Source organism: Catharus ustulatus, chromosome 12 (assembly GCF_009819885.2).
Source record: "Catharus ustulatus isolate bCatUst1 chromosome 12, bCatUst1.pri.v2, whole genome shotgun sequence".
In the NCBI taxonomy this organism is placed as follows: domain Eukaryota; kingdom Metazoa; phylum Chordata; class Aves; order Passeriformes; family Turdidae; genus Catharus; species Catharus ustulatus.
Genome location: NC_046232.1, coordinates 14,766,592 through 14,990,919, shown reverse-complemented (window position 1 = coordinate 14,990,919; position 224,328 = coordinate 14,766,592). Strand labels below are relative to the sequence as shown.

General features: G+C 43.1%; 1 protein-coding gene across 18 annotated transcripts; it reads left to right on the top strand.

Annotated features, from left to right (window-relative positions):
• Nucleotides 1-20,445: 20,445 nt before the first annotated feature.
• Nucleotides 20,446-223,743, top strand: AKAP13 (A-kinase anchoring protein 13). 18 transcript variants are annotated; one of them, XM_033070327.1, is made up of 42 exons: nucleotides 20,446-20,473; nucleotides 40,279-40,333; nucleotides 67,348-67,444; nucleotides 78,301-78,345; nucleotides 94,584-94,731; nucleotides 105,227-105,523; nucleotides 114,272-114,455; nucleotides 125,339-125,528; nucleotides 128,752-131,644; nucleotides 136,251-136,312; nucleotides 165,813-165,894; nucleotides 169,416-169,552; nucleotides 175,927-176,270; nucleotides 179,315-179,368; nucleotides 182,660-182,722; nucleotides 185,059-185,236; nucleotides 185,800-185,908; nucleotides 189,952-190,077; nucleotides 193,747-193,789; nucleotides 195,034-195,139; nucleotides 199,805-199,979; nucleotides 202,976-203,043; nucleotides 203,508-203,574; nucleotides 204,743-204,878; nucleotides 205,864-205,976; nucleotides 206,529-206,675; nucleotides 207,263-207,513; nucleotides 208,139-208,264; nucleotides 208,370-208,487; nucleotides 208,991-209,239; nucleotides 211,341-211,417; nucleotides 212,732-212,913; nucleotides 212,995-213,077; nucleotides 213,402-213,581; nucleotides 214,282-214,446; nucleotides 215,531-215,599; nucleotides 216,505-216,575; nucleotides 217,075-217,119; nucleotides 218,278-218,328; nucleotides 218,625-219,074; nucleotides 220,754-221,066; nucleotides 221,874-223,743. In XM_033070327.1, exons 4-42 carry the CDS (start codon nucleotides 78,313-78,315, stop codon nucleotides 221,921-221,923), a joined length of 8,235 nt encoding a protein of 2,744 aa, XP_032926218.1. In that variant the 5' UTR covers nucleotides 20,446-20,473; nucleotides 40,279-40,333; nucleotides 67,348-67,444; nucleotides 78,301-78,312; the 3' UTR covers nucleotides 221,924-223,743. The 18 variants fall into 18 exon arrangements, with proteins under 18 accessions (XP_032926218.1, XP_032926217.1, XP_032926219.1 ...); XM_033070326.1 differs by having other exon boundaries at nucleotides 175,924-176,270; nucleotides 199,808-199,979; XM_033070328.1 differs by having other exon boundaries at nucleotides 175,924-176,270; nucleotides 218,281-218,328.
• Nucleotides 223,744-224,328: the final 585 nt, after the last annotated feature.

The window sequence follows — 224,328 nt, the reverse complement described above, 5'->3', positions numbered from 1 at the left end:
AACATCATGGTAAACACTTTGCTGAAAACGATTTGTGGAATAAAAGTTTCAGTTTTCCAAAGAGCCACTGCTCTTGAAAGGTGCCACTGGGGCTGTGACAGGCCAGGGGATGTGATGTCTGCTGCCATCCATCAGCAGCATCATGGCCTGGAAGTGGCTCCATGTAGAGATGAGGGTGCTTCAATGTCTCTAATCCAGCAGAAACCATTCTGTAAGACAGTCCTGAGTTAAAAAACATGGAGACTTTGGCAGGTCTTGGTGTGAGGGCCAAGATAATGAGCACAGCAGGATCTGTGCTGACAGCACTGGACTAAATAACTACCTAAGAGCCATGTCCTCCAGGTTCACCTTACACATTACTCTTTTTTTCTCCTTTTCTCCCTTTTTTCTCTAATGGTTCTGTTCTAGGTTGAAAGTCCCAAGTACAAGCACAGTGAACCATTAAAGAGCAGCTCATACATCTCTTTTGTTCCCCTATTTTCATCTTTCAAAATGAAGGAATATATTGTCAGGTTAACTCTGACTTTGCAGAGCTCTAATGAGTTAGTCAGAGTTTATTTATGTGGAAAGGATGAATGGTTCCCTACATGTTAATAGCACAATCAGCAGCAAACCCCTCAGCATTAATATTTAATGTCCTTTGTTATGTACATGCCTGGCTATTATTCAGAGAGGGCTGAGTCAGGAAGGCAGAAGCTGCTGGGAATTGAATAAGCATTATTTGTGGGATTTCTCTGAGCAGAAAATGGAAAATAGAAAAGACATTTTTATGTGTGATAGCCCAGTCATCAGGAAACTGCATTTCTGGCTAGTGTATAATACATGCAAGGAACTGCTGCAATGGAACTCTGTGGCTTTTTGCATCACCTGATTTCTTTAATGTCTAGGTATTAATTGTTAGGTTTATTAACCTTGCACATCCATAGCACAGTCTATCTCCCACCTGTTGTCTAGATTTCCTACAAGTTAGACAACTAAGTAAAATAAGGATGTGAATCCTACATCATTAGCATTTCTTCTCTTTTATATACACAGAAAAATATATTAAGTCTATATAAAATACTAAGCAAATATTAAATCTGTTCTTCTTCTGTACCTGCTGTGATACATCAGTTACAGATGGTTCCATCCTGCCCCCTGCACAGAACAGATATCAGTAGTGTTTTTCCAGATAGCAGAGCTGTGCCTTTTTTTCAATTTAAATTGGCCATAAATGCTCCACTAGCAAAACCTTTCCATATTTCCATGATTACTCTGTAACTATAGCAAATGGCCTAAGCCTGGTGTACAACACTCATTTCATCTGAGTGATTTTTAGGAGCATTCTGATAGATGTGGGCATCTAAGGGATAAGAAAATGTGCTATATTGCATTACACAGAAATTAAATACGAAGCTGTAATTTCAGATGCAAAGGGTCAGGTTTCAGCTTTTTTCTTACTTGTCTGGAAGAGCCTTTATTCTTGAAGCTGTGCTTTCTGGGGAATTTCCTTGAGGGAAGCAGAGGGGCCTCTCCCTCCTTCAATAAAAGACAGAGAGAAAAGAAGCTTTGGTGTTTTCAAACAAAGTCACCTTGGCTGCTCACTCCTGGTTTTGCCTCTCATCCCACGCAGCTCGAAGCTGGATCAGAAGGGACTTCAGAGAGTTTAATGTGCACAGGACAGAAGGCTCCACAGCCAGGCTGCTTTCCAGAAATGCATCTGGAGGGGGGAAAGGGTGGGGAGATGTTTTCATAGAATGCAACTGGAAATCATGTGGGAACAGAAAGAATTGCTGATGATCCTAGAAACATTTCAGATATTTGCACCACTCTGTGGTATCATCGGCCACCACTGAGGCTCGATGTGAGCTGGTCATTGGGCAGAGGCAGGCGTAAAAATGGAGAGAAAGGGGAACATCTCCCCGAGCAGAAGTGAAGAGGAGGTGGAGAGCAGGGAGAAGCATCGCTCTGAAAGCACAGGGAGAAAGAGAGAGAGAGAGAGCGCGGAGCCAGCCCTGCAGTGCGGAGCGCCTGCGGCAGAGGGCGGCAGGGAGCTGCGCGGACAGACGGACGGACGGACGGAAAAAGGGACGGACAGAAGGATGGACAAATGGACCGGCGGACAGACAGACGGACAGATGGACGAACGAACAGACGGATAGACGGACAGACAGAAGGACAGACGGACGGACAGACGGACGAATAGATGGACAGACAGACAGAGAGATGGACGAATAGATGGACAGACAGATGGATGGATGGACAGACAAATAGATGGACAGACAGAAGGACGCAGAGACAGACAAATGGATGGACACATGGATGGACAAATGGACGGATGGACAGATGGATGGACAAACAGATGGATGGATGGATGGACAGAAGGATGGACAAATGGATGGAAGGACGGGCAGACAAACTAATAGAACAACAAATGGATGGACAAAAAGCTGGACAAATGGATGGATGGATGGATGGATGGATGGATGGATGGATGGATGGATGGATGGATGGATGGATGGATGGACAGACAAATGGCTGGCCAGATGGATGGACAGACACACAGACAAACGGATGGACGGACAGATGGACACACAGACAGCCCCCACTGTGGCCAGGGCAGCCAGAACTCCACAGAGGCCTCGGGAAATCCGTCAGCCTCCTAAAACTGCATCAGAAGATTAAAAAGAATGCAAAGAGTAAATGAAGTCACAAAATGCACACAGCACTGGGTGTAAAGAGAGGGAATGGCAGCTGGCTGGTGTGCTGGAACATCACACACTGAGGCAGCAGATAGGCACAAGTGGTTATTCTCGAGTTATTTCAGTAGTTCTGTCCCAAGCAAGCGGGTGTCACAGTCCCCTGGGCTCACTCCTGAGGAGCTGCATTTGCCTTCACAAAGCTGCCTAGTGGTCTTCTGCAAGTGTGGGCCAGCAGATGAACTACTGTGAAGAAGGAAATGGAGATTTGCTTTCCTACTTTCAGCCTGATTTTGCTATAATATCCATGCTTTGTAATATCAATGTTACATACAAACAAACATAATGATGATACATCTGTATTTGTGTCTGCATTCCTGTTACCTGCAGGTCCTTCAGGAAGTCACAGACACAACTCTGCATTTGCTGGTCTCCACAGCCCCACGATTTACTGACCTTTTCCCAGTTCTTGTTTTCCCTCTCCTCAGGATCCAGTTGCACATGCATGTGTGCCTCCTAACAGGAATTTCCCTAGAAGGGGTTGGATAGGGCCCCCCTTTCACACAGCCCCCAGGGTAAGACAAAAAGGAAACCCTCAAGCTTTTGTCTTTGCAAAGTGTGTGATGGCTCCTTATTTGAGTTCATGGAGAAAACACAGTTTGGGAGCTGCATGACTCGTGCTTCTGTCCTCTGCAGCTACATTAAATCACAGTGTCAGAGGGTCTCATCAGCTGTGTGACAGGTCAGCATGTGACCACAAACACCACTGGCAAGGCACACAGGGGTGGATATTCCCAGCAGGGATGGCACACAGACTTGCTTGATGCTAATAAAGATGCTTTTGTCTTGTCCAGCTGGAAGCAGGAATGACTGGATGCCCCATGAGAAAACTGTCTCTCATGTGATTTCCAGATTGTGTTTTTCATATCCCATAATCTGAAATAACATTAGAGACAGGGCCCAGTCCTGCTCTGAGCTTCTGGGGCATCCAATGGCTCGCTGCTCCTGGCCCAAGCTCACATGGATGGCTTCTCTAAACACAGCTGTGCAGCACCAGTGTAGAACAACAGCCAAGTATCCGTGTTCAGTGGAAAACACAGAGCTGGAATTGTTAAGCAACATGCAGAAACCTAAACTGAGCATCTAAGAGATGCCTGAGCACAACCTGAGTGTGGTGGGATTGCCAGGGCACTGCAGATTCAATTTTTGCCTTCTTTTGAGCTTCAAGCAATTCAGTGCATGAACGATCAGGGAGGTGGCAATGGTGCTGCAGAGCAGAACAGGGACACAGAAGAGATGGCTGACACTCCACCACGGGCAGTGCCCAGTGTTCCTGTTGCTGCTCCAGGGGTACAGTGTGAGAGAAGACAGACATGAGGTAAATGTAAACTGAACTCTTTTCACTTTTCACTCCCTCTGTAAGCATCTAAGTACCAGTTAATTTTCTGGGACTGCTGTGTCCCTGGATCTGCTGCTCTTGCTGGAGCAGTTGCCTGCTGAGAGCTGAGACTCTTCAATGCTACACAGACTTCACCAGAAGGAAGCATCTCATCCTCATCTCTAGCAGAGATGAGGTGCCAGCCAGTCAGCAGCCTCATTTGTCTGCAGTCCAGTCTTGTCCCTGCTTTGTTTGCTTCTTCTCATGGCAACAGACAAGCTTCAGAGAAGGTTTTTCACCCACTCATTTTACCTGATAACAGCCTTGAACCAGCATCTGTTTGCCTGCAGGCACAACTTCTTGCTACTAGTTGGGACCTATTTCTTATGAATTGTTGCTAAATGATGTCACTTTGGAATGAGTTCTCAACAAGCTGTGTCTGTGCTACCTAAACTCCAAAACTCCTGGAACTTGCTACTGCCGGTGTCTGAAGGGTACAGGGACAACCAGAGATGTCAAACACACGGCATTCATCCCTCACTTTGCACAAATGGCACTAGACAAGCCTTTCTTGTTTGAAAAAGCCCCCTCCTGCGGGAGTAGGAATGCAGGTGCAGGGGTCTGCTCTCTGCTCACCCAGGCAGCCCTGAGCCTGCCCTTCTCCTGCCATGGCAAAGCTCCTGTTCTGCTCCCTGCCGTGGCTGGGTGTGCTCCTGCACCAGCAATGCCTCTCCTGCACGGTACATGCCTGGCACTGCTGGGCTGTGAGCTGAAGGAACAGCAAAATGACAACCAGGTCAGCAGATGAGCATTATCAGGCTCATCCCAGGTTTGGGGTGCTCTCTCCAGCCCATTGCTGCTGCACATTGCTCACCCTGCCTCTGCTGCTCTGCTGGCGCTGGCACTGAGAGGGGAACAGATGTAATGCATGGTGGAAAGGTGCACTCAGCTCCTTCCTCAGCTTTCAGGTCTTCTGTGGTATTTGACTACGAAATGTGGCTGCTTCAAAACCTTGCACAGAGCTGGTTCAAGCACAGGGACCCCTGTGACTTCCAGTTGCAGAGCCTTTTTAGATTTCAGCTTCTCTGGCTGGTGGTGAGATGTTAAAAGCGAGCAAAGCTCAAACTCAGTGGTGGCAAAAAGGGCACAGTGAATAACAGGGTTAAAGTGAGGCTGGGTCAGAGCTGTAGCTTGGTCACCCTCCAGACAGGGCTGAGCTGCAGGTGTGGAGCTGCCTGTCCCTGTCAGGGGGGATGCCTGCCCACAGAAATGTCCCATGGATGTGCCAGGGATCAGCAAGGGGATTCCAACCTGCCTGGGTGAAGCAGGCTGTATGGGAGAAACACCAAGTGTGATTTTTTTTGAGATCATGTAATTTTTTAAGAATGGCACAGAGACCAGTTAGACGCCACGGACACTCTTTGAACATCATTGAGGGTGTCCAAGGCTGGTGGAGCTTTGAGCAACCTGATCTAGTGAAAGATGGCCCTGCCCATGGCAGGGGGTTGGAATAAGGTGATCTTCAGGGTCCCTTCTAACCTAAATCATTCTATCATTCTGTGGTCTGTGTTGAGTCTGGCTGTAGTTCAGCACAGCTCCAAAGCACTGAGGGTCCCAGCTCTGGTCACACCTGCCTATCTCCAATTGTCAGCACAACACAGCACCATGTTTTAACTGTGGTTGGACCAGCAGGCTGTCATTCCCTCACGCTGCTGTTATTGTAAATGAGTGATCTAAACTACAACACCATTTTTAAACACTCCTCTGACGTGTTTTGGACCTGAGTGTGTTGGGTGTGGGACCAAAGACAAACACAGTCACAAGCAGACACACACTCCTACGTGTAGACACACTTCACAGCCTCATGTTTCTTGCTGGCTGATGAACAAGGGACCAAATGATCTGAGGGAATGTAACTTAGCACCAGGACCCAGTGCAGCACAAAATCCCACTTGGTGCCAAGGACTTGTGATTTACGCTTTTGTTTCTGAAACAACAGACAGAGGCATAAATTTTTTTTTTTAAAAGGAGCTTTGCTGGATTTTCCATCCCCTGCCGAGACACAAAGCCGAATGGCAGCCAGTATTCCCAGCAACACCCACGGTTAAGCACCAGTGCTGCTGCCAACTCCTGCAATCTTATCACAAGCACCACAGCATTTGCTTTCCTTTCTTAAAGCCCCAACTCCTGGAGTCATGGGATTAAGCAGGCAACTCAGCTTTTGATTTTAATAGCAGCTTTTATCCCTCACTGTTAAGAAGAAAAGCTTTTGAGTGGGACAGGTTCAAACCTACAGAGACAATAAATAAGAGTATCTGCTTAAAATCTGGTATTTTCCAAGCCAATCTTATTTGGAGAAAGAGTTTTGAATATTTTGGAGACCAGAACTTGTCAGCAGCTAAAGGAGTTCCTTAAACAGCTAAAAAAATTATTCTCAGCTGAGAAGATGCTTTAGGAGAAAGTAGACTTGGGTTTTCATTTCTTTATCCTATCAGAAAGATCAGCAAAGAGAGAACTTGTGGGTTCACTAGCTAAGGTAAAGCACATATTGTGTAAAGAAGCCAACATTCAATTTCAAAATGTAAAGACTGAGGGAATTAAGCTCAGTAGATAAGCCTGTCTTTGTCTTAAGGTGAGAGTGGTGGATGGTACTGATGTATCAGTGCTATAGGAGAAGAAGGAGAGGGATCAGCATCTTCCATTTTGCAGCACTTGCTCCACGTGTTGGAGTCCTACAAAACTGTCAGAGGAATGGACAGATGTCCCTAACTCCCCTGTGCTTGCAGCCCCCAGACCCACACGGGTGATCTGCTCTGGCTCTTCTGCTTCTATTGCAACTTATTTAGATCCAGAGCTGCTTCAATTTTTTGTCTTATCAAATGCCAAAAGCAACTTCAGTGTGAAGTAACTAGTTAAGAACAATAATTATGCAGGTGCCCTCAGAGTGGGGCCATCCACTGTTTTGCTGCAATTTTTAATAATTTTAAGCTGAAAAAGCTTGTATGATCCTTGAACACATTGATAACTTTAAAGTGCAAAGTGGGATGCTTTAATAGACCATGGTGAAAATTGTTCCCATAAATGATGAGAAATGTTTAAATCAATAAAACATTTGTTTAGATGTCCATATGGAGGAAAGATACAGTCTGTTGCTCTTCATATTGGATTGATCCCACTGTGTTAAATTACAGCTGGCTACAGACCTTCATCATTTACTGCACAGCTTGACAAGCATGTAAAATATTCACACTGAGCGCAAAAATTTTGAGTGTCTGATCTCTGCATTGTCCTTGTCACTTCCTCCCAGCCAGGGCCAAATTAAAGGCTGCTTAATACAGGGGGAAGCTTTGCTGCAGCTCTCCCACAAGCCTTTAGCCACGATACCCACTCTCCTCCTGGCTGGCCTGAAGCAGCTGGGGAGCAGATGCAGGCAGCTCTCCACTCGTGATGGCCTGTCTGCCACAGCCCTGCATTTGGGGTTTACAGCAGCTCTTGATCATAAACACATAAATGCAACAGAAACCTGGTCTTAAAGAGTAGCTGCTGTCTGAAGGTGCTGCTCTGTGCTTCTGAGAGGGTGACAGCAGTGACAGCGGATGGTTGGAGGAGCAGCCAAAGCACTAAATGGGATCTGGGAGCTCTGGGTGCTCTTTCTACCCAACCTGGGTGATGCAGCTGGCATTTGCCTGCCTGTACCTCTCCTCAAAACTCAGCACAGTGTGGAGTGCTCCCTGTGAGGACCATAGAAAGGTCAGTGACAGCAGCATTTAAAGCCATCTGAAATTCAGTAGCCGAAGAACCTGTGAATCAGAGTAATAATTCTGGTCACAAATGGATCTTGAAATGGAAGATGTGTGTGTGAAAGCACCTGCCTGCACATCCCATTGCCCTGTGAAAGCAGGCAAGGTGTGAGCAGCCAGGGGAAGGCAGCTCCTGGAAGCCCCATCCATCAGTGGTGGAAGGAGGGCAGCCCTTGTACTCCACTTGAGCCTCTCTCCTGCCAACGATGGGCTGGGGGAGTGTTAAGGAGGAAGAGGGGCTGGCACCCTAATCCCTGCCTTAGGCACAGTGCTGATCCTGGCCTGACTGGAAAGGCTCAGAGGAGAGCTCAGGCTGGGCTCAGACACAGGAGAACTGCACAGCCACAGCACATCACAGGTTCTACTCAAGAACTTGGACCAAGCTTCACAAAAACCCTTCTCAGTCCAATTTTGGGATCCCAATGAGTGCTGCTGTGCATCCTGCAAACTCACTCTTCTCAGGTTCTTGCTTTTCCCTTGGGAAATGGGGATCTGTGCCCTGCAAAGCCTGGTCACTGCTGAGGCATCCCTGTTAGAGCAGGGAGAGAAGCAGGAAAAGGAAGCACAGCTGATGTCCTGACTGGAGCCAGCAGAGGCCACTGCTGTATGCTTAAAAATAACTCCAGGCTGAGGTCTCTGATGTGGGCTTCACTCCCAGGCATGCTCCTCACTCCAGAGTGTTTTTCTCTCTTCTCTGTGGTGTCATTTCTTGGCTCCAGGATCCCCAGGCGTGTTGCAAAGCTCTGGGTCAAAGCCACGCGTTCTGCTCTCTGCAAAGGGGTGATGTCAGTGTCTGCATCCCTCCCTTCCTCGCCCCCAAACTCACCAGCATCACCAGACAGACCATCAGAAACCACTGCTAGGAAATGCAGGTCCCCAAGGAGCTACTGCACTCCAAAACAGATATCTTTATGGCAGTGTGATATAAAGACTTTTTTTTTTTTTTTTAAATGAGAAATAGCAAAAATCTGGAGCCTCTCAGACATGGTAACCTCAAAAATGTGGCCATCTTCCAGTGTGATGTCCTGCCTGAATGCCCACTGCAGTACCTGGAACCTGCCCTTCCAGCTGGGAGGATGTTGTTTTGGGCTTGTCAAAGCTTTTAACCTTCTGTGTGTTTACCAAGATGGTATAAAAATGATGCAAATTGGGCTGAACAATGAAATCCATAAAAGCATTGCTGCAGTAAACTTTCTGCAGATCCACAGCTCAGGCCTGTTTGTACATAGCCAGTGATGATGGAGCAGTATGTGAGGTGCCTTTGATGCTTGAAATGGCTTGGATCTGTGAAAAGAAAGCTGAGTTGTGCCTTTACTGTAGTGACATGAACAGAGAGGTGACTATAAATGCCAGTAACTACTCTTAAAAAAGGCAGCAATGTGGAAAAATAAGTAGGGCACTATCAGTAAAGCCAACAGTTTAGTCTAAAATAGCTTAATTTCTTTAAATAGCTTTCAATAAATTTTAGAAGAGTTTAAAAAGTTAGGTTTTTTTATGAGACAGAGGACCTTTTTCATTAGAGGATGAAAGAGGGTGTTAATTTTTCAGAAATCTGGCATTTTTTCAATGTGTGCCTTTCAGATTTATGAAGACAAACTTGCTCCTTGTGCCTGTGTTTTATCATCTTGTTACTCCCAGTACCAGGGGGAACAGTGTGCTCTCTCATAGTGTACTCTGGTGGAAATGCTGTGCCCCAGACTGTCTTGGTCATAATGAAATGTGGCTGAGCACATTCAGCTTGTTCCAGCTAATGTTACACCTCTTTTTGCTCTCCAAGTGGAAATGTTGTCATCACAGGGTGTGTATGTGTGGGGGAGATGCCTTCCCAATGGCCCTTTGGGATCCAGACATGGAATTAGTAGAGTTGCCTAACGAAGGAGCTGTTAGACGTGGGTGTAGATTCAGCCTGGAGTACTCTCAGTTTTGTCAGCAAACCTGTAGGACACACAGAGCCACAACCTAAATGAGGATAAGGTTTATGACTTCTGTCAGTTCAGTAATTCTGGCCTCCTTGATTAGCTATTCTAACATTTCTGCATGCAAGTGTTAATTAACTGTTATTAATACGGATGGGTCACTGTTCATTTCCCATCTATGACTCTGCAGTCTCTTTCCCAGTTCAACAACTGAAAGTGTGACTTCACAACCTGCTGCCAAGGTGCACAGAAGCTAACCATCCTCAATTATCACTTTCCCTTCCATCCCTAAATAGAAAGGACATGTGCAGCAGCACAAGCATTATCTGCTCAATTGTTTTGTGCAAGCAGCTCATTTCTGGAAGAGATCTCTAGCTCACTTATCCCCAGCATGCTGTGCTGCAAATAAGCCCAAACTTTCAGTCCCCTGCCACAGGAAATTAGGTCCAGAGAGAGCTATCAACACTTCTCCCCTTGTGAATATTTGTATATTTGCAGTCACTGCTTTTCCAGTTTGAATCAAGGAGTGCTGTGGGTGTATTGGGTGAAGAATTAACTTTAATCACAGATGCTACACCATCAGTGCTGTGCCCAAATTGCTCAGACAATTTTGAAATGCTGCTTCTAACCCATAAAACTGAACTGGGTCTGGCTGTTGCTTCTGTTGCATCAAAGCACCAGAGGTGATAATCCTTGTGCCTCTGCACACTCAACCAGGGTAGACCCAACTGTTTATTGTGAGGACACCTCTGCCCTGCACTGCTAAAAGCATGGCACAAATGTGGAGTGTAAGCTTGGTTTAGAGAATCTTTAGATCAAGTGGCAAGGAAGGACAATGGCTGGTTGGACAGGAGTCCAGGGGTCAAGAAGTAATTGATGGGAAAAGTGCAGAAGATATGGGGATCCTTACGAGAGCAGGAGGAGAAAAATGCAACAGCAGCAAGAACTGCTCTAAAAGCTTTAGGAATCAGTGCTTCAGGAGGCAGCAAACCCCCTGGGGGCTAATAGCACTTCATGATTCCCTATTTTTTTAATTCCTTGTACTTGTTTCAACCACTGAGTTAAGCAGCTGATGCTGAGTTAGAGAGGAAATTGCCCAGGGAAGGCATGCGGTGTGCACGTGCATGGAGGTAATGGCTTTATCGTGACTGGCCCTGGGGGGCTGAGAGCCAAACAACAGCCCAGGAATGGCTGCAAAGAAAATAAAGTGCTGCTCTCCATCTAGTGAGTGTGGGTCACTCAAATGGCTTGTCAAAGAAAAGGGTTTCAGGCAGGAAAGTCACACAGCTCTGCAAGGTATTAGAAATCTCGAAAAGAGGATGGAATCTTCATTGCTTGAGATACTTCAAGTTCAACTGATAAAACACTAAAAATAGATGCTGGGGAGCTAACTGAAGCAGCAGAAGTAGTGTGAGTGTGTGGGGAAGCCTGATATGTGATCTAATGGATGTTAACTCCTGTGATCCTACAAAGGCATAGTAATGAGACACATCACGTGCCTCTCCCTGTCAAACACAACCAGCTCCCTTCCTCACTCAGCCTTTCAGCACACTCTCCATCTGCCACATTGCATAAACCATACATACAATAGCCACTGGAAACAACCAACACCCTTTATAGATAAGGGAAGGTAATTGTCTACATCTTCATTCTCACTTTTATAATAACCATCCCAGTACTCTGTTCCAAGGCACAGCAAAGCATTGTGCACAAAGAACCCTTCATAATCCATTAAGTTTCTGCCTCTTATTCTCTCTTCTAGTCTCCTGATAAATTATATCAGGGTGAGTAGTTAGATATTTGCTGCTGGTAGGAAAACCCCTCAGGGGTCTACAGGGCATTGAGTTTCCAGGTTCTTGCTGCCAGTGTTGAGAGCAGCATGCTCAGGTCTGAGGAGCAGGGAACACCACAGGTTATTCTCCAGACTGTGCTGATGATGTCAGTAGCTGAGAGGATGCAATGGCTATAGATGAGAAGAGGGGATCATCTCAATTCGTTTGAAAGCAAGGAAGGATGGGAAAAACTGGCATCCTGCAAAGATGTACATATCAGCTAAGGTCCTGGTAGTTTGAAGCGATTGCTCTTCCATCATTAGCTGTCACATCTTGCACAATTTAATTGTGTGTGACAATAAACTTATTTAAACAAACATTTGCAGAAGTAATTATCAGATGGCGTGTACAGTCACAGCTAATGAGCAGGCAAATTCTGTCCATGAATTCTTAGTTTTTAAATTGTTTTAAAACAACAGATTTTTTCCAAACAGCCTCACGTATGCACAGCAAGATGTCTTCATACACAGCTGTAAACTTCTGACCCCAGGCTGTTTTCTTTGCCCAGTGATTTCAGCACAAGCTGCAATATTTGCTTTATTCTTCTGCCCACTACAACAGCTGAAAGAGTAAGTCAGTTCCCTTTTTTTTTTTAGAGATGCTCAGAAAGGAACCGAATGTGATTACAGGAGCAACCTGATGGGGCCTTACATTGGCACAGAGGGATGAGCCTCCTGTTTCGGTTTTGGAATGAGACATTTTGTGGGGCAGGAGTATCTGTGGTTTTAATAATTACACAGTCATAAAGGAATTGCAAATAGTTTTCTTGATATTTGGATTAGTGGATAAATTAGATTAATGATATTGGAGAGATCTGTTTGTCTATATCCATATAGGCTTTCAACAATTCTTCATGAGCCAATCAAATAAACTGTTCCCAATTTTAAAAAGTGTAATTTCACTATCTTCAATGAGAAACAGCCATGTTAACACCATTCCACAAATAATGTTTTGCAGGACAAAGTTTGCCATGGAGACCTCTATTCCCAACTTGGTACAATAAATAGGGGCTATTTTCAGGGATGTTAACTTGATTCTCTGCCCATGTAACACTAATCCCTCAGATGTGGTTTGGAGTGGAATATATACATGCACCAATGCTTTGGCTTGTGAAAAACATGAGAAAATGGATGCCAACATTTGAAAACTTAGTGCAAAAGAGAGAGTCAAAATCAAAGCAAAGGATTTTGAAGGACATAATTATGGACAAGAACCAAATCTTATGTCTATCTGTGTAGCATCAAAGACTTTTTTTATTTTTTATATTTTTTATATTTTTATATTTGAGACATTAATTATGTGAGGCATTTAATCTCCTGTTTTGTTAAGCTTGATGAGGTGCCTCTCAACTTTCTGTTACTGTAAGCACACAAGTGACTTTCTGCTAACCCGGGCAGCAGGAGGAGGGAGAAGTTCATAAAAAGGGAAACCCAGCTTTTGCTGAAATTCTCAGATGTCATGGCCATTGAATCGGTCACAAATGAATTCTCTGGGTTGGCAGGTTACCCAAGACAGCCACAGCCCCTGCCCACCTTGTCACCAGGGCAGGTACACTGCATCAACTTCACTAGGAGCAAACTCACATATGTCTGAGGATGGGTTAACTGCTCTGTGTTGACAAAAAAATTATAAAATAATTGTGAAGACAAAGAGCTCATTAGCTGAAGTTGTCTGCTGACTGTAATGACATCCTGGACACCTGTCAGTGAAGAGCTGCAGGGACGGAGGAGGTTGTTTGATCCTAATCTCTTTCTTGCCAGTCTGGATCAGTTCTGTCTCTGTTTGATCTAGCAGAGGTTTAAATGACCAGTGCAGTGGCCTGTTCTACAGCCTGCAAGGCTGGATATAAGTCTGCAGAAATACCCAGCTGACCTTGGAATAAGCTTTGCTTGGATTTGCTTACAGGTGGTGATCAAAAATACTGTATGACGGCTGCTTGGTGTGAAAGAGATCCCTTCCACACAAAAGTGTGTCAGTGCTGCAAAACACAGCTTGCTCAGCCTGGGATGCCACAGATGCCATACCCCATTCCTGACATGAACTTCTCAGCCCAAGCTCCTAAGAAATAATTGAGAGGCAGTGTAGCATTACAGAGTGAGGGGAGACCCTGGCAGGCCAGAATGCCAGCCCTGCAGTGTGTCCATCTCACAGCATGTCCCACAGGCTGCAAATAGCCTGCCAAGCCCATGCTGTCTCAGCAGCCAGGGCCATTGCAACTGCAGGCACAGAGGGGAATGGAGAAATGATGTTTTTATGGTGTCTCTCCTGGTCTGGGGAATGTGGAGAGATGAGCGTCTTTGAGCCTGATTTCTCCTTGAGAATCTCCTTTGGTACTAAGGACAACCACCCTACCACAGCCACGTGCATATTCAGAATTAACAATTCAGAGCTTGCCATGCTGAACCACATTCCATCACTACACGCATGCACAGCCTCCAGGGAATGTCCAAATCTCTGCTGTCCTTCCTGGCATTAGGATTTGTGTCAGCATACCTTTGATTTCCTAGGACCCACACAGCATTTTTATACAGCACATGATAAAGCAGCCCTTTTCTCCTCTTGAGAACTGAGGTTATTTCAACCTACTGCTACAAGAGATCTGCACTTGTTAACAGGCCAACTGTTGGTGCTGCTGAGCAGAGATGCTCAATGGCCTTTTGTGCTTTCCTGTGACTTGGACGTGTGTTAAATTGAGGAAAACCACGGTGCACTTTTGCTGACCCTTGTGCACATCAGCAGTTCTGGTGCAGAAGTACAAGGACCATCTGGTGGGTGCATGTCAGCGTGCAGAGCTGGGCTGACTGGCAATGGGTACAGAGCTGGTGTGTGAGAAAATGAGGCTTCACAACATGAGCTGAGGAACTTTCTGGCTTTCTAGCACTGAAAATCTCTATAAAAGGAGTCTGTTTTGTTCTCAAGATACAAAGCCAACCACAACAGTCTGCTACAGGTACATGTTGTAACACACAGGTGTTGGCAAAACAGTTGGTGGGTGGCTGATGATGGAAATTCAGAGCAGTTTTTAAAGCAATTATGTTCAACCCATAGGTTTTGTTCACGCGCCTGAAGTGGACTGTCTTTGATGGGAGCTTCAATCCTGCACTTGAATCTCTGTGAAACACACACAATCCCTCTTTGCCTTTCTGAGACAGGCATCTCTCTTGGTACTTATTTTTCACTTGACAAATTTGTGAAGATCCATAGGAAAAATTTGGGCAGGTATTTAATGCAAGGATATGAATGGGAGAAAGTGCTTACATGTTTGGATAAAACTGGAAATATTTGTCATCACCCACGGTTCCCAGCACCTGGAGGACTGTCTTCTCTCACATTCTGTCATTTGGGAGGTCTCATCCAGTCCACATACACCTGCAGAGAAAATCTGAATCTGAATAGGATGGAGCACTCAGGCCCTAGACAAAGATACTCTTGCACATCCACGCTGTACATTCAATTCCAGCCTGTTTCACCCTTCATAATATTTGCAAGACTCAAGCAAATATTGTCAATTTTGACCTAGATGTTGACAGTTTCTCTTGCTGCCTCACACAAAAAGCAAATACACCCATGAGCTCTGGCATGGATTCAAGAGAAGCCAGGGGTGCCATATGTGTTCGCATCTTGGCCACACACGGTGATGGCAATAAATAACTGGTTGCAAATGCACTTGTTACTTTCTTGATTTCTTTACTTTGATTGATTTCTAGTTTCTTTACTGTGGGATCTACTGTATTGATTAATTTTAATCTACTTTGTATGCTATTTAGATCTGAAATTGAGTAGAGTGCAGGGAATGAGGAAACTGCTCTAATTTTTCGGGAGTATACTGCATTTGATTAATTTTACAGCCTGTGTTGATAAAAGCTTTTATCCTAGACTGCTATCAACTTAACTCTCTGTTTGTCATTTTGTACTCCTGGGGTCCCACATAATTCAGTTTCATAAATTGATTTTATGGGTGTTTTCTGATACTTCAGTAAAACCTTTTTGGCACAGATTTGCCTACCCCTTGCTCTGCACGTACCTGGGTAATGCTTGCTGAGGACAGAAATAGAACTGTATTAAATTAAAAGGTGTACTGAAAACAACAGGATGGCCAGAGCAGATGGTTGTAAACAGTGTGCTTTGACAAAGCATGAAATATAAAGCCCAAGTGAAAGAGAAAACTGTCCCAGGACAATTAAATACAGTTTTTGCAGCCTGCAAGTCCCCTTTCATCCCTCCTTCTGCTCTATCTACCATCTATCCCAAAGGGCTGAATGGAGGGCAAGCCTGCAGTTATATCTTGAGCCTCTTCTGGGACAAGGAAACACTGTCTGATCTTCAAAGGTCTGGCACAGGCGGTAGGAGCTGTGTGAGTTACTTCTGTAGCTGCCATTAGCATAGAATCACAGAATGGTTTGGGTTGGAAGGGACCTTAAAGATCATGTAGCTCCAACCCCCCTGCTACGGGCAGGGACATGTTCCACCAGACCATGCTGCTCAAAGACCCCATTCAGTCTGGATATTATTTATTAGACCAGCCAGGAGAGGATGAAATGTTTCTTTTTTTGCAACACACCTGCACAGACCTTATCCCTGTGGGATGGCAAAGTTGATTGTGGAGCTCTTCTCGTTCTTTGCTTGCTTTTATTTCTTGTTTCTGTGTTACAGTTCCAAGCCTGCCAGAGTTCAAGAAGTGTTTGGACAACATTCTGAGGCTCATGATAAATTCTTGGGGTGTCCTGCACACAGCCAAGAGTTGGATTCAATGACTCTGATAGGTCCATTCCAACTCAGCACATTCTGTGGTTCAGTGAAATTACAGATACAGATGTAGCAAGGCAGCAGGTGCAGGTATTACACAGACTTCACCAGAACATTTGGTCTGGAGGATATGCAAAGATGATGTGAAATAAGATGATTTGTAACTGTCATAAATTCGTGTGGGTGTGGTTCTGCTGGGGCTGTCAGCAGAGATGCTCCCTGACCTGTTTGCATGTCCTTTAAACAATACTAACTGGGAAATTCTGACCAGAAGAAACACCAGTATTTATGTCAGGGCTTCCAATGATATACATAAAGGGGAGTTTTGAGAGCTTGGTGCTAGCACAGCTTATCAGCACATGGAGAGGCCCTGTGAGCTGTAGAGGTGGATTTGCTAGATGTGCCCCACCAATTGAGCACTAAAATGACATCTGAGTGATCAGCTGATAAGCACTGCCTCCCAGAACTGAGAAATCATCACAAAGAGCTGTGACAAGCAGCTCGGGGACATGGTAGGTGACACCTACCTGAAGCCTGCACGCCTTCTACTCACAGCAGAGCCCCACAGACTTTCCACAGAGGGGCAGAAGAACCCAGGGAACTTGCTTTTAATTCATTAACTTCATTTTGCAGGTCATTAAGCATTTGTGTTTTGGGTGGGTTTTACTGCAGTTCACCCATTCCACACCATCTCCTGTGCCAAGGATAAATTCCAGTTTCTGAAGATTGTGAGACACTAAGAATGTTTTAACTGAGATAGATATACACAGGAATGGGTTCACTTCTCTTGAAGGCTGCTTTCAGCCACAGTCCATAATTTTGCAGCAAAGACTGTACCTCTTACAGGACTTTAGAGATTACAATGGTAGGGTTTGAAGAAGGAAAATTATAATAAAATCTCTTCAGGTGTAGCAGCTGTTATTTTCAGCTACCAGACACTGGCTTCAAACAAGCAGGGACACAAAGAGAACACCACACACTGTTGTCAGCCACACTAATGCTCAGTGTCTCAGTTCTGTAGCTGCTTGGATATGATGAAAACAAATCTTTAATAGCTGCTGCTTCCATCATTGCACTGCACTCTGTTTTCTATTCAGTTGCAAGGACAGCTCATTTCCAGCAAACAGGAACAATGCACTCATATTGCTAATTCATGCCACTACACACAAATGTTCAGATTATGTTGTGCAGAACCAAATTCCAGCCTCATTCACGAGTGCAACTCACACTTCAATGCAGTTCTTTAGCAAGAAGCAGGGAGCCCTGCAGCAAAGCTTGTGACAAATTAAAACCTGAAAGAGGCAATGAAAGAACATCTGATAGATTTTATTATTTTTTTATAAGGTTTGAAAAGCAGACCTGGATGTATAGCAGAGGATGGAACCCAGGGGAACTAGTGTCAGAGACGATTTGAAGGTAAATGATTTGTCAGGAGGTTGACATCCACAGATGGCAAATTTCCCTTTGCCTACTGCCTCCCTGTTTTGGTTTGTGGTGACATGTGGGTACAGACAGGATATTTTGATATAAAGAATTTGGAGGTGGATAATTTAAAGACTAAAGTAGAGTGTAGACTAACCTTGGGGAAATGCAAGGTAAAAAAATACATTAACTGCTGCTGAGAGCATGGGCTGGGCATCTGAAGTGGCTGACACAGTTCTTTTGTGGCACATGCTTGGTGCTCTCTAGGATCAAAACTAAACTGAGATCCTGTTCAATCCCTTGGCAGTCTGGGAGCTGCCTACCCATCCCACAGCACTGTCTACCTCTGCTAATTCCTTTCCTGAGTTACCACCAGTGCCTGGCACTTTAGGCATATGTGGGCAATTGGAGAACCCACTTTGGAAGGGAATATTTCTCTTAGGGAAAATTACAGCATCTCTGCCCATGTTTTGATTCACCTTTGGTGACTGCATGGGCCAGAACACCTGGAATATCATTACTGTGCTAAATGCTCCTGGGCAGCCATGCTGGCAGATGACCTTCACACTCTGCAAAAACATCCCAAAAGCATTTCCAAGCTCTTTGCAAGAGCAGTGCATATGAGCCCATGTGCATGGGCATGTACACAGCTGGTATGGACTCAGGGAGCTCCCACTTTGGGACTTCTGATCCCCACTGTGTGACAGAGAGGCACCTACAGCAAGACCAGGGCAGTGTCAGCTCCAGGTGAGGTGGCAGAAGACAGAGATTGATTTGCCAGGATGGAACTGACAAGCAAAGAAAATTCCATTGATGGAAAACCAAGAGGGTAGAGCTAAAGTTCTTGTTATGGAAAATTTTAGGTAGATGTTATCTGTTAGCCCGCTACCTCACTCCCAATTGCTTCAGATGCCATGAGGTGGGTTGGGCTGGGCTGGGTCAGTCATTGTTTGGTTGGTGCTTTGTAGGGGACGGTTTCATCAAGACGTGGCCTTTCACTAGATGGTGCTCTTTGCTGAGCCATCGCTGGGTCTGACCCCTCTTCTGGGATCTGGGACCTTCCAAGTGATCTGCCCCATAAGCCCTTCTTGTACAAATGACAGTAAGGCAAAGAAAAATATTTTTCCAGAGTCCCTGCTCTCATGTGCCTTATTTTATTGGAGCCATACAAGAAAAAAACTACTGCTTTATATCTGGTTGTTAAGGGTGTACAATGCTGGTGCATTCCAATCTCCAAAATGATCAAAATGCACAAACACTGAAATAACTTTTATTGTTTCAGTTGCTTTCAACTGAGTCAACAGTGCATATTTTGGAAACCAATGCCAAGTTCACGTGCAGGGTTTTCAGGAGATAATCTTCCACACCGTGCACAGTACTGGTTTTTCTGTTCTACTTAGAGAGAACATGATGCACAGGAATTACCTGCAGCCTTCTCCCAGTGCTCTGATCAGCAGCAAAATCTCTGGAAAGTGAATGTTTTTGGGGTGGTTCTCATGAAGTGACACATAAGCTCAGTGCTGATTCTGCCTTTGCACATATGATCATCCAGCCACTGCCCGGGCTAGCAGGATAAACACGTGTGCTGTAGAAAAACCCAAGTGGAAATGCTGGGCACATGCACACATTTCCAAAGAGTTTCCAGCACAAATGGTAACTGAAGGCAAGTCACCACCACAAGAGATCTGGCACCTCCATTCCGCAGGGATCCAGCACAGCCGCACACCCACCACAGCCCACATGAGCTCATTTACTAATGGTGGGCTGCTGTTCCCACTGTTCTTCCAAAGCAAGGCGTGGGAATGGCACTGGAGATGTTCCTCCATCAAACCACACACTGCTCACAACCATGGGAGAACCAGGAAAGAGGGTGAGCAGCAGGACGAGGTCCTGGGCCGGGCTGGTGGGACTCAAGTGGAGCTGCTGGGTTTGTGACAGGTACAGATGTGCGGCAAATTCTGTTCACAGCTGGACAGCTGTGCTCTGGGCACTAGGAGAGGCTTCAACTGCTGGAGTGGGGATGCTAGAACACCAACACCTACCAGAACAGGCCCTACAGCCAGCGCTCAGCACCTGGGAAGGCAGGATCCTAAAACCCCGGAGTGATTTGGGTTGGAAGGCACCTTCAACATCACCCAGCTCCAACCTCCCCAGCAGAGGCAGGGACACCTCCCACCAGCGCAGGTTGTTCAAAGCCCCATCCAGCCTGGCCTTGAACACTTCCAAGCATGAAGCAATGCCCAGCTCCCCTTTCGGTAAAACAAACCCACAGCCTAAGCAGCTCCTGCACGCTTCCACACCCGCACGTTACACACACTCCGCCGCCTCTCCCCCAGCACCGAGGGGGAGAAACCCCCGGGGCAGGGAGCGGGGCTTTCCCAGTGCCCGGCCCAGTTCGGCACCGCAATACCCGGTTAGCACTGCCCGATCCAGCACTGCCCGGCCCCGCACGGCCCCTCACAGCCCCGCACTGCCCGGCCCGGGGCGGCCCCGCCGGGCGGCGCATGCGGGCTGGCCGGGCCGTGCGCGGCGGCTCAGGTTGCGAGGCGGCAGCCCCCGGCCCTCCTCCCCTCCTTCCTGCCCGCCTCTCCGGGCGGAGAGCACCGGCCCGGCCGCCTCCTCCGCCCCCTCCCCGTCCCCGTCCCTCTCCCTTCCCTCCCGGCCCCGCTGCCAGGGGCGAAGCCGCCCGCCGGGCCCCGCGGTGAGTTTGCCCCGCTGGAGTTGGGCGAAGGGGTGGGGGAAAGTTTGGGGAGGCCGCGGCGGGGTGGGCGCTCCCCGGGGACGGGGGTGTGCGGGAGCCCCCCTCCCCTTCCCGCGCCTCGCACGCTTCCCCCGCCCTTCCTCCTCCTCCTCGGGGGGTTTTTCTCCGGGCAACTTCGCGTGGAGCCGCTCTGGGCGGCCCCTCTCCTCCGCGTGGCTTTATTCCTTGTCGTTTTCCGGCTCTTGGTAGTTTTTCATTTATTTGCAGTGTTTTCTCGCGCGGCCGCTCTCCGCCGCTATTGTCTGCGGGCCGGGGCCGGGCGCGGTCCCCCCGCAGCCGGGCGGGGGTGGCGGCCCCGAGCCGGGGACGAGCCCGCTGTGCCCGGGCTGTGCGGGGACACGGACCCGCCTGGCCCCCAGCCTCCCTCCGGCTGCAGTGCTGCTATCCCGCTCGGAACCCCTCTCCGGGCTCGCAGACACAACTTTGTATCTCAGTTTATTGCGCTGAAAGTCACCGAGGATTCGTATCGAGAGCCCCCCCGTAACACGCTGGTGTTGGTGTGTGTCACTTTTGGGTCTCAGTGGCCTTTGGTGTCACTCAGAGGGTCATTGACGTGTTGTCTATTTCATGCGTTCACTCTGTTACTTGAAAATGTAATTATTTTTGTTTCTTCTCGAGTGTAGACCCTTCTTTGTAGCAAACACTGGAGTTTCTGGATGAGGATTGCGCAATAGTAGTTTTTCTGAACCTGTAAACTGTTGGGGTTTATTAATCCACCTACTGTGACTGTGTTGTCCCCGCAAGTCATATAGAGGAGTGGGGATTTGCAGAATCTGATTTTGCTGACCTCTGAAATTGGTTCTGCTCCAGTGTCCTTTACAGGGCTTCGTGTTAGCTGGAGATTGAAAATGGAAAAAAAAAAAGATTTATAAAAAGTTCTTTATTTTAAGAGTGTGCTATACCAATTCTGCTGTGGATGACCAGATAGGGATTCGATAAAGGGATTAGAAATCCTGCACTGCTGTAGGACAGTTGGTCGCTGTGGCTCTCTGTAATCTCAGTCAGCCGTAAAACTTTAGGTACTCATGGAGATATGCGATGCAGTAGAAATATGTAAAGCATGTAGCTTCAGAGCTGAGTTTAGACAGTTGGTCTGAGATCTATGGATGTCTTGTGTACTGGGAGTTTTGGCTAATGTAATCTAATCAGTTTTAAAGGGCCAAGCTACATGAATTCTGTTTGTGGTGACTCTCTGAGTCCCTTGTTGCGTGTGTTTCTCATGTTTTGCACGCCCTTGCTGAACTGTTGTGGAATTGTAAGGGTGAACCAAGTTCCACATGGGTCCTTGAAGGTAAGATACTAATGATTCATTTATTGTTGTGTTAGAGGAGGTGTATTTTTATACACAGATATCTTAGTAGTGGGAGTAGATTGATGTTAACCTCATAACATCCCTGCCTGTGGGTAGAAGCTGCTGGAGGGACATTTGCTGTTCTTTGGGACATGGTGACACTGTCTTGTTTGCACGCTTGAAATTGCGTTTGTTTGGGTTTTTTGTTTTGGTTGTTAGTTTGTTTTTTTCTTTACAAGCCTGATATCAGGGTACATTAGGCAAGGTGAGGATCATCTGGTTTTCCCTTGGCACGAGTTCAGGTGTAGCTGTTGTCCACGTCCATGGGTTGAGCTCTCCATCACCCGTCTGTCCTTGCAGCGCTGCCCGGTGCTGGGCAGACGGGCTAGCCTGGGGCTGTTGCTAGAAGGGCACGGGTGTTGGGTTCTGCCAGGCAGACAGGTTTTGTAGGTAGCCTGAATGATGAGTCCCCTGCAGGTAGTGTGGATGAACTGTGCTGTGTGACGGCGTTCCAGCCTGGATTTCCTGCCCAGCTCCGGCGGCCACGGATGGCCGGCATAGCCCGAGAGGTGAGGACACGACGGGTTCCAAGGGAGAGAGTCCAGCCAGGGACTGCAGCCAGAGAGAAAGGCAGGAGCTCGATGTTCCTGATTTACAGCTTCGCTGCATCAAAGGAGGGAAACACATTTAAGAACTCAAAGCTTCTCATAGGAACAGAGCTCTGCCAGGTACTATCCGATGATGGATGTTTTTAAACACAGTCTGCATAGCGCAGCTTTGAGACTCAGGCATATGCAGAACTCACTAATCTCTCAGCAGGATATACTTGTGAGTAAGCTGTGTTCTGGTCTAGGGTACACTCCTGTGCTAAGAGGAGGATTAAGTACTGTTAAAGGAATCTGGTTATTCTATCCAAAGCATGAATTAAGAACAGCAGTCAATAAATTATCCTAGAGGAAAAAAACATTGGTAGGTTTATTGGTGGTGTTCGCCTGCTCCTGTGTTACAGAAGCAGTGGGGTTCTTTCATATAATTTTCTGCTGGAATAATAAGTTTTAATAAATAGCTACTTAACAAAAAAAAATCCTTAGTAGAAGCTGAAGTGCCTGCTGTACCTATTTCTTTTCCCCTGTTTCCAGGACACCAACGTATCAGTTTTCTCTGCCTGGTATTTGGTGGTGATCCACTCGCCAATAAAACCGACCTTGAAGCAGCTTGGAAGCTTTTCTGCTTATTACTGTAGTTGGTTATCTCTGCAATCTACTTGAGTGCTATTAAATGCTGTTTCTATAGGGGTTCCCCACACAGGCAATAAATAGCCTGAAGTCAGCTAAACCACACAGCTGATTTGTATGGAGGAACTATTTGGTTTTGGCTTTGCTCTAGTGGTGGAAGGCACTGCTAGGAAGTTAAAAACTTGAGCAAAAGGCTGGATAGTCCGGGAGGCCATAAAGGCACGGTGTGGCCTCCCTGTGTGATTGTGGTCCCATGTTTTACCAGTCACCTGGATAGGGAGTTGGCTTCCAGCTGAAGGATAACTCCTATTTGCAGCCACACCAGAGGCTGGATGTGGAAAGCTGGGGAGGAAAACACCTTGCAGCCTGCACCTTGTGATTACTGGGTGCTGTTCGGTGCCAAGTGCTCATGTGCTTGCTTGCATTGATCACCTGTAGGACAGATAAAGGTAATGAGTGACGTTGTGAAGCAGCTGATAGCTCTGGTGTGAATAGAGTCCTTCTTAGCTGCCCTGGGGGTTGCCCCAGGGGATATAAGCCAGCTGGGAGCCCGGTTTAGGGCTGGTGTGTACCACCTGGTCGTTCACATCCAGGAAGCCCTGCACCTTTTCTAAAACAAAACTTGTTTTTAGGGTGTTGGATATAATGCGATTTTTATGAATAGCTTAGTCATGCTTCACTTTTTTTTTCCTCTTCTGAAACAGCTGTCAACAATCTCACTGTGGGGAGGGAATCGGCCACTCCTTGTACTTACTGAATAGTCAGACACTTCAGCCTGGCATTGCACTTCTTAGTGGCTTTTGGAAACAAAGCCGTGGATGTGGCACAATGGCTTCTTTTTATTTATTTATTTACCAAGCCTGTCTTTTTCCCTTTGCAAATGACCTTTATGCAGATCTAGAAGGCAAAGCCCATCACTGGGAGTTAGCTGGTTAGTTACTTCAGTTACTGATAAGAAAATATGATGGCAGTGCTCCAGGAAAAGCAGCTATGCTGGGAACTTGTTGCTTGAATACTGATATTTTCAGAATGATATACCTCTATGTATTTATGGTGCTTTGTCAGGGAAGCAGGGTGACTCCTCTCATAATGTCTGCATGACAAATAAGCTGTGACGCCACAAATCCTGTAAAGAGTTTATTGTCCTTCTCGAGACGGCTGGTGGAGACATGCAGTAGGTAAAAGTTTCAGTTTATTGTCGTAAACTTGAACTGCAGTTTTGTCATCTCATCTCTTTTGTATGTTGGTGTAGCATAAGCAGCCTCTTCCAGCTCCTCAGCTGGGCCATACTGAGTCTTCTGGGTGTGTTCAGCAAACCAGACTGGGAAATGGAGCCCAGTTAAGCATATATTATTGGTTTTAGTCCATATAATTCATCACTTGTATCAATCAAGAAAAAAGTTCATTCTGTACCTGAATCAGTTACCTGACTCATGTTCCTTTGTGCTATCACGAGCAGCTGCTGTGGCAGAGGGTCGGATGCTTCCACCAGGAGAAACCTAAACTCTTGGAAGTGCTTTTCCAATTGCAAAGAAGGTATTTGACTGTGGTGCCCATCCCTGTTTTATAGCAGTGAAGATGACATGGGAGATAGATGTTTCTGAGATAAGCCAGTGAGTTAAAAGTCAAAGTCTTTAGTAAGTTCTGTGAGACAGCAGTTATTTCTGTCAAGAGCGAAGAGAAATCTTCTCTGCAAAGTAAGTTCTGCCATTTTGATAATGTTTTTGAAAATTTTCTTTATAACCATTTTAGATAGGCTGCTAGGTTGTTGAGGAACAGGGGAGGAAAGTGCAATCACAAATATTTTTAAGTAGTCAACAGTCCTTAAAAAGTGCGAAGTGTGATACCTTAGAAAAAGTAAATTTTAGTTCTGTTGTAGCTGTAATGGAAAACATGTTTGGCATGGTCAGGCAGTCTAACAAGACTATTTTATATGTATTGAAAAAACCCTAAAAATCTGATGCTGAAGAGTTTATTGGGTGGTTTGTAATACGAGTGAGAAAAGGTTCATTCTTTGTTGGCATAGCAATGAAGTTCTCACAGTCCAAATGCTCAAATATTTAATCTAGGATTGGAGAAAACATAAGGAAAAATTACGCCTGAAACTACTGTCAGCACCCTTTACAGCACTTGTGTTGAGGGCTTGAAATACAGTGTACTTTTTGGTTCAGTCAATGGTGGCAATTGAACTGTCACAGTTTCCTTGTAGATTTGATCCTTTCATGCAGTCACCTTTTGATTTCCTTGAAAGCCATGGGGTGGAGACTGCTCACTGGATCCTGTGGAGCTGCTCTTCTGAGACAATATTTAAAATGCATGAGCACAGGTAGTTGGAACTGATCCATTGTGTCTTTGTTTCAAGCCCTTGTAAAATTTTCTAATGGACTGTGCAAAATTTGCCCCAACTTCTGACTACTTCTAATAGCTTTTTGTATTTTTTGACTACTTCCAGGTGGTTGATCTGACTTTCCCATTAGTCTCATTGCTGAACTGTTTTTACCTTAATGTTACATTTTCAAAATGCACTGTGAGAAATCTCCTCAAATTGTTTTTTAATGTGAGATGTTATTTACAGTGTGGCAGCACCACTGAGATTAACCTGATCCACTGTAAAAGGAAGGATTTAAGGATTTTCTTCTGTAGCAGCTCCTTCAGGTTTTATTTCTGAGAGCAAGTGAAAAGAAAATAAGCAACAAATTACTTTTTTCTCTGTGAGCATGATTTAAGGTGGTCATCTTAAAGGTCATTTGATGATGATGATCAAAACTTTGTGTGAAGAGAAAGTGCCTGATGTGCCATGTTTGAGTTCTCTGTGTGTTTTATCACCCATGACTAATGCAAACTGGAGCAGCAAGTTATGTAAAAATCTGTGACATATTTGTATCTTCATCTAAACCGTATCTGAGGTTTCTGGCAAAGTTACTTGGGAAAGTGAATCTTTTTCCCAGTGTGTCTCTGCCCTCAGTGGTGTAACTGTTCTGGGAGTCTGAATGCTGCACTTAGTAAAACCATTGCAAACAAAGATTCTGGCACGGAGCAGTTGTTCTAAACCAGGCTGTCTTCAGACTCAAACTCCTGACTCACCCATTCTTTTTCCATGGATTAACACACCTGGCATGTGTCATGCATGGATGCTGGCCGACTCGTCGTGTTCTTGCAGGTATCCCTGTTTTCAGTGTAGGGAAGGCTGGTGTGGGAGTGTGCACAGCTCCTGCACTTCCAAACCTCCTGGTGGAAGTTGATGCTATGTTTGCCCAAAGGATCCTTTTACCACGTTCCTGCTGTTGCTGTGCTTCTGTCACTTTTTAGGGATGCACAGAGTGGCTGCCTGTGTGAAGTCTCTCCTTCCAGGGCAACAGTACAAACGCTGTGCTGGGTCAGGCTGTGGCTTGTCTGGCCTTGTTTCCTGCCCCATGGTGTTGGTTGTGGGTTCCTTGGGAGTTGTGAGAGCAAGAAGAGTCCACACTAGTGACTGTGGGCACAGTGAGGTTCAATACTAGGATGTGTGGCCCATTCAACTTCCCAGCACGTGTGACTATCAACACCCTGCCAAATCTTGAAATTTGCCGTCAGTAGGAAAAGAGGGAACGTAAGGGATGGTGGGGGTGAGATTGCTGAAGGGAGTGAGTCTTGGTCACTTTACACACACTGTTTTCCCTCCTGAGTTTCCTCTGGGATGCTGAAGCCTTTGGTCCCATAATAGCAGTGGGACAATGAATGCTTGGATGGAGGAAGCAGGTGTTAAAGGAGGGGAAGTGATTTATTTTGGGGGGAAGGGGAGGACAGGATGACCATATTTGACTTTTATACAGACTAATTTCTTCTGGCTCATGAGCTTGTGCACAGCACGCTTCCAAATTGCTGAACCCACAAATAAGATGGCAGCAAAACTGGGACTTGCTTTTTTTTTTTGAGTTAATATCACTTAGTGAGTCAGCCAAGGAGTGAGGTTTACGTGATGTACCTCTGGTGTTACGTGATGAATTCTGTTGTTTTGTTCCCTGTTACCATAAATCTTTCAATGCAGCAGCAAGGCTGCAGTGCTGACGGCACTGGACATCTTCAAGTCTGCACTTTGTACTTGGGAGAGCTGGTTTTTAATTGTCTTAAACCAAACTGGAGCTGATTGAGTTTACGTGTGGCCTAGATTAAAACAGTTTCTGTAGTGTGATCTGAAGGTCTTTGAGTTGGTGCAGAGGGCGATTCTGAGATAAAGTAAACCAGGCTGCTTCACTGGCTGTGTAGCAGATGTGTTTGCATCCATAGCCCAAAGATTTCCCATCCTGGGAGTGATGACAACACTCCATTTCAGTGGGGTTTTCAGCCAGTGCAGGAACCTCTCTTGAGGAGTGGGAACATAGGAGTCAGTTTTTCCATCACTGAGTGTTTTGCAGCCACTCCACCCATTTTTATGATGAGTGATCATCATCTGAGAGCACAGTGGAACACAAGAGGTGGTGAGCAAACCTTTTGTTGCATTAAATGTAAATGTTTATAGTTTCTCTTCTCCTAGCAGCTGCAGAGAAAGTAGGTTGTCTCAGCTGGGTAGAGAAATAAAGACTAAACCCTTTTTATGTGAACTGTCATAAAAGAAGGCCTTGTGTAATAAACATTCATTTCACAAGGTCCAGGTGTCTCTTTACCCTTTTGTGTGATTCAAGGCGAAATGTTGCTGCACATGTTTGTAAACTGCAGGTTTTTCTCTGTTATAGTGCAGATGCCAACAGGAGAATAGATACACCTTTGTCCTCAGACCCATTGTGGGAGGATGCTGGGGGTTATGTTGATACCCACTGTGTGGCTGTATTTGGGTGCTGGTGGCTCCTGCTGACTTGGGCACAGGAGTGTGAATCCATTTGTGCAGTGAGGGCTTGGGAGTCTCCAAAATTTGGAGCTGCTTTTCCACCCTGACCAGAGCTACTGATTAATTTTGGAAGAGTCTTTTGGTTATGTAGCCTGAAGGAGAGAGTGTGTGTGTAGCATGGAGGCTGAGATTTGAGCACTTAACTGCCATAAAATGCTTTTAACTAGCTTATAAAGGTATTTTCTTGATTAGGTGCCTTTCTTGTCTGTCTGTAAGATGCTGATGGACTGGGGTGATGGGAGCAGGTTTCTTGAGAGCTATCCCACAATTAAAACAGGACTTTGGTCCCTGGTTTCATAGGCAATGTATTAAGCTAGAAAAAGAGCTAGACTGTTGCATGAAGAGCTTACAAGCTTAAACTGTGGATAATAAATATGTTTGCATGGATGTTAAGAGGATTAGTTGTTTGTGAAGTGCATTGAAAGTAGGAGAATTAAAGAAGTGCTTAAATGCTAACTGGCTTTATGTGTCATGTAAGTCTTGGGAATTTTTCTCCCTCCTCCCAGTCAGTTTCAAGTTGTGTTTGTTATTGGTATGAAATTTTTCTGTGTTTGGGGAATTTTGCAATTTACCTATGGGCAGTAAGGTGGTGAAATGTTGTCATTTCAGAAGAAGAGGTGCTCTGCTGAATGTGATGTGCTTCCTTCTGCAGCTGGAATTGGCTCTAGTTAAACTGTGGGGTTTAGTGCTTAGACCTCCCTGGTTTTTCCTTTATCAGATTAGCTAGGATTTTGGCAGGACTTTGTGCTGCTTTTTCTTAGCCAATCGACTTGCATGTGAGTGTTCAGTAACTTTCTTGCTTTATAATCTCAAAGTTCAGAAGTCATTGGGTTCTTTGAGATAATAAGAGATCCTATCCCAGCAACAGCTTACGGCAGGCGGAGAAAACACTTGAGTGTGGAGAGCAAGTCTTGAAATGAAAATTCAAAACTGCTTGAGGAGGATGGAGGACCTGTGGCAATGAAAATCTTGAAAATGTATACATCTTCCTGAAGCTACAAAACAGGAGTGTGCTTTTTACCCTTTCTTTCCTGGATTATTTGCAGGACCCATCCCCTCTGTGGTATCAGTTAATACTATGAGATGGCAGATGAATGACAGTCAGTTACTGTACAATTGCATTATATAAAAGGATTAAACATTATGATAAAATGTATCAAGTATAAATTTATCAAGCTTTTTAATACTCATCTTAGAGGAGTCTTCATTTTCCCACCTCTCTGCCTCCCACCCCAGAACTAATTTGTAAAGTCTTTGCCAATTTTTATTAAAAATCTCGTCTGATCAGTGCTACTGATATTAATTAAGAAAGAATAATACCAGTTGAGTAAATAATGTGTGTATTTATGCATTGGGCTTGTGATATCTCAGTGCCAAAGGAAACCTACGCCATTTTGGAGGAAACATGCTCTAAGTCTTGTTGAAGTTTTTCTTTGGATAAATAAGTACATCACTTGGTGTTGGCAGTGAAGGAAATAAGTAGTTTTCTTTACAGGGTTTTTTTTGATTCTTAGATGAGTCTGAGCCACTGGGTATCTTGGGGATGGAGACTTGAGTCTTGGTTTAACATTTGATGGAAGTTGACTGAGGAGCAGGACTGTTGCAGTGTGGTTGTGTTAATGTGACTGTGATGCTCAGAAGAGCAGTGTTTTAAATTCCCATACCAGAGATGTACAACTCTGTCAACTTGAGACCTTGTTACTTCTGGCTGGAAGGGGAAAAAAAAAAAGCCCATGATGGAGAGGAGAGAAAGAACTAGCAGCAGTGAGGCATTTGGGAATACGCCCGAGCTGGGGAATGCAGTGCCAGGCTCTGTGTGTGCCTTCCAGTCTGGGAGAGCTCAGGGTGGTGATGGCAGGGACCACCCTGCACGTTGGGAAATAATTGTCACCTCTGCTTCGTGCTCAGCTTCCAGCTGTCCCTTGTGGAAGAGCAGCCTTTTGGGTGTGCACTGGGCACTCAGCAGCATCCTGTGATGAGACAGGAGTAATCCTGTTTTTTGCCTTCTCTGTGAATTGAATTTACTGCTTAGTGCAGGATGCTGAACCCCTGGTGCTTGATGTGCCACGTTCTGGGTGCATCTGCCTTGGTCAGTGTCCTTGTCCTGCCAAGGAGCAGAGGCAGGATCAGAGCAGACACTGATTTCTGGTTGCCTCTTGAAATTATCTGTGTTAACTCCCTGATGTCTTTTATTCAGAAAATGAATTTTGTCTCATATTCCAACCCAGAAAAGTGCGTATATATCCAGCAGCCAGGAAATTGAATGAGTCCTGATCTATTCTTAATTTCTTGTGTTTCCTGTGGTTTCATTGTTTGTGTTACCAGCCCTAATATTTACATACTTTTGAATGAGCTTTTCTTTTTTTGGAAGATACTGCTTTGTTTGTATGCCTTGCAAAACAGGTTCTTCCATCTTTTTTTTTCGGATAACCAAACAACTTACTTTCTCAAAGGAGTAGGAGGAAAAAAAAGGAAGATTATAGAAATCACCAAAGGGAGATATCTAAGAATAGATTTTTTTTTTTTTGGTTGATGATATGCTAAGACTCATTCTAAACTTGCATCTATTCTTCCAAATGTCCTTGGGCTCTTTGAGAGCTTTGTAAAACTTGTTGCATATGAAATTAAGTGTTTGTGGATGCTTTATCTGAATAGCAGATGCATTTACAGTTGACATTTTAAATGCAAAGGTGCTTCCATGAAAAATACTTGTAAGAACAAAGCTGTAGTTCCCACTGAAACCCCAAAGGAAGACAAGTTGGTGGAGTCTGCTGTGTTAATGTTCAAAAGTAGTGCTGGTGAGTGTTGTTCATCTGTATGTCTCTGGAAACTGATGCAATGCTTTCTTTTTTTGCAAAGTAAGGAAGATTTCAGTTATATTCCCTGCCTTTCTTCTGGATATGAAGGATATGACAGAGGGGGTCTGTCCCTTAGTACATCAGCTGGCTGCCTTTTCCATGGATGTTTGCTTTCCTTTAGTAATCCCTTAGGAACTAATTTGAAATTGCCAATTAAAAAAAAAAAGTGTTCTCCGTAGAATTTGTGATCAACCTTTATTTGCAGGTATGACTGTTCTGTGTTGAGTTTCCAACTAATCTTCAAGTATTTATTTCTTTCAAAAATCAAGATGGAACTTCAGGACTTTTTCTTTCAAATCTCTTCTGCCTGCCATGGAATAAAACCTATTTGCACCTTGATGAATAGGGGCTGGGGAGCTTGTCTGGTTCTGCAACAGGATCCATAAATAGCATTAGTGTCTGGTTTACTTTGGGAAGGAAGGTGTCCCGTTGTGGCAGTGGCAGGAGGGGAGCCTTGCACTCACTCCCACTAAAGTTGCCCTGTCTGGGCAGTGTTCACCAGCACAAAACTTGGAGAAACATGATAGAGTGTCTCTGCTGAGATCCAGAACCCTTTTGAAAGCTCCAGAAAGCACTGACATTTATAGAAATGGGTAATACTGGCCTTTTTATTTTCTCTATCCCTCTGCTGTTGGCTCAGAGAAGACTTAGAGGATCATAATATAATGTGAAAAGTGTTTCCTCCATCACCCTTCCCATCACTTGCTGCAGGGAGCACCTTGGGACCTTGTTGCAGGTGGTCCATGTGTGATGCTCCAGTGTGTTTGGGGGGATGGGGCAGCACTTGGGGTAGCTGTTCTAGTTGCCAAACTGGATCTGGCAGCTCATTATTAAACATGTTGGGTCTCAGGGTTGAGGTTTGGATGAAAGCCTCTGAAATGTATCCTTCCTCCAAGGATATTTTCAGGTTTGGTCTTTGGAGCATTTGATTTGTGGCAGAGTGGCTGAAGGAGAAACTGTCATCTCTGCTAGATCAAAAATCAGTTTATTTTGGAAAATGGAAAGAAAATATTCAGGGGTGGCACAGTTAGCCATCAATGATACCCCAGAAGCAATTATGTGTGCAAAAGGGCAATGGCTGGTAATTATCTCAAAGTGAATGAAGCTTGGGATACTTGTGTCCTGTTTCATTGGCAGAATGAAACCAGGTAAAGTTTCAGAACTGGAATAAAAAAAGTTTAATTTTTGCCTTTTTAATGAAGACTATATGAAGTGTTCCTTGGCCACGTGGTATTTTCCTTTCCTAAACTGCTTGTGGCATGGTTATTGCTGGATGTTGTGAAATGTAAATAACACCAAGGTAGTGAACTCGGCATTCCCTGCTCCTTGGCAGCGTTGGTGAATGGAAACATCTGTCCAGGGCCTCTCTGGTTCCCTTCCCTCGCACAGCTCCTGCTTCCAGCACAGCGAACGTGCTGCAAAGTCCTGCAGACCTTCTCCTTAACTCTCCCATGTCTGCACCACACAAAATGGAGGAAAATCTGGAGGGTAAAAGGAGTGAGGAGTATTTTTTTCCCCATAGTGGGTATTTTAGCACAAGTCATTCAGATGCCTGGTGTTGTGATGCCAGCCTGTGCCACGGGACAGAGCTGAGCTCGTGCTCTTGGCACATTCCAACTCCTCTGGTGTGTGCATCTCTTGCATGTCACTCTCAAATCACTCACTTGGCAAATGCTAACTATTCTCTGTCTGTCCCATTCAGATTGTACAAAGGCTGTGGTGGGGTGTAATATTCACTAAAAAGGATTTGTTGGTTTGCAGGCATGGGGATGGATAATAGGGTTGAACTATTTTTTAACCTCTTATTTTAACCTCTTAAAGAGGAGTGGGAGGCAAGGGGACAGCACAAAACTGCAACAGCAAGTGCAGAAGGACGGTGGGAAACCACCCTGGTAATTCACTCGGAGTTTCCTCTGAGCTTGGGTGGGAGATCTTACTAGGCTTTTACTTCGTGGGCATTAAAAAAAAAAAAGCAAACAAAACCCCAAAACCCAAGTAACCGTGCAAATAATGCAGGAAATACGTAGTGAATGTTTTGTGATTGGGGGAGATAGTAACTGGGGCTTCGAAGCTGTAGGCTGGCTACAGGATGTAAATACTGCTGGTGTTGGTGTGGCTGGATGTTGTGTACCAGGTTCATTGACAGATTAGACTCTAAAGCTCACTTTGCAAAATAAGTTCATTTCAGCAGACAGTGCTTTGAAGTTGTTTTCATTTCAGCTAGAGAAATTGTTGTTTATCCTGTTGGTGGAACTTGAAATTGAGATGTCCTTACAAGGTGTTTTCATGGTGATTTTTTTTGAATTTATTTTTTAATCATAAATTGGGAAAAATGGATGGGAGAAGAAAAGGGATGCTCTTGTTCCTTTTCAAATGTAGGAATACCAACTACTTTTTTCCCCTCTTTCACTTCTTGTGTGAGCGGTGAAAAAGAAGTGTCAGTTTTTAAATAGATCAAACATCTTTCTAGCACATAACATTGGTTTGAAGTGAGGCTGTATGGCCAGGTTTTGATGGTTTAGGGATATATTAGGTGAATTAATACTGCCATCTGTGATGCACTTATGAAATTTTTTTTTAAGCTTTCAGTTTTTTTTTTCCTTTACTGTCAATATGTAAAAAATTATTTCTTTAAGGGAAGCCTTAACTGTGCTAGCCAGGAACTTATTCTGCATGCAGTATATCCCATTCTGAAAAAAGTGGGTTATTCTTAATATAAATTACATAGTCAGAATTAAGTAAGATTAAAATTACAGTGAAGACAGGCTAATAAGGGTTTACTCTGTTGAGGAATTTGACTTAAAGCCTGCATTGGAGCCTGGAGTTGAATTTGAGCTGTCAATTCAGCTGAAGTGTAAAATGCCTCCCAGTCTCAACTGGAGTAAGCTAATGCAGAGTTTTAACTGAATTATGGGTTTTTTTCCTCTCCTTTTTATTGGACAGATTTTATAAGGAATTATTCTGATAATTTTATTTTCCCCTCTGAGTAGTTCCAAAGGCTAATACAAAGCATCATTGCATAATGGAAGGGTGGACAGCAGATTGCTTCTCTGATGTCCAGTGTTTTCCAGCTCTGTAAATAATTGCTCGAGGCAAAGGTACACTAATATTATTTGATGAACAGGAAGTCTACAAATAGCCATGGTATTATGCCATAATTACATTTGCAGTGGTGCAGGTGTTGAGCTTTACCCATAGCTAGGAAAACCAGTGCTTCAAATAGGTAGATTTGTAAGAGCATGTGGGTGAGGAGATGGGATGTACATCAGCAGGTTTGAATTTAAAGGTTTGAAAAACATAAAAAAGTTTCAGGAGGTATGTTGCTGATGGCACTGCTACAATGGCCTGGCTTTATAGCAGCAAAACAAAACCATCCAAACCCTCATTTCGTCAGAAAAGGCAAGATACTCTTAGATTTTTATTTGTTTTTAATGGATTATGGTCTTAGATTGATGTGCTGCTGGTTCTACTCAGGGCTCAGTGGTATTTGTTACTGTGGTAGTTTTGGCTCATGCTTCTCACAACCAAATCTTTCCTTAGCTCATGTGATGCAAAAATCCTTTTCTTGTTTGTGTTGGTGACCAGAACTGCCAAGTGTGAATCTTGAGCAGCTGGTTAGGTGACACCCCATGTCTCCTCCAGACAGTGAGAGTGTTCAAGCACTTCATTAATACTTAACTTGAGCTGTCTCAATGAGATGGCTGAGGGAAATGAAATACTGTCATTAAAATAATGCCTGAAACCAACTATATTGGGAGACTGACTCATCCTGCCCTTGCTCTTGGAGCATGGCTGCATGCAGTGGGAGGGTATCCTGCTTTTTTTCCTACAACTTCATGACCTTGTATCAGCAGCCCATGAGTTCATTTGGGAACAGACTGATGGAGAGAAGATGATATGCAAATGGGAATGTTTCTGTGGGTGATGCTCAAAGCTGAAATGGTCTTGGAGTAGTTATTTTGAGAGGAAGTCTTGGCTCATGTTCATTGAGCTGAACTACCAAGAGCAGCCTGGAAGAAAAAGGGATGGGGAGAAAGGAAGCAGATGGTGTGAGGATGTGTGTACCAGAGAAGTGAAGCAGCACTCATGTTATCTCTTCAAGGCCCTCTGTTTTTCCTTCCTCTAAAGATGGCCATTATTTCAAGTGGGCCCTGAGGTTTGGAAAAAAGGTTTGGAGTGTGTGTGAGCAGCAAGTATAGAGAAAATTGCTGTGCTGTGTGTAAAGTTAGCCTGGAAGTTTGTAACTGAGATGGTGGTGATGTCTTCGTTTGAGTTTGGCTGTGGAGCTTTGGGGGGCATAGCAGAATACTTGTTGCCAGCCCAAATGGACTGGTATGAAAGTAAATAAATACTTGTAAAAGATTGTCTCTGTCTTGCTTAGTGCTGTTCCTGAGTGTTTCAGCTTAGGATGTTCTTGAAGAAATTGCTCTTTCTTAACCTAAAAAGTAGCACTTAAGATATTTAGACAGAAGTGGTGCTGCCTCTCCAGACAGGGACATTTGTATAAATGTTTAAAGTGTCCAGTTAATCTGGCAGGATTGTGACCAAGGCAGGATACCGTGCCTGTGTGCATTTACACTGTAATTATGAATGGTTTGTGCTGTGAGACAGTGTGCTGGCTTCAGTGCTGCCTTTTTGTTATAAATACAGCGTCTTCTGGGCTGTTGTTTAAAGACTCCTTTGGAAGCCAGATTTAATAGTGGAGCTGAGTGAATAATTCAAAACCTTTTTATCAAGTTCTTGTTTAAATTCTTAAATGAGCTCACCATAACCTTTTTATGTACCCCTCCTGCATGTGTCATACAAATATTAGAATAATTGAGTTTTACTAGTGCAAATGTTTCTGTGAAGCAAATTTTTAGAGCTTGATGTATGACTGTTTATGGAAAGGGAATGTTAAAATCTCACACACCAGCGCCTATGCCAAAAACTTGTGCTGGCTCACTTAGGAAAAGGGTGGGGGGTGAGACCCTCAGCTTTGTTGGAGCAATCTTAACTGAGCTGGTTTGTCAGATTGACTTGTTTGCAGCTTAAAAACTGAACACATGTATTTAAAGGAATTTCAGCTATATCTCTCTTACAGGCCATTCTACTAACAGTAGCAGTACTTAGCTTTAAAATATTTGCTTTTTTCCAGATAAGTACTATTTTGATTCTTTCTCCTTTTCTTCCCCCTTTACATGAGATGAACCAGCACATTCAAAATGCATCTGCTTAGCATCACTGAGTAGCTTAACAAAGGGATGCAGATGAGAGAAAATCCATAGTTATCTTGCAGGTTTCATCATTCCTTGGCTTGAAGTCCAGTCCAGGCTGGAGGAGAGCCTTGCAGATAGGTAATTTGAGTGGATTTAGCGTGCCTATTCTCATGTATTAATGTTTGCAGACTTGCTTGCTGAAAGCTCATTAGTGTTAAGTCAGTTTTGAGTACTCATGGCCTTTAAAAGGCAAATGAAGGCCTTGCAACCAGGATGTCTGCAGAACTGGCATCCATTTGTCTTCTGCTTCTGAAGAAAAATGGAAGACTTAAAAATCTAAAGGCAGCTCAAGAAGCAGGAGTTGAGGATTAGGCAGAGAGCTGGGAGATGGTGTTTTCTCAGTCAAGAATTGTTGCTTAATTGGTTACAAGAATTTAGTCAAGGCTGTTTATTCTGTCTGCAGACAAACCTTCTCCTGTGCATGCTCTGGCAGTCCTCTAACCCTCCTGGCAGCGCTAAGCGTGTGCTCGGAGACGAGATGGAAAATCCTTCCTCTGTCAGTGCGTCATGAGTTTGCAAAGCCTGATTTAAATGTGCAGGGTTTGCTCTCTGAATTTTGGATTTCTTTGCTGATTTTCCTCTCTGACCTCTGCTGCAGCTGCCTTTAACAATCTAAATGTTGTTACCGCAGAGCTGCCCTGGAACGCGCTGAACTCCACTGGTAATGCCACATGCCCCTTGCAATGTGTGCAGAAATCTGGAATTGCAGCCTGGTGTGACAATGAAACTACTATTGAAATCTTCCATTGCCTTCAGTCACAGCTATTCCAAGTGCAGCTACTGACACCACAGATGCTAGAAACTGGACATCTGTATATCCATATCGAGGACTATGAGAAACATAAGGAAGTCTTTAGAAGTAGGAACATTTAGGTTTTGGGGTTATTAAAAAAAAAACCCCAAACTGACCTCCAAATGCTGGCATCATCACAACCAGCTTTGACTTTGCAGAAGGAGGGCAGTGAAATGTAAGAGCCAAGTAAACCTGGTTCTTTTTCGATTGTTTTTTTTTTTTTTGCCTTTCCTGAAATTGTCATATGTGTAGAGTCATAATTTCACTGAACAAAATGAGTTGTATCCAGCACTATACCAGTGGGCCTGGGCCTCTGGCTGTGGTGTTCTTGTAGTCTGTCAGCCTGAGTAGGAAGAGTGTTCAGACTTGGTCTGACTCCCTTGCATCAGCTGTAATGTTTCTGCAGATGAGTCTTTATTAAGCTGAAAAGACCAAGGGAAATCTCCTTCATGCCTCTTCATTTCCTGATGATGCAGTATCAGCTCTAACTTGCCGCTTGTAAGCAAGTGGACCTGAAAATAAGTGGGAAATTTTGGGTGGACTTTTGCTTGTTTTAAATTATATATTGGTGTAACAAGGGTTGTTTTGTGACAAGAAAGACCCAACAATCTTACCAAACATGCAGAACAAGCAGGCTGTGTCTTGTCATCCCATTACAACATTCCCACTGTAGGAAACACCCTTTGTGCTTTGATAAATTTGTCCTTATTCATAGTGTGAAACTGCAAATTAACATGTAGAATTGCTTTTGTGCATTGGACATTTATAACAGTTTGTTGTCCCTTCAGATTTGTGTTGCAAAGTGTCTGTGAAGACAGGGGAGCAATATTACCTTATTTATTATGGGGGGAATCTGAGACTTGGCAGCTTTTTCTGAGGTACCCATGAAATCTGAGTGTTTGCAGAGGTTGCTGTAGTTTGTGATTGAAGTTGGTGCTTACAACAGGCAAGATCCCACTGCAGCACAAAGTGGGGAGAGCGGGTGCCAGCTGAGCTTTGCCTGAAGTGATGTGTCTGAAGAGATTCAGGCTGGGGTGAGAATAGAAAGAGGCTGCTGTCTCCTCATTCCCCGATTCTTTGATCACTGAGAAGAAATTATGTGTAATTATCTGTACAGTTTGTGCTCAAGTTCTGTCTAGTATATATAAAATAACCTAAAGGAGGAGGTGGATCAAAATAAATTCTGGATTTTGTTGTAGCTCGATGCTTTTTGATTGCATATGGGTATTCTGCAAGGCAAGAGTTAATTTGTCAGCCTTATCCCCATTTACATAAGTACCATTGATACCTCACCCTCCCCGTGGTGACCTGTGAACCATCTCTGTTGGGTCTTCATGCTGTTCTAGATTTGATTATTCCCTCTTTCTGCCCAACACAGATTTACACTCCATCTGTGTCTAATTCAAACTGGTGCCTTTAAGTTTTCCCACTTACATAATAGTGTATTAAATAAATATGTGTAATTTTTGCTGGTATTTATCTCATTTAGTTTTGTCAGAGAGGAAAACAGTTATAGACTTGATGTGTATTTTGACTGGATGGAATAATGATGAGGGTATAGCTGAGTTATTTTCTTTCTTTTAAAGCTGCTTGTGATTTTCTGCTGTGGATATTTTTGATTCTTGTTTATTTTGCTCCTTAGTTTGGAGAAGAATAGTCTGGGAGGGGAAGGAAGAGGCAGGGTTTACCCCTGAAACCATCATTGTTAGCCCTAACTTCTGGTAGAGCTTTGCTGCTTTGGCTCAACCTCTTTAAACTTGAGAAATGTGTTTTTGTTTGCATTTCCATCTTGTTGCATTTAAAAACTATTCTAACTATACCAGATTGTTTGAACATTAATGGGGGGAATGTTTTTCAGAGACTGATAGAGTTTCCAGGCAGCTTTTCTCCCGCCAAGTACTGTACTGGTGAGGTTTTGCTTGGTTTGCTCTAAGAATCTGCAAAGCAACTGTTCAAAATTGCTGACACATGTTAAGTAATGTGGAAATCACCATCCTACCCCATTGAAGTCTGAGTGCTCATGTCGACAATAAGAACAAGAGCTGACCCTGAAAATGATATTTGACCAGTCTCAATCTGGAGACCATTTCTAGTGTCTTCCCTCTGACTCTGGCTAGTTTATCCTTTGGTCTTAGGTATTCAGTTTTTAAAAAAAAAAAATTACTAAATATGCTAAGAAATACCACTTTCTGCCTTGTCTGTATTTTTGAATTATTTAACCACATGTGCATATTTGACGATGCCAAGTTCAGAGTACAATCTCAGTTCTTTAGCTGAATATCAGAGTTAATGCTACTTCTAATAATACTGGTAGTGGTATAATGCTTATTTAATAAGAAATCCATCATCTTGTACCTCCCTTCTCCAAGCCTCTAGTTTTCAGCTTTGGAGCAGCTGTAATCAGCCTGTACAACTTCCCTTCCTCCTCTCATGAATAAATCCTAGTACCTTATCTTCTCTATCAGAAAGTCTTCCCTGGCTTTAGCAGCCTCTGGAGGAGGGTATAAAAGGGGCTTTCACTGCTAACAGGAAGCGAAATGAATGGAGCAACTTTTGATAATGCCCCGTCTGTCTGAGCGGGGGATCAGCCCGACTAAATTGCAGCAGATTAGTGAATGATAGTGCTTCAGCTGGGGCCAGAATTATAAGTTTTTAATCTTGGAACAAGCAATGATTTCTTCCTTCTAAACAGTGGTCAACTCCCTCTTTGATTTGGAGGCTTGCAGTCATCCATATTCAGTTAGTTGGGGTGTGTGGTTTCTTTTTTTTTTTTTTCTTTCCTCTAGTCTGCATTCATGACTCTCAACAGGCTTTTGGGTTTTTGGTAGCAGTAATTTTGGTGAAACCTGTCATGGCCACATGCCATTTTTGCCAGTAACTGCATATAATAAAGTCTTGTATTTCCCAGCTCTCTTAATATCACTATGGTTGTTCTGCCTCAGTCTTTTGCAATTAGCTTTGGGGAGGTTTGTGTATTTTTTTTATAAGCAGCATTTTTGTTTCTGACCACCTTCAGCCTTACCCTGTGTGTGAACATGTGTGACTCCTTGATTCCCACTCCGCAACTTGGTCCAAACTTTCTGATAATCCAGCTCAGTGGGAGGGAGAGATGACTGAAAATCTAAATGGGGCAGCTTAGCTAATTGCCTTAGGCCTGACTTGTCTGCTGGATAACACTGGTTTTATTGCAGCCCAACGTGATTGACATTTGGGGAATTGCACTGGTATAATGCTGGCAGCAGTAGTGAAAAATCTGTCCTATTGTTTTTGATACATTCGCTGTCTGAGGAGGACCTTTTTGTAACAAATAACTATCAGAAAGGCAACTAATGGAGTGAATTTACTTTTTCTTTAAATTGCTGACTTTTCCAATTTCCAAGAAAAAAATATGAGTAAGATTAATATCCTATGTACTAAAAGTTTGCCTTGTTCTGTGTTTTTTTCAGGCTTTTTTCCCTGGATTTTATTACTGGAAAACTCTCTAATGACAAATTTGCTTAGGTAAGTGAAGCAAGATTTTTTCCTGTGGATTTTTTTAGAATCACTTCCCCTATCTTAAATGCTTTTGCATGTTGGGTTGTAATGTTGAGCTGCCAGCCAGCTGTGCTGCGTGTGCTGTGGTTAAAGGCTAGAAAGATGTTGTAAACAAAAGTAGGAGTAATGCCTCTAGTATGACATAAGGACCTCATTTATTCATTTAATCAGATGAAGTGGACGTGGTGCAGAATAATGAAATACAGGTTATATCTGCATATTACTGCATAATCTTGTCAATTTAGAATTTTTTTTCAAGAGATTCTCTGCATTTTTTCCCCACTGGAAAATAAACTTGTTGCTATCATTTAATATCATTTTGTTATGAAATGCAACCATCATGCTTCCAGGTTTTTAGCTACAGTTGCTGTTCTTCCATCCCGCTCTCTCCCCTCTTTCCCTCAGGCAGGAGCTTCTGATATGGAGAAATCATAAAAAGCTCAAGAACTTTATTTTTTTTATAGCTCAAAAGATGAACATGAACAAATTTAACACCCCCACCTTTGATCTCTTGAACCCCCATCTACACCTCTAAAGTGCAGATTCTACGTAGTTGGTGATGGACAGGATTTCTGAGTGTTGATTGAAAGTACCTGGTCTTGTCTATTCCTAAATATCTTTGGGGTGTTCTGAGCACAAATCCATGCCATAGATGGTGGGTGAAAGAACTAAATGTGCTGCAGTACCAAAATATGGACTGTGTTTTCCTTTGTGGTGGAGAGAAGACTTGACTGACCTCTGATACAAGACAAGAAGTTAATCTCTAAATATACAGCTAATTTGATGTGTTAGTTGGAGTTGCTTGTTTATTCTGGCTGAGGCCAAAAGCAACTGCAGTGTTCACGTGGGAATATAGTATCCTAACATCTACCCTGACAAAAATGCTGCTACTCTTTGTAAAGTGTCTGTGAAAGGCTTTGCTTTTATCTCCTGTCTCTGCTTTCTGCAGTACTCACCCTCTCTTCCTTTGGATCTCCTTCCAGTGAATGGTCAGCACAGCAGCTTTTCTCAATGAGATGAGGGACCTTGGTGAAATAAAATTGATTGTCTTAAACCTGAAGTCTTCTCCAATCTGCTTTTCTCTGGTATTTGACCCTCTTCAGGGAGGACTTTAGGAGAGTGAAGACAGGCAACTTCAGAGAGTTTTTTGAGTTCCCTTTAGTTTTCCTTTTAGGCAGCTGATCAGAGTTTATCTATCTGCCGTTCCTTTGCCAGGTTGCTGAACTCTGAGTATTTGTCTTTTCCCAAAACACACAGGAACTGGGTTGGTGGACTCCAAACTGTGAGTGAGCCAGCAGAGATGGAAAAGTCCTTAGCAGGACTTTCTCGGTCCTCTGAGAACATGGCAGAGATAGATTATTGCTTGGGATCCAGCACTGCATTGCTCCTGAGACATGCCAGTGCAGTGTGCTTGAGGTTCCCCCATGTCTCACTCAACTGCTTGAGCAGTGACTAATTTGCAGCCTGAGGCTGTATTTATTTATGCCACTGCCTGTCCAGAGGATGAAGAGGACTCTGCAAATGAGGGAAGTATTTAGGCATCAGTTTTAAGTCCTTTTAATTTTGTATATTAGACACATCTATGAATATGTGCAGACTGAGCTAATAAATAACCAGGGAATGGTAGTTAGGAGGAAAGGACATAATTAATTCTGCCTTGTACTGTTTTCAAGTTGGGTCCAGAGCAGTAATGTGTTAGGCTGGGAAGGTAAACACTGTCATTATTCAGCAACAAAACATGTACAAGGCTGACATTGTTTTCCTCCTTTTGATATAATAATTTTTTTGCTGTGGTTGGAGTATCTTTGGTGGTCTTTGGTGTGGTAGGAGCCTGATGAAGCCCTACCCTTTCCCTGCTGAAGGGTCAGTGCTCCTTTATTTGAATTGAGTTTTGTGTTAGTGCTGCTTTGCTGACACAGAACGTGTGCTGTTCCAGAAGGCTCTTTCTGTTTGCTGTGGTTGGGGTGCTTGGCTGGAATTCCTGCAATATAGTTTGGAGGGAGGTGTTTCTGTTTCATCAGGTGATCCCTTTTCAACTCCCCACACTGCAGTGTTAACCCAGGTCAACCCATGTCACATTATTAAAAAAAATCCTTTTTGTGCAGATGTTGTTGAAAAGCCAGGATGAGTTTACCTTGTATATATATTTTTTTTTCTCCCCCTACTGCACCAGTGTGCAGAGAAAAGGTTTGCCTTCAGCAAATGCAACTTTACATGGTCCTTTCATGGTTAACATGTTTGGATCTTTTTAGTGGGGAGAGGGATTTGGGGGAATCCTCACTTTGCATCTTAAAGCATCTAAAGTTGCTGTGAGAATGATGATATATTTGCTAAAAGGGATAAGTTGTCACAGTAAAAAGTTACCTAAACAAGGTAGTTTACTTTTCGGCATGGATGATAACTAATAACAGGAAAAAATTATAGGAAAAAAAGCTAAAGTGATTGCAGTTTGAAGTTCCCCTTGCTTGCTGTTACTTACAGCACAGCCTCCCTCCTCTCATTTTAGCAAATTTCTTGATGTATAGTTACACACATAGAAAAACAAGCAAAGATTTAATATACATATTTCTTTCTTGACTGTGCTCCACATGACCCACCCTAGATATTGGATCACTTGAGTTTGCATAAGTGAAGATGTGTGTATCCAAAGTGGGTTGGTATTGTTCAGCCCCTCAGTGCCTCTTCCTGTTGAGTTTTCTTACAAGTTTTGCAGCTCTGGCTCTTCCAGCAGAAGTCTTGGATGAAAAAACACTCATGGAGACACCAGTGGAATAGTTGATGCAGCTCAGCAGCCACCTCCTAAAATAAGTGGTGGAAGGATGCCTGTTTCTCTTAGCAGTATTTTCTTTGGAAGATGAGCATCTCCTCAGCATGTCCTTGGCTTTCTGTGTGTCCCTAGCAGGCTTTAGCACTGAATACTGCTTCTTCCACTGTTCCCAGCTCACTTGAAAAGTTCTTGATTCAGAGTATTTCTGTGGTCTTTCAAGCTCTGCTCTGATTACAAAACTCTCAGGAATTTGGAGAGGGAGTCCTTCCTTTGGATGGATTGGAAAGAAGTTGTATGTTGTCAGCTTGCACAAAGTCTTTCTTCAAAGTATGAAGTTTTTTTTAGAGGGAAGGATGTCTTAAAAAATTACTAGCCCTTAGTGGGTGGCATGAAAAGAATTGACTGGAGGGGCAATTGTTCTGTGGTTCATGTGCTGTTTATTTTGCAGGCAGTGATGTTTTTATATTGCTGAGGCAGATGGAGGGATTCCCAGCTCCACAAGCATGACCCTGGGGGAGATTAGCTGGTTTTAGGTTTCACCACTTGGATGATGAGGTTAGCCTGAGACAGAGATGCATCCCTGTGTATGGAAATGGTCTTGGCCCAGATCTTGTCTGGCGATGTAAAGCCTGAGAAAGGACCAAGAGGTCAGCTTCAACTTTTTAAGGAATTTGATGTATGGTCATTCTGTGGCATGTGTGGACTGATGCTTTTTTATTTAAAAAAGGGTAAAAAATTTACTTGCAAGCTTATGTATTTTTTTAAACACACTAATTAGAACTACAGTTAACTCTAAAGTGGAACCTACTTTACAGCTATATAAATATTTATATCTCTGATACTGAAATACTAATGATAAAGAATCCCAAGAGGTATTTTCATAGCTACAAAGCAAGAAACATTTCTCCCATTCTCTGCCTCTCAGCACCTTTCTTCCACTTCACCTGATTCCCTCCAACTGAGCTAAGCAACATCCTCAATCTGCACGCACTCTGACTTTATTTTTATGCATCTGTAGCAGTCTCAAGTAATTGCTCTGCAGTTCTAATACTTGTTACAGAAGTGAGCTCCCATGCTTGTGTCAGTCAATGGTATCTAGAAAACTGAAGCTCTGAACAAGCTAAAATGGATAAATCTTGTTTCCTCTTTGCTCACATGGGCACTTACTCACTTCCCCATCTGCTTCGACTTTGAAGACTGCTGAGGTTCTTCCTCTGTCTGACCCACTTGGCATAAGCTAGAGAGGATTGTCTTTCTTCAGTAGCCAAGTTTATAGGGCTTCAACTTGTTCATAAATAATCGTTAGAGTTTTGAGTGCCTTTCTCCTTCTCCTTTCTGCCTTTCTCCTTCTTTCCCCTTCAAAACTGTCTTGCTGTCATTTATGTTCAAACTGGGGGAATATTTTGTCAGTCTACAGATAGAGGAGAAAATTTGTGCAGCCACTGGACACAAGAGGTTGTAAAGTGTGCTGAGGAGATTTCACTAAGGATCTGTGATTTTTAAGTCTTTCTCTCATCCACTTTCAGTTTGTGATCCCAGCACAAAAGAGCATCAGCTGTAGAGGAGGGCTTTGCTCTGCTGGTCCTTGTACAAACACATTCTAAAGTACAAAATACAGGACTTGGATATGCAGAGGCATCTTTATAGGAATGTGTAAATACTTAATGTTCCTCAAAGAAGGACAAGGTGTTGCTCTGCCTTTGCTTTCACACTTAAGTACCTGCACCAGTAATTAGTTTGCATGTGTGAATGGTTATTTTAAAGCAGCATTAAAACTCACTTTCAGTTCTACTGAGGCTCTGCAGGCCAGCCTCTCCTGACTGGAACTTTGAGACCTTGTGATCTGCATGTGGTCCTTCTGGCCTCTTGGTAGCAGGGGATAGCAGCCCTCTGTGGAAAGTTAGGCTGTAATTTTGTCCTGCTTTGAACATGTGGGATTCTGAGTATTTCCTATGAGATGTATTACTAGTGTAAACAAACTGTTTTGTTTAGTGTAAGCTCTTTATCCTGATAGGATTGGAGGCATCTTATAAACCAATCACTGTAAATTTAAAACTAATATTTGGCATTATTTAAATAAACATAAATCAAGATAGTATACAAACAACACAAGTTCCCAGCCCGGGGACCTGAGAGACAGACCTACTTGGATGTAGCCTGTGGTTTTTTTTGTCCATTTCCCTGTTAAATTTAAAGCATTGTGCACCTAATTAATACCTTTTAAAATTTATATCAGTGATAAAATTGATAGATATTGCAATGGACACTGATTTTAGTGCTGCAATTACAAAATAGATGTAAAAGCATGCAGGGTGAGTAGACAGAGCATTGTGCAGTCTTTTGGTGCAGCATCTTTTCCACCCTGGTTGGTTTGATATAGAGAATTCCAAATTGAAGTCTTTAAGCTGGAAAGGGTAAATTACTGTTTAGAATGTTGTAAATGGTCTTGTAGACTGTGGGAGTAGATGAGTTATTTCAAAAATATAATGCTGGAAAGAAATTTCCGTGCCAGGCTGTTAAATTTCGTTGATGTGTTAATTAGATAGGAAGAAGCCCTGTATTTTCTGAAGTTTTCCAACTCAGTTGAAGCTCTATCACATTAGATGCGACAACTACATGATCAACTACTTGTCTGGATGCCAAGAGCCTTGTACTTCCAAATTAATTGTGTTTTTATGAGCCAGTGTTAACCTTTTGAAAATAAAGCTTAGGCCTTGGAAAAAACAGATGCTGATGAATATAGGAAGGAATGGGGAAAAGAATATATTGTTCTTGGTAATGAGGTGACCTCTGGTGCTGTAATTTCACTTACCAAGTAACCATTCTTTTTTGTATATAAAATGTAAAATTTTGCCTTTGAGGAGGTTCATTTTAAAGAGTGGAGGAGTTCACAATCCTTTCAAGGCCTGAGTTCAGCTGGTAATCCAAGAGGGAATTTAGTATCTTCATAGATGGAGGGTGTATGAGTTTTTTTAGTTCGTCAGGCTTTTCAAAAATGTACAGATTTACAGATGTGTGAGGGACTGGGGGGAAGCCCTTGCCTCTAAGTGGTGGTAAAATTTAAAACTGTTACGGGTATGGCTCTGATCAACATTCATTTCAATGTTCCCATAAAAAGCTTATGACTTGGCAGGATTTCAAGGACTGAAAAGAAAAAAGCTCTGTATACAACATGTTTTATTAATGTTGAAGGAGTAATATTGCTGTATTTCAGAGTCTGCCACTGCATAGAATAAGTTCTTTTTGCCTCTTGTACACTTTGGCTTTTCCCTTGAATAAAACAAGGTGTGACTTCACATCTGCTTTTTCCTAGTAGCCTTGTATTAATCAGGAGTATACATGTTTCCAAGTTCTGGCTGGATTTCATCCTTTTTCTTTCTTAATTCTCCTGTGTTGCAGAGTAAATTCACAGTTCTTGACCCTCAACTGATACTGTTAAAGTGTATTTGCATAAGCCTTGATGTTAAGCATCACATCCCACTTACTTGTGATGACTTTTTGCCCCCTTTTAAGCTGTATGTAAAGGTGAATTTGAAATTAGGCAGCTGAGAAAGAAGTCGTCTGTTGAAAACTTGGCACATGTGGTTGAACTAATAAAAAAGCAAGTTTAAAAAAAATATACTTTTAAGGGAAATCAGTACTGTAAAACATGAGCCTTCAGATGAAGTTGCTGAAGATAATTTGTGCAGCCAAAGTGCAAGAGGAGGCAGATAACACAAGTCAAGCACAAAATCACAATTTGCAGGCACATAGCGGTGTTACTTTGGTGAGATTACCTCTGCGTGGGGCTTGGCTGGCGATCAAGGAATGACTTAGGGAGTGGGATGGGATCGCTGGCGGTGTGCGAGGCATGGGGCAGCTCTGAAACAGCACTCTGGATTCAGACCCTCATCAAACAGGAGTCTGGATTCAAACCCTCAACACCAGCCTCTTTCAGAGAGCGCTGCTCTGCAGCCAGGAGGAGTGGGGGTATGTGACTGCTTAAAGTAGCTTTTATTCCCTAAGTTACTGAGTGTGTTTTGGCTGGTGTGGAGTTAATTTTTTGTATAGTAGCTAATATGAGGCTGTGGTTTTGATTTGCTCTGGAAGCTGTTGATAACTCAGGGATGTTTTGGGTACTGCTGAGCAGAGTTTACACACAGCCAAGGCCTTTCCTGCTTCTCACCCATCCCACCTGTGAGCAGGACTGGGGCACAAGGAGCTGGAGGGGATGCAGCCAGCGCAGCTGACCTCAGATGGCCCAAGGGATATTCCAGACCATATGGAGGCATGGTCAGTGTATGGAGCCAGGGGAAGCAGGGGGAGGGGGATGTTTAAAGAGATGGTGTTTGTCTTCCCACATCATCATCATCATCATCATGTGATGGAGCCCTGCTTTCCTGGAGATGGCTGAACACCTGCCTGCCTGTGGGAACTGGGGAGTGAATTCCTTGTCTTGCTTTGCTTGTGTGCAGCTTGTGCTTTACCTATGAACCTGTTTTTAAACTCAATGCATGAGTTTTCTCACTTTTACCCTTCCAGTTCTCTCCCCCATCGTGCTGTTGCAGAGTCAGCGAGTGGTTGTATGGGTCTGAGTTGCTGCCTGGGGTTAAACCATGATAGCTGTCATATTGTTAAAAATTGACATAGCTATGTCTCAGTCTTATGCTTCTGATTTGTGAGCACTGTTGCTTAATTAACAATTATGAAACGCTTGGAGCACTTTAAAAGTGCTGTAGGATTGTAAAATATTGCATTTGTGTGTGCATGCTCTTAAAAGTGGAGTTTTCCACGCTCCTTCTGCATGAACACTTGGCAGAGTCACACAGGCTCTTCCTTTTCTCCTTGTTTGCTCACTCCTCCCATTTGAGCCAAACCATCAGCCTTTCATTTGTCCACCTTCCTGTCACAGATTTGTGAGTCTGTCCCTCGAGAAGCAAGCAGTTCTGCTCCACAAGTGTTCAAAATCAGGGTGGAGAGGGCTTGGAGCAACCAGATCTAGTGACAGATGTTCCTGCCCATGGCTGGGACTATTCTATGATCTCTTCCAGAGATGCCCCTTTGAAGGTTATTACCCCATGGCTTGTTCCAGGTATGTTCTTCCCCACACCCATGAGGTTGGGCTCTGGTTCCTGGCAGCAAACAGAATCTTTTCTTCCTCTCTTTCCTTCCTTGTCTCTCCCAAGCCCTGCACAGAGGTCTGACAGGTTCCCTTTAGGGAAACTGGACTTTGATTTGTTTCCTTCCCCACAGAGGAGCTGGCTGAGCTTTAGATGCTATTCTCCCCATGGTGATCATGGGGATCCCTGGAGCTGAAGAAGAGTTCAGGGGCAGGAGCCAGACTTGGACTGGGGCTGCAGATGGATGTGTGTGCAGGTGCTCTGTGACAGGGACACAGTGAGAAGGTGCTTTTCCAGGAGAGCTGGGGGAAGGTTCCTTGGGAGCTGATGTGGCTGTTGTGGGCAGGGGCAGTGCTCCTTCTGAGGAATCATGCTGTAATGGCAACTGCTGCCTTTGTGAGGCACTTGAGTTTTCTCTCTCCTTTCATAGAGAGCTGAAACCCACCCATGTGAACATGATTTGATTAGTTATTTGAAGAAATGGATTTTTCCAGATGCTTAGTTTGTTATTGGCAGATGGGAACAGAGCACTGGAGTGTCTAACAAGAGATGCAGAAATACCAACTGCTTCACCAAGAGATGAAATCTCTGTAACCAAACTGCAGCTCCCTGGGACTTGCTGGTGTTACCTGCAGTGCTGGCACCAGCACTAATGGCCAGTATACTCTGAACAAGGGAAAGCTCATGTAACTTGGTCTGCTGAGCCAAGGCTTTAATTCAAGCGTGGCTAAAGCAAGGAATTTGATCAGGCTCCTACCGTCGGTCACACTTTGAGCTGAGTGAAAAGGAGTAGAGCTCAGTTGTGGAACACAGGGCTTTTCTTGTGAAATCTGAAATGTTTGGCAGATCCCTGAGTAGTCCCCATCAGCTGCCACGTACTCGGGTTCAGCTCCTTGCCGTGGCCTCTGTGCAGTGAGCTCGTGGCGTGGATGGTATGGAAGAATTTAGTTTCTCTTTTTGTCTTGTCCTGTCAGCCAGTTCTGTCACCATCTCTTAATCTTGGATATTAATGGCTTGAAATAAAGTGTGTATTGAGTTGCACTTAAATCCTAAATTAGGTCTGTACTTAATCTAGCAGAGGATGAAAAATTCTCTTGTGCTAGAATCCTTCTTGGGGGGGATGGGGTTCTGTGGGTTTTCTTAAAATAAAAATGAGGGGAAGGGGAGGAAGAAAGATGGTTAAGTGGTTTCAGTCACTATTAATATTTGCCTACTGCAGCAATAACTTGTATTTCACATCTTTTCCCAGGGATGGGAGAGGAAGAAAGGGAATGAGGAAGTTGGTTGTACAGTTTTAGTTAGACTTGGTTAGCATATCAACTGATGTATGTGTTACAAAGCTAAGAGTTGCTTTTATTTATGTTCAGTTGTGCCCAACATTTCATTCCTGGGAGTTCTGGAGTTGCAGTCTATTGGAAGATCTAGACTTGAATTGCTGTTGTCTTTGTCACTGTGCAGCAGGACCTGGAAAGTTGGCATTTTTTGCAAATTTAAAGTATACCTTGATCCTGGCATTGCTGTGAGGTGTCGTGAACGCTGTCAGCAATAAAATTTTGTTCTGGATGCCTTTTGCACTTGTTGCTGTGCTCCTTTCCATCATCTTTCCAGGCAGTCATTACCACCTCCTTTCTTTCTTACTTCATTTTTTCCAGAATTTTATTTAGCAAGGGATGATGACATCCTTCAAACAAATCAAACCTGGGGTAATCTGAAAACTTCAGAGCTGGCCTGCCATGAGTGGAGTTTTAGCTGGGGGGATGATCTCAATGAGGTCTTCACATGGTGTGCTGTGCTGTGCTCTGGTCCTGCTGTGTGAGCTGTGTGTCTGCCATTCACCTTGGCTGGCTGGGGCTGAATTTGGCTGTTTGTGCCTGTTTAAGAAGTTAATCTTTCTGAAAGGCTGAAAGCTGCTTGGCGTGCTGTGGTTGCCTCAGCTACAGGAACGTAAACCAGTAACGCTGGGGAAAACAGAGGGATAAACATTTACTGCTCTTTATTTGCGTGAGGAATTACAAGAACCTGGGATACATTTAGTGACTTGGAACAATTTTTATTTGAGGGCTGGCTCTGTCATGACCTCTGCACATTTGCATAATGAAACAAAGTACTCAAGCCTTACAATGCAATAAGGAAAATCTGTTAAGATTGTAGTCCGTTTACATCAGCTGACCTTGGTCTGACTAACAAACCAATTTGGCTTAATCCTTGTTTTTTAATTAAACATCAGATACTTGAAGGCATAAGTTACTGGCAATTAATCAAAGCATCTAGGGAGCCTGATTATTGTTGTCTATACTGCACAGGTTGAAAAGTTGTGCATAGGTTGCTCTTTTAAATTGAATGTATAAAGCTGAAAGAAAAAGGGATGAACGTAAGAACCATAGAGCTCACTTATTGGTGTCCACATGAATTGATTGCATCTGTAGTTTTTTCTAAACTTACATTCAGATTGCACCATGAAATAGTGGAGGTGTCACTCACTTGGAGGCTCTGGAGTGACATTTATCAATGTGGCCTCCTAAGACAAAGTTGATTTATGATGTAACCTGTTCCCTCTCCAGTGAAATCACAAGGGTGTGGGCTCTGCATCTGCTGCTGCTTGCTGTCTCTGCCATCTTCTTCCCAAGCCCTGGGGAAAGAGATGAACAAGATTTTCATCATCTCAGGGTTGGAGAGTGTGTTGGGAGGTCACTGGTGTCATTTGGTGACTTTCCTGTTTTAATGTAGAACGTTGGAACCATTTGTGCAACTTTAAAGATCAGGTCCTGTATAGTAGATTAGGAAGACATGTACAAATATGACTCTGGTGTGCATTGTTCCTTTTTTTGTGTGTGATAAGTGGTGCCACGTGAGAAGTCCTCTTGCAGGCATATAGATGGGGTGTAGGATTTTTAGGCATTAATAGTGCCTAAATAATGTAGGATGATGTTTGCAGACTTTTATGGACAATACTGGAAAAGTTGGTGCTATTTCCTGACTGCTGTCAGCTTTTATGCTTCTGTGCTGCTGTGACTTTTTAAGATGTGTGGTCTGTACATTACTAAAAATACACAGCAAATAAACTTGTCCAGGCAAGAACATGACCTTGATGCTCAATCATTACCTAGAGCCCTAGGCTGGAAAGAATTATTAGTGTTGGAGATGGTGGTAAGGAGTCATCTTCCAGGTTGGTCTCTAAATATAGTCCTTTAAAGGTTTTAGCAGTGCTTTTGGACTATAATTTTTTTAATTGCAAGGGACATAAATCTTGTTGTTACAAGGGAATGCAAAAAAACCCACCCAAACGTCTTTCAATTCACTGTACATTTCTCATTTTACAAAAGAAAAAAGTGCCTGACAGATGCTGAAGAGTGTACACCTTTTGAAGCTGTGTGGAGATGAATATTCAACTTATGAGCCAGGAGCAAGATGCAGCAGGGATTATGTGAGAGCTTTGTGTGGGAGGAATTTACTTCTCATGGTTTACATAGTGTAAAAAGAGAAGACCCCTCTTTCCTTGATGGGAGTAGCCCCACTAAAGTCAGAGCTCCTATTCACATGGAGGAAGATTTGCAGATTGAAGTCTAATTTAGATGTATTTGTTTGTGTAAGGCTGGCTTGGTGATACAGATAATACAAAATTTATTAAGTCTGCTAAACTGGATGGAAATCTGGAAGTTATAGAAGAACTTACTGGAATTTACCATCTGAAAAGTGAGTCTGAGGAGTAGTAAAGAACACTGGCAAGATTATAATGACTTTCAAGATGCAGCAGTGTTTTTGAGTGGTGTTTGTAGGCTGCCTGGCACAGAGTGCCTGAGAGGGCACTTTTAGGTACTGTGCTGTTTTAATACTTAACCAACCTAAGCATGGCTGGTTGAGCATTGGTGGAGGTTCCTGACTTTGTCCATGACTTGGAATGCACAGGAGTAGCAAAGCCCTGAAATGCAATACGGCAGGGTAGGGGAGTTGGAATTAATTTGCTGGGAGTTGCCTTTTCATGCGGGAAAGGGGAGTTTCTGCTCCCAGAAGAGACCTTGTATCAGACCAGAGATCCAACATCTACCTTCTCCAGTACTTTTAGGAGAGTGATGAGTTGGAGGTGGGAATCTCTTCATGTGAAGCGCCCTCACTGGAGATCAGACAGAATTGGGTCCTCAAACTGAGCAAAAGTTACAAAACAAACTTAATGATGCCTATGCTTTTTTGAGGTACATTCCTTAAGCTCCTGTGGTTGTGTCTGTGTTGGGTTATACCCACATTTCTTTGCTGTGTTTGTGCAAACTCTTTGAATTCTTTGCATGAGTTGAACACCTTGCTCAACCCTACTGTAACTGTTACCTCAGCACCAACAACCTGGATGCTCATCATTTCCATTTAAACTGATGCATTTGGTGACCTTTATTTGAGAAACTTTCCTCTTGCTGCTCATGTTCCACTCCTTGATCTCTGAAGGTGCAGGATGATACATAGTGGTTTTTTCCTCCTGTCACTCCAGTTGAGAAAGAGCTGGAAAATTCTCTATCAAAAATCACTTAAGGATTTTTTGTCTGCCTTAGGGAACTTTCCTTCCAGTCCTCGCCTCTGCCTTGTATTGTCTTGTACCAACAACGTTTCCCTGGGAACACAGTGTACCTGAGAGGCAACACATGTGCTTATTTTGGTGGTTAATCATTGTGGGCGCTGATACAGCAATGATCAAAGCTGGTTTTTAACAGGACTGATGCTGGGTGTGAGAGCTAGGATGCTACTGGCTTTTCACCTTTTTTTTTGAGGAGTATAGGACATAAAAGATCATTTTTCTAAGGTGGTTATATGTTAATGCAGCAGCTAGACAGAGAAGGACCAGCATTTTTGGTAGGTGCCTGGGCAGCATTGTGCAATTTTGCCTCTGTGCACCTTTAGTGTTCATTCCTGTCATATTCCATATACCCAGTACAAAATCTCTTCAGAGGATGGAAACTTCAGTGGACTTTTGCTGTTTATTCTTACTGAAGGGTTATTCTTGGTGCCTCATTTTCCCCTTCCATAGCTCTCCTCCAGCCTGATTTTGTTGAGCTGGCTCAGAGTTGGGCTGCTGCTTGCAGGCAGAAGAGATGAAGTAGTGTGGGAACGGCTTCTTGCTGACAGAATCCATGAGCTGGTGATAAAGAGAAGTCCTGGGACATTATTCTGCATCCACAGTCCAGATTGCTCTCACGCTCCCTTCTGCCTCTTGTTTATGATACCACTCCAAGCAGTCTGGGAAAAGGGGTGCTTTCATTTAAAAATGGAAAAAGGTTAAAACATTTGATCAGGTATGAGAGTTGAGAGTAATGATCATGGTAAAGTGTCATTTCGGTAATCAGAGCAATTTGACACATTTTAGGCCAAGTGTTGCATTGTACACTTCATTTGCAGTGCAGCAGGCAGATGAGGGATGCTTTACTGCAAGGCAGTGTTGTGGAAGATCTCAGCCTTGGGCTTTGGGAATGAGGCTGAGCTGCTTGGGAGAAATTCTGCAAAAAGAACCAAGGCCACCAAAACCCCCTCCTTCACTCTAGACTTGTAGAAAAGCACAGCTCAGAGGCACATCTGGGCACGTGCTGTGTTGTGTGGCTCAGACACTCTGTGGTCAGTGGCAATCTTTCCATTCTCTTTCTTTGTTGAGTGGCCTCGGGCAGAAGGAGCCCAACTTACCTGACTAAAGGGACTTCAAAATGATTTCTGTTTGTGTGCATCAGGACTATGCAGTAGAGACACATGCTTACAATAAAAAGAAAACTGAATCTGCATTCTTTTCTTTTGCTTTTTTGTGGGCCTTTTGGTTCATGACTCAAGGCTCTTGCCAAAAATGCAGCTGCATTTTTCTGTCACATGCTGCCATGCCAGATCCAGTAATAGCAACTATTGGGCAAGAGAGAAGAGAATAATACAACCTGCCTTACTGCAAGTGTTTGTGGAGCCATACTCGTGGGAAGTTGAAGATGATTTTCATAGTAAGCAAACCTTTTTATGAACTTCCTCCATCTCCTCATCCCTATGCATGTGGTGCTTGTTAACACCCTGGATGCTTGTGGAAATAGCACTGCTAATAAAGGACATCTCCAGGATTTTTGATTGAAGACCTGTTACCAGTGACTGAACTGTGAGATATTCCTGGAAGAGTGAGATCCAGTAGTATGGGAGAGAGTTTGAATTACAGCTGGAAAGCATTGAGAAATCCTTTTGGTGAATAAATTAAACTGAGAAAAGAAAAGCAAAACAGAGACCTGATGGATCCTTGAAGTGGACTTTTTTTCACTGTTATGCTTCCCAAGGAGTTCACCAGCATGTTTTGCACATCTCCAGTCCCCAAATTGGTGCTCTTGTCTTTCATCTAAGGTTTTAGTTTTACACTGTGCCATGAGGAAGTTGTCTTGCTGAAAGAAAATGTAAAGCAATGGAGTAATATTGTGAATCCCTTTAAAATACAGTGGTGGGTTGGTAGTGTGGCCCTTCTTTAAAACCCTGTGTAGAAGTCCTGTGATACTCATCATTTGCATCTGATCAGAAGACAGCTGTAGGCTTTGAGCCATGTGCATTTTTTTCCCAATTAAGGAGTTGTGTCCTATATTGGATCTGTCCCATAGAGTATGGAAAATAAAAGATGCTTTTAGTCTTTCCCAAATTTGTAAGCCCTTGTTTTGTCTTTTATGTAACATATATGCTGTCTTAATGCACAAGTTTATGAAACTTCTCTAATCCATTACTGAAGTGCTGCAAACAGAGACTATGACTGTAAACAGTACGTGCTGTTAGTGAAGAAAAACAACCATCTTGGAGGCCTTTATTTTAAAGATTGCATTTTGTTCTACTTCAGAAAGATGTTGGCTTGCCAGAGTTTCAGCATTGCTTCTTTTTTCCCTCTGCAGCTTGTGATCTTTCTTCTTGGGAATATAAATATCATTCACATTTTATTGTTCTTTGTGCATGATAGTGGAATATGAGGTTTGTCCTGCTGCTGCAACCCCTTGTGTTGGAGATGTTGGCCAGAGAATGTTCCCACCACCACAAGGAAGGGGCACATCTGGACCTCCAGCCAAGCAGTGCTGCAGCAGTTATTTCCAGCAAGGCTCCTGAAGTAAGAAACCAGATGTGCTTGTATTGGGATTTTGGGTGACAAACAAGACATGGATAGGAGGCAATGCCACCTATGTTTAGACCATGCTGTGTCCTGTTGATCTTGGCATTGGGAGAGAGGAAGGGTCTGGGAACAGAGCAGTAGCTGAACAAAACAAGGTGAATCAAGGGCAGAGCAAGAAGCTTAACTTGTAATTTCCTTGTCTTTGTTGGTTTAAATCTGACCCTCCACATTGTTTAATGTTTTGTATTTCATTTCCTCAGTTGCTTAAGGAATGGTTGAGGCTGGCAGAGATGCTTCAAGATCATGGTCAGGTGGGGCATGCAAGATTTGAATAAAGAACTTGGTTTTTACTTCCAGTGGAGACTCATGTTTTATTTTAAAATAGGTCAGAGAAATTATTTGCTTGTTCCAGCAGTGCAGAGAAACCTTTTAGTCCTGGTTGGCTCATAATTTCATTCTGTACCCCTGAGGATGAAAAAAGAAAGTCCAACCTCAAGTGTTCTTGCACAGCAGGAACTAAATCAGTGTGTTTGTGGTCGGAGTCTTGCTTGCAGCAGAACTGGACTTGATCCTTTGCTGCATCTCCATGTTGAGTTTTGTTTCCAATAGCACTTCACTGCTTTCCTCTCCTGGTGCTCTGGCAGTTGTGAGGTGGAATTTGTAAAGGAAAACAGCTGTAGTTCAAGCTGTGGAAAAGTTACTGAAGGCAAATCCCTTGGGGTTATTTGGCTTGGTTTCCAACTTTGAATTTCTCCTGTAAGCGTTTAGAAATGGGCCTAATCCTGAAGTCACGGGCTTGAGAGGAATGTGAAGGTGGAATTTTCAGCCTTTAACAGAAGCCATAGGACTTGAATGATCCTAATGCTTGCTTTTGACCCTAATGTCATCTCACAAAAGAAAGAACCTCTCACCTTCAAATAAATAAAATTCAGTAGGTAGATGTTTATCTCCTCTGGAAACACTGGAAAAACTTCGTTTTTTCTCTGTTGCTGTGGCTGACCCCACCTTTGCCATTCCTCCTTAATCACATGCATACCCCCTAGCTCATGGCCTCTCTGCAGGTTTGCATGGGAGGATCTCTGTTGCTTAGGAATTAATCGGCTTCTGCTGCCTGTCCTTCCTCCACCTGAAGTTCTCAGGTGATCTCTTCCTCTTGCGTCACCCCTAAGAATTTAGATGTCAGAGAGAGCCTCACCCTGAGGAATTTAGAGCTCTGTGCAGAGCCCTGGGGAAAGCCCCGGTTTCTCAGCTGGTTCCTCTCCAAGCACACAGGGATACCAGAGGGAGGCAGGCACAGGGCTTTCCTTGGGATGTCCCATCTCCCACATCTGCAGGGTAAAAGATGTGGTTGCAGGCTGGTGATTTCCAGCCAGCTGCCTTGATATAGTAAATGCAGATCTGTTGGAGCTGCAAATGGCTTGTAACAGCAGTCTGTGCTATCTTCTGCCTTGGTAAAAGTGAGCAGGACTGATAACAGGTGGAGATGAACAATTACCCTGGGGATTTTAATAGAATTAAAGGTGTATTTTACAGGTGACACAGGAATATGAGTAGAGCATTTTTCTGTTAAGAACAGTGACATTTTAAAGGGTTTCTAGGTAAGGCACAGCTCCAGCAGGAAACTGATGTGTCTAAAGAAACCTGGGTGTCAACCCTTGGTCCAGCAAGCAGCAGATGTGGCTGGTGGCACCTCAGGGGTGAACAAAATCTCTTCATGGCAACTGTTTGGGGCTGGCATAAAGCAGGTGTAGAAACCTTAAGATGAAATCCCTCGCTGGAGGAGGCATGGCAGCCTCCTGTAGAAGGGCATTCTGAATTTTAGCTGTGTCTTCCCAGCACTGGTCACTGTTTCTGGATTATCCAAGAGCTGCAAGATCTGTTCCTTTTTCAAAAGGCTGTTTGAGATTTTCTGTGAGGCTGTGACTCTCAGTGAAGGAGCATTTTTTTTCACCTGTGGCACCGACCACTTCTTGAGATCTGATGGTTGTCTGTGATCTCTAGCAGCCTCTAGTGCTAAATGCCTGTGCTGTAGGCTTGCACCCCTTGTATTTTTTTTTGTAGTGGTGGGAATGATTATTTGAAACTGCTAGGAAGAAAATTGAATGGATGAGGGAGTGTGTGGTGAATTTGTCAGAATACTTTTCTTCATCTATATGCCTTCTTTGTTTAGATTTCTGGGTGGACATTAAATTCTGGTGTCTTTATTTTCTGTTCCTAGAAATGCCAGAACCTATTCATTTATCTATTCTTATTATTTGTGTATAGAACACCTGAAAGAGGTGATACTTCCTGAGAGTCTTGTTCTGTGTCAGATGACAACCAAAATGTGGTTACCACTGGCAAAGCAGGGAAGAAAAACTTTCCTGATGCTAAAAAATATAGAGAATGCTATGCAGGCTGTATCAGAAAGACTGTGGGTGCAATTGAGGACACCCTCCCACCTCAGGAAAATCTGTCAGAGGGTTTAAATTACTTTTCATTATGTTTTTATTTTTATTTTGTTACCAGCTAACCCTGTTTGGTGCTCTGCTGAGTGATAATCAAGTCCTGAAGAAGGCGGGCAATGTCTGACTGAAGATTAGCCACAATTGCAGGAATAGGGGAAAGAGGAGATAGCAGCAGTGTGAGGCTGGGTTTGCAAGAGGTGAATCATCACCTGCATAGGTGGAGATAGGTAGATAGGCACTTGAAAACCCTATGTGCACGTGGAAATGCGGGTAGTGCCTTGGCTTGATTGCTGTGTGCCTGCCTGGGTAGTGCCCACAGTCCTGTTGACACTCAGGTGCTGTTGCACAAGTGGTCATTTACAGGTGCACTGGGAGAAGGGTGTGTCCCAACAATTATTTGGCTTTAACTTCTTATTTTTCCTTCACTTCGCAAAAAGCTGTACCTGCTTGGGGTAGATGAGGAGTTGGAAGGGTGTTCTGTTAGGTGACAGCTGTTGTCATTGCTGTAACTAAAGATGCTTTGCTTCAGGGGATGGTTGGGGAATAGGTCCCTGATGTACTGGCAGGTACGTCAGCAAAGTTGCCCAACAGCCTGCTGTACCTGTAGTAGGATTTGCTAGGTGATGGTAGCCCTCTTGTAATTTGTTTTTGTTTTTTTGAGGATGCCTAGCAGCTGGCAGTGAAGTCATCACAGTGCTAGTTGGGTGACTGGTTGTAACTCTTGATTAACGGGGAGGAGTGTGCTTTGCAGAGAAAATAATGAGTAGGTCTTACTGTGAGCACCTCCAGCCCGTGTGTGAAACACATGGGAGGATGCAGGCACCTCCAGGATTTCACTTTGCTGGGTGAATGCAGAGTCATTAACAAGTTAATCTCAACTTGTATTTGACGTCAGACTTTGAGACAGAGGTTGTATGAGTGTTTGCTGACTTGTTTCAGGAATCTTTTTGCTAGTGGCAAAAGCTTGCTTCCTTCCCTGGTATGCACTTGGAGTTACGTGCCCTGGGCTTTTTGGGTACTGGGAAAAATCTGAGCTGTGTGCTAATGCTATTTGATAATGTCCCTTCCTTTTCTACTCATAATACACTGCCTTGCTATGATCTTCCTCTTTAAAGAGGAATTTGTTGCAGGTGTCTATATTTGTAAAGGGGGGGGAAAAAAGCAGCTGAATGAAAACAGTCTTTTTGTTTAGAGGGATAGAAAAGAGAAGTTCTGCTGTATGAAAGCAAATCTGGCAACCTGCTGAAGGGTTTGCAGGGTAAAAGATGCTCTGTGGTTGCAGGCTAGTTGTTTCCAGCCATCTGCCTTGATGTAGAAAATGCAGATCTGTTGCAGCTGCAAATGGCTTACAGCAGCACCCTGTGCTACCTTCTGCCTTGGTAAAAGTGAGCAGGACTGGTAACACGTGGAGATGAACAGTTACCATTGAGGATTTTAATAGAATTAAAGGTGTGTTTTACAGGTGACACAGGAATACAAGTAGAGCAATTCACTCTTAAGAACAGTGACATATTAGTGACATTTTAAAGGTTTCTGGATAAGGCACAGCATCTTGAGGCTTTTGTTTGAACAAGCACGTGCAAACACTGGCAAGCAGCTTCCCAACTGACGCTGTCACTCTTCCTTCCCCATTGCAGTTTTGGTCCTGTCAATTTTCTTATGAGCCCTTTGATAATGAACATATGGATTGGCCATGGCACTTAACTGCTTTTTGAAGTTTAAATAATACTTCTCAGCCCTGATGCTGGTATAGTGCTTTTCATTTGAGCACTTTACAAAAAAAGAAGGTAAAATAAGCCTGCTAAGCTGCAATTTGGTATTGTTTATTGACATGAAAGGTCAATAGATTCTAAAAGAATATTTCAAACCAAATGATTTCTCCCTTAAGCTATATAAGTGCTATGAATAGAAATCAATACTATCTGGTAGTATTTAAGCTTATTTAGTAATAAACTCCATTCAGAAATCTTGGGGTAAGAGCGTTCTCTTCCATATGAACAGTTCATGCTGAGTGCTCATCAAATACCTAAATTACCCTATTTGCTGTCATTTCATGGGTGATATCTCTGTTAAAGCTGTGCTCATATAATAGTTTCTTAAACGAGGCTGCAGCTGGGAGTTAACTCACATGGCACAATGCAAAAGTCACTCCAGCTGTCAACTGAACAGGTTTCACTGGAGTTATGTCATCTCTGTGCAATGGAGTGTTAATGCTGGGAGGAGCAAGCGCTGCTTGTGAGATACAAGTGGTTGCTAGGACAGGCTTCAGATAAATCTTTTTGAATTTGAATGTGAGTTTGGGAAAAGGACTGACTTTGCTTTGGACATCTCTTCTGAATGTGGATGACTGCTGCTCAAGAGCTGAGCCTCCCCTTCATCCTTGAGCTTCTGGAGCAAGGGAAGGGTGTGTTTGAGTGGATCTCACGTGCTTGGAGTCAGATGATGGCTCTGGGAAAATGTGATGTGCACTATGCAAGTCTGCAGCCTAAATGCTGAATTGTTGGAGCTGTTGTGTAACCCACCCGTAATCTGAGTGCTGCGTTGCAGGTTTTTGTTGCATCATTAAACCTTCTCTTTCATTACTGGTTTAGGACTATTACACAGATCTCCTAATTCATATAATTAAGTGCTGGGCCGCTCCAGTGACATGTTGATTTGAACAGTGAAGTGAATTAATGTCACGGTTGGGTGGCGGGTGCTTGGCAGAGCCGGGCAGCAGCGGGTGGGGATGGAGACAGCTTTTGAAGAAGGGGGGAACCATCACTGCTGCTTGGGTGGAGAGGTGATACCATCCAGATTACAGACTGGGCTGGCAGCCATCTCTAAAGCCTTGGGCAAGTTGTCATTTTCTGTCCTTTTGTGTTCCTTTCCAGCATTTCTCTGGCAGAGGGATTCTTGCTGCATCCATGGGGCTCAGCACAGGGGGACCTGGGGCTTGGCAGGAGCTGCAGTGGGAGGCAAGAATATAGATTTGTTCTTTGTATTTTATACCAAGATACCTCCTTAACTGTAGGAGACTTAAGTCCTTAATTCCTTTTTCTCTGTAGGAGAAAGCCTTGCATTAATGTGTCAGTGCATGTTATGGGCTGGTGTTTGGTTTGAGCATGTACATGTTCACTTCACTGTCACAAGGCTTCTAAGCACAGTAAAAATTTATTTCTTTATTTTATTGAGTATTTTTGTAAACTGTGGAAGTGAAGAAGATCATTTTTTTACATGGAGAAAGTCAGATTAAACAAGTGAATTGTGTAGGTTTCATGGCTGAAGCAGGAATGCCTTGCACTGATGGTGAGTTTGATTTCCTTCTGTAGTGATGGGGCTCAGTTACCTTATTTAGCTCAATTTTACATACAGGAACTGAGAAACAGGCCACATTGACTGGGACAGTTTTGCACAATGAAAGCATGGGAATAATTTCATAACCTTGATATCATGGCTTTGCTTTGAGCAGGGTGATGGACCAGACAAACCTTCAAGCTGAAATTTTCACATGAATCTTGTTTGCAACTGCTCTGCCTTCTCTCAGGGTCTATATCCTGTTCTGGGGGTGACATGCCACCTTCCCAAGAAATGTCTGGCATTCCTGTTACAACCTGCACCCAGTATTTCAAAGAAAATAAGTCCATTCTGGTAAGTGGGGAGCTGTGGTTAAGTGGCATTCTGCTGTGCCTTTGAGGCATTGTGTTGGTAGCTGTTGATGATGGCCATGCTGACGTAGTCCTTGCCTTCACTGCTCATGCTTGGTCTGTTTCCTGAAGTTTGTTTTGGGCTTTGCCCCATTCTAGCAAGAGGCACAACTCACTGTCACCTGAATATCATGGTAGAGGAGAGAGGAAGAAGAACCTGTTGCACAATTAAGAATTTTTAAGAAAATATTGTTTTAGAAGTATCTGAGGGCTTTAGAGTGCTGTTTACTTTGATTTTTAGCCTATCAGTCTGGTACTGGTTCCCAGTAAGAAGCAGAGTGGTGGTCTTGCCATGGTGGTTCAGTGAAGTGCTAATCCCTTACACAGATTTTAAATTGTCCACAGGTTTTAATGTCTCTCACAGCCAGCCAGCCATGATGGTCTTGTGGAAACAGTTTGAAGTCCTTATCTCAATCCTGATGTGGTTTAACAAGGCTGTCTGGAAAAAAGCAGTTGCTCTTTAGGATGAACACAGTGACAGGCTGCAGTTTAACGAAGAACAAACTCCAGGACCAAATCCTCCTTTGTTAGTAAAAACTAATGGGTAACAAAAGTATTATTCTTTCCAGTTTTTCTTTTGTTCAGTTTCGAAGGCCGAGACCTTCTGTACCTTTGAAGAGCACTTGTGCAGGACCATACTCTTAGAGGTGAGGGGTTTTTCATTGCTTGCAGAGTCCTCTTGGAACCTCATCTTCTCCTGGGGAAACAGGTTGCTGTGTTATTGCCCAAGAGGCATCTATGAGCCCAGGTCCAGAGGCAAAGGAGAGAACCATAAAGCATCACTAGTCTCTTTGTTTTGCTGCTTTGTTGTGATTGCTGGTGAAATTAAAAAAGAAACTTCAAATGTCTTTCAGTTTTGTGCCGGTCTCCAAGTTCTAGAGAGAAAATTTGTGTCTGTCCAGGGCTGGAGTGAACAGAGAAGTGCCCTTGGTTTGTTGCTTCCTTGTTTCTCCATTGCTCCAGCATGGGGCTATTTCTGTTTACAAGTTCGAGGCAACACTGTCAAAAGAGTTTGGGTTTCGAAAGTTAACTTGGGAGACTGAAAGAATATTTGTCTCCAATCTCTTGGTAATCAGCATTGATGGCACTGCAGTTAATATTTTAATATTATTGCTTGTTCTGCAGTGTGTAAAGACATGTGAAGTATGGATATGTTTTACTTTCTATTGTTTTAAAATTCTTGGCTTTTCTTCATCCGGTATGCCAAGTCAGATGCTGCTCTCTAAACAAAACCCATCATTTATTTTCAGTGGAATGTTGTGTGTGTCAAAATGTGATGAGCTGCAATCTGCCCTCCACTCTTTATGGTACAAATGTAGCTTGATGCAATGGCTAGAGGATCATGCTGCATTTACACTTGTCCAAAGCAATGCAGATTTTAGGCAAATAATACTTTTCCTTCCATTTATGTAGGATCATAGAATTATATAGCTTGGAAAAGATCTTTAAGGTCATAAAGTCCAACCATTACCCAGCTCTGCCAAGACCACCACTGAACCATGTCCCCAAGTGCCACTTTTACACATATTTTAAATGCCTCCAGGGCTGGTGACTCCACCAATTCCTTGGGCAGATGTTCCAGCGCTCGACCAACCCTCGGTGAAGAAATTTTTCCTCATGTGCAATCTAAGCCTCCCCTTGCACATCTTGAAGTGGTTTCCTCTTGTCCTGTCAGTTGTCACATTGGAGGAGAGGCTGATCCCCACCTGGCCCATCCATCCAGCCTTTCCAGATCCCTCTGAGGAGCCTTCCTGCCCTCCAGCAGAGCAGTCCTCCTGCCCAGCTTGGTGTCACCTACAAACTGACTGAGAGTGTCCCCTAATTCAGTTAAAGCTGTTAAATGGAACTGGCCCCAGTACTGAGCCCTGGGGAGCACCAGTTGGGACTGGCTGCCAACTGGATTTCTCTCCATACGCTGCCACACACTGGGCCCAGCAATCCAGGCAGTTTTTAACCCAGTGAGCAGCAGAGCCATACACCCATCCAAGCCCTGAGCAGCCAGTTTCTCCAGGAGAACGCTGTGAAACCAGGTGTCAAAGGCTTTCCTGAAGTCTAGGCAGACAACATCTGTACCCTTTCCTTCATCTACCAAATGGGTCACCTTGTCATAGGAGAGATCAGGTTAGTCAAGCAGGACCTGCCCTTCCTAAACCCATGCTTGACTGGGTGTGATCCTCTGGTTGTCCAAGGAGTGTGTCCGGGTTCTCTTCCCTAAGGAATTAGGAAATACAGTTCTGACCATCAGCCAAACTTCTGGAAAGGTCTTGTGAGCCAGTTTCTCCTGGGAGCTGCAGTGGAAGCAGGAAAAGGATGTCCTGTAATGAGAATATCATGGTATGCAAATATAGGCTGTGTATTCTGAGCTAAAGATTGCAGCAGCATGCAGTTATACACCCAGCAATTTGGGAGATGAGGCGGAGAAGCAATGCTTTCCTTGACAGCATTTGATATGAAGTTGTGAGAAGGTTTCATAGCAGGCAACAGCCAAAACTCAGAAAATCCCCAGAGGTTTGTTTGGATGTTGGGATCTGGCTGTGCTTGGGTGTCTTGTCTATGTAAAGGTTCCAGCTGTATCAAATAATCCCAAATAATCAACTGTCTATCTCCTAGACCATTAGTGCCCTCATCTTGGTGCTGCTTTTTGAATTTGTTGAAAACTTCACGATGGCAGTTACAACCAGATGGCGAGATAACTCGTTTGATGTGTCAAAGTGCTCAGATGGCAGAGCAACAAAACATGGAACACTTCTCAGAAAAATAAAACAGGTGTGGGTTCAGGGAAAGAAGAACAAATTTGAGGAGTGTTTTCCTCTGTGCTGGACATTGAGGAGTGTTGGGGAAGGGTGGGAGTTTGCTGGGAAGGAGTCAGCAAAAAACTGGAAGCCCTGAGGTCCTTGTGTTGGGACTCTACCAAGCATGTTCAGGAGTCCCAGCTGATTCCAATCAAATAGATCATCAACACCAAATAATCTATTTTTTGTCTGTATTATTCACTGCTGTTCATTTAATTTAGTAATACAGCAAGAGTACCTTTTGGTGTTTTACTCCTCTGCCTCTTGAGGATGTATCAGATGCATATCACCTCTAAGATGTTGGGGTTTTTTTGGTAAAACGTCTCATCTCTTACAGCAATTGCACATATAATCCATATATAAACAGGGCCAATTAATGTAGTCTTATTAAAATTGTAAATAACTATAACACTGTCCTTACGTTTTCTTTTTCTCTCTCTTCATAAAGAGTGTTTCAGTAATTCATCAGTGGGCAGGGTAATTTCAACTTTAGCTGTCTCAGCTCTTGTGTGGAGGGAGCAAGACCGTAAACAGTCTGCTATCAAATAATTGTGTCCAAAGAAAAGAGATGGGGTTTTCCCCCTATTTTTATTAAACTCAAGCAAAATAGGTTGTGTAAAGGCAGGTGTCAAAAGGACTCTCCTTTAAATTCTCATTTACTTTAGTGAACACTGTGGGATATCATGACTATAGGCCCTTTTAGGCAGAAATTATCCAGAATTACAGGTTGTTTGGAATATTGGCAGAGCCATGTAGAAATCAAAATGCTTTTTATAAAGCTACAGTATGTCATCATTTTCTTGTGATAATACTAAGTAGTTTTTCATTTGTAAAGCAGTTACCCGTTTGTTACCCATGAAACATAATTTTTAAACCCATCGTTTTAAGATTCAGAAAACAGGAGCTATGTCAGAGTTCATAAACACTTGGTAATGATTTCCCAGTAAAGGAGAGGGAGGAGAAGAAATCCCCATGGGGAAATCCTTCTGAAATGGGTGTGCTTAGGCATGCAGGAGTTGTCCCATACCGATTTCATGGGAAGCAGGAGTCAGTTCTTTGGGGAATTGATACTTTGGTGTGGACAACCTTACTGATTGTGCAGGCTCTTTACATACAGAGCTAAAATATATATGACTTTTTAATGTTACTCGCTGCTTCTTGTAGCAATCTAAAAACTCCCACAGAATAAAACCAGACAAAAAACTGTGAGGAGGAATTTTATGATCTATGTTAGTTTTTCAGTGCTAGGCCAGTTTACTTTCTCCAGTTGCTAATACTTTCCAGGTCCTGAGCATCCAAGTGAGCTTTCCATACACACACCCTCATTCCTTAGTGGAGATGAGGAAAAACCTGCAGTGATTCACAGCATGTTCCTTGTCTACCCTGGCAATGTCAGCCATACCCACAGTCCTTGTTGGTTCAAAAGGATAGCAAACCCTCTGCCAAAATACACAAATCCAGTATTAAAAGCCAAGTTATCAGTGTCTCATAAACGAGTGAAACCACTGTGTTGTTGTTGTATGTGCCTTGGAAGGAGCTGTTCCTTGGAGATGGACACAAGATGGCAAATAGTTAATCATTGCTTTATCAAACAGTAACCATCTTGTAAATTGAGGTCCTGAAAATAACACTACAAAAATGCCAGAGGAAAGTTCCAGTCTGCTTGTTTGTGACTGCAAGGGTGGTTTTTACTGGTTAATGAATCCAAAGAGTGTTTGTACGCTCTTAACTGGGATTTAAGAGTTCAGGTAATTCCACTTTCAACTCCAGTAGTTTGGCATAAGAATGTAATTCAGAAATGTGTGACATGGCAATGAAGGAATTCATACACAGTCCTCCTACTTAAAGAGGATGATTTTTTTTCTGTTTTTCCTCTTTGGTCTATATCTAAATAAACATATTTGTAGTAAAACACAGGCCCTGTAGTGCCTTGCAAAATAGTCTCCCCATTTCTTGTCAGAAGAGACTTTTAGCTGTTAATCTTAAGAAAAAGCATTGTGTAAAACCAACATTGAGGTATTCAGGTGATGCAGTTCTTGTGTAGATGGAGTGAGATTTGTTGTGCAGTGCCTCACCTCCCAGTCCTGTATGTTCCCCAGCTAATTCACACAGTACAATTGATTTCCCAGCTGGTAACTAGTTTTGCCATTGTTACTTCTGTGCTTGTGATTGCACTTTGAGGTTGGCAGGGTGGCTCAGGCTGTGAGATTCCCAGATTATGGATGTTTTCCCAACAGGGAGAGTGCAGGGGCAGAGTGTCTCTCTGGTAGAACAGGAGGAGGCAGTTGGTGTGTTGTGCTTGGGTTCAGTGGTGTGAGTGTGTAGCCACAACCTTTCCTGGTGTGGTAACCAAATGATGGTGTGAGATACCCTGATAACTTTGATTTAGCTAATAAAATCTCCCACACAGCATTTAATAAACTATAGCCCAACCTTGACTTTTTCACCTTTTGACATTTGATTCACTTTAACTGCTCTTTCCAGGTGTGCTTTGGAGACCATCCCTCTGGATGAATCTACTGAGTAGATTTTGTCCCAGAGCAGGAAATAAGCCTGTGGAAAAGTGCAGGCAACCCAGAAGGGTTTGGCAAAGATGTCCTGATAGATTTGGGCTTCATCTGCTGGTCACCATCTGCCATCATCTACCTTTGCTCCTGTTAAAACACCTTGGTATAAGGGAGTCCACAAAGAGTTGGATGAGGTCTGTCTGAGAGAGGTTGTGTTGATGGATGCAAAGGACTTAAGGTCAGCTTAGTTGTTTGGGATAGGGTGATGGACAGCAGATCAGCAGCTTTGGGGATAAACCAAATAGCAGGACAGCAGCAAATACAGCTCAGCAGTGCAGTTATTCTTAGGTGGTGCCAGCTGCCCACGTGTGTCTATAAATAGCCCTATCCATAAAGTGGCCATTGTCCTGTGTGTGCTTGTGGGACCACATGGGACTGCTGCAGGAAGCAACACATGCTTCCCACATGGCCAGCAAGGGAGAGGATGGTTTCCATCCCCCTTGGTGGAGGTGTTGCAGTGCCCCTTTGGGTGTTGGGACTGCTCTCAGCCATGCTGGCCCTTGCACCTGGTGACTCCTTCTTTTTCTTCCCTCTTCCAGGAGCTGAGTGTTGTGACCTGCCCTACTTTTCCCTGCTCGCTGTGGGAACGACCTGAGGAACATCTTGGAGCCACCTGTACTGCTTCATGCAGTTAAAGTAAGGTTAAATGTTTTGGCAGCTCTTTCAGGTAGACGCCAGGATTGAGATGGGTTTGGGAGAATGGGTTTGCTCATTGTCAAGCCATTTGTCAAACTTAGCCTTGACAGGAGGAGAGGATGTTGATATCAAAGCAATTATAATGATATAAACAAATTCAACAAGTTACTTTGCCATAAAATACAATCTCTTCGTGGTGGAGGTAGAAAAAGTCTGTGCTGTTGCCTCCTGTATGCCATGGTATAAAACAACACTTAACACTTAAAACAGCAGCTGTTTTTCACTAATATTTTAAGATCCAGCTTTCATGTGCCTGGGGCATATCCAGCCCCAGGATTTCCATGGGAGCAGGGATCAGAGCTGAGGTGCCTCCCGGTCGGCACAGCCGCTGTCGGTCTGTCTGCCCCGGAGCACTCGTGTTGTTGAGGCTTCTGGGTTTGTTGTTCAGCTAACACCAGCTTCTTGGTGTGGTGAACCAGATCACAGGGTGGATCTGACCTGAAAGCCAGTATATGGTTATTGCAATACTGACAGGAGGTGTTTTGACTCATGGAGTTACACCCTTTCTCTCCAAAAAGACTTGAACGTGTAAGAACTGTTAGCCTGAAGCAAAGCAACTGCCAGAGTCTTGCCTGGAAATGGGTGCTTGCCATGTGTGAGCTCTGTCAAGGGAGGGAGGGAGTAAAGCCATGGCAGGCTGCCTCTTTTCTCCTCACACTGTCCCTAACCTGTTTACCTTCTGCAGTGCCTCCTATTTTCCATGGTCTTGCCTACAAGATCAGTGCTTTAACGAGACTAGTCCAAATCTTTTGGTGTTACTGAGCTGTGGCGACAGCTGGGTGGATTAATCATAAACTGTTGTTACTTGCAGAGAGACAAGTATGTGTTGTAATTATTTGGGTTTTCCTTTTTTCAGTGGGGTTCTGCAGTGGAATTGTACCTATTTTCAGACCTTGAGAAAGAAATTAAGTCCTTGGCATGATTATGAATGGAACCTGCTTTATCAGGAGTGAGTAAGTGGCTTGCTGAGAGCTGGCCTCCAGGTTCATCATGTTTAAAGGAGGAATGCACGACACCAGCTGCAGAGAAGCAATTTGTAGCTTGATTTGTCATAGTATTTCTTAACTTTCTGCTAATTTAGGGAGTGTGGTGAGTTGCAGCAAGCAGTGCTCACTGCTGAGGAAGATTCCAGGCCCTTTTAGGGGGTGACCAAGGGGATGACTTTTTGCACTCAACCACAGCCATGAAATCTCTGGGGAGGCCCAGAACAGGCAGCAAGAGCTGCTCACCTGAAGTCCTGCCTGGGAACCAGCCTCTGCCTCATGTCTGATTTCTGGGTGTGCCTCCTCTGAAGGATCTGGGAAAGAAAGCAAGGCTAATTTGGAGTTCAGGAGCAGCATTCTCATACCCTTTCCTTTTTCTACCTGCTGGTCTAGGATTTCCATAATTGTTCTTATAATGACAATCTTTTCATTTCATTCATAAAGTGGTTACTGCTTAATGAACTTCATGTTAATGAGCTCTGTAACATTTAAAATAGCTGCCTAACTTGAAAAAAAAAAAGAAAAAAAGCCATCAGCAATGAAGGGACGGATTTCCACTCCCCAAGCTTAATCCTGTGTTATAACATAATTGTGGAGAATTGCCTGGCTGGGAACAGCTGCACAGCGTGGGCTCTCACTTCTGCAGAGCTCCTTGTCCCTGAGCTGGGGTAATAAATGATTTACTGGCGAGGCTGGGACCTTTGGGCACTTAACCCATTCATTTCCTGAGGGACCAGCCTGAAGGGTCACTTTGTAAAGGCACTAGAAAGGAACAGTTTTTAGGTGTATAAAAAGTGTGGGGTTTTGCATATGAGCGGGCTGCAGAAAGGCTCAGGTGCAGGAGGTGGGGTGGTGGAACTGGGTACAAACTGTGCTTACTTTAGATTTTCATTATTTGATGCTTTAATTTATTTTAAAATGGGGCTTGAATGAATGTTCTCTCTTTTCTGGGCTAGGGATGTAGTATTTTCTGTTGCTTGGGGTTTTGCTTCCCGTGGGATAGTCCCAGTGCAATACAATGTCCTGGGAACAGAGCTCTCATTTTCCTTGCAAGTCACCAAGTGACTCCATCATTGCAGTTGCTGAGTGAATGATGTGCATTTTTTGAGCCTGCTGTGCCTCAGAAAGGATGTTTCAGCAAAATGAACATGTTCTCTCACTGCCTAAAGTATATGTTTAGAGAAGAGCATTTTCCCATAGTTTTGTGACTTGAAAGAAGAGGAGCAATTATGAAGAAACAATTTGTAATTTTGCAGTGTCAGATGTGGTCATGCTGTGCCACAGGGAGTGAGGTTAGCACAGGTACTCCTGTAGGAAACCTGAAGTTTCTGATGAAATTTTCTTCTTCTGGAGTAAAGTGTCTGCCAGGCTTTTCCTGAGTAAGTCTGCGGTGCCTGGGGCCACAGTGGCAGCATTTGCAAAAGGGAGCCTGAAGGGGAAAGTGAGTCTGATATATTCTTCAGAGAAGAAAAGCACATTAAAATGTCGGGCACTGAAGCTTCTTAGACCAAAATGCAAGTGGAAACATGTCTTGCACCTTGGTCTTGATGCCATTTTTTTCCAGCTTGACTTGTGGCTAGAACTCTCTGCTGTGGAGAGTTAAGGTTGGTGCATGCCTTTATTAAAATATGCATTGGGTTTACCTGGTTTGTAAATGCTAGGAAATATTTAATATTTGTCAGCATTAATGTGTGTGGGATGTTTTGGGCATCATGGATTGTTTCCTACTGCAAGCCTGTGTTTTTGAGAATGCAGTACAAGTGCTGTGGTTTGGGAAGCACAGAGAGAAGCAGGGCCTTACTGCTCAGCTCTAGGGCTTGGGACGTTGTTTCTTTTACTGAAACCATCATTGCTCAGCATAGTTCCTAAAACAACACAGCCTTGAGAGTCAGAGAATAGTGAAGTGGAGAAGGTTTTGGGACATGAGCTGTAGTCAAGAAGTGGAGGAATCAGTAGAGGCTTTGCTGTCTCCCACTGCATATGTAAGGCTGTAGGCATCTCCTTTCTGTTGACAGCTCTTCACTGTGTTTATCCTTTATGCACTGGGGTAAAATATTCCTCAAAGCCTGTTCTTGCCACCCTCAATTCTTCACCTCATCCCATATAATGCATCTCTGTTTTCAAAGATAACCAGTAACTTGCATGATGCTTCAGTGGCCCAGTTTGATACTTGGGGATTTTCATTAAGTTCCTAGTTCAGGAAGTTCCCAGAGTCAAGATTCACCCTTAAAAAGCTGGTTGTCATTGAGAGCTTCCCCTCAGTTTACTGCCAAAATATGTATTCAAACAACAAAACACATAGGAAGGTATAAACTGGATTTTGCTCATTTGAGGAGGCAGCTAGAATGTCTGCTAGGGATTTCTGGAAGTTAATATTTGAGCCTGAGATAAAAGTCTCATGCATACGTGAAACAGCTGCCCCAGAACCTGTTGGAGGACTTAATTTGAGTATAAACATGTGTGTGCTTTTGCGTACATGCTGCTCTTTAATTCAAGTCGACTGTTGGGTCTTAACTTTATTAGGATGTAGCTACTTGAACTGAAGATGTGGTCTGTGATTTTTATTTTATTATAGAAGCATGATGTCTCCTTATGAAACGTCGTTTGGATTTTACAAATCGGTATCTTAAGTACAGTTTGCCTTTAGTAATATGTTAGAGGAAAAAATGTACAAGTGAGGGCAGGGTAATATCGGATTACAAGTGAATTACAAGTGAATTGCTTGACAGTATGTGTGTACTGTAAAATGGGAAATTAATCACCCTGTGTTGATGACCCATGGACATTTACAAAAGGCTGGTCTTTCTGTAGCACAAATAGATTCCGGAAACAGGAAAGAGGCTTATGACAAGAGGATGAGATCAGTTTGTATAATTAGAGCTGGCTAATAATCCTTTTTTACTCTCTGTTTTTCCAACTTTTGCAGTATCTTTCTTTATTTGAAATTAGGCATATGAACAGTAAAGAGATAGCTGTTGTGATTTGAGTTTTATAGGTTTGTTTTTTGTACCTACTAATGGGTGAAGGGATGGAGCAGGGAAGCAGATTTGAGAGGGATCTGTCTTCTCCTACATGGGGAAAGTGCTGCTTTTGTTAACCCTAGGCTGCTTCATGTCTTCCCAGCCTTTGGGCAGGAATTAAGTAATCCAGGTGACAATTTTTTTGATAATTTTGAGATTGGAATTGTCCAAAAGAAGCAACTTAATGTTGAGACTAAGGGTATTTGGCTAGGTGTGAGTCTCTGGAGCAAGACAGGGCTGGCAAAGCTGAGTTAGGGACTTACTGTAGCATGGATAAGGCTTGAGCTTATTTTTTAAATATGTAAGTGTACCTGCTTTTCTGTATCTTAGCTTTGTGTTACGCTTCATTGTTTTGGGAAGGTAATGGGAAAGGTTTGGGTGAGGCCAGGGAGTGGGTGCAGCCCTGGGCAGCCCAGCTCCCAGCCCAGGAACAGTGTGGTGCCAGTTCCTGCTGCCAGGAAGCTGAGCTACATTAAGCAAAGCGAGTTAATCTATATCCAGGGCATTTTATTAAATCATCAGTCAATTAAATCAGTGACGCTCTGTTAGCTTGTGTTGCAGTGAGGCTCCAGCCCCTCTGCAAGTGGCTCAGCTCTCCAACTCCCCCCCTGCTGCTTGGTGGGCTCTTGTACATGCACTGCTGTGGTTTCCAACACTGTAAAGAAAAAATCCAACAGATTTAGGCAGATTTTGCAATTAAATATGTTCCTTAAATTATTTTTTTCTGAAGGGAGAAGGTTGTTGTGAAGTTTCTTTTCTTTCTGTGAAAGGAATCTGTGTGTGTCTGGTTTTCCTGGGGATGGCTTGCTGACTTACCTCTGTTCTTTTGGAGGAGAGTGATGGTAGATCCAGAACAACACAAAACATCTTTAAACCTTTTCATTCCTCCCTCTTACCCAAGCAACTCCTGTTTTGTCTGTAGCTGAGTGGCAGCATATGTTTTTGTTTGCAGACAGGACACAGCTGGCAAGCAGTATCACCTGTGGAAATGCTGCATGAGGGATGTATTTTTATTCCTAAACAATCCATTTAGTGAGAAAACATCATGTTCAGTGAGTTACATAATCTCAGATGATTATACACAAATATCTGGAGGTTTTGTGGTTCTAGGCTCAGCTGTGATTCCAAACACAAAGCTGCAATATGCTGGTAACTTGTTTGCTGCTACGTGTTCGAGATGTGGTTTCTTGTTTCCTCACCTCCTCTCCTTTCTAGGGTCAATGACTTTTGCTGGTGGTATCACTTCCCTGTGTATCTGCTAAATAAATTTGGGATGGGTTACTTCTCCTAATGCCTCCAGCCTCCCTTTTCTGACCAGCTATACAAAATCATACATTATTGGGGCTACAGAGACAGTTGTTCTGCATTTGCTATTATGGTGCTTGTCTTGGGGTTTATTTTAGTCACTGCAATTGCAGCTACTCTATTTATACAAATTTCTCCATGCACATTCTTGAAGAACTGGGCTATGGGTTTATTTTTCCTGACAAAGCTGTGTGTAGTTTTTGTCCTGGTTTTTTTCACATGGGTTTGAAGGACAGGGCAGTAGTACACTGATTACACTGATTAGAAAGCTCATTCATTTTATGAATGGTGAGTTCTGGTGTTCATTCAGTGTTGAATGAAACTTGTGGAACAGAATGTGTGAACAAACCCATGTCTTGCCTAACACCACAAGGTGAGAGTAACTTGTTGCAGGTCTCAACTTTGCAGGAATATGCCTAGGAAAAAGACCACACAAGAAAATATGAGTAATAAAACCAACATCTAGTCGTTATTTCTTTCCATTTTCACTGTTTTTGCTACAGGTGAAAAATTTAAAAAAACCAAAAAAAACAACCCAAACTAAACCAAGAAAAGCCTTTTTTCAAATTGTTGTGTTATAACAAAAAAATGATGGGTAATACAACACAATAAAGGTCATATACCACTCAGAAGAAAAGGGGAATATTCCAGCTTAGCAATTCCCCTGACACTAGGGGAGAACAATAAACTTGTGAAAGACATTGCTATTTTAGTTCTTTGCATGAAATCATGGCTCCAGCAGGAATTCCTCTGTATATGGGCAGTTGGTCTCCTCTCTGCTCCCCTCACTTAACCACTTCCCCATCTTTATTTATCTTGTGTAGTTTAGAGCAGCAGCTCTGTAGGGCCTGAAACCCAATCCTCTTGATATTTCCAAGTATTTCATAAATTAACATTTTGTACAACAAGAAGTGTGGAGAGTGTCCTTGAGGACACTGTGCTTTGTTGAATGAGAAGTGATGTGGTTTTGGAATCTTGGTTTTATTTTTGCATCATGGAAGTGATGCAGCTCAGCAAGGGAGGTCAATGTGTGCTCCCAGGATTTCTTTAAATTCTTTTACATCTTCTGGGCTATAAAGAGTTGCCTATAAGGCAGGTTGCCCCACTGTGGGTTATTGGTGTCCTCTGTTGAAAGAAATATATAGAAGAAATTCTATTTGTCTTGCCCTCTTGCAGATAATTAGCATCAATAGAGCTTTCCTAATTTCTGTAGGATAAATATAGTTTAGACTACCTGATGAAGTGTTACTCCAGAGCCTCGAAATCAAAGTTTAGTCTCTTCAAACCAAAGATACAGGATAATTCTGTAAAAAGTAAATTCTGTTGCATCAAAAAAAAAAAAAAAAAAAAAAGTAAATCCTCCTTTGGCTTTCATCCCAGCCATGCTGTGATACTTACAGCTGGAAAGCCATCCTGCTTTCTCTGCATTTCTGTTTATCTACTGGAATGCTTTCCATGCCATCTGTAACCATCAGATTCTTCTTGTGTTTTTTGGCTGTTCTTTCTTGCCTGCAACCACAAGCTCTTTATGGGTAAAATTGGGTTAGGTTTTCTTTGGGGTTTGGTTGTTTCCTTTGGTACAGCTGAGCATGCATGGGTAAAGCTTTGCAAATAAGGATCAATGTTTCTAAAAATCAAATGTTAAAATGATAAATGAAAAGGTCAAGTGCTGAGATTCAGATAAAGTTCAGCAAAGCTTAAACTCGAGTATAAAAGTATATGTCTGACTGAAGTTTACTTAAAATACCTAAAAACTGAATTTGAAAATCTTGAAAAAACTCAAAGACCTACAATTGAAGTTTATTTAGTACATGAGGGAGAGGGGTAGGTAGGCTTTCCTGGCTGTACCACATGGATTAAATACCCTTCCTCCTCCTGGTTGTTGCAGTTCTGCTCAGTTGTTGGAGGCAAGAGTGGTTGTTTCTGGTTTTGTCTATCGTGTAACTCTTCTCACTGATAAAAAAAAAAAATGAATTCATTAATGAACAGCTCTTGAGAGTAGCACTGTGATTTCTTTCTGCCATACACTTCATACAGAGCCAGGCAGTGGGAGTGGATGCTGGGGAGCTCACAGAAGCTGGGCAGTGAAACCAGCATTTGCTGTAACCCCACTGCCAGAGAGAGCAGTCCTGAACAGGGTGCAGTGGGAAAATGGAAAAGGCATTTTGGCATTCCTGCCTGCATGTTGTTCAGAGTCCTTCAGCCCTTCAGATTGTGCGTGGGATGGGTTGGCCTGGAGGAGCATTGACCTCCCTGTCAGATCTGTCCTCACCATCCACACTTTGCCTGCAATGCCTAGAAGGAATAAGCCACCTAATTATGGCCAAATTAAGTGGTAGCTGGGAGCAGTGGATGAAGAGGGTTTATTGTTTTGGCACGAGGGGTTTGTATCCCTTCCTGCTGCCTGTGCTTAATTGTAAACTCTTCAGGGCAGAAACTTCGTTTGCATTGACATTTTTACAGCATATAACCAATGGGGCCCTAATTCTGGATGAGGTTTTGAGAACCACAGTAAAGCAAATAAATGACTTTTTTTCTTTTCTTTTCCTGACATATATTACCATACCCAAGAAAATGAAGAACAGTCATTTGTCCTCATCCATGAAATTTTGTGTGAAATAACAGAGAAGTTCTCTAAAAGAGACATTAATAAAGCTCACTGAATTAATTCTTCAGTGCTTAACAGAGCAGAAAGGTATCTGTCCCATTCTGAGAAGGCTCCAGTGGATTTCTATTTTACTGACATCTGCAGGTTTTTATAGTGTCTAAGGCCACTGTTGCTTTGAAGAGCTTGAACCTGGATTTTCATTTCATGTCCTACTTTCCAATTTGCGAATGCAAGAGATTTCACTGTGTTATCCTAAAGTGGAAAACCTAATATAATTCTAGAAACCTTGCAGTGTAATTGTCTGGAGGTACATGGAGCTTGTGATAAACCTCCCAGCAACTGAAATTCAAAAGATTTAGCTATTTGTGAGAAATACCATTAATGTTTTAAGTACAGGCAGCTGCCACTGGAACAAGAATCTGTGGGCTGCCATGAGGGTGCTAGGTGGGAGCTGGGCAAGGGAGGAGGGATTTATATTTATTTACCTGTTCTTGTTAGTTTGGCTTTCAGGGCAGTTCATGTGCAGTCCAGATTCTGATCTCACTGTAGGGCCAGTTATTTTCACTGCATTCTTCTGTATTGGGTACAGCAGTTCTTCCTGTCCAAAAGGATAGAAATGGCTTTCTGGGGCTCAGGGCAGGCATTGGCTTGAAGGATGTGCTCCTCTAAAAATAGGAGAAAACAAAGTTTAGCTGTTTAGCTTCCTTTCCTTTGTTTTTTCTTTTTTGTCCCCTCCTCATTTTTACACTTGAAGTAATCCAACTTACTGACTGTGGTAAGATCCCTATGTATCTGGGCTTGGTTATGACCAGTATGATCTGCCTTTTGTTTTTCCTCTTACTGGATTAAAGGTTTTTAAAGTTTTTCAGAGGCTGCTCAGTGCCTGTCCATTGGTTGAAGAAATTCACTTGTCTAGAGACCTAAATTTAGTCCTTTGCTGACGCAGGGTAGTCATTCAGGCTTATCTGTCACTCAGTTTTCCTCCTATGTTTTTGCCAAATAACTTCCTAACAAGATAAAATAAAATATCTTCCAAACCTGCCTGGCTCCTTGCAAACTAAGTTTGCATCCTTAGAAAAATTGGAATGACGTGTGCATTATGAACCAAGGAATCATTTTAAGTGACTAATGTAAGGGCCAACTAGTAAGATAAGAGGGGGGAAAATCTTCCTGTAGGAAGTATTCCCATGACTTTTTTGACAAGACCCAGCGTTCAGCCTATCACCTTATTTCACTGCTGCTACTGTGCACTTCTCTTACAAAAAAAAAACCAACAAAAAACAACCCAACAAAACTGTCATGAGTTTGAATTCACAGGGAATTAGTCTGTAGCAGTGAAAAATTCTGAAAATCCGTATGTAAGGTGAGCTTGAAAGCTTGGGGTTTTTTTTTTTTCAAGCATGGTTTGATTTCTGTAAGATACAATAAATGTTCTTGTCTAGATAATGTTTTTATGCTCCTGTTTAGGACACCCAGATTCAGAACAGGAGAGAGAGGCTCAGGTAGGTCATGAGGGAGATTGGCAGGGTTTGTGCATTTTTTGGTTTTGTTTCTTTTTTTCATTTTGAACCCTCAGTAGGACTGGAACTGCCAGGGGCAAATTGTAGGGCACAAGTGAAGATTGTTTGCAGAGCTGTTCTTGCAGCTCACCTGCCCAAATGGCAGCTAGTGCTGCTAATCCCCTCTTTTCCTGGATAAGTTTTTGTAAGAGCTGAAAATCCAGTGAAAACTATTGGGCATAACCAATTTGGGGGTGTTCTTGCTGTACGAAGGGGAACTTCAGGGTTGGAAATGGGTTTGAATTGGACTGGATTTAAAACTCTTGCAAAATACTTGTCCATCCACTGGCTGCCTCAGAGGACCTTTTGCAGAGGGGCTGTTTTGATGCACAAGCTTGGCAGGTCGCTCTGGTATTTTTAAAGCAACTGGCACAAAAACATTCTGTAAAATAAAGAGAGCGTGTGAGGGAGCAAGGCTAGCTGGAATCAGCTAAGAGAACTCAGGCTGTGGTTTAATTTCTGTCTCACTAAAGGCAAACTGTGGGATTTGGAAAGGAGCAAAGTATGAACAAGATCCTGCATTTTTTGTGTGAAAAGCAGAGTGGTATTTCATCTATTTTAAAAAGATCTTGAAGTATTTGCAGAGAATTACCAGTTATGCAGACATGAGTAACAACAGAAATTCCATTTTTAATTGTTTTGCATTCCTTCATCTTAGGATCCTGGATCTCTTAATACACACATTAAATGAAAACTTAGAGCTTTTGTTTAGAGAGAATATTTTCTGCTGGAGTGAAGGAACTAATGCAAGAGAAATTCTGGTTTGACTGACTCAAAGCTCAGTATAAGAAAATTTCAACAGGTTATAGAGAAATTCCAGGAACAAACCAGAAAGAGGGAAAGATTCTTGACTAAAATGGTAGGTTTTGATGATGAAAAATGGTAATGCAGAATCATGAGCATCATATATTCTGGAAGTTTTCCTTTAGAGCATTTTTGATCGTTTGTTTTCTGTGTAGATTTGAATTTTTTTAACAAATAATCTAGTGAAAGAGGTAAAAAAAATGACACCAGATTGCCTTGAGCAAGGTAGTAGTTGGATTTCTTGTGCAGCAGGGAGAACTAGAAATATTCATAAATTATTTTTCATGGAGAAGTGGGAGAATTGGTGGAAGGATTTCAATTAAGGATTGATAATTGTCATAAAAAGCAGATATGAAGTAAAGATTGCTAGGAGGAAAGATGAACCGAGATGGACATGAAGGGGAAGAAAAAAGTACTTATTGGAAAAAGGAATGTGTGAGTGCTAAAGCACCTTACAGAGAAGTACCTACAATATTATGAAAAATAGCTTAAACTTGCTTTTTCTTTTTTGTTTCAGTGTTCTGAGGTCATGAAACTTAATCCACAGCAAGCTCCGTTGTATGTGAGTACCAATTAAAACACTTTGTTTTCTCTCCTGCTGTTCACACAAAACACTTCCCATCAGCTTTTTGGAGATGCTGCTTCTTTTCTCATTGCTCCCTAAAGAGTTTATTTGTGTTAATTCATTACAAGTGCTCAGTGTAAAGCTCTCAGGTAAGTCCCAGGACTCCTCTGGTTTCCAGACTGCTTTAGGCAGGTTTTGAGGCATGCAATGCTGTCTCTGTGCAGGTATCCCCACTTTTATTTTTCCTCCCCAAAATGTGCTGGAGTGCGTGGCAGCGCTCTCGTTCTTCAAACAAGAAATTGCTTGTGTGGAAAACAGGGCATCCCAGCGTGCAGGGCTTGCCCACTGTGCTGACACTTTTGTGTTTGGAGTTTTAAACGTGGCAGGGAGGACGGGGAGGCAGCGAAGGGCTGGGCTGCAGCAGGGCTTGGTTTACGTCAGCCTCTCGTAACCTCCGTGGCTCCGTTAACAAGGAACAAGCTTCCCCTGGCTCTTGAATAGCAGCTTTGTTGGGAGCATGGGGACTGTCAAATGAGACCTGGATGTGTGGGGGTGTGTGAGCGTGGGTTCAATCTGTGCCAGAGCTGCCAGCCAGGTCTGGAGCTGTTTGCTTTCCACATTGCCTTGCCATGCTGGGAGCAGGCTGAGCTGCTGGAGCTCGTGGTCCTGCCCAGGACCTCGCCAGCCAGGGCACAGCTGGATGGGAGGATGGAAAATTTGAAGGGAAAATTGCTCACAAATGTGACTTTTAAGGGGAAGGAAGGAGAAACAATCAGGACTGGTGATAGACCTGTGTTTTGGAGAGTGTTGCATGTTGTGAATAATGGGTCATATTGACCTTTAATGCCATGGAGACTTTAAATTTTGCCTATCTTTGCCAACCAGCTAGAAGTTTGCATTGGAATTTATTCTCTACTCACTGTCCTAAGTCTGTGCTTGAAGCAAGATGAAAATACTGCAGTGTGACCTGATTTTTTGCATGTGGCTTTCCACATTAATTTCTTAAATTTTGAAACTAAATGTTGCCTGAATTTTGTTAAATCTCAAGTCTACTGAATGTACCTTGACTTTGAAGAAACTTCACTTGCACTTACGACCCATTAAGAGAGAATGGAACTTAGTGCAAATATATGATGAAATAACGACAATAGAAACACATGAATGGTGTAATCAGAACAAAATTATTCTTGTGTCATTTGAGCAATGTATGACTTTGCTAATCTGGAGGCTTTGTTTTCTCAGGCTTATCTACTGAATTAGTTTATTTTCTCACTGATTTGTGTGGATTTTTATTGAATATGTAATACTGAAGTGGTACACTTAGAAGTCCTCATCCCCATGTGATAGAGAACTGGGTTGAGGTCAAATGCACCCTGGTGTAAAATAATGATTATATGGCCCTTGGTATAGTGTTTCTTTGCAATGCAAATAAGTTCCATTATTAATTCATCAGTGACTCCCTTTTCTCTCCTCCTCCCCTAGCCAGGTGTATACACAAATCAGCTCCCTTTCAAAACAAACAAATTTTTTGGTAGTTTAAAGAAATTTGAAAGCTCGAGATTTAGTGTTTGCTCTCAGTATAAATGCTTTGTACATTTTAAGATCAGTTTTGTTTTCCACGTGTTGCTAATTGACATCTGAGTGTTGTTAGATGCCAGCAGAGCACAAAGAAAAGGGTATCTTCCTGGTATTTCTGTTTTTCTAAAGGGAGACACAGCAGTCTTGTGGCCTGGCCATAGGGAGGCAAATAACAAACCTCACCACATTCTTTCTTCAGAGTGATGGCACCTCCATTTTTCACATACAGGCTCCTAGATCTTGTTTTCAAATTACAGAGAACAGTATCCTCTTAATTCCTCCATAAGGAATTTTGTCTCTTGTCTTCCTTCAGGAAAATATGCTTCTCCCACACTTCACCTTTTGTTTTTGACACCTTTTCATCCTTTACACTCTTCCTCTTTTAAGCTAATATCTTAGATTAAGGATTATACAGTTTTGTTTGTTATTTTACTAAATCTGCCACGAGTTTCATCCGGAAAGATCTATTAGATAGTTGTTTTCATCAGCAGCATTACTGAGTTCCTTTTAGGAGGAGAAAGTAAAAAATGATGTCTCCAGTTCAGTTCCTAGAAGCCAATTAAAGAGCTAAAACATGTTTTATCCTAGCTGATAATTACTAGGTTGCCCAGGTTTCATAATTCATAATTAAGAAAAGGAGTTTGGGAACCTGAGCTGTCTGGTGTACTTGGGGCCGAAGTTTTTTGGGTGATGGAAAAGATGGTATTTCCACATATACACCAATAGAGGGATAGAGATCCTTGTATTACTCAAATGAGTGTGCATGAAAGGAAGGAAGACCACCTGCTGTATCCTTCTTGGTACTTTCTTTTGGCTGTGTGAACTTGCATTTACCTGTTCTGTAAAAATCATCTGCCCTGCCTCAGCAGAGCTTGCGACCACTGAGAGGTCACAGCCTGTAATGATGAGACTACTGCTCCTAGTAAGTGTGAAGATTAGGAAATAAGATGGAAAACACATCCTGTAATAATGACTGTTGTGTTTTTGTGATTCAGTATCTCCTTTAAGCCTTGCCTGATTGTTCTCTTGTTGATGAGGTTGCCAGGAACCGGAGCTGAGCGTTGCTGCAGGTTTGGGCTGGGACAGCTGCTCTGCAAACAGCTGGCTCCTGTCCCCCAGGAGCACTGGATGTGTCACCCAGGGCTGTTGTTAGCTCCACTGGGGAGCTCCCTGGCCCTGGTGCAGTCATGGGGCTGAGGAGCTGTGCCAGCACAGATAGGGCAGGGAAGTGTTCCCCAATTTAGCTCGGGTGCAATAGAGCGGTGCCGGTGCTCACGTGGGCTGGAGGACAAGCAGCTCCCTACCACTGTCAGCATGGAATTGCGTTTAGAAAGGGTGGTGGGACTGAATATTGTGGAATGAATCTGAAATAAAAATTTCAAACCCACTTCCTTAAGATGCATTGATTCCTTCAGCTGTATAAAAAAAAGTGCATGTGACCAGGCAGTCCTTAGGTTATCTGCCTCAGACTGCAGTTGGGAACATCTTTATTGATGCACAGACAGTGGATTAAATCCAAAACTAACTTTACTGAAATCCTTCTTGTATTTTGGTGCTGTCCTGTTGATATGGGAATTCTTATCAGGCACAGTGTAGTGGATGAAGGACCCTGTTTCAGACCTTATTTGTGGTCTGCCTGGGACTCTGTGCTCAAAGTCTCAAAGCTGAAGGACCAAGCTGTGCTATTTTGGTAGCAGGGCTGGGGTGGAACAGGAGGATGGGAGGTGAGAAGTCATGAACTTCAGTTGAGTTTGTTTGTTTTTAAGTGCTTGCAGTGACCTCAGTGATAGTCATCTTTTATAAAAGTTGTATCTCCCTACCACCAAAAGTCAAAATTTCAGCTTCACCATTGTAAGGGATTTCCTAGCTGTTGTCACTATTGTATTAGAATATCTAGATCATCTAGGAGTATGAAAAAAAAAGGATTAACAATGCTCTGAACAGTGGAAGTTTATTATTAGGTGACCTTTTTATTGTTGTGAATCATTCGCTGTTTGTTTATAGATGAAATTGTTTACATTAGTCACTTGGATTAAACTGCACTGTTGCTAACCTCCATAGGAGAGTGCTTTGCAAACGTGAAGTGTTGATTGTTTTAGAAACATTATCATTAATTGGGTGTCCAGCAGATTATTCAGCAGGAGATTTAATTACAAAAGGATCAAGGCTCACAAGCCGTGTCCGTATTTCTACCCCGACTTTAATAAATATGGAGTACACGTGAAAGAATAATCAAGGTTGTGTCTTCAGCTGTATAGAGTGTCCTGAAAATCCCCCTTCAAAAGTGATGTGCATGGCTTCTGATTTCAGCCTCTGCTGTGGGGTCTCTGCAGAATTATTGATCATTTTTGTAACCAGTCGCATCTCTTACATGTCTGAAATCAATGTTGGTTTGGGTTTTCGTTAGAAAAATGACCTGAGAGCAGTGTTTGGATATGAATGTTTTGGAAAAGCACTGGGGTGACATGCAGGCAATGTGTTGGGAAACATTAAGCTCATCTACTCTTGATTGCAACCAAGGTTACAACCTTAGATCTGCCTTCAAGACGGGAATGTTTTTTCACGGTGATAATGATCAGTGGGTGTGAAATGGAAAAGATTAGCAGCTAGAGAAGCATGATGTATTGCTGCAAACTTTTTTCCTTTTTCCTTTTAGATTAAAAGGAACAAACTTGTTTTAAATCACAGCACTCCTCCTCTGCATGGTTTGTCTAAGGTGTGCCCACGTTTTCTGGAGTGACAAACCCAAATGTGTCATAACTGGTGATTGCATGAGAGGCCAAACACTTAATTGATAAAAATGCTGCCATTGACTTTGGTCTTTAATCAGGTCTGTGGATGGAGTCTCTTGTCTAAACCACCACTTAGGAGCTGTGTAACCTGCAGAGTTTCTCAAGGAGACTTTTTGATAGAGATGAGAGCTCCCACCTTCAAGGCAAAATGTCATGCAGCTTAATGAAGTATTAACTTCAAAAGTCTCAGAAAGAATGCATTGACCCTCTCTTAATATAACCTGGGGTTTGGGTACAGTAGGTCCTCTTCTGTTAATGAATGAACTACTCCTGTAAATTTCCCAGTTTGTTCTGCTTTAATCTAAAATTGAAGAAAAGAATAATGCTTGTAATATTTTCCCCCCACTTACATATTCATATAGAATGATGCCCTAGTGAAGTGCACTGTGTATTCCTGAGAAAAACAATTGTAATACTCTCTGATGTTCATTGTTTTAATCCCCCACACACACCTTCTGAGTTAATATTAAAGAATTGAAGAAAAAGTTCACAATGCAGAGTTTTGAGGCTTGTGGCAGCAGTGTCTGTCCCAAGTGCTGTGGCTCCCTGTGTCCCTAAGTGCAGTGAGGTGTTGTACCTGAGTGTGCCTCACATCTGGCTTCTTACCCTGGCTGAAACCATCTCAGGTTGTGCACTATTGTGTGCTATATGATTAATGTTCTTCAGAAATCTCCACCAAGGGGACAAAAGGACAAAATACAACACCTTTATAGTTCTACAGTAAGATGTTGTCATGAGGTTGGCAGCTGTAGTTAAGTTACTTTTCTACTAAAGCAGAATTTGTTTGCTTAGTGGCATCTGTGGTGACAAAGGCCACTGAGATGCCTGAATATCTGAGGTCAGTCCAGCAGAAAAATGAGAACATACCACACATGCTTTTGATGTGGGAATTTCTCACCAAAGTCACTGTACAGAAGTCCTGTCTTTGTTTCTCTCAAGGTCCTTAGGCAGGAGGACAGCCAGCCTTGATGTTTAGTTCAGCTCTGTGGTGAGAGGATCTGATAAACCTCTTGTCTTTTATTTGTTGGGTATTTGATTTCTTCTTAATGACAAACTAGTTTTCTGCCCCACCTTCAAAATGTCTTTGAATAATGAATGAATGGAAGCCTCTGAGCACCTTTTACAAATAAAATGCTTGCATTGCTTGTGGAAGAACCTGCTGCTTGGTTGATTTTAGGGAAGTCAGCTGGGGTGCCTGGATAAACTGATTTTTTTTGAGGAGTATATTGCAGCTTGTCTGGCTCTGCTTTAATTCTCCAGGCAAAATACTTTCCTCACTAAACTGTGCTTGACCTCATCTTTTAAGTTTTTGTCACTCAGATCTTTGATTTAGATTCTTTTCATCCTCCACTTGCCAAACTCCAGTCTGCATCCTGCAAGAAGCCATCCCTTCTGTGGAAATGGGTGTCTGGCATCTGCCACCTGAGCTCAGCACCATCCCCTGGCAAGCTCCCTGCTGCCTCTGGGTTCTGTCATGCCTCATAGCAGACTTTTGCTCAGTCTGGTTATTATGAGGCTGATAGCTTGGCTTGCTCCTCTAGAGAGACATTCTCTAGCTCATGAGATCTGTGTGATGTTAGCATAGGGCTGTTGGTGAAATGGTCACTTCTGTGCATTGACTGAAGGAGCTTTGCCTGGAGCAGTCGGATGAGGCTGCCAGACCATCAGCAGCATCTTCCTCCAGGAGAAGCTGGTGTTAAATTGCAGCTCAGAGGCCTTTTCTCAACTCTTCTTCCATATTGTCTGAAACTAAAAATGCTGGATATGGGTTCAAAGCCCTCCTCTCCTCATTATCTATTTGAACTTTTCTTCTGTGATCCTGTTTTGTGGGTGTGAAAGTGCTGGTAAACAATAAACAGTCTGGCTTGAAGTCTGGAGCACTTCTCTGAAATTCTGCCCTTAACTCACCACTACTTTGCAGCACTATGTGTGAACTTTAATATGACTTGCAGAAGATGCCAGAGCTGGTACAGCTGGTAGGGGTGGGAAAGCAGAGACAATGATCTGCTTTTGGGGAGCTGTTAGATTGCTTCCTCCTGCTTTCTGAAACTGCAGAAGGAATCCTTGTATCATCACGCTAAGAGCTATATTAAAATTGAGTGAAATAATGTACATGTCTTGGGCTCTGCGTTTGGGATTCATTATTTCTTGTGGTAGCTGATGGGCTGGGAGTACCTGGACAGACACAAGAGATGGTGCCCCATTCCCAGCATCCCTGACAGTGCTGCCAGCTCTCCTGTCAGGAGGAATAAGCAATGGACATCTGCATTGGGGTTTGAGAGAATGAAAATATTCTACCACTCTTCCACTGTGAGATGTTTTCTTATGTTACCTTTAGAATGAACAAACACGTTTCCCATGTCATTCCCCAGGATGCATGCCCCTGTTGTATTTCCTGTAACAAAGTGCTGACAGTCATTTTGTTCAGTTAGAGGCAGTTCTGACAGCAAAGCTGATGTGAGAGCAGTGCTCATGAAGAAGCCAAAATTTCATACAGCCTCCCAAATCCCCTGCACTCTGCCTGCAGTGCTTCCCATTGCTTCCAAAGGCTGGGTTGGATCTGCTGTCCCTGCAAGTGCTGGTCCTGTGCCTGCCTCAGTAAAGCCATTCCATATTGTGCTGAATTGGAAATTAAAGAATTGTGGATCGCTGTAGCTCGATGCTGTGCAGTGCCATCAAGTGGCAGTTCTGTGGCAGGACACGTTCTCAGGGCTGCGTGTGTTTGTATGGATGTTTCAAAGTGTTTCTTTTTAACATTGCAAAAGTTTCGTTTGTCTGCAGTTGTGGTTGGGGGGTTACTTCGGTAAGGTAATGATTATAAAGGTTGCTGTTCTCTAATGGCGAAAATGCCACTTTAAGAAGTGCTTCAGTCATTGCAGTAGCTCTCAGTACTATAGCTATGAAAAATTTAAAGACTGGCGAGGATGTTTTGCAGCTGGCAGGAAAATGAGTGCTCTGGAGCACACTGATCTCTGTCTCTCTGAAGGTTTTGCTGTACTGTAGAGGATGCTGAAGTACCAGGAAAAAGCCATCCTTCAGCTCTCTTCTGCTTTAGGATCATGGTGTTCAAATATGGTGTTTTTTGAGGTTTTTTTTGTTTTAAGACATCTCAAGGCTATTTGTGAAAATACTCCAGTGGTAGAAGATTGCTTCTAATAATATGTCATCATATGTACTTTATCTTCCAGGAATTGTGACTCTCTCCATCTCTCTGGTGCCAAGAGAGTAGCTGCATTTCTCTTAGTCACTGCACACATTCAGACTGCCTGCTGTTGCTCCTAAGCACTGCAATTTTGTTGTTATTGCTAGATGGGCAATTAGTAGGAAATACTATCAATCATTCAAGCAGCTGGTTATAAAATTACCTGGTTTGGTTCTCCTAAGTGTAATGAGGAACAGGAGAGGCTTCTTTAGGATGAGGCCAGAGCAAGACATTCACATCAATTTGGGTGTGTTTTTCTAGGAACTGATTGAAGTGGTTTCCAGAATTTCAGAAAAAAAAGCCTAAAAGTAAGACCAGTAATTGTAGAAACTGGATGATACTGGAAAGGACATTCTGCAACAAAATTTCCCCCTTTCTTTTGTCTTAATTTTAATTGTGCCATTACGTGGAGACTTGCATAATTTAAAGGTTAACCCTAAGTGTTACTGCTTTTGTGTACCTCCACACCTCCTCCTCTGTACTGGAGCTGTACAGGACTTGTGGTGGAAGGGCTTGGGGTTACTGTCACTACTTGCTTATTCAGGCCACAAAGTGTACAGTTCTTGAAGTGGATAGCTTGGCTAATACCAAATTACCTGAATAAATTAAAATTAAATTGATATTTTCTTTATTATACTGCCAAATTCACCAAAACAATAAAGTTCCCATTGCAGTTTTTTCCTTGGGTGTTGATGTATAATACAAAAGGATGAATGGCACTCTACTTATCCTTTCTTCTTTTCTCCATAAGTTTGATAATAATTTTACTGTTAATTTACCATGTTTTTTGTCTTACTAGAAATGACCTTGGCAGTTTGGTTTGTGAGGGCTGTCTGTGTACAGCACAGGCTGGCACTGAGTGCTGCAGAGCACGTGGAGCCCCGTGCTAAGGCAGTGGTACAGCTAAATTAGCCATTAAGAGCCCAATCTAATAACCTGCCTGGCTCTGGGTAGCAGAGTGGTATGTCAGGAAGATCTCTGCATGAAGATAAATCATGTGTCTCTTTGAGCAGTAACGAGATCCTGTTACTTTGATGGATTTCTGCTGGCAGTCTGTAGAGATCTCCTTTGAGCTGCATGGATTAATATGTGTGTAATAGTTATAATAGCATCTTGACACTCAATAAAGGCTCATCTTGGAGATGATTGATTTAGAGGCTGGCTGAGACATACTCTGTCGAAGGATGTGGGCCACTAACAATGGATTTCTGAATACCCATTTTGACAGGAGTTTGTACTGCTCACACTGGTTCAGAATAGGAAATCCACCCCTTGCTCTCCTCAAACCCTTTATTTCTTTGTAAATAAATCCTACTGTAGGATTAGACACCTGGACTGGCTTGGGCTCTGCTTGTGGCTGTGAGGTGGTGTTAATAAGTCAGCCCTAACAAATCTGAGAGTGTCCATGCTGATTTTTTTTGGTCACACTCAGGATGGATCCATGAGATTCAGCTTGGACCTGGAGGCAACAGCTCAGGGCTGTTTATCGTACATGTCCTTGTTTTCCCACAAATTCTTTTTTGCCCAGTCTTAAATAAATGTCTTTTGACTCTGCAATTGTGTCAACATTTTATCCATCAATGTGCTAAGCTAATCTAATTTTTTACCAAATTCTTTCTTACCTTTGAGGAAAGAAAGTGGTTGAGAGAAGTTATTTTGTCTCTATGTCAGTGTTTCAAGTCATGGCTTTGTGGCTAGTGTTGGAAGAGGAGATCACTTGGCTCAGTGCAGTGTTAATGAAATATGGAAGGTATCACCTTGATTTGCTCTGTGGGCTGGCAGAAAAATGTGTACCATCATTCTGCTCTTTTGGTGGCCTGCAGGCAGGACAGGATGGTCTGTGATTGTATTTTCCAAAGAATGAGAGAGTGCTTTGCAAAATCTGGCTTTCTCATCACAAAGGTGCTCAGTATCTCTGCTGTTAACCTGAAACCTTTCACTGTAGAAATAATAGCACTGCTGTTAATTTAAAAAGGAAATAAGGTTAGGTCTGGAGATCGATTTTTAAAAAAAATTATTTATTTAAACCACAGGAGTCATTCTTGTTGTCTTCTTTTGTGTGGGTGGTTGTTTTTTTTTTTTTATTTTAATCAGGAAAACTTCTCTGCTTCATGCTTTAAGATCAAGGAGTTTGAAGTCATCGGCTACAAAAAAGGACACAATCTGCCCCAAAACTTGGCAGCTTGCCATTGTATTTATTTCTGGAGTCTTTCCCTGAAGGTTTTATCTGCAGGAGGTTGCAACACTCCACCCCAGCGACATCCATCTTTCTCCCTGCTCCTGACCCAGGTCACTGCCTTTATCATGGGGTCTATCTCCAGGCAAGGAGGGATTTCTAGAGCTGCTCATGTTCAGACAGATTTCACAGCCCTACCTTTGTTCCTGAGGCTTGCAGTTCTGCAGAATGAATTGTGTTTGATGTGATTTTTTTTTTCCCCCCACTAAGTGCTCCTCTGAGTCAATCCATGGTGGTGAAATTGAGGATGCCTGTAATGATTGCTGTTATCTCGCTGTGACTGATACCTCTGACCTCCTCCCGTGGTCCCTTCCTTTTCTATCCGTGTGCTGGGAGCTTGCAGGCTAAATGGCCACATCTGGAAAAGGGGATGGCTGTTCCAGGCTGAGGCATTGAGATCTCTGACAAACTCACCCCATGCCAGGACAGGGAGGGAAGGGAACCCAGCTGGGTGTTTTGGAGGTAGGACCCTTCCCCAGATTCTGCCCCTCAAGTGTGAGCTGTTCATCTGTTAAGCTGGGAATAGCAGCCTGGAAGAGTTTGCTGGCTGTAGGTTATTTTCTTACCATGGAAGAAGAGCATCCTGTGGTTTTCAGAGCCAGCAGTGATAGTGATGTGTCACAGCTGACTGGCTGGAGCGCTTACTCAGACCTGGAAAAACTGGGATTTAAGCCTTCCTCAATCACAAAAGGGTTATTCCAGGAGATGAGAGCATTGTCATGTTTGCTCTAAAAATAGTTGCCCAAACCCCCATTTCCTTTTGCAGTCAGGAGCCTGTGTGTGTGCAGGGTTTTGTTCTGCATGGGGATGTCCATGTGTCCTTTCCAGATGTCATTCTCCGGGGGTTTAAGCACAAGTTTGCACCAACCCAAAGTAACCTTAGATGGGAGGGATCTTCCAGGGTACTCAGCTGAGATATGGGAACTGTCTGGGAGCAGAAGTTTAGCTGCTGATCCTGTGTACTGACAGAGGGAGCATCTAAACATCTGCTTTTTTCCTTATTTGATGATTTCTGTTGCATTTTATAAAGGTGCCTTGCAGTTGCCTATTCCATGCTCTAGCTGCTTTCAGACTCCTCTAAAGCTCTCAGTTTGAGGTGGAATTGTCTCAACCTTCCCTTTGATTTTGTCTGGCTTAATTATTGTCAGTGCTGCACACTTTCCAAAGAAAACGTCATGTGATTGAAAAGCCAGCTGTTCCTTTAAAAGCCGTTTGGATGAAAATTCCTCTGTGTGTTTGGACCACGATTCCCACTTCATTGATGGGGAAACTCAAAGCACAGGGATGTGAAAGGACTTGCCTTGTGCTGGAATCACACCCCAGTCCTGGGTACTCTGTGTCAAGTTGGGGTAACAGCAAGTCCAACTCCATCTAAAAATGAATAAATAAAGGTACCAATGAGCCTGAACTGGAGGAGGAGGAGGAGGAAACCACTGCTGTGATTTTGTGCTGTGCTGGGTACAGTGAAGCTCTCCTGGGAGCTCTTTAGGGCTTCCCAAAGGGGAAGAAGCAAAAATGCAATAAAACAGTGACTCAACAAGGGGCTGATTCATGTTATGAGTAGCAGAAACAAAACTTGTTACAATGGCAGGTTACATTTACTCATCTAATCCAGCCTCTTTCATAAAACATCATAGCCCCAAAATCCCCAACTCTTAGAAAGAAATACCTTTCTTTCCTTCATGTGAATCTCCAACCCATCTATTCCTTGGACTTCCCATTCAACAGGTTTTTGCTGCATGGAGAAAACAGCCCCAGTTTGCTGTCAGTGGTCAGCAGCAATTTTTGCATTTTGATTTTCTGGGTAGAACAAATTAATGATTCCTGGTTGTTAGTGTTCTCTCATTCAAAGCAGAATGTTGAAGTAACATTTGAGTGCTGCAGTATTGCTATCTATTGCACACTTAATTTTCATAAGTATTTTTAGATTCTGTATGTGGAGGCAGAGTGAGTGGTCAGTGGCTTAAGTAATGTTCTTTAAAATTCCCAGTATGAACCATGGCTTCTTTGCTTAGAAATCAAATGCTCAAGCTACAAATACACCTTGCCTTTTTTGGTGTTTTTTTTTTCTTGTTTTGTTTTCAGAAATGTTAACATTTATTAGCTAGTGTATTAAGAATACTTCTCCCCTTTTTCAATCCATTGTTGACAAGTGTGCCTTTTTCTGGTAGAGCTGATATCCTTTGGGGAACCTTCCTTAGTGCCAACCAAGCTCATGGTTTTCATCTTGAAGCCTGGAATTCTGTATTTACCAGGGCTGTTTTCATGGTCCCAAATGATGACCAATTCCCCCAAACCAGACAGAGCTTGAAGTGAAAAAGAAAGATGTCTTTATATGCTTACAAGCATTGTTTCTTTTTGGAAGGTGGATCGTATTTTTGAGGTGATAACATAAGTGATCTCAATTCTTTTTGAGCATAAGGATTTTGTTCACTTCATTGCCACTTCCAAATATTGCTGAGATCATCCATTAACATAAAAAAAAAAAGCCTTTGAAGGTAAAAAGTCCATTTTAATAGGCTTACTTGGAGTTGTTTGTGCTTTGCCTACACACAATCCACACACATTTATCTGCAGTGCTGGAAAAACTGCTACTGAAAAAGGTGGAGTTGTGCTTATGCCAGCAAATCATGCTGACAAACAGGTGCCTTGTCCAGATAGTTTTGGGATTTAGTTCTAATGGCAGCACTTGGGCCTTTTTAGAGATAATTGTATTTCTGCTGCTTTAACTAAACCAAAACCTCAGAGACAGGCCACTCTAACATCCCTTTCTGTGTTGTTGTTTTCTAGTTTAAAGCTCAAGGTCAAGCTTGACTTTTCCAGTGCACCTGTCTCATGGTGAGGGAGACCTGCTTTCTCCCTTTGGTTTGGAAAAGGGAATAAGTGCAGAGAAAAAAGCCCCATCCACCTTCTTTACATCCCATTATATCTGAGACTTTTCAGGGATTTTTCAGATCCAGACAAGGGACAGGGTGGCCTCTTTCATGAATGGACCAAGATGGAATGTTTTCATTTCCAATGGGCTTTAAGCCAAGTAAATATTAGTCGATCCAAACTAGTTTTGAAATTAAATTATTCTTATTTGTTGGAGCATTCCAGAGAATGGCTTTGATCTGTCTGTACTTTCACCAAAGGGATATTGGCAGGACAGCCTCCCATTTCTAGACATTTGGGATGAAAGAAGGGTTATAATAACCACCTTGTGTGGCAGTGATACTGAACAGATGACATTTTTTGGACAATATTAAATGAATAAAGGTAAACATACTTCAATTAAAATGTTTCTGGAGGCTGAATGCAATAGGGCTGTTGGAAAGTCTTCTATGTGGGTTGGAGGAATTTGGCTGCATTTGTAACTGATTTTCTTTAACTCCAAAAATCTTGGAAAGAGAGGGGTTTGTTCTGTGCGTTATTTCCTTTCCAAATAAATACATTGTTTGAATAACTTAAAAATCAAATTAAAATTGGCAGTGCACAATGAAATAGTAACTGGGAGGTAGAGAGGTGTGTCTTTTGCTTCTGGGATCAGTGCAGTGACCTGTACCAGGCACAGTGACTGAGTTTGCTCAGGTGACACCTGCAAGTAAACTGAAGCAATTAAATGGTACACTTTCAGTCTTACCAAAGATATTTGGAGATAACTTAAAAACTAAAGTAAAAAAAATACAATAAATAGGATGCTTAGTGTTCCACAATTTTTGCTGAAGGATCCTTTGGAAGAGGTGGGAGCAGGGTGATGGAGGTCCTCCCACCATGAGGTGTTGCTTAGACACAGCTGAAGAACCTTTTAAATTGATACCAGCTGATGATAATTTGTACTTTCCCTCTCTTAAACAATAACTGAAATGAACTGAATTAAAATCTGAGGAGTGGAACAAGTTGGTTGGAAACATCTGCTGGAGGTCACTGGTCTGACCACCTTCCACCTTCAAAATTAGGTCAAGTATCTAAATAAGTTCAGTTAGATTTCAGGTTATGTGGAATCTCTGGTGTTGAGGTTTTTTACCTCTAGTTCTAGGTTTTCTGTAAATAAATATGCAAGCTGTCATTTGCATTATTAATGCAAATTAAATTGCTTTTCCTAGAAATATGAATAGTTTGCATGGATAGACAAGTGTCTTCTCACAAAAACTCTATGTCAATTTGCTTTGATTTCACAAAAATTAGAGTAGCTGTACTTGATTTCTGAGTTAAATAAAAGAAAAATCTCTTTTAACAGACATCATGTTTAACACTCAGTGCTGTTGCTGAGTGTTCTGAAGTGTCACCTGCATTTTAAATCTGTTTAAGTACTTTGTGTGTTCATGCCTTAAGGGAGAAACGGTTTGAACAAAGATACAAAAAACAAAGCACAAGGGGCTTGTAGGTTAAAACTCAAGCTTTTGTATTTTTGAACATCAGCTCAAGTCTGGATCCATTTGCTTGAAATGGAATATTTAGTTTTCAACTCAGCATGTGAACTGGTCATGCTTGAATTTAAAGCTTGATTTATTTCTTTTTGCACCTGTTTTTATTTTAACAGTGACTCTATACAAGATAGACTTCTGCTACATGGTTCCTTCCTCCCCAGCTGGAAGTCTGGTCTGATAGTATCGCCTCAGACCTTTCTAAAATTTACATTTGTAACTCTGCAACCTCTGAAAATGCAAAATACACTCACTGTTCCATTAGTTGGTGGGGTTTTTTTGAATTTATGGTTTTCTTTCCTGTGCTACAGCACTGACCACATGGCTGATTTTAAGGGCTGGTCGTGTTCTTGCCCCACAGAATGTTGTTTGTATAAAACAAGGTGCAGTCCTGCTCCTGGCAAGAGGTGCCAGATGGGCTGGATCAGGGGAGAACTGGACATAAACTTGGAGAAGGAAACGTAAAAGGAGCTGAGGGATGAGGAGGGAGACGTGAGGCAGAGCGTGGGAAGCGATGCTAACGCGGGGCGGATGTACGGGAGGGCCTGAAGTCTGGGAATTTTCTACAATACTTGTGTTTGACAAAGAAAGGGGATGAACTCAGTGATCTTAAGGGAGAGGTTTTAAAGGAAAAGACATGTGTATTCTCTTGAATATGCAAATCAGAATTACATAATCTGCAATAACAATAATAATAATAATAATAAAATCTTTTCCAGATTTGCAGCTGTAACCATGTGCTCAGTGGGGTGGTGGCACAGAGCTGGCAGTGTGGAACTGGGGCATCCACCTGGTTCTGATCTCCACAGAAAAGGGACAGGAGGTCACATCACAGACTGTTGTTCTCAGTGTCTTGTAGTTTATATAATTTTTTCTAATAAACAAAGTATGGGCAGACCTCAGAGGCATTTAAAAGATGTGTAGATGTGGCACTTGGGGACATGGTTTAGTGATGGCTTGACAGTGCTGGGTTAACAGTTAGACCTGATGTTCTTGGAGGTCTTTTCCAACCTAAATGAGTCCAAGATTTTTTTTGTCAAATGAAAATACTTCACTTAGTTGTGCAGTAACTGTAAACCATTCCCTTTCCCTGTTTTCCCTTCCCATGGAATACTGAAATTGGTTCATATTGCCCCTGTTCTTTCCCATGCAGATGCAGCAATTTCAGGTGTATTTACTGCACCCTTTGCTGGGTTAGCTGTGATAACCATCTACACCTTTTATAAATATAATTTTCCCTGAGAGCAGAGATGAGCTAAATTATAAAATTTGCTGAGGGACTGAAGTAAACCCTCCATAATACTAAGCAGTAGAGTTTAACCAACAGATCATGAGAGGATTTTTTCTCAAGGCTTGAAGAACTTCTGTTTCTGCTCGTGTCTCACCAAGGCACGAGCACTAACTGAGTGAGAGGAGCTACCACTCTCTGTACCACCACAGTCTTTGTAAGGAAGGTGGGAAAAAATCTCAGTGGATATAAAATTTTGATATCTTTGTGTGTTTATGAATTGTGGATGAGAGATGTGTTCAGTGATCAAGTTGGATCTATGGTTGCAGTGCTAGTTTGGACAGGGGAAATGTGAGCACTCAAGCAAGAATTGGGTCATTTTTTCAAATTTCTGAGGGCTGAGGCAGTTTTGGCCATGATCTCATTTCTTTTATGTATATCTAAATGCTGAGATACATATTCTGATGTATGTTTCTATATATATGTGTGTGTGTGTACTAAAAAACCTGTGTGGGGTGTTCACATCTTTGTCAGACTTGGTGTGATTTCACCATATTAAGTTGTTATTTTGAAAATAACCCTGGAGATTTCTACATGTCTCTTCCTAGAGCTGCATTTCACATGTTTCCTAGATGTTGGCTCACTTTTATACTGTGGTTGACTTGCATGTCTGAGTCCTATGAAAGGAGTGTATGAATGGAAAGTGTGAACCTTGTAGGAAGAGTAATTTTATTTTAGATGTTGCAGTTCTTGGTCATGTAAACCTAACCTCCTTTCTTGTCCTTTTTTGTAGGGTGACTCTGTTATTACAGTGCAGCTGACTGAGGAAGATAAAGTTGAAGATGATGTAGTTTTTTATTTGGTCTTCACTGGATCAACTGTCCAACACTGCACAAGCACGAGAAAGATTAATCCTGGTAGTCTGGAGACAATTTCTCCCGGTAAAATTGCCTTTCTTTGCATATCAGTGTATCAGTCTGTGAAATTTGGTGGACTGGAATGTAATGCTGTTTGCTTGGTTGTCTTTTTCCTCATTTACACATTCACAAGGAATAGAACATGTGGTTTGGATGACTGCTTTTGCCTTTTGAAAACCTCTTTCTTGATTTTGCTAGAATTCTATGACTTTGAGATTGCAGTTATTTAATATGTAAATATGAGATACTATTGTAGAAAACTCAGAGTTTTCTAGATACACATAGTGAAAAGCTTTTAAATACAGGGTGAATGGTAGAAGACATTTGTGAGGTTACAGATGCTATTGCCCAAATGGGGGACAACCCAATAAGTTTTAGCTGTGCTCATCATCTTCTTGACCTGATGAGGTTCATGGCTGTTTACCTGGTGAAATACAACCCTTTCCCCTAAATTCTGTTCAGCTCAGAGTCCACACAGCATTTCTGGAGCTCTTGCAGTACAGGTGCTGTGTTGCTCGGTGCCATGTCTCCATGGCTGGTTCACATGAGGTGGGTTTCCCCATTAAACCCCACCACTGTTTTTATCCTTTATCCAACAAAACAAAACAAATTGGCATTTCCCTTTGGTGACTTCAGGACCGTGGGAATGAGCATGTTCCAGGCTGCAGTCCTCACCATTAACCTTTCATTCTGACTTGTTGCTATGCAGCACATTGCTACCAGTGTGAGAAAAACGCCTGACATTTTCACTACACACAGTGTAACTCAGGCCATCAAGTGTTTCTCTTGGGTTTGTCTTTTCATCTACCTCCTAAGTATTGTTTTGTGAGAGATGCACGTGGAGTAAAATTTGGAGTCTTTTTTCCTTGGGAATGAGTCACTAAAAGTTGGCCACTCAGTTTTGGTTTTTTATTTCCTCCTCTTTTTGTGTTACTCGTGTTGTTCAGTTGGCTTGGGAAGAGAAGTCTTTTTATGGCTACTGATGACTGGAGCCCCGTGCAATCAATTAGATTAGTGCTTATTTTCTCCCAGAAGAGCAAGAGGGGGTGACTCCTTCCCTGCTTTTGTGTGGTGGGCGTGGGGCTCTGCCAGCCCTGCTGCAATGACTTCACCTCTCCCTCGGGGCTGTGGCTGCTGAGCCAAGAAAGGAGCTGAAAAGCTTCAGTGTTCCCTTCAGCCCATGTGGGAACCAGCGTGCTGGATGGGATTTCCGGGCAGGAGCGATGCTTTCCCATCACTGCTGTCCTTGCAGCACTGCTGGACGTGGCCAGGTGGTACCAAAGTGATGCTCTGGGCACTGCCTGTCCTGCCAGCCCCAGATAGAACTGAGTCACTGGGGAGGGCTCCCTGCAGCTCCTGGTGGTGCTGTTAGTGGGAAAGGAAAAGAGGGAATTTCTCTCAATTGTTCCTCTAGCAATAATGGATTGTTTTGTTGGTGTTTTTTTATTTTTTTTTTTATTTTTTTTTTACCCAGTGTAGTCATGATCTTGTGGTGTGTATAGCTAGACATGGATGGGTGCTGACCCAAAATGTAGCTTGTTTCAGACAGAGTTTTCAGGGACCTTTCAGAAAGGTGATTTTATTCCTGCACTGTCCAGGGCTGTGGTGCAAGGAAAAGGTGACATCTCAGGTGTAAAGTTACCTATGTGGATAACACCCTCATCTGTGCTCATACCTCATTTTGGTGAGACTACCTAAAAAACCAAAAAAACTTCAGTGGTGAAAAGGTTGTTGGGGAAAGGCAAAGCAAGAAATGGGAAACACCAAATTTTTTTTTTCCTATCCTCTGCTGACACCTCTGCATTTGTCCAGTGTTGCTTCAGCACTGATTACAGTGATTTCAGTGGATGTATGACTTACTTCAGTGCAGCTCTTCCTCCTCCTCCTCCTTCCTGGACGCACAGTGAATCTGTAATCATGTGTTTACTCTGTATATTCCACAGTTGCCTTGGCGATGGCTGTGGTGACTCAGAGTGTTATTTGACCCCGAAGGGATTAGCCATGAACAGCACACAGTGTGTGTGAGACCAGCCCTTGTTCAAACACCCAGCCCTGGGCACTTAGCAAAGGCTCTGCAAGGAAACTCCTGCCAACAGCTTTTAGCCAAAATCTCATCCTTTACTTCCAGCTCCTGCATCCTTCCTTTGTTTTTGTGATGCAGGGAGTGTTGGACGTTCCTGTGAGCACAGCAGCTCCTTGGGGACAGCTCAGGTGCATGAAGGAAGGGCTGATTCACTCAGCAGTTTCTCTGCCTTCCTTGAACCTCCTCTCCATCCCTTCTGGACATTCTCCATCTCTTCCCTCATTCTTGCCCCAAGTCCTCAAAATTTCATGTGGTCCCCAGGAGACTTCAGATAAAGTCCATCTGGGGTGAAAGAGGGGACTGTAATTCTGTTAAAAATGGAAGTAAAAACAAGCCCAGATTTGTAATTTTTTGTTTCTTGACTTTTTCAGTGGGTTTTTTGATGTATGGAGGTGTAAAAGACAGACAAATGGTTTCATTACATTTGCTGCCAAAATTAATCAGAATGTTTTAGTAAAGCTTTCAAAGAAAATCACATTTAAAAAGAAATCTTAACAACATAAAGTTGTTTTAAGTGAAAAATTAGAGAAAATGGAATGGAAGTAGAAGCTGTCAAAAAAACTCATAAATTCTCATTGTATGTGAAAATTCTGTATGTCCTGAAAGTCTTTACCTAAATAAAAGCTTATCACTGCAGAATTAAATGACTGCTGCATCTTATATAATTACTACAGCAATCTGCCTCTTTCCTATGCTTATTTATCATCACCCTTAAACACTGAATATATATAGTCCATCCTACTGTTCAAATGTGAGCTTTTATTTCTGTACATAATAAAAGAAAGGATTTAGTTATAAATTTATGGGAGCACCTTTATTTTACCTGAAGATGTAGGTAAATGCAGATTCATCACTTCTTCAAACTACAGAATATGTACTATTTATGCACTTGCTCTGAAGGGTGGGATGGATTATTTATCCTGCCCTGCCATGCTGTTGGCTGTGTTAATTTAAGGAAAGTAATTTCTCCTTGTAAGAAACAGATTCTCATCTAAGCTGATCAGTCATAACTCAAAGTGTGAAAATTACCTACTGAGATTCAAGAATTAGCCAGGAGATGTTTTGTGTACTTTCAGCAGCTCTTTTGCCAGCCTAAGGACACTCCAGGTTGCACCAGCCAATGAAGCTTTTGTTTATCTCAGTGAAAAGCTATCAAAATCTTATTTAACTGTTGACTTTGCTGTTGTTGTTACAGTTCTATTTGTAATTAATCTGGTTGAAATTCTCCCTGATGGAAGCAGTTTTCCTCAGTACCAGAGGCACTGTGTAGTTCTCAATTCAGGCATTGTTTTATCAAACCCAGCGTTAGGGTGGCAGTGGAGGTGTAAAGGCACTGGCACTGCTCCACTGGGGATCTCAGTGCACAGGCTTGGGCACTGGAGTTTGGGTGTTAAGAAAGCATCAAAAGTCTGAGCAGGAAGGAAGTAGTGGTTAAACTGCTGTGGTTAAACTGTTGCTGCTGAATTTGTACTCTTGGGGATGGATATGTCCTGGCAGGTCACAGATGCTCGTCCTACTGGTGTTGATGATTAACTGAGCTTTTCAGCAAGACCTCATTCCTACAGCAGCTGAGACTGCCCTAATCTTAATGCATTGCTTTTCTTCCCATCATCTCTGCAGGGCAGGGAAGGTAACTGAGGCCAAGCAGATTGCATGTGGTAGTGAAGGAAATCTGTGCAAAGCAGGGAAGTGAAACATTCATTGCAAGACAGCAGCCTCATCTCTTGCCTCTCTGCTGGAGCAGCTTTTTTTTCCCCAGTTGGGAAAAAACCCAACCCAGTAATAAAAATCCTCAAGTCATGATGTGGCAAACAAAGCAGCAGAAGAAGGAATGACCTCATCATTGTCCACACAAGTCAAAAGTCCCAACCACAGCTTGCTGTGGCCAGTGGAGGCCTCTGAGCATCAGGAAACTCTTGGGGAGTTCTGGGGAAATTTTCTTGCAGAAGCTGATGTGCTGGGAGCTCCAGTGTTCGTGTGGTGCATTTATTGTATAACTTTGCATGCCATCACCATAACAGCTGTATGATTGGACAGGTATTTTGCTTTGCATTTAACAACTGCTGGTCTGGAAAGTGTGGGAGATGAGGGAAATTTGAAATGAAATTTCAAACAGGGAGAGAGGAGAGACAGTCCAGAAATCCAGAGCTGCAGCAAATAAGTGAAGGGTAAGAAACACCCTGTCTGTGAGCCAGGTCACCAAAACAAGAAGTAAATTTTGTGAGATGTGTTTGTGAGTACTGTTGCAATGTGTTGTATCACTCCAAGCTCTGTAATACCAAAATTACTTTTCTCATGTTTGTTGAACTCAAAAGGTGCAGGATTCTTGTATGGGTTTCAAAGGGGGGAAGAATCAAAGCTGGAAGTAGAAAAAGGGTCTGAGAGACTGTCTGTCTGCTAGTAGCTGCCTGCCAGCAGTTTCCACAGGGCTGACACATTCCTGTTGACTCACTCTGAGCTTTCTCCCCATCCTTAAGCTAAGGCAGAGAAGCAGCTTTAGTCTTTAACTTGTTCTTAATTCCATAGCTCTCAGAGTTGGTTTTTTTTTGTTGTTGTTTTTTTCTCCTTACTTTCTTTATGCTAGTTAAAAGGATAGACAAAAATTAATTTCAGTTAGCTTGGAAATATCTTCATTTCAACTTTTCTTCTGCTGTGAAATCCTTTACATATGGTCATGCTTTATTCACTTCTACCACAGACTGTGTTTTCCCCTAAGAAACAACTCTTCATAGAAAAAGCTGTATTTCATGAATTACAATCTTTGTACTGGTAGACCAGAAGGGTAAACAAGTTGCATAACAAATGGCCACTTGGCAATACCAGTTGTGGATTTGAAAATACTGTTAATTATGAAACAAAAAAAACCCTTAAAATAGAATAAAACAGCCTAGCCAAGAAGACTTTGCAGTTCATCCTCTTCGGTGTGTTTAATTGCTTGAGGCAGTGTAATTAAAAGGAAGTGATGCCAGTACTAGATGACATCAGTCACAGGAAAAAGTGATTGAATCTGTGTTGAAATTATTTAAGATGTAATGTGTGGGGTCTTAGACTTCTCTGGGTTTTTAGGGCATCTGCAGTGTGTAAAGGCCTTTAAAAAAATCTTCACTCACTCTTCAATCTGTCTTTCACCTTTCCAGTGAGAGGTGTGAAAGGAAAAGCAGAGCTTCTGTCCTTTGCTGGTGCTGTGCCTCTGTATTTCATAAGGCTTCCTGTGTTGCAAGAGTGAATACAGTAACTGTGTATTTCACAAATGCAATTCAGAGCTGAGCTCTGATTTTCAAAACTAGAACTCAGGATTTCTGGAGCAGAAAAGAAGCACTTTTTGGATGGCCACAGGAGATCCCTTGTCTTCCTTTTCCACAAGCCACCAGATGGCAACATCTCTTGGATGCATCTTGGATGCAAATCTGAGATCCTTCATGAGGTTCACAACATTTGTTTTCTGGTTTTCCTGTCCTTAAATCTCTCTGTAAGACCTCTTTCAACCCAGCTCCACCATGGTGACTTGGAGGATGCAATTAGTCTTTAGTCACCTACCAAGCAAACCCAAACATGTTCTTCCAGCAGGGCTTTAAATAGCTGTGCAGGCTGGGGGCCCATTGTTTGATAGCTCCAGTGTGAATTCTGAAAATAGGAGGTTTGGACAGGATTTCCACTTTTGGAGGAGTAGGAAATGAAATCATCTTTTAATAAAATTCTGTTTAGGGGTGTTTTGTCTCCATGTAGGCCTTGTTAAACAAGAAAAAGTCTGAAGATCTCAGCTGCTGCCCTTTTAACTGCAGCCCAGATGACAGGCACAGGTAGCAATTAGATGGACAGGTCCAAGCTGTACATTAACTTATCTGCTAATGACTTGCAGCTGAGAAATCTCCCCCTGTCCTGGTGCTCACTGATCTGCATCCATACCATGTAGAGAAAGCAGTGCTATCATGCTGATACATCTCATCTCCTCAGGGATAGGAACAGACAGGGCAGAGCACCATGCCTTCATTTTTCATTCTCCTATTTTCCCCAGAGCAAGCTTCATGAAGTGTCCCCATTCATTCCCAGTAAGGAATTCTTCGGTTCAAGAGCTGTTGTCTCATTTAAAATATTTTTAAAATCATGGTTTGAGGTGCAGATGAGGATTTATAGCAGCAGAATTAGTCACTGTACCCATCCCTGCACAGACTGAAATAGTTTTTTAATTTCTGTGTTTTTCCTGCAATATGTTGGTATTTCTCAAAACAGCTCCAAGTCAAGAGTTGTTTCCAAGCTAGACTTAACTGAGGAGCAAAAGGAGAAATGGGATAAAGTGCAATGTTGCTGGATTTAAGGGATGGGTTATTTGACTTTTATCATGGTCAAGACAGCATACAAATGGCCACATTTGATATTGTGGCAAAAAAAATGGATAAAGAAGAGAAGTGCAACCATACAGTCTGAGATTTCAGCTAGTGAGAAACACTGTTATGTTTGTGAGGAGAGTTAAAACTTGAACAAGGATATTATTGGATGGTACAAACATGATGGTATTGAGTATTTAATAATTGCTGTTGCTCTTCTGGCCAAAGGGCTGATTTCTGGAGAGGATGACAGCAGTCAGAAGGGACACTGGGCAGTATTGGGAACCTGATGGCATTGTAAAGCATGGAGATTTCTCATCCCTTCCCTGAGGTGCTCTAATCTGTGTGATTTGTTCAGTTACATCTGTTTTCAGCCTATGGAAATGCAAACCTTTGTAAATAGGCTTAGTGCTCTTGACTGTCATGATTTTACCCCAGCCAGCAACTAAGCCCCACACAGCTGCCTCTTGTACCATGGGGAAGAGAACTGGAAGAGCAAAAGTGAGAACTTGAGAGTTGAGACAAAGCCAGGTTAATAGATAAAATAAAAGCCACATGCAAACAAGGCAAAACAAGGGATTAGCTCTCTACTTTCCATGGGCATGCAGGTGTTCAGCCATCCTCAGGGCAGCAGGGCTCTGTCACACGTGTTGGAGATTTCCTCCTTCTTTCCCCTGCTCCATACTCTGACCATAGCTCCATGGGATATCCCTTGGGTCACTTGGGGTCAGCTGTCCTGGTCCTAGCTCCTTGTGCCCCAATTCTGCTCTCTGTGGGGTGGGTGAGAAGAAGGAAAGGCCTTGGGTCTGTTTAAGCGCTGCTCAGCAAGAGGGACAATATCCCTGGATTATCAAAACTGTTTCCAGCACAAATCCAAAGCAGCCCCACACTAGCTACTGCAATAACTCTATTCCACCAAAACCAGCCCACTGACAAACCCAGAGTTTTTTCTTTTTCCCTTTTCAATGTCAGACATTTTCCTGTTCCACATCTGGGCAGGTGTATGAGGGGTTACAGCAGTCCATAGTGGATGGACGTAGGTGATGGAACCTGCTGGGTGATGTGTGCATTACTTGGTGCTTAACCCATGTTAGAAGAAAGCCCTGCTGTGTGCCAGAGGGAGCAGAAAGGTGAGGCATAGGAGCAACACTGGCTGTTCTGGCACTGCCTGGAGCTCTGTGTGATTGTGGGCAAGTTACTTAACCTCACAAAAACAGATTTAGTTTTGCAGTGATAACCACTTACCTCCTGAGAGTGCCGGAAAGCTGAGCTCCCTTCTGGTAATGCTCTGGGACAAGGGCTGTAGAAGTTCAGATATAGTCCAGGCCCTTGGATCTTTGATGGGGTGAGAAGTGTTGCCCCACTGATGGTTCTTCAGAAGGTTCCTGTACTGGGGACATGTTTGCTCACATTGCTCCTGTAGGCATTTCAGAGCAGGGGGGCAGAGCTTTCTTGAGCAGTCTTTCTAGTATTGTCTGCTCTTGTTACTTACTGGCTCCCCTTTCATTTGAGCTGCTTGCCAAGAGTCAGAACCTGTCCCATGTTCTTACCCCCACGTCTGACATCTCCTCAGATGTGAGGAAGCAGAACATCAAAGCACTGCAAGCAGTTGCTTTTCTGAAGAACATTCCCTAGGGTTTAGCACGATGCTTGTTTGATCCGTTAGATAAAAATGGGTTGGCAGGTCTGACACTTTCTCTTCTAGGCTGCATTCAATATCTGGGGGAGTTTCAGCAGAATCCTTGTTGGCCACAGGTCAGGACATGGTCTTTCCATCACCCTCCCTTGTGTTGAATTTTGCAGCTGGTGTTTAACACACACTCCATCCAAGGGAACTTTGTGTACATCCACGATGTGCTGCTTTAAGGAGACCACACGTCTTGACAGAGGTTTCTGTACTGGTCTTGATGGAGGAGCCTTTGCTGTCCCACAGCAGAGTTGTTTGGCATTGTGAAAAGGAAGTGACTGTCCCAAATGGTTTCTCTGTAGCTGCTCACAGCCATTTTTGCTTGCTGCTTCAATCCTGAAAGTCCGCTGGCAGAGTAGTTGTATTCGAGGTTATTTTGCAGATGGGATTCTTATGGGAATAGGCAGAAAATATTTTTTAAAAATTGAATCAAAGGTTTAGCTGTCCTCATGCTATTAAGGAAGCTTTTATTGTGTTTGTTTTTTTTAAACTTTGCATTCTAGCAACTTTCCAATGCTCTGCATTAGGGAGAGCCCAGCTCACAGGATTTGAGTCAGCTCCTGCAGGCTGGCACAGTCCTCTCACAGTGTGCACAGACATCACTGCTTTTGGGCAGGCTGGAAACAAAATTAATGTCTTACCTGCTCTGTATTTGACAGCCTTAGGAAGATCAGCAAAACAAGAAGGCATAGGGGAGGCATGTACAGTTCTAAATGGCTTCAAAGGCAAGTTCCCCCAAAGTTGTATTATCCCCCCCACTTTTCCCTTGAGCATTTGTTCAGTCTGTGAATGGGATTCATCTGAGCAGCTGAGTACTAATACAATAATGTATTACAATGCTCATGCTCTATTTTCAAGAGCAGAAGAAATTCTTCCTACTCTTATTCTTCAAAACAACAGAATTAGTAAATCTACTCCTTCAGCTGTCACATCATCCTCTTGCTAATAGGTACCTGGTGCTGGAAGGAAAGAAGTTTTCTCACTTTTCGGCTCCAGAGCATCCTGGTTGTATTGAGCAGTTGCAGCAATATCTGTGTGTGTTTTCCTCCCCTTCTCCACTTGCCTTTGATACCTTTCCAGCCGCTTTTGCTCTCCTTAGGAAGCCACAGCCTCATCTCTGACAATTTTGGTGTTACCCACAGTGTCCTAATAGCAGTTTTGACCTTTCAATTAACTTCAGGATTGCCTCTTTCAGCAGACAAAATCTGTACAGATGCCAAAAGCCTCAGAACAGATTTGTGAGGTTGGCTGAAAGACCATGAAGATTAGGGACATATTTTCCCTTTTGTCAGGGAAATCAACAGCAAAAGAAGAAGGAAACTTTCCCACTGACCACAAATGGGGGCTTAAATTGAATTTTCAAGCCTTTAAAAATAAATCGTCATTTTGTATTTAATTAAGCAGGGTTTCATGGATGTGGTGGTATGCTGAGGTCATGGGCAAAAAGAAGCTTTTCCAGTAATTAGTGCAGGGTCCATGCTGTTCTGGCAAAAACAGCCATGACGTCAGTCTGAGGCTGGAACAAGAAACCGTGCCACACAGTGAACTTGAAACACAAACCTTATTATTGAAGGGGCATGTCTGACAACTACAAGTTCTGGTTGTGTTGGACACATAGTATATTTTTCCTTTTAAAATTCCAAAAGGTGTTTGATTTGGTGTTTGGCTTTTTTTTCCCCCCTCAAGCTTCTGAGTCAATGAAATTACTGCCATGCCAGAGCCTCCTTTCTCCTGTTTCTCCTGCCCTAAATAAATAATGAAATTACCAAACTTCCAGCCCTCTTGTTTTGTAAATATGGAAAGTGGCCATTTCCATGTTCTTATTTAGCAGAAGCAGCTTAGTTTTTAGTTTTGTCCTGTGAACCCAAATGCAAGAGGCAGGTGCAGCAGTGAGCACACACAGGGCATGCCCAGGCAGGTCATGCTCTTGTAGCCATGTAAACCTTTGTTTTAGGGGAAATTTCAATGTTTTCAGTGCAAGCCAAGTGTTGTGACAGCATTTGGAGTACTTAGTTTTGCAGCACTCAGATTCTAGTTTCTGATGAATTGCTGGAGACCTGAGGAGATGTGTAAGAAAAGTCTGTCGATATAACCTGCCTTTTGGTACGTTAACAAAATCTTTTACTTAAATCACTTAAAACTCTTGAGCTTGCTTGTTGCTGAATATAAATAGCCTGGATAACTTCTAGTTCTTGGCTTATACTGGGACAGAGAAGTGTTACTCATCTTTTCCTTTTAAAATCTCTAAGTAATACTTACCTCTGATGATACATATAAATTCCAAAGACAGCGTTATTTTAGAGTTGTGACCCTCAATAACTTGGTCTTACTTGATTTAATGCAAAGAGTGTGTGTATCAAAGGAATTGTTTAGTTGTTTCCTCAGCCCATGCCATTTTTCTTTATTTTGAATTTTGTTTTGCAGGCCATGACTGCTGTGAGACAGTGAAGGTGGCACTTTGTGCCTCTAGAGAAGGTCACCCCGTTCTGGTTGTGGCAGAGGAGAGTTTCCAGTTTGTCCAGGATGAAGCCTACGATGCTGCCCAGTTTCTGGCCACCTGTGCTGGCAACCAGCAGGCGCTGAATTTCACTCGCTTCTTGGACCGCTCGAGGCCCCCTGCTGCAGACGTGGACTTTCTGGATGAGAAAGTGGCCTTGGCATTTCGGCACCTGAAGCTGCCGGCAGAATGGAACGTGCTGGGAGCAGAGCAGTCCCTGACCGGTGAGGACTCGTGGAGCACAGTGAGATTTGCAGGTTGGGAGAGAGGTGAAAAGCCTGGGAGAAAGGATTCCCTGCCTTGGGAACCTGCCATGGACCTTCCAAAGGGTGTGGTGGCCTCTGTGCTCAGAGATGGGATGTGATGTCCATCCATGTCCCATATCTCGCCCTTCAACCTCCTTAAAATAGATAAGGTGTAAAATAGATAAGGTATAAAATAGAAAATATCAAATATATAATCATAACTCATGATTTCTCCAGGTCTTCTCTTATGAAATAGCATGAGCTGACAGTCAGTGTTTTCAGATATACCCTGAAAAGGTTTTTTTGTGTGTAACCATGTGTATCAGCAGAGGGCTGTATGCTGAAAGAACCCTGTGTGTAGAATATCTGATGCTCCTGGAAATATCCTTGTGCCAGAAATTTGGCACTTGTAGTAAATATTCGTTTTATAGCACAGGTGCAAAACAACTGTAACATGAAAAGTATGTGTGATTTTTCTTGGAGAACTTGGGGCTCTGGCCCTGCAGGTTTATATCACATCCTTTTGTGGTACACAAGACAGGTTAACACCACAGTTCCCCAAAATAAGCCTGGACAATTTTACAAACTAAAGAAGGGAAGGGTGGGAAAACTTGACCCTTAACCACAGCAGTGAGGGTTACTGAGAGCTTATAAATAAACCCCAAGGCTGACCTAAAGTCTCTGGTGGCTGCTGAAGCAGAAGTGCTGAGTTGTTGAGGGTGCTGTGGTGTGTCTGTGTCCTTGGAGTTCTGGTTATTTTGTCACAAGGGAGTAAAAGGAAACACATGTGAAGACTAGTTCCAGTATGTACGAATCCTTGCTGTAAATTTTTGGGGTATTTTGGCACATAGTTTCACTTCAGGAATGGGACTGTGAAGCATCTGTTATCTTTTATAAAAGATACAATGGCACAAATACTTGAATAGGGCTGGGATGTGGCTTGCTTGGCACATCTGACTCAGTTCTGCTCACTGCAACAGGGTTTTCCACAGGAGATTTTCCTGCTTTATTTTTCTCCAGCTTTCTGTCTGCTTTTGTAAAGCTCAATACAAGGACAGGCAATTCCTGTATTAGCAGACATTAAAACATTTGATCATATTTAATGGCTCCCTGCTAGAAATTCAGCAATTGTCATATGTTTACAAGGAGATAAACATGGTATTCTTTTCCTCTCTGTGGAAGTCACTGATGTTTCTTTCTCCGTTTGAAAAGTGTTGGGATAATGCAGACATGGTCACAGTGATCTTAAAGAAAATTTTGAAACTCTCAATTGTTGTTGATTTTGCAGGAAGGCTGAGATCTGGTTTCTCTTTTTGACTTTGATTATTCTTTGGAAAATCAGCACTTAGGGAAACCAGGCCATGAGATTTACATTGGTTTGCTCAGCATGTGTTTTTGTGCCTGGCAGTTGTGGTTATGCAGGACTCTGTATGTTAATGGACCTGTGGAGCATGTGTGGCATCCACAGTGAAAAGGGGGAGCTCTGTAGTGCCAATTTTGTAACTCTTGAGTGTTTTGGCATCTTGTGGTGAGGTGTGTGTAGATAGAAGTGAATGATATCGTTAAATGCAAATATAGTTCAAGAATATTAGTTGCTATAAAATATGTTCCTTTTTGTTAGAGGCAGAGTTATCTGGTAGTTTTGTTCCAGTGAGCTATTTACACACAGGGAATTTGGGGGTAGTTTTGTGACTGTGATAGCAAGGAAGCAAGGATTTGCATGCAAAAGCATCCTTTTGGTCACAAAACTCTGTTCTGCTAGAGTGAGATGGAAGAGATGGTCCTGGTTTATAATGGAGTGTTAGATTAGAAAAACTTCTGTGCTAAAATACAGCACCCTTTTACTGGTGCTTGTGTGTTAATTTGTGTGTGGGAGAGAGAAAAGCACTGCAAAGACTGCAGTGTAGGAACAATTGGGCACATTCTGGCCAATGCCTGCAGTGGGACACCCTGTCCTGCACTGCTTCACTACCTATGAACAGCTCTTGCAATTCATGCTTCACATTTCCCTAAATGTCAGCACCAGATAACTCCCAATAACCTTCTCAAAGGAGAAAATACTATAGAAATGAGAACAAAAGAAAATGTCAGATCCCTTCTTGAAAGATGTTTAGCTCTGCCTCTGAGCTGGCACGACTCTATGGGCTCTTGTGGGCTGGAAACAAAACGCTGCTGTTCAGCAAAACCTCTGCAGGCAGGAGCCAGCCGGAGCCCCGCCACTGCCGAGTGCCACAGCTGATGGGGAGCTGCTGCTCAGAGCAGCCTGCTCTTGTCAAACACGCTTAAAGGTCGACTTTTCACAGCCCTGAAGTAGGAGTCTGACTTCTGCAAAAGTTAGGAAGTAATGGCTTTCTGCAGGCAGGAGCTGGGTACAGGATCTGGTGCTGAGCACAACTCCAGGCTGAGTTTTGGGGAGGGGGTGGCTTTGTGTGGAGGCTTCTCTTTGCTTTTACCTGCACCCAGGCTTTGAGCAGAGGGCAGAGATTTCACTGCTGTCACCCCAGAGGGCAGAGAGGCTGCTCAAAGTCTCTGAGGCTGTTGAACTCATCTGCTGTGTCACTGAACAGACACAGCTGCAGAACTGGGGGTGGGAGCACCTGGGACCCCTGACATCTCAGGTCCTTGGGCTGGTCCTTGGGCTGGTCCTTGGGCTGGTCCTTGGGCTCCATCCTCTTACTGGCACAGGCAGAGGGAACCCTGTACTCTGTACACAGTCCCTGACACAGCTGTGCTCTTCACCAGGCATGCCCTGTCCCTCCTTAGCAAGCAGTGACCGGGCCTTGCTCTTAGTTATCTCTCTGTATGAACTCCAATGGCATCCACAATTTCAGAATCCATAATTAAGGATTAGTCTTGTTACTGTGGTATTCCAAACACAGCATTTCTTTCAGGTGCCATATAATCATGTCTGTCTTAATAATTACAAGTACACTATAACTTTCTAAAGAACATGGTTGTTACTGCTGTCAAAAGGGGGGCTATTTACTGTTCTCAGTGGCATTTAAAGGCAGCTATTTAAATGGAACAGATTGTTACACTTTATGTCTAGAAATCAAAATTTAATATGTATCCTGAGGATGTATGCTATGTAAATACAGGACTGTGATGTTCTATTTTAAATTACTGAAGAGAAAATAACTTAACTAGAAAACCACAACTGAATATTTTGAGGTATGAGTAATGATTATGGCTTGGTTTTGTTGCAGTGGGGTAAAGAAAAAAGGAGAAAAAAAAATTAGGGAGGATCTGAGACCCAGGTATGAAAAACTTAGGTTAATTGTATCACTAGTAAACAGATCACTTTCAAAATAACTTGGAAGTAATATTCTGACAAAACCTTTGAGGAAACAGTCTTTCCATTTTGCTTATTAAAAGTGAGTGGTGAAACCCAGAGCTGTGGTTGATTTTTGATTGTGTGAGCTTTCTGAGGTTCTTCAGGAGCTGGGTAATGTTAGCAGAGGGTTGCTGTGATCACCATGATATAGAACAGTTCCCCTGGGAGTGTAAGAACTGCTGTGAGATAGTGAGCCAGGTTTTCAAGCAGATAGCCAGGAGACCATCAGATTAGATAGAACACTTCACTGATTGCAGTTACTGATGTGTTGAATATGTAGAGCTTCCCAGAAATGCTCCAGGATAAACATGGTCCTTCGGTAAGTACTGCTTGGGAAACTAAACTCCATGACCTCACCAGCTGGGAGGGTGGATACAGAGGGAAACTCTCTGCCCTGGTTTGAAATAGTCTGAATGTATTAGGGTTATGGGTTTAGTAGCTTCATGTGCAAAACCAGTAAGATTTAAATGTAAAGGATAACATGAGTGTCACTGGAAATAGAGATCATAAATTGGGATTTTTTTGCATGAAGGGAGAATGTCTGAAGAGAGAAAGTCACCAAAAAAAACCCCATCTTATTTTAAACAAAATATCCTAAATACCTTTTAAAAACTTTCAGAATTTGATTATTAGTACCTAGTCTTTTTTCCATGGGAGGATGCTAAAGTTATGCTACCAGCGTTGTATTTCAGACATGGAGCTTTTATCTCTTCATCTGCTGCACTCTTGTTATAGTTTCTCTTGGACCCCTTTCAATGTAATAGTTACAGGTGTTCTTTTGCTTGTGTTTCATATCTTTTCCAGTCTGCTGCTCAGCTTCTGTGCTCTCTGATAAAGGACGGTATGGTATAAATCAGCATGATCTGTTCCGTGCCAACAGCACAAAGTGCTCTGTTCAGCAGCAGTCCTTGATAAGATGTAAAAAGTCTTTTCCAAAACTAAATTTAGTGCCCTCTGCAGTGGAAAATGGGAAGCAGAAAGCAATTCTTGTTCAGACAGCATAAGAAATGTGCTGCTCAAGAGTGAGATGTACCATTTAGTCTGTGTCCGAGAAATTGTTGGCATGAGAATGTTCCCTTTGATATTAGCAGGAATGGGACATGGAGATCTTTTGAAAAATTTCTTGTTTTTCAGATTAGGAAAGTAATTACCCACTCATCTTTTTATTAACTGAGCTCATAATTCCAAACACATCATCTTTGCCTTGACCTTTCTACAGTGCCTTCCTCTAGGACCTCAGTGTGAGGTGGCAGCTTGGTTCTGGGGTTTTTTACCCTTGTTTCTGAAGGGTTCTCAAGCAGTGAGAACATTTCCAGCAGAAAGCATGGTTTTGAGGCCAGGTGTGATGGTAGATTTCCAAATTGCTGAGGGTACCTGGGTTTGGGTGAGAACCAAGTAAAGGCCACGAACACAGGAAGATGAAGCAATGCTACCCCACTCCATGGCTGGCGTGAGGATAAACTGAGCATGAGGTGTAGGTATCTGGAAAGTTATTTTAATAAAGGATCAGTAGTTTTTTTGGTGTTTTTTGTTATTTAATCAGGTTTAAAATGGAAGTTTTTACTTAATGTTCTTGGGCATGTCATACCCAAAGTTGTTGTTTGTTTTTTTTTCCTTCAATACTTATTTATTTTGTGCTAATAGCACCTTAAACCTTAATCCTTTACTATTAGCAAAGTACATAGGACAGTCTTCTATGGAAATTTAGTCCTCAGTTGTGCAGATAAACTGTCTGTTCATGCATCACAGCAGAAAAAAATTACACAAAAATAATATATCCAAAGTCTTGTGTTTTGCCAGCTGGACTAGAGTACCCTGCCATTATGGGGCAATAATCATATGTTTCAACTCTTGCCTATTACTAGGAAACGAGAAAGGAACAAAACAGTCTTGGCCTTTTCAGAATCGTGTGTCTTGTATTTCCACAATTTCCTAATTGCCAGAAGTTTCTTGTTGGCATTCAAATGACAGCCATTTTAAGACAAGGAGCTCCTGCTTGGTATGTGGTAGGAGAAGGAGCTCTGGCTTTTGCATGTTAAAGCTTTTGATATTCTATCATGTGTGGGACATTTTGCCCCACAACAAGGTTGTAAAACCATTGACTGGATTTCCAACATTTTGTGTGACAAGCTTCATCCCTTCAAGGCAGGAAGTCTGAAGGGATGTGTCTGTCTTCCTCCCTTCTCCATCCAGCAAAATGTCCATACTTGATGCAGACCAACTCTTGTCTAGTTTTGAACACCACCATACACCAACAGATGTATTTTCATTATGTATTAGTAGTTAATCCAGCCCACAGATGGCACATGCCTTTTTAACTGTCACCATGCAAGTTTTGCACACTCCAGAACCTTCCAAAGCCATTGCCTGGGGCCCCTGCAGTTGCTGGATGTACAGTACTTTGTCTCTTCACTGCCATCATCTGTGCCCATCTGTTAGGGTGGCCTCATGCCAGGTTCTGTGTCAGGCAGAGCCTTCCAAAAGTGGATAGTGAGCCTGTGTGTTTAATATACTCTGGTGGCACCATGCCACCTCTTCTTGTACAGATCCTGTGTGCACACTGTCCCTGCCCAAAGGCATCAGGGCAGGGCCACCTTCACTTCAGTTTTGTTTGCAGGCACCTCCATTCGAACCCTGGAACTGCCCTGTCCACTGATTCAGTGATAAAGATTGTTTCAGTAGAACAGGAAAGAAGAAGATTGTTTCAGTAGAACAGGAAAGAAGAAGATTGTTTCAATAGATCAGGAAAGAAGAAGATTGTTTCAATAGATCAGGAACGAAGAAGATTGTTTCAATAGATCAGGAAAGAAAAAGATTGTTTCAGTAGAACAGGAAAGAAGAAGGTTGTTTCAATAGAATAGGAAAGAAGAATATTGTTTCAGTAGAAGAGGAAAGAAGAATATTGTTTCAGTAGAAGAGGAAAGAAGATTATTTCACTAGAACCTTCTCAGGAGGTCACATCAGCAGTCATATCAGCAGACTGGGACAACTGGGGAGGCATTGTGACAGCTGGGAGGGGCCATCTCATCTTTAGATGTAGGAGACAGAGAGAAGCACCCATTTGGCTCAGGGACAAGAGGAATATCTGCCTGCATCTTGCAGAGCTTGCAGCTGGTGGTGTGTGTTTAGTGGTGAAGCATGAGCTGGTGAGCAGAGGTGCTGCTCTCTGTTGGTACTGCTCTCAGCTGCAGGAGGAGGAATCATTTTGGTCCAGGGATCTGTGCTCGTGCTCTGCAGGTCTGTGCTGCTCAGCTCTGGGGCAACACTGTCCATTCTAGTTAGGAAGATGATTTTCCCTTTCAACATAGCAGCAAAAACAGCAGATCCCATGTGAGAACAGAACGTGGTCAGACCAGTGCAACACATTCTTTATTTGGATAGGAGTTGTTTGCTCTAACAGAAGTGCTTTTGTGCCTCCTGCATCTCTGTAGGAAGAATTACACCAGATTAATTATGTACAGGTAGTGTGGGAGCTTTGTGCATGTGCAAGTTCTTTGAGTAAAACATTTGCTTTCACTCTGGAAAAGTCCTACCTGTGTCTACATTTTGCAACCTCATCAGTATGCTTTCTTTTGTGTCTGTCTATGTGCTGTGTTAGTTTTAATTTTTCTTTAAATCCAGGGCTGCAACCAATGCTTAACATCCAAGTTGTGCTATTTCTGAATCATTATGCTCTGTAACATTTAATACCCAAATCCTTCTCATTACTTAGCCAAAGGCTGAGAATTTGTCTCTGGGAGAGCTCAGCCATTCCCTTTTCTCTGATCATCTGGAACCTTCGTTCAGACACACTCGTGTATTCAGGGCAGCTTGGTTTTGCTTTAGGGTAATCAAGAGGAGGTTAGGGGGAAGACTTGGTTTGTAGCCCAGAGACGTAATTTGGAGTCATTCAGAAGAGAAATGGTGCCAGAAAGCCTTTGGTTCTTGCATACAGATTAGTTCTTCAGAATTTGATCCAAAAAGTTGTGAAAAATAGTGTGTGAGGTAGGGGAGAACTGCCTGTTTTTGCTTTGTTTTGTTTTTCACCAAAGGTCTTAGTGACATCCCTAAAGTAAGTAAATAAGCAAGAAAAACAGCAGCACTTTGAAGAAGTGATTTCTCTTGGGGCACACTTCTTAAAGAAAAAAATACAAAATTAAATCCTAAAGCCATTATGTGCGTGCATTTTAAAACCTGTTGTATAGGCTTGGCTGGCACCCAAATTAATAACCCAATAAATCATTTCTGTGATATGAAAGGGTTTATACCAAGTGTGCTCATTGGCATGGCTTTCTGAGACCCAGTTGGTGCTTTTTTGTTGTTGTTGCTGTCAGTCAATATTGAAATCCTTTGTTAATTAAAAGAACAAATTTTTATTTCTTGCAGTTTTTTTGACCCAAGTGCTTTTGCCTTTCATACAGAAATAACAAGCTTTGATCTGCAAATGCTGGATTTCAGCAGTGCATCTGGAGCTCATTTCTGGTTAAAGCTTTTCAGAGCATCATTCTAGGGCTGCAGCTTTTGGTGTACGGGAGTATTTTTCTGAGATGAAAGCTCAGACTCAAGAGTGACTTTTACCAAATTAGGAGGTCACGATTATTAAATAGAAAAAGCAGCAGTGGAGATTGGTAGTTTATAAATGCTGCTACTGAGAATGACAGAGCTACTGTACTAAGCTGAGAAAAGCTGGTCTGAGGCATAATCAAACCAGGAAAGAAAATCCTCCCTTCTTTATAATTTTTTTCTGTATGAGTTTTTAAATTGTTATCTTTTTTATAACTGTTTTTGTATATGTGCATGAAATGTAATTTTTTTTCCTTCATGCTGTGGGATTAATCCTGTTAGATAACAAAATTTGTCCATCCCTAAAACCTGGTCCTGGTTGTGTGAGAAGAAGTTTTGGACATCCAGTAAAACCCACCTGACCACGCTTCTGTTCGGGTGTGCTGTAGCTTTGTGGTGGCTGTGGCTGTTCAGGAAATGGTGGGGTTTTCACATTGACTGCTGTGGTCAGTCTCAGCATGAGAGGTCCTGAGCACTTGCAGTCCCCCCTAAGCATATTCCTCACCCTGAGACTGAAGCATGTCTCTCACCCTGAGACTGAAGCATGTCCCTCACCCTGAGACTGAAGCATGTCCCTCTGAGACTGAAGCATGTCCCTCACCCTGAGACTGAAGCATGTCCCTCTGAGGCTGAAGCATGTCCCTCTGAGGCTGAAGCATGTCCCTCACCCTGAGGCTGGTGTCTCCTGGATGTTGGCAGCCAGGCTGTTTTTCCAGGTGCTGCAGGTTCCTTTGGGCTGTCAGCTCCGTGCCAGCTGCCGTGTGCTGGGGCTGGGATGTTGGGATATAACATTCCCCTAACCCACAAGCCTACAAATTTCCCTTTCTTTCCTTCTTTTTCTCCCTTCCCAGAGAACATCCCTCGGGAGACTCTGATGCATTTTGCGGTGCGGCTGGGGCTGCTGCGGCTGACGTGGTTTCTGCTCCAGCAGCCGGGTGGAAGAGGAGCTCTCAGCATCCACAACAACGAGGGGGCAACGCCTGTCAGCTTGGCCTTGGAGAGGGGCTACCAGAAACTGCACCAACTTTTGACAGAGTAAGGATGATTTGGTGGTTTTCCATTCTCTACCCTGCTTGGTTTTGCTGTACATTATCACTCAGTGGTGTCTGAGGGCTGTGCTCCATCCTTGAAGGCAATTTTGGTATAATTTTACTTTTACCATTCTTGTTAGCAGCACTAGGGGCAGTCCTGAGGGTTTAGGGGAAATGCAATAATATTTTGGGGGGAGGTGGGGTGATTCTTGTTGCTCAGTATTCTGCTTTGAACTCTCTTGTAAAGTCCAAAGTGAGTCACTGTAATATTGACTAATTAAAACAAATCTTATGCAAACAAATCTAAAGCTTTTCTTCAAGCAAGCACAACTGCCCAAAAGAAGAGAGCTATCAGGCATTGTGGTGGTGGACTGTTGTGTTCTTACTTTATAGAGGGAGAGTCTTTTAATTAAATGAAATAATGATCATTATATTGAAATAAGTCAACATCTTGTAGAGAATAGGCATTTTACCAGTGTAGGTTTTAAAAAAAGTAAGGTAAGAATTAATGCAAATATTTAAAGGAGAACAGAATATTTAACAGAAACAGATCTCTTGTAAATGGTCTTGAGAAAGAGCCAGGTCTTACAACACATAACAAGTAACTAGTGGCATGAGCATTTATTGCACTGCTTTACAAGGAATCCTTTGGAAGATGGCAAGTTGGTTTTGAGCAGCAAATGTTTGGAGATCTAACTATAATAGCTGAGGCTAATAAAGACAAAGAGCTTAAAAAAAGCTCAAGGGGCCTGTTTGTATAGGAGAAAAGATTTAGTCTCTGTGTGTGTTATTCTGATGCCTGGTTCCCTTAAGCTTTGTTATAAACTTTGTGTTTCTGAATTGACTCCTCAGATATTTGGGGTTTATGTTGAGTGACCCAATGTCACGTTAGGAGTGTGCTGTGCTGTCCACATTGTCACGCAACATTCCCTGTTACAAACTGGAAATTATTCTGCTTTCTGTATTGTTGGGTGCAGTGCTGGGGGGCAGAAAACTTGATCTGTATTGCTGGAGTGATTGCATTTAAATTTTTTATCCTTAGATTCAGGCAGCCACGTGGAAAGTGGGGGTAAAGGAGAGGGTGGGATGGGACCTATACCCAAATACCTTCTCCTGCCACCCTTGCTGGCATCAATACAGAAGGGATGACAGTGTTATGTTTTTCTCCATCAAGGGCAACAGTCATACTGTGAAAACACAACTGTCTCACAGGCTACATTGTAAAAAAGGGATGTGCAAATTCATCCTGTAACTGCAGCAAGGTTCTCCAAGGTGAGACTAACCCCATTAACAGGCTTTACATACTATCAGGAAGCTGAAGCTGGCCAAAACTTCATTATAGAGCTCACAGCAAATACTACAACCCTAATGCAAGTAGAGCTGGTAATTTAAATAAAAATGGGAAGTAAACAAAACTATTACAACAGCTATTCTTGTACTAGATGAAGTATTTCACAACTGGCTCCAGTTTTGGAATGGCAGTTCTCACTCAGTGGAATGAAAAGAGGACTGGGATTCCATGACATTGTCCTGTGCCATTGGCTTTAAGGAATGCTACTGGCCCAATCCATGGAATTTCTGTGATGACCTTTGCAGTTTGTCTTTGAAAAGAAGACACAAGCAACTGCAGAAAAATTACCATCAAGGTCCCAATTCCTGTTCTTGGTATATCCTTAAACTGTTCTTTGTGATTAGTTTTTGTCTTGGACTGCTGGGTAGAAATACAATATATAAACATCTCACAGCTATGCCACAGGTCCCCTGACTGAAAACTCTTCTATTGCCATGAAGCAAACAGAAATCCTGGTTCCCTTTCTCAGTGGGTGAGATGGTGGTGGAGCATTGTGGTATGGCCTTGGCAGCAGTGACATGGGGATGGCCACAGCCCTTGCCCATGGGAGGGTGATGGTGACAAGATGGGCACATCCTGATTCTCCAGCAGTGATTGTTTTTTTTTTATTATGCTGAGCATTTTCTGCAATAAGATGAGATTTGAAAATCCCTATTGGGAGGAGAAATACTGAGCTTCAAAACACCGAAAATTCCATTAAGAGAGCGAGTGTCATTTATGTGCTGTCAAAACACAAAGGACACTGTACAACCTCTTTTCTGCCCTCTGCCTATGCTCACACTGTATAATCCATGCACACAAATTTGGCACACAGCTCGTCCCACTCAGCAAAACACAGGGCAGCAACGCATGCTAGTGAGGGCCCCTACAAAGGAGTCATTATTTTTACAAGTAATTAAACTGCACTATGCCAAATAAATGAATGCAGCATGTTTTGTGATGCATTATCCTTGGGGGGAATTTATTGTTCTCTTGCTTGCTAATTTGCAGGACCCTGCATTTTACAATGATTCTCCCAGCCAGCATTGGGAAGGGGTGAAATTTTGCCATAATTAGGATACAATCATTAAAGAGCAGACATAAAACCTTCCCTGTTGCTGTAGTTTTGCCTTGGTTTGTCTGCAAAGTAGCTTGATTCAACTGCAGTGTAAATACTTTGCTCAACAACTAATTTCACTGGTGACATTTTGAATTTCTGTTTATCTGATGAACTTTCCCTTCTCAGCTTTGGCAGTACTTCATGTAAAAAAAAAAAAATGTTCTTCCTATGTAAGTTTTCCATCCCTGGAAGTATTCTGTTCTGTGGGGTGCACTTGCTTTTCATCCTCAGACAGCAAAGTTGCATGGGCTGCTTCTTTTGAGACTCAGACTAGGAGCTGCCACAGAGCCCATGCAGGTCACCAGGGATCCAGAGTCAATAGCAGCATTCATTAATAAATACTTCCCTAAGAAAATAACTGTTCATCATCAATAAACATTCATCACTTGTGTATCACTCCTGAGGGGAATTGTTTTATCTCCAAGATGAAAACTGCAGTAAACAGTGTCCTGCAGTGCAAATGGAATAGGACAGTGCAGAAGGGCAGTATATATAAAGATTTATATGTAAAGATAATTTTGGAAATAGCGCAGTTTGCAAAGCCTTCTTTGATTTTCAGCTCTTTCCAGAGTAGAGGCTCTGTGGTTGAAGCCTGTTTGTCCCCAGTGTTGGAGCTGGGTGATGCTGACTGCAGGGTGCTGGCTCTGGAGAGGCAGCACAGTCATTAAAGAGGCTGCTGGAACTCTGTGAGTAACTGGACAGCTGCAGGGTGCAGGAGTTGGTGTTTCCCAGGGCAGTAACACAATCCCCTGCCAGCTCCATGTTCTGCAGGGCTCTTACAGCAGTGGGGAAAATGGCTTCAGGGCACCAGGAGCGTGCAGGATTGCAGAGAGCTGCTTTGTAAAACACACAAACACTGATCTGGTTGCTGATTTTATTTCTGTCCAGTAACATTTCCAGCAAACCAAACGCTTGTAGTTCATTCACAGCTGAGAGTGATTTATGTCCTCTCAAAAAGGGAAGCAAGAAAAAAATAAAGGCCATTTTTAAAAAAATTAAATTGCACTTTTCTAATCCCTGCAAAGAATTGCAACAGTCTCTGAGTTTTTTACTGTCAACTTTTTTTACTTTTGCTGGTTTCTCTGCTTTTTGCTCTAAAGTGTTTCTGCACAGCTCTGGGATTGCTCTTCCCTTCAGATTTCCTGGTAAAAATCAGGAGGCTCAGTCTGTGGAACTGTAAATTAGTACAAGTTTGTATTTCCAAAATTAAAATGATTTAATTAGCACACATGAGGAATAACTCACTGATAGCAGAAGGGTTTTGTGAATGTTTTTCAGTCCATGATTATCACTTGCTATTGTTCTGATTTTACATAAGTAATTGGTGAAGTCTGGGCTGTAATCTCCGTGGTGCCTCTTAAATAAGGATGCTTTTTCAGTGACTTTACTTTTATAACTAAAGACACTTTTCTGCTTTTCTGAGCCAGATCTGCAAGAGGATTTGCCTTGTGCCTCCTTTTTTTTTGCACCCCAATTTAGCAGGCCCTTTAATGAAGTATTTAATTTCAGAAATACCCAGTTTATGTTCAGCAGAGTGTTTAAGCATGATCTTAAAATCAGTCACATGGTATACATATATTTCATTTCTGGCTAAGCAGAATTAGAGGCTGTAAGGTTTATTGAATTAGTGCTGATGTTTCTCCATCTGTTCTTTCACTCCTGACCAAGTAACAAATCCATTTGATTGCTATTTGGGGAGCTGAGTTTGAGGTATGGCTTGCTGTGGTGTGGCAGGAGAACAGTTGACTTTGTATCTACAAGTGATGGCACAAGATTAATGTGTTAAGAGGGATTCAGAAATGTTGGAAGGGCACTGAAAGAGGACTCAGAAGTGTGTGTTAAGGAGATGTTGTTTAGCTGCAGACAGCAATGTGTCTGGAGCAGTGTGGGAGGGCCAGTGGTCTACAGGGTCTAGTTTGTGGTGTAGGATTTTCAGTTGAAACACCATCATTTAATAGCTTTAATATCATGATTAGAAAGATGCTGAGGTGCTGTGGGTTTCTTTTGGCACAGCAGAGGAGCAGACTGGGAGTGGGAGGATGGGGCAACCAGGTGTGAATGTGATGGAGCAGGAAGAGTTTGTGTTTCTCTTCCACCTACTCACCCCACATCATGCTCCAACTTTTACTGACTTCCTCGTGTGCTCCCACATCCCTATGAAGAGTTTTCATTCTTTGGCTCCCTCCTCTCCTTTGTTTTGCATGTTACCACCTCTGAATACAGAAGAGAGAGAAGGCTTAGTCCATGTGATAGAAACAGCTTTTTAATGTTTCTGTATTCCCACTTGGAAATTGTGCTTCTGGGAGATCATGGAAACAGATCTGTGAGGATGAGAAAGAAGAGATTTAGAAGAGATTTGAGAATATTTGGTAAGATATAAGAAGAAATTATTTTCCTTCCCCCAGCAATCCTGATCTGGAAGCGTTCCCAAAAATTATAGGGGCCATAAGTGCTGGACAGCCTTGTGGGGTTGGTGAGTGATTATGAGAGACCAGCTCTGTTTCAGGATAAATATAAAAAATGCAGATAAGTGGTTTCCCAGAACTGCTGGGGTTTTGGCCTCAGGCATGGGCTAGCTGGATACCCAGCTAGGATGCTCATATTTAGTCTCTGGATCAGATTTACTCCAAGCAGTGACATTCATGGTAGGAGTTAGAGGTTGAACAGATGATTGCAGAAGAAGTCTTTGTAAACTGCTGTGTCAGAGGCAGCCAAAGGCATGGCTTCTTTTCGGGGCTGGGCTGCAGAGCCAGTGACCACGCTCACTTGCAGCCTGTGGAGATGTTCTGCAGAGACAACTCTGCTTCCAAATCTCTTATCCTGATCTGAGATGCTGTTTTTTAGCTGTAAACACTGCTTGCTGAAGTGTTCTCCATGATGGTGCTTTTATAAATTCAAATGCAACAGATGACATCTGTTTTCACTCTCAAGTGTGTTTCATAGATTCATCTTAAATTCCCTTCATTTACTGATGAGTCTCCAAGTGGACCTTGGGTTCTGTGTTGGACCTACAGCTTCACATCCTCAGCAGGGCATCCTTCTTGTTATATAATGCTCTGAAAATAGAACAAATGGAAAAAGCATTTAATAACATTTACTCTTATGGAATGCAGACTGTACTTTTTGGCAAATATAATTGATAAGAGTTTGTAGCTGTATTTTTTTTTAATGTATAATTAGCATTGGAGCCTAAGAAATGCTTGGTCTTAGAAGTACAAGCCTGTTGTGTTTGGAAATACTGGACATGCTCCCTTAGCATGTGTGTGTCTGCAGACAATTGTTGAAGGACCAAGCCAGCTTTTCTCTGTCTGATTTGCTGCTGTGTAGTGTGTTGATCAATGAGAAGTTAGCATTACATATTTTGAATCCAGTTATTAAATATTAATCTGATATTGAAGGGTACGTTATGCAATCCTGAATTCAGTTTGGTGTCAGAACCCACAGCTGCAGTTCAAGTTTGTGTGAGGCACTGGAAAGGGTTAGTCATTATTTCTACATCAGATGAACTTTTAACTCTTTCTTTCACCAACAAAACTATTCAAATTAGTGAGCAATATGTGGGTTTTTTCTTATATGAGAAACAAAAATTTTTCTACTGTCCTGGAGCATTTTGAACACTTGGAAACACCTGAAGTATGAATTCTGTGTTCATTAAATATCTTTCAAATTCGAAGATAGTTGATTTATTTTAACCCATTCCAGCACACTCTGGTTGCATGTGTATTCTGGGTCCCATATACAATGCATATGGATGTTATAAAAATGAGGAGCAAGAAAGTGTTTGTGTGCATTAGTGTTTTGTGTACCACTGAAGATTTTGGGTGCAAAGTTGGTCATACAGATACAAAACCTCCATTATCCCAGCGTTTTTGCATATAACACTGAAGTTCTGTTTGGTCAGGTTTCTAAGATTGGTTTAAATGCTGGTGACTGCATTGAGTGTGGGTGCTGGGTTTTCCCAGGAGGGATTGTTGGCTTGTTTTAAATTGCCTGTGCTGTGGGCACATTGCACAATCACCACCAATCCTATCCCTGTAGGCACCATTCCTTGTTTATCCCAGATCACTGTCTGTCTGATCTGGTATTTTCACTGTGATACCATAATAGTAGTAATAAAAAGAATGTAAGATTAGAGTTCAATTTAGTTACATTTTTATTTACCTTGCACATAAGAGCATCTAAATTCTGGCCTTTTCCTAGCTTTTCATGCAGCCATAATGGTAGGGGCTTTAACTTTTTCTTCATTGATTTTTCCTTTTTTTTTTTTGTTTTTTCTTTGCCACGTGGATCTAGGGCCTGGTGCTTTCAGAATAAACCCAAGCTGTTATCAGGCTTGCAGTAAGATCTTAAGAGCTGGAAATGCTACTGAGCTTGTTTTGTTCCAGCTCAGAAATCTGGAGGTGATATCCCCAGGAAATAACACCTTAAGTTCCCACACTGCCTTCCTCACCCCTTTGCGAAACAGTGGGATAAATCTTCCTAACATTAAATTTTGCTTAAGTCACTAAGGCTTTTTCATTCATCTTCTGATTTCTTTCTCCCTCCTCTTCCTCTCCCTTCCAGCTCAAACCTTGTCTCTTGGTACTGGAAAGCATGCCTGCTGTGAGCGCTGGCACCTCCAATTTCAGACCCTTGTTACTGAGCAGTTTCTGCAGCAGTTTGAGGGCAGGCAGAGCTTTTGATCAGGTCGTGGTTTGTTGTTTTTTGGGGGTTTTTTTGTTCTTCTTTTCTCACTTATCTTCCCTCTTCTTAAAAATGTCTCGCCCATATCTGCCGGAAGCCGGGAGCCGTGCGGTGTGAGCTTTCCTTTTCTTTTTCCGCTGCTCACTCTCTGCTCCCCTGCCAGATGAGGAGAGGTTCAGCATGTGATACAGAACAGCTCTACCCTGAAAAGGGACCAGTCTACTTGGGCAGAGCTGGGAGGTTTAAATAAAAAACATTTCCTACTTATCATCCCATCCCAGCTTGGAGCAGCCTGGTCTAGCAGAAGGTGTCCTTACCCATGTTGGAGCTAGATGATCTTTAAGATCCTTTCCAACCCAAATTGATCTGTGATTCTATGATCTATTACCTTGTGTTACATGCCAGATGGGCAGGAAGTGATCCTATAGTTTCAACAATCTAATCAACTCCCAGATGGAGCAGGACATGGCCTGAGAGTATTTTGAAGTGTTTTTGCTTCTCTTCTCTCTCTCTCTCTGTTTGAAGTTGTCATCCTTCCTTAAGCCACCTTTCTGCAGATGAATGGTGGGCTGGTTAAGTCTGTTCTTAATTTCAACCAGAAATTTCCCTTCTGGGTTTACCTCCATGGGACAGAAGACTGACCACAGCAGGAAGACTTCTTCCAGGCTTTTTCAATGGGCCATGGCATGGTTGTGCAGAGGGTAGAGCTAGTGAGCACTATCAACCTTCTCAGGCAGTCCTTGCTATTTTTACCAAGATACTTTCTTCTGTGAAAATTGAGCTCAGAAATGTTTCTTACAAAATGTTCAGTTCAGTGGTATCTGTTACGTATTTTGATGGGAAACTGTTGAAAAGGGAAGATGAGAAAGATTTGACCCAGGATGGTTAAATCTCATAAGAAGGCAGATTTCCGTTGTTTCTGGCAAAGTGCAGCAAACTGGATTTTTGTGCTGAACAAAAGCAGATTTTCAAACTTCTAGAAGGCTGGAGTTTGTATACATATTTTTGCTAATAAATCTTCAGTAAGTATTTGCATATCTGTTTTTATCTCCTAGTAGAGCAGCTTGGATATGCACTCCTATACAACCACTGCAGAAATTCCAAGTCTGGACAAAACAAGCATCTTTCACAGCCAGGAAGTACAAAATGCGTAACAGCAAAGCCTTTTTCCTGGAAGAAAATGTGTTTTTATCATCTCTCAGTAAAACCCAGGACTTGCAATGAGACATGCAGGAAAGGCATGGAACAGTGAAGCTCAGTGTGTGAGGTGAATGAGCAGGAGTGTCTTCTCAAAATCACCTTGGAGGTGATTGCCTGAACGACAGGAACAGTGGTGGGAAGATGAGTTAACACTTGTGAATCCTCATTTGTCCTCTCTGCTTCAGACCATTAGGTCTGGGATGGAGCAGAGTATGAAAGGGATGGTTTGAAGGAGGCAATAGATTGAACCATTCACTATCTCACTGCTTAATTTTGTGTAACAAAGGTGACTGCCACTAAAAATGAGACCTTGGAGTTTGTACTTGGCTGGATGTGAGAAACTTCTTGCTTTCTCAAAAGGTTAAAGCTTTCCATAAAGTGTAACACAGAGTGGCAGCTTGAATATGAAAAGAAACTGCTCTCTTTGTAAGCAAAAGTGAGTATTTGATCCATCTGGGCCGTGTGAAGGTTGTGGATTGCTGGAGGGGCGGACGTACTCTCGGTGTTTCAGGGGACTCTGCCTGTCATCTTTCTCCAGATGGAGCCTTTTGAAGTTGCTGAGGGCCCTTTGAGGCTCACCAAGTCATGCAGGCATCTTTGTGGGTGCTGATTTGGAGGTGCTGTGAGGGTCCTTGAAGCTGATGAGAAAGTGGAGCAGTGAACCGCGCGCAGTTCTTTAATCCGGCTGCCGTTGTCCCTGTGAGTGGGTGACTTTGTGCTGACTGCCTCTTGTACTCTGAGAGTGGCCCTGACTACAGTGGTTTCTCATACATGACAGCTGAAGAGAAAAATACTCCAGACAGAAATGTCTGTGTTTCCTTGATAAAGGAAGGTCATTTCTTTAGTTACTTGTAATGGCTCAGTTGACTTCAGTGCCTCTGTGGATTTATACCAGAAACTGGCTGCTCCCTTCTGTTTCTCTGTGGAAATATTGATTCTGCTTAAATCAAGTGTAATTCTGCTGAAGTCAAGTCATGACTGAGATAAATGGTGGTGAATGTTGGAAGCCATAGTAATTTCCTTGCAGATTTAACCCCAAATGAGTCACAGACGGGGGTGGGTGGCTGTGCTGGGGCAGAGCAGGGACAGCCATTGCCACCAGCATTGCTTGCACACGTTTCTCTGCCTCTCATGAACCATTTGACTGTTTCCCCACTCTACTCTGCCCATTCCTGTTGCTGATCATGGTGTTTGCTCGTTATGATTTTGCTTTCTAGATTGCTTGGCTTCCCAGAGAGATAGCCCTGTGGTTTGCTGGAGGGCCTTGCACATGAGAAAGGTGTGCGAATTTTAATGCAAAGATTCTGAAAACTATGTGTAGTTTTACCTGGTTGATGGCATGCATTTGTGTTTATGTGCCTTCTTGAATTCCCCTTCCAAGGAAATTTGTTACTGGGCAGGAAAGGGAGATCTGAAAATGGTTAGTGTCTGCAACAGGGAGGGGACATCATAGAATCAGAGAGAAGTTTTGTGTGGAAGGGACCTTTAAAGGTTGTCTAGTCCAATCCCCAGCCCAGCTCATAGGTAGGGCTGTATGTCAATAGATGCATCCCTGGTAGAAGGAAGACAGGGAAATTCCCTTTTCTGGCACCCCTGGGCAGGTCAGTGTCATTCCCTGTTTGTGAAACATTCCTGGGGTTTGGCTCATGTCTCTCCTGGGGGATGCAGGGCTTGGTGGGGTGGTGCACAAGCTGCTCTCTGGGATGATCAGAAAAGATTTTTGGTTTCCTGAATCAGTTCTGATTCAAAATGAAATCTGTGAACCTGAAAGTGTTGAACACCTCATTGTTTTCTCACCACCTCATTGCACCTGTGTTGCTGCTGTGCAGTGTGGTGAGACCTGAGGAATTACTGCTTTGAGTGGTGCAAAGTCAGAGTTTGATGTTTGAAAAGAGATGACTGAAATAGAAATTTCTATTGAGTATATTTACCCACTAATGGATTAATTTTCATTCTGATCTACAGCATCTTTTTTCCTTTCTTTCCTTTGGATGGATAAAAAGAAAGCCCATGATAGTGCTGCAGAAAAACAGCCCGTCTCACAACACTGAGAATGTCGTGCACAGGGGCAGTTTCACAGAGCAAGTTCAGCTCATTTCAGGAGCGAAAAAATTGCTGCAATTTGATGGCTTTTGGGAGTTTGTGGGCAGTGTGCTGGCTTTGGTGTAGAAGTTGTACCATGACAGTTTTCATTCCTTCCAACTTATCCCATTGCTGTTCTGCCTTTCAAGTGTCTGCTGTTCTGTGACAGCTGCTTTGGTGATCTTCACCTGTGATAAATTTGATTTAAAACACAGTTGTTGTGCCCTTAGCTGCTAATCTGTCATAGTCTGGGGTAAAAACCACTGCTCTCTACCTGAGAAGGACCCTGTGAAATAAAACTTGTGGCTGACATTAACGCTAAATTACATTATTTTCAAGACTGAGGAGTGTGTGTGTGTCTGTCTGGAGCCGGTGCTGTGCTCCCATGATTAGCTGGCTGTGCAGACAGCCTGTGTGTCCTGCCCTGCAGGATCCCTCCTCGCCTGCCCACTGACCCAGCCTTGTTTTGCAGGGAGGGAGCCAGGGAGCCGGACTCGTGGAGCACCCTGTCCCACACCGTGCACTCGGGGGACTACAGCGTGAAGCACCACCGCGGGCTCGACGTGTACCTGCTGACAGCTGAGGCCAGGGAGGGGACAGCAGCCAGCTGGGAGAGGGACATCCAGCACCTCCAGATGCACATGCAGAGCCACCAGCAGCAGGTGAGCAAAAGGTTGAGGGGGTGGAAGAGAAGCAGATCTGCTGGGTTGCAGCCTGGAACCCAGGGAGGACTACATACACATCAGCATCCTTCAGGGCATGTTTCCCTAGATGTTTTCTCTGGATTCATTATCAAGCATCCAGATGGACAACTGTCCATTTGATTTGAGCATGGGGAGATCTGATTAAGCTATATTAGGCAGCAAATGTTCTCATTCAGAAGAGAAGCAGGATCAAGGCTATGCAACACCAGCTCTGTTTTGCATCTTTCTGCTCCCAGCTCCTGCCTGCTCTGTTAGTTTTGGACTCCCTTGGATGGGCAGGAACACCTCTCTGGAGACATGCTGACCCTCTGCCTATCTGGCAGAGTTTAAGGCAGAGCTTAAGTGAGGCTGGGAGTGTGGGCTGTAAGCACAGTGGGGGCATCTCTGTTCAGATGGAAAGTTCAGGGTCAGAGGGAAGACTGAGAGGAAAGTTTCTGGGACAGGTGATGATAAAATGACTGTTTCAGCAGCAATTCAGTGTAGGACTTAGAGGACAAGCCTGCCTTGACCACACAAGGTTTGTGTCCCTGATGGTCCCTTCACTGTGCTCCTCTCAAGCTCTGGGGGGATGGACCACAGGAGCTGTAGGGCTTTGGAAGGGCTTCCTCCTGCTGCTTTAAAATTGGTGCCATAGAGTCTCAGTTGGGAAGGTGGGACATCAGAACACGTTTGTGCCATTTCTCAGAAACACCCACATGTCTGTCACAGTTGGCATCACCTGTGGGTGTTCCTTCATCAGATCACATATCCGGGGTTGCAGAGGTGCAGGATCTGAACAACAGGATATTTTTGTTGTTTTAACTAAGGGAGGGGAGAACTGTTGTGTGCAGCCAGTGAGCAGAGGAACAGGCCATGCTGAGCCATTTTCAGCCTTCCCTTACTACCTGAGATGTTAATTACTCCCAATCTCAACAGGAACTGGTGGCATGAGTGGCAAATGCAGGCTAACTGTGAAATCTTTTCCCCTTTCCATCAAAAGACCCTAAACCATGGCAAGCATATCCAGCCCCGTGCTTGTTTGCTCATGCAAATGCCAGATTGAGAACATTTTGCCTGACAATGAAATCAGAAATAGACTTCACTTTCCACCACTGCTTTACTTCACATCTAATCTGATTTGAGTTTGGAAAGCAGCCCTGTAATTATTTCATTTGGGTCTATTTTGGGTCAGTTGAAAGCCTGTTGGCTTCCTTTGGTGATGGCTGTATTTTTCCGGCTATCAGCACAGTGACTTCACCGTGAGGATGCTGGGGCTGCTGTGGCCCTTCCTTTTGAAAACCCTGCTTGTTCCCAAGCGTCACTGTTGTCTGTCTGTCCATCCTGGCTGGGATCCAGGAGCACAGTCTCCATGCTCTGCTGTGTGGTTGCAGCCACCAAAGGCCTGGCACGCTGTTTGCCCTTGCAAAAAATACCTGCAGCTCTGTGAGCACACAGAGCCCCCTGCCCCATCCCTGTTGCCACACAAGGGATGGACATACCATGCTGCTGCCACCAGTGCTGACCTGGCTTGGGATGCCTCAAAACCAAGGAGACATAGTGACAGCATGTATGGGATCTGGGCAGCAGGGTTATTTTGAATAGCAGGGAGATTCGTGGCAAACACCAGAAGTACATTTAGTGGTCTGTGACTCAGTCTGTGGTGCTGCTCAGTGTTTGCAAACCTCAGAGTGTGGAAAGACAAGTTAAATGCAATATCCTCAAGGTAGCAGTGATGATTTTAGCCACTATTAGTATATGCAATACCCAGAAGTTCCGCATGATGCATCAGTTAACATAGTGGCTGCTTTAATTATCAGGGTGTTTAAGATGACAATTTTGGTGTGAAGTTCTGTTTCTCTGAGAATTAAAAACTTAAGCAAAATTTGCAGGTAGCTGTTCAAGTTAAACTTCTGGTGTGCATGTATTTTTTGAATCCTTTTACAAATAAATGCAAGAAAAGCTCTGATTTTACATATTTTAGAGTTTTATATACATGGACAGTCTCAGGCATTTAGTGAGAAACCAGTGTGACCTTGGAAAGCTGTGATGCAAAACCCCAAGCAAACCTGTGGGGACTTTATCAGGTGCACACTGAGGAACTGGGGTTGTTCAGTAATTTAATAAGCCACTATTTCTAAGATGTGAACATTGATTGGTTCTATTCTACAGAGATGAGAATATGAAAGGAAATATTGAAACAGACAGTTCTTTTTAAGTAAAGGTTTGTTTGCATCAAACTATAAAAGCTTGATGAAGCAGGTGCTCTGGAAGGAAAACACAGATTAGAGAGGAATTGATTAAGATCCTACTGTTCCATGATAATGCATGTATTAATTTTAATAATATGTCATAATTTTGAAATTTTTTGTTTCCAGTTAGGAAATAAATTTCAGATATTTAATTAGGCCTGCAGGTCTCAGGAATAGATTAGATTATTAGTTCAGTCCTGGGAGCAGGAGGCAGTGTGTTTGGACATTGCCAGCCAATGCCCATGTCTGAAGTAGCATTTCCATCCATAGAGAGAAAATTGAGGAGTGCTGGCAAGAGCTGGGGAGTGCTGGGTAGGGATCTGAAGGTGCTGTTAAGCAGCATTTGCTTGAAGTCCTTTGGGACTAGGCTGGTATGTATTTGCATTATTTGGTAGACTGAATTCTGCTCTTTACTGATCTTGAATTCAAGTGCGCTTAAGAACAGAGACTACAGCTTCTCAAAGAGCAATTACCAAGATTGTTCTTTTTCAGTGATGGCAGATGGTGTAGCAGGGGGGTAGAGAGACAAATTTCAGCTTTGGGTTGTTCAGGCTGGCTTTAGGGAAAATTCTTCATGGGAGGGTGGTGTGGCATGGGAACAGATTGTCCAGAGAGGCTGTGGGTACTCCATCACTGGAGGTTTGGCAAGATAAAGTCATGGTTGACCTGATGCTGCAGTGGCAGTAGGCCAGTTTCAGGCAGGTGGTTGGACTAGATGACCTTTAGATGTTCTTTTCCACCAACATTTCTTTCATTCTAATAATTTCAATATTGCCTCCTGCTAATAAAACCAACATGTGAAGTACCCACTGCACTACATTTGTAGCTCTCTCGTGGATGACACCAGGAGTAGGATTCATGTGGAATTAGGATTAGGTAGGTAAAGGTCTTGAATAACTGCATGATACAGAATAAAATGTTTGTGGTTTTTTTTCTTTTGTGTCTTGTTTCAGAGTTTAAGCCAGCAGGCAGAGCCTGTACTGGGAGATTCTGGAGACAGCTGTGCTAAAGGAGCAGAGGGTCATCTGACCACTACCTCTCAGAGCCTAGAAGAAATGGCAAGAGAAGAAAGGCAGGAAAATCCATCTGATCTGGTTCACCTGGACATTGGGCAGCTCTCAGACCAAACCCAGCAGGAGGAGAAATGCAGCAGCAGCAGAATGGGAGCTTTTGATGATGCACCAAAAGACATGGTTAGCCTGGGTGGTGCAAACTGCCCAGCGAGCTTCTGTGAAAGTAAAAACACGGTGATATTGTGTAAAAAGGAAGGAGAGGCGGGGCTAAGATCTGCAGAGGGCTCTGGGACTGTATCAGATGGGGACTGCACTGTGAGCCTGCGTGCAAGTGCAAATGGTGCTGTAAATCCTCCATCCTCTGGAAATACAAATGAGGAAGCTGGAATGACATCGGCTGGAGTTGTTCTGGATCCAGCTGGCGTGGGCAGCGCAGACAGTGCCCATCAGGAAGTGCAAACTGCTGAGGAGTTTGCTGACAGTGCCGCTGCTGTGGCTGCAGCTGCAGGTGAAGCCCCAGCTTCCTCGGAAGGCCTGGATGTGGCCATGGGCCAGACCGAGTGCAGGAACTGTGCCGGGGCACCTGAGAGGGCAAAGGGCCAGCGGCGGGCAGAGGAGGGCATGGCAGAGCCTGCTGAGAGGACTGCAAACCTGGGAGAGAAAAACCCAGCTAAGGAAGAGTCATCCAGCGCTGCTCAGCCCTTACTCAGTGGTTTCAACGGCGCTGAGTGTTCGGATGGGGAGGATGCAAATGTGGGAGTGGTACCAGCCTGTGACGGTGCACATGCAGGTGGTGACATTGGCAGTGTCTCTGTTGACCTTTGCAAGACCAGCAGTAACAAAGAGACTGACGTGGAGTCGTGCACTGCTCAGGTAAATGGTGAGCTCACGGGAAGCCAGGGTGATGCCAGTGTCACAGCGAGGCAGGAGGTCACTGCCAGCACTGGGGAGGCATTGCTAGCTGTGAATGGGTTGAAGGTTCCTGCTTGTGCCTCAAAACCTGATCCATGTTTGGAAGTCCATGGCAGCAGTGAGAGTGGAGAGCAAGAAGGGCAGGTGGAAGCAGGCTGCACTGATGGAAAATCCAGCCTGCCCTCACTGGAAGGCAGTGTAGAAACTGATGGCCCTGATGCTGAGCCTGAAAACAGAGATGTTGGTGGATGTAATGAAAGTGGTGCAGAACCTGCACTTTGCCAGGAGAGTGGTGAGGTCGCTGGCCGTGGGGCTGAAGCCGTGGAGAGCAGTGAAAAGGAGCCAGTAGGAACTGATACCAGCAGCTGCAGAGATGGAGGAAGCAAAGATTCTGCAGGCGGTGCTCAGGAAGTTGCTGCCTGCCACCCTTGTGCTGGTCCAACTGGTGTTAAAGGTGAAATGGACAGCAGCTCCAGAGCAGACACTGCTCAGCAGAGCGAACGTGAGCAACGTGAGCCTGCATCGCTCCCTCCAGAGGATGTGAGCACAGCCCTGGCAGAGGAAGAGCCTGCCCAGGCTGGAGCAGAGAAAGCAGAAAGCGCTTCAGAGCAGGAGGGGAGGAGCAGCAAGGTGGAATCACCCTCTCCCCTGCCCAGAGAAGAGGGGCTGGCTGTGAGTCAGGAGGGAGATGCTGCAGTGGCACCTCCCGGGCAGGAGGCAGCTCTGCAAGGTAATGACCCTGGATCAGCTCCATGTGCCAAGGGCGCAGACGGTGCCGAGGATAATTTCATAGGCACACCCTCTGCAACTCATAATGAGGAATCTAAACAAAAGCAGGAAGCGGCGGCGGCGAGGGCAGGCTCGGCAGAGCTCGCCTGGCAGCACGGTGGGGAGCATGGCGGGGTAGCTGCTGCCTGGCCTGGGCACCATGCAGGGGATGAGGGCTCTCCGGAGCAGGGCCGCTCGCAGCAGGCTGGAGGAGGCCAAGCTGAGCCCGGGCAAGAGGCTCATGTGAATGGCAATGAGCCGGTTTCGTCGGAGGAACTTGCTGCTGCTGTTGTGAAACCCTGTGCCTGCAGTCTGGAGGGGCCTGGGGTGGGCAGCAGCAATGTGGATGCCGGGCTGAAAGCAACGGTGCAACCCGAAGAAGTTTGCAAGGCTGGAGCAGCAGTTGCAGCAGAAGGAGCCATGCATGGACCTGCATCAGCAGATGAGTCCCTGGGTGCAGAGAGTGACCCTTGTCCAAATGCTGGGCAGAACCAAGAAGACCCCACTCAAACCCTACAACAAATGTCCCCCCACAGCAGCACCCCCGAGTTAAAGGATGCCTCGGAGGAGGGAGCCCCGAGCGATGGCTGTGAGGGTGAGGAGGTGCCAAGGCCGGTGCCAGTAGCCCCTGCTGCAGCGTTCCCAGAGGAGCAGGAGGGCACGGAGAGCGTGCTGCCCCGGGCAGCGCTGCAGCCCATCGCAGAGGAGCCCACGTGTGACAGCGACTCCAGCACCGACACCGTCTGTCCTGCTGGTGACAGCGACACTGCCCCTGCCCTGACAGCGGCTCAGGGGGAGGGCTTGGCTGAGCCCCATGCAAACCAGAGCCATGCTGTACCTGCAGTGCCCTTCCCGCCGTGCTCCTGCCGCTTGCAGGCTGTTGAGTCACTGGAAAATGTGGGAGTGAAGAGTTTGGTATCGGCTGATGATGCCTCTTCCCTGGATAAAGTTCCTAAAATGGTAAAAAGTTTTGATGCAGTGGTTTTTGCAGCAGAGACACCTTGTTCCCATGAAGTACCTGCCGCAGAAAAAGTGGGGCTTGAGCCCCAGACTGCAGTGGATGCTGGAGCCAACCTTAATGGACAAATGGATTTAAGTTCCTCAAAAAAGAAGAATGTCAGCCTGGCAGTGCAAGGAGCTGAGCCTGTTACAGGTAGGAAAAATCAACTGGTTTCCTACTTTTTAGCTTTTTCTTTGTAGGCGTGTCTCTGTCACGTCATCAGTAAAGGAAAGGAAGTAAGAGCTGGAGGCTTATGCTGGAGAGGAAGTGCTTGAGGTTGTTCTTCTGTAAGAAAAAAAAAATTATATATATAAAAACTTGCAATTCAAATGCATGTTGCATGTCTGACACTGGAGGTAAGAACAGAACATCATCTCCTATGAACTGGTACAGAATTTCTAGCATGCAGATCCTCACTGGAGAAGAAATGAATGGGGGGGGAGCTATTTGTATTACTTCATTTTCAATTTATAAGCTGTCATGTGAACATGATGGTTTATTTCCTTGGTGCTACTCCTTTACTTTTCCCCTTTATTTTTCCCAATGTGGAGCCAGCAGGTACAAGGGGTTCTCCTGATTTTCTTTGCTTGTCGACTTGAACCAGCTGCCAGTGTCCCTCTGAACTGCCCAAAGCTGCTTCCTAATTGGCAGCATTAGGTCATTTAAAACAGGCAGTGAGCCCTACCCCCGCTGCCTTTTCCGGCCTTCAGAGCTTTTTTGTCGGGCAGAGCAGCCAGGGGTGTTTGCCAGTGCATTTCAGCAGTGCTGGGGCTCGGGGGATGAGCTTTGCTGGCTCCTGTGGCTGGGAAGTGGAACTGGCATTCCCCGTGCAGGAGTGGTCATGGGGGAGAGCAATGGGACTTGGGGGACAGCATAGAAGCCTCAGGTCCATGAAGCAGGAGCTGATGGAAAACATCACCAGGTAACTCCAGGAAGGGAGATAAAGGGGTACATTGAATGGAAAAGAAATGGGTTTGTTGCTCCAGCCTGGGATTTAGTGGTAGGTGAATTTGGTATTGAAGAATGGAGCTAATCTGGTCTGTCTATCCCACCTGTTCAGGCAGCTGTTGAATAGAAGCAGCTGAACTTTTTCAGTTGCCATTTTTTCCTTGCTATAAGAAAATGATACAGTGCTTCTTGCTTTCCCAGCACTGAACAAACAAACAAACAAAGCATTTAAATGATTAAAAGAAAATCTGCCATGATATAAATCATGAAGTTGTGAAGCTATAAATGCTGTAATGCTGAGAGCTGTTTCTTCAGTCTAAGTGCAGCATGGGGTGATGGTAGAGAGTTTGTTCTGATCTGTGACAGCAGAGTAATTGAGGGCAGGAGAAAAGCTTGGAGGGGAGGGGGGTGTCAGTAGAGGGTCCATTTTTTGTTGAGTTTGGGATTTTTAGAATGTTTGTGTGTCCAAGCATCCTAAACAAGAGATAACCAATAAACATGAGTCAAGAGATCACTAGTAAATAAGTAGATCACTAGTAAATAAGTAGAAATCCAAAGGTAGATTAGAAAGCTGTTTTCAGAAGGAACCTGTTTTAATGCTGTGTTGGTTTGACAGTTCAATAGATGGGAGTGGCTGTAAGTCAATACTTGGCTGGGCTCCTTTTCCTAGCAGTCTCTGGCTCTGTCTGTACAGTCCAGGTCTTTACCCCTGGTTGGATTCTCAGAGCCATGACATTGTCTGGGTGAGGTTTGAAAAGGAAAAAGGGACCAGACAGTCCAGTAAGATAGTAGCTAAAGTAGGAAAGTAATGTTAACTCATCATTCTGTATTAGGATATGGAAAGGGGAGAAAAAAAGGTGGTGATCCTGTTACTGATTTAAAATACACAAGAATTTAGGGCTGAAAGGTCTTGGAATAAAATGGTCTGACCTGTCCTTAAGCAGAAATTGTTTCTGTGCAATGAGATGCCGCACAAAGCAAAATTTCAATTGTAGTATTTTTTTCTTTAAGTACTTCAGGATTATTTTGAATCAAAATGTTTGGGAAGTCTAAATGAAAAAATGGCTTTAAGCAGAGACAAGTGACCGCTATGAATCCAAGCTTGTTATTTGGAGTATTTCTGAAACTGATTTCCTATAGAGCACCATCTAGAACTCTGATATGGCAGTAATTCAACAGAACTTATTTGTTGTTTATAATTATTGCTGTGCACATTTTTCATGTTGATGTCTAGCCTTGGGTGGCACGTTTTTTGTACGAGTTCAGTGGCAGCCTTCAATTTTTCTCTGCTATGCCAGTTCTGGGGAGTTTTCCCTGAAGTCTGGGCTTGTACAGAGGATTTTGTATCCATGCTGGACTCGTCAGTTCTAAGAATGAATCACTTCTTTTTTCGGTGGAATACAATAAAACCTTCCCAAAGGAAGTGTAGGTCACAAGGCCATTTCTCAGAAACTCGTGTAGTCAGAGGATTTATTGTCATGGTAATTTATCAGCAAGGTAATCAACTGGTAATTGCTGTTGTCATTACTCCAGATCATTGAGGTCTTTAATTTTTTCATTTATATTGAGAAGCTGCTCTCAAATATACACCTGTTTATCTCATTGCCTCTGCTTAGTTTCTGCCTATCCCAAAACAAAGACTTCAAAAGGCTAATTTCCTTATCCAGACAGGTATCTAGTGACTGGTCACAACCCTGAAGGAAGCTGATGAAGGTAGATCCTGCTTTCCTGAGGCATCTCCTCCTACTGTTAGCTTTAGACTCAGAACTGCATTAGAGCTGAGTAATGAGTTCTGCAAGCACATTATCTGCAAGTCAGGCAGGTAATGAAAGGAGTTAGGTTATGAAATCATACCACAGTACCCAGGCGAGAAGAGAAGAGAAGAGAAGAGAAGAGAAGAGAAGAGAAGAGAAGAGAAGAGAAGAGAAGAGAAGAGAAGAGAAGAGAAGAGAAGAGAAGAGAAGAGAAGAGAAGAGAAGAGAAGAGAAGAGAAGAGAAGAGAAGAGAAGAGAAGAGAAGAGAAGAGAAGAGAAGAGAAGAGAAGAGAAGAGAGCCATGGGTTTGTGCTGCTGAAGCACCTCGGAGTAGTTGCAGTTTCTTGGCAGAAACCAAACCAAGCAAGGTTAGATTGTATGGTTGGGATTCTGCCATCTTAAATAACAAATACTGTAATTACTGCTCCATAGCTATTCTCTTAGGAGAAATATCTCCTGTAGATCTCAGCATTTCAAGAAAATATTCATTGACAGAAGAATATCACCTTATGAGTCTTCACCTCATTCTTTTAAGTGGCATTTTCCCTATAGAAAAACTCTTGGTATGATTTCCTTCCCCTGTTAGAGTAGCAGGAAGAGCAGGTAACAAATACCACTACTGGTGCCACATGTGCAGTAGTAGTGTGATAGCTTTATAGTGCTTTTCCTTTAGGATATTTCTTAATAGGAATTTAGAAAGAAGTGACAGAGTAAAAAATTTGTCTTGAATGTCATCCTGAGGGCAAAATGTCTTCATCCTCCATTTCTTACTCAGCAGGGTGAGCTTGCTTTTCCTATCCACAGTGCACCAAATGTTTCCTTCTTGAATGTTCTGTCTTTGGATCAGGATCTCAACCATGGTGGCATTGCCATGATCCCAAACTGATCTCCCAGCAAATGGAATTCACAGAAATTTGTAGCATCACCTGTGATTTTTGAGTCTGCCCACAAATTCATGCAAAACCAGATGGTCCCAAAAAACAAAGGTAGACATTAAAGCCAGTGGAAAACCATTAGTGACGACTGTTAGGACGATTTCCCCATGAGGATGGGAGGCTCCTCTTGCTAAATCCCTGTATGGGTAAACTCACTGCAAGCACACGTCACCCTTCAGAAGGCGTTGTCATCCATCCAGTGTTTGTTTTCAGTAGAAATGAGAGAGGGAGTGGGATTAGAGGAGGGTTTAGCCCTGACACAGCCACTCCTCATCTGGGTGGCTTTGGTCAAATCACTTCACTCCCCTGAAAGTGTCCTGTGTGTAATGAGAGTCCTTAGCTTAGGGTTGAAAGAGAATTACGATGTTGACTTCGTGCCAGAAAAAGGTAAGCAGGGGGAACCCCTGGGGAATGGTGACTAATGAAAACTTGGCTGGGCAGAGGAAGCAGCTGGGACATGAAGTTTGTACAACTGTAGTGGTGACACCATCACAGGAGCATGGAGAAGAGGAAAGTCAGCTGGGGCTTTGTAAACTCCAGCAGCAAAGGCTTTGCTTTCCCTAGTCCAGGGGGGTAATTCTCTCATCCGTAAGGCAGTGCAGGTGGGTTGAATTTTTGCAACTTGTGATTTTTTAATTTTATTTTATTTTTTCCAATGCTTAGAATACCTATTAAAGGCAGAAAAGGCTGGTTTCCTGTACTATCTTTGGGTTATGGTAAGGAGAAAAATAGCAAAAAGTTTGGTTATTTGTGTAGATGAATGGGAGCCAAAAAAAATATATGAACAGATAGCTGCGGATGTGCTTGGCCTCACCTACAGGTTGGCAGGAGTTTTACCCTATGCTTGCTGCTGTTTCATAGTTTTCTTCAGTCCCAGATACAATAGTTATTAAAATGAATAGCAAGGAAGCAACAAAATCAGCAATGAAACCAGAATTTGGAAATCAAATGGGCTTTAAGGGGTTCTAATGGACTTTTTGAAGGGCCTTGGGGGTTGGGTTTTCTTTTCATTTTTGGGGAGGGGGGATGGGACTGGTTTAAGTAAAGAAAAAAAATATTAGCAGCACTGAAAGAAGTTTGTTTTAAAATTATTGTTTTAAAATGGACCTTCTGTTCGCACAGGGAGGTTGGAAATGAAAACTGAGGACGAGGTGGATTTTCAGAAGGACGGCACAGAGGAACTGGTGAGTGCAGGTCTTGTCACCTTGTCCTTTGCTGTGCTTTGTAAAGAAATGCTACTGCTGCTGTGACCTGCTGGTTTCCTTTCTGCAGCCTCTGCAAAGCTGAACAACGTCCAGTGACGTTGTTTTGGCCTTTTAAATATAGCCTGGGCTTTTTTAGCCCTTGCATTTCAACCGCTGGATGAAGGCACATTTACATTTTCTCAGCCTGTGACAGATTGAGCCAAGAAGTTCCTCATGGGGCAAAGTTGTACCAAGATTTGTGTGTGATTTGACAGGAGCCTGGAATGCACTTGAGGTTGGTGATGCTGTGTGGGGGCCAGCAGCACCTTCAAGGTGGTCCTGGAGAGTCTGTCCTCCCTTCTCATGCTTTGTGTTTCCAGGGAGTTTTTGGCAGAAGGGCTCTGGTTGATGTTGGTGTGTGCACAGACTCTGAGGTCTAAAGGCATCATGGGCTGGGGGTGTTTGTGCCTGAGCTGGAATTAAAATGAGTAATGGGAGGGATCAAATGTGGGGGGAAATGCCTTATTCCTCATGTCAGTGAAACAATATAAAAAGGTCATGCCAGGAATCAGGAATCTATTGGTATTGGGTTTTATTACTTGTGCTTTGCCATATTTAAGGACTGTGATTTGAAAAAAAAAAGGTCAAAATTTAGCTGTACATGAACATAATTTTCATTTAAAGCACCACTAATACAAATTCTGCTTTGTCAATAGCTGTGGCATTTTTGGTCTTACCTCTCCTAGCTGGATTTGTATTTGCTCCTGTATTTTGTGTGGTTTCATGTTCCTGAAAAAGTGTTTTGTAAATGGTAAATTGATGGCAGCCTTGTGTTGGAGCACGTTTCCTTTGAGCAGCTGTGTTTGTGTCTTCCCCTACCATTATGAAGCTGTTAAAAGAGAAAATACTGTGGGGATGAGTTTACACTGCAGGGTGGAGCTCCAGAAATCTTTGCTCATCATGCAGTAAAGCTCTTTGAGCAGCAGAACAGTCTTGCCAAAGCTTGCAATAAAATCAGGTTTATTATGTTTTTAACAAGTTAAGGCTTAATTTCTGTAGCTGTTTGCTTGGTGAGTTAGCCAGAGACTAGAGAAAATAACTTTCCAAGCTAAAATTTGTGCTGTCTGATATGGAAGTCTTTCATTATGGGAATGTGTGAGTCTAAAGATGCTATTGAATTATTTTTTTTTACTGACCCTTTATTAAAAATAATTTTCTTGACCAATACTTCCAAATCTGGTAGTGAAGTAAGAAATCTTTAGAAAATGAAAAATAGGACACGGCCTTTTACTTTCAATCAAGGACAAAAGGCAAAAAAAAATTATTGAATTTGGCTTCCATTTTGCATGTTTTACAGGAATTTTGGGGTTTGTGTGTGTGCTTTCTTCTCTTCTTCCTCTCCCTCCCTCCCTGTCAAACACCTCTTTAGAAATCTGGCTTTTCCGAGGCAGGAATGGGAGTGCCAGGGCAATGGAAAGTTTGCTGCAGGACTGACAGGGCTTCCTGTTGCTACGTTCAACAAAATAACAACTGCACTATATTAAGGTCGTTTAAAAAAAAAAAAAAAAAAGAGTGTAAGGCTTATAAATAGAGCTAAATTCACACGTGGGCTGAGTGGGAACTGGCCCTTTGTGCCTCTCCTGCCACGTCCTGACTCTGCTTTATTTAGTGCTGCTTCTTTTTGTAGCCAGGAGTCTTCCAGGTGCTCACTGGCTTCTCATTACAGACACTTTGTGGTTAGTAAAGGTGGTTTTCTGAACTTGCTGCAAGTAGAAGTGTTGGTGCTTGCCCCTGGTCAGGAGCTGCAGGTATTGCTGGTGCTGTCAGCAATTTTGGATCTTGGGAATTATTGTTAACTCCTTTTTTATGGGTGAGAAACTTGCACACTGCTTTTCATAAGCACAAGTTGCTTAAAAAAAAACAGTCTTGGAGTTTAAAAAGTGCAATTTCTTGTGTAGTTCAGTCAGGCTGAAGAACAGTACCTCAAGTACTCTGGAGAGAGAAGGGGGAAACTCCAAACTGGGTTATGAAGAATGAAAAATTGTGAAGAATTTTTAGAATTAGCTGGAACTGTGATGCCTGTGCTCCTATGTGAGATCTGATACACTCTCCTGTGTCATTTCAGAGGACTCTTGTGCATGTCATGGAAAAACTGCTGCTAAAAAATGTTTAGGAAAATAATGTACGGTTATAAGCACTAAAGAGAAAATAATGGAAAAAATGTTTTTTTCCAATTAAAATAAGTTTTTAAATTACCTATTTCTTAAATTTCTTTTTCTCAGAGGTTGTATCTGCTCAGCTATAAAACCCAGTAACCAGAACTTCCCAGGCTCCTTGCATGGTGGGCAGTGAGTGCTTACCCTGATGGAGACTCTCCTGGTCCTTATCTTCCTGCTTACTTTGGGAATCTTGAGTAGGGCTGATGTGATCACTTGATGTGATCTATTAAAATGAGACTTAAGCATTTTTAAAATGGAATAATTTTTAACTCTGATGAGAAATCAGGTTTCTGCATGCTAAAATATTAAAATAATTTCAAGTGGAGCCTGTGGCTGCAGCACCATAAAAGTAAAGCAGCAGTTTAAAATTAACTGAACCCTGATATACTTCTCTTGTGTTGATTCCAGGAATTGGGTGTGATTCATTATTTGCTGCATCTTTGTGTTCATGTGGCAGGATGGATGAGGTTGTGCTGCTGGGTTCATCCAATGGTTTTGGTTGTCTGAGCTTGTGACTGAGAAATTGTAGCTGGCTGACCTCAGGAGCAGAGATATATTCTGGGAAATAGCCTTCCCATTGCATTTATTATTTGTATTACTTAGTTCCTATTGAATTGAATGCATCCTACCTTTACCAGAGGATTCAGTATTTAATTGATGTCTGTGTTTTCAGACGTTGCAGAGAATGAAGTTTAGAAAACTTTCATCCTTCCAGTGATCCAGGTAGTGCAGTAACAATTGATGCATCAGCAAGGTCACTTTCTGGGGGGAAACGCAATATTTTCAGTCATGATTTGGAGATGGAGGTATGTTTATAACACTCAGATGATATCAGGTCAGGAGGGATTGTAGGCACTTGAGAGAACAGGGTCAGGGCTCAGAGTGACCTTAAGAAATTGGAGAGCACATCCAGATAAGAGACAAAAGCAGACACTGAGTGCTGCATTTACAAAAGAGAAAGCAAAATGCACTTTTACCAAGGCAGGTTTAAGCTGGAGAGGGATAGGCTAAAATAAGATTGAGCTTTTTTTAGTGGTATACAAATGAATCAACAACAAGAGCTATTGCAAGAGAGACAAATCTTGTTTTGAGTTATATTTGAAGGAGTGGCTTCCATAAGGTGTGAGGTGACTTACTCATGTGTGGCACTGTGGAGACATCACCAGTGCCATCAAATCCATTCTGGGGTGCCCTGCTCAGAGGAAGACACAGGATTGGAAGATTGGAAAGTGTCCAGAAGGAAACAATGAGAAGAGATTAAGAAACGTGAGAAGAGATTGAAAGAACTGAAGTTATTTGGTGCAGCAAAAAGAAAACCATTGTGCAACCCAGCAGTCTGCCAACATGTAATAGTGGTTATTAAAGTCCCAGATTTCCATGGCAGTTTAATTTACTGATTTGTTAATTTGCCAGGATGATTTAGGCTGGATGTTGTGAAAACATCCTGTTACCATCATAAAACTGTTGCAAGACCACCTAGGGAGGCCAGGAAACCTCCTTCCCTGGGAGCTGTTAGAGATAAGAGAGATGATGCTGGCAGGACAGAGCCTCAGGTCTGTTGTTGCCCATTGGTTTTGGTTGTAGGCCCCCAGGTTTGGGGAAAGGAGCAAGGAACTGCTTGACCAGAGTCTGGCAGGGTGAGCAAAGGAAGGGGGCTGGGATGGCAGGACTGGTAAGGTGGGAAGAAGGGGCTGGTCTGAATGGGATGGAAAAGAGCTTATGGGAGAGAGTAGAGACCCACATGGCACTGGGATGAGTGTTGGGATGGACAAATGTGGAGAATGCAGGGATTTTTCCTTCCCCCCAGCTGTAATCGCTCATGTTTCTCTTCCTTGGAGTCATCAGATAAATGGATAAAATTCTGGCCAAATTGTACAGTGTCACCCACCTCCTGTGGCTGCTGCTGAAGAACAGAGTCTGGTGCAGTTGTTGTCAGATCAAGTGATGCTTCATGGTTCCAAACTACTGAACCAGGCTCCGATTTATTTCCTTAGGAATTAACTATTTTAACAAACTCACCCTGAGGACCTGACAAAATCTGAATTGTCTGTGTGTACTAAAGTTCATTTTCTCCATCTGCATGGGTGTACAAATGTACATACTATGAGATGGGGGTTGCAAATCCCTTTTTTCCAGAATAGTCTGGGAATCTCCTCAACAGCTTGGGTAATTTCAGAACAAGTGGCTGAAGTGTTGGAAACAAATCAGAGCTGGGTTTGGTGGTGGAAAGTGCAGCCTTAACAATAGGCTATGTTCTCATCCTGCCTCTTTAAAATCACTTGTGTAACCCTCTCTTTGCAAATGTTGTCCTGTAACTACAGTAAACATTTAAAAACTGAGCCAAAAGGGAGCCTGCCCTAAGCCTGGCATTGATGCTGGAGGCTGACACACACTTACCCATCGGGTCAAGGCTTTGGGCTTGTCATCTGCCAGGCCCTTTCTCACACCCACCAGCATCCTGTGTCTGCCCCGGATGCTCAGAGCAGAGGCTTTGAGCTCTGTGAGGAAATTGTGTCAGCTGGCCAGCCCTGAGTGAATTCATTGCTGTGTAGGACACATCAGCCTGGCTGCTCTGGGCATCGCCACACAAGCTGCAGGGAGCCAGAATAAAAGCTGGGGGACAGAAAATAAAAAGAAATTCAAACCAGGCTGGGGTTCTTTAGCCTTTACCATTACTCATGCCTTGAAGGCGTTTATACAACTATTGTGGCAGGTTTTTTTGTCCTGCACTGAATTTCTCTGGGTGCTGCACTTCCGATGCCTTTTTATCCAGAATGCTGATAATCCCCAGCTCAAGACGGTAGTTTCCAAGCTCAGTCACAGGATTCACGGATGTTAAGGGGCGAGGCAGGAACGTGGACAGGGAGCCAAATCCCCAGCTCAGGGCAGGGATGCTGCTCCCAGCTCTGGCTCGGGGCAGATGAAGGCGCCCGCGCCGCCCCCACCGTGGCCAAGGGCTTGTGCCAGCCCCCGCTGATCTCTGGAGATGGTGAGTTGTTCATTCTCCTCCCCTACGCCCTCCCCTTCAGCCACTTTCTTCAGAGGCAAAGATTGCTGCCTGATACTCTGGTTTTTCATCATTTTCTCTGACAAAACATCTGGCTCTGCCATCCTTCCTGTCGCAGTGAAGTTTATCCCTCTGTTTTTTCACACTCATTGTTAAAGGCATCAAGACCTACCTGCAGTTTCATCTGCAGATGCTGTTACCTCAAAGGCAGAGTTGTGTGTATATTCTTGCTGTAGTTTTGAAATGGTTGAGATTGAAGACAACTGTTCAGTAACTACAGTTCTTATGCAATGCTCACTTATGGCTTGCTTCGACAAAGGAGTTCACTCATACATTATTTTACATCTGTGTATTAAAGTAGCTTTCAGAGACTTTTTTAATATGAGGACTCTTATTTTAAAAGTTTGTAAAGTACAGATCTAACAGATTTTAAGTATAGAAAATCCTGGGTTTGGAGTTCTCTTCCAGTGGTTTGATGCATTCATTTTTTATGCAGTCATGAAAGCATGGATCCATACTTTCCATAAAATTATGGATATATAAGACTGTTACTCTAGCAAAGGAATGCTGGCATTGAATATTGTACCTTATGAAGGAAAATACTGTGCTGGATTTGAATGGTCCAATCTCCTTTATCCTCTGGGTTCTTTGATTTTTGTGTGAAATATCTTAGAAGTTTTGTGGTGTAAGTGGTGTACAGTAGAATGGTTACTGCACTCTGAATTCCTGGTCTAAATATAGAGAAAATTAAGATGATAACATGGGAGACCAAATTGGACTTTTGATGGAGGTTGCATTATTATGACAAATGGTCCTTTGGTGTATCAGATCACTGGGTTTTTATCCTTCTGAAGGAACTTACCTAGTTCCATTCTGATATTTTGGAAGCCAGAGTTGGCCCCTGACAGTGTAGACAGGCTACCATTTATGTTTTTGTGTAGATTATGTGTTTTGCAGTTCATTGGATGTCACACCACCTTAGAGGAAAACCTTATAAATAAAATAAATAGATTTTAATTATATTCCCATACATTTGTTCTGGATTTTTATGAGTATTCATGGGACAGATAGGAGAGATGAACATGAACTCTTGGCCACTGATGAAGCAGGCTCTAGCAGTATCCAGGCATAGCATTTCTGACTTTTGAAAAGAATGATGGGAGTAAGAAGATAATAAGTACTGTTAAACTTTTTCCATGGAAACATGGAATCAAAGTGCATGTCACCTCATAGTCCTTTCACAGATTTCCCCTTTTGTTATTGTTCTCAGATTTTTCCCACCTATTTTAGGTTGTTTGACTTCCTTTATTATATTATTTTCATGCAAAGGTGGAAACCTGTTGTTTTTTTGTTTTTTTTCCTCCAGCATCTCAGCTATCTCTGCTCAGTGTGTGTTTCTGCTTGGTGTTCTGTACACATCCTGGTGTGGCCCAGGGTGACTCAGCTGTGTTGCAGAATGTTTCTGGGCTCAAACTGCTGTTAAAACATCAGATGAGATAAAAGCCTGGGTGATAACTAAATGTTTGCCTCTTCATGCAGCATCCTTGCACTGAGCAGACTGATGGCCCCCTGGCTTGGCAGTGGTACAGGACAGACTGGTGGTGCTGGGGAGGTTTTTAAGCTTGGGACTGTGAAACAAGAACAGATGGTTAATGTTGCAGTGGATAATTCAAATATTGTAGTCTACCCAGAAGGAATGTGGGATTTGGTATCCAAGCATGTGATATCTAAAATAAAATTTTGGGAGGGAGTAGGTTTGGCTGAGCTGGTACAGCTGCAGGTCAGAATTAAAATCCCCAGGGCCAGAGCAGTGCCTTGGTGTTGTGTTTGGTTATGGGCACTCTTAGCTGTCCTTGCTGCCATAATACCAAATTAATTGAAACCTTCAAGAATAGGAAACTTCTGAATTTTGGTAGAAGACTTTAGTCATAAATTATGCCAAAGAGTTGATGTTCTCCAAATGATGTGTACAAACCATGGACAAGAGTGATTTTTTTTTTTTTTATTGGGAGCCAAGTGCAGGTAGACACAAAGGATAAAAGTTTCTTCTCAGTGCTGCTTTACCTCATTTCCGTTGACACTTTGTTTTTTACTGCTATGGTCTGTGTTTTGGACTTCTGCTTTGGAATAACCCCAGCAAGGAGGCTGTAACAAGAACATAAAACATTTTGCAGCGGTTTAATGAAATAGACTTCATCAGCTGTGTAGGAATTAACAGATGGGAGCAAATTCTAAACTGCTTTCTTTTGTACTTGGTCTCTTCCAGCTAATAAAGTTCTTCCACTTCTCTTTTTGCTTCACTTATACAGTAAATTTATCCCTAAATAAGCATGTACTTGATGTAGCAAACTTTCTGATTTTCTCTTGAGCAGTGAACTTAACTGCTCCCTCCCTTCTTCCTTGCTGTATTTATCATCTCAGTGCCAGAAATGTACTCGGTGAAAATGAAGGCGGTAGCTGTGCCCAGGAGACTAATCCAAAAAATAGAACAAATATTTCTGGATTACCTTGTTTGCTTTCTCTTCTGTTTGTGTAGTTTGAAACAGAGGAATTGTTCCTATTCTGTGTTTAACCTATGGTATGCTGCCCTCCTTTCAGATCTGCAGAAGGCTTGATGGGTGGCTTATGGTTTCCTCAGCCTGGTCAGATATTACTTCTCCCTAAAGACTTTGCCCTGATACATGACAGCCACTTAATAACACTTTCTCCTCATTTTTGCACTTAGTTATTTGGGGGCACAGTTATCCTCACCTTCATCTTTCTCCAATACCACTCTCCCTCTCCTGGAGCATTTCCATCCTCCCCACTGAACACCAGCCCTGTGTTTGCAGGTACCTTGGGGCTGGCTCTGCCCCTCCCTGGCTGTGCTCTCCCTCCTCCTGGGGTGTCCTTCCAGCTGCTGAGATAAGAGGCAGGAACGTGAAACCTCGCCTTGCTCATTAGTCTGAGCCCTGGTACTGAGTCTGCTTAGCATCAAGTGACTTGTTTTTCTTGTGTCTGAGACTGTGCTTGCCTCCATAAATCAAAAAACAAAGATCATAATCCTGAATTACTTGACACATTTTGCTTGGTTTCTTAACACAGCTGGACATATTAAATGCCTGAAAGCGGTTGGGAGGAATATTTCCAAAATACACATTTTCAAAGGCTGGAGGTGCAGTTCTCTGAAATGTTAGTTTCAATTTGAGATCTTGTGTTTAGGAGTATGAAATCTCTTCTGCCTTTCCATAATACAGGACTGATTCTTACCAAAAGTATGGAGAGGCTGTTAAAATCTACTAAGATTAAAGAAGGATTCCTTGGTATTTTGTTCCACTATTTCTTATTTTAACTCATTGGCCATAACAAGGTGAGGAAACACTGACCTGCTTGCCCAGGAAAAGAAATTTTAGCTTCAAATGTCTGCACTCCAAAACAGAGTAGTAATTACCTTTTTGAGCCTTTTAAAAGAGAATGAAGGTTGCTTACATCATGCCCAAATATCCCTACCTGTAGATAACCAGAGAGAGGCATGACTGAAAGACTGGAGTCTTACAAAGGGATGGGGTGAGAGAAACTCCTCCCTGCAGTGTGGGCAGAAATGGGTTTCAGGGCATTTTGCAAATTCTGTGTTTTAATGTGTTTTGAGGAGACGTCAAGAGGCATCTCAAAAAGCTTTTTTAATTCATAGCTGTATATTTGGGGGACAGTGTTTGATTTTTCTTGTCAAGCCTTGTTTATTTCTTCTTTTCTGTCTTTGAGGAAGCTGAGTTTTCCTTTATATGCTATAAACGATGGAAAAAGCACCCACAAGACTGCAGATGGATCCTCTGCCTTTGTTATAAATCTGTGTATATAGACTAAATAAATAGCTTTTTTCTGGGCTTAAAATCCTTACAGTGCAGCAGACAACAAAAATTTGTGCCTTGGAGTAGCTCCGAGAATTCTTTAATGCTGAAATATCTCCTCTGCTTGTGAACCTGGGGCTCTCCCTCCTCCAGATAAGCAGTTTCTGTTTAAACTGGGTTTTTTTATGACTGTCCTTTTGGGCAAGCATTGGCACAACTGACAGAGACTCTAGGAGTGCATGGCAGGGAAGTAAGAAGTTTGAAGGTAAGATTAAACAAGTCCTCTCTGTTAAAAAGAGTAAGGGGAAAGAAAACAATCTGTGCATGGGATATTGGCTTTCTTTGACTCTTGAGAGTTTGAATGCACACTAAAGAAGACTGGAGCACTTCAAAAGCTTTGTAAGTTATTTTCTTCCCTTTCAAGAAAACAGAATTTTGATAGAAACATCTTGTTTCAACTAGCAGCTGAATTAAATGTTGAAAATAGGATTTTGGTTGAATTTGTTTGGGTTTTGGTGGGGTTTTTTTTGGTTAGGCAATCATTAGATTCACAAGAAAAGTACATTCTGTTTTTTTGCAACCTTCCTGTGAACAGTGCATGTTCTCTGCCTGGGAAGTAGCACTGTCTGAAGCACCAAATGCCTTGTGGCAGCTTGGCTCTTCAAATGTATTGTGTGTTATTTTTTACAGAGGATGTTGGCAGGTGTCTGGATCCCAGCAATGAAATAGCAGGAGGGGAGACAAGACAAACCTGGGGTTTATTGTGGATTGAAGTGCAAATGTGAGCCAGGAAGACGAGCAGTGGAGGGTGTTTTAATTTTAGCCCCTTGCATGGGCAGAAAGCAGCAGCAGCAGGGGGTATTTTAAGCCTGTATTTGAGATGTATTTCCTTTATTTCTTGTCTAAGTCTGGTGGGGAAAACCAGACTTAGGGGACATTGAGCCTTTTTCCCCCCAGACTCCCATTACAAGGAGGGGAACAAGGTGCTGACTGCAGCACCTCTAAAGAGAGACCAAAGTCAGGAAAGGAGCCCAACTTTTATTTTCTTCCAGTCTTACCAATTGGCCTAGCCAAAAAAGAACATGAAATAATAACAGCTGTTGAAAAAAGTCAAAATTGCATGGCTGTATCAGCAAATGTTTCCATAAGCCATTGATTTTTAGGTTAGCCCAGCTTAAATACAGTATGAGGGTGAAAAGAATCAAAAAGGTAAAATCTTATCTAGGAGACATTTCTCTGGTTAGGAGAACTTTCTAAGCTGTCAGGGAAGCCATAAACAAAGTTGCACCCCAATATATAGTGACTTTTAGTTTAAATTGTGAAAATCTTTTGCTTTCAATAGCTTTCAGATCTTTTGCTGGGTTTTTTTGCTTATGTGTCTGCATTAAGTAAGCCCATTTAACAAAACCTGATCCTCTTATAAACATGGAATAATGACAGTATCCCACATATGGGTTTCATTAATTTTTGCATGTTTTGAAGTTGCCTTTTTTTCCTCCGAAAGGCAAACTTCAGAAACAGAAGAGACTAGTGCTGCATGATAGCCAAAAAAGACTAACTGAGGAATAATAACTTGGAGTAGTTAAATTATTTAACTGTTGTATAACAGATTTTTTTTTCTTTAGAGAAGGATGCTGCATAATCTGCATTCCTCCCTGTTGCTATTACTGGTTTGCTGAGATGGAACTGGCATCAGTTCTGCTGGTTTATCTGCAAGATTTTGTGCTCCTGAGTCTTGTAAATGCTTTGGATTTTAGCCTGAAGAGAAACCTTCGGAACATTTTCCTCTTTTTTCCTAAGAAAAACAAAACCAACCCTTTCCTTGTAGTCACTGGCAAGAAGTCTCAGATGCTCCATTTTCCTTATCTGCAGCACAGCAATTTGCAGCTCCTGGGACAGTCCAAATCAGAAGGATAACTCAGGGAAATTGCAGGATATAATAAATGCTGCTTTTTGACATTTTTGGCACCATTTATCATCATCCATTGTCTTAAATTTATTCGTCTATTGAAAAAAAAGCTATTAAATATATGGAAATGAAACATCTCTGGCAGCTGGGGTATGAGAGAGGGGAGCACAAAAGCTCAGCAGCTAAAACTTTGCTAAAGCACCTGTGCTGGTCTGACATTCCCTGTCTGTAACTGAGTGGAGAGGCATAGGGACAGGGCTTGGGACCCATTATTCCAGTTAGGATTTAACCTTGCAACAACAAATGTTACTGTAGAGGGATCTTTGAAAAGCTGTTAGAGGTGTAGGGTATGTTAGTTTATAACCTTAGAATAAATATTTTCTTCTTTTTCGGGAGCAGCATCAACTGTTGAGAAAATTCCTCACTAATGGTGATGCTTCCACATATCTGGCTGTAATTATACATGTTTTATGCCCTGAAATTCCTTTGAAAATACTTTCTAAAACCAGGCTGTAGGGGAGAACATACTCAGCATGGATTGATGTAGCAGTCCTTAATGATGGCTTTGTGGACCCAATGAATCCTTACCCTTGTATATACATCTTTAGTCCAGAGGGATGAAAGTGGGGTAAAAATGGATAAAACCAGGTTTTTTTTCCACAGGGTCAACATTCTCTCCTGGGCTCTTGAGCTGTAAAGACATGTTTGTTTAATATTCTTTACCCAGGACTACCAGGGAAACGGATAAAACAGTGAGCAGAGGAATACTCATGTGGTCCTACAGCAGACCTCCCAGGCAGGAGCTGAATTCCGAATGCCTCCTCTCAAAGTTTGCCTTGGATTTCACTGCAGGTTTCCAAACGGATGGAGAGAGGGCACAAAAATATTGGTTGGGTGCAGGTGTAGGTAGGAGGGTGATCTGGAGTGTGTGTTTTTGCTGGGAGAGGGGCTTGGCTGCACTCAGAGCATCTCAGTTACCCCTAAGGGCTGAGATCCTCCTTCCCACGAAGCAAACAGAAAGATTGGAAGGGCAAAACAAATGCCACAGTGTCCTCAATCCACTGCCTTCATTAGAAACCAAGGAAAAAGCTGACCTGGGAATATGATGGCTGCCTTTGTACAGTGCTCTGCTTTCCCAATGCTTCCCCTCCCAGATTTTCAATTACAAGATGAAAGAAAAGATCACTTTTTCCCATTTGACAGAGTGCCTGACCAGGACAATACACTGGGTCGTGTGGGCTTCCTAAGGGCTGAGTTCTAGGGACTTCAGTTAAAAAGGAAAAAAAAAAAGAAAAAAAAGAAGGGAAGCTGAATCATTTTCTGGCATGATTTATTTGAATGACCCGTCTCTGTTTTTCAGTTAGATTACAGTGCCTTAAACTGTGGGCTTGAAAGAATGGTAAAAGTTGAATAATTTCCTCAGTTCAAGATGTGTCATTTTTATATTGTCCATTAATTTCACTCACTCATGCCATGCGTCATTTTTGTTGGGCTTTATCCGCCAATTCATCTACATAATCTGCTAGCCTGTCTCTGTTTTTAGCCGAAGACATCATTCATCAGACAGAACCATCCACCAGACATTTCATGGCGCTGATCTCGTGTTGTGCTGAGGCATCCTGGGGTGGCTCAGGCGATGTCTGCCTGCTCCTGTGCCCTGCCTGCAGCACTGGGGCTCAGTTCAGAGCACAGGGATGTTTTCTGCACTCTGGAAATGTGAGGTGCTTTGTTTTCCTGCACAAAAAACTTGAGATAATTTTTAACCTCTTGCCTTGAACCGTAGAGATTCAATCTTTCTAGAATGTGTTGTTATGGGAGAACAGAACATAAGTTTTTAGTTGTGTAAATCAGTATTTTCTTATATCCTGTATCTATCTCAATCATGTTAGAATATGCCTTTTTATTATAGATTTTATAAAAATTAAAAACTCCTTTGATTTTTTAATTTGTGACCTTTATAGATAATGAAACATCCCCTTTTTCTTGCATTTGAGACAAATGCAATGATGTCTTCCTTAACTGCTCTGTAGGACAAACTATTACACATTGCTTGATGGGGCTTCAGCAGGCCTTCAGGTATTTGAGGGATGGTCTGTGCAAACCAATTTCCAGTGACTTGTATAGTGCTTACAGTGGTTTTCAAACTCCTATAAATGCAATTTTCTATTTTAAATACTTCTATTTATGTCATTATCCTTCCAGATCCCCAAAATTGTAATCCTTCCTTTATAAGAGAATCACAGTAATTAGTGAAGATTATCACACATTGTGTGCACGTAAAATTTACATTTTTATTGCCAGCAACTGAAAACCATAAAGGAAAGCATGAACAAATCTATTGGGACCAACTTCAGTGTTGGATGAGGTGAGAGAAGTGAACGTCATTTCTTCAGCAGGCCGGGCTGTGCCAGCTGTGAAATCAAAGCATTATCTTCCATCCACTTGTTTTGGTTGCAGATTGTGTTATTCCTTACAGAAGTCCTCATTTTTTTTGGTGTTTGACCCAATCTGTAAGTCCTTAGACCCCGTGCAGCTGACAGGAGGACACAGAGGATGTGCAGCTGGTTTGTGTTGCTGCAGTTGACAGCTCAGGTGCTTCTCTCCAGCTTCTTTTGGGGCTGTTCCTGCTTTATCACTCGTGTTTTCCCTTCCCTCTTTTTGGATGTTGAAATCCACAGAGCAAAGCAACATGTCCAGTGCTTGACAGCAGAAGTATTTCTCTCAACTCCCATAACACTGAATAAATATCTGTGGCCTGGTCCAAGATCCCACAGCACTTCAGCCAGCTAGACATCCCAGTTGTGGTTATTTTTGGTAAAGGAAGAAGCAGATCTTGCAAAGTGATGTGGAGTCAGCTGAGGGGTTGCTAATCTCTTGCGTGGGTTGTGTTTCTCCTGTAGCCATTTGGGAGCAGTGAGATGGGCAGTTGACTTCCTCTGGAAGGATGTTCAGGCATGCTCCGTGGCTGACCAAAGCTTTGGCATTTTTCTGAAGGTTATTTGGACAATAGAAATTCCTGAAAAATGTACGCTGTGTCTCTGAGAAATATTAGAAAAAGGGAAGGTCAGGAAGTGGCTGAAGGTCTCTCAAGGTGTTTTGGTATTTTCTCAAAACACATGCTCCACATATCTGTATGTCTGACAGCTTTCCAAGCCCTCCTCATTCCCTCATGGCTCTTTAGCTGGTGTCAGACAGTTCTCTTAGAGCTCAAACACAGGCTGCAGCTGGACAGTGGATTGTTTGATGTTAAATTCAGCCTTGTCATGTGGTCCCAAAGCGTTGCCCTGTGAGGAAATGCCTCTCTCCAGACCTTGGTGTGAATATATGAATTAAATAGGAAAGTTTTGTGAGAGTCCCAGGCTGGAGAATAAAACTTGTGTTGTACTGTGAATGATTTGCTCCAAGGATTAAATCAAACTGATGGAGGTGTTTTAGGGCCAGGATTGTGAAGGTTTGTTTCTGGTCACTGACCTTCCCCATTAGAGTAGCATGGATTCCTATAAAGTCTGGCTGTGGAGGACTGTCTGTGTCTCTCTCTGTGACTCCTTTTCTTTCTGTGCCCTACCTTGTAGGGGAAATCAAAATCACAACCAGCCTTTGGAGCCACTTGTAGCTTGGTGGGACTCTAGTGGCCCATGCCATGGTCAGAAGGATGCAGCTCTGGACCAAAGTGCCACCACCCCACAGGGATGCACAAGGACAGGCACAGTGGGACTGGGTCAGCCACAAAACTCCTCTCAGTGTTGCAGTGCTCCTGCAAACATGAGAAATGGCATGAGAAATCCAGGGCTCTTGCCCAAGGTCTGTGGTGTGAGTGCTGGCTGTGGTCAACAGCAGCCTGGTCTGCTTCAAAATCCACCTTTGAGTGTCCATCTCGGTCTGGTTTCATTGGGCACTGACCTCCCTCCCAGCAGACACGATGGATGTGCTCTCATTTCAGATTGGACATGCTCCTCTTACAGGCTTTGCAGCATTAGAGTGCAGATTTCCTTTGCCCTGCTTAGTTTTAGGAAAAAAGCCATTTGTTTTGTCTATCCTTGCAAGTGCCAGAAATGTGAAATTTTAAAAAGCCTTCCCGAAAAGCTGCTTTCTTTTAAGAAAAGAGCAACTGAAATTGTAATTCTTCTCTCTTACTGTCTGATGAATTTATTATCACGTCGTTTTAGTGCCCAAAAGTGGGTTTTGCCTTGCTTAAAACTGGGAGAATTTTTTCCTTTCATCTGCTGCTCCATTAGTTCCTATCAGAGTCGCAGTTAAAAAAGTTAATTTGCCTGAGTATTTCTGCAGATTGCATCATTGCAGTGTTTCATAACGATATGGCAAAAGTAATTTGAAACAGATAACAATAGTTCTGTTTCAGGATAACCATGATTTCCTTGTCATTAAGAGGTCTGTTAGCGGGTGGAGGAGGAGGAGGAGTTTTATCTGGATGAGTTACAGATCATATGGTGTGATCAAGTGTGGGTTGGTTTTTTTTTTTCCTTCCCCCTCTTTTCCTTCCCTTGGAATCCACAGCGCTGGACTTGGGTTTGGATATGAAATGATTGGATAGTTTCAAACTCCTGTCTGCACAAAGTGGCTCAGAGCTTCCAGATGTTTTCAATAAGGAGCCCAGAACTGTCGCATCAGCAGCCAGTGGCCGGGGCTGCTGCTTGCGTCTCCTCTGCATTTTGAGCAGCTCGCCAAAATATGAGAGAATTATTTACTCGTTGGAGTAGGTTTTTTTAAATTTAATCTTTATTTTCTGATTGTCTGCTTCATTGTGTTGCAGAGCATAAATGCTATATACTGTCTAAACACTTGTATGGTATTCAAGGACTGCCTTAAATAGTTGGACAAAAGAGACTGGAAGCTTTTGTTCTGCTCCGTCCGGGCTGAGTCGTGTTCTGTGTCTGCCCAACAGTGCCTGTGTGGATGGCAGGCTGTGTGCAAGGCAAGATTTCTAGCCTGAAACAATGCAGCAAAAGCCCCACCTAATGTGGGAAGAGAGCGATGGTCTCCCAAGGGAGACTGTGTCTGACACGTTATCTTCTATTTGTTTATGTTCTGTTTCCCACCCCCCCTCAGCAGTTAAGTCTGGAAATGAAGATGAGATGCACTTTGGGTAGCTGCAGTCGTCACTGGCCCCCTGATCTTTTCTGTGAGTCAGGAACATAACTACAGAAAAAAACTCATGGAATAAATGAGGGATTTGGAAGCTTAAATTAAAAAGCAGAAAGGAGAGAAGGTTTGTTTTTTTTTTTCTTGGTGTGTGTTGATTGTTTCCCTCTGTGGCTGAAGGTATAGGGGAGTCAAGGAGATAACTGACAACCTTTACTAGATCTAGACACATAATTGAGGAGTAAGGCAGGGCATCATCTTGATTCACAGGACATGCACCAAGTCCTGGGACACATCCTGTGCCCAGAGTCACCCAGCCTGGTGTGGGTCTGGTAGCTTCCCTGGCTGCTTCTCTCCATCTATCTGCACCTTCCACATGAGCTTTCTGTTCCCTGCTGTCCCATGAAAACCCACACTGGGTCACTTGTGGCTTTTGGCCATCCCAAAATGCTTATGCATAGCTCAGGGAAACTCATATCTCATTTCCCCTTACCTGCAAGAAGGGTGAGGTCATGTGAGCCACAACAGACTGGTTGGTGCAGCTGCAGGTTGGACCCATCTTGCATCTCTGTGGAAGATTCATTGTCACAGGTAGTGATGCTCACCTCCTCTGCATGGTGGGCGTTCCTTCAGCCCTGCAGCTGGACATCTCTTTCTGGATCAAAGGTGAAGTGCTTTAAATAGAGTTTCTGAGCAGAACTGTGCAGTTGTTTTTAGGGTAAATCTTGGCTGGCTATACCAGCAGCTGTGATTAAATTGATTTGAAAACAAATCTGTCTACTATATCAGTTTTTAAAAAAAAGGTCCTCCATAATGAAACATTAGAGCATCATTAAGGCACTGTGACTGTTGCAAATTCCTACACCTGAACTAAATTCACATACTTTGTTTATGGGTTCCTGTCTTGTAAATTTAGATTTGAGGAAATCCCTGCCTTTTATGGAAGTGTTTGAAGGGCTGGAATGCTGTCACAGCCATTTCTGATTCCTCGTCTCGATGGGCACATGACTGCTGGGACTCATTACTTGTGGAGAAAACTGGTGGCTCCAGAAAGTCCCCAAAGTACGACCACATTGTGTGTGTCCTAAGACTGAAAGCAGAAGCTCTGCTCATTGTTGGAGAGAGCAGAGTCATTGGCTGAGATCTTGAGCCAGGGATTGTAGCTGTAAGACAGCCTGGTAGAGGAATCCTCCTCAGTTCAGCTGGTGGTGTGGTGGAGATGAAACTTTGGGATGTGAGGGACAGACTGGAGCGTGAGGGAAGTGTGGGGAGAGCCTGGCACTGAGTAGGTAAGCGTGTCCCTGTGTCCCTCAGCAGGAGCAGCTCATCAGCTGCGGGTCCCAGCCTGCCCAAGGCCAGTCTTTGTGTCAGGGCTGGCCACTCTGCCATCGAGTCTCAGGAAAAGATGCCCTTTGCTTGGTTACTGAGTCTGCTGAATCTGTAGGGTAGCTGTTTTTGTGCAGTCTGACTGTACAGATTGGGGTGTCAATCCAGGAGCTCACAGCAGTGTGTGGTGGTTCTGTAAACTCCTGGATTTTGGTGTTTTACTGAATGGGCACGGAGGGGAGTCAGTTCCTGGGTTACAGGCAGGCTGTGGTGCAGTGTGTTTGGGCAGTCAGAAGGCTGGGTAGCACTGGGAAGAGAGAAACTGGAGTGCTTGCTTACAGCAGATGGGTTTAGATCTCCTTTGGAAGACTCATCTTGCATTCAAATGCCAAGAACTCGCGTTTTATCCGTTCCAGTAGGCTGCAGGGTTTGAGTCACCTTTGCCAGAGTTTGAGCTGGTGGCCACAAATCTCCTTATACAACCAGGGAACCGGGACCACCCTACAGGACTGGATGAAAAGACCTACAACCCCCTAACTGAGCTCCAGGAGTGGAGCAAATCCCAGCAGCAGGAGGTGAGCCAGTTCTGCCGGCGCTGCCGAGGGTGGCTGCTGGAGATCGGCAATTAAACCTGGGCTTGATGAGTGCTTTTCCAGTTCTGCACTTTCTGCTTTGCAGCTTGGGATTTAAAATTGCTGCATTTTCAGCTTTTCCATCTAGCAAAGCAGCGAGTTCTGGTCGCTACGACTCCCAGTCTCCGAAAACTCAGCTTCCCCTTTTCTTCTCTCTTTTTTTTTTCCTTTCATTTTGAACCGCCCCCATTCCCTTTTGAATCGGTGAATGAGAGAATGTCTAAAGCCAGGGAAGTATGGAAAGATTTCATCCCTGGAGAGGTCAGGGTGGGGTGGAAAGCGGAGGGGGCTGCAAGGGGGCAGTTTGAAAACAGGAAACCATGTGGCAGTGAGCATGCAGGGCCCAGCTGATGTGAATGAGCTATTGAGAGCAGAGAGACTCGCGCTGGCCCCGGCATTAGAAAGACAAAAAACTTTAGGGTTGGGTTTTTTTCCCCCCAAGAAACAAAGCTCAGCCTTTCAGGCTAGAATAGAAGAGGGAAGATTGTATTTTCTGGACAGTGAGTTGCTGAGATCTTTGCTCTGTGTTGCAAACAAACCAAGAAAAAAGTAAATGGCTGATTTCCCTTTTTTTTTTATTTTCCATGTGTGCTGATTAAATCATAAATTTCCATTCCTGGTTTAGGAGAGCATTAACCTCAAAACTGTCTTTCATTCACCTGGCCTGGGGGGTAGGAAGAGTCTTTTTACCTCTTGAAAAACACGTCCCTTTGCTCTCAGTCTCGTTTTGCACCGAGCAAACACATCAAGTGCCTGCAGCCAGAGGTGGAACAGGCTGGCAAAGAAAAGCTGCTGCTTTTTCTTCCCCCCTCCCTCCTCTTTTTTTTTTTTTTCCTTTCTCTGAATCATGCTCCCACAACTGCAAAGTACATTTGAAAGCTGGGAGAACACTGGTGCAGGACTAAAAAGGCAAGCAGTGACGTCCCAGCCCAAATCAGGAGGGAGTGGCTTTATTTCATTATTTTCTTTCCTTTTGCCCAGTGCTGTCATTAGAAATTTAAACTTAACGCAAACCCAAGCCGTCTTGCCCGGTGAACAGGGAACTGACTCGGAAGGAGGAAAGTACTTTTTTGTTGTTGTTTCTTTCTGTGCATGAGGGTGTGAAAAACAAAACACTTTGGTGACAGTATTTGCGTTGGATACGGAGATTGGTTTTTTGGCTGTTTTCATTTTTTTCTTGAATTAGACCCGTCGTGGCTGAGCCTACCTTCTGCCTTTCCACTTGGAGCGTCAGTATTCCTGCTGCACACATCTGGCTTTTGTTCTCTTTTCAGGCAGGATTTTCATTCTGGTGCTTTTTGGATATCAAAGTTGTCTGGAAAACATCTTTTTATTATTATTACTGTAACAGGAAGGCTGATACCATTCTTAGCATTCGCAAAAAAAAATAATAATCCTATATGTATAAAGCTGTCTTCAAATGCCTTTTGTTTGCTATAAGTTCCTGCATTGCCTGTAAAAGCAAATCTGTTCCGAGAAGACTTTATCAGCCGGGCGCAGCGCTGGGATTTTCGTTTTCCTGTTGAGAAGCTCGGGCAGGCTGGTGTGCTGAGACACTGGGACTCCTCTGAGCACAGATGTGAGAGCTCTGGGGCTGTGCTCAGCCCAGGGTTCATGGTGGGCTCTGCTCCTCCGCTCCCGGCTCTTCGGACAAAATGTACGAACGCCACAAGCGGCGATACAGCCTGTGCGACATTTCCAAGGTGGACAGGACTGTAGATGTTGTGTTGTTAAAGGTATGATGTTTGTATATATTTATTTACCTTTCCCTGTCTCTGGGGGATCAATGTGTTCCTTGCTGTAGTCATATCCCTTGGGATGATGCAGAGGGGAGGGACAGGTGGAAGAGCTCTTGCCCTTCAGCATGGAGGTGATTTTGAGTGTTATCAAACTATACAATTTCAAATATTATTATCTCTGCAACTAGATAATCTCTTGTGGCATGGCATCTTTGGGAGAGCTCCCTGCACTCTGCCCTTAAACAGTCCCTGGTTTGAAATCCCAGGTGGGTTTTTAGTATGAGGGGAAAAGGGTTTCCATTTCCAGTGCTTGCTTTTGTGGTTGAAAGGCACATGTTCCCCAAAAGATGCATTCTGCCAAAAAAAGGCATGGTGGATCTTCCTTTGCCTCTGTTTTTTGTTTGTGTTAGAAGGGTTGCTGTCAGTCTTGTTGTTTGGGTGTGATTTTGTCTGAGGATGGGCTGGAGCAAGAATCAGGAGTGGCTCTTGGCTAATTGTCCCAGTGTGTTCCTCCTCTAATCTAAAATTAGCAAGTGCTCCACCAAATGGCACAATGGCAGTCTGGGAATGTCCTGTCTCTGTAACAGCTTTGTGGAGCTTCAGCAGTTTCCTGGCAGAGTGGATGGAAATAGGAGAGAAGCCAGAGGGACTGCAAAACACAGTCCAATTCAGAGATCTTAACTGCTGGAAGAGCATTTCCTTTCCCTCTCCCTTTTTCTCTTTCTTCTTCTTAGCTGAAGCAGTGGGGTTCTACATGATCATATGGCTTCCTTTTTTATGATTTTTGGTTCATGATTGACTTGGTTTCCAAGTCAAGACAAGAATATATAACAAATTTATTTTCAATTAATTCTTGTTCTACTTTGTCTGCACTAAAATAGACCTAACTCTTGTTAACTTGCTTTGTTATGAATGAAAGTGTTCTCCTTTGATTTAATGTTCCCGTTGGTTTTTGGTGGCACAGATAGCTGTAAGTTGTTTTCTCCACCATCTCAATTTTTTTGAGTATTTTAGAACTCTGATGTTAGTGATGCTGGTTGAGGATTGAATCTCATGAGATTCGGTCTATATACACAGTATGAGTCATTAAAAATGTTTTGTATTGTGCACACTCTACTTCTATGAAAAAGGACTGCTTAATAATTCTTGGGAGGAGACCTGGTACCTCTGACAATCTTGGTTGCCAATAAAAAACACAGTCTTATTCTTTATGAAGAGTGTCTGAATGCCTGGGTTGAAATACAATTCACTAGAATTATCCAACTTCAATATTTCTGATGTCACCAGTTCCTTAAATTAGTTTTTGTTCAGCAAAGCTTAGATTCTATAACAAAATGTGGCTCTTGTTAGTTCCAACTGATATTTTCCTAACTGAGTTTCAGAACTGTGGGTTATACTGCCTGTTCCTGCAAATGACTCAGTGTCCATATATGTGTGCGTGTGTGCACGCATTGCTGCTCCCAACATGGGCTGTACAGCCTGCAGATGTTTAAAATAGGAGGGTGCTAGTGACAGCTACAGCTACAGTCAACTCTAGCTCGATTTTCAGACATCAGTCGTATTTTCTCTGGTTTCTATAATATAACTGGTAGATGAACTTAAATTTTGATGATCTGGGGATCCAAGCCAGCACTCAGTGCGTCAGTGGCAGATCATCTCTTGACGTTAATGGGAGTTGGATCAGGCCCTTAATGAGGGAGCTGGGGGTGGGGTTTCTGTTGGGTTTGGTTTTCATTAAAATACTGAAATAAAGCTGTACCTTATCTAGGCCATTGTATTTTGGAGAGTTAAGAGGACAAGTTTTCTTCAATATTGAAAAGCAAGTATATGGTTCTTAGAAGACAACAAACCCAAATTGGATCCATCAAGAGTCTTTGAGCCAATGAAATTTTAACAAGATACCTGCAAAAGCACCAGACAGTTTGGCTGCAGGTTGGCTCAGACAAGCTGTCATTTCTTGAGTAGTAGATGAGTATGTTCTTTGCTTAATTTTAAGATAGGGAACTCAGTTATCATAGAATTGTTTAGGTTTAAAGGACCCTTAAGATCATTGAGGCCAGCCATTAAGCCAGCACTGTCAATCCACCTCTAAACCATGTCCCTCAGTGCCACGTCTGCACATCTTTTATATACCTCCAGGGATGGTGACTCAGTCATAGGAGACAAAATCAGCTGCTGAAAAAGGACAGTGTGGTGAAGAAAAGATTTTATGCCATTTTGGGTACTAAATGTTTATAGATGAGATTATATTTGTGTTGATTGTATCCATTCTTAGATACAGTCGCAAAAGAATTTTTGTTTCCTACCCATTATTTTGCAGTGCAAGTGTTGTCTGAAGGGCACTGTCTTGAGGTTCAAATTTTCCATGTTTAGATTGAGCCTGAAACAGTGGCTTGTGAAGTTATGAAGAAAATGAACCTCAGCAATTTTGAGGGTTGATGCACGCAATTATTTTTGGCTTTAGTATAGTTTCTTCCTCCTCTCCACACATGAAAAAGCAAGAGGCAGCAGGTTACCAGCAGTGTCCCAGTCCCTGCTGGAGGTAGGACTTCATCCTAGGAAGAAATTCTGTACTATGGAGAGATGTGAGGCCCTGGCACAGCTTGTCCAGAGAAGCTGTGGGATGCCGCATCCCTGGAGGGGTTCAAGACCAAGTTGGATGGTGATTTGAGCAATCAGAGAAGTTTTCCCTGTCTACAAGAGAGGTGTTGGACTTGCATCATCTTCAAGGTGCCTTCCAACCTAAACCATTCTATGATTCCATGATTCTATGTCCTTCACTGGCTGCTTCAGCAATGTGAACTTGATGAACTTGGATCCTGAACTTAGTGAACGCAGGGAAGCCCGGATGATGCAGAAACGACATAAAAATTTGCTGTCATTGTTCCTGCTGGGCTTGCACTGTAGCAGATGAGGGAGAAGTTGTGGGGTGTGTGGGATGTCTGCTTGTCTGAACATTTTGCTGAGCTCTGAGCAGCTACGTGCAGGGTAAAGCAGTCTGTGCTATGTTACTGCAAGCCCAAAATGGGAAGTCTCAGTGTGCCCATGTGTGCCTTGGCAGCCCGGTCTCATTTTTATGATGTGCCTGCTACCACAAATAAAACTATCTAGGGACAGGATACCACAACCACGCTGGCTGGCACCTCTTAGATACATGTAAGTCAGACAGGCATTCAAGTGAGGATGAGCAGGCAGTGCTTTGCAGAGTTACAAAGAGTTAGACTTGCTTTGGGAATGGGAGACTGAGTAATCGCAGCTGGGGATGTTTTCTAACAGTGTTTGCCTAAATCTGCATTTCACCTCTGTGTGTGAATGCTGAAGCTGTTAAGGATAGGTATCAGGAGTAAGTTTTTTTCACAGCTGGGGCAGTGAGGTTTGATTTTTCTGCTTTTCAGATGAACCGATCCCATTCAGCTTCCAGCTGAAGATAAGAACATTATTCATTAAATTAAAAACAACATTAATTATTAATCAAGGTATTTTGAAATTAAAAGGACAGCACTATTAATGAGTTGTTCTGCTTCCTGGCTGCTCTGGTAGCTTTACTCCAGCACCAGGGAAGATCCTCTAGATCTTTACATAAGGCAAAGTGCCATTTGCAGCATCCTAAGTGAAAAGTATGTGGAGAAGTCCCTGAATTAACTGAAACGAGGCTTCCTTACATTCTGTGTTGAAGTTTTTCTTCTTTATTGACACATAAGCAAGTTTATTCCTTCTTTGGAGTTGTTCTGAGGGAAGGATATCCCTGATGGGTATGTGGTGTTCATCAAACTTTGTGGGCCTAAAATGACTGAACTTTAATCCAACATCTGTCCATGCTGTTCTGGTCATTGAAGGACAGAAGGAGAGAAGTGTCTTTAGAATGGTGTAAAGAGCTTTTGAGTTTTCCTGTTTGTGTCTCATGTAGAATTACAACTGGGAGGGCAACTTAAATGAAATTATTGTATTTTCACATTAGGCACATACCTGTTGTGGGAATTTTGTTCCCATTTAGTTAAGAGATGGGTTTTTTGCAAAGCCAATGCTGTTATTTTTGAAGCTTAATTAAGGTCTGTTGAATTTTAGTTTTGCTGGTGGAGGATATCCCAGTGCCAAGGGCTGGAAAATGTACTTGGGGCACACGTTCCTTTTCCCAACTGGGACATTGCTGGGGGATAAATGCACTCTAGGAATTTAGTGTTGCTCTTGCTCCATAAAGAGCTAATTTATTTGGTCATGTAACATGTCCTGTGCTTGTAGGAGCCTTTTTTGGTGAAATCCTTTAATGCAGTTTTCTGTAGCACTGCTGGATTGTTGCTACGAGAGAGGTTTGGACCTCCTTGAAAAAAATGTCCTCATACAGTGTCACCAGCTCTGTAAAGGTGAAAGACTCAATGTGGCATATTCACAGTGCTAGAAGAAAAATCTCCATAGAAGTCATTGCAGAAATGCAAGTGTTGTCTCTTTTGCCTTACATTTGAGAATGTCTTTGTCTTCTGCATCCACCTGTTAATATCTTCCCCCAAAGCTAAGAAAATACACAGGGAGATTACCAAAATGATTTAAATAAAAAATAAATGTGGAATTTGCAAACAAATTGATATGTCTGCTCTTAATATTGTCTGGCAAGATGAGTGCCAAGGCAGTGATTTTTGCTCTTGATGTGAGTTTTGTGTGTATGGAGTCTTTCTGCAGCAACAGATGTTGAAGGAAAACAGTGGAAATTCCTTCCCCAGATGCCCCATCCCTCATGCTCCTTTTCAAAACTATTTCAGAGGATCTTGAAAGGTGTTTTTTGTGAAGGGGTAAATCAATTGTTGCTTTAGTTTCTAGTGCAGGAATTGCAGGCAACTGGCTAATTTCATTGTAAATGGAATTGTAAAGTTAAAAGTTGGTCAGCATAAACATTGAATTCCAGTTATGTGTGCAAGTTTCTTTAGTCCCTATAGGAAATTTTCAGGAACAGGAATTTCCTAGAAAATAATTGTAATATACATAGAACTTCTAAAAAAAATCATTGTGTCATTTTTGCTTATGAAAGGAATTAATTATAATTGTATTTAGAGTATTGCTTTTCTCTACTACTTTTATTCTACAGTGGATATTTAAAATGGATATTCCTCAACGTGGTGCCCAAGTACTTAATGATACACTAAGCAAGCTACAATTACTCTCCTAAATATTTTCCTATGTGCAGTAGTATCTGGTTTTAGCTGCAAGGTAGATCATAGTCTGGAAGCTGGGGAAAATAAAAGGAGAAAAATGGAAACTTGCACATTTAGGACAAAGTTAAAATAATATGGAGGGAAGACGAATCTCTAGGGATCTGCTGGGAAATGAAAGTTAAAGTCATCTGGTTCCTTGTGCTCTGGAGATGTTGATTTATATCACAACCAGCGAGGTTGACAAGTGCAAACTTTTGCAATAGTGAAAGATTTCCTGAAAGGTCAGTGTGTTCTTTTTATTGTGAAATGGAAGGCAAGAAGAGTTAAAATAAAACCAGAGGGAGAGAAAAAGGACTTTTCCATGCTGGAAATGTAGAAGAGGCCCCGAGGTGCCTGTTGCTAGTGAGCCTCCACCACACAGCTCTGCCCTGGATATTGCTGGAGTGTCTTTGAGAAGCAGGTCCTGATCCTGGTTTTAGGGGCAGGCACCACACTGGAGTAGATCAGATAATTCCTTGTTCAAGACCAAGGGAAGATGAAGGAAGAGCCTGGGAGTGGAGTCTGGGGTCAGCCACTGATCCTGCAGGACGGAGGACACTCCAGCACCATCCTTTTCTTGCGTGTTCAGTCACATCAAGGTTCAAGTTCAGCGTCTGCAGGAAGATGTCCCTGAGAGTCAGGAAATACCTGTGTGTGCCCAGAAAGACAAATGGAACCATCTGCTGCTCACAGCTCCAGCTGGTGTCCTAAAGGCCTCTTTGAACGTTTAGCCTGCTGGTGTTTCACAGGCAAACAGAAAATCCTGCAGGATTCAGTCTTTGGTGCCTGGGGACGTGTTCCCATGATTCATTCTGTGTCTGAGCTGCAGATAAACACATCCAGGCTTCTGTAGGGAAAAATAGCTGGTTCTCTCCTGGCATTTCTTCAAAAGCTGTGTATTGAAACTGTGTTCCCAGAGGCTGTTTCAGATTCCCTCTGCCACTGGAACAGCACTGCATCCTCTGCTCCCGCCGCAGAGACTTGGGATGCCTGGGGTCAGTGAGCTGTAATCAGTGTGGGCAAGCAGGAAAGTGTGGGGCTTTTATCATCTTCTGTGGCCACCAGCCTGTGGTCCTGTCCTTGGGCTTCTCTCAGCAAAGCAAGAGACTGCAGGGAAAAGGGAGGAATTGTCTCACATGCAAGGCACACGTGTCTGCGAAATCCCAAGTCAAGCTCATTTCAAATTTCTCCATTCTGGTGCATTCTCCAGCTCCTGATGTTCAGATGCTTTTACAGAGATAATTTCCTCTCCAGCCCTTGCTGTCTGTACCTGTAGTCACTAATCCTGAGTAAACACAAGCAGAATTCAGGTTGAGGAGGGATGCCAGTGCTCAGTGTTGGGCTGTGGATGGTGGGGTTTGTGTTTTGAGTATCTATGGACCACCCAGTTCCCTGAGACTATGCAGTAAACCTCCCTCAAAGCCTGTCTGGGCTCGTTTTGGCCTGGGGAATATTTGTATATAGTAGTGGTTTCCTTTGTTTTTGTTTTGATGGTGATTATTATTTTTCCTGAATTAGGGCTACTGAGATAAATATTTAGTTTCTAATGTTTTATTTTGTACATAATTAAGTATATCTGAAGCAACACGAGCACCTTAAACCTCAATGTTACTTTCTCATTACTTTTTTTAATAGAGAAAAGCAGACGTTTTCAATACTTGGCAAAGCCACAGGGCTGAGGAGAGAGCTGGCTGGGAAATGGGAAAAATGCTCAAATATTTTTTGAAAAAATGCCAATGTCTATAATGCATTTTCAGTGAATGACTCAATTGGTTCTATTAAAGGAAAATATATAATGGTAATTCAGCCTAATATGGCTTATTCAACATACAGCTTGAACCTCTTCCTATTTTGCTTTCTTACTGCTAATTACTGAATGGGATGTTTAATTACTGATTTCCAGTAGTGGACATCAGTATAAATCAGTTGTTCCTTTGAATTTCACGGTGATTTGTTTAAAATTAAGAAAGGTGAGACTCTTCTTGAGGAGGAAGGAGGGAGGTACAAGTCAGTCAGAAGGAGACACAATTTGGTTTTGCATCTGAAATGGATCATTCCTTCATTTGTGTGGACTTGAGCACTTTTGTGCTTCTATGTGAGTTCAGCCTCAACCTGTAGCTTTGCCTTTAATAAGACACAGGAAACTGTGGTGCAAATTTATTCTGCTTTGTCTAGAGAGAAAAGAGTAATAGCATGATATTTATTGACTTTACAGTCATAAAGTGGTATTTATTGACTTTGCGGCTCTTTTAAGACTAAATAAAGAATAAATTCTGTGGTTAAGTTTAGATGCTAAGGTTAGATACCACACAGCCTTGCTGAGAACAGGGAGTGTCTTCTGTTCAGAGAATCAGAATGTGACCCCCTGTCCATGCAACAGTTATAATGCAACATGCTTGTGTCACTTGGGAAAGCAAAAAAAATATTGTTTTGCAGTTTTGCTTGCAAATCCTTTCTCAGACTGAAGACTGCTTCTCTCTTCCTCACTGCCTCTCATTTAATACAGATGTATTGTGTGTAAAAGGGAGGAAATGGATATACAGGTGCGTGTGGAGCAGAGGGGCAGGAACACTGGGATCTCAGATGTGTGTACATAAAGAGGTGTGATGGGGTCTTGGGTGAATATCTGTACAATGCAGTCAGGGAGTAAATGCTACAAAGTGTACATCATCCTTAAGAAAAATAGTCTGCAAGGTTCCATGGAGGTGGGAGAGACATCCAGGTGGGACATGCACTGAGACCTGGCTCGGTAGAGCTCAACATCTCCTTCACCTCTCCTGGGAGACTCCTGCTCGTTTTTCCCCTCTCAGAACTTCTCTGTTCCTTCCCAGTCTCTGTCAGCAAGAGCTGCTGACTGGGGAAGGTCATGGCATCCTCTCCACTGGGGGATTTTAAGGGCACGCTGGATTAGGAGCTGTCAGATGATAATTGAGCCGAACTTGGCTCAGGGACTAGCTGACCTGTCAAAGGCCCTCCCAACCCCGTTTTGTCATCGCGCAAGTATGGAGGAGGACAAAACCTGAGCAAGAAAAATGTGCTGTAGCAAGTGGCTGCCAGGTCTGGGGGAGTGCAGGGTTGCCTGTGTGGTGTGCAGAGCAGGAGGAGAGCAGAGGTGCTGGCAGGAGCCCCTGGGGTGACGGGCAGGGGACGCAGCCAGAGCGGGGACCAGCCAGCCAAGGACTGCAGTAACACATTCCATGATCTCAGTGAGAGAGGAAACAAGGACGTGGGTCATTAGTCAAAGCAGCACGTCAGGTCAAGGGTAGGAGAGGCTTGGTTTTAATTTATTTTAAAAAAATAAATAATCAGAAGGCAAGAGCAGTGCATTTCATAACATAGGAGAAAGGAGAACATTGAGGGGCTGGGAGTACAGCAGAGGGCTGCAAAAGTAGAGCAGGGTCATGGAGGAGATTTGAACATAGGTCAGATGCAGAAAGTAAATAGTAAAAATTCACTATTTGAAAGGGAGGAAAGGAAATTATTTCAGGAGATAAAAGAAAAGCCAGACAGCGGGTAGGAGAAACACTTGACATATAAAATCAGGCTAAGTTATCTGTTTCAGTAGCTTTCTTTTAGCTACAGCTTAACATGGGAGATCCTGTGTGTCGAGGCAGGTCAGGAGGGGAAATAACTTCTGGGTTTTGTGGTGTGGGACAGGTGAGATTTGCATGCATTTGACAGTAAGTAAAGGCGTTTGGCTCAAAGAAATGGCAGAGAGAGCAAAGGGGCTTCCAGAGTCTGCCAGCTGCAGACAAAAATGATGGGAAGTGAATGTTGGATGAGCCAAGGCTTGTGGATAGTCCAGCAGACTTCTGAGTCAAAATGTTGGACAACACAACCCGAGTGAGGAAGATGAAAGCACAGGCAGAGGGAGGAGGAGGCTGAGAACAGATCAGTCATCCTTGCTGAAAGACTGGGAGTCATGGAAAGGGTGAAGGGCGGAGTGAGGTGATAAGGGCTGATGTTGAAATAAACCATGTGATGTGTCTTAGTGTTAAAATGGGCGTTTCTATCATCATCATTTCAGTTAATGCAAGCCCAAAGTGCTTCTGGTTCTCACCATGACCTGGGCGCTTCCCAAGCCCTCCATTCCACATCACCAGAGCACTTTGCTATCTCTGAGCTAATTATCTGTACAGCAATATGGGTGGTAAGGAATTTCTATTCTGTAGGTAGTGAACTGAGGCATAAAGCAGAAGGGTATTTTCCTACAGTCCCGCTACAAATGGAGGTGGAACTTGAAGCCAAGGTTATCCAGTCCTCCACTAGTAGCTTAAACACTGACTCATCCTCCCTCTGAACTCCTTCCTTGAGCAGGAGCCACCTTCAGATCAAACTTTCCATGGAGAATTAAAGGGTTTTGGCATATTCTAATGGTTTGTTTAGTGATGCAAAAAAGACTATAATGGTAAGTTACTTTTGACATTTTTATTATTGGGGAAAAAATTAAGCCATAACTCTGTATCTGCTGGTTGCTGCAGAGGGGTATTGGAGAAGAGAATAACGGGGCTGCTGGTGAGAGTGGCCTTTCTGTGATGTGCTGTGCTGTGTTTTCCAGATAAACCGTGAGAGCTGGTGCCCGCTGGAGCCATGTCCCGACCCCTCCCTGCTGGAGCGCAAGCGCACGCGGGACTCTCCAGGTGAGCTTTGTGCTGAGGGCTGCTCCACACCAGCAGCCTTCCTCCTCACCTTCTCTAGCCCTCCTCTTCTCCCTCTTTTTAACATCCTGGTCTGGATGGGGAAAACACATAAATTAAAGAAACTGTGTAATGACTGTGCTGTGAGTCATTGTTAGCACATGGCTGCAGCACTTGACTAGCAGGGAGCTGTGTGGTGTGTCACCATCTCAAATAACTGCATTTCAAGTGCTTCAGTATTTTGATTTTCCCCCTTTTTATTTTCCTAAATAAACTTGGAAGATGTTGCAGGGGGCAGGCATGGTTTCTAGCTAAAAGGATAATACGATAATTTGAACTCCTAAACCCATATTTAGACCCAAATCAGTGGCTTGAGATTTTTACTTCCCCACCCCCCGAAAGTTGCCATGATTCCAGGCTCAGGAAGCACAAAGGCTGTTCAGAGCCATTGTTCCCACACCCTGCCCACTGGCTGTGCCAAGCTCCCATCCCAGCCCTGTGTGCTGGCTGGTGCTTGCTGGCTCTTCCACTGGGACAGAAAATCTAGTCTGGGCAAGCTTCAAAGAAGGGTTGTTGTCCAAGATAAGAAAAAAAGCATTTCCTTTCACTGGATTATGCATGTTTAAAACAAATAGAGTAATTTATCAGGGCCCTGAATAGGGACTTTGCTTAGGCTGCTCATGGAGAGGAGGCTTCTTGCCCTACTGTCCTTAGGAGCAGTGGTCTCACCCAAATCTCCTTCAGTCTTCTTGAAAGAAAATGAGTATCAATGTGAAATTTAAACTCAGTCTTTGAGACTGTAGGCTAAGAGGGGATAGTGTGGGTTAGTGACCTTAGGGATTTTTCCTAAATAGAAGTTTTAGCTCACATTGAAGTTAAATAAGTGCTTTTTCAAAAATACTGCCCTTTATAAAAGAGTCATTAACAGCAATAGCTGTTTTGAGAGTGTTTTTGCAAGAGAACCTGTGGTATTGCCATGTCTCTTCTTTACTAATTGTATCTGTGAATCCTTTCTATCTTGGTACAGCATTTTTATGCTTCAGGCAATAGTTACTGCAAAGCATTTGTCTGCAAAACTACATGGACTCATTTGACTTGCCAAATATATAATCATATATTCCTGTGGATCACTATCAGTTGCACACCTATTAATTATCTAATGCAATATTACACTCTAGAAATATAATATTAATTATGTAATTAGGCAGCTGTATATACAGATTTATATTAAAAATTATAGTAATACATGTCTGTAACACACACTTAAAGAGATAGGTTTTTAAGTAAATGTGTTCTCCAGATGGACTGAAGCAGCAGAAGGATCTCAGGTTATGCAGGTTCTGGCCTTTCTAGAAATAATATTGTTACTGCACAGGCATCCTGCTGCTCTGTGGTGCTGGGCTGGGTAGACAGGGCAAGAAAAATCTGGCAAAACTTAATAGCAATAAAACCACAACCTGTCAATGTGGCTAACTTAAAAATACAATACTTGATAAACTCTCTTAGAAGGTAACTCCAGAAATTGGAGCTTCTCATTTTCTGTCACTGCTTTTGAAATTAGACGTGCAGAAGAGTGTAGCAGATACGTAGTTATCAGCATGGAATTGAAGGGTTCAGTCCTGGCTTGGAGGACACAAGAATTTGGAAAATGTACAGAAGAAATTGCTTGGAAGTGTTCTACCTAGGGCTTTTTTCTCTGTATTTTTTTTGCCTTTATATTTTGCACAGAAGTGTTGCCAGGGGTGTGAGACACAGAGCCTAGCTTTGCGCAGCGCCTGTGCAATTCAAAACAAAACCTGCCAACTGAGACAAGGGGAGGGAGAAAATGGAGAAAATATTCACACCTCCAACCAAAAATGAAGGAGAGTGTAGGGAAGAGAGGGCTTGGGAATGAGTTTCTCAGCACAAAAGCGCTGAGGTGTGTGGAGGGGTCCCCATCATTCTGCTCCTCATCCTTTTTCCTTCTTCCTCATCTCCTCTGCCCCTGGAGGCTTCGCTGCCTCTCGTGCTTTCTCCTCAGGGTGAGGTATCCATCCCTCAGCACATCTGAGCTGTCCCCACTGATTTTCCAGTGGAACGTGGCTGGAGCCCCTTTGTTTTTCAGTCTGGGCTGTGGACATGCTGTGCTGGCTGCCAGCTGGAGGAGCAGCACCTGGCCCGTGGCCTCACAGCCGCTCCGTCTCTTCTTTCCCTTCATCCCCCCTTCGTCTCTCCCCTCCCTTCTCCCCCTCGGTGATGGAAAAGCAGTTCAGATTTTCCAGGTTTACTGAAAGGGGAACAGGAGCAGCTGCAGCATCCAATAAGTGCTTTTCCAATTCTCCACAGCATGGAAATTCCTCTATGGGGTAATGGGGTTTCCGACTGACTTCGACTGCCCCTGCCCTGAATGGGGACAGCCCCACCACTATCAGAGAAATGTTATTTTCTCCAGAAGAGCAGTCACTCCCATCAGTTAGGATGTGGCTGGGGGTACTCCATAGCTGCTGTCAGGCACAGATTAAGGATGGGGAAGGCAAAGAGGTGACCTTAAGCTACCCAAACCTGTCATCCTTTCACTGATGTTTAAGCTTGATATCACCAAGGATGGAGCTGATGGGGTATAATTTAAGAGTCAACTAATATTTTATTGCCCTGGCTCTTCTCCAGAGAGCTGAGCACATTTTGGATCTATTTAGTTAGAGGAGGTCCAAAATAGCACCTTTCTTTAAAAAAAAAATCAAACAAACTAATAATTAGACAATATTTTGAGCTTGGAAATTTGAGTGTTCAATTTTTACAAAGTTGTCATTAATACTTTTGCCTGAAGAGTGTACAAATAAAGTATGTACAGACTTTTCCTGTTAAATATTTTGGAAAGAGGACTTTTGCAAGGGCTGCAGTCCAGTTTTGTACTTCTGATTAACTCACTGCAAACAGCTGGAAACATTTGAGAAAAAAAGAGATGCACTATGCTTGTATTTCAATGTCGGGAGTTACGAAAGAATTTTTTAAAAAATCACTTAATTTTTGAATCCTGAAAAAGTAAAGCTTGTCATGAAATTCACACACACTCTTTTTTCAGTAAGAAGTGTAGAAGAAGAAATTAAATAATTGTTCAAATATGCCCTTGGCATTTAGAGAGAATTGATTCTTTGAGAATGAAGGCAAATATTGACAAGTTATATTTTTATATTCATTGAATATGAATCTAATTTTGCAGCTGTTGCAATCCCATTATGCACTGTATGGGATACCTCATATGTGATGTATTTATCAGCACCTCAAACTACAAGTGTTTACAGCTGTTCATACAGAGTTTCAGTTTGCACCATGTACTTCAATGATGCACTTAAAAAGGAGTTTTAAACTCTGGAATAAATCATTTGAGAATTCACAGGCAGTTTTTGGGAGGTGAACAAATTTATAAAGCTTTATTTGTAAAGCTGTGTGTTTTCAATCCTGGAATTCCTTGAGGGAATGTGAGTCTGCTGTGTGGATGCTACAGAAAGCCTCAGGTTGTGACTCTTTGTGCTTTGCTCCTGCAGAATGTGAGAACTTCTTGGAGGATGGGCTGAGCAGCGTCTGTGCCTCGTCACAGGGTGGTCTGAAAAGAGAGTCTGGGAGTGAGTCTGACCTCTTCCCCTTGACTGGTGATGGGATGGAAGACCTTGTCTTTGGGAAGGTAAGAAAGCCTTGTTGAGATATGGTTAAAAAAGCCTCTGATAAACCCATACAGCACACACAGATCATCTTGGTGAATTGGAAACCTGGAAGTGATTATCCTGGAACCGAGTAGATGGGAAGGATCCGGTCTCCTCCTCGGATGCTGCAACATGAGGGATGTATTTACTTGCAGCAGAATTCCAAAAGCTGTGTAGCCCCCAATGGTTAAAAAAATGGAAGTAATTTTGTCTGTCCAAGAGTAAATCAGGCACCAGAGGAGCAGTTGAAAAGGTGGATTTTCTTGCAAGGGCATTAGGGATTGCACAGACGATATGAAATCCATCTTTAACTCGTGTAACAAAGAGCTTTTCTCCAGCAAACTGTGACCTCTGTGCTGACACCTTCAGATTTATATGCTGTAATTCTCAGAGGAACCTGTGTTTTTCTGTGAATTCAGTGTCATAGGAAGGAAACACTCATTCTAAATACTTCAGGCCAATTCCAGGCAATAGTTTTGTTGCCTAGGTGACGTACATCTAATGCCTGTTTGCGTGCAAGTAGAATGAAAGTGTTTTCAAGTTTGCTTAAAATCAACAACAGAAGTCATTGCTAACCTTAGTCATCCCTGTGCCCTTTGTGTTGCTGAGGAGGAGTGGGAGAGACCTGAGAGACAGAGCTGGCCTCCTGAGCTGAGGATGCCTCCCTTTGGCATCAGTCTTTTGCATCTACGCCAGAGCAGCCTGAATTTATTCAGGGGGTCGTTAGGTTATTGCTCTTGAAGACTCGTCTTGCTGGTAATTTGGATTCTTCGTGGCATAAGCAGATGATGAAAAAGCACCCAGAAATAATATAATGATGTAGAATCAAAAGGGATGTGATTAAAGCAGCCATCACTGTGGTCTCCATGAAATCCCACTCTGGTTCAGCTGCAGCTCACAGGTTTGAGCAGGCACAGCTCCTACTCTGAAAAACTTTACTCTCAGAGTAGCTTTCACACTGGCTTTCTGAGAAATGTATTGAAAGCAACAGAGTTCTGTTTGCTGAAATCAAATCAGATGGTGGTGAACATTTCCCAGCAGGATGGGAAACACCACAGCCCAGGCTAAGTGATCTCATGTGCTATAAATGAACAGTAAAGTCATCCTGGTAGGGCACAGAGCTCACCAGCCTCACCCTTCCCCATCCTACTGTCAAAAGGACCTGCACTGTCAGAGTACAAGGCTGTGTGGCTGAGCAGGCTGTCTCAGTTCCCTTGTGTACAGTGACAGGATTGTGACAGCCAGCTGCCACTTGAGCCTGATTTAATGCTTAAATGGGAAAGTGTGAAAGAAGAGTTCAGTGGAACACAGCAAATTTTATATTATACAGAATTTTAGCTTTTCCCCTTTCTTATGTGGAAAGTTTCCTTCTTCAAATATGAGAAGGAAAGATTAAAATGTAACCAGAATAGGCAGTGCAGTGTAGCAGGGATGCCATAGCAAAGGGAGGAGGTGGTGGGGAACACAAATCTTCAATTGCCAGTGGAGAGAGGGCAGAGGCAGGAATTATTTTCTTTATAAAAAGGGAATTTCTTAATTTAGCAGCCTTTGCATTGTTCTCATTATGCAGTGAGTTGCAGACTTTGTCTTCAAATGGCTTCAAAAAGTTCCTGAGTTGAGTTTAGGAAGTTATTCAAAGCTAATCTCAACCTCAGTTGCTTTATTTTTGTTTTCCTGACCAATTTGATTCATTGTCTCCTTTCTCTGAGTATTTTTTCTACAGTTAAAGTTATTTCTAAAGTACCAGAAAAACTAAGTTAGTGTTGCAGATTTGTTCCTTAATTAAATCTTTTTTGGTTTTACAGTACTGAATCCAGGTGGTAGAAATGCAAATTATAGACATTCTTAATGACCATCAAAATAAGTAGTGGCTGTAATCTTGTGTCAAAAAAATCTTGTAAGATGCTTGTCTTGGCTGTAGTTGATTATTTATAAACCTATGAAAGAGTACAGTTTCTGTATCAAATTGGGAAGAGACAGAATATGTTTATGAACAAAAAGAGGATCTCAAACATTTCAGTGTCATGGTGATTATTGTTATTACAAGTTCTGTTCTTGTTTCACTTTTCTGTGGAGCAAGAGTTGAACTTCTGTCTACTGGAGTTGTTTTCTTTTATTTTATTGTAAAAATAACTCCTTTGTTAACTGCATAATGCATTAAATAATGCATTAAAATAAAGGTAGGAAGAACAAGTTGCTGTCTGTCCAGGGTCTTTGTGCTGCTTCCTTAGACATCACTGGAAATTCATAGCCTGAGAGCCCTGGTTGTGTCCCAGGACCATGAGGAATTGGGGTCTGTGGTGTCACAGGTGCCTTTCCCTGTCCCTGGTGTTTGGTGTTTGCTCCTCTCCCCTCTCCTTCCCTTCTCCTGTGCTTGCTTCATTTCTTTCTCTCTCTGAAAGAGAGTGCTGAGCTGTGGAGCATGAGCTGTCAGGTTCTGGGAGCTTTAACACTAAAACCTGCCCTTTTTTTCAGACTTTACAGTCTGTCAGTGAGATGCAGAAGTTACTTCCAAGTCTATGGCTTCAGCAATTTTTTTTTTTTTTTTTTTTTTGCGTCAGCACTTCATTCCCATGTCCTCATCATCCTGCTTTTCCCTCTCTGTCCCAGACAGCCATCTGGGCAGGCTTTGCAGCATCCTCCTCTTGAATGATTAATGCTGCATAAGGTCATTTCTCACAATCATCTGGCAACATCCTGGGGTGGAGCCCATACGCTTTGCTCATCTTAACTTTCAACCAGCCACCGAAGTCCAGCATTACTGGGAAGCTTTTTAATGTGCCTCTTGGGAAATGATTCACATGAAGGGAGTCAGGAACCCACAGATCATTGCCAAAGGAAGGGTTGCAATTCAGTATCTTGACTTTTGTTTAATTTCTGCCTTTGTTTTGGTTGGCTCAGAGGAAATACACAAATACATAAATGTTTTGCATTTATTTTCTCAGAGTTGTTGTATCTCTTAAAAAAAAATAAAAGGCAAACAAAAAAGCCCCAACAGCTGTGCAGAAAAAAACAAACCCAGAGGAATAAAAATTTGAAGGGAAAAGCTTTTACCTCCACTCCAAATTGTAAAAGTTATGATAAAGAATTAATAGAAGACCACTGTTGAAGTTAATTTTAGGGAACCTGGAGCCATAGGCAAATCCAAAGAAAAAATTTCTCTGCTGCATTATATATCAAGCCATCTAGTGGAATGGTATTCCAAATAAACTTCAGGATTACAAGGTTTAATTTCTTTCATCTTCTTTTTTAAAACACTCTAACACCTTTAATGTCTTTAAAGGTCAGGGGACAGAGAAAGTTTGTGACTCAGCACTTTGCATGTTGTCATCATGATTGAGAGAATGTTTTAATTCCCCTTATCAAGACCTCCTGCCATGGAGGGATTTAGTTTAAGAAGTTATTTTATACCCCCACCATCCCAGTGATTTCTGTCATTCCCTATTCTTAGAAAAGGACATGTGTCTTTTCTCAGAATACTCACTTTTACACCTTATCTTATGTTTTCTTAGAAGTTCTCAGCAAATATTGAGGGCAAAGAAAATGCCCACTGCAAACATCTGTAAAGGTTCTTTTTGGCCACAAGGTTTATGGTCACAGTTAAGTCCTGAGTTCATTAAGGTGCAATCCAGCAAGCCTAACATGAAGAAAATGAGTATTTCTTTACTGTTTCCTTTTTCCTGTAAGAAAAGAGCCCATTCTGTTCTGCAAACATGGTATTTTCTTACTCAAATAGGATTAAAGAGCAATGCATATTTACTGGCCAGATAGCTAATTTTCTTCAGTGGTGACTACAGTATAGATGTTTTAGATGTGTCAGCCACACTTGACATTTTTCAGACAGAATCATCTTTCATATTAACTGTTTTCCTTTGTTTCAAAAAAAAAAAAAAAAAATCATTGAAATGACGGCAGAATATTTTTAGAAGAATCAGCGTGGGCCACAAGTTCAAGGGAATTGTTTATTGTGTGCTGTCGAATGCTCAAGGTAAAAGTTAAAATGGACCAAATGTAGTTCCCTTTTTTCAGACATTTCCTTGAACTGCATTCTGTGATAAAGGCCCTAAATCTTCCTAGTTAGGGAAGTGGGTTTTGTTCTGCATTTCAAACTGCAGCAGTATTCTCATCTGGGAAATAAAAACTCCTCTTTTGACTCTTAATTCCTCCCTGTATAATTTGGTGTTCTGCACTATTGTTTCTAGATTTGCATCCAAATTGAAAGTTTCCAAACTGTCCCATACATGGCACAGCTGATGGGGTGAAGTCAGTCCTCTCCTCTCCTGCTCTGCTGCCCCAGTCCCAGAATCCCAGAATGGTTTGGGTTGGAAGGGACATTAAAGCTCATTTTGTTCCACCCCCCTGCCATGGGCACAGACACCTCCCACTAGACCAGGTTCCTCCAAAGCCCCATCCAGTCTGATCTAATGCCTGGCAGTATTTTCCTGTCTTAGAAAAGTGGCAGACTGTTTCCTCCACTGTAGGAGTGTTATCCACATAATGACTACTTGATTTGCCTGTGTTTAAGCAATTCAGTAAGCTCTCATCATGACTCACACATGTATCAGATTATCTTGAATACTGCTGAAATTTCACAGGGCTTCCATTTCAGTTCGCTTTTCTTCAAACCTCAGCTTCCTATTTAAATCTATCAAATCCAAAAGTTTACTTGTTTACAGAACATACTTTTCTGAAAGCCACTATTAATATTGGACATACTTTAAGATGAAGTGAATGTTTTTGGAGGGATGTATTTTTAGTGTGGTTTTTAATGCTTAGTGTTCAAAACGTTCTTGTACTTTGGTGTTGTGCTGTGGATGCTGTCTTTTTTTTTTTCCCCCACTGTTTCCCTTTGATAGATGTGAGAAGGGAAGCAGTGTGGCAGCATTTAGTTAAACCATCTCAGGAACATTATTGTGTACCTGTTAAACTGAACTAAGAATAAAAAATAGCTAAGCTTGAAACTGAGCTTCTCTCTGAATAGTGAAATATTCGAGTCAAATATTTTTTTTTAGTATCTCAATTTCTTTTTCTTCAGTTAAATTTAAAAAAAGCTTATAAATTATAATGTGTGCCTATCAAATAAAACACAGAAAAGCAAAAGTCTCTGGACTGTTTAGGACTGCTTCTGCTCATCCCTCCCTCCATGGGGTCTGATGCCCATCTTTCCCTTCCAAGAACAGGATTTTGTCTCCAGTTGTTTTCTGCCAAATGCTTGCTGACAGCCTGCAGCCCCTGGAGCACTCAGCTGCTGCCCAGCCCCCTGAGCCCACTGTGTGAGGACAATTAACCACCAGGGCTTTGCTGAATGCTCTGTTGTGTATGGCCTGACAGAACACTCTGCCTGCTGTTATTTTAAATGATACAGCACAGGGCTCTGCAGGAGGATAAATTGAAACTTCCCATGTCAGTCCCTTGGGGCAAACACCATTTCAGACTGGAGGTGATGTCAGGGAGGTGCTTGTGACCACAGGGAATGAGGGCTCTTCTGGGGCTGTATGGTCAGCATGTGGCCTTTGGCCAGAGAGAGCCAGTTTGGCTTCTACATACTGCTTTTGAAGCAAACTAAACCCAAAAATTACAGTATGACTCAAAATCTCTAATACAGGGTGGCTGTTCCTGCAGAACAGTATTTTTCTATGACAGTTGGATTTGAAAAATGCTGCAAACCCTGGTATTATCTTTCTGCTAAATGGAGTTGGGGAATTAAGCTTTTTTTTTTTTTCTGTCTGTTTTCTGCTACTGAATAATTCTCCTTTTGTGTTGCCTGATGCAGTGGAACAGTGCATTGTCCTTGAGCTCTATGAGCCCATCCCAGTCCCCAGGAGAGGCTGGAGTTTGTCATCAGGAGTTGTGATAACCTCCTTCCCCATTACTTGCTCTCAGTAAACCTTTGGCAGTTTTATGGCAGCTTGATTGATAACAGGTTTAGCCAGAAATGGTGAGAGGAGCAGGGTTTGCAGGATGAAGTGCAGAAGTGGGGAGAGGAAGGCAGGCAGAGGATGTGAGATGGCAGCCAGGGACTTGTGGGGTGGAAGAGATCATCCTGCAGAACATTTCAACCTCTTTTGAAGCCAGAGCAAAAATTCTCAGTTCTATGATGGTTAATTTGCCTTATGCCATGAAAAAATCTCTCAGCTCATGTGAAATACAAAATATTTGCATTTATTTAAAAGGTTAAATGTATTCACTGCATTGGAAGTGTTCAGGGCCAGGCTGGATGGGTCTGTGAACAGCCCGATCTAGTGAACAATGTCCCTGCCCATGGCAAGGCTGGCTCACCTTTAGAGGTCCCTTCCAACCCAAACCAGTCTGAGATTTTACTTTAACATACTTTTAATTTTTCTCACCCCAGCAGCCTGAGGAGGAGCAGTCTGCGTGCGATGTCACCAGCTCCAGCTCCTCTGCAGATGACACCATGTCCCTGGAGAGGAACTCATCCCTGGGCAGCGACACGTCCCTCCCCTTCCCACCCACGGGGAGCTTCACCCAGCCCAAGGACAGGCTCAGCCTGGATGGCAGCTGCACCAACATGGTGTCCTCAGAGGGAGGGGAGAAGGAAGAGGAGCTGGACAGCATCACGGACGTGCCCGCTCCCTCCTCCGTCCTGCGCGGCTCCATGCGGCCGCTGTCCCCGTTCCGGCGGCACAGCTGGGGGCCGGGCAAGAACGCCACCAACGAGGCAGAGATCAATCAGAGGAGGTGAGTGAAGAGCTGCTTTGATTTACTCTGCACCCACTCGTGCATAATTATCTGAGCTTTACAGCTGGCATGGTAAAACTGAAGAGTTTATCAGAAGCAAACACGTCACTTTTGGTTGTTTCTTTTTCATTTGAAGAGGTTAAGGCAATCTCCTAATGTGTGTTTGTTTGGTTTTTCTTAAATTAGCTTTCAGGATTAAAGTACTTAATACCTACAGTGTGCTTGAGCTTTCCAGAGTAAATGGAATTACCTTGGGACAGGTCTTCCATTAGAACTGTCACCACCCCTTTCTGTACAAAGGAATTATTGGAGTGTTAAATCTCACTGACCACAGAATAAACATGATCATTATTGCTCTGATTGTATTAAGAGATAACACAGGCACCAAGGTTTAAAAAAATTCTGTGGAAGCTCTTCATAATGGTGAGAAGAATTCTGTTTCACAGAGCTTCCACCTCAGTCTCTCATGAACAGTAAGTTCCACCTAACTCATCACCAATGTGCATGGTGTTGTTCAGGAGGATTCAGAAGAGAACTTTTCCCATCTCTTCTTTCAGAAGGTACAGGAGGGAGAGGTGTACAAACCATGTGAGTTTGTCCATGCTGCTGCCCAAGCGACTGTGGGAAGAAAGTTGCTCAGTCCCCCATTTCAGTGGGGAAGAAAATGAAATAAAGGAAGATGCACACCAAAAAGTAGTAATAGGTGCGAGGTTCCCTGCCATGCCCTGCACTGTTCAGCATTTGGGCTGTGGGGTGCTTGGGGCCAAACCCTGTGTATTGTGAGCCTAGTGGGGGTTTGGCCAGTGTTTGTAATGTGCTTTAATGCTCTCAGAGCAGGAATGGCTTCAGCAGGGTCAGGGTGCCATATCCTCCCTGCAGCTCACACAGACAGCGAGCCCAGGTGTGCAGGGCAGTGCCACTCTCTGGTTGCCCCTTGTGTCTCATGGCAAACATTCTGCTGTTAACAGAAACACAGCCATTGCCTGTGGGGTGGATGGCATTAAATTAAAACTGGCCACTCACAATGGGTTCCTGGAAATGGTTACTGACCCCTTTGGATAATCCAGGGAGAGGCAGCAGCCTCCCATCAGGAATGTATGCATCCTTTACACACAGCAGCTGTGGGCATCACTAAAGGAATACTGTAGGCCCTTGAGGTTTTAAAGTCAATATTGAAAACCATTTAGGATCCTCTAAGTGACATACAGTGAAAAATTGTTGTTGTTTTTGTTGTTTAACACTGACACCTTTTTTGGACTTCATTCCTGGTCCCCAGGTAATATGTAAGTGAGTTAAGTAATGCCTTTCAATTTTTAAAAGCAACTAAAGAGTTAGCACACCTGCAGGTTTATGACAGAATGAGTCCATAAGCTCATAAACTGATTTGAGGAGATTTATTTTTAAGTGTAGGGCATAAGGATTTCTAAGGGTAATAAACTGCATAGCTGGCAATCACTGCCAACACTGAACAGATGGGGTTAAATTCTCCTGCATCACACTTTGGAGGCTGTTTCTGATATGGGAAAATGCATTCATTGTAAATGTAAGAAAATTTGAGTTAAAGGAACAGTAATTCTTCTCATATGTTCTCACAGCTGCAGCTACATAAGGATAGCTGTCATGTTGGGTAATTAAAAAAGAAAAGCTGGGTGGGTCTGTGGTGCTGATTAGATTCATGTTTGTTTTTATGCTTCTTTTAGAAAGGAATTTGGATTATTTGCTGTGTCGTTTTGTTCTTTTCTTTGTTCTTTTCTTATGTGGCTGTTGTGATGTTGAGCCTCTCGTTGCTAAGTGAGAAACAACAAATACTGAGGAAGTGAAGTGCAAACAAGTGACTTTCACTCAAATCAGTTAAATTCGGAGTGTTTGCTTATTCATTTATTTCACATGCAGTAGATGCTTTTCCAGTTGAAGGGGAAAAGTCCTTATTGCAACTTGACTTTTGCAAACCTTCCAAGTGCAGTAACACTGAGCACAAGCCTTGGCTGAGGTTTGTCCTGCTGATGGGCTGGGTCTGTGCTGCTCCCACCCCTTTGTGCTCTCTCCCCTCCAAATAAAAAAAACAAAATAAAGTGTAATTGTCACCAACACCAGCCCAAGGATCAGAACTGGGCTGTGCAGCCAGGAAGAGGAATGGGGTGACAGAGTGCACATCAGCTGAGCTCTGAGAGGTGCTTCCTGCCCCAGCAACGACTTCCAGCCCCCATCCACGCCAAAAACAGTCCTAACCTTGATGACAAAGATAGCTAAGTCAAGCTTGGATAGAGGTGCTGATACTGGACTCAAAAAAAACTACAGAAAAAACCAAAAATCAGCCCTTTGTAAAATTTGATATTTTCCACTGTTAAGTGTTTTCTCCTTTTAAGAGGGATGAGTGTAAAAGTTTGCTCACAGAAAAGATCGCGAAAAAAAAAATCTTAAATGAATGTGAAAAAACACTCAGTTCCCCTTTGCTTCTCATCTTTCCTCAAATGCATTTCACAGATAATCCTCGTGTCTACCTTGTGCTGTTAAAAACACGAAGCAAACCAGCAAGGCTGCACAGAAGGATGTTCATCCTTCAGTTCACTCCAGGCATTGGGAGCAGATTTGAAATGCCTGTCTTTCAGCAATGCTGCAGTGTGTGCTAAACATCCAGAGAGGGGCATTTTCTGGGGAAAGAAACCCCTCCGTGTTTCACTGATGGATCAAGCACTGCAAAACTAGAGCTGGTGTTAATCACTGTTGCTAACAGCTTCTGTCAAAGAGTTTGGCCTTATCTAAACTTTAAACTGGCCTGGCTTTGGCAGCAGCAGAGTTGCAACACGGACAATACCTGTGCAGCCTTCTTTCTGTGCAATATAAAACCAACCAAACCCCAGATTTATTTGAGGAGGAGAGGAGAAACACAGACACTCATCACTTCCTTTCGTATTTCATTTTGTGTTTTCCCTGGATGTCCATTCCCTCTGTCTGTTTGTTGGGGATATTAATCCTTTAGCTGCCATTTGTTAATTAATTTTTTTCATTCAAGCTGCTGACCATTCTCCATGATTCATTTTCAGTTCAATGCGAATTCTGGGGGATGGTATAAAGAAGCCTCCCATTCATAGGAGAAGGTACAAAGCCAACTAATGTGACTAACTGTTTTGTGTTTGAATGTCTACTAACTCCATCCTCTCATGTTAGTAAACCTGCAGTGCCTCTGGAAGTGTTGGCATTAGAGCTGTGCATCCCACCTGGCTGCTTTCTCTCTCCAGTCTGACCTAGGGCAGCTTTTGTGCCCCACAGAGCACGTGCCTGAGCTGTTTTCTCCAGGACATGATGTTAATAATGAAGAGAAATCTCAGACATGGTTTTGTTGGCCTTTGCCATGTGTAAGATTTGGAGTTGGTTTACCTGGGAGCATTGTGTGATTCGGATTTAAAGCACATCAGAGACTCCTGGCAAGACTTGCAAGAGGGACAGCTGTGGGAGGGGATGACTCAGACACAATCTCAGAGCTGGAGAACACTCTGCAGATCTGCAGCTGGTTGAATTAAATGGCTTCAATTTTGCTCTTTTGATGGTTTTTATAACCATCTTCCTAAAAAATAGAAAATAAGGTGTGTTTTTCTCCTTACTTCCATGTGTTTTTCCTCTCTATAACAAACTTTCAGACTCTCATCCATCCCACAGATACACAACTCCACTCATGTAGTCTTTGCATTGGCTTTTAATATATAAAATAGAATACTTAATTTTTGACACACAGATGTGGACTGTCCACACTTAGACATTTTAGGCTAAATAAAAAAGAGAAGTTGAACTTCTGCCCTTCAGTGGTTCATCCTTGTCTCACCTCCCATAGCTGCTACCTCCCCTCCTGTGCCAGGGTAACTTGGGATTTCACTTCACTTGAAATATGGATGGGATGATGTGTGTGTAAACAAACTACCACATTCCCACTGTGAAAAGAATGTTACCATGATGCTATGACCAAAAAAATCACTGTGCCTCACCATGCATCAGCTCAATGAACCCTAGCAGTGCTGTGCAGTTCAAAAGAACACTCTTAAAATAGAATCTTTTTAAAAAGACACAAGAAAGATCATGCTTTTTTACTTCTAAGAAGCCACTTCATTTGCATCACTGCAGGGAGCAGTGCAGTGCCTGTCATGCAAATGAATTTCTTTTTATCAGCAGTCTCTTAAGGCTCCTCCTCTGTAAGGATCTGTGTTAGTATTTAGAGTCAAAATACCCTGAAACACTGAGCTTACATGTAGAAAATGTCTAGAATACCTGATCATGTCTGAAATGTGTGAGAATCCTTTCATAAACACTTTCTCACTTTTTCTGGTTTCTGAACCATTTTGGAATGATCCTCTCTAACCCCACCTGTAGAGCAGGAGCCTGAAGCTGATTCCAGCAGTTCATGCTCTCCCACAAGGCTGATGTAGATAAAAGCTCCTCCTCCTCCCCAAGCTGTCCTCTGTAAAGGAGTTTTGCATGCTCTGCATTGATCTTTTTAGGATTTTATGGTGTTGCCAACAGGCTGTGGGTGGCTCCCCTGCAGGACTGTGATTCTGCAAGAGTGCTTTCCACAGCCTTTGCCAACAGATCTCCTTCCTTCCTTCTTGGAGGTCTTAACACTTCCAGCTTCCTCCTACATATGTAGGGCTCCTCTTCTTCCCTCCTACTTTTCTACTTCCCTCCCCTGCAGTTTTAGCATTTGGGATCATCATTATGACATGGCATGGTCAGGAATAGAGGCACGTTTTAAAGTCTACTGTAAACATTTCATGATTTCTTTAATGATAATCTTCTTTCCTTTGATTGAAAAGGGACCACGCCAAAATGAGTGACTTTGGAAAGCAAGGTGCCATAAGCATATCTCAAAGGATCCAGCAAGCTCAGTGCTCTTGCACAAGCAGATGCCTGGAGTCATGTGTGGCACCTTCCTTGGGACACTTTCTCAGTTGCCACTGGCAGGTCTGAGTGACCCAGGCCTGGGAGTGCAGACTGTGTGTGATGGAGTCCTGTGGCCAGGACTCAGACAAGTATTCAGTCCCTGCCATCCCCAATAATACTTAAACATCTGCCATTGTGGTTGAATTAGGTGAGGATGGTAAATATTGGCATGTTATGGAAGGAATATTTTCATGAAGAATGTTTATAGTACTGTGCTGAGAGCTACTGGTGAAGGACACCTGGGGGGTTTTGGGTGCAAAGCTTTGGGTGTATCCTCACCCAGTTAACATCCTTTATAAAACAGACAGCAGCTATCTGAACTCCACCATTGAACACTCTTCCAGAATGTTTCCAATTGTCAAACCCTTCCAGAACGTTTCCAGTGTTGCAGTGTGTGTGGAAACGATATGAGGACTTGCCATGACATGATGCATTCAGTGGGTTTAAATCTTCATCTGTGCCCTCAGAGGCTTCTGGCATTCCCAATTCCTTGTCCTGGAAGGTCTTAAATTCCTTCTGCCCTTTTCATAGGCTCTTGTCATGGGGCAGAGTGTGCTCTGGCCATGTCCCCTCCTTTCATGGAGCTCAGACCAGCACCTGGGAGTAGGACTTGTGCTTATGCAAAATTCCCCTCAGACAAAGTATGCTTCCTGAACAGCTTTTTTGGGATTTAAGGATCATATAAATATCATAGCTGACAAGGAGATGGATTTCTCTGTTTCTGCAAAACCTGCAATTGGGCCATGAGCTAATGGAAAAAATAACAAAAGCAGTCTAAAATAATAACCAAAATATTTGCATTCTGTATTTGCATTTCTTATGTCTTTCATGATGCAACTTTGGGACTCTTTCAGGGAATGGAAGCTGAAAGGTTTTTCAGTTAGAAGCACTCTTGATTTAATCCCAAGTTAATAGTAAGATTAGCCTGTTGTTTTGGTCCAGCCTCTTCCACTGACTGGCTGTGCAACATTTCAGAATGTGCCTTTCTCTTTATTTTTCCAAGCATAGCCTGAGATTGTTAATATTTCTGTGGAGGGGACTTACACTATGAAGTATCTATAAGGGATTCTTTTCCTGATTTGAGGATGAGAGTTACCAGGAAAATATTAATCATTACTAACACAATGACTGTGTGTGATTATTTACAAATTGGCTTTGGTATGTTTTAGCCTTGTTTTTCCCAAAAACCTCTCTCCCCACAAGGAGTGCTTTTTCCAGTACATTGTATACTCTGATGATGGGGTTGGTTTGGGGGAAGCATGGGCTGTCCTGCTCCCTGTTCAGTGGTAACCTCAGGGCACTGTGTGTGTTTGGGCAACCAGACGTGTGCTACTTCTGAGTTTGTTGTTTGTTTTTTTTTAAGATATGTGAGAGTGAGAGTCTTTTAACGTTCCCCATGTTCCATAACAATCAGATAATCACTGCCCTTTTCCTTTCTTTGCCTCTTTTGCTGTTCCCAGTTTGAGCTGGTGTCCCTCAGGCGTACAGTACATTGCCATGGGTCCTGACTTTACTTGTAGAAGGTATGGTATGAATAAATGTGCAGCAGCACAAGAGCCCTGCACACACCCTGTCGTCAGCTTCTTGTGCATCTCCTCCTCCCCTGCTGCTCTGGCTGAAGCCTGCACGTGTTTGTTTGCTTGGTCTGCTTTTTCAGCAATCACTCTTGGGAGTGGATCTCAGAACTGGGCTGCAGGTGGAGGTGGTGGCTGCTTTCCACTGGCCCCTGGCATTAAAGAAGCTGCACTGTTGGGTTGAGCTGCTCTGTGATGACTTCAAGCCGTGGTTTTTTCCGCAGCAGTGATCAGAATGATAATTGTGACAGCAAGAGAGTCAAACTGAGATTAAATATGATTCAGCACCAGTCTGTACCACATCAGTCTCATAAAGGATCTAAGTTCACACAGACTTGCTCTGGAAATTGAAAGACCTAGGCTTGTCTTCAAAGAGACTAATCGTGTAAAACCTTCTGTGAAAAAACCAATCTGATCACCACAGATGAAAATTTCCCAGGCTCTTAAAGTTTGCATCTTCTGTAGAAAGTCCCAGCACTGAGACTGATGTTTGCAGGTCACATCTTTACCCAGCATTGTTTGGAAGCCAGTCAGTCCCCCAGATTCTATGGCTTTATAGCTTTTCTCTGGCAGTTTTTGCTCATTGTGGGTAGAACTATTACAACTCTTTTTCTGAAGAGCAGATATTGAGAAGTAAACCTGCCCTTCCTGGTGCAGATTAATTATGTTTGGTGTATATATGCCAGTCAGCAAATTACAGACCAGTATCACTAATAAATATTTTATGGGCTAATATTTGCAGGTTTTAGCTAGTTTTGTCACAAGTACATGATTTATTTTTTTTTCTCTACTGTGTAGCATTGTTGTTGCCACCTTGGAATATAAAAAAGAGATATTCTTCTGTCCTAAATAATCAGTAGAAATGGGACTGATTTCTACCTGCAGGTGTTAGAGTAAACTTTTAAATGCCTGCTGTTGATACACATTGATGAGTCACAATCTTCCTAGAACAGATGTAATTATAAATGCTTAAACCAGTCCTTTTTTCTCATTAATTATCATGAAAAAAGGTTTTATAAACCTATTAAATCTTATTCATGGTTTATTGCAGTTTTTGCTTTCAAGGTGCATATTTATGAGCCTTTTAATGCTTCTGAGGGACTGCAGAACATTAATCACTGCTGTGCAAGTCTACCTGAATTTAAAGCTCCTCTGGTTGTTTAAATCATCTGTACAGCCTGTAGTATGTTTTCTTTTTCATGTGTTTACATGTTAGCTTGTTCACCACTGAGGTTTCATTATTAGCTTCAGGTTGGGATATAAATCCAGGCTGGGGCTGGGACTTAGGGGGTATCAGATCAAATCAAACATTAGCCATGGATCTGTGCTTGTGTCCTGGGAGAGGAGTCTGTAAAGCTTCACCCAGTGACCCCACACTGGCATTTCAGCAGGTTTGTTGATGCTTGGGCATGAGAAGCAAGAGGGTCAGAAGCAGAATATCAGATTAAATAGTCCCATGTGAGAGAAGGGGTGTTTTCTGTGAGGGGAGAATGTATTTGTGTTTTTCTGTAGAGGTCACTTGTCTATCAGCACCTGTCTCTACAGAGTTTGGACTAATGCTTTATTTCTAAAATTCAGCTCTGCAAGCAAAAGTTTAGTATTTAGTTTTGAGTTATTGCCCAACTCTGCTGGGCAAGACCCAGCGTCCTCAGTAGGTGATAAAATTGATTGGGTGGTGGAGACAACATTTATTGAATTTAAAAACAAAACCACAGCATAGGTAAAAAGACAAACCAGCTTTGGCAGAATAAATGACATTATCAGTGCCAAAACTGTGCAGTGTGAAAATTTAAAATAGATTCAGAGGATGTGGCTGCAGAGATGAGTGTTACAGCAGCTGATGTGGCTGCTGGGAGGGGTATTGGTCCAGGACAGGACAAAGCACCATGCTGTGCAAGGTAGTTTAATTTGGGTGGCTTTATTCCAAGGGAGGGCCTAATAAAAAGCTAGCAAAGAGAATATGTGGAAATGCCAAAATCTTTAGAAGGGGTTTTTCCTGAATTTTCCTGTTCACTACTGAAAAAGAGTAAAAATACGAGTAAGGAAAGGTGATGGACCAGGAGTTTCAATGGTTATTCAAGCAATGAACAAACCTTTATGTCTCATTAGAAGCACAAAGAATGTTGCTACTTGCTCTGAAGAAAAAGGAACATGCTGAGGAGTAACACCTGCATTTGCCTGCACACTTGAGTGCCTGCTGTGTGCTTTATGTGCAGGTGCTCTGTGCTGACAGACACTGGTCCCTAAGAGCCTGGCAGCATCTGACCTCTGTGCTCTCTCTTTAGTTACAGCCTAGAAGGCCTGGCTGGAGACTCTGGTGAGAACAAGAAGCCCTCTGCAAACCTGGAGGCTTCTTCTCTGAGCTCCAAGGACCTCAGGAGGAGTCCACTTGCCAGCAATCAGTCCCTGGTCCTGCTCACTGAGGAGCTCGAGCAAGGAGAAATCAGGGACTACAGCCACCAGGTAAAGCTGGATGTCTGGGAACTGCCACATCAACATTTTGGAAGTCATTTTCCCAAGTGACAGCCTGACAACCACCTTACATGTACATATACATAATGTTAAACATCTTCTGTCTTTAACATGGAGGAATCTCCAACAATTTTAAATTTTCTACTTTGTGGCAACACAATTGTTGTGTTTTCTCTTACTTAGAGGAATGGCATTTTTGGGGAACACACTGCTAAGCACCAGATATTTTTTTTATCATGTTGAACCACAGTCTAGTTCTGCTGAGGAGCTGGAGTCACAAAAGCAATTTCCCTGGCCATCAGAGAGTTATAACAATATCTGTTTTGTAATGTCTTGCAAGAAAATCAAGCACACCTAGTCCCTTTGTTGCATAATTAGTTGTCTGACATTTAAAAGACAAAACAAAATGTTGAATTTCACCTGTGCACTGTTTCACTGTTTCAAAGTGAGAGGTGCAGTAAAGGTGAGGCCTGAGCTGGGATCTGGGGCTGGGATGGTTCTGTCATTCTTGACATGCTCAGGGTGGTTCTGTTTTGTTCTGTTCTGTTCTGCAGGTGCATCAGACATCACAGCCACAAGGATTTAACTTCTGTTCTTCTGCTGTTTCATCTCCACTGACCAAATCCATGTCTCTAATGTCAATTAGCAAACCAGTGCTCGACAGTGAGTAATCCAGTTTTCCCTTATCCACTCTGTCATCTGTATAATTGAGTATACCTTGCTACCTTCCCAAGGCAAAATGTGCTACTGCCTGCTCATGCTTCCTTTATTACATGAAGTTCATGTTTCACTGCTGCATGGAACTGTGGGTGGAGAGGCAGAACTCATTCAGTTTGGTTTTGTTCTTCCCAGTGTATCCCTGCTGTTTTCTTTCTGTTAGGTTTCCTTTATGCAGGTTGTTTGTTTGTTTTTCCTAAATTAGGCTACTGGTATGAAAACTATGATTTATTGAGTTTGTTACCTAAAAAACAAAAGGGATCTAATTTTGCATCCTTCCACCTTTCAGAATTTCTTCCTTTGATGTCAGGTAGATTCCACTTGAAATTTTACTTCCCTGCATCTAGATTTTTTTAAAGCTGATATGTGGAAACTTGAGAATCCATGTCTTGATCTCCTTGAGGGAGTTTGTTGCTATTCATTTTGAGTTAAATATTTTGGAGCGGTTGGGTGTAATTTATTGAATCTCATTTCTGAAGAAAATAATAAAAGATGATTCCATAAAATTTTCCAGTTTAGCTTAATTGAAATGATAACAAGCATTTAATTTTGGAACTTGGCTGAATTGATTCTTTCAGCTGAAAAAGTCATTCAGAGGGCTGCAGCTGGATGTACTTTGGATGTATTACACGTTTTCATTTTATTGTTTGCCAGCCAGAAGCCCCATTGACGTTTTAGCTCTTGTCAATTAGTGATGGTGTCTGATCTTTCCTCTTTATTAACATGATTCTCCCTTGCAAAACACAATAAGGTGCTTGAAGAAAGGTGTTTTGTTCATGGGGGAGGCTTGCTGGAGGAAGCTCATAGGGATTGTGCTGTGTAGGAGATGGTTTTAGATTTTTCACCATGATAATTCCATGATTAATAAGAACGTGGATGTGTCCCCCAGCAGCAGGAACCAAATGGGGCAGCTCTGTCCTGTGAAGAGACCAGGTCCTGCCCTGTGTGATGGCACTGCCTCTTCCCTCCTTGGGCTGAAGGTCTTCATTGTGGTTTTTTGAGGCAACCAGTTTCTTGGCATTGCACCCAGCCTCTGACCAAACACCAAAAAATGAGCTGTTGGTGGCTGAGCCTGGATGGCTGAGGCTGTTAAAATGTCCTGTGGCCTGGTGTTAAAAATGCCATGGAGGCTTGATTAACTCATCTTCTCCTAGAGGCAGCCTGGCCACCCTGGTCCCTGGAGAAAGGAGGAAAAGAGAGATGCAGTGACCTCTCCAGAGGGGCTGTGGGCAAAGTAGCAGGGTTAATCTTCTGCTTTGAGGCACTTTGATGTCTGTGAGTTTGGGACACTGAATGTGAACATTACTAACATTCCTGTGAGCTTTATTTTCTCAGTCATTAATTTGTGACATCTCAGAAGGGACACATTTTTACAGTAAAGTGGGTTTTGAAAATCAGAGCATTTGATGTGAGCATCCAAAATGAATAATCACTTGGAAAATTTAGCTTCTGGGATTTTTTTTTTCTCAATCCTGACACCTTCCTGACTACAAAAACTTCAGTAAAGTTGTGGCTGCCCCAAACCTGGCAGTGTTCAAGGCCAGCTTGGATGAGGCTTGGGGTAACCTGCTCTAGTGGAAGGTGTCCTGCCCGTGGCAGAGGGCTGGAACTGGATGAGTTTTAAGGTCCCTTCCAACCAAAACCATTCTATTATTCTTCGTCATTCTTCCCCTTTGAAAAAGGAACAGTGTTGTTTGAATTGTGACCATAGGACATGTGAAGCAATTTAGGAGGTCTTGGTATATAAACTCCCTTGTGTCACCTGGGTTTGATGTTCATGTTTTTCCACCAGGACACTTAGGAGTTATGCAAGAATAACATGGAAGTGAATTCTAAAACAAATTCAGTTCATTATTCCACTTGCATAATGTTGTGGTAGGTGTTTAAAAAAAATGACTCTCTGATCCCTGCAAATATGTCTGAATGGGAGAAAAGCAGCATGCTGTGCTCAAGAACTTTAAAAACCAAATCCAGATTAATATACATATGGAGGGTTTTCTGTTATTTTTACTGTTTATTGTCATATGTGCTGAAGGAGGAGCAATTTCCAAGACTGAATTCCTAGCCCACACTCCATCTGATGTGCCAGATGCTGCACATCTGATGTGTCCAAGAACTGCTGTGGCCATTCACAATGTTAATCCTTCAGCATTTTATAGAGGGAGGTCACAAGAGCTGTTGGCTGGAGAGCTCGGAAGAATGCTTTTAGCCTTGGAATAGCAAATTTCCAGTGTGGAGCACTGTTAGAAAGCCAGGAATTGCTATAAATAAAACCACTGAAAGGGAAGTTGAGCTGTGCTGGCGAAGGTGGTTCAATTTACAGTAAAGTATTATTGCTCATCTTGACTTGTAGTCTAAATAGACAGTAGACTACAGAGGAAAAGGTTGTGTTGCCTAATTGTATTCTTCAGGTCTGGAGCACTAGAATAACTCCTTCAAAAGGCAGTCTACACAAAACTAATGCATTGGTCTTCCTAAGAATTCTTCAATTTAAATGCCTTTCAGTGAGTCCCTCTAGGGTTGTTCTGCTTACTTGGAAAACTGTGCACATTTCAGTCCAATTGCCTCTAGGCAATTGGCATTTGTAACTAATGGCTGGAGGAAGTGTTCAGGGGAGTTTGTTTTGCATTGCTTGCATAGCACTGACTATCCCTTGGACAGTGTTTTTATATTCTGAATTCAGTTTTGGTGTATGATACCAGCCATGCAAAAAACCCTCATTGCATGTGGCTGAAAGGACATGTTTTATTCAAAGAGAGAAATAATTGTTTTGTCTTTCTGTTGGAAGTTTAAGACTGATAAGGTCTTTAGCCTGTTTTCCCTGTTCTGCAAGTGAATGGCTGTATCCATGGAATGACTTCAAAGTACCTGAATACCTGTGCTGAGGATGTTTGATGTAGGTGTTTAAGTAGGACCCTTAGGTCAGAGCTGTCCCAGGGGCAGGGTTTCCTCAGCCCTGTCCCAGTCACCTTTCCTGAGGACACACAGATGTACCATGTGAGCAGTGGGTGTGCACAATCAGCTCACAGCTCAGAGCTTTCCACCTGTGCTTGTCTGAAGAGAAGGTTTGGGAAGTAGGGCCTTTGGGAATCCAGTTTCAGTGAAGAGTGGCTAGCTGGCTCCTAATTGTCTTTTCAGAGACCATGTACTTACAAAGAATTGTTGGAAAGGTGCTCCTGGTGTGCAAGGGCTGCTCTTAAAAAGAAACGATGGGATATTTGATGTCTCAGACTGCTGAGTTTGGCACTATGTTGGGTTGGCATCTTCCAGGCAAGGGCAGAAGAGGGTGCAGTGGGGCTTTTCTCATCTGTAGGCAGTTTCTTTAAAACAAGGACTCTTAAATTTTAGAAGAAGGAAGAAGAGATGCTTGTTTTTTCTGTTTTATTTTGGAAAAAGAGAAGGGAAGTTTAGGGGTGTCCTTTTTAAAGCTGGAAATTTTGAAGGGCATGACGTTATCAACGTTGTTGATTTTTTTTAGACATAGAAGTGGCAAGAATCTACCCAGATAGATAAAATCAACACTTAAGATAAATTGTCCTTGCTAATATTTGGTAGCTTTGCTGTATCATTTAACTGCAGAAAGTACCTTCAAACAGATTCTTCAGTTGTTCTAGTTTGAGTCTAGTTTGAGTTCTTTCAGTGAAGTTGATGTCATTTGTCCAGAGATCCATTTTGTTGTTGGTATTCTCTTTGGAAAGATAACTGCCTATAATTCTTCACTAAGAGGTCCTATAAAAAATGTCAGCAAAAATAGGGAAAGACTCAAACCTTGAGCTGTGCATACAATGAGACCTGTGCCCTCTGAAACCTGCAGCCTCTGGAATTTGCACATTCTCAGTTCTTTGTTTCTTGTGCCTTTCTGGAGCCAGCCGCTTTGCAGACATTTCCTTTGCTTTGCTTGTAGTTTGCTTTGGCCGCTTTCCTCTCCCTTTTATTATTAAATGCATTTTCAAGCATGCTCTAATGTCTGCTGTTAACCCACTTCTCAGCCCAGGGCCGGACTCGACCATCGCGACGAATCTCCTTCTCCTTCAGCATCTCTCCACTCATTCCTAAGTCTAAAACTCTCTTTTCTATTGGCTCTTCTTCCAGTGATGAGGAGGAGGAGTTGGATAGTAAGTAATCATTTTCTGTGCATTGCAGCCATAGTGGGTGGAAACACAGGGAAATCTGATTTTCTGCTTCAGATTCTGCAAACATTGAACTTCCCTTTGCATTGCATGGTGTCTAACAGCATTATCTTCATTATCTTAGTCCTATATCTGAATACTAACCAATGGCAGAATTAAAAGGATTTTTATCCAAAGAATCTACACATCAGCACCATCACATCTTATCTGGTTAGTTTTAGTCTGTATCCACATGGCAGATATCATCACCTACCACTCTGAGCAGCAAAATAATCTTTACCTTTCTACTAAAACCAAAATACTTGCCTTGAGCTTGTGGCAGGGCATGGAGTTAGCAGAGGTACATCCTTGCCCTCCACAGGTGATAGTGAGTGCATTGTTCAGTGGAGGAGAATGGACAGAAGCCCTGATTATTAAATTCTGAAAATCTTCACTGCAACTTCACAACAAAGTAAAAAGCACAAATTGCAGTCAAAGACCTGAAATCATCAGGGTGTTCATATCTAGGTCCTGATATTTTAATGAAAATAGTTTGTGGGAAACAGATGAGAGTTCTCTGGCAGCTTTTTTTTTCTCCTGCAAACTCCATTGCTAAAAGAAGCCCAACTAAAGCAGAAGATTGAATTAAAGTAGTTTAGATTCCTCTTGGTTTTTTTTAATAGGATTACCAAAGATTATGCAAAATGCTTCCTATTTCTTAAGCATGTTGGAATAAACCACACACATTCCTTGTGTTGTTCCTGGAATGGGGGAAATTGCTTTCCAGTCCAATAGATTTTGGTTGCTTCCTGAGTATAAAACAATCTCCACACCATCCACGTTGTACATATCTGAATTCTCCTCCTTTCCATTCCTGATCTTCACTGTGGCTTTGTCCCTTCCTTCAGGAAAGTCCTGTGCCCAGGTGTGATATTACCCATTTCCATATTTAAGCTCCTTCCTTGTTGCTCTGTCCTTTTCTTCTGCTTTTACAAAACTCACAGTTCATGGTCCCTGCAAAGTGAACTGCAAAAAGACACAGCTGTGCATTCATATGATGCCCCACAGTAAAAAATATCCTTAGGTAAACTTCTTGGTGGAGTTTCTTTGTTTGTCTGTTTGGTGAGTTCTGTTCTTTTAAGCATTTGGGTTATTTTATTATTTATTTTTGGATTTTTGTTTTAAGCATCCAACACCTGATATTCGTGTTAGAGGGTATTTATAGCAGCCAGTATCTTCTCCGCCTCAACAGTGCTCCTGTTAATGATCATTTAAGATAATGTCAGATATTGTGGTGATGTTATAAAGGTTGATTTAGCTCTTTCTGAGACTGCTTTGGCAATGGGCACTTTTCATGGAGTAATCCCAGACCAGTTTGTTTTTTCACATCTTTAGGGTTGATTTCTCACAAGAGGATGGATGTGTGAGCACTGAGATTGCACATGCATTTCAGTCAGCAATCTTCAACCTGTTTTTTCTTTAGAAAATGGAGAATTAGTTGAAGTTTGGTGATATATTTAAGACATGGATTTCAGATGGCTGGACAATTATTATGGAGCCTTTGGATTTCTTGACCCACAAATTTTAATTACTGACTGCATTAAGGTATTGCAAGCTGGTATCAACATCCTACTCCAGTCACTGCTTTCGGTATAATGGATCTTGATCAATTATTTCAAGTCCAGCTACCATATGAATTATTTTTTATGGGTGGTGCTTAAAAGGTGTTCAGATAAATACAGCAAATCTTGGCTGCTAGCCCAAGTTCATTGGACACAGATAGCAGTTCTAGTTTTTGAAACAAAGGCTGAATTTTTTTTGTGTGTTCTGAAGTCAGATTTCAGTTTTGTTCCTGGTCATGACAGGGAGCAAAAACGTTATGAAAATAAGCTTTCCTTTCCCTGTTCTACTTCAGACACAAACCAGAGGATGAGATGTGTCTTTTCTGTGCTTATCTTCTGGGGTTTACAGCTTGCAGCAGAGTCCATCATGGGATGTTATATTGTAATCTAAAGTATGAAATCATAAGCAGACCTTAATTTTTCATTGGATCCATTTTGCCTGCCAGCACCAAGAATCCCCCATTTTTAAGATGAAACAACTATTGAAGTAAAAGATAAATTATACATAATTGTAGTTCTCATGCAGTGTATTTTCTCAAGGTAGTGAAAAACAGTCACAAAAATTATTGCAGCTCTTGGTTCAGTATTTGTTCACATTTCTGATGTTAACTGCAAAGAAACACTTAAATCCAGTCAAACTGATGAATCTTCTGAAAAAAAAAAGGAAATACTAAGGAACTCTAACCCAGATTAAAAGCAAACTAAAACTGAAATGGGAACCAGAGTTACTGCAGCTCTAACCAAGGATTTGTGAGTCTGTAAATTACTTATGTGATTCTATTTGGCACTTAGGTAGTTTTTATATTATAAAAATATAATATCACTATTGGAACTTGAATAGTAGACTTCATTTCTTACATGTTACAGTATTACTAACTTTGGTGTATTTGGGATAAATCATTAATGAGGTGAAAGATTTTGCAAGGGAAATATTAACACAGTTCTCCAAGCAGGGTTTAGGTAACAGAGTATGCCTGTATTTTAGTTTCTCAATATGAAGAAATTATATTTCTGTCTCAGACTCTGTTGGCCCTTGAATCAGTGGTTAGAAAATCTGTATTTAAAGCCTGCTATTATATGCACAGTTTTTCCTAATGCTCTGCTTTTGGATAAAGGGCCATCTTTGCCTCTAATGGCATTTAGCTCTTTTGCATTCACCCTTGGCATTAAGAGAACTTGAGCCAAAGTGCTGTTTTTCTTGCAGCATATATGCAGAAGCCTTGTAAGGTTACAGTCATGCTGCTTCTAGAATTTCAGATAGGGCTGCAAACAGTGCTTGTATGAAGGATTTTTGGAATCCTGGCAAGCCCAGTTGCTCCAGAGAGAGCCCTCTGTCCTGGATCATTTAATCTTGATTTTTCAGTGTTCTTCAGTGGTTCTGGTAAATGGTGTCAGCTCCCAGATCTGCTCCAAATGCGTTGTGCAAGCAGGTTTCTTGTGTGAAGAGAGTTGGTGCCACTGGCAGGGCTTCAGCTTCGTGTTGAAATTCAGCCTTTCCTCAAGCAGCGTTTCGTGACCAAGCCCCAGGCTGGTAACGTTTTGTGGAAAACAGAATAAGGCTTCCCTTGTTTCCCTTACTCTTTATGAAGTGCCTCAGGATTTTGATGGGAAAATGAACTACAATTTTATCAAGGAGAAAAGTTTTATACATGAAACCCGGGTGTGCTGTACAATAGATCCTTTCTAGTGGAGTATAAATAAAAGCATTGTGTCAGAATGATTCTCATTTATACCTACTGTCGTTGAATTGGCAGTTCTGATTCAGACACCCTGATTTACCAGCAAGTTTAACAATTGCATGGTCTTTACTTAATAGCTGAAGAGTGGTAAAAAAACTAAACAGGCTTTCACCTCAGCATCTAATCTGAGAGCAGCTAAGGATGCAGGGAACAGGCTTTATCCCGAGCACATGAAATCTGTTCTAAACACCCACTTCTGGAAAACATTTCCCTTTCTTCTTGAGCCACCCCAATATGCAAACTGTGTTTTTTGAAGTCAGTGGGTTAAGGCTGCAGTCTAACCTGTCCCCCCCTGCCCCTCCCATCTTTTGCAGGCTCGCAGTCCTTCAGCGGCTCCATGGGCTCCTCAGTGCAGAGGTACAGTATGCTGGGGTCACTGTCCTGGGGTCATTCTGTCCTGGGGTCACCATACCCTGGGGACACTCTGTCCTGGGGTCACTCTTGTCCTGGGGTCACCCTGTCCTGGGGGTCACTCTGTCCTGGGGTCACCCTGTCTCTTCTGGGGGCACACCTGCAGTGGGCTCTGCCTTGCACACCCAAAAGCCTTCCTGGCACCAGTGCACTTCAGCTGAAATCAGAAGTTGTGAAAATCAGTCCTGTATCACTAAAGGCTGAAGAATATTTTAGATCACTGAATACAAAAGTCTGTTCTAAGTCGCATCTCTTAACAAGGCTCTGTTATTCTTAGCTAATAACATCAGATGATGCATTATTGCAGGGTATCAGTTTACCCTGAGTTATATTTTACACTAAAAGTAGTGCTTTCTCCCTGTGGCTAATTCTGTCTCTCATGTTTTTGTATGTTACTTTTCACCGCTGCAAGTTGCACAGAGATAACAGATAACCTTCCTGCTGCCTTTCAAAGTGCTTCCCTGGAGGAAGGACCTTTGTGCCACTGGGTGTCTGGTCTCTGTGCCATTGACAGCTTTGGCTTTATTTTGTGACCTGGAGGCTCTACAGCTCTGCTCACTGCTGTCTCCTCCTCCTTGATTTAATTTGTATTTCTGTTCTGCTTTTGGTTTGTGTTGTAATTAATATTGACAGACTATGTCTTTTAATGCAATTATAGTTTCTTTATTCTTCTATCATAGCTGAAGAAATCAGAAGCTTATGCATGCAAAGACTGGCAAAAATTATCTGGGATCCTTAAAATTCCTAAATTAATACACATAAGCATTGTGGTTTATTGCTTAATATTGTATATTCATTTCTCAGGGGAGGCTTTGCAGACAGGGTGATTTCTGTTAAAGACATTCACTGCCTTTCTAGAGTTCATTAGATGCCTTTCTCTGGAAGGAAATGGTTCCTTACACCATTAATGGTTCCTGGTTGTTTGACAAGGGGAGCAGCAGAGGGTGCTATGGCATGACCTGCTTCTAAACAGATGTGAGGATTCCTTGAAATTTATCTCAAAATCAGTGGATTGACATTTTGTCTTCACTTTTCCTTCTCTGCTAAAACACCCTAAAGCACCTTGACTGTATTGGCTGATAAATACATTTGTCCTTTAAAAAGACTCTATCTATTTAATAGATGCTTTGTGAAGAAAAAAAACCAAAAAAAACCCACCAAACAACTTTAACTTTTTTTTTTTATTTTAGCATATCTGAAGAGGGCAGCAGTGTCCCCGCTGGTAAAGGTGTAACAAAAGTCAGCCGCACCTTCAGCTACCTCAGGAATAAAATGTCCAGCAGCAAGAAGAGCAAAGTGAGTGCTTCTTGTGATTTGTGGAATGCCCCTAGGCAGCAGAGATGAGTTCTATGTTTGAGTCTTTGCCTGACTTTCTTTGCTTTATTTTATTTTATTTTCTTCTACTTTCTTCCTTCCCCGTTTTATTTTTTTTTTGTTTTTTGTTAAGGGCAGGAATGTCTGTGGGATGATTGGAACTGGCTCCATGGGAAATCTTAGCTCCCCAAACTGAGCCCAAGCACAACTGTATGAGGCTCAGTGAGGCCAAGTGCTGGGTCCTGGGTTTGGGGTACAGGGACAGTGCTGGGTGGGCAGTTGGATTGGATTGGATGGTCTGAAATGTCTCTTCCAGCCTTTTTGATTCTATGTTTTTCACTTGTTTCCCCAGAGAGAATAAATTTTGTCCTGGCATGACTTTGGGCTTTGTAATGATTAATGAGTCTAATTTTTACAGAACCTGAGAGGTGTTTAATAAAACAAGCACAGGAGCTGTAAGAAGGGACTGGCTGCTGAGGGCTGTATTGTCTTTTCATAATTTTTTTACTTTTGCCACAAAGTTCCTGTGCACTGCAGGAGAAGTTGCTCAAACAGTGACTTTTAGTGGTGGCCAATATTTACATTTTTCCCTTTTTCCATCCTTGAAACCCTGGAATTTAATTTGCTGAAAGTTAAGTCCTGCTCAACACCTGAATTTCCCAGGAACAGCATTGATTACAGAAATAATTACATTAATACTAAATACTTCACACAAACAGGATGTTGTTGCTTTAGATTGTCCCTTGAAGTTTAATGTATGTTTAGGGATTTTCTGGCTTGTTGGATTTTTTTTTTGCTTGAATCTCACCTCAATTCATCTGTCTGACAGAAGCTCAGAGCAGTTACTCTCTGGTTAGGTGATGTGTAGTTAATGTGCTGGAAGGCCCTTGAGAGGTGGGATGACAGACAGCTTCTCAGTTTTTACTGATCTGTTTTTCAAAAAAGCCACAAGTGGCAGTGGCTCAGAGCTGCTGCTGAGCAGCTTCAGACAGTGCTCTTCCCTGCTGCAAAGTGCAGTGTTGACAAGGTAAATGTGTTTACTGAGAAACCTCTGCAAACACCAGTGAGAAGTTCAGGAGCATTTTGCACAGACTGAGTGAGAATGGAAGTTCATTAACTGGTTCTTGCACTTAATGGGAATAATCTCTAAAGCAAGAACTGGAGAGAGAGGTGAGAGGTTTGGTTGGGACAGAAAATACAACAGCAGTGCTTTCAGATATTTGCTCAGTTTGATTTCACTAATTTCATGTTGATAGAGTTGCTCCAAAATCCTAACCATAACATGCACTACAAAAATTGCAGCTCATATAAACTCTCATATTTTTACTAAATAAAAACCAAAATATCATTCAAGTTACATTTTCTTGTCTGCTCACAGTGGACTGTTTGCATTATGTACATTTTTAAGGCTCCACCAGTACATTTAAATAATTTGACCAAAAAATTCGTTGGAACACTGGTTTCTCAGAAGCATTATATATGAGAACAACCTGTAAGAGTTAAAAAGAAAACCAACAAACCCTGAAAGAGGAAGTTTGACACAGGAAGTTGGTTTCTGGGCTATCAAGAGGGAGCAAGGCTTCAGTGTCTTTTCAGCTCAGTTTTACTTGTCTGCAGAGCTTCACAAATGCAGTTTTCTCAGATGAAATAAAGTAAACCAAAGAACATCTGAGCCTACTAACAGCAACAACTCTTTTGGAAAATGTAGAGAGTTATGTAAAAAAAAGTTTAAAAATAAGATGGTGTTTAGAGCACTAACTGGAGATAGATGTTGGTGTGAATTTACCCTTGCCTGGCATGTTCTTGGTGTTATTTGGGATTATCAGTGAATCTCTTGCTATTAGCAGAGTGCCCTGATTGACCTTTGTGAAATCTTAAAACATGCTCTATCTTTGTCAGTTCATGAAAAAAAACTCTTTTTTTTTCAATTTGGTCGACAGTTTCTGAGGAATTACAACAATTAGTGTGAGTAATTTCTCTTTTTCATTACCTTGCACAGTACTAAGGCAGTGCTGTGCCAGCAGCATTTCAGGGTTTATGGCAGGAGTTGCAAGTGTTTGAAAGGATTAGGAGGCAGGGAATATATGTGACCTGCAGAGCAGGAGGGGCTCCAACACACAAAACCTCTCTGTCTGGGCAACTTCTGCAGCACTTTGTTTGCTGAAGTACTACATAGCAACACTGAGGTATTTAAAATTCACTTTTTCTGTACCCCAAACATCACAGAGTGTTTGATTTACTCCCCTCTACCTTTAAAATAGGTGGTCTGAGATCGACTTGTGACTTGCAAAATATTAATCGCATCCTTTTCTGCCTGTATGGGTTTGGTTTTTTTTTTAGCAGTGGAACCTAAGGTAGGGCAAGATGAAAGCAATAGCAATGTAGCTAAAATCATCTTTGAGGAAGTCAGCAATTGTGCTGCCCCTCCTCCTTTTGCTCAACCCCTGCATGCTGTGCCTCCTGTCCCTGGCCCGGCTGCATCGCCATGGGCTAGTGGGGAGCAGCTCCTGCTGGGGGCAGCTCTCCTGCCCCGGGGAAAGGATGTCTATAAAACGGAATAGACTCTCAGAAATACCTCAGATCACAGTGAAGCTGGTGGGACTCAAGCACTGGGAGGTAAGAGCTGTGTGGTTCCTGGGGAGCGGGATCCGGTCTCTGCTCTGGCACAGCCGGGCTTCACATCTCACTGGCAGCTCCAGCAGCACAAAAATAGTCCTGTTTCTACAGTCCTTTAAATAAAGTTCCAGTAACTGCCACAGGAAAAAAAGAAAAAAAATCTCATTGTGAGATCTTGTCCTTCAGTGGAGTACTGGCAGCCCTTGTGTGGAGTTTGCTGTTTCCTCCTTGAGAGTGGTGCACCGATTTCCTGTTTTTCCTGGGACCGTTCAGCTTTAATTGAAATTAAAATTAGACTTCAGAATTGCTGGGTTTTGCAGTGAACTTCAGGTGGGTTTAAAATATAGGATGGGAAATCTTCTTTCAGCACGAGAGTCACAAGATTTGGCTTGAGCTTAGAGTGATCTTTTCTCCTGGAACTTCACAAGGCTTGGCAGTAGAGCAAAACTCCAGGCATCAATTTGGTACCATCAGCCCAGGCCTAAAATGCAGAGTTTTAGTTGTGTGTCCTGCCAGGCTGGATATGGTTGGAGCTGGGCTGGCCAGCGGATGGAAAATGGGGCTGTGGAGGTTTCTGTGGGGTGGTGTGAGCCAAGCTGATGGCTCAGAGGAGGCGGAGATGTGACGCAATGCAGGCTCTTTCTGGCAGCTTTTCTGCTTCAGACAGGATTATTCCATATGGTAATACTCCTAGTTTTGCTTATTTGCAGAACAAAACAGCATTTGGGGCCAGTAAATAGACTTTCTGTTTCTGACACTTTGCAGGGACAGACTCTGGCGCTGGCATTTTGCCTGGGATGTGCTGGGAGACGAGTCCTTAGGCTGAGTTCCTCATTATGTGAGGATGTCTTCCAGGGCTCAACATCTTCCCTGCAGTGGCTGCAGAGCTCCATCCCTCTTTAAGCCACTTCATGGCAGTTGCTCACACGGGCAGCTCTGCAGTTCCCTGATATTCAGGCTGGGACAATATTAGGCAAAGGACACGTGGCGTATAAACAACAAAATGCAAAGATAAGCTGACAGAAGCCTTTACCAGTTTCTGGTTAAGCTTCTCTTTCAGATGCTAGGAAATCTGCAGTTAAAAGTACAGACCTGGAGCTGACTTGTATCATAAACATTTTGTAGGTTGGTACATGGAAAGACGAGGAGTTGTTGTAATTCAAATTCAGAGTTTTTCTGTAGAGTTTCCTTTAAAAATTGTTTGGAAGAATTCCAAATCCTTGAAAGGCTGCGGGGAAAAATGTTTCAAATTTTTAGTATTTAGTATTTTCTGTCTAAGGTAGAGATAGAAAAGAAGCAAAAACTCTGCTAAAAGTTGGAGAAGTTGTCTGTGCTTGTCATCTTTCCAAAGCTGAGTAGCCCAGAGGTTGAGTCGTGGCTTGTGGAAGATGAGAGGGTCTTTTATGGTGTTGCTGTTGTTCCCCAGCCTTTCTCTGGTGCCACAGGTCACGAGTTTGTAAAAGATCCATTTTGCCAAAAAGTTTCATGTAGTTACTTGGGGTTGCATGTAACTGTTGAAAAAGTTGCTAGCTGGAAGGAAAACAGAGGTGGAAATATTTTGGCAGTCAGGCAGTAGAGGCGCTGAGAAGAGCTCGTGTTCTCCATTAGAAATGCAGTTGCAAATCACGAGCCTTATGGTTTGGCCTTAAAAATTTAACTGTGTTGAAGTCTGATAAAAACTGCATGTGGCATTTTTATTTAACACAATATATTTAAAGTGCTGAGGAGGCTGATGAGAGCCCAGAAAAAGGAAAGAGGTAAAATCATTAAACCAAGCAAGTATAAAACAAAGGTAGAAGGAAGTAGGTGCCTTCAGAACAGACTTGGTCTCATCTGCACTGGTGTGAGTCAATAGTATGTAAATCCACTTGCACAGGGGCTTTTTGAAGGGAGGGCTGTGCAGACACATGGCCATTGTTCAGCTGCACCTCAGTCGATATCCTCACCGTGCCAAAGGCAAACACTGAGCAATCTGTAACTAGGCAAGAGTTACACTGCCCAGTGACCAGGCTTCTGGTCATTCTGTCTCAGCAGGAAAAAGAGAAAGATAAAGAGAAGACTAAAGAGAAGGATAAAGATTCCAAGGAGAAGGAAAAAGATAAGAAGCTGTTAAATGGACATCTCTTCACTGCAACCTCCGTTGTAGCCCAAGCAACCTGTTACCACTGTATGAAGCCTTTCAACAAGGATTCGTACTACTGTGCAAGTAAGTCAGGGGGGTTCCCCCTCTTCCTTTTATTTTTCATTGAATCTGGCATGCAAAATGCAGCCCTACATTTTATTTTCCTTTTGCTGGAGGGTGTAAGGTGGGAGGGAGACTGTGGAGGTAGTGATTCATGGAGCAGTGTGTTGCCTTGTGGAAACTGGACTGAGATGAGTCGTGGCTGCATGGAATTGTGTTGAAACCTCTTCCCTGAGCCTGAGCTCAGCCATCACAGCAGGCCATGGGGTTTTCTACCCCTTGTTGGGCTCTATCAGTCAGGAGAACTTTGGTTATTTCAGCTACCTGTAGTGCTTGGAGCTGAGGTGCTTTGATAAGATGGAAAAAAGACAGGGACAGCTGGCTTGGATCATGGCTTCTATTTCCAATGGAGGAAAAGAAAGTCTCACCCTTCTCTGGTGTATTACTTTAGTTCTCTGAAATACTGCTTTGGTAAACCCATAGTGGGAACCACATGGACCAAAAAGGAAATACTGACCCTCTGCTGTCTTTGTACAAGAAATTGCATCACAGGTCAAATGACAAATACCTGTCTGCGTGTGGAGGACGTGCAGCACAGAGCAGGCAGGATGGGAGCCTCACTCAGGGTTTCTGACAGATTGGGGATTTTGTTCTCATTTCTGATCAGACAGTTTCTCCTGCCTGTAGCTTGATAAGGTGTTTGTGTGGTCGAGACCAGAGTCCTGCTTGGTGCCTGCAGCAACCCAAAGCTATGGACTATGCAGACAGAACCCATTTTTCCCACTATAGCTCAGTAGAAAAGGCTTTCCTCTCCTCACTGTTAGTAATTTTTTACTCCACTAGCTTAGAAGTGAGTCAGAGTGAGTGCAGGAGCTGCTCCCAGGCTGGAGCCTTCCATTCCTGCTGGTAGATGTGAGCAGGGGAAGGAGCAGCCAGCTGAATCCCAAATGGCATGCTGAGTTTCCTGGAAGAGACTTCAGCAGAGTTGTTTGTCTGATTCATGCTCTGTGTCAGCCTGATGGGAAATGTAAAACATCAACAATTACAAACTCTCAAATGCATCCTCTCCCTTTCCCCACTTGACTTTCTTAGCAGCTTCTGAAGCCACGTAGGAAATCAAATATATCCCAGTTTAATGCTCTGTATACTAATGAGTTAAATTCTTTCCTTGTTTTCAAGGTGTGATGGAAAATTATTGTAAGTTTTCTGCACTGGCCAGAAAATGAATGTCATAAAAAATGTTTGGTGAAGGCCTAAGCTGAGAGCTCACATCAGCAAGTGGTTCTTTCTCCCATTGCATCTTAAAATCAACCTCAGATGCTTTGGAAATGATGGATAAGCAGCAGCAGAGGCTCTGATATTCCTGTGCTCTTGTAGGCTGGTGCTACCACCACTGCTCTGTCTCACCTCTGGATGACTTTTAATGCCTTTTAAAACACTGCATATTTTAAATCAATGTCTCAGCTTTTCAGTGATGCCTTCCAGCTTCCTGAAACATCTACTCAATGCTGAAAGATTGTGCATGCTCTGAAACAAAGGGCAAGAAAAAAAGCCTAATTTTAGTAGCTTTCTGCCTTGTGGTTGTTTTTTTTTTTTTTTTCAGTGATGCAGAAAATAAGGTTTAGGGGGTTTTAGTTATTAATACTAATGATGCAGAGGAGTTAGAGGAACTTCCTGCTTGCTGAAAAGTTGATTAAAGGAGGAATAAAGTCCCTACAAACAGAATTTTTGAACATTAAAAAAATCCACATTTTTTGCCAAATGGTGCACACTAAAGTGGTGTCTTCAGGCTTTCAAGGCTTGAGTGTGAATTTCAGGATTCTGAATTGTCTCACTGCCTCTGTTCATGCACCAGAGGATCAGGTTCTGTTCCTCTTCCTTGTTTGTGCTGAAGACTAAACGTACTTACGGGTTTTGCAAGAGTTTCCAGGTTGTTTTGTTCTATCTTCTTCTGCACAGGAAATGGTGAGACACGGTCAGAATAGCAGCACCCTATGGCCTTACCCTTATCTCTGTCAAAATATCCACATTACTGGCTTTTATTGAGTCATCCCAAATGTGAGACATTCTAGAAATGTGAGCGTATTTTGTCATTCTGGACATAATTTTTTTTCCTATTTTCTTCTTCAAGAAATAATTCAGAATTTCACACTTGCAGTGTAACATACATGTAAAATACAGTTCATTATCTGTGTTAGTGTTGTCATGAATGAGTGGAAATACTTTTCTCTAAGCCAGTAAAGCTCATCTTGAACTGTGATCTTTCATTTGCTAAAAGAGTTAAAGCCTGAAACCCAATTCTCAATTCTTATTGGAAAAAAAAAAGAAAAGAAAAAAAAAAAAAAGGCAGTTTTAATAATCTCTGAAAACTGAAAACTTTGATTCCCAGAAATCTGCTGGCAGAGATCATGGGCAGACTTGGGGTATTAAAAAAGAAAAAAAAAAACCAAAACAAATAACCCAGCTTTTACACTGGCATATATTCAGCAAAGGGTGGTGTCAAAGCCTGATGGTTCTTTGCCTTGGTGAATGTGGTGCTTTTGGAGCAAACTTCAGTCCAGCAGTACAGCAGCACTTGGGTTCTCTTCTGTAGATCTTACCCATGATGTCTGAGTCTGTAGAAATTAATTTCCCTGCCTCTTCCTGCTTTTCCATAGTCCTTGTCTTGATGAGAACAGTATTTGTCTTTTCAGAAAAATATTGGCCCTACAATTGATTTATCTTTTTTTTTTTCTCCTTTTTTTTCCCTTTAATTTAAGACCCCTGGCAACTCAACCTTGCATTGATTTTTAAACAGAAATTCCTGTTAAATTCTGTGAGGAAATGTTATTAGCAAAGGGCTAATTATCCTGGAAAGCAGCCTCTCTCAGTATTTGTAGCTACTTGTGTAAACCACAGTGATGCCTGAAAGTTCCAATTTTCAGTTGTGTTAGTTAAGAGCTCAGATTACAAACAGCAAAAACTGACCTGTTTTCTGTGGGGTTTTGTTTAATTCTTTGTTTTTGGGGTTTTTTTGACAGACTGTAATGCAATTGTTCACAAAGGCTGTAAGGAGAGTTTTGCTTCTTGTGCAAAGGTCAAAATGAAGGTAAGGGATTTCATCTACTCTACTGAATATATATATATATATATATATATTTATAATACTTTCTACCACATCACAGAGTTTCCAGTTTGTTTTAAAGAACTTCAGCCCCAGTGCTGAAGCTTTCACATGATGAAAACTGTTAACATACTGTTTATATGAGGAACACACAGATTCTGTGCTTACCCCAAATGCAAGGAACCTGCTTCTTCAAGCTAAATTATGTTTGTGCAATTACGATTTCAGTTCACTTCAGTATTGTCATCACTTTCACATTTTCATATTTGCTGCACATTTCTCCATCTGTTATTTTGCCCATTTCATTCTGAGAAAATAAAAATATATTTAAAAATACACATACACTGAGAGGCTTCAGGAAAAAAATTAGCTTTTTTGTTTTAGTTCTATGGCACAACCTTCTGGGAGAAGGGAGGAAGAAATTAAAATGAATTTTGTTTTTCTTTCAGCCACAGAGAGGGATGCTGCAGGCACATGATACCTCTTCATTACCCACAGTAACCATGAGAAACAAAAGTAAGACAATTTCTTTCCCTCTGCTTTGGGAGTGGTCTGTGTCTGCTGCTCTTTACTGTCCTGACAACTGATAGTTGATATTATGAAAAATAAGCTTTTAACAAAGCAGGCCTGAAAACATCCTCTGTGCATGCTAAGCAATATTTGAGACTTCAGAAGTTGTACTGAAGTTGTACAGAGTTCGTCCCCTTCTGCAGTGTCTGTGTAGCTTTAAGGAAATGTAAAATCATCTCAGATTTAGAAAAACCGCTTGTCTGTTGTAGCTTGTGGAATGCCTGTACCTGTAAAGGCCACAAAATCTGGGAGATGCAGCCTATGTCCATGAGTGTCTGTCATGGGAAAGAAACCAACTATGGGTATTACGTGGAGAGGATTCAAAACAATTACTTTTGTTTTAATTAAATAGTTTTGGGTTTTGAGGTAGGCCAGATAGAAAGTTTAATTTTGAGTAAGAGGAATACTGACAAACTGTTCCTGACTTAGCTGAGATACTCACTGCACTGCAGTGACCCAGTGTGACCAAGGATAGGTGTGAAATAGCCCAGCTTGGTTTTATAGGACCATGATTTGATAAGCTTAAGTGATAAGCTTTGATAAGATAAATGATAGTTTTTATTGAACCACATTATATAATACAGTTGTAATCCCTGAGGTATTTATCATGAAGTTCAGAGGTGTTGCTCCAGAAAGCAGAAATGCATCTGAAGAAGGAAAAATGTGAAATTAATATGAACAGATTAATTATAGGTGTGTGAGGTATAATGAAATCAGGATTATAACTTATTGGTGGTACATGCTGATAAGAAAAACCTATCTCAAAGAGCTGGACCAGAAACAGCAAGATTTAAATGACACTGGGCCCAGGGAAATAAAAAGACAACACAGTGGATTGTGACATATAATTAATTATCAAAACAGTTAAATTCAGTTTCCCTCTTGTGTTTCTGGAGGTCCCACCTGGGTATTTCAAGCATAGTGCAGTGAGTTCTGCACAGGGGTTCATCCTTCCCTTCCTCTGGCTGTTCTGACTGCTGACATCCCCTGGGCATGATTCTAGAAAGAAAAGGCAGTGAATTTCAGAGTCTGGATCCTTTTAGGTCACCATCCTGGCAGTGAGCAGTGGTTCAGGTGTTTGCATGGGCTGACTGTTCTCCCCCCTCCATTCCAGGCTCGCAGCCCAAGGAGCGCCCGCGCTCCGCCATCCTCGCTCCTGATGAAAGCACTGTCACCTCCACCTTCAGCAACAGGAGATCACAGCAGCCCACTGCACTCTCCAAAAGTGTCTCCATACAGAACATTGCAGGGTAAGGTTCCTCCCGGCACACCTCTGTGTGTGTGTTACCTGATGCTACTGACGTTCAGAAATCCAGATCTCACTAAAAATAAATTCACGTGCTGTGACTTGCATTAAAGGTACAAAAGGGATCCCAAACAGAGAAATAGGCATGTTCTGTATGATACCATCAGTTGTCTTCTCCAGGATCTGATTGTCTGAGTTAGTCTAGTCATGGCAGGAGTTCTGAGGCACAGCTGAGTTGGCCTGGTAGATTCAAGACCACTTTACCGGGGTGCTCTGGGCTCCTAGGAAGAAATTCCCTTGCTTTGCTGGATACTGTGCAAGCACACAGCTATAATACTAACTTTTGTGTCCATAACAAAAGGGTGAAGGCACAGAGCTGCAGTCTTCCTGGTTTTAGACCATATTATATATAATTCATTACAAAAAACCATAGAAGATAATCTAATTTATGGTTCCTACCATACTTAAATTATATATAATTCATTACAAAAAACCATAGAAGAAAATCTAATTTATGGTTCCTGCCATAGTTGTATATTGAGCAGTTCTACATGTGAAGCAGTCACAGGGACTGGCATTTTCTGGGCAGTTTGGATGTCCTGGCTAGTCATGGGGAATTTAATTTCAGTCCATTTTCTGGTCTTTCTCAGAGCTAGTGACAGAGCTAGGACTCTTGTATAGCCTTTGGTGGTGCATTTTTTTGCACTGTTTGCTCCAAGGGCAATGAGGATGGGACGTGACTGGAATGGAGTTATCCAAACTATAAAACCTTATGGAAAGCACCTCACTCACAACTGTAGTGCTTACAGCTTCTCCAGCTCCAGTGGGTAGTTAGTAAACAACTCATAAAAGCACATTTCTGTATGTAATCGTGCAGTGCTGGCTTTGTTTTTCAGTTCACATTTAAAATGCATTTATTCTGCTTATCTGAAAGTACATTTGGCTGGGTTTTTGTCATAAACAATATTCTGTGTTCTGCTTTTTTGCAGAGTTGGGAATGATGACAGCTTAATACACACTTGGAAATTCCTGTCGCAGTCAACAGACTCTTTACATAAAATCAGCCGGGTTAATGAATCCATGGAGTCACTGGTTGATGAAGGTAAGAGATCTCCATGGCATTTATAGGAGAAGGAAGGTCTCAATGCTGCTTTCCAGAAATAGAAAATCCATTTTCAGCAATTGTCTTCTTTTATAATGGACAATTAAAGTGCATTTATTTTCATCTCAGAATATTACTATGATAAACTAAAACAAAGCCCCACATAGTAATTTCTTTAGCTCATTGAATTATGGAAAAACATTTAGAAGGTTTCAGTTACAGTTGAGTTACTTGGAATTTAGCTCAGGGACAAACATTTCCTCTTCTGTTGTGGTTTTTTATTTAACTGCAATGTTGTTGCATGGCAGATTAGGAATACATTATCTGAGCTAGAATTTGGTCTATGTGAAAATGGTGAACAGGAACCTAGGAAATAATGTTTAAAACTGTTTTTCATAACCAGTCTTTATGTGTATGTGATCAGTTGTGTCAGTAAAGGAGAATGTGATGTATGTGGTGTGACTGATAAAGCCTAAACCTAAATAATTAGGCGGGAATCTCAAATGGGACAAGTCACCCATGTCTTAATAGCACTTCCATTATTTTGTGAAGGTGCAGACATGAATGAAGGACAGCTCATGGGAGACCTGGAATTAGATTCCAAGCAGCTGGAGGCAGAGTCCTGGAGCCAAGTAGTGGACAGCAAGTTCCTACAGCAGCAGTACAAAGATGTTGTCAAACGGCAAGATGTGATTTATGGTGAGACATTTGCACCTTCACTTTTCACTGTAAACAGCTCCTTGATCTGCTCTCATGCATGGGTTTGGGAACCTTTAGCCTCATGAATAGGAGCATTGCTTTGGTTTCCTCAAAAGCCAAACTCTCATTCTTGAAGTTCCTAGAAATGCAATGTATTCTGTGAAAGCTGTCTTTCTGCATTTCACAGATCCAGAAACCATCAAAAACCCCCAGAAATTGCCTCTCCTTATTTGTCTGCTGATGACTTTCAAACTGGGCTCCAGCACAAGCAGCTCACTAGGAAGTTTTTTTTCTGAGGGATTCAGGAGCCATCCTGTATGGCAAAAAGGGGGATATGTGGAGGCTGGCAGTGAGCTGTTAGGAAGGAGAAGATACCAGGGCTGAAGGTGGAGACCCCAGCAAAGCTCTCTGTTGTGGGACACCTCTTAACCCATGTTTCTATCACACATGAAACTCTTGACTGATGTTACAATTCCTGACATGAAGTTTGCTGAAACCATTTAGAGAAGCCCAGTTATGGAAAAGCTTTGTAATGGCAGCTTTTTCTAGTGCTGTAACCCATGAACTCTTGTCCTCATCCTATCCAGAGCTAATGCAGACAGAAATGCACCACGTCCGCACCCTGAAGATCATGAACGACGTGTACAGTGCAGCCATGCTAAAGGAGCTGCAGTACGATCAGCAGGTCGTGGACAAGATCTTTCCCTGCCTGGAAAACTTGCTGCACATCCACAGTCAGTTTTTCCAGCGGATTCTGGAAAGGAAGAAGGAGTCACTGGCAGACAAAAGTGAAAAGAACTTTGTTATCAGGAGGATAGGTGACATCCTAGTGAATCAAGTAAGTGCTGGAAAATGGTTGCAGTTCTAAAAACACAGCTGGAAACCAGATGCTTTTCCTTCCCTCCTGTTTGTGCCTGTCAGATAAGCACAGCTGATGGCACCTTTACTCTTCACACATAAAAATCTCTGCCTCTGCTTTTTGAAGCACTTTTTGCTCTTTCAGAGGAAGGTCCACTGTTGAAAATGTATTTTGTTCATTTTGTGGGAAAGAGAAGCATTCACTGACAGGCACAAAACAATTGACCAAAGACAGGAGTGTAGGCAGGAGCTGACAGCAAAATATGCCCTGTGTTTCTTGGCTGCGTTACTGACCTAGTGTTTAACTCTGTGTGGGTCATTTTACTTTTCTTTATCCACAGTTTCTGTCTTCTTTTTTGTCTGACTTGACTTTTTTTGTGGTTGGTTTTTAAGCCATGTGAGTAGAGTTACAGATTTTGCTGTAGGTGTGAGCTCAATGAAGTCCCCAGATCAGTTCTTTACTCTCTAGCAATCTGCTTGCATGGTCGAGCATGCTTTGGACTAATTTGATTGCATCAAGTTCTTCTGAGAGCCTGGCAGGCAGGGCTGGGATGTCAGCCCAGGAGCTGAGTGCAGGTTGGAGCTGTGTGTCCCATTCTTTGCAGTTCTCTGGGGAGAACGCTGAGCGAATGAAGAAGACGTACGGCAAATTCTGCGGGCATCACAACGAGGCTGTCAATTACTTCAAAGACCTGTACTCAAAGGACAAGCGCTTTCAGGCATTTGTCAAGGTAGGACCTGGCAGGACAGATGTAGCCAATGGGAAAAACGTGTCCTTTCTGCACTCTGGGGGAGTGTTTTGCAGCAGAACTGAAATTTTCGTCTTTGTTCCTTAGAAAAAAATGAGCAGCTCCCTGGTGAGGCGTCTTGGGATTCCTGAATGTATCTTGTTGGTAACACAGAGAATCACAAAGTACCCGGTCCTTTTACAAAGGATACTGCAGTACACCAAAGGTAGGGACCAGTTCCTCTATTCTAAACACGTTTGTTAGTCCTGTGTGAGGTTTGGAGCCTTTACAGCTGAAGCAGATTTTATTACCAGCTTATCCAGTCACTGTTGTCACACATCACTGCAATGAGATAACTTAATTCCATACTTCCATTTAGGATTATTTGGTTAGGTATCTTGATTTAGTTGTTAGAAGTCTGTCTGTAGCTAATTATGGAGCAACATGCCTAGACTCCAAAGTCTCCCAGCTTGCTTTTTTTGGTAGTGGCTAAAATATGTGGATTTGTGCATTTCATCTCTACTGTCTTACATGCAAAGTATATTGGAATATTCCCCAGCCAGGATATGTAAAAGGTTTTGTGAAACTCTCTTTAAGGGGGAAGAATGTGTCATTTAAGTATTAAAAAGTTATAATGTGGGAACTTGGGAGAAGAGGAAGGAAGGAAGTAAAATTGGGAAGTTAGACTGCACAAAGTCATATCAAGATGTTTCTGTTTCTTTTTTAAAGAGAATGAAGTGGAACATGAAGACTTGACTCAGTCATTAAACCTCGTTAAAGATGTGATTGCTGCAGTCAACAGCAAAGTCAGCAATTACGAAAAGAAAATGCGTCTTGGGGAGATTTACAACCGGACAGACAGCAAGTCCATCATGAGGATGAAGAGTGGCCAGATGTTTGCAAGGGAGGACTTGAGGCATCGGAAACTCATCCGAGATGGGCCTGTTTCACTAAAGAATGCAGCTGGCAGGTTAAAAGGTGAGGTGGAGGATGCAGCTCACTCTCTCTGGGTGTAGGATTAGTCCTCAGATTGGTGCCTCCACCTTTGATTTATTCTTCTGCTTTGACAGATTGTGACAGCAGCTTTCCCCTGCTGTACCCCCACTCCCCATTGCATTTCCAGTTCCTTGTGTGGGTTCTGGAGCAATAAGAGCTGCTTTTCCTCCTGGTGCCTGCTGAGGGCTGGGGTGGCAGTGACACCTCAGTGTGTCAGCCAAGGAGCAGAGTTGCTGAGGGGTGCTCTGGGCCAGGAGGACACGACTGGGGCTGCAGTTACCCAGAGCATTGCTCCATGCCTGTGCCACAGTTCCAGGAGTTGTGCTGGCTAAATCTGGAAGCCAGCCTCAACTTCCCAGGCCTTTCCTTCCCTCCGAGGGCTGGGGCAGGTCTGCAGCAGTTGCACTGGGATCCAGGGAGATGTCCCAGGCATTTGTTGCTCTTGAGCTGTTGGCACAAAGTTCAGGAGAAGCTCTAGTGTCTCTGCAGCTGCCTCTTGCTGGGTCAGTGTTTTCTTGAGTTGCTTCTTGTTTGTTATCAAGTGGAAGTAGCTTTTTTAAGGTGCTGTGCACTGAAGTTCTCCACTGGATTCTTTCAGCTGGGACCAAGGTAGCAGTGAGAGCAGACAGGGCTGTGCCTCAGGCTTGGCAGGAAGGCTGGGCTTCCCTTCCTCCCTGCAGCATTAGCTGATTAAATTACGGTCTGTGGGCATGAATGGGGCCTGGGAGCCTGATGCCGTGCTGTGCAGGGAGGTGGTGATAACATGGAATTCCGTGGGGGGTATGATTTATTTTGAGGTTTTGGAAGCAGGAAGTTTACTGATGATTTCTAGGCACCCGAGACTACTGCTGCCTTTAGATGGTGGATGAAGCAAGTTCTGCTGCTGTTGTGAAATTGTGATAAGGGCAGGCTCCATTTGCATTTCTTAGTCATAGAAATGCACAAACATGTCTGTAGTGCAAACTCTCAGGGAAAGTAGGTCCTGCAGGCAGGCTGTAGACCCAGGGAGAGAGTAGATTGTTCATATATTCGGATAATTTTGTGGTATTTGAAATGGAGCACTGAAAACTTTAGGGAGAACTTCTGCTTAAAGGGTTTCAGCATATCCCCTCTTGAAAAGTCATGGAACAGAGAAAAAGGCAGTCAAATGCCACCTTCTGCAAACCTCCCAGAGCCTGCATTTCATTTTGCAGCTTTGCTTAAAGTTTAGTGGTTCTTTTAGCTGGAATGGATTCTGTCTTCCCAAAACAGACTGGAAGGATTTACCCATGGGATGATTTAAGTTTTTGGTTTGCTTCCTTTCTGTCACAAGATTTCCCAAGTACATTGCACAAAACCTCTTTGTACTGAGGGGTCTGGGTGGGGCATTGCACTTGGTAGTTGCTGTGCAGCTTTTATGATATGTTATTAGGAGACTTGGAAGGCTCTACATGTACTCTGGGAAAAGACTGATTTAAAATCCTCTGTTGGCTTGAGGTTGTGTTTCCTTCTCCCGTGAAAGAAAGCCAGGTCCTGTGTTTCACTCAGGCTCCCCTCAGAGTTGTGTTTGTCTGAGAGCAGAATTACTGGTGGCTCCTGAAGTCAGTATTTCCTGGGAAAGAAACTGCAGCTGACAAATGTTGTTATTGCACGATAATTTACACCCTGCAAACCACTCATCAAGAGAACCATAAAACCCAAAACTTCCTGTGCAGATATTTTGCTTCAGGGCTGAAATATTGATTGTTTGAGAAAACAGAGCTTCTATTGAATAAGTGTCTCTGGCTTTCACTGTTATGCCCATGTCTTAACTGGTAGTGAGCATGTGGCTGGAGAGGAGCAGCCCTGCTCCAGTGGGTGAGAGCAAATCCTGCAGGATGCCTGGGTGCTCATGTGTCCTGCTTAATGCAAAGCTGCTTCAGAGCTAACCTGATCTGGCATCTCCAGGAACTGCCCTTGCTCCTCCTGGCAACTGGGAGGTTGATCTTGCTTCCAGGATTTGCAAAGCCAGCCCTACTGCTCCCCAGCACTGTGTTATTACAAGAAATCTGTTCTGAGGTGGGTTGTGTGGTTATACTTCACTGCTGTGTTTCTTCTTCTGCAGAAGTCCAGGCTGTTCTCCTCTCTGACATGCTCGTGTTCCTTCAGGAGAAGGACCAGAAGTATGTCTTTGCCTCACTGGTAAGGCTTCAACCTTTTTTCCTTCTTACTTTTCAGTGTGAGAGACCCATGATGCTGTGCTGTGCAGCAAAGCCAGCAATTGCTTGCTAAACAACTTAATTTTCTTGCTCAGAACATTTTTGTTTGCTGAGCAGGCTCCATTCTTTTTGATGGGAAAACATGTCTTCATGGCCCACCTCCCCTTCCTGCAGTGCCTTGGCACAGCTGATAATTGGCCTTGAAAACCTGCCTGCCACTCAAAACACTTGTGCTTTCCAATTTGTGCACACTGGAGCAGTGGCTGGGCTGGGAGGGGGCGAGGGGATAATGCAAACATTGTAAAAATGAACCTCAGCAGAAGGAAATGTCCAAATACATTGTGAGCTGCTGTGGGGGGCAGCGAGGTGAAATGCCAGGGCAGTAAATTAAACAGAACAACTTGAAAATAAATGTCAGAGGTATATATTTGTAATGTGCAGGAGCAAAAACATTAGGTTTGAGGGCAGGTCCCCCTGAAAAGGGCTGGGCACATTGACCTGTTAAAGAAAACCTGGTGCCTAATGGAGTTTGCTGGGCTGTACCTCCCAGGCATGGTCTAGACTGGCTAAACCTTGTGACCTTTCCACTCTTTGAGCATTTTGAAAGCTGATATTTGTTATTCCAGTCCCACCAGCCCTCTGCACGGGCTCAGTGCCCTGCACAGGGGAAGCTGATTTGCATACAAGTCCTGCTGGTGAACCAGATCACCCCAGCTGCAGCATGTGGTGCCAGGCACAAAGGGGCTGATGGGTGACACAGCAGCCTGGGGACACTGTAACCCAGCAGGCTGATGACACAGAGACCATGGCACACAGTGACCATCACCTCACACGTGGGTTCTCACATAGCAGTCAGCTGTGAGCCTCTGAGAACAGCAGAGGTTTTGTCCTGAAGAGAGGTGGTGAAGATCCTGTGTGTGAAGCAGGCTAGCAAGCTGCACCAAGTGTAAGGAGCTGTGATGTTAATGACAGGGAGAGCATGGTCAGGAGGAAATGAGATCAGAGCAGAATATGGTACAGCTTACCAAGCCACAAAGTCAATTAGAAATTAATTCTTTCTTGAAATAGAGTGAGGTTAAATTGCTTTTCCTACAGAACTGTTGGAGGAAAACAAACCCATCCCTTTTGTTTGACCCCCATTGAAATGATTTTGTTTTTTAAATTAGCTAATATTTTCAGAAAATGTTTACAAACCTGAGAGATATAGCACTGTGGCTTACTGGGATATTTTCAATGGTAGTTTGAATGTAGGAGCTAGCTCTGGTCACTCTCCTCACCCATTTCTTTCCATCTGAAGGACCAGAAATCCACTGTGATCTCTCTGAAGAAGTTGATTGTACGAGAAGTGGCTCATGAAGAGAAGGGTTTGTTCCTGATCAGCATGGGTGGAAAGGATCCTGAAATGGTGGAGGTCCACGCCAGCTCCAAAGAAGAGCGCAATGGCTGGATACAGATCATTCAGGACACAATGCACACCATGTAAGACACTCAGCTGTTCTTGGGAGGCAGGGGGTGCACTGGGTGTGTTCCTGTAGTAATTGAGCCATGTCTCCTGTCCAGGGATAGAGATGAAGATGAAGGAGTTCCCTGTGAGTCTGAGTTTGAAAAGAAATTGTCCGATGCAAAAGTGAGAGGACTGAAAGGTAAAACCTGCCTGGAACAGAGCTGGGGAGCCATTGTGGAAAAATGGATGGGAGTTTTTGGGTTGTGTTTTGTGGTTGAACTGTGACTTTTTTCAGTCCTGCATCCAGCAAGTAACTGCAGTCCTGGTTTGCAGCTCGCCTTCCTTGCATTATTTATTTTCTGAGCCTTCTGTGCCAGATTGCCCAGGGCACTGCTGTGCTGCCAAACCCAGCACATCTTGTCATGCTCCACTAGATGGGGCCAATATCTCAGGAATCGCTCAGGTTGCTTTGCCAAAGCTTTTATTTTCTGTCTTCATCCCTGTTTTGTGTTCACCCCCACAGAACAACTTCAGCAGAAGGATAAACAGATCCTGCTCTTGCTGGAGGAAAAGACAAAGATCTTCCAGGACATGGCAGACAGTTCTGTGCAGGAGGAGATGCCAGGCTCCAGGCTGCTCTTCAGAGCCAACACAGAAGAGGCTCCAAAAGGAGAGGCAATCATGAAAACTGCAATAAATGAAGGTGAGCCAGTCATGTGACATGTAAATTATACCAACTATAACCAACTGTAGTTGGTCACCTTCAGTGAAGGTATCAGTTCTCAAGCACCCATTTTGCAGGGGACATCTTCTCTTTGTCAGAATAACAAGATAAGGAGAAACTGCTCCTCAGGGACAGGATCAGGAAAGGAAGCAGATATTGGGGGATGTTGAAAGAGTTCAGGAAAGTCAGAACAAAGAAAACCATGCTTTGAACCTGTTTGGGGATCAGGAACAGCATGGGATTTATCCTTGGCTGAAATTTGGACCATCCAGACTTTTGCTGTTCTTCAGTCTCAGCAAGATGTGAGGGTGGGGCTGGGTTCCAGCAGGTGCTTGTGGAACCTGCAAGGGACAAGCAGTTCTGTTGGCAAAGGCAAGGGTAGGTGGAAACTCAGGCTACTTTCCAGTATGATCTTTGGAGAGGCTAAAATTATTAAATGTTCTTGTCAGAGGGTATCAAGGTTGCCTGAAGGAAGAGAGGGAAATGTAAGCTTGTGCAGAGCTCCAAGAGTTGGAGTTAGTGGTCAGGCAGAGTGAGTTTTTGCAGGGGTGATGTGTACTGTTCATGTCATTGTCACAGAAACCTACATTCTTTGTGCACCACCTGAGCTCAGGCAGGGATTAAAATAGCTCAGAAACCTGATAGGGGGCTTTAACAAAGACATTGCTGCTTTTTTCAGTTGAACTGCTGCAAGACCTGGTGAACAGGAGCCTGGGCACTGCCCTTGGACAGCAGGTCAGCAGCACTGCCATGGATCAGGAGGGAGGAGTTGGCCCCATCTCACTCCCTAGAAGGGCAGAAACTTTTGGAGGATTTGACAGTCATCAGATGAACGCCTCCAAGGGTGAGTACTTCTGTGTGTGCACATCAGAATTTCTTAATAATACACATCATCATATCCTCTTGCTTCAGAAGGACTTCAGCTGGTGGTTTGGGTTTCACAACTCCTCTCCAACAATAGTTGACAGATTAAATCACAGATTAGGAAAAAAGCCTGTGTACTGGTGGATTGATGGTAGCTGAGAACCTGTGGCTATATGAGGGTTAAACATCTGAACTCCTCATTCCTCTCTGTGCTCTCTCTAAGTAATACTTGCTATTTTACTTATGTGCCACATGAAAGTATTTGGCTTCTCAATAAATTAGTTTCTTCATGTTATTATTGTAATATCTACAGGTCTGTTCTTTGTTCTTCACTTCTCTTCCCAGCAGGAGTCTGATGCTGTTGCATTTACAAATAGATGTGGATATTGCTGAATCAAACACCTTCTCCCCTGTCTCTGCTCTCTCTGCATTTATGTTCCACCTACATCTGCATGTATTATTCCTCCAATTAAGTCTCTCCCAAAGAAATGCGTGACTACTTATTTCAGCTGCATAGTTGGCTGCTTCCCAATGCCCTCTTTCTTTGCTCTAGTCATCAGAAACTTCCCTGTCCTCAAATTCCTTTCTCTGTGGTCTCACTCACACTCCCAATACAACCAGTTTTGCTGTGCTAGTGTCTGTCTCAGCACTGGGATCGTTGGACCTCGTCTGACCTCCTGCATTAAAGGAGCAGTGTTAGCTCCAGACAGTCAGACATGAGAACTATGTAGAGGCTTTCCCAGCTCTGCTGGAGAAAGACCTTGTCATCATGATGACAAATATACTCACACTGGAGGGGTTTGTTGAGGGTTGTGCCTCTCTCTGTTGCAATGATGAATGGGACAGCCCCAGGCTGTTACCCAGATCTAAGTTTTCTGTAGAAATACCCTCTGATTCTAATTCAGTAGTTGTAGGGTCTCGGGAGATTTTGGGGAAAGAATGCAGGGCCTATTTATTTTGCCCAGGAGGTATGAAACCTGGCATTCTCTCCAGTTCTTCTGTTCACAACCTGTGAAACCTTGGGCAAGGTTTATAACCTGACTCCCCTTCGTTCTCCCCTCCAGCAAAGCAGAAGGGAGGAGTTTCCTCCTGCAGAGAGGTGGAAGGTCCCAGGACGTGGCGCAGGAGAGCAGGTCTGTTAGGAGGACTTGAGGGTCAGCCTTTAATAGCAGAGCCAGCCTTGGGGGTGGGGGGAGGAGAGGGCCTTTACATCACATCAGGTGTGGTGTCCACCATGCTGCTGCAGATTCAAGTTTATGGAATTTATCTTTAAGAGTGGCAGAAGGAAGGTTGCCACTGCAGGTGTGGGTTTTCCCCATTTGCTGCATCTCAGCTGGCAATGGGAATACAAGAGTCTTGGCAAGAGCTAGAGGATGGAAGGTCTGTGTGACTCCTTTTGAGCAGAAGGGCAGCACAGGGGGAGGGTCAGAGCCCTCCTGTCCCCACAGGTCAGCTCAGTCCTGCTCAGGAGCGTTGATATGAGCCATCCAGGGGGAAGTTAGAAAGAGAAACCCAGTGTCCCTTTGAAGATCCAGGTACCTGATAGCTAAGGTTAATGATAAATTGTTAGCATAGAATTACACAGGGTGTTGCACAGCAGTATCTGACCCAGATGCAAATTAACTTGCACAAGAGAGGCATTGAAACTATACCTGCAATAATATACCCTGATATGATTCTGTTATCATCCTCCATCTGCTCTTATGCTGCCTCATGTCTTCTCAGCAAGTATTCTGTGGTAGTAGACAGCAGTGCAGGGGCTAGACAGAGCACCAGTTAATAGCAGTGTGCTGAATTTATCAGCACGTTCTGTGAAACCAAAGTCAACCCTAATCTAAATTCACATCCACTTTTCCTGGTAGTGCTGACGTGTTCCGTATATTTCGGGCTCAAATTCATTTAGTTAAAATGTCAAGAGCTCTGTGTCCGCTTTGGTGGAACATGTGAGTTTCCTGTATTAAATTTCTCAGACTTTAGCAAGTTCATCTCTGCCTTAAAATGTTGAATAATCCATGTCAATGCTGGTTTCTTCCTTTAGGTGGAGCAAAAGATGAAGGAGATGATGCTCAGGACCTTCGGAGAACAGAGTCAGACAGCATTTTAAAGAAGGTACAGCTTGGTTTGTGTGTCTGCCACCACTGAGTTCAGATTCCAGCAGTGACAGCTCTAGCCTTGAAAAAAGCCTGAAAATTTCTTGATAATTAGGTACATCCTAATAAGTTAAAATAAAACTGGAAATATGCATCCAAAACCACTGGCTTGAAAGCCACTGCAAATCAGTTATACTCCTTAGTGGCACAGGTTTAGCTACCATCTGTCTGCAGGTCAGCCAAAGCATGTGTTTAATTTTGAATTGTTACTGAAATGATAAGATCAGCTGCAACCTTGCACCTTTTCTTTCTGGGGATCGATCCATCACATAACTGCAAAATAATACCTAATTAACATTTTTTTCTGTATGGTTCTAAGTGGCCTGAAAACATGCATGTATTCTCCAAAAATGGAAGCTGGAGGGGAGTGTTTAATGGATGTGTCATTAGTTCAGCTTCAGAAGACATTTGCTATGATTTTTCATTGTCCTCATATTGCATTTGTGATCTTGTCATAGGGTGGAAATGCTAATTTGATGTTCATGCTGAAAAGGAATAATGAGGTAAGAATTGATTCCATTGCTCAGCTGTTCCCTTCATTTAAGTGGCTAGAGAATTTGTCTCAATAGGTGATAATGTAGAAGAAAACACATTTAATTTGCTGAAGCACATCTAGACTTTTAAATACATTAACTGAACCCACTGTGTCATTTATTTGTTTAACCTTGGATGTTTAGACAGGGAATTCACTGATTGTCATCTGCTTGCCAGCAAGATGATATGTGCTGATTATAAGCAGCAAGGGTTAATTACCACTAGGATGCACAGGGCTGTATTTATTGTGCATCTGCAGACAGAGAGAGTTTAATTTTATGTTGCAGGTGCAGTGAATTGGGGCAATTAGATTTCTATTCTCTCTTTGATACACATTCATAACTCCCAATTAGCATTAATGACAAAATGAGAAGCAGTTCTCTTAATACTGGCTATCACTCCACTACTGAAAATGCTGAAGTGCTCTTTTTTCTTCTTGAAATTAATTGTAGGGTATGAGAGTTGCAGAGAAATTTTTAGCTGGGCTAAATTTAGGGATAGGGCAGCACTCCAAAGTAGCTTGTTCTGTATTGATGCATGAGGTATTTGCACTTCTGTATTTTCTGAAAGCCTCCAAGAACACACCTGCTGCACTTGTGTGCTGCTGCAGTGCAGCTTTTCTGCCTGGTGGCAGTGGGTCTTGTATGGGTCACCTGGGGGAGAAGGGCACAGATAGTCCACATCTATTTAAAGTTTGCTTTTTTTTTTTTTGCCCTTTGAAATTTTTTTTCCTGAAATTTTAAAGTGAACTTCTGGGCTTCATCTCAATTACTCAGCTTATTCTTGAGCCAGCTGATGCTGTGGGAAATGGTTTGCAGAGACAACCCAGAACTTCCCATGAGATCTGTGCCAGGAGGTGCCTCTGCAGATGTTCCTTCCCCTGCTGCACTGACAGCTAGGGAAGGGAGGAAGGTGATGCCAGGCACTTCTGGGAGATGTTCAAGGGGTGTGTTGGTGTACTGGGGATTGATGCAGTCATTGCAAGGGAAGAGTGAGGAAAAGCAGGATGCAGAGGGATGGCTGTGCAGCTTGTCAGACCCACTGGTGGGACACAGAGCAGGAGACGGTGCTGTCCATGTACCCAGCACCCAGTGAGATCTAACAGCAATGCTTCCGTTTTCTCGCAGCAGGTCCTCCAAACCATTACCAGCCTCCATAAACTGCTCAGCGCTTTGCAGGTAGGCTTAGCCCTTCGTCCTGCTCCCACACACTGCTTGCTTGAGCTGCCAGTTGTGCTTTGCCCCTTGTCTCCCCTTCTTGTGTCCCAACCCTGCATGGCTGGACACCCCACGGCCAGCTTGCCTAGGGGAACCAGTGCTGGCCTGAATTTGGGAAGCTGCTGGGGGAGATGCTTGGTAACCAGGCAGCAGTGCTGGGCTGAGAGTTTGGTGGGAGAAGAAGGGGTTTGAGTTTTTCAGGGATGGCCATCTCCCCATGGAGAGGATGCTGCAGTGGTCTCTGTCTGCTCTCCCAGGGCGTGGTGCTGCAGCAGGACACCTACATCGAGGACCAGAAGCTGGCTCTGAGCGAGAAGGCTCTGAGCAGGAGCTTCTTCCGACCCCCGTCGCTGCTGGAGCAGGAGAAGCAGCGCAACCTGGAGAAGCAGCGCCAGGAGCTGGCCAACCTGAAGAAGCAGCAGACGCAGCACCAGGAGGAGAGGCGGAGGAGGGAGAAGGAGTGGGAAGTGCGGGAGAAGGAGCTGGCGGAGCACGAGGCCGAGCTGGCGCAGCGCGAGGAGCAGGTGCAGCGGCTGCGGCAGGAGCTGGAGCGCGAGCGCGAGGAGCTGCAGGTGAAGAAGGCGGCTTACCAGCTCGACCTGGAGAGGCTCCGCACGGCGCAGAAGCAGCTGGAGAGGGAGAAGGTGCAGCTGAAGCAGGACGTGGAGAGATTCGCTCAAATGCGGCAGGAGCCTGACCACAACCAGGTAAATGATGGCCAGTGAGGCTCCCAGGGAAGCTGGGCCCTGCAGGGAGCTCCCAGCCGGCTCCTGGCTGAGCTGCATGCCCCTCACAGCACACACAGCTGGTGCCAGCCCAGCCCCAGATATGTGGGGACTGGTATTTAAAACTGGTTCTTCCCTGGCTTATGGTGGGCAGTGCTGCTGAGGCATTGCCAGTATTGGTGGTTCATGGTGTATTGGGGATGCCTGGCCACTGCTGGGCAGCCTGAGCTCTGCCCACTTCCCTGTCAGTGCTGGGGGATGTGGCAGGCTCCCAGGGAAGATGGCCCAGGCAGTCCCAGTGGGGACACTGCCTGATGTTGGCTGTCACCTGAGGGCTGAGCTCTGGGGAGCGGTCAGGCAGAGGGGACAGCCCAAGTGTTGTGGGTAACCTGCAGCCTCCAGCTGGCACAAAAACCACTTGTGAGGCTGATAACTGCAGGGCAAGGCCGTTCACATGCTGACATCCATCTCCCAAAGAATTCTCAATATCCAGCAAAGAGATGGCATTGCTCTTCTCCTGAAAAGACTGAGCACCTGCAGTCCAGTTGTGGCTCAGTGAGCAAAGGTCCCCAGCTCTGCTGGAAGAGGCTTCTGGTGTCTGACTGCTCACAACCACGAAGAAAAACCCACACACAGATGCTGGTCTGGGCATTTTTCAGCACGCTAAGGTTTGTTCCTTTACAGCTGTGCAGCAGTCTGACTGAGGAGAGCCAGCAGCACTGGCAAAACACGGACTGAATTTAATCCTTAAGCCTGTTGATCATTTGTTTGTAACTCACTAATTCTGACTGTAATTTGCTTAGAGCTGTAGCAGAGTTAGTTTATAAATGTTGGATTGCAGAATGGGGATGATTTTGGATGCCTGAACTGCCTAATTGTGGAGCTGAGAAGTGAGCTCTGAAAAGCTAATCACCAAAGGAGATGCTGCTCCCTCCCACCTGGCTCCTGATCAAGCCAGAAGTTTTCCAAGCAGCCAGTGAAGCTGTTCCAGGTCCAAGCACTTGTAGACAAGGGGCATGGATGCTGTGGGAGAGGCTGAGAGGTAAAATGCCTGCAAGGCCTAAGAGAGATTTAGGAGAAGGAAGCACCTTCTCAAGGCAGGTATCTGACTGACATTGCAGAGCTATTAATAGAGGGTTCAGTCAAGCTTTGTTGGGCTTGTTTTGATCTTCCCTTTGAATGTGCAAGCTCAATTACATCCTGAGACAGCCGTTAGGGAAAAAAATCAGGAAAAACGCTTTTGCTTTCATCTTTTGCTTGAGAAGGCTTCCTTTGACACATGGTGCTCCTGTGCCGTGTGCTGGCGTTCCCTTCCCAGAGAGGCACGCTGCTCCTTGGCCTCCTGCCACCATCTGTGTGTGCAAACGGTGCAGGGTGAGTCTTGCTATTGAGATCTTAGAGAATATTTGCCCTTGGCTTGTTGATACATAGCAGAGTACATGTAGGAGCAAAAGATAGTGGAGTGTTACTCTTTGTGTGTCTCTTGTTTCATCTTGAGCAGAGAGGGCTTTTCTGCCTTTACTTTGCCTGGATGGGGACAACATTTTACCTGGTGAATGGGCTGGATGTTCACAAGAACAAGCTCTGTGAGTGGTCTGGGACATGCCTTTTCTATCCATGTTCTCTGCTGGCCTTTTTCATGAAACACTTCTCTTTCCTAGGTTTCAAATCTACATGAGAAACTTGCAAGAGTCTCCTCCCAGTCCAGCATTGATGAATCCTCCATGCAGAAGAACCCTTCCCTTCCTAAACAAGGGCACTTTGATGCAGAACTGTCTGTCTCCCCCAAAAGGAACAGTCTTTCAAGGACACACAAAGAGAAAAGCACTTTCCATTTGCTTAGCACAACAAACCAGACTAACAAGGCAGCTGAGGAACAGACCCAGATGCCTACTCGCCTCTTCAGTTTAGCCAAACCAAAGGAGAAGAAGGAAAAGAAGAAAAAGGGCAGGGGACATCGCTCCCAACAGTCTGGTGAGTGTCAGAGGAGCTCACAGGTGTTTTTTCAGGGTTGCTAAGCTGGCTGTTTCCCTTCAGCCAGCAAACTTGTGGCAGCCACAAAATCTGGCTTTAAATGAGGATGGTGACACAGGGATGGGGAGGAGCAGCTGTGCTGAGTGGACTTCCCAGCTTGAAGCGATTTTGTATGGGCTTTTCTGCCTGTTCTGCAGCCCCCAGGGTTGTCAGAGGGACAAACATTGTTCTCATTGTTTCTTCCCTTCCCATCCCATCCTGAGCAGCCTCCATGGGCTGGATTCTCTGCTTCAAGGAGGAAAATGTTCTGCTTCAGTGTCAGTGCTTTCAGAAGGAGCTGCTGCTGGAATGCTCCTGGCTGTTGCAGCTCCTGAGGCACTGATGTCTGCTTTAGCTCTGTGGCAGTTTGGAAGTGATACCCACAAACCTTCTGGTGGCCTCTCCCTTCCCCTCAAGCTGTTTTGTCTCTTGATCTGAAACAAAAACATACAGGGCTTTTTTTGTCTGGTAGTTGTGCATCCCCTTAGGACTCAGAGCTGCAGCTCAAACCTCTGACCCACATGAAATTTGATCACATGGCCTCGGATGACCAGTTCCATTCATGCTGGCTCACTGATGGTTTCCAGCTTGTGCACAGGAAATCTCACCCATTACAAGGTGTAATTTCATGGTGGCTCATCAGGGAACTGAACATCTTTTAAGGGGCCCAGTGGATTTGACAGCAGAGTTTCTGTCACAGCCCCTCTCTGCCTGCTGTGCCCCTGTGTTCCCATAGTGATTCCCACATGCTTTTTTTTGGTGCTACAGATTCTCACTCGTCAGAAGCACCTCCAGAGGGTGAGGAGATCTTCTGCTGAGCACGGACTGTTGGCAGTGGTCACTCGTGGCATTGGCACCGTGGACATCTCCCTGCCTGTGACACAGCACGTGGCTGGTGCCTGCGCTGGACAAGCATCTGGAGGTTTTAAATAAAACATGTTCTGAACTCTGCTAAGTGGTGGATTAGGGCCTCTCTCCTGTGGTTTTAGGTGAATTGTCCCTGCAGAGGCTGTGCCTGCACGGCACACAGGAGCATCTCCCTGTGCAAACCTGGGGTCAAACGGATTGGGGTAGATGTTGTCTGTCTCTTCTTACTGCTAAAGGATGAGAGAACATAGCCTTAAGGGGTCTGTGCCTTCAAATTCCCCTTTTCTGGGGAAAAGAACCAAAACCAAGCATTTAGCAAAAGATTAGGACTCTACAAATGGTGCATACACACTGGCATATATAGATATACTGTATATATACATATATGTATCTATGTATCCACTGGGATATGCTTACAGTCCCTGCAGCCAAGGTCCACCCGTGGGGATACATGATACCTGACGACTTTCAGGGAGTGTGTAGATATTAAATATCTTGCCCTTACTGTCTGGCTGTAACACAGTGACCTGCACACCCCTTTTGTGCTCATGGGATAGGGGCTGTTTGGTTTCAGAAAGGTACCTTACACCAGGAAATATTCAGAAGCAACAACTCAGAGGATGAAAAATTTAAAATAATTCTGAACGATTTCTGTGGGGCAGAGGAATCAAATGTCAAACTGTTTCCAGAGTCAAGCAGAACATTATTGGGTGTATTTAAAATGGCACAGAAAAGAGAATTTTGGTAGGCTGGTAGGGCAGTCCCAGGGAGGCAGAACAGACTGCTCAAATGGAAACAACAGTAAACAACTTTTTTTTACACAATCTCTTTGAGCTCCAGCTCATTCCTTCCCATCCCTGAAGTAAAGATTATGTTTTTGCTGGAATAGAGCTCTCCAGTTGCATTTGACATCTCCATACAAGCCTAATGACTGAGTGGGGGGTGGCTAAAAATCTGCTTCTGGGGATCTTTGTTCTGTTCTTTGTATTTTTCTTACCCTGCTTTTTGTTCTACCATTGGGCTTCTGTTTCTCTGGATTTTCTCACTTGCCCTGCTTGTTTCTGAGGCAGAGTGAGAGCAGCAGTGTCTGAGCAGGTCAGTGAGACAATGCAGGGCAGTGGGGCAGGCTCCAAGGACATGGCTCCTGTCCCTGTGGCTGTGCAATACTGGAAAATAGGAACTGTTTTGGGGGAGAAAAAGGTTCTGATGGACAAACCCCTTGGGGACAGCCCTGGAGTCCAGTGTGGTGTGTCCCCATGGTCTCTGGGGTGTGGTGTCCATGCAGAACAGAAAGGTCCAAGGGCAGCCCTTGGTGTGCCAGCTGTGGGTGTCTGTAGAGTTGTGGAATACAGGGATGTGTTCAGTGGGGGAGGAGAAATGCAGTGAGACACACTTTTCTCAAAAACCACCTTTATTCCAAACCCTGTCAGGAGAATTACCCAAGTGGATTTGTAAATGGTTACCAGCTTCAAAATAGGTCAAGGTTTTTCTCAAGAGTTTGAAGCTGTCAGGTGCATTTCTTTTCCTACCAGGTTTTTTTTTCTTTGAAATAACAAATAATTTCTCTTCTTGTACTATTGTTTGATTTCAGTTTGCTCTCAGGCTTGTCATGAGCTGGTGACCTTAGCAGTTTTCAGAGTTAGTGCTGATGAGTATCAGCAGCATTGATGGTGAGGTGGTTGCTAGGGCTGGGCTGTCTTGGTGCAGGAACCCTGCTTGCTTTGGAAGCTCTCTACACTATTAAAACACAAAAGAAAAAGAGGAAAAAAAAGAAAGGAAAAAGGGTTGAGATTTATTTTTAGTTTGTTTTTTTTTAATATTATTTGGTGCTTGTTCTTAATTGCAAGCAGGGCTTGCAAAAATATTTATCTTTCATTTTATCTGAAAGAGTTTTTTTAAAAAAAGTTTACTTGGTTTTATTTTTTTATTTCTTTTTACTTTTGCTTTTGTTTGGGGAATAGTTTGAGGTTTTTTTCTCTTCCCCCCCTTTATTTTTGGTTTGTTTATTTGTTTTGTTTTATTACCAAAAGATTGGTAAATCAAGTGTTCTCATCTCCCTGTTTCCTACAAACCATGGGGTTGGGGCAGTGCTGCTTTGCAGTTCATTCCATACCCAAAGTCACACAATTTCAGCTGAGAGCTTTCTTCAAGGCAGAGAATCTTCAGCCAAAAAAAGTCTGGAAAAAAAGACACAGTGACTTCAGACAAGGCTCCTCCTGTCAATTAGTTTCCTTGTTTAAACATTTTTATTAGGTTTTCTCATTCCTTTTGGAGGCAAGGGAAAAAGCAAAGCATGGAGTGCCTTGCAGTGATGTGAAGGTCTGGTTGTTCTCCTGGACCCAAGGGGAGCTGAAGG

What these genes read in the sequence shown, in the direction of transcription:
- AKAP13 (XM_033070325.1), top strand. Translation starts at nt 78,313, where the DNA reads ATGAAACTTAATCCACAGCAAGCTCCGTTGTAT. An exon ending in GGATTCGTACTACTGTGCAA is followed by an intron (nt 199,980 to 202,975) that starts GTAAGTCAGGGG and finishes TTTTTTTGACAG; the next exon opens with ACTGTAATGCAATTGTTCAC. An exon ending in GGAGTCACTGGTTGATGAAG is followed by an intron (nt 205,977 to 206,528) that starts GTAAGAGATCTC and finishes TATTTTGTGAAG; the next exon opens with GTGCAGACATGAATGAAGGA.